At 40.5% G+C, this 231,400-nt stretch overlaps 2 protein-coding genes across 2 annotated transcripts; one reads left to right on the top strand and one right to left on the bottom strand.

Annotated features, from left to right (window-relative positions):
• Window positions 1-2,870: 2,870 nt before the first annotated feature.
• Window positions 2,871-166,106, bottom strand: MICU2 (mitochondrial calcium uptake 2). Its single transcript, XM_086621449.1, has 12 exons — window positions 165,885-166,106; window positions 75,328-75,475; window positions 46,366-46,397; window positions 46,176-46,251; window positions 41,398-41,445; window positions 36,033-36,115; window positions 30,309-30,371; window positions 18,471-18,568; window positions 9,332-9,503; window positions 8,946-9,054; window positions 5,084-5,241; window positions 2,871-4,794 (listed from the first exon to the last, which is right to left on the bottom strand). Exons 1-12 carry the CDS (start codon window positions 166,080-166,082, stop codon window positions 4,690-4,692), a joined length of 1,290 nt encoding a protein of 429 aa, XP_086477575.1. The 5' UTR covers window positions 166,083-166,106; the 3' UTR covers window positions 2,871-4,689.
• A 31,466-nt stretch (window positions 166,107-197,572) lies between these two features.
• Window positions 197,573-223,374, top strand: FGF9 (fibroblast growth factor 9). Its single transcript, XM_086621459.1, has 3 exons — window positions 197,573-197,849; window positions 204,475-204,578; window positions 223,129-223,374. Exons 1-3 carry the CDS (start codon window positions 197,573-197,575, stop codon window positions 223,372-223,374), a joined length of 627 nt encoding a protein of 208 aa, XP_086477585.1.
• Window positions 223,375-231,400: the final 8,026 nt, after the last annotated feature.

The raw sequence follows: 231,400 nt of genomic DNA, 5'->3' as shown, positions 1-231,400 counted from the left end.
AATGAACTGCAAACATTATTAACTAAGCCAATACCAGCCTAATAGGAAATCTGCCTCCGTGTATGCTGCATATTTTTTATATTACTGAACTAACTAGGAATTGTTTAATCAACAAAACCAGTGGGAAACCTTCAAATAACAGGACAGTGAAGAGATATGCACTTGTTTGCCGATTAATTTTCTGCATGCTCAGCCCTCTCAGGCTTCCTGTCCTGAACACGGCTTGCCACTTCTTGTTGGGCAACATCTCCAGTTTCTCCAGGAGGAGTTTCTGTGGTCAGCTGGGGGCTAACAGCGTGTGTCCACATCCAATGCTTTTCATCTTCATGCTCCCCTTGTGACCTTACAGGAGCTGGTTCTTGGTCAGCTTGGTTCTCACTAATAATGACTGCAACATCATTTGGACAAGTATTTTCTGTTCAGGACTGAATTGAATATTTTTCTGCATTGGAGTAGTTTCCTGACCCAGCTGTGATTGTTTTATAGGTAAGATTAAATCCGAAGGCAGGAGACACGCTTGCAGTCTCCTATGAGAACAGAAAACTCTATTTTTAAATTCTGATGTACATTTACTGATCCATTTCTATGCTTAAGTCAAAGTATGGTCAACATGCCTGAATTCTAAAATACTTCCTCTACATACCTGGGTTTGTTCCCATTCTAGCCCTTTATTGAGCAGTGATCCTTTTTTATTATATGCACTGGACATGTGAAGTGCCATGAAGCTGCAATCTGTGGCCGGGCTTATTTTATTGTCTCATCTCTGCTTTCTAGATAACTCAAGTGTAATCTGTAAACTCTTCAGAGGCAAGACATGGTCTGATATTTACACCCAAAATTCCACGAGCTCTAAGACACTTTGGAGTCCAGAGACAAAACATGTATAATTCTTAAAATTATAAAAGCCTTACATACTCTCCACCAAAAGCTTGAAATTAGGAATGAACATATTGTTCACCCTTTTAATAACACCTGGTTCAACAGACAAGCCAACACATCCTGATGGTACTTGAGTCCAGATCAGGCGCTGGCCCGTTTCCAGGCACAATCAGTGGGAACCTGTCTGAACCCTGAAAGAAGACAATACACTGGAGGAGATGGAGTAAATTAGAGATCTGCTTTTGATGCAGCCATATAACATTGTGATCAAACTTTCTTTTTCAGTTCTTATATGCAGAACATATATACTCCTCATTGTTGTGTATTTTACTGAAACCCTTCAACTTGGTTTGACTCCAGACAGTTTTGCTTTTAGAAAGAGGCGTGCATAAACTGAGAAATTTCTAGAAACAACCAATGAGTTTCTTTTTGTTCTAGTGTATCACACTGCATTTTTGCCTTTGCTTCTTTTAGAAACGAAGAATAAATGCTCTTAAACAATTATCCTAAAGTAAACAAACTGAAATAAATATAAAAATAGTTATGGGGATAAAACTAAAATACTGTAAATGAGTTATATGCTGTAAATGTCCTGTACTCACCCTTTTGAAATGTTAAATCAATTTTTGAGACTTCTGCAATGTGCAATGTATTTTTTTATTCCACAAAACATTCAGATGCAATGTTGGAGATTTTTTAAAAAACGAATTTTATTTTTTCTATATATTTCTGTTCAGAGGAAGAGGTCCTAACATTAAAAAAGTCATAGTTGATAAGTTTAACTGATAGATCGGCAGCTGGCATAAACTTTTAACTGAATTGTGTTGAGTAATGCTGACAGACAGGTTGCAAATACCACACAGCTTCGAAAAAGGAACTAAAACATCTAATGCTAAAACTATGATGAACTCCTTAAGCGACAAGATCAATCTAAACACTTACATAAATAGCTCCTTCTACCTGAGATTATAAGAAACGAGAACATGAGAAATTATTTTAAGACGGTTTTGTAAAGCTTTTTAGTTAAGACGAAACTTGTCAAGTCTTTAATTAAGACAAACAAAAACAGACTATAAAATTAAAGAGTCTGATTCGTCAAGTCTGATGGACAAGTCTTCCCTGGCCTTCAAAGGAGTTCCTTCCTGGCTGTACTTCAGGATAACTTCTGAAAATGCTTCATAACTGTATTTTAACTCCTAATCAATAATTTCCTTTCTTTTTTTTTTTTTTTTACTACAAAGTTCATTTAAAAATAAGCATATCTGTTCTCTTTTCCTCTGAACTTGTCACCAAAGCTTTTGCTAAAAAATAAAACTTGAAGACTCATTTTTAGTAACTTGCTGCTGAAAGCAGAACTGCTGATTGCACAAACCCAGATACAAATGAGCAATGAAAAAATAAATTTCTATATACACACTAAAGCTAAATGAATTGACTTTTCCAAAAGAAAACCAAACAGCTCGTAGGAAGCAAGTCATTGGTGAACAAAAGAAACCACAAAAGCCATAAAGAACATCATAAACCTATTAACATCACACAGAATAAAATGTTAAAGAATAACCTCCATTCCAAAGTAAAAATGATTTGCCAAAATATTAACAGCAACAAGTAAAAGGCAGCCTGGCACTAAAGGTGGAGCTGGAACAAAGCACACCTTGGGTGAACACACACACTTTTGTGATACAGATGTGTCTTGCTCATTTGTGTCCTTCACTATTTGGTGATGTGAAGCTGGCTGCGGTACTTCGATGCCAGTCCCACTGCCCACCTTCGCTCCCGTTAGCTGTCTCTTTCTCACAGCTCCCATCACCAGAGGCGGCAAGCAACTTCCAAACACACAAAGCAAATGAGCTATCTAATTTTTTGTTGCCCCCAGAGCAGTGCATGAGTTCAGTTTGAGGGGGGTGGGCTGAGGTGTTTACTGCATTTTATTTCCTTCTGATGGTTTCCTGGGGAAGTAAAGGATCCTTTACTTCCAGGATCCAGGTGGTCACTGGTTCCTGATCTTCTAGACAGATCTCAGGACACCAACATAGGGACGTTCTTGTTCTAGTGGGTGACTCTGGGTGCATGTCCACAGATGACAAAAATACAAGCATTTCCTCTGAAGCACAATTTAAATTAAAGCTCCAAGTGAAGGCTGTGGAGAGAAGAGCAGCACACTGCTGCTTTGCTAGCTTCTTACTTTACTTCCCTACATGAGACCACTGCGCCGAGGCTCAGGCAGGAGGGCTCCTCCTCAGCACAAGCTCGCCTGACAGCTACTGACGTACCAAATACATTCTCTGTAACCTCAGTACTCCTTAGGTGGCATCTTCATGGTTTCTTAATGCAGTGTCTCCTGTCCCTCATCTGAGTGAGGGCTGCTCTGGTATCTATCATGGAAGGTTTCCCTCTTCTCAAGCCTCTCCCCATCAAACACTAAAGAAATTACAACAAAACACCTCCTGTTAAGCTTATATACAACTTTGTAAATAACATAGCTAGTGTCATGCTGAATACTTCCTCATAGAGTGGTGAGATTTTTTGGTTGTTTTTTCTTGAGACATTTCCCCAGTCCATCTTTTGAATCTGTTATCACAAACCTGTCTTGAAAGGTTTTGACCTCAGTCAAGACAAGTCAGACAACTGGGAGGGGGCAAGAGGAAGACCGTTGAGAGTTTTACAGATAAGTCTATCTCCTATACACAGTGGCCAACCAGGAAGACTGATCCGGACCTGGGACTATTTGCTCTTAAGGCTGTAAGAAAGAAAAACCATGTAACATACACCCCTGTGTATACACAGATGCACACTATGTTATAGCTAAAAAATGTTTATAATATAATTGCTAAATGTTATTTTTTATGAGTTCCTTGTTTAACTGTTTAAGATCTTATGCCTAACTTTCCGTTTTGGAATAATAAACATTTTTATTTATTTTTTCATTGGACTTATTTTTCCATCAACACTTGCTTATTATAACCTTGAATTCCTGAGATACTGCAGCATTCCCTGTCACAGCCTTTACTAAGATAAAGCAACTATTTGTTACACATTCACCGTCTGCAATACAATTAAAGCAACACAGTTATAACTCAAATTGTAGCTACTACTGTTTATGACAGAATGAGGATTTTTGCTTCTCATTTATACTATTTGCTGAAGAGGTCTGAGAGACTCAATGCACATTCATAGATCAATGTACAACTTTTAAAGCCTGTATTGACAGTCTTGTATTTCCAGTTTAATATCACCCGCACGAAGGTAGACAAACCAGACATCCACACACGATCTGGTGGAATCATCCACCAGGAAGTCGCACACGAGCAGTTCATAGTAACGAGGGCACGAACCATGTGAATCTTCCTTTCTGATTTAGGATAACTTGATTTCCATGGATTGTGCAAGTGGTTTCGCCTTTTGAACCTCTACCCTTGCCAGGGAAAGAGAACTGCTGTGTTGGTGGCTAACTGAGATGATGTCCACTCTTCCAACAGGAAATGATATTGCTGCGATGTTCCTGTCAGTGGCCACTATTAAATCCTGCGTATCCTGTATGCTACAGGGCAGGGTCAGACTCCACAGAGGAGTAAACAACACTATTCCCTAAAACAAAAGTACTTCTGTACGGGGGTCAAAAGTGATGACAGTTCTGTAAACCAAACTAATTGCACTAGAACGATATAAAATTATTGCATTAGAAACCGGGTTAATTAAAGTTTAACTATAGTAAAAAAAAAGAGTATTTTTGATTCAGCTATTATGTAAACAGGACAGACAACCCCCCCCTTAATAATAACATTTATAGCAAAAGAACAATGGACTGCTTTAAAAAGGACTTTTCCCAGTTTGCTTCCACACTTCTTTGGCTCCTTTAATGCTTTCTCTCTTCACACACTTCCAGTAACCTTGAATGCCTTGCTGTTGTGGTACCTGTTAATAAAGTTAAAGTATGTTTAGTATTTACACAAAAAAGACTCTTACTCACAGACTGTGTAAATATAATATATAATGCAAAGCTGCTGCTTGTTCCCATAGTTCACATGCATAATAACAAGTTCTTGGTGGCAGCATTCCTCCTAGATTCATAAGCAGTAAGGAATCTTCAGTTTAAAATATAACTTCTTTCATTCACTATCTCTACTTGTCTTTCTACAAGAATTAACCAGACAGTTGTAGCAATCATCTGTGGTATTTAAAAACAATGACATTAGCTTGTTACCCTCAAACCTCGATGAATTCGGTTCCTCAGGACTCCAAGAAACTCGCTGTGGCTCAGGCAGTCATCTCCATCTAGATCAAAAATCTTGAAGATGGTATCCAAAACATTATCTGAGAGCTCCTGTCCTGTTGCCACCTTCACTGCTCTCTTGAACTCAGCTAGTAAAGACATAATATTAGATCATAAGTGACTGGGAACTTGTAACAAAATTGGAAAGCACATAAATAGCAGGATTCTGTACAATTTACAATGTCTCATCGGTATCCTAACTGGAGAATGAGATGTGTGAACTAGTAGACTATTAGGAGGCCTCAGTTCACGTGTTCTTGAGCTTGCTTCATTTTTCGTAACACAATCTTTATCAATTATATGATAAACTTTTGAAATGCACTACTTCTCAAGCAACAGTAAGAATGATATTTTTTGCCAGCAATAGCTGCATGCTGAAAACTTGGGTACTTTTGGCTGATACCTGTGCATATGGATGATAAGTACTTGCTTTACTATGTTCTCATAAGAAATAATACCGTTTTATCTCAAACCAGTTTCACGCCAATTCATTCTGCAAGAAAACTCTTCTCCTCAGAGAACAGTATTTTACAATATGCTCCACCTCAACCAACAATCCCTTCAGCAACTCTGTAGAAACACAGACCATCAAATACTCAATGCACTTTTTATAGCACATGGCTTTATACGCCTGTAGTTCTGTTTTTTAAGGAACTACGATACCTTCTCTTAAGTTGTGATGGAAGAGTTTATGAGGATTTATGGCAGACAAAGCTGTCATACCTCTCTGGAGATCCGCTTTTCTCTTCAGCTTTTTGGCCTTCTCTCTTTACAGTATCATGTGCATTACAGTAATACCTACTATCTATCTCCACTTTTGGTCTTGTGGTGTAAACAGTTTGAAGTTTTGACTCAAGGAAGATGAAGAAACGTGTGGGGTTATCGTAAAACAGCAGACAGTAAGAGTGAAATGATTATTGCATATTACAGCATGCACAATCACAACACATGAACTGGATGCATTTTTGAAGACATCACGGAAGTGTGAATTTCAAGGAGGGACTGGAGGTTATTAAAATATAGCAGTATTGTAGATTACTACAGCAAGTTGTCCAACTACGTCATAAATATAGTAATAACGTGGTTCTGCTTTCATAAACAAGTTCTGTTTATAAATAGTGCTATAAATATGATTAGTTCTGAAGCTTACTAGAGGAAAGAGCACTCCTCACTTAGCTCTCATCTTTGCCTCTTTGAACAATTCCTGTATAAATGCACTTGCTTAATTTACAGTTGGTTTAAATACAATGAAGTTGAAAAACCTTGTGTAAACGGATATACCACAATTTGAAAAGGACATGAAATACGGGATATTTACAGTAAAGTCTTAATTTTGTCTTTAAAAAGATGTTAACTGTTTCAGTCCTTGAAACTAAGTATAAATCCAGAGATGGCACTGCACTTTTTTGAACAGAATATGAAGAAAAGGAGAAAGATCTTTGAAAATGGTGGAGCATAATAATCTTCAAACCAAGAAGGGCTACTTTATCAGAGAGGAAAGATAAGCTGCTTAGAAGAAAAAAAAGTCTAGAATAAAAGGAAAGACTAAAGGATTGTCTTATTTTTAGATAAATATTCACATATGTGTGAATACACACATGTACACACACGCAAACAGCAAGACAAAGAACTTAGTGAGATTCAGGAAAGGATTAGACATGTATGCATGTAACGTCCGTGAGTTGCCTCAGGAGCTGACTGTTTCTGATCACAGTATGGTTCAGTGCATAAACAGTCACACGTGCCTGCTCGTTAGGAATGAGTTTTTACAAGGAAGTATTACCAGAGTCAACACCAACTGCTGGCCTCATCATCCTTTGGCACTTAAAACCAGGATACTTAAAAAAGAAGTGAGCTAAACTTTCATATCTCACTTATGACTATTATTTCACTATCAAATCATCCTCTTTCCTCTCCACTCTTTGTACACCTTGTGCAAATAAAATCTATCTCCTCCCCTAGGAGAAAGATGTCAAACCAGATAGGGAGGGCCACAAACCCAGCTGGGAACTAGAGCACATGATGGAAGAGAAGCTGCAGGAGCTGGGGAGAACAGAAGTGTAAAAGGGGATCTCGCTGCAGCCTTCAACCTTCTAAAACGGGTTATAGAGAAGAGGGCATCAGATTTTTCTCAAAGGTGCATGGAGGCAAGGCACAATCATCATAAGCTGCAACAAGGGTTTGACACAGAAAAGTCTCCATGATGAGAGTGGGTAAGCACTAGGATAGCTGTGCAGAGAGGCTGTGGAAACAAAACCTTTCTGAAAGGCTCCAATAACTAGTGATGAAAGTCACAAGTTGTAAACCTCCCCAGTTTTGGTCTTCCTTGGTTCAAACAATCTTCGCATTTCTCTCTCAAGAATACTGAATTCTCTTCACGTCTTCTCACATCTCTCTCACCTTTTTCACATGAGTCCATCATATATTTATGTCAATGAATGTTAATGTCTCATCAAATTTCCTCAGGAACTTTTTATGTTACTATTTTCAGATGAGAGCTGTCTTTCAACAAGTAACAACCTCAGGATTGTAACAAAAAGCATTTGTATGTCCATGAAACTTTTGTTGCATCGCTCCTATTTCTACTAAATGGGAAAGCAGCAATTTCCCTTCTCCAAATCTTTATTTTAAAACCCACTTCACTACATTGTTTGTTTTTCATAGCCATGATTGCATAATGCTACATAAGCACATGGAGAAGGAAGTATGGAGGCATAAGTAAAACACAGTAAGATGCTACAAACCCTGCAAAAGAAGAGAACTCTATTGTTTAGTTTCCTCAGAAAACTAGTTTCACTATAAGGAAACAGCTTTGTTACCATGAACTGCTACTGAAGCATTCATTGTTTCAATAAAACCTTCCTAATCTGGAATTTAGACTGGACTGAGAGCAGCTCTACAGAGAAAGACTTGGGGATACTGATGGATGAAAAATTGAGCTAGCCAGCAATGTGCTGAGCTGCATCCAAAGAAGCGTGGCCAGCAGGCCAAGGGAGGGGATTCTGCCCCTCTACTCTGCTCTCGTGAGACCCCTCCTGGAATACTACATTCAGCTCTGGAGTCCCCAACACAAGAAGGACATGGAGCTGCTGGAGTGAGTCCAGAGGAGGGCCACGAAGATGATCTGAGGGCTGGAGCACCTCTCCTATGCACACAAGCTGAGAGAGTTGGGGCTGTTCAGCCTGGAGAAGAGAAGGCTCCGGGGTGATCTTATAGCAGCTTTCCAGTACCTAAAGGGGGCCTACAGGAAAGCTGGAGAGGGACTTTTTACAAGGGCGTGTAGTGACAGGACAAGGGGCAATGGCTTTAAACTATAAGAGGGGAGATTTGGATTGGATATAAGGAAGAAATTCTCTCTGAGGGTGGTGAGGCACTGGAACAGGTTGCCAAGAGAAGCTGTGATGTCCCATCCTTGGAAGTGTTCAAAGTTAGGTTAGATGGGGCTTTGCGCAACTAGTGAAAGATGTCCCTGCCCATGGCAGTGGCAGGTTGGACTAGCTGACCTTCAAAGGTCCCTTTCGATCCAAATCATTCTATGATTCTATGGTTTAGTCTGCTGTGAGTGGTTCAGCATATGATAGCCTATTAGAACTTACAAATCAAAACATTTTGCAAACTTTATATTATTATTTTTTCATTAAATGTAATGAATTCAGAATAAAAAGCAGTATACTATTTTTGGACTTTATAGCGCTACTTTGGGATACTTTGGGATAATCTATTTACATTAATTCTGCAACAAAAATGCATTTTTTCCTTTTTAAAAAAAATACAAAAGATGTGCAGTACTTACCTCGTTTAACAGGACGATTGGCTACAGTAAACATCTGCATGGCAATAGAAAAGTCTTCCAGGTTGTTTGTAAACTTGCAAAAAGTCTTGAATTCTTCCAAACTGATATTCTAGAGTATCACAGAATTCAGATGATATATAATGAACAATACACTCAAATCTCAGTAAATCTATTTCAGTAAATCTGGGGGACCTAATGTTTAGGCGTGATTACTTACTCATTGTCAATATTTTTCTTTCTCAATTCGCAAATTACCATTGTTCTTATTTGTATAAAAATTAAAAGCTGCAATAATTCACTTTGATACTACTTACTTTATTAGATACTCATATTCAAATGAAAACCTGTACATAACAAACAAGGAAGCAAACCAAAGCAACACTAACCTCGCCTGCCTCGATTCTGTCGTTCACATTCTGCCAGTAAATTTCATTGTTTTCCTCATCAGTGAAGTACAGTAACCATTCTGCAAAGTCTTCTTTTCTCATGACTTTCAAACCCTTTGAAAACTTTATGAATTCCATTTCTTGGACTTCTGTTTGCAGATTTTCCATGAATCTAAGTGTAAGCAGATATTATCCAACAGTTGATACTTGCACCACTGTATCACTACTACTACCTACTGGTGTCTGCTAAATGTAGTAGACACTAACTCTTAATCACAGATACTATCAACACCATTGCTTACAATGTCACTGGTTTAATTCTGCCTGGGTGTGCACATTTGCTGCCACGGCTGCATTTCATGAATGACACCAGTAGGGTGCTCTCTAAGTCTACATTCACAGATTGCTGCTGCCAAGAGAATTTGCAGGTACATTTAACATATAGCTTTTACTAATGTTTGAAAATGTGCAGATAATGAGATAAAACGATTGGTAAGAGAGTATTATAATGAATGAATGAAAAAGGACATGGTAACTAAAGGCCTGACACACGAATTATGAAATTTCATATTAATAAGACAGGAATGACAAGACTGGAAAGTGCCTAGAAAGATGAGGCCTTAATAATCACAAGAGTTAAAGAAAAGAGGAAACTTGAAATCATTACTGCAGGAAAACAGGACTAAAAGCCTCAAAGATTATAACTGCAAAGAAAGGTTTGGCCAATCAGTTCTGCACTCACTAGTGGTTGGATTAGAGAGGATTACAATTGACATGAATAGAGTTTGGAAGAGCACAGAAAATGATGCTGCAGGTGTTTGTGAAGGTACGAAGAGAGCTGTCTGAAAAAGGAAGGGGTGAACATCAAGGTTTTTAGGAGACATCCATTCTTTTAGGAAGAAAAGTAAAAACAGCATGAGAAACTAGTAACAACCCGCAGGTATTGAGCTAGAAGTGTAAGCAGTTATAGCTTGGAGTTTCCCCAGTTTGGTCTACAAGACCATTATCATTTCTTCTGGCCTGATACAAATTTCGAGAAAGCAGAAGACAATACCGTGCAATCCATATGGTAATTTCCACTTCAGAAATAGATAATAATCCAAAAAGCGGTAATTTTTAAATATGAACAAATGCTAAAAACACAGTGATGCTGGCCAGAATCCCTTTAGTAATTCAAAAGAACTCTGCTTTATTGACTTGCAAAAATTATTGACAGGACAGAATGAAATACTCCTATACTGGGACAAAGCAATTAGCTGGAGAAGAGGACAGCTAAAGGTTTATGTAGCACATATCAGCAGAGGCTCTTTTGCTCATCAGTGTTTGCACGGCCTCACTGGGTTTGAATTCTTTCCCCTGAAATTATGTCATTTTAGCCTGCACAGCTACCATTAGTTCTTTAATGAGATCACTTGGACAATTAGTAACTCAAAGCTCTGTGACGTCTATACAGGGTTAGCTGCAGACTGCTGTTGCAGCACAAGCTCTCTCTTGTATTTTTTCCTCTAATAAGGAGAGCTGCACATGCAAATAAAGGGCCAACAAATGCTTCGTGGCTCTGGACATGCAAGTAAATGAAAGCCTGATTTCAAGTTTCAGGCTAGAGTTTTGTTAGGGTAATACTGAGGAGGGGTATGATATGCTCACATTTTATATGGGCATTTTTCTGGTCCAGGAAAGGGGGTTACGAGGCTTTCACAGCACAGTCAAACACTGAGTATCTTCCTTCACAGTCCACCTTACAACCTGGCTCACTTTTAACTCGCCTGACTCTCCCTCTCACAAGGGGATGAAACACCAAAGGACCTGTTTGTGCCCCCTGTGTGAAGGGGAGGCCCCTTGTATTACAGACCAGCGAGATCTTACTTGCACAGCTTGCAAACCACTCTTCAGTTTTCAGATGCAGCTCCTGTCCTTGCAACCCGTGAGGTGACTGCTGCCTCTGGCCAGCCCTGCAGCCAGCGTGGGCCAGGGAGACCGGCTGGCGTGGGCTCACAGCAGCAGTCCTGCTGCACCACCCGCTAGACTCCTCGGACCCCGGAAAGGGAGGTCGGGCTGTGTGGGGAGAGGACAGCATGGACCGGTCATGTAGACCAGGCACAGTGTCAGTCCAGCAGAGACTGGTTAGGGCCACTTGGCTGCATTTTGGGAGCGGACATCAATGGCAAGGGAGTAGATTGTATCTGAGATGTGTGGCTTGCGCTTGGCTGGAAGTCACAGCAGAAACCATGCAGAATAGTAACTGCATCTTTGACTGTCATTTCCAACCCATGTCACATCTGGTGTGGGGGAGGAGAAGCTGCTGAAAATGAAGTAACTTTTAGAAACACGCCTAAAACGTGGACCTAGGGAAATGAGATGCCACGTGTTTTATTTTCTTGGCTTTTGATTTATGAAAGGTGGACACATTTTGCAACAGACTTAAGGTCTGTTATTGAAAGTATGAGTTATTTATCTTGAGCTAACTCTCAGTCATTTGCTGTACTGGTCAGCAGCCATAGGTGATGACAAACTACATATTCTTCCATCTTTTCTAAACACTGCATTTCCTTAAGCAGAAAACCCTCAGAGACCTGCCCTCTAGCCATACCCAAAAAAATCAGGAGAGCTGAAAGACCAGGCATTCGTACGTGCTGAGGAAGGAGCGAGTGGCCCACCTAGCCACACACATCAGCCAGCCAGAAAGGTGCAGCAAAGCCAAAGAGGAAAGTGAAGGGTTTGGCTGTGGCATTTTCGAAGTGCGCTTGCTTCTGCACTCTTTTCCAGTTGGACAGTGAATAAGGTGTTATATTTCCCCAATCCCTCTGTGAGTTTTCCATTGCCTTTTCTCTGGCCTGGGTTCTTGCCCTCTCCACTTTATCTGGGACACTGACACTGCACCCTTCCTGTGGCACAACAGCTGTGTATCTTGCTGCATTACACGGATTAGGGAGGGGAGTGGGAATTACTTATTTAGGTACAAAAAAATTAACAGATATTTCACTTCAACTTGTAGGCAGGCTTGCTCCTGGCAAGCCAGAGTGGGAAGCTTTCCTGCCATAACAAATGCTGCTTGGAGCAGCAGCTGAAATGTGTAATTTAAAATTTATATGTGATAGTCTCCCATATTACAAAAATTAAAATACTGTGAATCATCACATCAGTATTCTAGGTCACTCTTATTCCCAGATGAGAGAGTTAAAAATCCTAATGACTTTTTTTTTTAAGTGAAAGTTATGAAAAGTTATTAAAAATAACTTTCTAGTTAGGAAGTAAAACTTGATACTTAAATGCCAAGACACCACTAGGGATACTTGCTTTTGTATTTCTGGATCACAGTGCGATGAGTTTCAGCTGGAAATTCCTTAAAAATTTCTCCAGATATTAGGAAAAACAAGCATAGGAATTAAATTCCTGCTCTCCCAAAGTCAGTGGGAGCTTGGCTGGGGACTTTGAAGGGAGCCAGAATTCAACTATGGGAACAGGATTCTAATTGTAGATGTGCTCTACAATTCAAAAACAATTATGCTGGGAATACTCTTATGCTATAGCAGCTTGAAAATAAAAGCAAGCTCTGTTCCCAAATAACAAAAAGGAAAGGTAAATCATAAATTTATAAGACAAGGAAAAGGCTGGGAACAGACAATACTTTCTTTAAGATTGCCTGTTTCATCCACACTCTCTAAAACACCCACGTTGAAGGCCAATAGCCAAATTCGTTATCGTGTTACAACAGCATCCAGAAACCTTATCAGGCTTTATCCCTTGTTTTGTAATGTGCTTTACTATAGAAAGAGGGAGTCTCTCAAGACTTTTTGGCAGCTTTAATAGAAGTGAAAATGTAATAAAAGTGGGGAGACCTCAGGAATGCAGCTATTTCCCTTCCAACCTGAGATGTTGCAATGAAGTGCTAGTGTTGTATTCCTTACGGCACACAAAGTAGAAGAATGAAACACAAAAGGAAAGGTTAGGGAAAGTTTTCTTTCCTATACCTCTTGACCTGAACTAAAAGTCTGTACAGAGCTTTAACGCTGTAATACAGAACTGACCAGTTCTTGTTGCACTGATTTATAGCAAGGAAACTTAACAACAAGGATAGTGGTGGATACACCACCCCAGCATCTGTACTCTGCTTCGGCTCCTCTTTGGACACTGATGTCCTTTCAAAGACTGGATAACTCTCTCTGCACTGAAAGACTGTTGCAAACCAGCTCCAAGGTTGTCTTTTTGCAATCTGACTTCCAAAACAGAATCCAGAAAACCTAATAAGGGCTTGACCATTAACCTTTAGAGAACATTTAGATCTATGCTTGTAAATTCAGTTTTGCAAGCAGTAAGACAGTTAATCAATCTCATAATTTTCAGAATTACAGGCAAAACCCTCTTTGATTTACTGCCCTCCATGTTTCCAAACTAAACAAAACAAAACTACTTGCTTTCTTTTATAAGTGTTCTGTAGAAACTAATCAAGCTATTCCTTTGATAAGTATACAGGAAAGAAAGAAACAGATTATTCCCAATATCTTTACTAAATATTTGGGAAATACTCAGATTCAACTATGAAAGAAACATACAAACATGAAGCCAGATTTTGTTCCCACTTCCACTTCCTTACTGTCTGATTCTAGTTGCATGAGAGATGTAATCTCTACATGTATTAGGGTTCTATATACACATACACAGACATAGATATGAGTGTAAGTATGGAGATAAACAAGGAGGCAACCATGTTCTATTTCTGCAAGGCACTTCCAAATCCCTAGATGAAAATCACTGAAAACATGTAAGTCATCGTAACAGCAAAAGCACTACTGGCTGATGGCGCTACCTGAAAGAGATTCTGCATCCATGCATTGGCACAAATGCAGAACAGCACCAGGAAAATGTCAACACTAGCAGTGTGGTTCAGCCTGGATAATTCCGGTTTCTTAAATGAAAGGGTCAAAATGAAATGTACCAAGGAATTCAAAGTATGGAAGGAAAGAAACATGACAGGTAGGAAAAAGGCATGTTTTGTGTACAGTTATGCAATTTGTGACCTTCATGCTAAAGCAGAAAATAAAAAAGAAACTATGATTAAAGAATATTTCTGCTGCAAAATTCTATTAACTGATGAGAAGTTTGGAAGCAGCAAATCAGGTAAGAAAATGCCATAAACTGGATTTTAAATGTTACTTTTCTTTTTATGATTAAAAGATGCCCATTGTTTAACCATACTGGGAAAGTACTGTTTTGTTAGCCATCCTAGGAAAAAATTCAATGACCAGAAAGTTTTTTGAATATTCTTTCCATACTCTCTGCACTTTTTTTTTTTTTTTTTCCTTCAAGAAGATTGTGAGAGATTTAAGCTTGCTTGGGGACAGATTACAGACAAAAATCATAGCAGTCGTAAACTGTTTAGGGAGTGAATTACTGTCTCCTCTTTTATTTGGGATTAGACATACTTAAACAAGATCAGTAAGAGACTTTTTTTTGGAGGAAAAAAAAGTGGCTGTCAAGAAGAAATATTTGCTATACCTAGAAAACTAAATTGTTTTCTGCTCAGAAGGAAAAATAGCACATACAATATACCTGGAAATTAAAGGACAAGTGAAACAGTTTTTGGAAGGAAAAGACCAAAAATTATTTGTCTCAAAAAACAGGGGAAACCCCGGAGAACTACTGGCTTCCTGTTTGAAATTTTACATTCTCTAAGAAGGGCCCTGGTATTAGAAGGCAACATTTGTTGTTGAGATGTAAAACTGAGTGGCGGTCATCAGAAACAGAAACTTGTTCAGATCTTCAGAGAGGAAATTCTCATCTGATTACAGCTTCTTATATTAAATCTACCCTTCTTTGTTACATGGTTTTAGGCTTGCTGCATATTGGTTTATATTTTCTCAAACTGACACAGGAGAATAATGATTCTAGCTGCATTTGACTAGGAGGCATCACCTTTGCTAGTGATGTACATAAACATAATCAAGAATAATTTAAATTTCCTAACTTTTGCCAGGGAAACGAGCTGCCATTTTTAAAGTTATGAAATACTATTAATAATAATTATCATATTGTCCTTATGTTAAGGACAACACATCTGGCAAGAAATCATGTAGTAGTCTGGAGTTGAAGCTCTGTTCCTCAAGTCCTACCTTAAGATCTCTGAAACTACCTTGTTACTATGGGAAAGACATAGGATGGTGTGTGTCCTGGATTGCTTCCACCACTTCTAAGCAGTCCCAGGAGATGCTGCAGAACGAAGTGCGAGTCCCACCACTGCTGCTCAGGAGAGAATGAAAAGGAGCAACTTTGGTTGCTGCTTTGACTACGTTCTGAAGAACAGTGAGAAAAGATCTTGACTGGTATCACAAAATACCTATGAAAATACTTCCATGCTCCCAGCAGCCCAAGAAAGGTTGAAAAGTGATCTGATATACTGTTGCACGGTCTCATTCATTATGTCTGGTAAAAAAAAAGCCTGAGGATTGTCCTTGTGTGTACCACCTACCTATGATTTCCCAAGAACCATGCACCAGCTGGAGACAGATGGAGCACAGCATGCTTAACCATTTTCCCTCCCCGTAATCAGCTTGCCTCCTGCGTTCGGGGCAGTAGGAAGGGAGGCACGAGAGCTGGCTTACATCAGCTCCACATTGCTGAAAGAGATGTAGACAGTTTTCATTTTCTTTGTGCTGTCTGAATGCAAAGAAAGGAGAATAAGGCAAATTAATTGCCCTGATATATTGATTGTGGCTGTCTGACATTTTTTAAATGTTTGGACTGTGGGCTAAAAGGGTCAGACATCATTGGTGTACATGTAGATATAGATCGTTGCACACTTACAAAAGGATGTTTTAATGTCAGCCAAACTGAAAAGGAGGAAGCATGAGGAAAATATATTTAAGTAATGAGGTGAGAACACTAGTCTCAGCTTTCTGAATTCCCATGTAAGTACAGCGAAATTTCACAAAGAAAGCATTCCTGCCTTTTTTTTTTTTTTTTTTTTTTAGTTTCAAGGACTCTACAGCACCATGTATTTAACTAATGTGACAAGTTTTAGTGTGTCCTAATCAAATCTAATCACCCCTACTTTTGACTAGGTACTACACTGATCAATGGAAAAGCTTTCTAGGCAAGAACTTGGAAAATGATAAAAGCATTTACCATCATTATTTTCTGCTTTTGACAATGATCTATGTCTGTACAGCTCATCAGTCATCTCTTGTAAAAACAGTGTGGCACTTTGATCAAACAGCCAACAATAGCTTTCCGAGTAAGATAAAATGTTATGAGAGGCCATCAGATAGAAATCACATTTTCTCTGAACAATAGGAACCCAGAAATGATGTGCTTGATTTACTTGCAAATAAAATCATGTGAAAGGTGATACCTTCACACAGGTTAAAAAGACAGTGATCCTTTTATTCACCTTTCTGTGTGTTAAACAAACTTTACCGTCACGTTGCAACTGAGATGGAGTGTCTACGCAGTGATAAAGAGGCACATTCCAGCTCTACGAAACGTAACTGCCACCGTTGAAAAATTACCTGCATTAAACCTTACACTTATCCCACAAATTTTAAGAGCAAGATGTGGGAGTTTGATTTTGATTACAGGCCTCTATCTGTGTGGTAGGCAAAGGTCTTTAACCTACGTGTTCTGAATGCACTAGGAACATAGTTTCATCAATGTCATGCCTCATTGGGTCAATGTAGGATTTTATCTAAGACCTGAGGCTTTTCAGTTTACACTGTGTATGCAAACACAACCTTTTACTGGTGCTCTCTGCCTTTTGTTTCATTGAGAGGATCTGTGGTATTTATAGAAAAGGGAGCTGGAGGCATCTTGAATTTCTTTTACTCACTTAGATTCCCATTGAGTTGAGATCTTCAAAAGAGAAAGGTTGTTTATTTGAAAATTGGTGTGTGCCAAAGCCAGTGGAGTTGAACACTTTTTAGTGTTAGAAAAATTGCTGCTCTTCTTTTTCTACTCTGGCTTTCCCCAAACCTCTACTGATTGCAACAACATTCATTTTTAAGAAGGCTGACAGATTCTCTGCTTCTGAACATAAAGTAAAATATATTATCCCAATTTATTTTTGCAGTCTGTAAATGACTGATTATTTTTGTAGAAAAGACGTGTGTCAAGATTTATACAGGTATTTAGGCACTTAACGTCCATTTATCTCAAAGAAAGACTGTGCATTTGGATTCTGGGCCCAAGTTCACATAGCAAAATGCATCTGGAGTTCATACTAACAGGAGAAATTGATTTCTCAAGTAACAGAGAGTTTTAACCAGTTAAGTTGTGATGCTGTGTAGGTGGTGGTCATCATTACTGGTCAAAATAAACATTGGAAGAAAGAATCTCATCCAATTAAAATACTAACTGTTGATACCTGGTTGGGTTTTCAAGTCAAAAGCAACCACAACAGAACTTCATACTCTGATGCAGACGAGGATCAGGCCATCTTTCTGACATGTGTATGACGCATAAACTGAATGATTCCCTACAACAGTTCTGACTTTGCAAAGCTTACAGTGAAATAGACATGTATAGAGCACTACGTTTCTGGGAGTAATAGCCACTTGGTATTTCACTACAGTTTTAGTCTGATGTGGTGTTTATCATCTGGCTTAATTCTCAGCTCTGACATAAGCTCCATGAAGTATCTGCATAGTCCCATTGCAAAAGTAGTCCAAAGAGTAAACAAAACGGCACGGGTAAAGTTTCAACAGAAGCTGGAATTTGAAGCAAGCAGCACAGTTGCCTGTAGCCTACCATAACAGTTGTAATAAGAAGGGTGTCTCAAATCAGAAAATCTTTTTTAATTGATAGTGACTTTTTTGGTGATTTGATAAAGAAAAATACTCATGAATCATATTGTCTTAAGGTATGCCATCACACAGCTGCTAAGAATGGTAGTCTCAGTCCTCACAGCTTCCAGGTCCACTGCTGCTTTGGACTTGTCATGGTGCTCAACTCCTCCTGCAGACAGCAGAAACCAGGAGCTAAACTAAAATTCAATCATGCAAAATCAAGAATAATATCCTGCTTCATTACCTGCTTAACTTTCTGAATCAGCTCAGTGTGGGGTCAGGTTAATGCCAGTGTTGGTGCAAAGCAGAGGGGGTAGAAACAGGACTGGCTGCTGTTAGGCTTGCCTAGCTGAAAAACATACCTGAAAAACTCAGAATAGCGAAGTTTTTCCTTTCCTTCTTTTCCAAAGAAATGTACCAGCAACATGGTATTAACACCACAGCTTTCCAGTTCTGCTCCCTATAAACCAAAAAAATGTATGATTAATTATTATGCATCATATGATTATTAGTATCTGTTCACCACAAATCTGGAAATATTTATTTGAATGAGAATTTCACAAGAGATACTCGCAATTTATATTACTGTTACCAATGCTATCACACAGGATTTCCGAGCTGAATAATTCTTCCACATCAACTGGTAACAGTGTATTATATGTTCTGCTCCTAAATATTCTGTATGAAAGATGAGCACAATTTACAACCACCTTTGGTGTATTTTATTATTAGAGCTGAAAAAATTGCTAGTCAAATCTTTAAAAACTTTCATGCTTAGGTGAACAGAGGCTTTATTTAAAGTTAACATCTTTGTAAAAAGTTTTTAGTCAGGTATTTCTAATTTGCTACAGCCATCTAAAAACATTCATGATATTCCAAGAAATGAAACTAGAAAAATACAAACATTCACAGTGCTCTGTTATAATACAGTCTTACAAGGCTTCCTGCAAATTTTCAGTGTTAGTGACTTTTCTATATATCTTTTAAATCTGACGAAGAGATTTCTGCAGAAAAAGGATGCACATTATTTCAACTCAACAGCATCTTTAACAATCCTAAAACCACACATAATGCTGGATTTCTGTTCTATTCTTCTTTCAGCACTAGTATACTGGCATTTCTTTGAACGCAACAAAACACTAAGCAACGTGAAGAGAGATTTTTTTTTTTTTCTAAGTCCGGAGGGATTTCAACAAACTATTCTTATGACATCTAAATAGCCTCTGTGTCTTTTATCTGGTTGAAGAGGTAAGATGAAAGACAAGAGTCTTTTCATAAGATTTAATACTAATGGTTATTTAGCTTTCAGCATCATCAATAACAAGTCCCATTAGTCCACCGTGTGCTTCATGCTTACTGCATATGTGACACAGTTATTTTATAGTTAAAGAGGTAACATTCCTCATTTCTACTGCAAGCTACAATTCACTAAGTGCCAGTGATATATGTATGACTGAACCTAGAAAAAAAACTTTTCAAGCCATGTGCAAACTGTACTTACTGAGCTTTTATCATTTAACTGCAGGCAAAGAATATTTAAATACCCACAAGATCCATCCTTCTAAAGTTTAAACACTTCAGATTACTGTGAAGACTGATGCATAAACATTGGTATATGCTTTTTTGAAAGTCAAAAGTCAAACATTCATGTATGCTTATTTGAAATTCAAAGCCAGACTATTTATGTCAGAATGCAAAGTTTTCTAAGAAGAAACAGAGAAGAATCCACATATTTCTCACTGCAGGAAGATTCTAATCTGCTTTTTCCTTTTTTTTTGCTCACATGTTTACAGGAGACTTGAAAAATGCAAAATAAATTTGCTGAGGTAATTTTAAAAACTGAACTCATGATTACACAATTTAACGCTTCCAATTTAATTACTTCATATTAAAAGCAGTGCTGTGTTGAAAACAAACTGAAAAACAAGGTTTAAAATAACTTTCTAAAAACTAAGTCTGTGACAGAAAAAGTTTTTTGCTTCTATTCATGTTTCTCTAGTTATAAGTTAGAAGAAGACATACAAACAATACCTATCTCATCTTATCTAAGATGACAAAGCCTATCCCTGGATTTATAACAAATATGCACCTAATTGTTGGCTACCCTCTTTATCAGTTGAAATTCCAAAGTGGAATTGGCAGATGTCCAAACACTATGTTAGTGAAAGTTAAATGTATTTTAAAACTACAAAACAGTACGTTTTTTTAAAACCAAATATGCAATAGGAGACCACAGAGACTACAGCTTCAGGGTAAAATTTCAAAAAATTGCTTTTCCTAGAGTTAATGCTATTAAATAGAAGTACATGTTAGTACATAATTCCTTTTTGTCCACAGAATCATTAGGAGCCTTTGCTGCTGAACTGTATAAATTAGTACTGACATGACAAATCTTTGTTAGAAGATAATGAGAGCTCTATTAATATTTCCAACACCTCACCCTCCTGAGCTTAGGTAAAAGAATAACTTACATTTGGAATGTCTGTCTTGGCAATGAGAGTGAAATGGTAACTAACCTAATCCTGGAGCTGTAAAAAGGAACAGGCTGGTAGCTTCAAGTCACAGAGCTACTATCTAAATTGAGTGAAAGTTTGTATTCTGCTGTATCTGGTGGCTTCAGCCCCAGGAGGGTGCACCACAGGACCCTTTTGGGCTGTGCACTTTACAGAAAGCTGAGGCACAGAGTGGAGAAAGGATGGTTATGAGTCGCATCTTGATACAAGCATGGGATGGGGCAGGGACATGTACCTCAACTGGGGAACTCAGACGTGTTTCAGGGTCCATTGATTGAGATAAAGAATCCCAAAGACCAAGCTCTGACGCCACACAAGTCTATATGAACTAATGAACATGTGTGTACATATTACAAACATAGGCTTATTTTCTAGAGTCATGTTAACACCTTGTACACTTTTCAAAAGCACCATGAACTGCTGAATTATGCAATTATTCCTTTTTAAGCAAGATCAGATACCATAACATTTATTTCCTTATGACATTACACAGACTGTTAACATAGAAGCCTGATGCTGCAAACACTAAATCCCAGGCACAGATCTACCTAATCCTGTAGCTCCCCACTGAGCTTTTGACATTTAGGACCTGATACTGCAGCAAGTAGCAACAAGTGCCACCGAGAAGAAACTTATCACACAATGAGACAGGATTTTCAGAATAATGTACCTAACTGATTTTCAAAACTCATCTGAAATGTTAATAGACTTGCTGTCTCTAGATTCTTGCCTCCTTTCATTGCAGAATTTCCCTGAGGCATGACTGGAAAGCATTCATCATGATTAAAATCTGTAATATGTTCCTTGTTCTCTTACTTGCTTCCTGGGAGATGGTATTCACTATGCGACATCTTGTTTCGATAGAAATTGTAAAAGTAATACATATTTTGGATTGAACTTTTTTTTGGTTAAGCTAGAAGTAGAGAGAAGTAGAGTGTATAGATGAAGAACAGAGGCAGAAAAGAAAGGAGGGTCAAGGAGAACATCTTGGTTTCTGTCTGCTAGTGATGTCCCAAATCTTTCCAAAGGTAAGACTAAATCTTTGCAAATTTTTGAGTCCACTTCTCTGAAAGGCTTTTTGTTTTTCAGCTGCTAGGTCAGTCAGTTCATCATGCCAAACTCCTATCCCTGGAGACAATGTAGGCTTCAGTCTAAGCAGCCTAGCCTCAAATACTGCTCAAGAGCATCAACCTTTCTGTCATTTTGAGAGTCTCAAGATGTTGGGGTATATCCTACAACTCAGTTCTGGGAAGAAGGTTTCCATTATGAAATTAATCCTGCCAGGTACAGCTGGTCAAAAGAACAATGAACAGGGAAGCTAGTGAGACCATGAGGTCCAGATCTCCAGAAGCAGGGTTTTTTTGGCAAAGCCTAGACAGCCTCAAGTGCACACCAGAATGAACAATACACCATTTTATGATGAATCAGCTTTAATCATGTAAATCCATACTGAAGTTTTAATGTTTTGCAAGGCATTTTCTCATGAGGTAAGATTCAAGAAGACACTGGATCGGATACAGACAGGGTAAACTGTGCACATTTTTCTTCTACAGAGAGTATAACAGACAATATCTGAGAAGAAATCTAATGGAGAGTTTTCTAAGCAATAAACAGCTTATATCCAGCATTCAACATCCAGCATTCCCATTGTCTGGGGATTAGTTGTTTTTTAATGACAACTTATGCCATGGAATCACTATGCTGTACCGTTAGTGCCTTTAGCAAGGAAGAAGATGTAACTTCATGTTAGATGCAACTCAGCTTTCAGTGCTTCACCCACAGTTCTGCATCAGTTCACAAGGAGTTACAGAATAAAAATGGTTTCCAGCCAAGTGGGCTAAAGCTAATCTGGAAGCAGATGTTGTAGGAGATACTTTATGAACAAAACAGGAACAAGCTGAAACTAGCCTTGTTGCCAGCAGGTTGAGAGGAACCAAATCCTGCTGCGTCAAGCAGTCAGGGAATGGCACTGTTGCACTGCGAAGCCTGAGGCTGCCTGAGCAATGCACTAATGGCAACTGGGAAAAGCAGCTTCTATACAGTTCAGTCTTTTGAGGACAGTCCCTCACAAGAATTCAGGCCCTGCTTCCCTGTTGCATCATATGTCAAAAATACTAATTTCCATAAAAAGTAGAGAATCTGTAACCAGGTGCCCCCTCAGGAGGTACGACGTTCAGTGAAGCCCGCTCTTTTGATTCACATGGACTTGGCCTCAAAGGCAGAGCACACCCATTCTCAGCATGCATAAACCTCCTTGCTCTCGGCGCTAAAACCAAGTCCTGATGGACTGTGTCCAACTTACCCACCCCGCTGTCCTAAGGTGTCCCCAGGTAGTTCACGTTCAGGCTGCCACCCCAAGTTTCAGTTATCACAAAATGTCAAGTGAGCATGCTTACATGCACCATTTCCAGTTTATTCCAACTAATTTTACAAGCAAATGCACTAGGTAGCCTTCAGAGATTATGATCAGATTCTTAACGGTTTTGAATTAAGGACTAGAGCTGTTAGTGCAAAGCCAAATCGTGCGTTTTTCCTGGCCTGCCAGGAGCTCACACTGCTGTCTTGCTTCTCGAGCTATATAATTTAAAGTGCTTCAGACTAGGTTAAGCAGCAGAGATTAAAGGGGTAGCCTTGCCTCACACATCTGTGCAATGGAAAGCCATGCTACTGTGACCACAACAGGCTTCCAGATGAATTCCGTGGGAAACAGGCTTTGGTATCCAAGCCAAATTCAATACACTAGCAAAATAGGTACTTGGAAAGATGACAGAAAGCATGTTTCTTTGTCTCTCTTGAGGTTATAATGTCATCAGATCATGTGGAAAAATAAAATAATTTCCTTGTCTGTGAGGTAAACAATGACCCAGCAGTTTTTTAATAGTGTAATATTTTGATGCCACACGGCTTGGTTCTCTATGGGGTTTACCTGCCTGGAGAGCTTCCTTTAAAGCATGCAGGAACATCGCAATACTCCTTGGTTTAAAGCACCTAAAACCTTTTCGACAGAATTCAACATTAATCTGCTGATACAAAACATACACATTTAGGTCAGAGAAGACAGGTCAAGAAAAAAAATGTGCATTCCTTATGAACTGAGAGGTGATAAGATTAGTGACATACTCTTTCGGGGAGGGATATTAATTTTAGTCTTGGATCAGATTCTTGCAAAATTCAATGTGCTACAGAAATATGCTGCACCTCTGTTACAGAGTATTCCTACACTAGAAGAGCACAGCTGTCAACCACCATCCTCCTCCCTTTAGTTTAAGCAGTCTTTACTTATACTGGGACCAGGCTTTACAGGCTTTGAAGCTATGGGTAGAAAACTTCAAATTAATTAGAAATTCTAGGGAACAGGTGGGCAGGTTACAATGGTCCGCACAGTCTCTGTGGCTGAAGAGATGCATCACAATGCTGCCATGTCTGAAGGTCCAAGTGTAAAACCCTGCACTGACCAGCTAAGTGGTGATAAATGTGTGAATGAATGATGAAGAAAGAAAAGTAGACAGGTTAAAACAACTGATACACAATCAACAGGAAAATATCCATGTGTGCGGTTAAAAGTATACTGCTTATAGTCAGAATGAATTTTATTTCAAAAGTTTTCTGTTTAAAAGAGATTAGTAGCTGTGTCCCCAAGTACTAGTTAAATGTTTTTTTTTAAATAACGCAGATGAGATACTTTGTATGAAAATATGTTCATTATGGAATCCAGAAGCACATGTTTAATCATTTGGAAATGAGAGGACGCACGTTGCCAACATGAATTCCATTTTAAGAACAAATATAGAACGTTCTGTATTGTCATTCCTTTCCTAACAATAGCTAAAATTAACTTCTAAGTTTAGCTATTACACAAAGCATATTAAATTAGAGGTACTGAAACTAGCTGATAACTCATTAATCTAAATTGAAGGGCCCAAGGGCAAAGTCCCCGATCTAGACGACTGGGCTGTACAGCAGATACCTGCAACCATTAGCATTCTTTTCACTACCAGTATGCTAACGCACGTACCACTATCAGAGTATCCTTTTAAGGAGCTCAGAGCAGTAATATAAAAGCAACTAGTGCTCTTCACTGGGCAACATCTTTTTCAAAATACTCTTACAAAATAAGTCTTCCAGCTCATGCATCTTCCTATAACACTCTACACTACTTCCAGGCAAGAAGTCTACCTCTCCTTCCGCGAAGCATGGTCACATGCTCGGCTGGGTGTCTCATATGAAGCAGATCAGTTGAGCTAGGAAGCCAGGTGCAGGATTTCCTTTGGCCTATGGGAAGATGGGTGACGTGCGACAGTCACTGCCTCTGTTGACTTCTGCACCATTTTCTCCAGTCTAGTTAGAAAGAATTGGGCTGCCAGCCTTGTAAGTCTGCCTGCATCTTTCCTTCACTGTGTGCACGCACACATGCCTGTGCTATGAGTAAATCAGAGTGCCTGCTCTCCAAAAGTTGGCAAGGAACCTCCCAAAAGATTGGGCTGGTTAAGGCTGGGGAGATTTTTTTGGCTTTTCTTCCAGCATCATTTATAGTACTGGAAAAAGAAAACACCTCAACTGAAATATATTTATCTGGATAACAAAGTCCACTGTAATCCCATTCAAGGGCCATTACGAAATGGTGACATTTTGAATTTTAGACATGTAAATCAAAGTCTCAGTAGAACAGGCAGAGACATAAGCACCCTGGGTGCACAGCAAGTGAACTGTTTTTTCTTTTCCTAATACAGAATCTCAACGAGTACTAAGTGGTATCTCCATACAGTAAATGAATGACTGAGACCTCTGTCTACACAATGGACAGCGAATATACCTGGATATACCTGATGGTTAAACAAAATTGCAGAATACCATTTATACCTTATTTTCATAAGTCAGTGACATTTTTCATCTGGTATCAGAAACTGAGGTTACTTTGAAAAACCAGCAAACTCATATGCAAATTGCCAAAGTGTTGTATCTCAGCTTTTGAAGAACATAGTCAATTTAAAACCCATATTTTTATGCTTTATCTGCTTTGCTTGAAACTAATACTATGACTGCCACAACTACTAAAAATAAAGGGTAAAACCACATGCACTGACTACATTGTATAGTCAGATTCACTGCTTATAACCACCTTCTTTTGTGAGAGACAGAGACAGGAAAGAAAATAAAAATTAGAAGAAAAGTGATAATTTGGACTTTGTCAAGTAGAGATCTAGAGACCAGGAGAATTTCAAGATAGCTGTACTCCCCAAAGCTATTTAATTCTTCTTTTGAACACACTATAATTCCATTTATAATCTGCTAAGAAATCATATTAAGTAATATTTTCTGGTTACAATAACTTCAGATTTTTCTCAATGGAGAATTCTGAAGACAAAATTTGAAGCAAGACAAAAACCAAAATAGAGACATTCAGGCTCAGATCATAGAATCATAGAATCATAGAATCATAGAATCATAGAATGGTTAGGGCTGGAAGGGACCTTCAAAGGTCATCTAGTCCAACCCCCCTGCAACAAACAGGGATATCTCCAACTAGATCAGGTTGCTCAGGGCCTCGTCCAACCTGGCCTTGAATGTCTCCAGGGATGGAGCATCCACCACCTCTCTGGGAAACCTGTTCCAGTGTTCTACCACTCTCATGGTAAAAAATTTTTTCCTAATATCCAACCTGAATCTACCTCCCTCTATTTTAAAACCATTACCCCTATGTGTGTCCTATCACAACAGGCCCTCCTGAACAGTCTCTCCCCATCATTCTTGTAGGCCCCCTTGAGGTACTGGAAGACCGCTATCAGGTCACCCCGGAGCCTCCTCTTCTCCAGGCTGAACAGCCCCAACTCTTTCAGCCTGTCCTCATAGGAAAGGTGCTCCAGCCCTCTTATCATCTTCGTGGCCCTCCTCTGGACCCTCTCCAGCTGGTCCATGTCCTTCTTGTGTTGGGGGCTCCAGAACTGGACGCAATACTCCAAGTGAGGTCTCAAATATTTAATTAGCTTCCAATAAGCTTATGTGTTTATAAGGAAATCTGCCCAACTGTATCAAAGTTTCTCCAGAAATTTTATACTATAGCAGTGCATTCATGCAGAATAAAGATTCTTTTTCTTTCACTGTCATGGCAGTTAAGTGTCAATTGAAATTGGTTTTGAGGAGCAGACAACCCTATTAATCCTAGCTATTTTAATCTTGTGACTGATGAAAAGATTCAAGAAAGGAGACGGTTGTTAGTCAAACAATTTTTAACTGAACTCTGGATGCATATTGAGGGAGCAAAGCCTTTAAGCATCAGAAGACAGTTTTTATTTATGCTTAGTAAATATTAAAGGTGTTAGCAATACTGCCACTTCCACATTTTCCCTAGGCAGGTGAAAAAGGAAAGAACATGAGCTGGACCAACTCTTTGTAGAAACTGCTGATGCATGGTAAATTTATAAAGCGGAGTGCTGTACAAATTTCTTATTGAATGCTTCCAACATGAGAAGTTGCTACCCCATGCCTATATATGCATTTTCAGTTTACAACTGAAAGCAAGTTTGTGGTGAGAAAAATATCCTTCAGCTACACTATCCAACTTAAGCACACAACAAAAGTAGTGCTGCTGATGCAAGCAGGACCTTATAGTAATAGCTGAAGATAAACACAGAATCATAGAATGGTTTGGGTTGGAAGGGACCTCAAAGATCATCTAGTTTCAACCCCCCTGCCACAGGCAGGGACACCTTCCACTAGATCATGTTGTGCAAAGGCTCATCCAACCTGACCTTGAACACTTCAAGGAATGGAGAATCTACAACTTCTCAGGATAACCTGTTCCAGTGTCTCACCACCCTCAGAGTGAACAACTTCTTCCTTAGATCTAATCTAAATCTCCCCTCTTTCAGTTTAAAGCCATTGCCCCTTGCCCTATCACTACACACCCTTGTAAAAAGCCCCTCTCCAGCTTTCTTGCAGGCCCCCTTTGGGTACTGGAAGGCTGCTAGAAGGTCTCTCCAGAGCCTTCTCTTCTCCAGGCTGAACAACTGTCGTGGTTTTAGGCTGATCCAGCAACTAAAACTCACACAGTCTCTTCACACTGTAAAGTCCATGTTTTGCCCGTTACCTCTCCCAATCACTATTCTTATCTCTAATTCCTCTGCCCCACGTTGGGCGCCAAAAAGACTGTCGTGGTTTTAGGCTGATCCAGCAACTAAAACTCACACAGTCTCTCCTTCTCCAGTAAAGTAGAGAGGAGAGAAAAAAAACCCAAAGGGACTGAGGGTTGAGACAAGAACAGAGGGAGCACCCACCAACCATGGTCCTGGGCAAAACAGACAGGGCTTTCTCAAAGCAAAACAGTTTATTAATGATTACTTAGAAGGACAAAGGGAAACAAAACCGATTACTCGAGAGGACAGAAAGAAACAAAACCAGATCTTAAAACCGACACCTTCCCCCCACCCCTTTCCTTTTCCTCTTGGCTCTACCTCCTCCCCCCAGCAGCACAGGGGGCAGGGACTGGGGGGGTGCAGGTCAGTTCATTCCGTGCTGTTACTGCTGCTTCTTTCTTAAAGGAGAAGGAGTCCTTACACCCTTTTCCCCCACTCCAGTGGATCCCCTACCCACGAGGAAAAATCCACAAACTTCTCCAGCGTGAGTCCAGCCCACTGGAAACAATCCTTCCCCACAGATTGCTCCGGTGTGGGCTTTACCACAGTCTCGGGTACTTAGGGAGCTGTAGCCACTCGCTCCAGCGTGGGTCATCACGCAGACTCCAGATGCCTCTCTGCCTTGCCGTGCGTCCCAACACGACCATCCTCAGGCTCAGGCATCTTCTCCCCACGGGCTGCGAGTGGGTCTCTGCTCCACCAAGGCTGTCCTGGTTGCAGGGGGGCCACCTGCCATCTCACCATCAGCCGCAGGGGAAACTCGGCTCCGGCACACCTCCTCCCGCTCCATCCTCACTGACCTGCTGTCGATGCGGCTGTTTCTCTCAGATCTCAGTCCTCTCCAGGTGAACTCAGCCCAGTGGGCACCCTGGCAGTGGGGTGCCCCCGAGTTCCCCAGCTGGCTCCGCTGCCGCCATTCTCCGTGGGCGGTGCCGGCCCGACGCAGGCAGCTGCCCGGCCAGGAGCCAGGGAGCGGGGGCAGTGCCCTCCTCCCTTCTCTGCTCGATCCTATGCAAAGCACCTTTTCCGGTTCCTTTGTCCTGACTTAAATAGGGCAATTCGCAGAGGCGCCCTATTGGCTCAACCCCGAGGGGGATGGCAGTCTGATCTGGTGGCCAGAACTAAGCCTAACCTGGTTCCAAAACCAGGGAGGTCGCAGGGAGCAAAACCTCTCTCCTGCCACCAGAACCACCCCCTCCTCCACATCAAACCATGACAACAACCCCAACTCTCTCAGTCTGTCTGCGTAGGAGAGGTGCTCCAGCCCTCAGATCATCTTTGTGACCCTCCTCTGGACTCGCGGGTGGGGTCTCACAAGAGCAGAGTAGAGGGGCAGAATCACCTCCCTCGACCTGCTGGCCACGCTTCTTTGGATGTAGCCCAGGACACGGTTGGCTTTCTGGGCTGCAAGTGCACATTGCCGGCTCATGTTGAGCTTCTCATCAACCAACACCCTCAAGTCCTTCTCTTCAGGGCTGCTCTCAATCCATTCACTGCCCAGCCTGTACTTGTGCTTGGGATTGCCCTGACCAATGTGCAGGACCTTGCACTTGGCCTTGTTGAACTTCATGAGGTTCACACCTCTCAAGCCTACCAAGGTCCCTCTGGATGGAATCCCTTCCCTCCAGTGTGTCAACCACACCACACAGCTTGGTGCCTTCAGCAAACTTACTGAGAGTGCATTCAGTCTCACTGTCCATGTTGCTGACAAAGCCCATCTGTACCCTCCCTCTCCTTCGCCCCAAATCATCAGCTTCTGCTGAGGTGTTTTCAGTATGCTTAGGACTTCTCCTTTTTTTTTCCCAGTCTAATTCAGGCTAGAGAATATCTTGTCTCTGTGCTAACTAGAGACTGAAGAAGAGACGGCAGCTAGCAAAGACTTCACTTGAGGAAGAAAGTAGGTTAAATGGCAGGATTCAGGGGAAAATAGCCTGAAGAGACCAGGAATTCAACTGCTCCTTTCATTGACGAGTTGTATTTTCCATTTGCTAATGGTCTGCAATTCAGTGAAATTAATCCAGTTGGAAGACCAGACTCTTAATATTTTGTTTCTTCTTCTGGTCTGCATCGAAGTAATTTCTTCCTGGAAGTGGATCTAACTAAAGTAATCCTTGCCTTTGTCACCTCAATAACAGCAATTACATTTCAAAGTAACTCAGAATAAGCCGGTATTACTGCAACAGCAACACTTAGGTAAGTTTAAGGCATCAATTTCTATTTGGAAACGTATTTTTTTCTCATATGGCAATACGGAGGTTTTTCTGAGTTTTTTGTAAATAGAAGAGAGATACTTTGAAAGAGAGGCTTACAGAAACTAAATAATGGAGTGACCACACAGTAATAAAATATATTAACTGCATACACTTCAGCAGGAGAGTCAGAAATGACAAACATTTTTCTTTCCCAGTTAGAAAGCAGTTGACACATCATGCACTTTCATTTAATTAAAGCACTGATGCTTATACACTTAAGTAAAAACTCTGAAAAAAACCAACAAAGTTCACAGGAAATATAATAACGCTTTTGTAAAGAAAAACTTATCTTTATTTCATACCTGAAATACTGTTTCGTCTCCAGCTGTTTTCAAATCATCTTCCTTCCCAATGATTCTCTGCAACTGTTTTTGTTAATATATGAAAAAAACCCACAGGAAAATTACAAATTTGGTCAATCAAGAGTCTCCTTTTTCATAAACTTGCATTAATTCCACCTTTTCTTAATTATAAAGTCATTACGTTTCTGCAAGGTTCTCTAGACATGACAAAATATACTTAAGGATATTTTCCTATTCAGACACACTTTTTCCCAGGAATGTCTTATCTGCTGTGGTTAATATATCCAAGCAGAGCATATGAATCTATCTGTTGCTTACCCTATTTTTAGAGGAGATTTTCTTGCACTAGAAGCTTAGCATTCACTCCATAAGATTTTGAAACTCAGGGGTGTAACATCGAGGGTTACTCAGGAAACAAAAATTATCCTGTGATTTTCATGCTGTCCTCCTAGACAGCTTACATAGTTCTGCTACAGACATGATCTTCTAGACATGAAAAACATACTTGTTCAAGTGAGGTACAACTAACAACAAAGAATACTTTAATCAAATAAGCCAGTGGATTTTCAGAACTAGCATTAAGCAGAACATAGTTTGAGTTTCCCCTCCACCCCACAAAGAAATGAATCTTGAATGTTTTAGCTAAGAAGATCTTCAAGTCACTGATATGACTCACATTTCAAAACATAACTTCCACTGTCCCAATTAGAGATTTAAGGTAATATAGAAACTGCATTAATTTGCAGCACCTCAAGTATATCTCAGCTGCAAGGTTTCTTTGACTGTATTTTAGCTTGGGAGGTCAAGACTTCCCCAAGAATAAGCGATTCAGCATAGTACAAGGTATACCTACCTTTCACAGGCATTTGCATGAATCCTCAAAAGGACAGCAAAAATGAAAGAACAAGGGACTTATTACATTTCAGGTACAGATACGGACTTACACCGAGTACTCCAGATTTGGAGACTTTAGGAAAGATGCTTTTAAAGCTCAGGTGGTTTGCTTCTCAAACATTTCTGAGTGATTCCTCACCCTGCCCATGAACACTGGGAAAAAAATCCATGATATAATTTGCATAGCCATTATTTTGTGTGTTTTCAAATCTCTTCTTAGGGCTTTATAGTTTTCTTTTTTTTTTTGTTATGTTGTTCAGAGACCTAATATGGGCTTGTAAGTAGTAAGCAGGAAAAACCTGCTGTTTGTGTCACCAAAGGTCTTTCCCTGGTCTTCAAATTTTGACTAATAATTCACCTGTTCTGTTTTTTTTTACAGCCTCAGTTTTTGAGTTTCTCAGGATAGTTACTTTCTATTATTATTTTTAAATGGCAGGCCTTGATAGCATTTATCAAAATAAATACCGTAACAAGACAATTAAACAGTATCAGTTCTTCCAAGTTTCTCCAAATTCTTTTTATTTTTGATCACTTACACAACAATTGACTAGTACAGTAAAAGCATTACGAATTTCTTCATGGTAAAATAGCAATATAGAGCTTTGGATAAAACCACAACTGCTCATCCATATTCTCACTGAAAAATTACATTTTTACTCACCTGAAAAATTCATCTTTTGCTCAAACACAAGAAATACAACTGCAAATATTTTCCAAACAAGAGAAAAATCTGACTTTTTTTTCTTTTGGATTTTATTTTTAAACAACTCTTTAAAAAGTCTGCAGAGACTACTAAAGAACACAGATACACAGCGTATTTTTTTTTTCACAACTGTTCTGTAAGATTTAGTTTATTATTTTCTTACACTGTATGTAAATCCTTATAGTGCTTGAAACTATTTCCAGTAGTTTGCAGATTTTTTTCCAGCACAGTGCAGCAACTACTCACAGAGGGAGAAGAATTCTGACCTCGAGAAATGGACTCTAATACTCAACTGCTCCTTGTAACGTTTATCTGTATTTAATATTTATATCTCTTCATCACTGGAAGATACTAATGGCTAACTCAAAGATAGAGACCTATTATGCACAACTGATGGCTCTTTACTAAAGACATACTAAAAGTAATCTTTTCTGAAAAAGACAAAGAGTTGGCAGAAAGGCTATGTCAGTCTTCAAAAAAAAACCCGTAATTTTGCATCTTCCAGTTGTTTAAGAGAAGTTAGTGCTTGTGGATGTTCTAGGACTGCAGAGTTGTTCTGTACAAAACCATCGCACCCTGCTGACAGTGTCAGGTGCTGGTTCACTCAGCCCTAGATGAACCTCCGCAAGTGTTTTGTAGTATCTGCTGCACAGGAGAAGTGTATACAGTTTATTTAGACTATTTAGAAAGTCTAAATCACATAGATCTTGCATGTGCCATCAGTTATCCTACGTCCATTCCTAATGATTTTGAACTGTCATTAATTTTACTTAGAAATATTTCATCAGGACAGAGTTAGGGAAATTCCTCACTTGCTGGGGATTTTGGGATCTGTGGTAGCCTTTTTCTTGATGGGAGGCCTCAGATTAATGTGCATAGGTTATTATGGGCACACGTCTGGAAACTCCCCTCACTGAGTCTCACGTTAATGTCTTGGAAGTGCGGAGTACACAGATGTATCTTACCGTCCTCAAAAAGATGCAGACAATATGGCTCTGAGAAACAATTCTTTGCACTCTGGCAGGGGCTGATTAAAGGATGGCAACTGACATCTGTCTGTGAACATGCCATTTCTACCACGACTTCTTCACCCTGGAGTTGCAGGGCAAAGCAACAAATCCTTAAGGAGGCCACCTCGAAATACAGATTACTGTGATTCTGGGGCCCTGATACTGAAATGTCTCTTGTATTGTGAATGTTTACCACTGAAACATGGATGAAGCACAAATTAAAACCAGACTGGCTTGAATGCAAAGAAGTAGGGAGGACAGAGAACAAGAGTCTGTCCCTGGGAAGGGATAGACTTAACTCCTATTGGAAAGGAGGAAAATGTGCACAGATAGGGAAAGGTTATGGAGGGCAACATAAACTCTCTCCTTCAAAACATGGAATTGCATTCAAGATCGCCTTTCCTGAACATTCATTTATGTTAGCGAAAAGCATTGAATCTACTGGGATATCCTGCACCTCACACTCCTTCAGTGCCTGATCCATACAGCCTATCTACACCACGTGCTGCAGACACTAAGGACTTGGGTTGTAGAGCCTGCTTGTCACCTGTCTCCCTTTCCTGAATGATTCATGGGACACATCTTGTGCCTGTTTAACCAGTAACACATGAGAGCTGAGATATATACAATTCAAAGAATGATGGACATTTTCTAAAAAAAAAGGCAAAGTTCTTACCTTAAAGAATTTACAGTCTAAATCTACAGATGTAGACGTACATAGATGTCTAACCAGTAGAGGTGACAAAGGAAGAGAATGAAGTAGCACTGAAATTTCTTTTCCCGTCACATCCTGCTTACAGTGACTTCCTCCTAATTACTGCTTCTTTGCTACTCTCTTTCACTGTCCTTTCCTCACACGTTTTCTGATATTATTGTCAAATGTACTGTGGAAATAACTAATAGAATAGTTCAGACTTATTTTCCTGAGATACCAACTGGGCTAAGACAAGTGACAGATCAGCCACACAATTTACTGATTTATTAAATATACAGAAGCTTTCTATGATGCATACAGAATTAGAGTATACAGAGATTAACACACACACATTTTTCCAGATTCTTACATTCCAAAAGTTATATTTTTAAACCTTATCTATAAAAATCATAGAATCATAGAATGGTTTGGGTTGGAAGGGACTTTAAAGATCATCTAGTTCCAACCCCCCTGCCATGGGCAGGGACACCTTCCACTAGATCAGGTTGCTCAACACCTCATCCAACCCAGCCTTGAACACTTCCAGGGTTGGGGCATCCACACCTTCTCTGGGCAACCTGTTCCAGTGCCTCATCACCCAAAATCAAGTTTTGCTTTAATATATTCACTGCTTAAAAATGTTAAGGAAACAATCATGTAAGAAACCTCATCTTTTGACTAGTTTACATCTTGTGAGACTTATTTGAATTTAATGATTCTTGCGAGTTGACATTGCAATTTATATGGGTTTATTTTACTACTCTATTTCATTTATCAATACAGCCCATAAAGGTAATGCAAAGTAACAATCTAACTAGAATAATTTTCATTTAATTTGATTGCCTCTACAGGAATCAAGTTATTTTTAATGATTTGTATAATGTTTTCACCTCTACTTTTGATGACTTTCTGTTGCTCCTACTGGCTGATTTAATTAGAATTACCTGAAATGGATAATGGATATTAAATATATGACATACTGTACACCTCCCAAAGAGAGTTGTGCTGTATTTCTGCAAGAATCTCCGTATTTGCTTAACTGATAGAGTATCTATTTAAAGGAAGTACTTCTAACATGGCATTTTGGTGCAGAGGCACTACAGGCTAAACACATTCACTTGTGTTCATGGACTTACTTTCCCCTATAACATACTGTTTTGTAGATGAACAATACAGCCATAACAGTCACATTTTGGTAATCAGGTTGCTGCTACTCTGATAAGAAATCACTGGGATTGTAGGTCTAGTAGGTTAAAAAGAAAGGCTTTAGTTAGAATTTGATTTCTTTTTAATCAGCAGAATAATTAACATTTTAACAGAGCAAATTCTTCAAGCTTCAAAGATTTTGTATAGCAACAAATGAGTTCAGGGTATCTGCAGGCTCAGTTAGAGGCTTCTGGGAACATTGTCTTGGGAAAACGGTCTAATTTCAAGTATTATTTTCCAACTGTAATACTAAGTTGAACAGTATTTAAAAAATATTTTAAAACATATTCAAGTACAACTCATCAATTGTAATCTTGCTAAGAGACAATTCACTGAAAAAATGGCTATTAGGGCAAAACATGCTAACAGCTATTGCATGGTTCATTCAGAGTTTAAGGCTATGAAAACACATGTAAACAAATTTTTGGTAATTTCTTTATCCACACGTGCATCTTTGTAAGTTTTAGGTCCTATGGCTCTCTAGAGTTGTTGCATTAATGATCATCTTTAACTTTATCCTAGTGACATAAAATAATTTGCATTGTAGTAGCCATTTCAGCTTCTTATAAAATTGTCTCCCTAGACACTTCCAATATGAACGAAGGATCTGAATTCAGCAGAGGGAGTCTATTAAAAACTATGTTTATTAACTTTACATTCGACTTTCGACAAGAAGTATTTAGTTAACAGCCTCCTGTTAAACACTTAGAAGTTGAATAAGCTATATAATTAAGCCTATTTAAAACATCAGAGCAAGTTTTCTTTAATTTTTTGAGCATGGGAAAAACTGCTGTTACTTTCCAAAGTGCGAATTGGTAAAAAACCTGTGCAACAGCAAACAAAATTAATAAAACCCAAGAGAGGATGGTGAATTAAAAAAATTATTCAAAATATTTAGAAAATAAAAGACTTTTCCAGATGATTATTTAAATTAGCTCATGGGATTAAGGGATGTACACCAACTCCTATCTTCCCAGTAGCAGATTTTTAGATACAAGTCACAGCTAACATTTATAAGAGTGGATTCAAATATAAGAAGTACTTCTGTAGCAATGCTTTGGTATGTGCTCCTTTCATATAAAATATTGTAGTAAGTATGTGATTGTAAATTGGTCTGAGAAATAGGCTTGAAGATTTTAATGAATCTTCATTTGGCAAATATAACCCATAGAACTATTTAAATGCTTTAAAACTAATATGAATATAAATACACATACCTTAAAGAACTCTTTCTTTTCAACTTGTTCATTGCCATCCGTATCCAGCATTTTAAAGGCAATCTGAAATCCAGTCTGGGGTTCTGCAACAAATTGCAGGAAAGCTTTATTGTAAACATACACACAGACATATACTTAAATATTTAATGCAAAAGGAATATTGTCTACGGTTCAGTTCTCCATTATTATGCATGTACATGACATTTCCAGTAAACCACATGTACCTGCTCCAATATAAGCAAACCTTTTAAACACCTTTTTAACATAATTTCAAGGTATAATTAATGCAATGGCAAACGCCAGCAGTGCCTAAGTACAGCTACGAATGCCCACCTGATCCCAACAGCTGTGAAAATGTTGTATGTCTTACTGTCCCAGTCTTAGATATTCTCTATGTCTGTTTCCATAATCCCATGTCACTTCTGAAGTCTAGCTCTGCCTTTATTAGAGCTCCTTTTCAGGTGAGAAGACTGGAAAGTGCCTTGAGAAAGCAATAATTATTCCCAAACTGTGTGAAAGAGCTAGTGTACTCCTCAGGTACTTCTCGCATGCATTACTGTACGCCAGTATTTGCAGTCTTCCCTACTCTTCCCAAGCAAACAGACTGATCCTGTAATTGTGGCCAGCTCTCTCGGCTCCTGCTCCCGCTGTGTTAGCCCCCCGCCTTTTTTTCTTCTCTTCTCCTTCCTCCCTAAACAATGTACTCAAATGTTACTGGGAAGTAATAAACCACTCTGGCCTTTCTGGACAAAAGTGTGTTTTGTATGACTCCCATCAAGCTGGTGTTTTCAGGAATGTTATACAATTTTACCCTGCATTTCCTTCACCGAGTGGATGTTTCTGTTCAACACAAAAACTGTAACGAGTTCTGAGTCTTGCAGGCACTATAAAAATGCAGCGTGTTTTGAGCTCCTTCCCACAATTTCCTGATCTTGCTTTGCTTACAGGAGGTGGCCTTGCTCATTAGCAAGCCCACACAGGCGCAACATGCCACTGAAACGTACTTATAGTTCGCTGCAGTAGCAAGCACTTAGCCCAGGAATTTCTGGAGCAGGTGAATTAATTCCACAACTCAGTGAAGTCAGGCACTAATATGAAAGCCACGGACTTATCGTCTCTAGAATATATTTATGCTTCCAAGAACAATGCTGGACTCATGAGGGCAGTGAAGCAGTATTTCTAAAAAGCTCTAATGCCTTCAGAGTTTTTCTTTTGGAAATACATTTTTGCAGCTTCATCTGTAAAGTTTTAAGTCTTGCTATTTTTCAGAGAATCTTTCTGCAAAAGAAAAAAGTTAAAGAAATACCCTGTTCCTTTTAAGTGATAACAAGATGGTTAAGGAAAGTACTATTTTTACATTTTAGAAATAACTACATCTTCAGCCGCCAACTAATGTTCTCTGTGGAGCAACCTTGTGATGCAGGGATATTTAATAAATCTGCATAGCAGAGCCCTTCCCCAGCAACTAGGTTATAATAATCAAAACTGGCTTATTTCCATGGAAATACCACATACTAAATTCGTGTTACTAGTACAAAAGCAAGAAAAGCCTATCCTATAACATATTTAGAGAATAAAAGTAATTGATGTATTTGATAGTAATTCATACCATCTGTGTTGCAATTTTCAGATAAGAGAACTGTTACTGAAAATATAGGACCTAAAGCTGCTTATAGTGTTCAGGGATGACATATTTATCTGATATGATGTAACCCCAAAGGTATGTGTTCGTAAAATAAGCACAGTTCAAAGACTACCTCAGATATATTTGTATTTAATTAGAATCTTGGGCAAAATTCCAAAATCTGAACAGAAGAGCTTCATCTTAGCTGTGAGTGCAGGTTAGACTTGGGTGCTTCCCCTGCAACCATTCCTATGTTGACCAAGCTGTCAACTTGTGTGACTGGCTAATTGGAACAAAGCTTTGAGGCAAGGTGACAATTTCAGTTCCTGAGCTCCTTCACCAGAAGCTCCATTAACCAATTGCTGGAAACGAAATTCAGTACTGCAGTGGAAGAAAAAAGATTATGATGATACAAAGCACACAGAAAAGAGAAAAGGGGACCACAGGGGCCAAAATAAAGCCTTTGTCTGCCACAAAATTACATTTTCAAGTTTGGCGTTCTTACAGACGACGCTTTTGTATGACAGGCAGCATGGTCCAGTCAGTAGTGTCCTGGAACCGGGACTCTGGAAACCTGGTGACTTTTCTCGTTTCCCTTTGCTCTGTGGGTGCCTTAGAAGAAGTTATTTAAATATTAATGGCTGCTTTGAGAAATTTCACATTAATTCTCACTAGTGAGAGAGGCAGGTTGTGTAACTGGGGGCTGACTAACACAGTGGTTAGATAGAGGCACTAACGCTTGTTGACATTTGCTTTCAAGCTGATCGGTATGATAACCCTCTGTGTAACCAAAGCAGTGACGTTAGCACATTCTTGCATCAAAAGGTGCCTTTGTTTTTGCAGTCTAATACATTCCTATATAAATTCTGTGAAAAATAATGTTACTTGATTGTTTGGAGAAGTGGAACAACTTGCTCTGATACTGCTTCAACTTTATAATTGTTTTAGGCAATAAATCATCATGAATTTACTTTCAGCTGCCACAGAGTTTTAAAGAAATAGAATCTTTGACACCTATTTCTGCAACTTTAATTGAAGTATTATTCTGAAGTTATAATGTGGTTGAGCTTTTTTTTTTTTAAAAAAAAAATCCTCCTATTTGATTTGCAACAAATATTTTCAAATCAGCTTTCTAACTGAGCTAGATTCTTATATTATTTCTGATTTTAAAAAGCATTTGCACACATGGTATGACTCATGTTCAAGTCGTGTGTAGCACTGGACAGCTATTATTGGTGAAACAGCACATTTGTATGGTAAATCGCTTATATTAATTTACATATACTACGTAATACTGTGTCCTAGTTGAAGTTGCTAGTAGGAACTGGTGCAGTTCTGCTGAGAAATGATGTAAATTGTAAAAAGCCTGCCTAAGCTGTGCGAGAGGTGTGTACCAACAGTCATTGTCTGTGAAGATTGGACTCTGGAGACCAACACTACTTGTTCTTATTACACCGTCACAGAGCGGATTTCTAGAGCAAGGATAACTTGTCAATTTGCTTAAGCCCCTGCCACGGCCCTTGCAGCCAGGGAAGTGATGAGGCTCAAGCATCTATCGTCCATTGGGATAAGATTGACTGCTTCCTTCTCTCCTTTCCCTATCCACTGATACCATGAGATGTAGTACACTTGTTTTTGACCCTTGCTTAAAACGTTAGACCTATCTAAGCCAGTCAAATAAGACTGCGTGTGGACTGTTACATGGACATGCATGGGGACTACTTCACTACTAGTCCATGGGTGTCACTGTGTAATGCTCATTGCACATATAGAATCATAGAATCGTTAGGGCTGGAAGGGACCTTCAAAGGTCATCTAGTCCAACCCCCCTGCAAGGAACAGGGATATCTCCAACTAGATCAGGTTGCTCAGGGCCTCATCCAACCGGGCCTTGAACGTCTCCAGGGATGGAGCATCCACCACCTCTCTGGGCAACCTGTTCCAGTGTTCTACAACTCTCATAGTAAAAAATTTTTTCCTAATATCCAACCTGAATCTACCTCCCTCTATTTTAAAACCATTACCCCTTGTCCTATCACAACTGGCCCTCCTGAACAGCCTCTCCCCATCTTTCTTGTAGGCCCCCTTGAGGTACTGGAAGACCGCTATAAGGTCACCCCGGAGCCTCCTCTTCTCCAGGCTGAACAGCCCCAACTCCTTCAGCCTGTCCTCATAGGAAAGGTGCTCCAGCCCTCTTATCATCTTCGTGGCCCTCCTCTGGACCCTCTCCAATTGGTCCATGTCCTTCTTATGTTGGGGACTCCAGAACTGGACGCAATACTCCAAGTGAGGTCTCACGAGGGCAGAGTAGAGGGGGAGAATCACCTCCCTCGACCTGCTGGCCACGCTCCTCTTGATGCAGCCCAGGATGCGGTTGGCCTTCTGGGCCGCAAGAGCACATTGCCGGCTCATATTGAGCTTCTCGTCCACCAGTACTCCCAAGTCCTTCTCCTCAGGGCTGCTCACGATCCATTCACCACCCAGTCTGTATTTGTGCCTGGGATTGCCATGACCCAGATGTAGGACCTTGCACTTGGCCTGGTTAAACTTCATGAGGTTGGTACGGGCCCACCTCTCCAGCCTGTCGAGGTCCCTCTGGATGGCATCCCTCCCTTCCAGCGTGTCGACGGCACCACACAGCTTGGTGTCATCGGCGAACTTGCTGAGGGTGCACTCCATGCCACTGTCCACGTCACCGACAAAGATGTTGAAGAGGGCCGAGCCCAACACGGACCCCTGAGGGACGCCACTCGTGACCGGTCTCCACATGGACATCGAGCCGTTGACCACTACTCTCTGAGTACGGCCATTGAGCCAATTCCTTATCCACCGAGTGGTCCATCCATCAAACCCATGCCTCTCTAGTTTAGAGAGAAGAATGTCGTGCGGGACAGTGTCAAAAGCTTTGCACAAGTCTCATCTTGTCATCTCAAATCTCAGTATTTTCCAGCATCACCTAGAGCTGGAGGGATGCGGCAAGCATGGCATAGAGTAAATCTGGGTGAGGAAACCCAGAAAATCAAACACCACCCCCATGCACAAATGAAAAATGCCTGCTGTTTGCAGATAAAGCAAGTACCAAACAAAAAAGGTTTTTAAAAAAATGTCTGATAGAGGAAAAAGGGAGGAGGCAAAAGAGGGGGTAGAAATGCATGCAAAATACTTGGAGGAAATAAAGTCAAAAGGAACAGAGAAAAACAAAGATTTAAAAGTCAAACAAAAAGACACTGCAGAAGTCTGCTGTTCTATGTATATCAGCCATTGCACATCTGAACACATGAACAATAGGAAACAATCTTTCTGACACCACAATAGCTTTTTACATCACTCCATGAGGTAATATGTTAACATCTCATTGTCCCAAATGACTAAGACTACTATCCAGAAGACAAATAATAATTTTGCCCCACTGTTCTTCCTCCTCTTATTATGTGGTCCTGTAAATAATGTCTCCCCTTTCTCAAAGCCTCTTGAAGGACCTGACTGATTCCACGGTGCAGGGACTATCGTGATTTTTGAAGTACTGCTATGGACCAGTGATGACACTATAGAAGCAGGTTGCAATCAATTGAAGCTATATTCATTTATATTAATGCCTTACTTAAAGTCTTAACTATAATGTAGAAAATTAGAAGTTAAAAATATCAGAAAAAGTTCCTGGAAAGCTGTTAGTAGCTGAGTATTTACACATATGTATTTTAAATATATATAATATGTATTTTAAATATATGTAATACTTACTCGTAAGGATTGTCAGCAAAAATAAGTACTCTGCATAAGATATCAACCCTGAAATAGAAGAGTTAAAAAATGACTTGCAAAAAAACCCAAAACAACCTTATAGCAAGACTTGAAAGATCAAATCTTATAAATACAAAAAATGTAGTTTAACATTGTATTAAATAGGTTATTAAAGTAAGCCACATTATTATTTCATAAAGTTTTTACTCCTGTTTTTAGTGCTCTGAAGGTAAAACTCCCTATCCAGAGACTCATCAACGTTCATGTCTAATCAAGAAAGTAAGGTTTATTTGGTATTAATAAAAGGCCTACACTAAATCTTTGGATTCTCACTGAAAACATCCAATGTTTATATAAAAAGTAAATAAATTAAATGCGCTTTGTCACATTTAGTACCTGGGAGGAGAACTACCCTAATGTTACCATCAAGGATCAAAGTCCTCCATCCTTTGGCAGGCTCGCGAAGGCGGAGAATAGCTTCCCTCTAATTCTCAAGGGGAACATGGCAACACGCAAAGCTGCCAAGCTGCTAGATCGTGCTGATAGTACTGCTGGGCCCTGTGCCAAGAGGAGGCTTCTCTTTTTTTTTTTTTTTTTTTAAATAGGAACATGTCCTTTCTACAAGGTGAAAGTATTTTCCCCCCTTTTGAAGGAAAATTCCAGCATTTTCCTTTGAAATACCGCCTTAAGTGAAAAGCCTGAACAAACACAAAGATGTGATAGCGTCAAAATAGAGCGTACAAGCTAAAGATAGAGAGCGCATAACGAGGGTGGTTAAACAACAGAATCTGAACCATCTGCCCTGCAATAATGTTTGCAGAAAAAATGTAAAGGGCTTTTTTGTAAATCACTTTTCAAAATAACTGAGCTACTTTAAACTTGTGAGCTAAACATTGTACAATGCTGAAGCTGATTAAAATAATGAAGTTCAAACACGCCTATCTGTGCAAAGATAAACTATTTTTTATAATTTATATTTAGTTAATTGATAGATAAGGAATCCACTTAAGCTTCAGTGATAAACAATTAACTTCTGATACATTATTATGCAGAGCCAACAGCATTTGTACTTGACTTCAGATAATGACTTAACACCTTAAGTATCAGAGTTTAGAAATATTAAATTGCTGAATGCAAGAGTCTGAAAATCTGAAAACAAGGTCTTATTTAAAGACAGGTCTAATGCTGATCCTGTCGCCAGCTCACTCTAGTTCCATATCTCAGCTTTCCTCTCCATCAAAATAGGGCTATTCACCCGATTATCCAGCATGCATCGTGTGTAAATCAGCACAGTACTACAGTCACACAATGCACTGTGGAAACAAAAAATACTTTCATCTCAAAGATTTAGTTTTGCTTACAAGTGTTAAGGTTAGTGTTATTGCAAGAATGTAAATTATTATCTGCATTGCTGTAAAACTTGGAATTGTGTTCCCAAAGTGTACAGGATTTTCTACAAATTCAAAACGAAACAGAGGAAGAACTCCTACCTCATTTTTTTAAGCTTATACGGCGAAGAAAAGACAAAGAAATTGATAGAAAAAAATAGGGCAGGAAAAGAAATCAAGCAAATAGTGTGATGGGCAGTGATCATGACTCCAGCTCCCTAATTTTGTTTTGTGTGTGACACAGTAAAATAATGTTTAAAGGAAGACAAGGAGGTAACTTTTCAAGTCTACACACAAAACACCTCCCAGCCATGGACTGCAATGGTATCAGCACAAAGATCCCTGCCTGGAAATTTAACCAGCAAGTGATGAAGTCCAGCATAACTGGCCAAGGAGAAGGAGGAATCTGCCACTTGGCTGTCTTGAGATGTGCTGCACAGGGATAGTCTAGGGAAGATGTGGAAGGTGAAGACAAGCAGCTTACGCTAGATAGAACAAGGAGAGCCTAGTGTTGGCATACAAAAGAAGAGATGACACACTCAAAGGAGTCATGTAAGAAAAACATCTTTATCAAAGTATTTGAAAATATATTAACATGGCAGGTTATGTTTGTTAAAGTCAGAGAAAAAAAAAGCCGTAATAATTGAGATACAAAATGCTGAGTGCCTGGAGAGTTTTAACCATATGAGTAGACGGGGAACACTGTACCTTATAAAATTTTGCAGAAAGAAACTCCAAAATTTATATGGGGATGATAGGATGTAAAGAAAAGACCAAGTTAAAGACAACACTCTGCTTATTGGATCAGGGGAGAAGCATGATGGCTCTATTCACCTGAATTGCAGAGGGCTGAAAAGAAGAGCCTTCCAAGAAATGGCAGGGGGCAAAACTCTGCTTTCATGACCTTATCGTAAGCTGACTGAAAAGTTGCTATAGTGAAATAAGTAAAAAGGTAAAAATAATAAAAATATGTAAAAAAAAAAGATTTTTCTTTAAAACCCGTCTCAGTGCCTTAAAGACTGTCTGACATTTTCTGGCAGACTGATTATACTAAAATAATTTGAGATAAGATTTTTCTAACACGTGGACTCATTTCCATAAAAATTCTTCTCTTAGTTTTATTATCCTTTTACTACCTGTAGTGAATGGTCAATTTACCTTTTCCATAAAGTAAATCAAATATTTTGGTAATTTTCTATTCTACAGTAATCATTACAAAATTACTCAAATTAAAAGATGCAATGCAACAAATTTAAAAAACAAAGAAACCATAGAAAATTATATTCATGTCCAAGCAAAATTTAAAAGATAAAAGCTTCACATACTGTTGAATGACTCAGCACACTTGCAGCCAAGTATTTGCAGTTAGCATTGGCAAAATACTGTCATTTTTCTAACACTAAATGAACCTTCCCTATCGCTCCCTGGAAATCTCTGCCATCAAACTTTATAACAAATGCTGACAGTACAATACTCTTATTGCTGAATAAATCATAAGTATATCCACAAAATATGACATGAATTTTGAAACTGCCCACTAGAAGGCAGAATTCCCTAACGTTATGCTTTACACACTGGACTGATGACAGTTTTCCCTCTATTTGATATTTAAATAAAATTTGAAGATAGTTAAAATAATCTCAGCTAAACAGTGGAACAGGTGTAGATTCATTATTCTGGCACTTGTAAAAGCCATATTTAATACACAAATATTTACATTTTAAAAATGTAATAATAATGCATCTCAAAGCAAAAGCATCAAAGTCACTAAAGAGGCATCATGACCAAAAACTGTAAGAACTCCATGTGTGAAGACATATGGATGACTGCACCGAATGTTCCTCCACCATCTCAAACTCCCACCTGACCTCTGAAGGACAGAATATACGGACCCACAGTCCTAAGCAAGGGGAGATCAATGCCTTGTCCAGAATGCAAAAGATGCTAGGCTGAGCATATCACCCAGCCACTTTCTGCCAAGCAGTCAGCTGGGAGAGGTGCAATAAAAGGAGGCTGTGCTGATTTGCTCTATTTTCACTTTCTGTTGGTGGATTCCCAGCTCTTCCAGGCAGAGTGCTTTGGGGATTTGCCATGTCAACTACTAGAAAAAGAAAGGCTCTAAAAAGGCAGGCATAGAAAAGAATATCCAAGAATTAAAGACTGAGAATCCTTTAAGCCCAATCCTGGGATAGCACATGACGATCAGTTATTTGAAAAGGCAGGGAATGACTATTCAATACAAAATCCAGCCTTCCCTCAGATAAGAAAAAATTGTTCAACTTGTTCAGAGATGTTTCAGGGCTGCTGAAGTGTGCTGAGGCTTGCAGAAGCGCACAGACAAGCAAGGCACCCAGCTGAAGACCGCTCCGCAGCTGCACCAGGATGCAAGAAATGAACCGCACACAGAAGAGGCTGTGAGGCCAGAGGGCAGGAGAAACACTGCAGGATGACATTGAGGGCTGCTCTCTTGGCACAAGCTGCCAGCCGTGCCCGCAGATCTGCTGGGCATGGAGAGAGCGTGGCTCACGCCTGCCAAGGAACTGCAGCAGTGAAAAGGCAGCTTTATTTTCCAGAAACGTCCACGGGATAAGGGATTCACGCTGAACTCCACGACACAGAAAGCTTGTGAATAGACGCTGCCCATCTTTCTCATTAGTTTGGAGATTTCAGTCTTTGTTACTGGTGAAATGGTTAATTACTCATTTATTTGGTTTCCTTGATCCTCTTGTTTGTTTTTGCCCTTCAATTAATTTATGCTAATAAGGTGTTTATTTGGTGTTCTTTAATTTCCTGTTGTTACACAAACAATATCCCAGCTCTCAGAGTGTTCTCTCTATGTAGCCCTTACGTATAAGGCAGAAATGCTGGGTGAAAAGAAACCAAGGCACATCTCTTGGTTTGTGTCTTGAAACCAAGAAACCTATCACAGAAACCAAGGTGCTGTGAAGGGCCACTGAGTTCCTGAAGAGGAAGGAATTAGTTCAACTGCTCTTGGAATCAGGGATGCCACTTTACGTAACTACACACAAATTTTATTTTTGGTCTTAGTTTCCATGCATTTAAGTTATATAGTGAAACAGCAGCTTATTAACCAGAAGTCTTAGAAGTCCATTTTGTGCTGAAGTCATCCTTTTAGCCCCTTTCTCTTCTCCAAGTAGGCTGTCTGATCTCTTTCACGTCTCCTCCTGCACCTCGGAAGGCTTTCAATTCCCAGCCCTGCCTCTTTACTCTCTCTTACATAACTGAGAGGTTTGCCAAGGAGGAAGCTACTGGTTAGATGGGGATGAAGTCAAATCCATGAGACCTTCTTTAAAAACACATTCAATTCATACTGTATAACGGTGAGATAAAAAGCAAGATGTATTTTTCAGTATCAAAAGTCCTCATTACCTTTATCACCAAGCTCTCTAAAAAAGGTCGGTCCTGGTTTAGCTTTGGCAACACACAGCAGTGCAGCATCTACCTCCTTTAAAGACACAAACAAGGGAATATAAAGGCAGTTTTGCAAGAGAAGTCTATTTGGTTGGGTAACAGAAAGAACGCAAGTTCTTTTGCAGAAGGAAAGGAACATTTTGCTTACCTTTTTTGTCAGTTTCTTGGCTGAGGCTTTACCTATAATAAAAAAAAAATCATCATCATTCAAGAACAAACTTACTTTAAACTTTAATCAGGTTCTGTGGCATTTCTTCAGATTTTTATGGGAAAACGGTAAGTAATATGAAACAGAGTATTTTGCAGCAGGCAGTTTGTTTCTAACTCCCACAACAATCAAGAAAGGACAACATTTAAAAATAATATGAGCAGTCTGTTCAAATGTTCTTGCAACCCAGATGAAACCACAGACCACTTTGGTATCTATGACTGACTTACTAGTGTGATTTTGCATACTGTGAGCTACGAATGCAGTACAGATTTCAAAGCAAGATTATACAGTAAGAAATAACTGTAGTATTTACAAAGGGATTTGCATGCACGCATAATAACCCTTCAAGTGCAGGCTGAGTTTGCAAAAGCTAAGAAATACTAAAAAAGAGAAAGAAGAATAAAAATGTTGATGTTCCTATCAAGCAGAAGTAAATTGAACAACTCTGCCTCCTGAAACAGCATCAGATGAAACCATGCAAACTCCTAAGTCTTTATTAGTAGGTTTGAGCCTATACACTCAAACAGGGGAGCCACTGGCAGCAATATAGACTGTATTCCTGTGTAAATCACCCAATTGAGGAGCTGCGATGTATTATCAGTGGAACATTTCAGCTGGTTAGGCAGGGGGCAAAGAAATCCTGCGGTCACGGACCGCAGGAGCTGTGCTCCATCCCTTCTGAGTCTATCCGCCCTATCACACCGGTCTGTCTTCTCAGCATTTCTCCTCACACAGCTCTTAAAACCTTGTTCCTTCAGTCTTGCCACTCTCAGCCCATCGCTTCCTTCGTCACCAGTTCCTCTGGATACCAGCCAGTCATTCTCTCTTATTTATTCACGCTGTGTAAGCAGAAGCCGAGCTGCTAGCGTTTGCTCCGAGGAACGCTGCCCCTGCGTGCGGCAGCCTGCTTTGCTCCGTGCTCACACTCCCAGGCTTACTCTGCTGCTTCACGGGCATCTTGCATCCAAAAGGTCACTAGCGCAGCACTGCTGTTTGGAAATGGACATGATGGAGGAAGCCTGGTGGGCAGCTGTCAAAAAACTTCTCCCAAGCATTTTCACAGGCCCATAATTTAGCCAGACAGACGCACGTTCTCAGTGAAACAGCAAATTTCCATGATGCTGACAAAAGACATGCTGAGCTGCTTGGGGTCTCCACTGGTAACTTTTGGCTTCAGACGAGGGAAGGTGCTGGAACATGTCAACCAGCAATAGTTCATTTTTCAGTACAGGCAAACCAATGCCCTGGCCTCTGCTCCCTGAACTGGCAGTAACAGTTTTGCTGATAAATTCCTCTCCCCACACCCCTCCTCCAAATCAGCCTAAGGCAGACACCTGGCACATAACATTGCAACCCAAACGTTTAAGTTTGACAAAAGTTATAAGCAACTAAAATTAGGGTTTTAATACTGGAGTGTTGAGTGACCCCAGCAACAGGTGTTGCCAGCACCACCTGTTACTGCAGATGAATACATTTTTGTGCAGTGCATGTACATACATTTACACACACACATATATATATAACACGACACAGATAGATATCTTCTAGCTCAAAGGAAGTATGAAATCGTCTACTTTGCCTCATTTGACATAAAAGCAGCCAACTAATACCAGTCTGGGAGAGCAAGTAAAAATCTCTGTATCCAGCAAGGCTGAGTCCTGAGGAGTGCAATGTAACACCACAGTTCAACACTGTTCACTGTTGCAGAGCGTTTTAACGAACAGCTATTTAGCAAATTAAGCGATTCCGATCTCAGCTTTGAAACGTCACCTCCTCTGTACAGCGCATTTCAACGTGGAATTAAACTACAGCACCTCTTTTGGCTCTGGGAGACCCACAAGGTGAGAAGCCTTACTAGAAGGAAGGAGCAAGGCTGTAGGTCTGCGAAAAACAGCATCTGAAAGAAAAAAGGGAAAACCACCCTGCAGTGATTTTCATTGCAAATGCTCTCTGTAGTTGTCTCTTTTGAAGCCAGTCATGAACTCTTATTTGGTTAACATTGGCTTCACTCATTCCATTCTCCTGGTGGCCTCAAGAGCATCACATCTGGAACACCAACTGCTACCACAGCAGTGTACTCGGCAGCAACCTTTTGCCAGCACCCAGTAGGATGATGGAGACATGCTGAACTCTGTGAGCTGGAACAGCAAAGGCATGGATAATTGATGGAAGGTAAGGAGAAAGCACTGAGAGCTACAGCTGAGACACTAGTTGGCCAAGTTTGTGAGGCTCTACACTTGGTTAAGTCCGTGTTTCTCTTCTTCATGTTGCTTTCAGCCCAGTAACTCTGAAACAATTCAGCTACCCAGTTTTAGGGAACATATCCTCAATGAGAATTACCCTATTGTGATAAAAATTAAGAAAGGGAAAGAAAATCTTTTGGAGACATGTGGACCCTCTTTTCACTAGCTCACAGTCACAACTGCAACTGCCTAGAGCTCACACAAATGGCTGCACCAGCCATCAACATCTGCCCTCTTGCATTCAGCTATGGCCACCCTCCAGAGGATGTTTAAGATGTTGACATGCTCATTGACCTGTTTCAGAGACAAAAAGACAGTAACAACGACACAGAGGTGCTCATGTTACCCTTGACTTGGGAGGCTTGGCATGGGTGAAAGGGCTAGTGGAGACGAGGAAGCCTTTGCTGAGTGGCAGAAGAGGAGGAGGACGCTCACATCACTCCAGGATGTGGTGAGAGGCAGAATGAGGTGGGTGAGAGTCAGTCTCTACCATGGCTGACTGCACAAGGGGCTGCTGCTACCGTAAGAAGCAAAAACACAGGAGGGAAAGGGACAGATTGAGAGATTTGAGACATTTCTACTTTTCTAAGTAATAAATACAGCAAAGTAATAAATGTGGAGCCTTTTAATGGTGTTTTTCTCAAATGGGCTTCAAAATCAAAAGATTTAATAACCTAGTCAAATGAAAATGGCATAGAGATGTCAGCAAATATGTGTACCCATACACTATGAATTTTTTTGAAAAAATCTGACATTTGGAACACGTGTTATTTTTCACATTGCTGTTTGTGTAAAGTATTAGAATACGAACTTATAATAATGTAATAACTTAAACTGTAGAATGAATTTCCTCTAATAATTATTTGAATATTTTCTAAGAATTTAATCCAGTTATATTCTATTGGTATTGTCACCATATAAAATCATCTGTGAAGACTCAAATCTCAGTTTTCACTTGGAAACATTAGCTACTTTTATTGCAGCACTCATAATATTCCTTGAATACTCATTTAGCTCTTGGTGCTTATTCTCTCCATTTATTCACTTCTTAACACTGAGATCCCTTTGAACACCAACAAGGAAAGCTCTGTTAATATTGCACGCTACTGTATCAAATGTGCAGCCCTCTGAAGAACCAAGTCTTTTAAGGCCTTATCTACAACAATTAGGAAAAGAAGGTTAACTCCTCTGCACTGCAAAGGTATGAACAGTTTTCTTAGCCAGTTCAGACACTAACAAAAAAAAAAAAAGCCTCTTCCTTTCTATCAATTAAATCTTGCTGCCATAATTTCTGACACACAGAATCATAGAATTGTTTAGGTTGGAAGGGATCTTCAAGATCATTTAGTCCAACTGTTAACCTAGCACTGCCAAGGCCACCACTAAACTGTGTCCCTAAGGACCACATCTACACGTCTTTTAAACATCTCCAGGGATGGTGACTCAACCACTTCCCTGGGCAGCCTATTCCAATGCTTGACAACCCTTTTGGTGAAGAAATTTTTCCTAATATCCAATCTAAACCTCCCTTGGTGCAACTTGAGGCCATTTCTTTTCGTCCTATCGCTTGTTACTTGGGAGAAGAGACTGATACCCACCTCGCTACAACCTCTTTCAGGTAGTTGTAGAGAGTGAGAAGGTCTCCATTCAGCCTCCTTTTCTCCAGGCTAAACAACCCCAGTTCCCTTAGCTGCTTCTCACAAGACTTGAGACCCTTGAGACCCTTCACCAGCTTTGCAGCCCTTCTTTGGACACGCTCCAGCACCTCAAGGTCTTTCTTGTAGAGAGGGGCCCAAAACTGCACACAGTACTTGAGGTGCAGTCTCATCAGTGCTGAGTACAGGGGGACAATCACTCCTGTAGTCCTGCTGGCCACACTATTGCTGATACAAGCCAGGATTCTGTTGGCCTTCTTGGCCACCTGGGCACACTGCTGGCTCATATTCAGCCAGCTACTGACCACCACCCTCCGATCCTGTTCCGCTGAGCAGCTTTCCAGTCACTCTCCCATAAGCCTGTAGCCTTGCATGGGGTTGTTGTGACTCAAGCGCAGGACCCAACGCTTGGCATTGTTGAACCTCATACAATCGGCCTCGGCCCATCAATCCAGCCTGTCCAGATCCCTCTGTAGACCCTTCCTACTCTCAAGCAGATCAACATTCCTGCCTAACTTGGTGTCGTCTCCAAACTTACTGAGGGCGCACTCCATCCCCTCGTCCAGACCACTGATAAAGAGATTAAACAGAACTGGCCCCAATACTGAGCCCTGACGAACACCACTTGTGACCACCTGCCAACTGGATTTAACTCCATTCATGCCTACAAATACATCAGGATCTAAGTCCTTCTCTGAGGAATGCAGGCAATGGTTATAATTATTAGGAACTATTTCATCTAATAAGTAAAAGATCTGTACAATGCACTTTTCTATAGTTTTATTCTTTTACCTTGATAGATTCTTACTAATAGGTAAATTAATGACATTAGAAAACTTGTTTGTAGTAGTAACAGTCTTAGTTTGTTATCAGAAAAAGAAACTTCTAATTTTTGTTGTTTTGAACTTAAATGAATGAGAACAATATTTTTTTTTTTTTTTCCTACAGACCTGCCAAGACTGTGATGGAATTCTGGCTTAAAGGACAATGAATATTTTCAAGGGTCTCTACATATTTTACAGATGCTATCATCTAATTTTCGCCATCTATAGCAGATCCATGAAAAACAACAAGGTACAGACATCTTTCATGGACAAAAAGCCATTTTAGCTTTTTAAGTTAAATGCATACCTAGTCTACTTAGAAGCACACAAATTCTGTGCTGTTAGCCAAGAAATTTAGCTGACAACTGTAATTAAGAAAACACTGCCAAGAGCAGCTACGTCAGTCTTAATTTGCCCTTGGCAAACCTAGGTATTTTGTCACATACATTTCTTACAATAGAAGTGTTTCCATCACCTATCAGTTTTTTACACTAAGATGTAGAATGGACCTGACTTCAATGTTAGGATTAACATTAGGAAAGGGCTGAATTAAACAAGTATCCACTTGCACTCCGTAACACCCATTTACACCTGTATAGCTAAGGAAAGGCTTAGGTTTGACAAAAGATGTTCAGAGCCAAAGAACGAACAAAATCACTAAGATCAACCATTGTAAGAACAATAATCAAATGCCAAAGCAAAAGTAGAGAAGTTACTACTATCTGCAAGAAAGCATAATTTTACATGTCTGCAAGATGGCTCTATGTTTGTAATATGGAAATGAAAATTAATTTTTGAAACAGTCTTTCTCTACAGCCAGAACTTCAAATGAGAACAGTATAAAATAGCTATGTTTTACTAGGAGGACAACAAATCCCTGTTCTTTTTAGCAGCAAAGACATTGAGATGGTTTGACCAGGATCTCTTTTTAGCTCCACTTCAGATAGATGCAGTGATAAACAAGTAAAAAAAAAAAATTTGTCCTCGTAGTTTTTTCATTTTAGATGGCAATCATTGCTATCTTTGCTGAAGCTTGGCAAATTCAAAGTCATACGGGGGTACTAGGAAACCATTTTGTTTTTCCTGAAAAAAATAAGAAGAGAATAGCAGTTACAGTTCAACCAAACTCTGATTCTGCAAAATGGTGAGTGAAACAAACCTTTTAAGCTGGATGGGATTTCAGCACAGTTGTAAGCTGCGGACAGGATCAGGGCATTTTAAAACCCAAACCCACTGTGCTCAGCTCATGCTGTGGCCTTTAAAGCAGAGCCCACCCTGCAGCCTTGCCTGTGTAGGAATAAGAATTTGTATTTCTCCCTTTCAGCTGACTGCCAGCTTTCACACAAGCTGAACTCTGAGAATCCTGCCCCTGAGCCCTGGTGAGCTGGGTTAGAAAAGAATCGTGCACGTTGATTTCTTTGGGGAGACCCGTTAAAATTTCTGTTTAAATTAGCCTATAATAGAAGAATATTGAAATTCAATAGCTTGTATTTCATTCCCAGCTCACTCTCAGATATTTTTTATGATAATGGACAAGTACCTTATCTCAACAAGATGTCCTTTGTTTACTCGCCTTATTTATATTCTCAGCTCTTTAAAGATTTTCTATGCATTTATAAAGTACTTACTGCTAATGAAATAATGTAAAGGGCAAAAATTCAAGCCAGTAATTAGTTCTTTAAGGCCTCTGTTTGAAATATTAGTGATATTGGAGATAAATCAAGGACAGCAAAAAAAAATTAAGGCTTTTTGAAAGTATGACTAACCAAGTGGTCAGATTGCTATGATACCTCCTGGCAAACCAATTGTGAATAATAAATGAGTGTGCAATTTAAATGAATGAAGAATCCACTTCAGCTAGAAAGCTTTTATTGAACTTGTGCATTGCTCCATTGAAAGATAATTGATAAAAGTAATTTCAATCACGTGAATTAGTGAATTGAACCACCTGAATTAAAATCCAAGTATGCCCAGTGGAAAAGGCAATTTGCAATAATAGAAGCTTCTGATATGCTTTACAAAACAAGCTTTGCATCTGTCCTCCTTTATTTAGAGCAATCGTTCCTCTGAGGAAACGAGAAACATACAGTCCTGGGCTGAGGCCAGCGCTGGCAAATCTCCATGTCAGAAGAGCAGTTGCATCAGAGCCAGTCAATACTGGAAGGTTTCTCTGTGAGTACGGCGGCCCGGGGTAAAACGGGTGGGATGCTGATGTAGGGAGAAAACATCAAAGCATGACAGTCTTTCAGGAAACTGAAAGAGACTGAAAAATTAAGATAAGTCAGTTTACAAAACCTGTTAAAGAGACCACGGCACTGAATCACCAACAGTGCCAGGAGCTCCAAAATAAGCAAAGGCATCAGGGTAAAAGGAGATTTTGTGGCACTCACTAACAGAGCACGCGAGCAGCTCAGTCCTCACTGGGACTGTAGCAGCAGTTTGTGGGGATGGTGGGGAGAGCAGGGGAACAACTTCTCCTTAGGTATTATCCAGGGAAAGCGACTTGCTCCCAGATCTGCTCTCTTTTTAATAATATATCCAAACTGTAGATAGGAAAAGCTGAGAATAGGTTCAAACTTCCAAGCTTACCACAAGACTTTTACTGCAACGATATATCGCACACAGAAAGTTATTTCTTCCAAAACACCAGAAAAGTCTGACAGGTGTGTAATGGCAGCCCTTGGCTGCAAAAGGAGCACGTGATGCGAGTTCAGACTTCACATGTAACATAAGCAGCAAGAAGCCAAGCCGAAAGCGCGATCGCACATCAACGTCTCTGCGGCAGTAAAGGCTGCCGACTCTCTGGCCTGGCTCTCAGCTCAGGACTGGAAGTAGCATCCAGAGGAAAAATGTGTCACGTGAAACACAAGTCCTCAAACTCTCAAATAAGCACTTCATGCTTGGTTCCTCTGGCTTCATTTAGATGTCTAAAAATTAGATGCCTAAATCTGAGTTAGCGATCTCTATGGTGCTTTGCTGTCGATACGATGGTGTAAGGACATACGTAGAAAAGGGTTTATAATTAACTTTGAAATCTGCTGCTTCTATTTCAGATCTGAAGAAGAGCTCATATGCCCAAAAGCTTGTCTAATTTTTCCAACTTACAGCAGCTGGTCTAATAAAAGATATTATCTCCATCGACAAACCTCATCCTGACTAATGACCCCAGGCTGCCTTTATAGTCAAGGGAGAGAAACAAACACAGCAAAAGAACAATTTATTCCAGGTTGAGATGGGTGTCTAATACAGGCCTTGGACTTGCCTGTTTCCTTCTATTAGCTTTAAAGAGATGCTACAATCACTCGCTCTGATCTGACATTTGGCTTTTATATATCTAAATTGAGCAGATGAGAACTCACACCATGACTGCTTTTTGTATTTGTTCTATCTGTAATCTGGTTTTTCCAACCTCCTATCTATCAGCCTGATGTTAGCAGTGCTAAGGGCATGTATTCTCTGTTTTATTAAGAACTTAATCAGATCCAAGGGCAAAGTGTACTACAGTTCCAGAGGCAGAGTGGCTGCATAATTGGAGCAGTAAAGTATTATAAACGACAATTAAGATTACCTGGAAGAAAATGTATCCATAATATATGTTTCTGAGACCAGAAGGGTGGAGAATGACTCCTGCCAACCTACAGAGAACATTATGCAGTTCAGACTTTTGGGATGGATGGTATCTCCTGAATCTGCACAAAACCATGGACCTTCCACAAAGAGCAGGCAGGTAGAGCCTCAACTCAAGAAAAATTCCTAGTATTAGGCTTGAGATGGTAGTCAGTCTTGTCTAGCAAAGAGAACAGCATAAGCTCTAGCTTATTAAGCTCAAGCCTTCAAGAAGACTCAACTAACGAACTTTGATCCTACCCTGAAATAAAGAAGAGATGATTTCTATAGCATCATATTGTGAACAAAGACTAGTTTTTTAAATACAATAGTGTCACAGAACAAGCTAGGTTAAGGTGCTAACAACAGATGAAGACAAACTATTATGATAGCCTTGTAGCACTAGAGATTTAATTCTGTTACTCTACTAGACAGGGTTAGAAGTCATGATTCCTGTCCTAAGGGCTGTATAATCAACTTTATGGCAAAAGAATATAACAAAAATTAGAAGAACAAATAAAGTAGGATAAGAACAACAACAATAAAATGACAGTTAAAAATCTAACTGCATGCACGACTTGAGCAAATTGCATCTTAATTGTAAGCAGAAACTAATTTGGATTCAGAATGAAAATGTGTGCAAATTAATTGTCTCACAATCAAAATGAAGGACGAAAAGGTCAAGACCTTAACAGCACCAGAAACTGATTCTTACCTCAATGTGTAAGACTTGACTTAAGCTTATGAGCTCTAATACAAAGCCACCATCACCACTGTAGCAACTATCCCTACTGTATCTCATTCAGCCACTTCTTTTACAATTTGCATTCTTCCATATACCTTCCCTACCATGACAAACATGTTTTCACACGCATCTTACAAAATACATATGAAATAATACAGTTAAAGACTAAGCACAAGAATATTAAAGACTACTAATTATTACAAATTGGATTCACTTGCTGGCAAACATAACTGAGATGCCAGGTGAAGAACTCATCCTTTGCATGGGAATTAATCACTAGCATAAAGCTACCTTATAACCCTGGAATAAGGAAAAAGACAGCATGTGTCAGAGGGAACTATGTTTTTCACCTTCTTGCTTTGATGCAATTTATTAGCTAAAGCAGGAACTGCAAATCATATCGAACTGTGTCAAATTATGTGAAGTAACTGTATGGTTTATTTATTGCACTTTGATATGTAACGAACATTCTAACATGCAAGAACTACAGATAACAAGGCCAGAAACGATCATGTGGGTCACCTACTTTGTCCTATTGCTCCCAACAGACTTTTGCTTGTGCATTATCTCCTCAGTTTATGTGCACGCCAATACATGTTCACGCATTCGAAAGATATTATCAATACTAAGCTGCAGTTTAGGGTTCAAAAGACAATAGTGACATTAATTCAACTGCTTTGTTTATCAAATAGTTTGCTTTTCCTTAAACTTACTCATCCTTGTACAAACTTCAGGGTACTGTTCACATTTCTTATTCCTAGTGGAACAGAAAAAAAAAAAAGTAATAACTTGATATAATTTAAAAATTAAAACCGGAAATATTTTGTGAAAAACTTTGAGTTATTCATGGTATCAGCATGATAAACATAGTGCTGTTACCATAATTCTGTTCAGATGTAGGGCGTTTACAGCATTTGTGTCTGACATATTAGTGCATCAAGCCAATCTAAATTACTGCAGTGGGTAAGTAAACGGGAGCACTGACATTTCACATAAATTGAGTGAGCTCTCAAGAGTCCTGTAAATATAAAAAGCCATTTAGATCCAGTTTATATAGTAGATCACTTTTTTCCTGTTTCACCCTATCACATATCAAAATTATTTATACCATCATTAATACTTTCTTTTCTGTTAAAACAGTTTTCTTTTAAATATTAATCTACTTCCACTGCAGCAACATGCAGTCAAAGTTCTTAGAAATATTGCAAAAAAACCTCCAAGAGGTGACAGCTGATTGGAAAAATACAACAGAATCTCTGGAAGGAAAAAAGAAAAAAAAGAGATGGCTGATGTCTTCTGCACTGCTATTGTAAAATTTGGAAATCTCATCATCAGCATGCCTAATTTCTATTGCCACACTGTTCTAATGGTGGTGGCAATTGTTGCTCCCGTTTCATTCTCCGAATGCTTTGTCCTTCCATCAAATGTCTAGAATTTGACTCCTTTAGGGCTGCCCTACATCCTCCACAGACTAAATACATCCTTTCCAACATCTTATTGTTCTTATTTCCTTCCCAGTCTTAATAATTCTAAGGAATATAGCACAAACAGCACCTTTTCGGTGATAGTGAAAGATGGTCTCAGGAGTTTCAGAGGAGCTTGTGAGAAGACCCATGAAGTGGGGCTCACCCTCTGTGGTTAAGGGAAATTGCCTCATTCATAGAGTAGCTGAAGTCGGAAGGGAGCTCTGGAGATCATCATGGCAATTAGAATGTCCTTATCTTCTCATGATAACAACTGGAAAAGCTCAAAGCAGGGTCAGTCAGGGCAAGTTGCCCAAGACCATGTCCAGTTGGGTTCTGAATATGCTTGCAGACATTTCTTTCTAGAAGAGCTATGAATACAAGACATCTCTCTAATTGATTACAGTCACCCGACCAACTTCACAATAGGAAAATATTCGTTTGGGTGCTTTTGTAACCTACACTAACACCAAATATAAGCAATAGGTGGTAGGTTTTCATGTGGAGTTTTAGGATTTTTCCCCTTTGCTTATACCAAAGGCAACAAGAGTCTTACGCAGTTGAAGACTGTATCCTGGCTTCAATTCTCACCAGGGACCTATGAAGGAAGAGATAGTGGTTTTTCCTTATTTGTTAAGACATGAGAGTACTAAGTACTGGATTTAACAGGAAATTTGGGCATTTTATTGAAAGGAAACAATTCTGTTATGGTCATTTCATTAATGAGAGCTCTGTGTTTAAGCTCAGGGCCTGGGACATTTTGTCTTGCTGTCCAGAGCATGGTAAAAATCAAAAAAATTCAGACACTTATTATGCTTATCTACCAGAACATAAGCCCCATTCATGAACATGCAATTTACAGTGACTAGATGTCTGAGGGCATTGCTAGTGAGTTTACAAAACAGTTAATTTGTAAATTATAACCAATATAAATTCTGCTTAGGAATGAAGGGATTAAGTGAACACCCACCAGATGGTGTTCAGTTACTGCATGGGTGACCTGGGCTAGTTACAGATCTAGCTCCTATTCACCTCTGCTTTGCAGCAGACTTTTCTTGAAGAAACAACAAATACATTTGTATAAGAGGACAAAAAGGGATGGAATCATCCTCTTTACTACAAATTTGGAATTGCTTTAGTAAATTAATTACCATCCATGTTGACTGTGGGTAAGTGGGACTTCTAAAATATACGACAATCTAAATGAAAGAAAGTAAACAAGATTGTTTTGGACCTACTTGCTAATATTCTATCCTTTTACTCAAGATACTTGCATTTTTGCAATTGGTGATATTATCCATCTGTTCCTCATCCTCCCAAATTCTCCCGACATCATCCATTGAAAGAAAAAGGTGAATAAACACTCATCAAAGAAAATATCAATTTTGCAATTAGTTTTATTAAAAGGATGAACTGCATTTCTGGATGTCTATTCTAGTAGAACCTAACGCATCACTTACTTTTTCAGCAGAACTGTAATAATTGCAACTAATTCCCATTAGTGATTAGTGGATCAGCACAAGGAAAGGAAAACGAATAGAAGTGCTATTTTAGGGGAAGAGACTTTTTGGCATAGGTGCAGTACTGTAGCACTTGAGATACTTTAGATTCCTGGAGATTACAAGGACGACTAGTGATGAAGAGAATTGCTATTCAGAGCTGAATTGAGCTGATCCTGTCATGCCAGAATTTCCAGAAGGAATCTTTTCTCTTTATAAGGTTCTGAAGTACAACCTTATATGAAAATTTTAGGAAGGCCATTTTAATGCAGATGGCCACAGTGATGACATTACTTTTTCCAGTTGCCACCATGAGAAGATAAGGACATTCTAATGACCATGTTTGGGAATTTTCCTACAGAAAGAAGATTCTGCCTACTGCCTTGGGCATTTTACTGATCCTGTGCAGCCCTACTTCATTATTCCATAACCCTCCAGGTTCAGACATTATTGCATTTTCTAGCTTTTCTTTCATTCCTTCTTGCTTCTCATGATTAATTGGAGTTCCTTTCAGTGCCTGACTTGCTCTCCTTCAATTGAAGGTCCACGTCATTCTTGCTTTTGCCTTTAAACTAGCCAGGAGTTTCTTTTTACTTCCAAGATTAGCTCATTCTTTTATTAGCACATACAGAAGCTCTGAGTAAACCAGTAACAGCCCCTGCTGAGTCTGGATTGTTTATACATCATTAACATCTGTCACACAGCAATTAACAGATGTTTGGGAAGTGTTCCTACAGCAGGGACTCCAAGGGTATGTAAGTGATAACGGAAAGCTCCTGTATTTTAAGCTAAGAAAGGCTTATCCTGTTTTTGTCACACAAAAGGACTACCAGAGCAATCTAGTTTTGGCTAGATTCTGAGTACCAGAATGAAGAAAGTTAAATAAATCTAATTTGAAACGTTGTCTTTATTCAGAAGATAAGGTGGTAAAGGAAAGAGAAGCAGGATCATGAAAAGTCTGAGAACGCCCCTAAAAGATCAAAGAGAACCAAAGTAACGAGAAATCACAGAAGAGCTTAAACCCAGATATTAATCGTGCCTTATTGCAGTGGCCATAACGATTTGGTTAATTCAGAATCATAGAATCGTTTAGATTGGAAAAGACCTTTAAGATCATCAAGTCCAACCGCTGAAAAATTTTTAAGTTAGAACAAAGTAAATCATGTTTTAACAAAAATTAGTATTTCCTTCCTATGAGATTCCACACAAGCTACATTGTTGCTGCAGTGCTGTGATGTGTATTTCTGCAGTCGATATGTTTTCAAGATTTACTAAAAGATGGGAATTCTGCAATAAGCGATGCACCATCCATTCACACAGAATCATAGAATGGTGTGGGTTGGAAGGGACCTTAAAGATCATCTAGTTCCAACCTCTCTGCCATAAGCAGGGACACCTTCCACTAAATCAGGTTGCTCAAAGGCTCATCCAACCTGGCCTTTAACATTTCCAATGACGAGACATCCAACTTCTGGCAACCCGGTGTTCCAGTCCTTCACCACCCTCAGAGGGAAGAATTTCTTCCTTAGAACTAATCAAAATCTCCCCTCTTTCAGTTTAAAGTCATTGCCCCTTGTCCTGTCAATACATGTCCTTATAAAAAGTCCCTCTCCAACTTTCTTGTAGGCTCCCTTTAGGTACTGGAAGATTGCTAGAAGATCTCCCTGGAGCCTTCTCTTCTTCAGGCTGAACAACCCCAACTCTCAGCCTGTCTTCTTATGTTGGGGACTCCAGAGCTGAACACAGTACTCCAGAGCAGAGCAGAGGGGCAGAATCACCTCCCTCGACCTGCTGACCATGCTTCTTTGGATTCAGCCCAGGATACGGTTGGCTTTCTGGGCTGCCAGCGCACATTGCCGGCTCATGTTGAGCTTCTCATCAACCAGCACTCCCAAGTCCTTCTCTTCAGGGCTGCTCTCAATCCACTCTCTGCCCAGACTGTACTTGGGTTTGGGATTACCCCAATCCATATGCAGGACCTTGCGCTTGTCCTTGCTAGACTTCATGAGGTTTGCACTGGCCCACCTCTCCAGTCTGTCAAGGTCGCTCTGGATGGCATCCCTTCCCTCCAGCGTATCCACAACATCACACAGCTTGGTGTCATCTGCAAACTTGCTGAGGGTGCACTCGATCTCACTGCCCATGTTGCCGACAAAGATGTTACATAGCACTGGCCCCAGTACTGACCTCTGAGGAACACCACTCGTCACTGGCCTCCACTTGGACATTGAACTGTTGATCACAACTCTTTGAGTGCGACCATCCAGCCAATTCCTTATCCACCGAGTGGTCCATCCATCAAATCCATGTTTTTCCAGTTTAGAGACAAGGATGTCGTGTGGGACAGTATCAAATGCTTTGAACAAGTCCAAGTAGACGATGTCAGTTGCTCTTCCCTTATCCACCAATGCTGTAACTCCACCATAGAAAGCCACCAAATTTGTCAGGCATGATTTGGATTTGCCCTTAGTGAAGCCATGTTGGCTGTCACCAATCACCTCCTTTTTCTTCATGTGCCTTAGCATAGTTGCCAGGAGGATCTGTGCCATGATCTTGCCGGGCACAGAGGTGAGACTGACTGGCCTGTAGTTCCCTGGGTTTCCTTTTTTCTGTTTTTAAAAATGCGGGCTACATTTCTCCTTTTCCAGTCAGTGGGAACTTCACCAGACTGCCACGACTTCTCAAATATGATGGATAATGGTTTAGCAACTTATCTGCCAGTTCCGTCAGGACCCATGGATGTATCTCATCAGGTTCTATTGACTTGTGCACCTTTGGGTTCTTTAGATGGCCTCGAATCTGATCTTCTTCAGTGGGCAGTTCTTCATTCTCCCAGTCCCTGCCTTTGCCTTCTGTGACTTGGGCAGTGTGGCTAGAGCACTTGCCAGTGAAGACTGAGGCAAAAAACCTCATTGAGTACTTCAGCCATCTCCGTATCTTGGGTAACCAGGTCTCCCGTTTCCTTCCAGAGAGGGCTTACATTTTCCCTTGTCTTCCTTTTATCACTGACATACCTGTAGAAGTTTTTCTTGTTGCCCTTGATGTTCTTGGCCAGATTTAATTCCATCAGGGCTTTAGCTTTCCTAACCTGATCCCTGATTGCTTTGACAATTTCTCTGTATTCCTTCCAGGCTACCTGTCTTTGCTTCCACCACCTATAGGCTTCCTTTTAATGTTTGAGTAGGTTCAGGAGCTCCTTGTTCATCCATGCAGACCTCCTGGTGTTTTTGCCCAACTTGTTCTTTGTTGGGATGCACTGCTCCTGAGCTTAGATGAGGTGATCCTTGAACATTATCCAGCTTTCTTGGGCCCCTCTTCCCTCCAGGGCTCTATCCCATTGTACTCTACCAAGCAGACCCCTGAGGAGGCTGAAGTCTGCTCTCCTGAAACCCAGGGTAGTGAGCTTGCTGAGCACCCTCCTTCAAGATCCTCCTAAGGATCCTCCACCGTTTCATGGTCACTGCAGCCAAGGCTGGCCTTGAGCTTCATGTTCCTCACCAGCCCCTCCTTGTTGGTGTAAACTAGGTCCAGCGTAGCACCTCTCCTCATTGGTTCCTATATCACTTGGAGAAGTGCTCCCAGTAGTATGTTTAATAATAAATTACTGACATGCTGTCCATCAGCCTTCCCTACCAGTAGAAAAGAAAGTCTCATGCAACAACTAGAACACCTCCTCTGCTCTAAGGGGTGAACTTCGGAGATCGAATAAGAGAAGCAAAGATGAGCCGTCTCTTGACCCTGTGACTTCAAACTCCTCACATTCCAAAGAAATTTTGGCAGAAAGAAAAAAAAAATCTAGACAAGATCAATAGTCTCTTTTAAAAAAATTCAGTTATTCTTTTCCAGAATTCTGTTATTTTCCCAGGGAAAAAACCTTTCTCCCCTGAATTCATATCATCTGATGAAGCAAACCTCAAAAAGACATTTGGCTTTATCCTGGCTTTAATTTCATATTCAGATTTCTAAAGAATTCTGATCTTATTAATCATCAGAGGAAACACTGTATTAGGTCTGTCAAAACAGAAATAGAACAGAAATAATTATTCAGTAAAGATAACAGAGGAGACAAATCTAAAGGCATAAATACACTTTACATTAAAATTCCCACTAATGCCGTCTCATTTAATTTGTAGCAGCTTTCAGTATACTGGGCTTCCGTGTCCACTGTCTCTAATTACCCTTGCATTGTCTCCTTCCTGCCATACTCAGCTTCTCTGATAAAACTGATTGCTCCTCCAAGAGCAATCTTGGATTGAAAAAATGAACAATTTTTCTTGTTCCTGTGCAAAGGTGTACATCACCTTGGCGCATCAAGCCCTTAACCTCCCAAAAGGATGTTCTTTGCCAGATCTCTCTTTTTTTTTTGTTTTAATCACGATTCTGTGATTACATTAAAACTTTCTTCACCTAAGAACACAGAAAATAATTTGCTCTACTGTACTACCCTCAGCCTAGCAGACACATGGAGCTACAAACAAGGACCAAAGCACCTATGGTGCTGGAAGCTGTTCTGCATGTAGCAACTGTGAGTAAAGCACAGGCTAAATGAGTTTTAAGTGTTTTGCTCTAGTGAGCATTGTTCTGTACCATTTTTGTACTTAACTAAAGCTGCAGTTTGTCAATTCAGATGTCTCAGCAACAGTACTAATTTAAAAAGTCCCTGACTTCAATCCTTGTTCCATCCCTTAGGCCACAGTGATTGCTAGCGGATTGTGCTGTGAGCCAGGGAACGAAGTTGGCTTTGTAAGAAGAAATCAAATCCAAGAAAGCATGGAATAAAGCTACCTACATGAAGCCGTGGAACGGATGGCCTCACCCAGCCAGAGGAGATAAAAATAAGCTTGGGTTTGCTTAACCTAAAAAGACCAGCGCTGAGTGGTAATATAATTATCTATAATGCATCATGGGGTTAAGATTCAAAAGAAAAAGCCCCTATTTTAGGTAATGGGAAATGCTGGCACAAGAGCAAGTGGGTTTAAACAGACAGTGATTGATTTTAGGTTGGATATCAGAAGAGTTTTCAAGCAGAGGACGTGCTGTGTCACCTTTTTCCAATATAAGCAGTGGTTACAGTGATTTTAAATTGAGCATGAAAAATTTATAAAAAGTCTATATTTTAAACTGCTAAAATAGGAGCCGACTTTTAGAATATATATGATAAATTTTGACACACTTAGGCATGAAATGCCAAAAATAAGAGCTAAGTCATTACATATCGCCCTAATAGAGGATACAAATCCTTAAAAACACATTACAAGATATGACATGTTAACTTAGATGAGTTGTGGTAATAAATACGAGTGTTCTTACAATGATACGACTAAGCAGATACCCTTTTTCCTCCTTATAGCAGTACCAGACATAAAGAATAGGCACTGTCCTCCTGAAACAAGGATTTATTTTAGCTGCAGAGGAAAGAGACTGAATTGAAATTTGAATCAAATTTTAAGTATGCTTTTTACAATTCTCAAAGTGGCTGCAAATGAAAAGCAAACAATGGATGGCTTCCTTTTAGTGAAAGAGTAAAGTCATTTCATGTTGCCCATTATACTTCTAAATTGACCTTACTGGTAAAGGCCCCTCTTACTTTCTCAACAGTAAAGACTGCCTTACCAGCATACACACACATCTTATCTGCTAAATAATTGCTCTCTTTTGCCAATTCGAACAAAGCAGATGAAAGCAGATGAAAATTTTGAGCGTTACGTTTTATATTTTCTCCCAAGAAAGTGACAGTAAACCAGAAGTGAGCTCTCACATTCACTATCACCAAAAAATCCACAGACAATAAATAATTGCTATGTCAGGATGTGGGTGACTGTTCAGAAGCTGTCAGACACAGTAAATAAATACAGTTCCAGTGGAAAAGCAGATGTCCATCCACATGAGACAAAGTGACTAATTTTAGTATTCTCTATTATAAGAATCCGCTCTGTCAGGCTCACAACTGTTTGGATCCAGTCCACAGGTAAGAACAAACCCACCTCACTCTTCCCCAGGAAAAACAAAACCAAAACAAAAAAACACTTGGAGGAACAAAAAAGGACAAAAGTAATCTGCTTTCTGGAGCTGGCAGTTTCTCTGGTGGGATACGTGACTTACTTCACGCTTGCCAATGCCAATGCAGCAGTAAGACTCCACTGCCCCAGTAGTTCCAGCGGTATCAGATGTATTGGCATAAAGGACATGAATGCAGGGGGGTTGGACTAGATGACCTTTGAAGGTCCCTTCCAGCCCTGGCCATTCTATGATTCTATGAATTCAAGGCTTGAAAAGAAGGCTAGCACTCGGAAAAACAAGCTGTATCATACCAAAGTCTTCAAATGTCAGCTCTTCTGAAGACAACTGAAATAGTCTGGATAAAGTCAACTGGCAGCTGGCTTGACCATGTTTTATATTCAAACTACATACAAGAAGCCAATTTTTTTATTTTTATTAAGCCAGGTAGGATCGCAGCTCTTGGTGAATGAAGATCAAGGATACTGGCATTTTCTATATACTGATAAGCTAATTAGAAAAAACAAGAATGGTCAATTAGGATGCATTTGGACCTAGTAATGATGCTGAACTATCCATTATCTGGTAAGAATCAAGGCAGGATTTGTTGGAAAGCATGGTAACTTTTGTTAGACATGGCTGAAAAATCCTTATGCTTTCAGGTGCACAAGCCTTTTCCAGGTCTGAAAGGAACAATCGAGGACAGGTTGCGGGAGCCAGGATTGTTCAGCCTTGAAAAGAGAAGACTTCGGGGGGACCTAATAGCTGCCTTCCAATATCTGAAGGGAACTTACAGGAAGGCTGGGGAGGGACTTTTTACAAGAATGTCCACTGATAGGACAAGGGAAAATGGGTTTAAGCTGAAGGAGAACAGATTTAGATTAGATCTTAGGAAGAAATTCTTCAGTACGAGGGTGGTAAGACTTTGGAATAAATTGCCCAGAGAGGTTGTGGATGCCCCCTCCCTGGAGGTGTTCAAGGCCAGGTTGGACGGAGCCTTGAGTAGCCTGGTCTAGTTGAGAGGTGTCCCTGCCCATGACAGGGAGGTTGGATTAGATGATCTCTGAGGTCCCTTCCAGCCTATGCCATTCTATGATTCTATGATTCTATGATGATATTTAACTAAAGACACAGCCATCAGGATGACCAGGTGCTTGCCAGCATTATGGATGGTGGTGTGAGGACCACGGTGCTCTGATGGACTGGACAATGTTGGAAAATTGATTCGATTACTAAGAGTTGGCTCTGCTGTATTCTCCTCTGCAGTAACGAAGCTGGCAAACCCGAGAGAGGGCACTGCCATGTAAGCAGGTGTCTCTAACAAGAGATGCCTATGTGTTTTACACATGGAAAAAAGTCTTTGAGCTCAGTATTTGCTTTTGTTTTACAGTAGATGAGAAAGGGTACCGAGCGCAATCTGTGCTACAATCCACTGTAGCTGCAGGGCTGGAGTGTGACAAAGAGAATACCTCAGGTAGTTTCTCCCTTAAGAAATTGATGCCAGTGTTTTCCAAACAGGGGGCAGGGGAACTTCTCAAAGGTCTCCCTGGAGGCCCCAGCCGTTTGGCAGGTAAGGACAGCTCCTCTCATCTACCAAAGCAGGCTCACACCTTGCCTGCTATTATTGCCTAGAAGGAAAGTGATGGATACTTGATGGTTCTACCTTAGCTATTTAAAAAAAATCCATAATGTAACATTTCTTTTGAGAACATACAGGGGGGAAAAAAATCAGTCTATATCAAAATTACTCAAAAAAAGGAAAAATCATATGACTAATATAATAAAAATTCAGCGTTGGCCTAAGGAAAAGCACAGAACAATCAGCACCAAAAGAGTTACAAACAACTGAAAACGTGAGGCTAGAGAGCATGCTAGATTTTGGCAGGAGTCTGATCTGCACTCCTGGCACCTGCTATCATCCACCGAGGGTCTGCCAGATCCCCATCAGTTCTAAATATCTGAATGCAACTCAAGGAATTTTAAAAACAGATTGTACTTCTTAGGTACAAACCAATACCTGTCTGTGATAAGGACATATGTTGCAAGAAATTAAAATACATTTAAGAGTGATAAAAATTCATTGAGTCTGATTTTCACGCTACATCTGTTAAGACTTAATTGTCAGTTAAGCAGGATGTTTCAGAACTGATTAAGTTCCACTGAATTTATTAAAAAAATAATACTGAAGTAATCTGTCAAAAAGTATTCAGAACCCGTGGCAGAAAAAATCCCAGAGATTTGCTGTGGTATGCCGACAGTATGTTATAAATGTAGTTGAAATAGTGTGCGGTGTTCTACATAAATAAAAGATCTTACAAATTGGAAAAATATTCAGAGACCAAGAACGGTTGCACGAGTTCTTGAAATTTGCTCACATGTATAAAAAAAAGTTACATCTCTGTTAAGTATTTTAAGTATCACGGTAGCGTGTCATGAAACTGGAATACTTGACTAAAGCAGAAACTGTTGCAAGACTTCTGAAATTCTAAGGCAGCCGATGTTTATACAACAAGCAGACTCCTGTTATTAATAACCAGATTTTTCCATTACTTGTACTACAAGTATTCTGCATGCGCACAATGTATTTTCATTCGTTTCAAGAAATCTGTTTTCCATTCAGATGCCATTAAATAACCAATAACTTTCACACTTTAAATAACTAAATCCTTCAAGATGTGTGTTGAGACCACTTGCCTCTTGCTTGCAACTCTGCTGAAGCCTGACCAGTTTTATTATTGGTACTATTTTTGTGCCGAGTTTTAAAAAATTGCTTTCATTCATTGAGAAGTTGCAATGTATCTTCTCATTAGCAGTTCTTGTTCAGAAAGCTAAATAGCTAGTAACGTATTTTCAAAACATAACATCTTGCCAAAGTTTTTACCTAATCAGTAAGCACTGCAGTCAACTGAGATAAGAACTCCAATTCTGCATCATTCTCCAGCTAGTCAGCAACACCACAGAGGGAAAAATAAGAATTAATCACAACAAAGTCATGAGCTTATTACAACCTTACTGTTGTCTCATGCAGACCTACCCACAAAAATATAAATGTAATTAATGCAATCTCAGTATAAGTTTAAGGATCAAAAGTATATTTTCCTGTTTGACCTTACAAGGAATGTACCCCAGGTACCTTCAGCACTGTCTTGTAACATGGAAAAGGAACAGGGGAACAAACGGGACACCTTCCTGCGTGCAATGACATGCTAAAACCTGCTTCTTCTTAAGTCACTTTGCTCCATGGTTCCCGTTCCTCCCAACACCAGTGCTCAGTCCCTCCTCCTGCTCCCCCATCCGACCATGCATGCTTCCTCGCTGCTGCTGCTGGGGCTACAGTGCTGGAAGGCAGCCCACGCCTGACATCTCTGCTCTAATCATAGCATCTCTGGTGTCTATTTCTCGGACTCTAAGCCTAACAATACCTTCTGAAAAGCAAGAGCAAACAATAAAGTCAGTGGAGTGGCCAGTGGTGAACATACCTAAAAAGCAGTCTGGCCAACAGACCAGATTTGATTGCTGCAGGGAGGAAGATGGCATTTTCTGCCAAGAATCCCATCTCCAATTCTGTTACGTAGTACCTCATGACGCAACTGCTAGAAAAATGCATGTCTTTATTTCGATTTCACAACAAAGCTTATGTCCAGACATAAACACACATTACCAAGACTATAGGAATTTCGGCAATATTTTTTCTAGATAAAGAACTATTTCCTTTCAAATGAAGTTTTAGATAAACCAACTCTATGAAGATCATCGGTGTTCCATTAAACAGCCTATGTAACTAAGTTATCAGTGTTAATATACTATTGCTGAGGAGAAAAGAAGGAAAAAAAAATCTTATTTAGCTTATCTATTTACCAACAATTGGCTGAGGTACAATATTTTATCCAAAATGATCTAATATCATTGCATGAAGTTTTGAGCAACCTGGTGTAGTGGAGGGTGTCCCTGCCCATGACAGGGGGTTGGAACTAGATGGTCTTTGAGGTCCCTTCCAACCCAAACCGTTCTATGATTCTATGATTCTAATATTTTGTTCAGAACATCAATTTTAGTGTTGTATTCAGACACTTCAGGAAAAGTAAAAGGCTAAACGTATACAATATGTTACTTTAAAGACTTTCTTAGGGTTGTGGTAGGATTTCCTAATGCTGTTTGGGTGATGAAGGATAGCTGAAGATGAAAAATTCGCAGTGTGGGCTGCTTACAGAAGCAGAAATTCTCAGCAATCTGCTTATCTTTGCTTATGTGTGCAGATCCCTCAACAGGAACATTACTTTCCTTCACTCATAACCCCATTTTAAGAAATGAGTAAACAACGATGACTAAGAAGCTTTGGCTAGAAATGGCTGATTCTGTTTAATTTATTTGAAACTCAGAAGACATTCACAAAATGACCTGAAACCATCATGCCGCTGCTTCGTCTTTGCTTCGCTTTACCTCCCATCAAGCACTGGGCAAGGAGTCAACTCTGTCCCAGCTTGAAGAGTTCTCTACTGTGTTTGGCGGATTTGAGCAACAACAACATGCTGAAAAATACTAAATGCAGACATACAGGGAAAACGATCTCTTTGTTAACACATTAGAAATCCAGAAAGATTGAATTCAGTTTCCAGCTGCGTCAATAGCTCCCCATGTAACATTTCAATCCTCACCTCCCATATGGAGCTTCACACAAGCTTAAATTTTAAGTCTTTGCCTCCAAATTCTACGTTTTAGATTTGACACTCATGCATGACCCATAGCAGTCTGATTAGTTATCGTATATGAAATTCAGGTCAATATGAAGACACTGAAGTAAAGACATCTGAACTCCCACTAGAGGCAGAAATTCAAGATCCAGAAACAAAAAGACTTACTCAGCTTATTTTGAAGCACCCATCTACTGGCTGGTCGCCCTTGGCTCTTTGAACTCCACAGACTGCACCAGCACTGATCTCTGCTAAGGGCAATGAAGAACCCAGTTTTCCAGCCATTGCAGCCTTGCACTGTAGCCTTTGCTCAGATCCATTCACACTCATGGCCATGCTGGCAACACAAAGCCGCACATCTTATCAAACCTGCAAACATACCACGACCTTGTGCCAACCATGTTTTCACAGAAAACTTAACCAAGTCAAACAACTTCTCACTCACTGACATGTAGGACTATACTGTGGAAATATTGCCTTTGGCACACTGGTGCTATAGAACACAGGAAGATCTGTTTTACCGCAGATAAAGGAGAGGTTCGAGATGTGAAGATGCTATGGTACATTAAATCTGGACTGAGTACATACAGAAGGCTCAAGATTTTTATTTACCAAGCATCAACTGTTAGCAGACAAGCTAACCTGAACAACCTGAACACTTCTCTTCTACTTGAAAGAGAAAGGTATTTCTGGAATGGAATAATCTCCAGAAAAATGAACATGAACATAAACACAATCCAGATTTAAGGTACTGCAAAATCTTCATTTTCTGAAAGTCCTTTTCAAAATTTAATACAGATTTTTTTATGTATTCTACAACAACAGCACACCAGAAATGATATTTTCATGAAGAAGGTCTAACACAATATTGGCTGTAGAATGTGGAATATGAGTCTAAGTATGCACAACTGTTTAAAACACAAGTTTTACATGAAGCTGGAAGAGTCTTAACAAAAATACTCCTGCATTGCAATGAAAATTTAGTGAAAGTCAGCTAAGTTTTATCCTTCTTATACCCGTTATCTTAAAAATGATAGAAATTATGATGCAACATAGCAAGTTCATATTATTCTTATTAGATATTGCTAGATATTGAGAAGTTTTTACATCATGATAAGAAGAGTAGCAGAAAACATTTTTTCACTAAACTATCATTGCATCAGATATGACAGTTTACATTAACATCCCACAGATTACCCAGAAGAACTTGCTGGTTTTGCAATCGTTTGCCACACATCCCTGTGGTAGCACTGTTTTTATGCAAGATTACCTGGCATATAGCCACGAATCCAAAAATCCCAATGGTGCACTTAGTACGCACGGTGTTAACTGGTTGCAGGGTTTTTGTACTGGCATTAATGCTATACCACGCTACCACATGCCATTTACTGTTTGCCACTGTTTATAAAGAGGTGGTTGCTTCCTTCTATAAAATAACTAACAGTAGTAGAATTAGGCAAATATTTACAAAGGCAATCCAGTGAGAAACACTGCGTGTAAAAGCAAGCGAGTTTTTCTGGACAGTGCCTTTCTCCCTTTAGATGGTTCTCTGCTTTGTCAATATGCAGAACAAAATAAGTCTGTCAGGAAACTCTGCATTTGTTATCAGCTCATTCTCCTTAGATGGCGGGACTGTAAATATTTTTCTTCATTATCACCCTGACAGTAAATAACTTTGCAGGTGTGATTTCATCAATAGGAATGCCAAGATTTCACAATTTTTGGCCTACCTTGAAGAAAATGAGTAACAGAGAAACCCATGCACCAGGAAACAAACAAGTAGAGCTAGTGAACTAAGGTCTATCAAGCAGGGTTCAAGATCACTTGGGTTGAATGACAGTTGATGTATTTGCACTGCAGTTCACCTGTTTTCTTATCTGGTAAAGTATTCTGTAATAAATCATAACTTATTGCACGTTTTGCAACCTCGTCAAAGGGCACACCTAAGATTTTTGCTTCAGTAATAAATTCCACCCAACAGTGTACAGGAATTCATTTGACAATCTGGACATAGCTAAAATATTTCAGCATTTTCTAACATCAGCACTTTTGATCTAGCACCAACAACCCAACTACTCATCTGGCTTACACACCATGACATTTACCTTCTTCTAAATTTAATTATGCCTAAAAAACAACAGGATATTTCAAAGTAATTCTTCAATAGCAATTACCTGTGAGCAAAAAAACCCAAGGCTGTTGGACAAGGACCGCTATTCCCAACCCATAACTGCTTCTCATTCTCTCTTTTCCTTTGCTTTTTGCCCCTTTGGAAGTGTTTGTCTCTGAGTAGGAACAAAGCAACAGAATGTTGTGATTAATCTCAGCAATGCTTCTTGGTGTACACACCTAAATTGCTTGTGAGGCTGGTCATATATTCCTGCCTACTATCTGCAAAAAAGACAGCAGTGACAAAACTTCAGAACAGCCTACGGAGAGAACTCAGCCTTCCATATTATTATAAACAGTCACCAACTGGCAAACTCCATTCCCTTTGTAAGCAAATATTTATAAAGATGAACGGTTATTGCCAAGGTGCTTCAAATTTTTCTGAGGTTATTTTTTTTTAAATTAATGATTAATCAAAAATCAGTAGCAAATAACCAAATCATTACAGCTTTAAGCTCAGCATCTTAAGTCTCACCATTTCTGTGCAGTATCACTTCTTAAAATTGCATCTCAGTATTGAAGGAGTTTCTAGGATTAGGGATGGCATGCCTGTTTTCCTTTCTAAAAAAAACACTCTTCAGAGTGAAAGGGATTTAATTTTATGATATAAGTAGAAAGTTTCCAAAAATAATTGCTGCTTTGCTATGAAGTTTACCTGGACAGAAGCTTGAGATAGGTCTGTTTATTTTCCTCCTAGGAAACTCTTCTAAACACAATGAACAAACCACTGCCTTCAAAATACCTAAACCACCATACTTCTCTGACAACAAACGCTATGTCTGTTTGCAGTTATAAGAAAACCTAAAATCCCAAACAATATGACTTGAAGAAAAGTGCTTATCATTGTGTTTATGTTACTGGCCAAAGAACCTACACCAATGATGGCTAAAAAAATGTTTAGGAGCATTAGATTCAAGTACTAACATTTTTCTATGAATTTTCCATGATGCTATTGTTGTAAGTCCCACCTCAATTTGAAATGTTAAATATGTGTTAAAGATTTTTTTTGTTCATATATTTTTTCTTGTCATTATTTTTTCTTTTCTGTTTAACGCTGTTTTCTACTCATATTAGCAAAGTAATTGAAATTAACTTGGCTGCATTACAAATAAATCTTATCCAAATATCACTTAATTAAAAATCTGCACATGTACTATTCTAGTGGGAGTAATCAATTAATATGCATGAACTGCTAAGACTGAAAAACACTTATTTCTTTAACCTTGCTTTCACAGACAACTGTCTGAAATCCACACCTTCAAAACTGAAAATTTCAGTATTCACTGTCTTTCAGTGTTTCAGGCTGGAAAACTCAAAAGAAAATCCCTTCTAGGTTTTTAACTTAATGACCTAAGTTTTGAAGGGGAAAGAACTCTTTCCGTTAGCCATATATTAAAAAAAACCCACGTTATTTTGAGCATCTCCATGACTCTCAGGTCATGAAGTCCTTCTAAGGATTTATATTCAGCTTTGTATAATATTAGAAGTTGTGTGTCAGCAGTGAAGTCGTGCATCCTTATTACCTATAGATTTTTGGCAGACACAAGGAAACTTCTTTTATTACAGATTCTTGTGTCCTACTCTTTTAAATACTTGCAGCTCAGTAAACTCAGTTCTGCCCCAGGTTGCCTATGGGCTCAAATCACAGCGTGTCCAGGTCTCCTTCTTCCTCCCTGTCTCTCAAGTCTTTCCACAGTACCTTGAATTTCCTGCCCAATATCCCCAAGTCACTCAGAGATTTGCTGCTACCTGGGCAGGGCATCCCAGGCTAAAAGGGCTTTTGGAAGACAATGTGCTCCCCTGGTCAGTATGTGCAGACTGCAGCAAACAATGATTAAAGCTGGGGTTTCCCTTTTGTCATGGTTTAGCCCAGCTGGCAGCTACACTACTACACAGCTGCTCGCTCGCTTCTCACCCCCAGTGGGGTGGAGAGGAGAATAATTTAGCAAAAGGCCTGAGGGTCAAGATAGAAACAGGGAGATATCACCCACCAACCATGGCCCCGGGCAAAACAGACTCAGCTTTGGTGCAAATCAATTTAATTTGTTAACATTTTGTTCAGAGAGGACAACAAGAAACAAGGCCAGATCTTAAAAACACCTTCCCCCCACCCCTCCCTTCTTCCCAGCGCTATCTCCTCCCCCGGAAGCACAGTGGGATGGGGAATGGGGGGTGGGGTGGGGGGTGTTGCGGTTCAGTTCATCACACATTGTTTCTGCTGCTGCTTTCTTAAAGGGGAGGACTCCTTACATTCTTTTCCCCTGCTCCGTAGAACCCCTCCTCATGGGACATAGTCCACAGACTTCTCTGACGTGAGTTCTTCCTGCAGGATGCAATCCTTACCCATCAGATTGCTCCTGCGCGGGCTTTTCCCATAGAGTCACGGCTTCTTAGGGGCAGCCACCCACTCTGGCATGGAGTCCCTTCCCATGGACTGCAGATGCATCTTTGCTCCAATGTCAGTCTCCAGCAGCGTGGGGGTCCCTCCCACAGAGACATTCCTCTCTACAAACTCCTTAAGGCACAGGCATCTCTGCTCCAGCATGGAGTCCTGGATCCTCTTCCAGGCTGCAAGTGGATCTCTGCTCCCCTGTGTCTCTCATGGCTGCAGGAGGGCCACCTGCCATCTCACCAGGGTCTGCAGGGGAATCTCAGCTCTGGCACACCTCCTCCCACTCCATCTTCACTGACCTCAGTGTCTGCGTAGTTGTTTATCTCAGATCTCAGTCCTCTCCCTGCTGCAGCCGTGCTGGGCCCAACAAACCTCAGTGGTCTCGACAGGAACGAACTCCTCCCAGTGGGTGCCCGGGGAGCAGGACGCTTCGGAGCTCTCCAAGCTGCGCTGCTGTGGCCAGCACCAGTTAAGTGACGGCGGCCCAGCGCAGGCAACTACTGCTCGCCCAGGAGGCCAGTGGAGGGAGGGGGCAGCCCCCCGCTTCCCCCCTTTCTTCACTGCAGGTCCCACCTGCCTTGGGTTCCTTTGTCCCCTTCTTAAATATGGCATCCGCAGAGGCGCTGATTGGCTCAGCCCTGGCCAGAGACTGGTCCAACTGGTTTTGGAGTTGGGGAAGCTTCTTGCATCTCCTTACAGGGGGTATCCCTGCAGCCCCTCCCCTGCTACCAAAACCCCACTACACAAACCCAGCACACCTCTCTTTCCCTTGGCAGATACATTAACAGAGTACTTGTCCTCTGAATGACAATATTCTCTGAAACTTGGAGAACTTAACCTTTCTAAATCAAAAAATTCTTGGGAAAGCTGTAGAAGTCTTTTTTTTTTTTTGAGAAATATAGAAAATATATAATAATATATAGAAAATACATGTATCATTTTTTAAAAAACCCACTCTAACATGGAAATTACAGAAGATGATACAAAGATAGATGAAAGAAGCTTAAGGAATGGGGCAGAGTTAATGAGGCCAAAAAAGACAGAAGGAAAGGGGGCCAACAAACTATGCACATTTTATTTGTGTGCTGGTCCCATCTTCTCCCCAGAAAGCATGCTTTTAAAAGTACTTCTTTAAAAACATGAATAAAATTTTAATTTGTTCTTAACTAGGTTTTGTATAAACCAGAGGAGATTTGAAACCAGAAACCCAGAGCTGAGCTCAAGGCTTTATTACACTCATTCAAGTGACTTCCCTCACTGCCTCTTCTAAGAAAAAAGCTCACAGCATGCTTACTGGTGAAGCAGATAGGCAGATAATGGGGCCAGGAACACCATTATATCACAGTCCTACTATTTTCTGTGGCATATAAGTAATTGAGGAATTACATACTGATCAGACATGCAAATTATGCAGAGACGTAATGTTATCATCAAGTCACCAGATTTCTAAATCATGAGCCACACTTCACCAGTGTAAATGGTGGTGGTGCTTGTGAGAATTCATATACACAACATCTATAAACTGACTTCTGCTGTTTTATGTGAAAATTACATTTTTAAGAGGACACTCAAGCTTCTTTTCCTTCACAAATCCACTGATGAGAAAACAACTTACGTTCAACTTGATCAAACACTACAGAGAACAAGAAATCTCTTGGTGTCATGTAATATTCTCCTTCATATTCCAACGATGCAAAATGCATGAAGCGATGCTTCCGAAGAGACAGTCTTTCGTCCCTTTCTGCATTAAAGACATCTTCCTTCTGAAACAGAAAAAAAAAAACAACAAAACATGCAGAAAGATGGCTGCATTTGTAGACCAACTCTGTAATTAGGAAGAACCCTATACCAAATCTTGATTAACCTCAATATTTTGTGGGTAGCCACAACAAGAAACTACGAGGAATTAAAGTTTTTATGGCACTGTCTTAATAAATGGCATGCTCATATGACATTCAAAATATTTTTTAGCTTCACTGAGAGCATGCCTTAACAACACAAATTAATGGTCAAATTAATGGCTTGCTCTCACCAAAGGCTGCCCTTGCTTCCCACTCCCCTGCTCTTGGCCATGTAGTCCTGCACCTCCTTGGTTGCCAGCTCTGCTAATTGTGGGACTCTTGCTCAGCCAAGTTCAGCTCACTAACTGAATAAAAACTAAACTGACCAAACAGCAAATAGCATCTTGCCAGCTTTGTGACTGGCTCAGCAAAGGTTGAAATGTGCTCTGCATTTGTGAAAATGATCCACTCCTGAAGTTAATCATCAAGTTGTGGAACAATTCCTAAGACAGGAGAATAATGATGTTCTATTCTAACTATGGGCCTATCTTTCAGAGAAGTTAGAAAAATGGGAAAAGCAATGAAATCATGAGCAAAAGAGTCAGAGATTCTATCACCATACCCAAAGATTCAACCAGTCAAGCAATCAAAAAACTTCCAACTTCCCACCCCATTGAGAGACTCATGATTGAAATCATACAAGCTGACAACATTCTGATGAGTAGTAACAGTACTTACTGGCAGCAAGAGAGGACACACACAGACACAGTGAAACAGAGATGATTACATTTTATGATTTCAGAGATAATAAGTGACAACAGGAAAACGAGACACTCTCAGAGCACTCTATGTGTATTTGAACATTAATCATGGAATGATTTTACCATCACTAGCATCACTCAATTTTAGGACTGTTCAAAGATGTGAGAAAGTGAAGGAAAAGCAAGAAAATCCAAGGCTAAGTACCAAGATCTCAACTCAAATATACTGGAAACAAACCAGTAAATAACAAAATGGATCTTCAGCTAGGTCAGTGCCCATGGCATTGCTCGGTGCATGACACAGATGAGCAGGTACAGCTTACGGCATCCTACCGAAATGCTGCATCACATCTTCCAGCAAATGATCACTATTCGTTTATGCAGTTTTCAGTTTCTGGATCACTCCTATGGACTGCCTGGCGTTTGAGTAGTCCAGTATAGTGCTGGTGTATGCTGCATTTTGCAAATGGGGTTACTCCTGTGACAAGGCAGTGTAAGTGTCTCCTTGTTACACTAAGACCAGCTGCAGGTGCAGCGAGGGTCTCACCAGTTGATGTTAAAACACAGGGTCTGCTGTGCTGAGTATGTTCATGAGGTTAACTGTGGGACACAGGCAGACAAGATGAGAATAGAGGAGGGGAAGACCAGTCAGAAAACCTCACTTGGTTTTGCTTAAGTCAGCACTGGTTAGAGCGACCTGCAAGGCAACAGGCACCCAGTTGCACGAGAGGTTGTTATGAAAATTGGGAACGTGCACAGATATCTGCAAATACCACAGCAGGTAATCGGGTACCTGTGTGTTTGTGTGCACACATCCAGGGAATGGGCAAGTGAGAAGCGAATGGGACTCTCTTGTCATGGTTTGATGTGGAGGGGGGGGTGGTTCTGGTGGCAGGAGAGGGGTTTTGGTCCCTGTGACCTCCCTGGTTTTGGAACCAGGTTAGGCTTAGTTCTGGCCACCAGATCAGACTGCCATCCCCCTTGGGGTTGAGCCAATAGGGCACCTCTGCAAATTGCCCTATTTAAGTCAGGACAAAGGAACCGGAAAAGGTGCTTTGCCCAGGAGCGAGCAGAGAAGGGAGGAGGGCACTGCCCCCGCTCCCTGGCTCCCGGCCGAGCAGCTGCCTGCGTCGGGCCGGCGCCGCCCACGGAGAATGGCGGCGGCGGAGCCAGCTGGGGAACTCGGGGGAACCCCACTCCCAGGGTGCCCACTGGGCTGAGTTCACCTGGAGAGGACTGAGATCTGAGAGAAACAGCCGCATCGACAGCAGGTCAGTGAGGATGGAGCGGGAGGAGGTGTGCCGGAGCCGAGTTTCCCCTGCGGCTGATGGTGAGATAGCAGGCGGCCCCCCTGCAACCAGGACGGCCTCGGTGGAGCAGAGACCCACTCGCAGCCCGTGGGGAGAAGATGCCTGAGCCTGAGGATGGTCGTGTTGGGGTGCAAGACAAGGCAGAGAGGCATCTGGAGTCTGCGTGACGACCCACGCTGGAGCGAGTGGCTACAGCTCCCTAAGTACCCGAGACTGTGGTAAAGCCCACACCGGAGCAATCTGTGGGGAAGGATTGTTTCCAGTGGGCTGGACTCACGCTGGAGAAGTTTGTGGATTTTTCCTCGTGGGTAGGGGATCCATTGGAGCAGGGGAAAAGGGTGTAAGGACTCCTTCTCCTTTAAGAAAGAAGCAGCAGTAACAGGAGGAGGTAGAGCCGGGAGGAAAAGGAAGGGGGGAGAGGGGGGAAGGTGTCGGTTTTAAGATCTGGTTCTGTTTCTTTCTGTCCTCTCGAGTAATCGGTTTTTGTTTCCCTTTGTCCTTCTAAGTAATCATTAATAAACTGTTTTTGCTTTGAGAAAGCCCTGTCTGTTTTGCCCATGACCATGGTTGGTGGGTGCTCCCTCTGTTCTTGTCTCAACCCTCAGTCCCTTTGGTTTTTTTTTTCTCTCCTCTCTACTTTACTGGAGAAGGGGAGACTGTGTGAGTTTTAGTTGCTGGATCAGCCTAAAACCACGACACTCTGAACCACTTGAAAGCTGTGATCAGATTTTTGGCACTTCAGTTTTAACTTGCTATTCCTCCAGGATGAAGACTCCTAATTCAGTTTTGTCTGCAAAATCTGGACAACTGCAGTCAAGCACCAGCAGTCACGTTTCCTCCACCCAGCTGACAACATGCCAGGACTTTGGTATGAAGCGGCAAAGATGGCAGGGGAGCTAGCTGATATGATGAACATACAAGCTGTTTTGGGATGATAGCTTCTAGCTCTCAGACTGGGCTCTGAAGTTAAAATAATAAACACTAGGTTTAGCGTCAGGCTTATGAGGTAGAAGAATGAGACTGAGGACTGCTATCAATATGGGCAGCTCCAAAAAACAGGACCCAGTGTAGTTTGAGAATACTGATCAATTCCTTTGATGCAAAGCACTCCAGGAACAGGGGTGGACCTCAAGCTGCAGCAAATAATCAGTCCATTGAAGAAAGCGTGAAAAACTAGTTCGGTGGACAATGAGACATAAGAGAAGAGGATGAAGCATTTCAAATTTGTGTCATTAGGTCCTTTTTCTCTGCCTACCATGATCCCTAACTGGATATCGGGACTATACGTTCATAGGGTTTGGGGATCTCAAGACAATGGGTACAACTGGCAAGCCTATAGCCATAGCCTGGATACAATTATTACCATCAAGTGTGGCCAGCAGGTTGAGGGAAGTGATTCTGCCCCTCTACTCTGCTTTCACAAGACCCCAACCAGCAGTACTGTGTCCAGCTCCGGGGCCTTCAACATAAAAAGGAAATGGACCTGTTGGAGCAGGTCCAAAAGAGGGCCACAAAAATGATTAGAGGGATGGAACAACTCTCCTATGAAGACAGGCTGAGAGAATTGGGGTTGTTCAGCCTGGAGAACAGAAGGCTCTGGGGAGACTTTATTGTGGCCTTTCAATGTGTGAAGGGGGCTTATAAGAAAAATGGGGACTTTTTACCAAGGCCTGTAGTGACAGGACAAGAGGCAACAGCTATAAACTGAAGGAGAGTAGATTTAGATTAGATCTAAGGAAGACATTTTTTACGATGAGGGTGGTGAAACACTGTAACAGGTTGCCCAGAGAGGTGGTAGATACCCCATTCCTGGAAGAGTTCAAGATCAGGTTGGATGGGGCTCTGAGGAACCTGATCTAGTTGAAGATGTCCCTGCTCACTGCAAGGGGGTTGGACTAGGTGACCTTCAAAAAGGTCACTTTCAACACAAGCTATTCTATGATTCTATGATCATATTATAATATACTTAATTATAGTTTTAAATAGAAGGCTGCAACTTGTAATTTAATCTCATGCCTTGCACCTTTGTGTTAGCATTAAACACTTGTTCAAATACTCCACTAAACAATACAAGCAGCTTGTTACAGTGAATTTTAGTTTCCCCTTGTAGTGTGTTTGCTTCCCTCAAACCTCATGTTTCTATGAAGGCAGGGAAGGAAGGGACCAATAACAAGAAAAAAAACCAAAATACTCTTAATTTAGAATTAAAAGCCATATTCTGATATGCAAGGAGAATGAGGGCTACTTCTAAGTGTCTGAAGCCAACCTTCTTTTAGATACAACCATCTTGTATCAGTATCACTGCTTTAAGCTTCTTACTTCACGGCCCACAACACAAGCTGCACTGCTGCTGTTATATGATTCAGATCTGTATGTTCCCAAAAACACTGTTTAAAAATAAATCTAACATAATGAGAACTTCGTTTTTATTCTTTTTAAAACTTTGGGGGACAAGTGACTCCGTAATTGCTTGGTGTTAGCAAGATTCAACAAATGCTGCAGATATCAAATGAACAGTTCATAGTTGCTGGGTATTAACATGCAGCATTCTTATTAAAATCACCTCCTTATAACAACATGAGCAATTTTTGCCTGACGGCAAATTTTAAGAAAATGAAAACTGCTTCACAGTTGTCCTTTAACTAAAATTACGGAATGAAAAGCAATCTTTCTGCACAAATACAAAATAAAAAAGTTTAGACAAGAAGTAAAGAGCTAATCCTACAATATCTTCAAACTAACTGGATTTTCAAGTTTCTTAAGTCTTGCAGTATTTTTCTGAATTTTGTCTAAATCTAAACTTGTTACTGATATTGAAGTATTGAATTTCAGCAATCCACTATTTTAACCAAAATAGATAGGTACAAGTTTACATATTAACTCTGAGGAGTGCCTTGTATTTGGAAGAGAACATATTTTCATCAGAATTACAATGATGTGTGACTACAGATTCACCAAGTCCGTTTCTTTTCATGAAACCAGCATCCCTGATTTGCGAAACAGCCTTGGGAACATGGGTCATTTCTCACGAAAGTCAACTTCAAATACTAGCACAAATGAGACAAGCAAACCTTACGGGATGAAACGCATCAGCTGAGCCATCTCCTACTTTGTTTTCAAAGCTTTTGCAAAATTCCTGATATCCTGTCACTATATGAGAACCTCAGTGTCTGCTAAAAGCACTCTGACCCCTCTGGACACCAGCATGAGCTACGCTAGAGCTCTGCTGCTCACGTGTAACTGCTTACTACTGAACAGGGTATGGCCTGAAAATTCATCACACTCCAATGGCAGTAAAACAATTTATACCAGCTACAAAGCTGACCTGTCGTCTTTATGACGACAGGTATCTTTATTTCTGCTTTCCCCCTCCGTTTTAGTATGGTTACTGTGAAAGTCTCTACAGCATACTCCAAGTATGATAATGTTGAAAAAGCCCAAAAAGACTGTGAAACAATCAGGAGTATAGAAGTATAAAATGAAAGCAAAATGTTTGCATATATCTCATATCCCATTATTTTGCACTTGGATTTAAGGAGGAGCACAACGCAGATCTCAGTGAAGGTCTGGGAGAGAAATATATACAGATAAAATAAAAAGCCTACCAAGTATTTAAAAAACGCTAAGTAAGTTTCCCTCCCCTCAACAGCTGTAAGACTAAAGATCGGAATTTCCCCAAGTGGCTCTGCAATCTACACAAAATTTATGAAAAAAATAATCTGAAAGTTTTTGTTAAAATCCTTTGCACTACAGAACATCCAGAAGCTGAGGGAATTGGGTTTTTTCAACCAGGTGAAGAGAAAGCTTCAGGGTGACCTAATAGCAACTCGCCAGTGCATAGGGGGAAGTTATCAAGATAACTGAGCTGGGCTCTCCACCGGAGCTTCATACAGCTACACCACCAGCACCTCCATTAAACGTGGTTAATCCAGGCCCTCTTTATAACAAGAGGTAAGAACAGCAGTTCCAGAGCACAGTTACAGGGACTTTTTTTAGCTGTCTGGACAGACCAGAAGATGCAGCGAGGGATAGAGCACCACTAAGAAAGCTAACCTTCCTTCACATCAAACACGTTTGCACAATTTTATTGCATGAGAGAATGAAAATCTGGGCAAACACAACTGGAGAGCAAAAGCTCAGAGAAGAGGTGGTGGCAGAGGTGTTACAGGCTTCAGCCAGACCAGAAAGTGTGTAAGGAATACGGAGATTTTTACCATTCAGGGTGAAGGCAGGCAGCATCAGTGGCCACATACTCAAACAGCACATCAGGATGATGTAAGCCTTTCAGTTGCCATCTTTCTCACAATGTTTTCCAAACCTAACAATAATAGTGTTCAAATTGGTTTAGTACCAAGCAAGTACTGAATCTGCTACATCTGGCATCAGAGACTAGAAATTCACAATTGAGTTGTAACAATATCGAAAAAGTGATGACTCTTCAGGTGTAAGCCATATGATTTATAATTTAATAAAAATATTCAACACAATTATTTCTGCAATTTTAATTAAATTGAATGTAGCTGGATGTTTGCCCTTTAAAGATCAGTACTGATGATCTTATTTTCACTCTTCTTAATTTCTTTCTTAAACATACTGCCAGCATTTAATTAAGCTTTGAATGACATCTTCCTCATATTCCAGTCATCACACTTTTGTTAGCCACACTGCCAGCTACGACCCTCAAAATGCCTCAGTTCTTCTCCATTTCACCACATAAAACCACTCTCATAACTTAAACAATATGAGCATAACACTTTACTACAACTATTCTCTAAATAATAATTTCAGAAGGTGTTCTGGAGCATAATTACCAAACTCCTTAACCATATCTCTTCTTTCCACCAAAGTGTCTGCTGTTTCTGCACTACTATTGCCAGTGATCAAGTTACTCCTGAAACTATGGTTTAGGACAGTCCCTAATCCCGAGCAAAAGCAGCTCTACTGTCTCAGAAAAGGGGACATGGGCATCCTGAAGCAGGTACAGGCCATGTCAGGAGGCTAAATGTAAAACAGAGAAGTCTATAATAGCAGCTTATATGCTCTTTTAAAAGCCATGTCCCCCTCCTTCATTATTCTCTTCACCAATACGTATCTCTCCATGTCTTCAGCAAGCAGGGATGCTGGACCCACGAAGACAGTAGAGGATGGAAATACATGGGAAGAAGTAGAGAGCTATGGATTTTTGGAAAAAGATTAGAAGCACCCCTCTCACTCGCTCTGAGAAGGGATAAATGACCGAATCTAATCACTATTTCAAATGTCTAACCAAAGACTGAAGAAAAATTAGGAAGAAAAGGCTGATTCAATCACTTAAAATTAAAACTGATCTTCTTTTAAAGTACCAGTCTAAAGCATGCATAGGGGAGCAAGCTCTCTCTCAACAATTCAGTATTCTTTCCACTTCAATTAAGTCCTGACTAATTTCCAAGTCCTTTTTCCTGAGTCATCCAAGGAGACCTTCAGATAAAGATCTGACATTCCTGACATTTCTAAAAACACTGTCAAAGCTCATTTTGCCCATAAAAATGCACGTACAGGGCAAAAAGCAGGGTTTTCCTCTTTAATTCTTTTCCACAAAATGAGTTTCAAGTAAAGACAGGAATACTGCAGAAAACAATTACGTATTTAAGGCCGGACTTCAGATATTAAGGTATCTGTAATCTAACACCTCAGCAGTTTCCAACAGTGCAAACTTGAAGCAAGCAGGATATAAAAATTCAAATTCACTGAGAGGCAATGGGTGAGAGGAATCTATTACTATTGCTTGCACAAGATTCTTGTAAGCATAATTTGAAATGACTCTGAGATTGACTTGGGCTTATTCTTGTCTTTAACAGTGCCATATAAGAAGAAATCAAACCACAAAGAGCTATGCTGCATTAATGTTAAGGCTCGGGCTGAAATTACATCCTTAACTTGTTCTATTGTGTGTAGGTACAGCCGGGGCTTCAAATGCTGGGTGTTCCCACATGCTCCACAGCTCCCCTGCACAACCGAGTGAATTAAGAATGAAGTTTCAGCTTTAACTTGGAATTTAGTTGCCTTTGTGGTTTTATGACAAGCCTCCAACTCCAATTTGAGAATGTCCATGGTAGAGCTATGATAGTTGATGGTAAATTAGAATGGAATGACATAAAAAGGGCTCTAGAAGGATGGAAGTGTTTTCCTCCGCAGTTGACACAGCAAGGGATCAGTGGCTGACCAGCCACTGGCGTCTGTAAGCATTACCGAAGACTACGGTTTCCTTGGCTTCCTGCACTGAAAAATGCCTAAGGGCAACAATGTTACTTCTCACAATTAATTTTCAGATTGATGCAATGAATCTGTTCATGAGTCTCTTAAATTAGGACGCTAATAAAGAATTCATGATGTTCAATTTTTGGCTTTGATTTTTTTTTTATATGAAAAATAGCAAACTTAGATCAAGTAAAAACCTTATATGTATCTTTGAACTGTATCTTTGAACTTTTTTTTAAAAAAATACATTAAATAAAAATGAAGGTTTACATAAATAAAACCTTGATAAACCTTACCTGTGATCTTTGTAATACTGCTCATCACTGTAATGTGATTTTGGTAACACTGCTAAGCAAATTCTGCATTCATTCAAAATGTAAGTACTTGTGTACAAACTCAAATATTTGCAGCTGATTATGAGTCAGAAATTACTTAAAATAAGCACATACACTTTTCTCTCCTTTTAAATTTAAAATTCTGTCTTCCACTTTCTTTCATTTTACTTTTTCTCCCTTTGCATAGAATTCGTTGTTTTGAGGTACCTGCATCTTTTATATGTTTTCCATCTTAATTTTTTTCTGCTTATACATTTTTCAGTTAATTTTTCCCAACATAGTTTTTCTTTCTTCATTCTACTCCATTCCCTGTAATTTACTTATTTTCCCTCTTTGTATCCTTTCATTGCCTTTCTTTCTTCAGTCATCTATACACTTTCTTCCACTTTCCCTTTCCTTTTGAAAAAAATTAAGCTATGTTTTCCCTCTTCTGAAAATAGGATTGATGCTCTTTTTTTCTTCCCTGATCTGGAAGAGTTAACTTGCACCAGTCATTTTACCTGCTAAAAGGATAACTAAACCAATGTGTGGGATGTAATTAAAACCCAGTTGGTGCCAGCAGGCTCTCTGGGAGCCTTAGGTTCGGATCCATTAATTCACACTAGATCTACAGATGGATTTAGCAACTCTGTATCAAATTTCTGTAAGACTAATGAAAACTTCACAGTTAACTTGTGTCATTATTGTATCTCAATTTCAACTCAATCCAATTTGAAATGATCAAAATAACAGAAAATGTAACAACCTCAAATCCTGCTGCACATGTTAACATAGCCAGCATGCATGCTGAATGCACACAGGATAACGCTTGGAGCTCAAAGTTTGAAAGTTTCATATGATGCAATAATTTATAGATGAAAAAAGGTTTTGACAAGAAATCCATTTCATACAAATATGTGACTTACAGAAAGCTCAGGATTGTAATATTTAAGAAAGCTTGTATAAGTATGTGCAAAAGTAGTTTGTGCTTTCACAATAATGTGAGCCAAGTATTATGCAGTCCCGATCAAATGCACCAGTTACCAAACCCAACACCAAGTTAAAGACATAAGATCAGAAGCAAAATGTTCTTACAAAGTGAATTGATCTATATTATTTTTGTCAGCGTTATATTTTTTGACTTTGCAGATCAAACCGTATGCCTCAACATAAAGTAAGCCAGGAAAGAAAAGAAAAAAAGCACTGATTTCTGTTTGGAAATAAGTTGTAAGTATTTGAATGATTGTTTAGCAATGTGAAACCAAATAACCACCTAACTAAACGCTCTAACAGCCTTGAAATCTCTAAATACGAAATGGACAAAAGATTAAAATACCTTCTCAGGGGTTACTTCTGAGATAGAGAACAGACTGCTAAAAGAAGGACAAGCAGAGAGTAAGAATGCAATAGCCTTACGTCTGGCTACTCTTAACACTGCTGAATATAAATACTCCAAAATTAGATGGAGCCCTTTCTAGGCACTAACAGGTGCCACTCCCCTTCTCTCCTTCAAATAGCTGCTCACACAATTCTGCTGTGCTAGTACTAATTAGTGACGGTTATGTTTGAAGCAGCAGCTGAACAGTTTATTTGCATCTAAACCCATGACATTTTTGGTTTTAATTTTTCTCTCTTGCTCTTTATATTTCACTGAGTTCAGATGAAACTGCTCTGCACACAGAGCAGGTCTTCCACCATTCCTAGAACCCATATCAAACGCAGAATTAAACCAAATAGAAAGATAATACAGAAAACAGTCTCAGTTTATAAGTTTTTTAATTTCACTATTCAATTCTAGAAATTTCAGCCTTAGCAGAGCGCGTTTTTAAACATAAACTTAAAAAGATGTCGGAAACTCACAGACTTCCACCAACAGAACAGAACAAAGGCAGATAAGGTGCCCAAGCTGTAACAAGCCAGAGAACCAGTTCATTTAACAAACCATACATTTACACCTCCACTTGCAAGTTATCACACCGCCCTGCTTACACGTTCCCCTGCCGTGGCTGACAAACACACTGGTGCAGAAGTACTAAATACATACAGAGTGGCGGGGGGACCACAGAGGCACCTCAAAGGCCACATGCCCAGGAAACATGTTCATACAGCTTTTTCAGAGAGCTCATCACACCGCTATTGTATCTGACAGTCAGCGGGCTTAAGTGAAAAATGTGTTGTACCTACTTCTCGCTGTTTTTTTTTCAGTCAATCACATTAAAGTGCAGTTCAAATGTGAAGATGAATACGTTTATCTTTAAAGGTAAGAAGAGTTAGGTACTTCTGAAAGATGCTATGTGGAAATGTGTAATCGATACATGGAGCTTAACTACTTGACTCTCAAATGCTGTACCTTTTTCTCCTCCCTCCAAGATGTATCCTCTTCATTCAAACAATGTATAAAGTGTTTCTCGGCACACCTTCTCAGGAGGAGCTGGGAGAGGCTCTAAGCCATCTGAACTTTTTGCTTACTCTGGACATGCAGATCTTTAGGACTTTTCAAGTTAATAGGAGTTTACCTCTTCTGTGTGCTTGCGCTGTAGAAGGAAACCATATGCTCTTTTCAAATAGCTTCTCGTTTTGTTTGGGTAACTCAGACAGTAGCTCTGATTGATCTGTTCTGAACTACATCAAGAGATAATCCATTTATTACAATGGGATTCGGTTTAACTGCACGGCCTTCAAAATGGGACTACATATGTCTCACTTTGAGAAGTGTAACTTCAAACTGGGAATTTTTGCAGTCCAACTCATGCCAACTGCACAGTGCTATTATATATTTACTGATGCTTTACCGCTTTAAAAACTTTTTACTGTCATAGTGCTTGGTCCTGTAATAACTGTACAGACAGGAAAAAAAGTTAATGGCTCTAATGGTAGGTGGTTGAACACTAGACCAGTTTTTGTTCTCAACCAGAACACAAATGGATTCTGGACTCACTGCTTATAAGTAAGAACTTAAAGGAGAAAATAAACTGTTTAATGGTAGATGTAGTAGATTGACCTAAGCACAAGGACCTAATAAAATGCATGTCCAAAACGAAGACTGGGAGAAAATGAGAAAAAAGGGGAGATGACTTTCCAATAGGTAAAGTAAGCAGTACAGGTTCAAAAGGAAATTAAAGAGATGAAAAGTTGACAATAAGAGAGCTACGTTCGATGTAGCAGTATGTAAGATGACAGTCAAGAGTTACATAATCAAAACTCAAAGCAGATAAAATTTCACGAAATTTTTGTAATTAAACCGATGTATTATGTTAGCATTTAATGGTTCTGCAGGTTTAAATATATCCATGTCCATATATGAACAAAAGAGAATGAAAAAAGATGGCTACCATAATCTGTGTAGGGGCTGAGCAAGAAGTGGTAAATACAACAGAATGGAAATTAAGATAGTAGGGAGTTTTGTGATAACAGGAGAAGAAAAGTTTAAAAATAAAAGAATAGCAGAAATGTACCAGAATTGGTCTTACAAGCTTTTTAAAACAACTTCAAAGTGCCTCTGTCAATGGTTGCACACACTTCCAATAGCTGTGTACACTCTACTTTTGAAACAACATGTCAAAAGCGTTCCTGAAAAGGCATTACACCAGCATGATGTTTTACAGACAATGTATGTGCTTCAAGGGAAATACTGTGAATGGAACCGCCTCCCTGTCATCAGAGAAGATTGTCGCTTGAATGTTTTCGAAACACATTTCAGAATACCCATCTTGTTTAAGCACTACCATTAACATGTTTGCACATCCAAAATGTTTTAAACAGTGGCGGAATGCACAGCGCCTTCTATAAAAGTAGAACAGCCTTAGATTCCTATTATCACTCACTGAAACACGCCGCATGCCAAATATAATTGCACATTAAAATGTGAATCCTGTTAATTTTTAACCTAGGTACTTTAGACTTGCCCTGCCAGAAAATTTTCCTCACAACACCAGGACTGCATTACAAGAAATACATCCTGTGCTGCAGTTGCTGACCAGGCTAACACAGCACTGATCAAAACCAACCACGCAGCGGCACAACCGATGGACTTACAACTACTTCCCTACCAAGGACAAGCACCTCCAAAGCACAAGTGTCCTGTGATCTCATCTTCCGGGACTAAGAACTATGTTTCTGTATAGAAGAATAAATACAACTCAAATCAAAACAAACAGGATGCCTACATATGGCTTAAAAATGCTTATATTATACTATCGGAGAATAAAAAAGAAAAAAGATGACAATCTTAAATATGCAAGCATAATATATGCTAGCTGTCATCAGTCTCTGTAAATGAGTGCTTCTACTTAGTCAGCCTGCCAATAATTTAAAATAAATTCGTAGTTGTTAACAATTTATCCAAATTTCAGTGTCTCTGTTTTTGAAGGCTTTGACATAAAGAAAATACAGATAGATAGTTCAAAAATGCAGTGAATCTTGAAAGAAAGTTCTGTTGGCTGGTGCTCAACTGAGACAGCAGCCCTGAATTTATTCTTCATAGAAAGATCTCCTTGGTCACAAGATCTACAAGGTGGTGCTTTAAGGCTCTTGTTTTAATCCACGCATGTATTTAACAGTGTCACAAGCCACCGTACATCACACCAGTATACATACTAGTTGTACACTGGTATGATGGCTTTACACAGCAAAGCTACATAAAAACATTTACTAGTAAAGGAATTAGGAATTTTAGTTTGGTTTGTTTGGTTTTTTAAATTACAAAAAACCACAAAACAACAAAATAGAAAAGGGCATGCAACTACACAAGTGCTTGCTATAAATATTCTTAAATTAAAAATAATAAAAAATTACTGTTTACAATAAAGAAGAGCTTAAACAGTAGGCAACACTCAAAAAACACTATTCCCTTAAGAATAAATATGTAAGAATCCTAGATGGGACAGATTGCTGGAAAGACAGAAAAACTGTGTTCAGTCAGAATTCCCTTCTGTGATAACGTGAACGTTACAGAGCTAATCACAATACTACTCCCAGAGAAACTTGAAAATTTCCAGAGAGAGGAGTTTTCTAAGCTTTTCTCTAGCTCTTTTACACTAAAATTTTCCAAGTTAAAGACACATGCAAAAGGCAAAAAGAAATGACAGAATGAAAAAAAAAAACCAAACCAAAAGGAAAAAAAAAAAAAAAAAGCAGATATTCTCCAGGTTGTTCTGCATAAGCACAAAATAAATACTTAGCTGAACCTGTCACAATGCACTCTTTACTCTACAAAAAGTCTCTCAGATTTTAAACCCCACTGCTACCTATGTTACACGCAGATGTTTTCTCAGTTCTCAGAGAGCCTGGTACTTAAAAGGTGCCATAACTGATGGGGAGTTAACTGATTAGGTTGCCATAGAAAAATACTACCACCACCAACCCTCCCTAAGCATTCAACAGCATCTGGGAAGTGTGAAATTCTTCACTTTTAAATACAGTGAACTAACACCATTAGATAAAACTTCCACAGCGGTAAATTAATCAGAGAATAACAACACGTAGAAGAAAGAAAACAGAATCTCTTTAAAGCTTTCCTTTCTTTCTTTTTCTTTTTCTTTTTAATTTAGTAAAGGTTTAGTCACATGGATGAAAAATGGCAAACAAGTTAAGCTCTTTAGAAGACGGGTCAGAGTTATGCTCAGAGGATTTAGTGGGTCTCAGGAGGGACCCGAAACAAACATCCATATGTCCTGTAAGATTAATACAACAATAACAACAAAGTCATTGCAACTACAAGAAATGTTTATACTGTAATTAAGTTGTAAAATTATATTTATTTCTCCATAAAGCTGCTGACTTCACTTCTAAACAAATGATTTGTTTTCTGTAGGAGTCAATGATCTTGTGACAATGTTATGTGTAAAACCTGAATGTCTTAAAAGACACTATATTTTCCAATGACCAGATGTATTTTTTCCTAGTCTTGCTTATTTTTTTAAACTTTCTACCTATGCAGAATTTTTCTTCTAAAGCATTTTCATTTGCCACAGAAATTACACATAGAAAGACTGGGTGAAGAGCGACAGCTAAGAAACCCGTATGGTGCACGGTTCTGTTGTGCCACTCATGGTCCAGAAAAACGGAAACCACAGTGGAAGTTTTACCTAAATTCTGGTATTTCCATTTACTAATTAAACATTTTCATCAACATTCTTTTTTAAAACTAAAACATTCACAATAAACTCAAGATACTAGAAATAAGTATTCAGAAATCTAGAATTCTGCTTATTCAAATTGATGTTTACTTTGAAAATTGACATTTTTGATTTCAACTAAGCACACGTTATTTACACAAAGATTTGTGTAATATATCAAGTTTTCAATAGATTGCAAAATGCATAATTCTCAAAATTGGTAAGAATGTTCTTAAAAGTCTCAGCAAATTGCTGTGTAGATCAGAACTTTTAAAATCAGTTTTTGACAGCTTCTAACAGAAAAAACACAGAAAACGGAACAGATGAGACTAAATTAAGGGCACCAGCAGAAGGTAACAGAAGTTTGCATTCATTAAATTAATTAAATTTATACACATATTCTATTTGCAAAGAGAAAATGTCTTACTACCTCTGAACTAGGCATCACGGAGATGATTGTCCAGGATACTAGATTTGCACGAGAGAAATTTAAAAGATCCTTTTTACATTCAGTAGTTTCAGCAACAGCTATCCTGAAAGTTGAAATTAATTCAGTATGAAACACTGTGAATAAGGTAACACTGCCAAATATTTATTTTATTTGGAGCCATTACAGCGTGTAAAGCCAGTGTATTCCTGATTACAGCAGAGTTGTAACAACCCTTCATTTTTTACTAGTGTTTATAAATTCCATCCTTCTATAATGAAAGTTCAAGTATGTTTTCTCAATCCTCCCTTCAAAGCCCATCACTGCTGCACCTTCAGCGAGACTGCAAGGTCACAACGCAGCACCACAATTTTCTTCTCTGCAGCATCTGAATCTAACAAAAACCTGTACCTGGTAGGTCATCCATTTCTCTGTGCCACATTCCTCTGCCCAGAGATAAAGTTGTTTTCAGTCATCCTGGCTGCACCCTAAATGGCTTTTGTAGAGGTTGTAGAACCATTTAAGCAGGTCATCAAGCATCTGCTGATTTTCTTTTCCAAGATCTCGGTGGTTATCAGTGTTGCTTCATTTATCAAAGCTGCCATATTCTTGGAAGTGGACTATTAGCACAAATATTACATTTCTTTGGAGGGTCCAGAACTCCATCTGATGCAATTCTCTTTTCTCCTCCTCTTCAAAAATTTTAAGATTATCTTTATCTCAGACTTGTTTTGTGATTTTTTTTTTTACTAGAGCATTTAATTCAAGAGGGATGAAATTATGTAAAGCCTAGATTGAGTCAAATTAATGCTATACATGTCCAACCTCTTTTAATAAAAAAAAATTTCTCGGACATTCGAAGACCTCAGGCATGCCTACATGCCTACAGACAGACTGCTTATTTGTAAATGTTTACAGCAGTAACCAAAAATAATGCAAGTTAGTTTTCCCTTGCTCTGCTTGAGAAGGTTCACCAGCCAGTACTAAAATTTCACAAATTGATGACTTGATTTCTAGCTAGTACTAACCAGCATTCTTGAAAACCAGATTCATTCTGGATCTATAGCTGGACACCTATTCCAATACGCATTAAGTACAATAATGTATTGAATCTTCCACTGGTTTGTTAAAGTTTTATAAAACTTATGCTGGAAATAACTCACATAACCAAGACAGACAGAACGTTTACCATGTTAAATGTCTAATTCAAGACACTGCTGAAACTCTCCACAATATCTTTTCAAGAGAGAATGACTTTCATCGCTAATTCAGCATTTGCAACAGAACTTCAGAGTGACAGACAGAGAAAGAGCCCAGAACAGGTTAAGAGCAAACACCAGGCTAGTTAGACCAACCATAAAATAGCAGAATTGGCTTAATTGTAAAAATAGGGATATTATGCGTTTATCTATAGCGTCTGCGCTAGTAATGAAATTTCTTTTTTAAAATACTAAAATGTGACAATGCAACCAGTATGTTACTAGCAACACCACCGAAGAGTTCTTCAAATTCAGCTCTGGCCTTTGTTAACTGGCTCACTACTAAGACAGGAATTAATTTTGGAGGGACTGAACAGTTTAGCTAAAGGTTTTACAATGTAACTCACTTCAAGTAAGTTTATTCCTCTGTGCCACTCTTTTCCATGTTTTCCCAACCATCTCTTTATGGGAAAGAAAAAAAACAAAGAAGATAAGGCTAACTGGTGTTCAATCTCACATTGCACAACAGATTTGGCTTTGTAAGATTTAAAAGAGGAAGCCAAACGTTCCTCCATTAGAATCTTCAATAAATACAGCCTCGGTTTGTAGAGAAATTTGAGGCACATATCATCAAACACTAGACCCTTGAGATCAACTGTCAGAGATGCTCATTCTGTTAAATCTAGTTGGCTGTCACATTTGCTAGGAAACTGAATGGAAGAAGAAAGGAAAAAGAGGACAACATACCTAGTTGTATCATGTCTCCCCCACTGCCTCATTCTCTGCCCATCTACGACTCTTGCTTGTTGACGTCAAAAGATCACAGGTGTCCCATATTTGTCAAGAATAGGGAGGTGCTATTTATTCCGCAACCACTAAAGTTGAAAACAGTTCCAGGGTGAAAAAAACTAGCACTCAAACCAGTAATGAGATGGGTAGAAACTAGTTGCGGGGTTGCTCTCACTGTGCTTGAAAAACACCTTATTCATTTTGAATGACAATGAAAGAGAAATGCACCTTTCTTGGGTCTCCACTGCATCTAGGGCATGGGCTCAGTCATGCTCAAACTCTCCTTGCCATCACCTGCACTTAGGTGTTCCCTCTGGGGAACATGTGCAGTGAAGAATAAGGTCCCAGGGTATCCCTTACCGCAAAGAGACATACAGTGTTGCATAAACTCCATCACTAGCTTGAATGTCATCATGTCTTATTATTTCGATTGCTTATGAAAAATAGAGCAAAAAGAGAAGTCAGCTCAAATAAAAATCCGTTGGCAAACTCAGTAATATTTAGATTTTGTTAATGGGTAAATCTTTGGAGGATATATACGACATTACAGTTTAGTCCATCATAAAATATTCATTGAAAGTAGTTACACAGACACCCTGCTTCTAACTGCAGAAAAAGTGCCTTAGCACCCCTTTGTCCAAGGTTCTGTAGTGCTCCACAGCCTTCACTTGCCAGTTGGTATATTTCACTTTTGTGACCTGTTAGCAGATCTACAGATTTCAAAAGCACTTCTATTCAGAAGAACAAATAAATGCACACACCCCCCGTAAGAATAAAGCTTATGCTCGGAGTTGAATTCATGCATGTGTCTAGCCCTGTCTTGCAAGTGTTTAAAAAACATTTAAATGTCTTCCTGAATTTGGTCAGAGATGGTCTCAGAAGAATGAAGGAAAGACTGAGCTGGGTCAGAACAAAGGTCCACCTCATCCAATGTCCTTTCTTCTTCCTTATGGTCTGTGGCTGCAAGGTTAGACCTTCTGAATGAGTCAGCCATTGTACTTAAAATCCAATAGAAGTGCGTCTGCATCAGTTCAAGCACTGGCCATAAGCAAATGCTTAGGAAGGAATATAAATATTCTCTCAGTATTAATCTATTTTGAGCTCAGGGACATTCTGAGCTGGATGTGGTTTCTACGTATTTAACAACTCTTGGTTATATCACTTTCTGGCACTTACCCAACATCTCCTTGAGTGCATGCAAACTTTTAGTGACTTTAATGACTTTTGGCATGGAGTTTCACACTTCTATTGCCCATTGTGAAGAAGTGCACAATGGATAATAGACCTTGAGACTGTCAAGTTCATGTCAAATTATATGCTAGTTTTGTGATGGAGGCAAACTTAAATATAGTTGATTATTTCTCTCTCCAGGATATATGTTTAACACACGTAAGTTTTTCAGCCTCACAGTAGAAGTGAAAAAAAGTACAGTTTCCATATCACTTCACAAACTGTACTAAATAATAAGATGATATCACCACAATCTTTTTCATTAATGACCTATCCAGGGACATAAAACTTTACTTCTAGGAGAAAATGCTATTTTTTTATTCCACTAACTAGTCCTTTAAAAATTCTCTTTTACAGGTCACCTCTTAAGTCTTTTCTTATCCATTTTAATAAACATTACTTAATAGCTCTGCACACTGCCAAAATCCATTATCTTAAGCTGTAAATTGATAGCTGGAAAAAAATGCTTTAACTTTAAGCTGAATAAAAGCATTGTGCTTCCTATATATTTTGTTTTCTGCAGAAGTGCAGCTGCACATTTCAAATTAAACTATACATGGTTTTACTCAAAGCTGATCTATTTTCTCACACTTCATTGATCTCATTGATCCAGCTAGAGCAGTTTTATGATTGCCAAACTGTTTTTAAGGTAACGTCTGAAGCTCTTTGGACCTGAGTCTAATGACTATGTATGCCACTCTTCTCTAGCTCTTGGAAACAATCTGAAGTGATGTTACTTTTGAAACCAAGTCAAAAGCAATGTGGTTGGAAACGAGGTTTTCCCCAATTTTATTATTAAAGATTAACATTTTAAAAGACAACTTTGGTTTACATTTGTTCCAGAATTCAAACACTAATTGGGAGGTGTGTTAATAATAGAATACATTTTTGATATTTGAATTGCAGAGATCTTCAGCAGGAGAGCGCTTCTTGCCACCGATTCCAGAGTGACTTCAAGACCAGGTTCCTCGGGTATCAGCAGGTATGTAAACGTAGATGAATAAAGTAGCATGAATCTCCCACACAGTACCACTTTATGGCAAACTTCTGCAAGGCTTTGACTACACTGGAGTATCAGGACACACTCACCAGGGGAACTATATCTAAAGGAGCAGTTCTAATTTAGTGTTGCGCCTGCAACAGCATGAACAGAGCAATATGTTCCCAGAAGGGGTCAAGTCTTCAAGTAGGAAATTCTTTTTGGCCAAAGACATTTTTAAGCATAGTAAGAGAAGTGCCAAACAGTACAGCTACAGCTGTTTGGACAGACCTTCCGCAGGACTAAGAAGGGAAGAGGTAGAGCTTGTGGCCTCTCAGTCATCAAGCTTGCTGAAAGTTTGGATCCATTTGCAAGGACACAAAAGGCAGAGATGATCTGTGTACAAGTATCTTTGTCTCCCCCAGTTGCTTGAATTTTCTCGGTTTAACTTTCTAACTTTATTCAACTAAAGCCAGTTTTCTCTTTTTCTGAAGCCTCCCACAGCAGCTGTTGCAGACGGTTCCCTCTCAGACCATGCTTGACCTGCTGTTCCACCATTACATACCATTAAAGATACTGAATAATTAAAAAAAGGTACCACTGTCTTGACTTTGCTTCTGGCAAGTCACAAAGTTTTTAACGACCTGCTTTAAAGTGATTCTGCCTATATTGTAAAAGCTGCTAGTTTAAAAAATGAGAGGAAAAAATGTAATAGAAATTTGATTTATACTAACTTTATCCTCAATCCTAAAATCAAACATTTGTATATATGAAGCTACTGTAAATACGATCTGGTTGCTGGCCAAGATTGTCTTACTATGCAGCACCAAGTTTTCCCCATCAACAAATTAATTTGCTGACAATTCCTTGTCAGATGACTAAAAGCAGGTTTCTGACATGGCAGAGGAACAACACTGGGAAGCAAACCGCCCAACCTATGGGAAAGTCAAAATCAGCTTTTTGCTGCAAAATTGACACCTTGCTTATAATACAGATGACAACATCACAAAGAACTTCTTTGTGACAGATACGAAGCCCTGTGCCTGTGTCAGCATTAAGCACAGGAAGGAAATATATTTGGGTTATCTTTGAGGACTATGCTGGCAGTTAAGGAGCCACCACATAAATGTCCTAAGCCCTGTTCTAATTGCTATTTTCATTAGTGACTTGGATGATGGAAATAGAAAGAAATAAACCTGATAAGTAATAAGTACATTTAGAAACCATGACCCATGAGGAAAAGATGAAGTGAGGCCTTTATATTGCAGATAGCAAGGTTGCTATTTCATTTCTGAAGTCCTTCAAGTTCTGTTTCTGCACGCTGTCAGGAACCACCTAAATCTGCCTTGCGATAAGCAAATCGGTGTCTGTGCCTATGCCACTCCACCCCAAGTGAGATGAGTGAAGACGCACTGTCACATCCTGGCAATCAGAGCAGCTCCTGGTCAGATTTTGCTGACACGTGGCAGGACTTGCAAAGAGCTGCAAGACGAAGCAGCTCCGTGACCCCACAAGATCTCTTTTAACATGCACACACATACAGCTACGTGTCAGCAGTATGTGTACAGCAGAACTTTGGCGGTCTGGAAGAAAGGGTCAGTTGCCTTTCACAGAAGTACAATACTACCCAACACTCAGCAACTTGCTTTGATGAGAGACTACCTTCCAACTTGCACTAAATTATCATTCAGAGTTAACAGCGGAAGCACCACTGCCGTTCACACTGGTTTCATATTGCTGTCTAAAAAGCTCTCGGTGTTCACAACTCCCGTTCTGAGCTCATCCACTCCCTTAGTAATGCATATGGATTTTAGGAGCCTGCCTCGGAGGTAGTCTATTCCAGTCTCATGAGTATCTACCTACAAAGTAGAATCACATCATCAGATACTGAGTGCTAGGTTCTGTTGTGTACCTCTACAGTCTTCAGAGAGAAATGGCCCCAGAACACTAAACGCAAAGACTACAGCAGAACTGTCCTCACTGCCGCAGTTGTATGACAACAGAGAAGCAGCTGGGACCAAATGCAAACCTCATGAAGTTCAACAAGGCCAAGTGCAAGGTCCGGAACATGGGTCAGAGTAATCCCAAGCATAAGCAGAGGCTGGGTGAAGGATGGATTGAGAGCAACCCTTAGGAGAAGGACTTGGGAGTGCTGATGGATGAAAAGCTCAACATGAGCTGGCAATGTGTGCTTGCAGCCCAGAAAGCCAACCGTATCCTGGACTTATCAAAAAAAGTGCGGCCAGCAGGTCGAGGGAGGTGATTCTGCCCCTCTACTCAGCTCTCGTGAGACCCCCACCTAGAATACTGTGTTCAGCTCTGGAGTCCCCTCTGGAGTCCCCAACATAAGAAGGACATGGACCTTTTGGAGGGGGTCCAGAGGAGGGCCACAAATATGATCCAAGGGCTGAAGCACCTCTGCTATGAAGACAGGCTGAGAGAGTTGGGGCTGTTTAGTCTGTAAAGAGAAAGAGACGGCTCCAAGGAGATCATCTAGCAGTCTTCCAGTATCTAAAGGGGGCCTACAGGAAAGTTGGAGAGGGACTTTTGACAAGGGCGTGTAGTGATAGGACAAGGGGCAATGGCTTTAAACTGAAAGAGGGCAGATTTAGATTAGATATAAGGAAGAAATTTTTTACATTGAGGGTGGTGAGGCACTGGAACAGGTTGCCCAGAGAAGTTGTGGATGCCCCATCCCTGGAAGTGTTCAAGGCCTGGTTGGATGACGCTTTGGGCAACCTGGTGTAGTGGAGGATTTCTCTGCCCATGGCAGGGGGGTTGGAACTAGATTATCTTTAAGGTCTCTTCCAACCCAAATCACTCTATGATTCTATAAATAACTCTAAAATCAAAGCAAGGTATCAAAATGGAAAAGGTTCCCAGGAGGAGCTAACAATTTACATCAAATTTTACAAGTTGTTTTCTCAAATGTCAATCCAGTGACCCACTACATTTGATTCAAGATGCAGACAGCTAAGTTCAAATCTGTGAAGCAATTTTCTCCACAGAACTGAAGTCTATGGAGTTGTCCCTTATATTACTCACATGCTGTCTTACTGCTCCTGCAATAGCTAGCTAGGCATTAAGGAAAAAAAAAAAAAATAAAAAAAGGAGCTCAGCATCCCACCCAGCCAAGTGCTGAATCCTGAAAAAAAAAGGGAATTTTATTATTTAAAATAGTTTAATTGCTTTAGCATATTTTTCTCATCTTAAGTATAATTTTACCACCTACATAAATTCTGAATGCCATATTCTTTAATATGCTTGGCTTTCTCACCCCCAGCTTTTGCAATAGAAGAGCCAAGGTTGACAAAACTGCAAACGCTCTAAAACATATTTCCAAACCTATGGCATACTGTATAAGTGCATCATCACCCTGAAGTGGCATTATAGAGGCACTAAAGAGTCAGCCTTAACTTCTAGTTACAGGACTTAGGAATACAGAAAAGTACAGGCACAATGAACACGTTACTGCTAACACACAGCATGAAGAATGTGGGTGCTCACCAACGTAACTCAAAAACAGTCTTAGCAGACACAGAAGCTTAATTCATAGATACAAACTGTGTGCCCCTCTCCCAGCTACAAGCTGTAATAAGTCTGAAAACTATCGTCATCCAAGTCATGAACCTTGAAGAGGGAAGGGAAAACGGCTTAACGTTCCTGCCTTGAAATTTAAAAACTCAATCACAGATTTATCACTGTTTGCCATTCCCTTTAATTCACGAAGTCTATAGAATTTATGTATGTTCTGTACACCAATAGACTTTCTGAAATAATTTATTCCAGATCCTTATCCTTCTTTCTATGCAGTTCTAAGTTGTCCATTTCTATTTCCCCATTTTTAACATTACTTCTTATTTTTAATCTCGTACAGAGAAAAGGATACATGTATCTGTTTTTACTAGAGTATCTTCCTTAATCTTTACACATAAAATAATTATCTTTGTTATTGCTTTTGCACTCTTTCCCAGACAAGATTTTCCTTGTGTGGCACAGTGACCAATACCATACACAGTATTCCAGATGGAGCCTAACACTCCTGTAACTGTATCGCCTCTTATTTTGTATTTTATCCCTCTGATACAACCTAGTAACTCACTTTCTTGCAGCTGTGCACAAGCCTCACGGTTTCAATGATTTTTCCACAATAACCTTCAAATCCTTTCCTAGTCAGTGTGCTGAATGATTGTTCCATTGCAGCACACACTGTGTTTCCTTTGGTTTCTTGCTCCCAGACTAATTATTTTACATTTTTCCACAAGTGAACTGCGTTTGCCAGCTGTTGGCCCAGTCACCTAAACAGTTCTAAATCCTTTTATATCTGATTGTATTGTTTCTAATTCACTGCTCTGAATTTTACTACAAAAAAAAAGGTGGTGAGGAGGATAAATCTCTGTGCACAAATATACATTACTTATATGGGGGCCATATGCATGTGATCAGTATAATTTATCATATGGTTTTGCGATCTATCAGGCAGCTTTGCCCACCTCACTTGCATTTTTTCCAATAATCCATCTCTGTTGGGACTACTTCGAACACTCCGCACTTCTGAGCAGCTTCATACAGCTGCCATGAAAAAAAACTGCCACAAAAAAACGTTTTTATTTTCCCAAGTGTAATCCTGCTACTTCAAATCACACTTACCTGAAGTTCAATATTCAGTCTTGAACAGTCAGCAACATTCTGTCTGGAATCTATGGCAGATTCATGGCTTCTTCTTTAGAACTCTTGAGGATGGAGGTGGGAACTACATTCACCAAACATCCCCAAACTCTACCTATTTAAGCATACACCCAACAGCTGTTTCCAGATTGTAGTTGCAAGAAAACAATCAGAATTCAAAATACTAACACTGTGTGTTGGAAGACAATTTTTAGTATTATTTAAAAGATTTTTATTTTCCTTTCTAATTATACTACTGCTGTAATGTTAAAGTAATCTCTGCTCATCTCACACCAAAAGCAACTCAGGACATTGACCAACTTGGTGTGTGTATGTGAGGATGGCAGATAAGTCACATAAACTGCTAGCTCTCATACAGTCTGGTCTTTACATATATTTGTTCCTCCTCTAAGGAAAGTCCTAAATCGCCATTTCCTCAGGAAGTTTTAAACTCTGGAAGCTTGATGCAGAACTTTGCATTGCATTAGTGCAACGAGCATTTCCATTTCAAAGCTTGTGGAGTTATAACTCATAGTTTAAATGACTCTCTACCACCTTCTACCTGAATGGGCAAGTCTGCTGAACTCACCTAGTAGCTGAAAGTCTCCAACATCACTATATAATCACCTTTTTCTTCCAGCATGAAAGAAGTTGAAGCACATTTCATTCTTCAAGCTATCAAGTCAGGGAATATTTTACCCAGTGCTACAGCACCTGTTACTCTCTGCGCTATCAGCTTAGAGAAATCTTTAACAGAAGTTGAAGGTTTTCCTGATTTCTTCCACCCAATCCTTGTTCTCTGCCATTAATTCCTTTTTCATAAAACAGTATTGCTGTTGTAGTTTTACACTTGAGACTATCAAAAATATGTTTTGAAGAACCATAAATGACGTGGCTGCAATGCCATTCCTGTGGCATTACGAGAAAATATTCAGAAGAACAAATACTAGTTAAATCTAAAACCTGATATAAACTTATACTGATTTGCTAACAAAAATGGTGTGGCATATGAATTAGCTTTGAAGGCTGCATGCAGTGGAGCATCAGAATTTGGCAACATGCTAGTTCTACCTACACTACAGAAATGCTGCAGAATAATAATCTTCAACTCCTAAACTAAATGTGCTCTGCTTTTTATTTATAGAAATTTGAAATAGCAGTCTGTGCTTAAACAGACTGGAAAAAAAATACTTTAAGGTTTTAACTTTAATTATTGCTTCTGCCAGAAATCCATTAAGGCTACAGAATCTGAGCCGTCTGACTGTAATTCTTGTCAATTGTCTGATATTTGATGAAGCAGTTTTCTCCTGCATTTTTTTTTAATTTCAAGTTGGTTTTGGTTAGATTTTTTCTAAACACAGGAAAACATGAGTCAATACTTCAATGTTTTATTAGAAACCAGTAAGTTATCTCCAAACAGAAGTCGTTCAACCACCCTTTTACAATAGCGAGCACCAATGAACAGAGAAGTTGACCGATTAACATCTCCTTTTCACTCCCTCTCAGTTTACAAACTGCCAAGACCATTTCCTCTGGCAGAGGCACTGAAGTGTTACATTAGTGTCACTTTTTAAATTACTTATAGTGTTAAATAAAAGCGCAAGAATTCCCAAAAAGGAGTTGAAAGCCATGCTGAGGCAGAAGCCTCACCAGAGAAAGATACATGCAAATTAATTTCTCAGAAAATCAAGTATAAGGAAAGGAGGTAGAGCCAGTAATTTCTGGCCACCATAGCAAACAAGGAGAAATGAGTTAGTTTGAGATTAGATTAAATTTCTCTTTGGATGTCAAAAACAGTTAAGCAAGGTACGTCTGGGATGATGGACAGGTCATTAGCTCCAAGCCCCTAGAACACAGCAGAAAAGAAAGAAAAAGAAGAAAAGTTTACCAGTGGAGAGAAATAGAAAAATTAGGATCATATAGGATTGGAAAGGACCTCCAAGATCATGAAGTCTAGACCTTTGCTTTTCTTTTTCATTAACTACTATGTGCATCTGAAGAAAAAGTGAAAATGAACAACACGAGATGAGTTCACATGTGTACAAAGTACGTTTATCTTGCATGATTAAGCCTAGGGCTCCTGGGGACCTTATAACCAAAAAAATCATCTGAGTCATTGAAGGACTTGCACTCTCTTAGCTTGCTTTGATCAGCAACCACATAGTTATCACCCACACTTATATTTTCAGCATTCAGCACTTCATTTAAATGACTAAAAGAGACCAACCATTCTTGCAGATTTATGCTTTCAGAAAATCTAAAAAAGTGAAAGATAAGCAGAACATTGCTTGTGTTCATATCTGAAGACTTTCTTCACAGTCATAAAAGATAGAAATGAACACTATGGAGTTTTTGTATTATCTATGAAAAAGGTGCTTTGACTCTTCAGTTGAGAAGACAGGGTGTTAAATCACACCTTTTGCAACAAATTACTACTTAAAACGTAATAAACATTTCACTATTTGAACACATAACAAGCTATGACACTACAGCTTTCAAACTTTATTTCAAAGAACTTTATCTGGAGGAGAAAACAATACTTTACAAACTCTAACAGTATCAGTACATGAAAATCTCAGATAACTCCCACAATACACAATGTAAGAAGTGACTAGGGTAAAAGAAACAAGGCAAGGACGGAGAAAAGATCAGCTACCAGAAGTGGTATCAGGGGACTTTCAAAAAGAGACGTACTATGATAAGCTTCTCTGCATCCACATACAACTTACAGCAGTGCTAGGGAGTGAGACATTTAACAGAAAATGGTGAGCTGTATATTATGAATTTGTTGGCATCAGGCATGCTTAAATGCTGAATTAACTCAATTAACTCAACATAGCGCTGAAGGGCCCAACACAAGTGGTAGCTGGACCATTTGAAGTGCGCAGACAAGGCTTTTTTCACACTGGCAGCTACCACCCATCAACAAATCAGGGGAAGTACAGATGTGTGAGTTTGTAGTCCTGAATTTGAAGGGTAGGATGCCAATGAGATGGATTAACAAGTCCCTCCTGCAGATGCCCACAGACTAGAACAAAGCCAGAAACTCCTCCTAAGACCACTATCTGAGTATCCATTGGTATGAATTTTGGGAACCTTTCATAGAATCATAGAATGGTTAGGATTGGAAGGGACCATAAAGACCATCTAGTTCCAGCCCCCCTGCCATGGGCAGGGAAACCCTCCACTATACCAGGTTGCCCAAAGCCTCATCCAACCTGGCCTTGAAAACTTCCAGGGATGGGGTATCCACAACTTCTCTGGGCAACCTGTTCCAGTGCCTCACCACCCTCAATGTAAAAAATTTCTTCCTTATATCTAACCTAAATCTGCCCTCTTTCAGTTTAAAGCCATTGCCCCTTGTCCTATCACTACACGCCCTTGTCAAAAGTCCCTCTCCAGTTTTCCTGTAGGCCCCCTTTAGGTACTGGAAAGCTGCTATAAGATCCCTCCGGAGCCTTCTCTTTTCCAGGCTGAACAGCCCCAACTCTCTCAGCCTGTCTTCATAGCAGAGGTGCTCCAGCCCTCGAATCATCTTCGTGGCCCTCCTCTGGACTCATTCCAGTAGCTCCATGTCCTTCTTATGTTGGGGACTCCAGAGCTGAACACAGTATTCCAGGTGGGGTCTCACAAGAACAGAGTAGAGGGGCAGAATCACCTCCCTCGACCTGCTGGCCACACTTCTTTTGATACAGCCCAGGATACGATTTGCTTTCTGGACTGCCAGTGCACATTGCCGGCTCATGTTGAGCTTTACATCCACCAACACTCCCAAGTCCTTTTCCTAAGGGCTCTTCTCAATCCATTCTCTGCCCAGCTTGTACTTGTGCTTGGGATTGCCCTGATCCATGTGCAGGACCTTGCACTTGGCCTTGTTGAACTTCATGAGGTTCTCACAGGCCCACCTCTCCAGCCTGTCAAGGTCCCTCTGGATGGCATCCCTTCCCTCCAGCGTGTCCACAACACCACACAACTTGGTGTCATGTGCAAACTTGCTGAGGGTGCACTCGATCCCACTGTCCATGTCTCCAACAAAGATGTTAAATAGCAGTGGTCCCAGTACTGACCCCTGAGGAACACCACTCGTCACAGGCCTCCACTTGGACATTGAACCATTGACCACAACTCTTTGAGTGCGACCATCTAGCCAATTCCTTATCCACCGAGTGGTCCATCCATCAAAACCACGTCTTTCCAGTTTAGAGACAAGGACGTCGTGTGGGACAGCATCAAATGCTTTGGATAAGTCCCGGTAGATGATGTCAGTTGCTCTTCCCCTATCCATCAGTGCTGTAACCTCATCATAGAAGGCCACCAAATTAGTCAGGCAGGATTTGCCCTTAGTGAAGCCATGTTGACTGTCACCAATCACCTCCTTATTTTCTATGTGCCTTAGCATAGTCACCAGGAGGATCTGCTCCATGATCTTGCCAGGCATAGAGGTGAGACTGACTGGCCTGTAGTTCCCTGGGTCTTCTTTTTTCCCCCTTTTAAAGATGGGGGCTATGTTTCCCCTTTTCCAATCATTGGGAACTTCACCAGATTGCCACGACTTCTGAAATATGATGGATAGTGGCTTAGCAACTTCATCTGCCAGTTCCCTCAAGTCCCGCGGATGCATCTCGTCTGGTCCCATGGACTTATCCACCTTCAGGTTCTTAAGATGGTCTCGGACCTGATCTCTCCTACAGTGGGCGGTTCTTCATTCTCCCAGTCCCTGCCTTTGCCTTCTATGACTTGGGCTGTGCCACTGGAGCTCTTGCCAGTGAAGACTGAGGCAAAGAAGTCATTGAGAACCTCAGCCTTCTCCATATCCTGGGTGGCCAGGTCCCCCGTTTCCTTTCGGAGAGGGCTTACATCTTCCCTAGATCTCTTTTTATCACTGACATATCCATAGAAGTTTTTCTTGTTACCCTTGATGTCCCTGGCTAGATTTAACTCTATCAGGGCTTTAGCTTTCCTAACCTGATCTCTGGTTGCTCGGACAATCTCTCTGTATTCTTCCCAGGCTACCTGTCCTTGCTTCCACCCCCTATAGGCCTTCTTTTTGTGTCCGAGTTGGTCCAGGAGCTCCTTGTTCATCCATGCAGGTCTCCTGGTGTTCCTACCTGACTTTCTCTTTGTTGGGATGCACCACTCCTGAGCTTGGAGGAGGTGATCCTTGAATATTAACCAGCTTTCTTGGGCCCCTCTTCCCTCCAGGGCCTCGTCCCATTGTACTCTAGCAAGGAGATCCCTGAAGAGGCCAAGGTCTGCTCTCCTGAAATCCAGGGTAGTGAGCCTGCTATGCACCCTCCTTGCTTCTCTAAGTATCTTGAATTCTACCATTTCATGATTGCTGCAGGCAAGGCTGTCCTTGAGCGTCACGTTCCCCACCAGCCCTTCATTGTTGGTGAGAACAAGGTCCAGCGGAGTATATATTACAAGACACTGGCAGGTCATTACTTGAATATTTTCATGCAGCAAAAAAATGGAAAGCAAACATTTCTCATACATTGCAACAAGGGAAATGTCATTCTGTGATAGGAAAGGTAACAGCACACTATGATAGGTATGACCTCAAGCGTGAGGGCTGAGAATGTGAAGATTAACTTTGCTGAGTTTTGCATACAGTACTTAGGGAGCGGACATACGTGTCAGACAGCTATTTCAGCTTTTCTATACTGGAGAGATTCTGCTACATTGTCAGTCATACATTATGTTTCTCTAAGAACAATGTCTTTATTAAATTGTTGTGCAACCAAAGCAGAAAACTGTAAATTTTATTTTAGCAAAGAGTTAAGTCTTCAATTACAAAACTAGCAATGCAGTTAGAATACACAAAGTCTAAAATAAGAAAGCACAATTTGGAACTAAATTTGAAGCTAATCCCTATTCTGAGCATCCATTAACTAGGAGAGCTGAGATCGTGCCTCAAAAGGTGATCTGCTCTGGGAAGACAAGAAGATCAAAGTCCCTTTTGTCCCAATTACACCTGATGGCTATCATGATGCTATACTGTGTGCGAGAAAAACTTCAAAGCACTCTTAAGGGCTCTTACTCATTTTTTCTAATAAATTTAACAAAACTCATTGTGTTAGAAGATTTGATTACCTCTGGATTTCTCTGAGAATATAAATGAAATAGTTTCATGTTACACATTATCTGCACAATCCTTTACAATGCTCAGACCCTGCACTATGTTGATTTTTTTCTCTATCCATCTTTGTGCTTAGGAAATGAAGAGACCTGTCCTGTCATCTGACTTCCCCAAGCAGGGTTTCTCTGTGGTGTTTTCTAAAGCTTTATTCTCAACTTTCCTATTACAGAACACGTTACCTGTGTAATATTTTGAAATCTCAGAATTCAACATATATTTCCAGGTTTTTAAACAGAGCACATACAGTCGAAGTGCCTCAATTTCCCATTTTAGTTGCAAACACTCAAATCAACAGAAACTCAATATCCCACATTGGCAAAGTCCACAAGCTGAAATGCAAACAGTTGAATCTCAAATTACTACTTGATTTTATGTTTTTAACATGAAAGCAAGAATATATCCAATTCCAATATAATAATCTTACAGAAAGGTAACCACTATGTTCAAACTGAAACAGGTATTTAATTCATTAGTAGAAAAGTTGCTAGAGAGAGAAGAAAATTTGAGGGGGATAAAAACTCTGGAAAAGTAGTGGGATGAGAAGAAAACAGTGCATGTTAAACAACAGCATAGCTTAATCAGCACTGGAAAAGCATATTACATGGATATTTCAAATATAACTAGATGGACAAATAATATGACATCAGACTGAAATAATGTTTGGTATAACAATTCACTGAACTTTCATTTATCACAAAATCATTTAGGAAAATCTTTTTTGAATATAGAGATGTTGTTTCTGTTGCTAAAATTATTCAAGTTCTTGTGGCTTCCTTGTGAAGCATTGCTCCATTCCACTTTGAGGGGAAGTTAAAGTTGAACCCAACTGAGGTTGGTTTACTGTCATTTACCCCGAACATGATGAAATTTCTGGTAATTCCAAGTGGGAAGTAATTTCTGTTAACCATGGAAAATTTGTTGCACCTTTTTTTGACCTACTAGAAAAATAGGAACATCCTGTGTTGAGATACTAAAGAGAGTCCCCTTTATTCAAGAGAAAAGAAAATTTTAATGCATCTGTTACATTGAACACAATCTCTTATATGTTAAATATATATAAAATATAAATATAAATCTATATCTCTTATATGTTAAACATTATATTGAAAAATAAAAATGAAAATCCATTTTTCTGGATTAATTTAGTTCCATTACTAACAGTTACATTATAAAAAAGCCAGCATGTTTTACCTTCAAAGGATCCAGTCACCAACTGTGAATTTATCTCCAAATGACTGTACTGTTTGGCTAATTAAAATCTGAAGGATTTTAAAACCTATCAAACCAGTGTAATATCCTGCCTGAAAGATTTATTTTTTTAAAAATTCAAGTAAGACTGAACTTCACACATAGCAGCACAGTAAAGAAGGCATTCCTTGCAAAGAAGAGTTTGATTTTGAGCAGCGCATCTCCACAGATCTCGTGGAAATGTGGAAACCTGCCTGTGCAGGTGAACAGCGAGAGCTCATCCCAACTATCCCATGCCAGTGGTTTCAGCTGTGGCAGGACAGTGGATTTCACAAGCATTGCAGGTCCCGCATCCCATCCCGTGACAGGAAACCAGTCTCAGCCTACCAGTGGTTCACTGAAGACGGAGGCAAATACTGCGTATCAGAAACACTAATGTATTTTGTCTATTTTATTAATTCTGGTCCTCCCAAGAAATTAGTTGCCCAATAGGCTTTCTCATCTATAACTGAAGGTCTCACGACATTTACAGGTTCCCCTAAATTTGTGAACAGGAATATAAAAAAGTTATTTCTGTAACATCCCAAGACAGAATGTTTTGTTTATAAAAGAATGGGGGAAAAACCTCGCAGGCACTGACCGAGACAGGCTTTAACCTCATGAGTAAGAGATACTGTAAGAAGTGAAAAGGTCTCTCTCCTTGCACACTTATCTTAAGGCTTTCCAAATCCTGGATTGAAGTTGGCAGGAGATGGTCTTACGTGGAAGCAGGCAATGAGGATGGGCCAAAGCACGAGGCTAACCGCCTGAGGTGAGGGAGAGTGGATCTACACCAAAAAGGGCTTGGGAGAAGAAGAGCCAGAGAAGCAGCACACCTCACAGGCATAGTGCCTCCCCGGAATGAACTCAACACATCTTTAATCTCCTGCAAGCGGAAAAAACACCACTACAAATTAGTTCTGGTGGACGCGTATCAGTGTCCCTGCCTCTGAACAATACAGGAAACTAAGTATGAGTGAAGAATAACAGCTGTTTTTCAAACATACTATGAAAGGAAAATTGACAGATAAAGACCCAACTTGGAAAATAAAAATAAAAAAAAATCAGACTCGTGCTTGACAGACACCACTGTGTTTTCCAGTAAGTATCAAAAATCATAGTGTTGTTTCAAATAAAGAAATCCAAGGGACTCGCATCGTTTACTCCCTTCCTTGCAAATAATTTTGTACCTGGGAGTTGTTAGGGGTCTGTTAACACACTACCACTACTTATAATAATACGCTGTGCTCTAGCAGAATAAAAACTTACTAAACTACAAAACCTGGCAATTAATCACATTGCATATGCGATGTATTATTTGTAAAATAGAGAAAAATCATTCTGCTTGTCATTGACAGCAAAGTGAATTTCTGCACTGATGAATCAGTTCCCACCTTCAATATTGAACGTTGTCTTTTGGAACGTTTGATGGGAAGTATTTAATTTAAATATTAAAAGCGTAAACTTGACACTGCATTAGCTTGAAGAAGAAAGTTTGTCTGCTTTAATAATGCCACACACCTCTAGATATTTAAAATCTCTAAGAATCGGGACAAAATACACCTCACCACAGCAGAAGTTGGTTCAAAATTTGACTTTTCAGAACAACAGCTTGCAAGAAGTGGATGGAAACTTCGTACAAACGTAGCATCTCGTTTAAAATGACCCAGAAAAGGACACTGGTTAAAGTCAGTTTCTTTATGTAGATCTGTGATTTAGCAAGAGTTGCCTAAAGACCAGAAGCCAACTGCGTAAGCCCAAACAACTGGCTGTCTAAAGACAAATTTCAGTACAGGAAAAGGCCATTGAGCTGTCTTTATAATTCACTCAAATTACTAATGGGATACTGTAGCTTCAATTATTTTCAGTACTCTACAGCAACATGGTTACTTTCAAGGGAAGTTCACTTAATTATTCTGAGTTACATGGCAAGTTAAAAACACACAAGATTCCTCCCTTAAGAGTATTTTTTTAAGACATCAAAGCACATTTCCAAACATACACACTTTATTTTAGCACAGAAGGAAAGAAGCTGCATGTCACAGATCATCTCCCTTTTCTCAGAAGCATCATTCTCCAGCACAGACTCATCAACTGGTGAACAACTGAAACAACAACATTTGTTTTAGGACAACGGAGGTGTGTGAGATTTCTTTTTGTGGCTGAGACAAGGAGAACTGGTTTTAATCTACAATATAAAATATCCAAAATGCATGCTATAAAAGCCTTTTACTCAGACTAACATTTATGTCTGTATCATGTTTTATTTTAAAATAAAATTGTGTCAGTGAAGTCCTTTGATCCTTCCGTTATTAAGAGTTAAACTTTTGGGCTGATGCCTTGCATACATTTCAAGCATATTACGACTACTGTGCTATTTAACTACACGGGGATTATATAGGAATTATTACAGGAAGTTTGATCTTTAAAGGAAAAGCACAAACTCAAATCACCTTTGTAGAATTGATTTTTAAGGTTTGGATGGATTTCTTTTCTTTAGACAATTTTCAACTTACTGATCTTGACTCAGATTCACAGAAATGATCTGGCAAAGCAAGCTTCAATAAAAGCTAGTCAAGACTGAGGTGTGGTGAAAATTGCAATGTAGACTTTTCTGCTAAACCAAACATTTATGAAACACAACTAAGGGAATGCCAATGTACAAATTTGTAAAATTAAGTATTTTACATTTCAGTTTATAGTCACAATTATATTAGAAAATCAGTATTTTGTTTTGTTTACGATACAATAGCAGAAGCGACACGCTATTTAAAGAAATATGTATTCTGATTTTACAGCCTGTTGATGGTTCTGTTTATGCTACCAGGTTGTAAACATTAATGGAAGGAACATGCATGCTACACATATATTTCATCTTTAAGACAATGCTAGCTTAACTGTCATCTGTAACAAAAAAAAAGGAAACAATAACAATAATAATAATAATGGACAAGTGCATTTGAATTCACCAATAACAAGGCTCCTCAAAAACAACTTTTTGTATACTACAGTCTCAAATTATGGGGGGTTGGTTGGTTTTTTTTTTTTGCAACCATTGGTCAGTTACTCCATCCATTGCATTAACATATTGTAAGAATGATGGGATTATGTAAAAAGATCCCTTGGCCTCAGCTAGAGATTAAGTAGTCATGTCACACTGCCACCTTGAAAACTATTTCAAAGCCATTCTAAATCTATGGTAGGTTTTAAATACAGAGTGCTTTCAACAGCCATCTGCAGAAGAAAGCATGCTAGAAATAAGCCAGCTAGCTATTTTTAAAATTTCTGTGATTATTAATCTTTAGACACTCACAAAAGGCTTTAGAAAAGCTCAACTCTACAGCTATTTACAAAGTAATTAAAAAAAAATCAATACTTAATCTAAAGCCATAAGCACGAACCCAATCTGATAGCTGAAACAAGTAAAATATCAGTTAACAATGTTCACCTGTTCTGAGCTTCATAGTTATCAGTATTTAAATCCTTATTTTAGAGGTTACTTCATGTCTGAAACTATACAATAGCAGAATCAGTGCCCATAATCTTGTTCAACACTGATTAATTGGAAAGCAATCCTAGGAGTAAGAGAAGCCTTGCTACTTAACCTCACCTTCCCTGAATAGATAAGAAACTGACTTCTGCTGCGAAGACATCAACCTCCTCCCTTCAAAATTACTCTCTGATACAGTCCTGCTCTAAGGTCAGCTTCCTCGGCATCACAACAGACATGCAAAATACAACACCTGGCTACCACAAGCAAAGAGCCCACAGCCCCACACACCTGCCTACATAAAACCAGAAACTTTATCATTTCTGCTCTGCGTAGAGCCACTCATTACACCCTAACCAGCCTAAGGATATGCTTTGCCAACAAATATACTCACAGCAGGAAAAGATCTTGTCTTTGAACAGGACACAGATCTTGCATAGTAACCTCCTGCAGTACAAGGCGACTTCTGCCTCATGTCCTACCTGCAAACTTGTCCCTACCTGTCAAACTGCCCCATGTTGGAAACCATATAGGGTAAAAAGCATCAGAGAACAACAAATACATACTTGGAAAAGGGTGTATAATGGAAGGTACGTTTTCCAAACCCCAGTCTTATGACTTCTTCAGCCTTACCTGACTCATTATTACTGGCAAATCTCCAGTGATTTGTGGAACGGAACAAGATCTTGCAAGAATTAACCATCTTTTTCACTATAAATGCCTCCCAATACAGATTCATAGTTTGCATTTTCTATATGAGTACATACTATATGCAAAAAATTATTTCATGGAGACCATAATAACCAATGCACAGTGGAACGAACTCATGCAAATGAAAACAGAAACAGCCAGTTGTCAGCAGATTATTCCTCAAAACAGAAACACCCAAGCCAGAACTCCTCCGTCTCTGACCTTTCAGTCTTGACCTTCAAATAAGACTTATAAAATATTTCCAGAGAGTGAGTTTGCAAACTAAAATTTATAATTTTACTATACACTAAACAGAACAATGTTGATATTAACACTGGCCTTACGACTCTTACACCCACACATCCATGGTTGTGTTACCACAGGTGTAACTCACCGCTTGTTTCTCTGCCCAAAGTTGACCAATAACACTCTCCCTGTCAACGTGTTCCTCTGCCCTGCAGGTAACACCCACCCTTTTATCTTCATGTGTCTAACATTTTAACATTACATTCTGTCATCTTTCGTTTTCATCAGATCTGAGAAACACCTTGTATGATCAAGATGCCACATGAAAAAGTGGACAAAACACAGCCACACCATCAGCTAATGCACCTGTAAGCATCTACTATCATAAGAAAAATTGTATTTAGGAAGAAAAATGGTGAAGTCCCCATCTTTCTGTACTTCTCAACAGAAAAACTGATTGTCAATTTTATTAACCATATAAGATGAAAACATCACTGTGAAGAATCTGTATATCCCTGGCACAGAATACTCTCCTCTGCTCATAAGACAAAAGTATTCCTAAAGACAATTAAATCAATCTACAATCAGAATGAAAAAGCAACAAATGAGGCTCCAAAAAGTTTTCTTTTCATGTAGCAGGCCTAACCTACAACTTTTGCCTTAGGAACAAGAAGAATCAACAACCCAACAGAGTTGGCCACAGGTCTTTAACTGCAAGGACCAAATGAGAGAGTAGGGACCAAACACAGCTAACAACAGAACAAAGGATTTCTAAGTATAGTATTTAACAACTGGAGTCTGTCTTCTCATTTGATTTGAGCATTTAGGTTCTCTTATGCAAGGATCTGATCATAGCCTGAAATTGTCTTTTGTCTAAAAGAGCATACAAACACATGGAAAATACAGGTTTGTAGTGTGATGCTTCAATAAAAAGCACTAAGCTGCCAAAACTAGAAAGAGACTGTAATTATCACAACAAAGTACTCTTGAAAGAGAAACGTGGGTTTTAATAGACTGGTTACTCTCTGGAGATATAAATCATATCCCAAAAGGCAGCACAGACATACAACCAACTAAAAGGTATTCTTAATTATGCCTAATGTGAAGTAGCCTTTGCTCCTAAATACTGTTTTTACCACAAAAATTATTTTCATATAAATGATGTATTAGCATTTTTGACAAAGTAGGATAGGTGGACAAGGCACAAAGCAATAAAAAGCTATGTATATAATGGCTGTTCTGTAAGCAAAGGTCAAGTTGGGGAGCTTGGAAAAGTCTCAGAGTTCGAGATGTCTTGCTCAGTACCATCTGCAATGTTAGTTGCTGTCAGTGAGAAACTAGCACCGGCAGCCTGCTTGGTGAGGTCTGTCCAGCACAGGCTGGACAGTGTCTTCACTCTTCCTCTGTCACTATCGAATTACCACGTACCTCCACTCTCTTTTAGTTAAATGCTTGAGCTACTATTTTGTCTGTTGCGTTTTCAAATATCATGGTATATTGGTGACGCATAAATTACCTTTCTGCCACTAACCTTGACTAATTCAATCCACAGCTCAGTCCCAATCTCTGACAGCAACTCTTGGATGGCCACTCATCTTACAGGTGAAATGACTCAGATCCAGCTCCTTCTCTTTTTATATGAATTCTACTCCCTACTTCATTCTTTGCACTGCTGTTATCAATCTAATTGTTCGGGTTTTCCAAGAAAGAGTCATCCTCTAGATCCATCTTTCATGTAATACAACTACCTTTGCTACTTTTTTTTTTCTTTCTACATAGATAGACTTCAGACAGGATTTTAACATTCAAAGCTGCCCAACTTCCCTCCAGGAAAACGACACCTAAGATCACGAATTATGCTGAATGTTTTGTTTAGTGTCACCTTCTCCTCAACTCTTCAGTGGTTTGTTTTTTTTTTTAAAAAAAAGAGTTAATTCAAGCTTTGCCCTCAGTTTCTAGTGTCTGGACTACTTCATGTTTCTACTCACTACATTTTATACTGTAATTGTTTTTTATCCTTCCAGTGGCACTATTTTCAAACAGTCCACTTTGTTGAACATTAAAGCGATGAAACCAAGGACTCAAAAAACTGCTCTAATTATAACTACTAGTTCAGTCACAACTTAGCCTCTCTTCTTACACATATAATGTAGTGATATGACTCTAAAGGTTCTTTCAATTATTTCAGCACTCCAAAATATACTGAAAAAAAACAAGTTCTCTTATATAGCACCATCTTTACCCTGTAAATACACTTCTCACTACAGCATGTGCCTCCACCGTTTGAGTTGAGGGAGTAAATGGCAGATTCAATGGGATCTTATCTTGATTGACTGAGGGAAATAAACCCCCACATCTTGCATATTACAGGCAGCAAAGGAACATACCAAGACCAGACTTCCCAGAACCTGGACTTGGCAGAGACCATCCGGCCCCAGTTACTGCCCCATCCCTGCTGCCCAGTCCCTCAGCTGTTCAATTTCCCTTTTGCTAATCCCTTTAACAACCCTGCAGCTATGACCTCAGCAGCTGGTTTTATCCTTCCATCTCCTGATCTCGGTCTGCCCCATTCCTGTCTCCTGCACCTAAGACACTTCCCTGGAAGCGCCTGCACCTTCCATTTCATCTTCACTGAAGAGCTTCAGAAAAATTCAGCCTAAGGCAGACTCCTGGCACAGAGAATTTCAGAGTGAGCAGTTATGTTTTGACACTTGTGAACAACTGGAAATAGGCTTGTAAAGAAAAAGGTTGAGTAACCTTATCTATTAGCAACCTGGAAACTGTAAGCATCTGCAACTTTAGAAGCCCATTAACTTTTACGTTGACCCATACAAGTGTTGGGGCACAACTGTTGCCTCAGCTCCTAAAAGCATGCATATACGTGTATATATGTACTTGTGTGCATGGACAAACATAAATAAAATTTCACAATTCCTTTGTCCAAGCTAAATATTTATTGGCAAAAAACATCAAGCATTTTACCACGTTGTATCAGAACACCAGGGTTTGACCATGGAGGCACTAACAGTGCATTCCATTTCCATTTCTGTTGAGTGTGATATAAAGTAAACTCATTAAATTACCAGTAAATAGTTCATATATCATATGAACTATTCATATCACTCATATATCCTCATCAGCAAATGAGGATACAATGCTTTCACAAACTAACTTGCTTCAGCAAAACATGGTTTTGTGGGGAAACACTTCTTTATAGTGGAGAGGTACAAGCATTATGGTGAATATCTCAAGACATGGTAAGAGTTTTCCACACGGCCCCATCCTCTAGCGTCTGCCAACACATGACATAAGTGGTGGTGACAACCTCTTTCACAAATCCCTGAGAAGCACTGTAAGTACAATGATTTAAAAGGCTGTACAACACTGGCGTATATTGTAGGCTGTATTGTACAAGGTGTATATTGTAGGCTACCTTACTTGACAATACAGTAACTATTGCTAACAGCCGCTTTACAAAGTCATTTCAAGGGTTTATGACAAAACAGAAAGTTCAGTGAAGACCGTGCCTTTCACAAACATTCGCTTGCCCTCACTGTTTCTTGGACTGCTGCTGCGCACACAGACAGAAGGCTGTTTCAGAAACATCAATGACAAAGAGGCAGTTTCAAAATAAGACAGGTGAAAACCAATGTGCTTGACTGGTCCAGCAGATAAGCCCATTTGTAAAATGCAGGATGCTGAAAATAAGCGTGACTTCTACCCTTGCCTCTGAGGGGAGTGTCTGTTTTGGGAGACCAGAAGTACCCTGCAGTCACTCTAGTTTTGAAAAGCGAAGGCTCTACCCCAAAAGGGTGTCCAAAATACATCTTTTGCAGCAACACATAATATGCAATGGCTCACCACGGCCACGGGGTGTCACAAGTTTAACAATGTTTAAGAGAATGCAAGTGAAGATGACAGGGAGAGTCCAATTACAGCTTAACACAGGCTATTACCTTAGTTAACTCATCAACAGCAGCTGTGAAATTTGTTATAAATTTTAATGATCAACAGCAGCTACAAGCAGAAGCGGGAGGCAGTGAAATTACCACATTTCACAATACGTACCCACTTGAATCAGTGACTTCTACTAAAATATTCTAAAAGCCTCCCTCCTGAGTTTTTGCTTTTATTGAGTATGGAAAATGCTATCATTAAAAATAAAAAACCCCGTGCTTCTTCAGAATAACCACCATTTCTTACTTTCAAAGGTCAAAAGTAAATAAATAACTAACTGACATAATCCACAAATTATTAATACTTTTGACAGTTATATTTCTTTGGCAAATACTTGCCCTTTCTTGGCTTAGATACATTTGGTGATACTTAAGCATGAAAATACTTGGGGGGGGCGAGGAGAGATGAAATGGACTCAGAAGGGTGAATTTTAATTATTTGTGTAATGCATTCTACATATATGTGTGCGTATGTATATTCACACACAGATATAAAGAGAGGGGGAACATTGAATACAGGGTTTCATTTTATCAGTTTAATATTTGAAAGAATAGTATGATTCACCTGAACTTCAAATTATTATAGCTTTTCAAGTTTCTTGTGAATGTGCTCCCAACTCCACACCAACAATTCATCCCATTTCTCCAAGCAATTCGGCAGGACCATTTGCCCACACCAAGCTTCACCAACACCTCTGACGCTTGTGTGCAATCTCAACTCCCTAAATTTTCGTTTAGAGGAGTATTTAAATGTCAAAAAGACTGAAAATGGATATTAAATTCTTATATTTTCATTCAATAACATATTTTGTATTTAGCTCTGTAAATACTGATGTTTAATGATGGTAATTTAGTTGAGAAGTGTTGAGGGCAGCAGTTTATAGGATATATCACACACTTAGCCAGGTTTCCATTTCTGCTTTTAATACTACAAAGGCAGCCTACTGCTACAGATTGTGAAGAGAACACAAGACATTAAAGTCAAACATCTTTGATCCTACACCTCTAACCTGACAGACTGTGTTCTTGTTAGACTCAGGAATACAGGTAAGAGTACTCAGTAGATCACAGCAGATCAAAACATTTAAACACATGTAAAACTTGCTTAAGTCTCTTTCCATTTGACAAAACACTTAAATCTATGCTCAGTTTTACATATTTATGCGTAGTTAGTTTAACCAGAACTTAAGCAAACAGAGATTAAGCATAATTTGAAGATCTCTTTTTCAAAAAAGTCTTTTAGCCTGCTTTCTCAGCTGAGTTGTTTTACCACATTTGAAAATTAAATATAAAAACGACGCGCTGTGTAGACACACTGATTGGTCTCTCCAAATGACATAGCCCAGAGAAATTCCTACGCGATTTTTGCATTTTCCCCATATTCTGCATTCCAAGGTTAGGTCAGGGAGCATGATTTCCCGACTCGACGTTCTGGTTTTTTTACATTTGATCTTCGAAGTGACTGTATGACATTTTCATTGTGCCTCACCTGCCTTCTCCCACTTTTCGCTATCTAGTCTGCCCAATTTTTCTCTTTAGAAAACAATATGAAGTTAGTATAAATCAGAAAACTCAGATGAAGTCAGCGGATTTATCCTGGTTACAGATCTGAGAATCTATTTCATTTTTATTAATGTATAAAAATATTACAAGCCTGACTCATTTTGAAGTAGTACTCTGAGACTAAGTACCAGCCTTAGCTACAACACACACATTTGAACAGGCAGTGATGCTTTTATTTTAATATATATACACACACATACATAAACACACATTATTAAGGGAAGAGAGAAAAATAACCCTAATAGACTTAAAAAAAAAAGAACACATGGTAAATTAATTGTGGATTTTTAAATAAATACTGTAAGCCACTGTTTGAACTAATGAGGGTTTTTTTCTTATATATTACATAATTAAATTATTCAATTACTTCTGAATTATAAACCTGTTTCTTCGTTAATGCAAAAAATATGGAAATAAAATTTTAAGATTTTTCATAGCTTTCTGCTACAGATTTCTGCTGCTTGATGAGAGCTTTGTGCTGATGAGGTGAGCTATTTCACTCTGTGAACTTACAACTAAATTCCCTTGGTGTAGTTTTCAACAAGCCAGTGATGTGATCAGACTTGTGTCACTAAGCTTTTCTTATAAAACACATGAGGGTTTTCTTTTTTAAAACAGATTTAGGACAAGTATTGCACATTCATGGAACAAGAAAAACACTTGTTACCATGCAGTAAAAAACTCTTCTACCCTTCACCATTGGGACTAAGAAAAGTAACACAATGAAAAGCTCCCTGAAAGCTGAGAACACGTACCAAAGCTATGTGAAACAGACAAACTTCATGTCTCTAATGTCAGAGACGCTGGATCTCTGTCTTTTGCTTTAGTTCTCCAGGGGGGTGTTAGAAAATCATGACAGGAAAATGCTGCAACAAAACCTGTTTGCAGCATGGTCAGAAGAGAATAGATTCTCTCTTCCCTAACAATAAATCCTCTCTTATCCCAAATCATAACCCTAATCAAAATATTGGACTGACAGCTTTCACAAAGAAGGAAGAACAGATGCACAATAATGAATTTCTAATCTCCTAGGAAGCACAACACAACTGACGAAAGCCAAAAATAGAAAGTCAGGGCGTCAAGGTATCACTAGATATGGTTATTGTTCACATTTACAACAATCTTTCCCCAGATTCTCTGAAGGACTAAGCTAATGGAACACAAGCGATGGCCTATTAAATTAAAAATAACGAAGTGAGAAAGGTTTTAGTGACTTGCATGGCCAACGTAAAAGCATAATTTGGGGAAACTTATTCTTCTCTCAGATTTAGACTTCCTGGTTTATTTTCTATAATGTCTCTAGATTTCTCTCAATTTTGAAGCTCTAATTTTTCACGCTTATCAAAATGCTTCTGTAACATGAACCACCTCCAGACAAACATAGGAAGGCATATATTGGCCTTTTATTCTTTCCTTCTCTGAGAACTGCCACTTTTCCATGAAGATGAGAATGAGAGTACACCACTGTAATTTTCTAACTAACATCATGACTTTTAATAATCAAGCTGATAAAGAAATGCACAAAGAAAGGAAATAATTGCAATCCCTACAGCATATGATAAACAGTAATATGATCGTAAGTTCTTTCTTAAAATCAGCAGAAAAGCTTTGGCGTTCGCTTAAAAAGGAAGTATAATAAATTGAAAAGCCCTCTCACTCCATTAGTTCATCTAAACAAAATGCGTTAAATTAAGATTGTGTATTAACTGTTCTTCTGAATTCAACATTTAGTTCAAACTGGAACGACATCCATGAACCAGCACAAATAATGCAACAATTGTTTACATGATATTTTAATAGAGAAAGCCAAGGTATTAACAGTCTTTTGTGACAGTAAGGATTTAATGCAATTCCTTTCAAGAACTATTTTTTTTTGATAAAATAAAAGCATAAATAAGAAATCCCTCACAAATAAACCACTGAAGAGATTTCAGCTCCCCACCCCAAAGCATTCTTGCTCTCGAGTCAGACAGCATTTTAGAGGGAAGATACAGAGCTTCCCTTTGAGTAAAAAGGAAAGAATGCCAATAATTAGCCACCCAGGAGGCATTTGTTTCACAATATTTTTGTTACTCCATGGCTGCCATTGTGATAGGATTTGTGAAGATTTACAAGCAGGCTTGGAATATAGCTTCTAATTCAACAATGCTGGCTTGCCATAAGTAACCCTCATTTGTTTGTCAGAAATCATCAAGGTCATTACGTTTTCCTCGACATTTTCAATAGCCACAGAAAAGCTAGGGTTTTATTTGTGGTGCACTTCAGAAATTTGAGCTAAAAACAGCAGCAATTATATAATGCTGTTCTCACTTCCATTTGAAGTGACAAAATTTGTTATTGTTCTAAAAAGCAGAATAGAATACTCAGGGCCTACTTAATACTGGGAGATACAAGGAACTCAGTAAAATGCTAATTCTGAAAGTTGATTTTAAAAAGACCTAAATAACATAACCTCAGATGCAAAAGTCTCATGAGAACTCACCAGGATCCTATCCAAAGACACTGGAAAATATAAATTACAGAACTACAGGAATAGGTGAAATGACAGAGATGAATAGAGGTGCTTTCTTTCTGGAAAGATGAAAAAAATTTTTTCATAACCACAACAAACAGAAGGTTCTCTGAAAGGACTATTATCATTATATTTTTACTGTATTCAGAGTCACAGTTTGGAAACAGAAAACACTGACATCAAAGCCTGAGAAAGCTGAGTTATAGCCTACTGAAAAAACTATGGTACAATTTTCATACAAAAGTTTATGTTTCTAAAACAGGACAGGATTTTTATTTAAACAAAGAAAACCTAGTCCTTTTGTTACCGTTCTCAACAGGAAAGGCAGAGACAGAGCAGGTAAGACAACCACGCCACTCTATCCACAATTAGGTAGGTGCTTCCTCCATGGCAAGCGTATTACTGGGACAATGTAAAAATGCCATGGGAAGTTTCTTGCCTTTTTTCTCAGCAAATTTCAATGTAAAAGCATCAACAGCTATATAAATACACATACATGTATGTATATAAATATTTAAGTTTATTGATTTAGCTGAATTATCTATATAGTACTCAAACACTTTAGTATATGAATGTTCTGAAACAAGTCACATATTGGTTTTGCACAATTTCATTTCAAATTTCTAATCTTCTAAACAAAAATCCTTAAAAACTGCAACACATTTTGGAAAAATCCGTCACATAACCCAAAATTCTCAATTACATTTGCTAGATACTTTCGAAAATGCTTATCTGCCTCAGAACAAGTATTTTTATTTTTTTGAAATCGGTACACTTGAGAAAAACTAAACCATAACTCAACTGTAAAGTTCCACACCTAGAACTTTAAGAGGATAAAATGCACCCTTACTCAAATAAACTTCTACTGCACTTTACTATTTAATCTGTTAAGGCAAATGCACACCTAGCGTTACAGGAAAGAAGACAAAGTGAAAAGAAAAAATACATTAAATTATCCTAACAAAAAAATCTGAATTTAATCAGTAGACATTAAATTTTACTCATCAAATCAACAGCTATCTGAAGTGGTAAAAATAAGTTACTACTGATTAGTAAGTAACCTATTTGAAATGATTAGTAAGTCAACCACCGTTCTGCAACTTCTGCTAGTCTTCTCAACTACACATCTTCCATTCTTGAGCCTAAAACAAGTACGGCTTCCCTGGCAAAGAATAACTTCATTCCTTACACCAGGCCAGGGACCGCAGTCCCCATCTATTTGATATGATGACCAAAGCAGGTCTGACCTACAGTAATTGTCACCTTTTGGAGGGAACTGATTTGCTATGACAATTGCGGCCACTGACCTAACTGCACTCTGAAAGTACCATTTAGATCAAAAGTCATTACTATTTGGAACAAAAGTGCTTTAAAGAACACAAATCTGTCTTCCATCATTTCCAGTGATAACATCCCCGTACGTTCTCAAATAAAGATGTTATTACACTTTAAACAAAGGCAAGGCTTTGACATCCATCAAATTAATGACTCAAAAAAAACAGACCACCAAAAAGAGACAAACTGATATAGACTCCAAAGAGAGAACAAGTAGACAGAAATATTCTATCTATAAATCTAACGTTATTACAGTCAAATATTTGAAAAATGATAATTTAACCATTATTCTACTTTTGATCTACATACACTTCTTCCAATCATTACAAAAAAATCTTTGTAACCACACATCTAGATTAATATTACACTTTTTTTTTTAAAAAAAAACCAACATTAACATAGTATCTAAACAAAGCTAAAATTCTGCACACAGGGAGTCCAACTCTCCCTTCACCTTAAGGCATCTTCCTACTTCTCAACTAGTAGCAGCACCTCAACAGAGTAAGAGGACAATGGAAAGAATCAGTTTTAATAGAGTACATTACTATCATACTGTGTATATACCAATTTAGCAAGAAATTACACAAAAATTTCACAGCTGTCAAACACCAACACTTCGGATGTATATACTACAATTTTTTCCAAACAGCATAAGTCACAATAAAGTATGCTTCTAAATTCCCACTCATTTTTGAAAGAAAACAACTCTTAATTCAAAATTAATTATGCTTTAATTTGAAACAGCTCCACTCAAAAACAAGCAAAAAAGTTCAGTTTTATATATTGGAGTTAAGAAAGAAATCTCACAAACTCATTCACCTCAGACAGAAAACTTAAAAAAAGAATTTTCTGATTCTTTTCCACACATAATAAATTTGGGCAATTGACAGGCAAATCAAACTTTCTACAGTAAGACTACTTGGAAGTCCCAAATAAATTATTAGCGGTTCCTCCAAAGTCATACAGGCTTGCTGGGTTTGCTTTGAAGAGTTGCAGAGCAGAGGTGTCCAGCTAGGAAGCCATGCTCTGCGCACTTCTGTCCTTTGGCAAACTGGAGCGTCTCAACACAAAGGTGGCAGCTGGCACAACTAGGGGGTCACGGCTTTGCTCAGGCTCAGAAGAGGTCCATGTACTGCCTGCCTCATGTCCCCACCCCCGCTGGCTGGTGTGGGAGATGGTTCAGGTGAAAACTGAACCTGGCTTGAAATAGTCCAGAGAGAACAAAAACCTCAGTTCTGACAGATCTAGAAAGTCGAGAGTCATGAAAGAAGTTTACAATTAACTGAGGGGAAAGAGGAAGCGAAAGAGGAGTGCAAATAACGATGAGAAATACAGAGGGAAAGACTGACCATAAGCTAGGGTACACTTTTATGGCTCTAGACTGTGGGCTTAAGAAATCTTAGAGTTGACTTTGTTAACCAAAAATGAGTCGTCATCTGGTTAGGAGTGAACCATGCCAGCAGTTCTGAAACTGTGATAATTTTCAACAAGTGCCAGCACTTCAAGAATCGGAGCAATTGTGAGCAGATATTTGGGCTCAAGAAACAGATTTAAGCAAGTCTGTCCGGGAAAACTTAACTCACAGTGTTAGCAGGAGGAAAGATGATGAGCTGAGCCATTTGGAGCACGGCTCTACCACCTGACTTATGAGAGAAGTACAGGTCACATCTTTTCATTCCACTGCAGTCAGAAAATGCAGTTTTAAAGGTAGAGATAAAACTAAAAAGTGGACCTCAGCCGGAGGAGAGGAAAACAAAAAGCCTTTAAGTAACCGATCAGAACAAACTACACTTACAGAACTCTCCTGGAGATCAGCATTTTCTAACTTCTGAGATCATATAAGAAATATTCATCACATCACTAACAAAATCGCATTATCAGAAAAGATAAACCCAATAATGATCAGAACACATTTAAAAGACAGAGTAGTTTTACAGTTGAGGTAGAAAAATGTGCATCTTTCCCATGTGTTGAACATACACAGCATACAGGGTTTTTAAAATTTTTCTTAAAGTTTTAGGGCTGCAGAAATCCCGTGGTGATGTGGAAACCTAGTTTAAAACCTGCCCACAGGCACCTACTTTTATAACTACTAAATCACTGGATGGTTATTGAATTTCTGTTGAAAGTTCTGCTCTCGGCACATCCCACAAGTGTTTCGGAATTCTACTGAATCCCACCCAATCTCGACAGGAAGAGCTGAAGTTACTTCAGTAGCATCCTGTTCATACACCATGACTTTTCACTTCAATCTTCTGAAGATATTTTAAAGTACTGACAGCATGGGCAGAAGTTGAAATAATGCTGTTTGAGGATTAGCTTTTTTTTTTTTTTTTTACTTTATTTAAATAATATCCCACATAGGCTGCCAGAAATTGTAGCCGACCTTTTCAGCTTACCAAAATGTGACCTCTGAAATGAAATACTTACATAACTGGTTTTATAACAAGAAGATTATTCCTTTAACAGCAGCAGAAGCTACACACTCACCAAATCCTTTTCCCCAAGATAGCCTATCGCGGTTCTGGAGTGGGGTCTGACACCAGGGAGAGGAGAGGCATATAACAGTGTCAGGAGAGACACTGGGGTGGGAGGAAGGAACCCCTCACCCTTGAATGAGCACAGACCCCCAGAAGGAAAACTGCAGCCCCCTGGCCCAAACCGAAAGGAAATGTCTGAATCATCAGAGAGCCCGTTTCTCCGCCAGGGAGTTTGTCCTTCAAGGTAGAATTAATGAAAAAGGTTTCATGAACTGGAAGGAAAGGAGTAGATCTACGCACCACAGTACAAGCACACATGTACCAGAAGACAGAAGGATACCCACAGGAGGCGGAGGGCCACCTCATGCCACCAGCGAACACTGATGAGCGACCATGCTGCAGCATTCACAGCAATCATTTGAGAACTTCTGAACACGTCAGACAAGGAGACAACAAAAACAAAGCAAAAAATGTATTTGGGTCAAGATAAAAAGGAATCACACTCATTTTTCATTTTCTTTCATATGTTTTCATGTACAAGAGAAATACAAGCTTTGGCAAGTGGCTTTACACTGCTGTGTGTATATACTGCTGTGTCAATTCTTGCATTGCATATCATGGATTTACAACCTTAAACATGGAATGCAGCTCCCCAAAGGTGTTCTGCAAGGGTATTTCACATCCCACCAAATGAGAGCTGTGAACTTCACATCAGAGAGACTAAAACCACACATCAGTACCAAACCTTGTGCCAATTTCATGAAGACACAGAGAATTTAGCGTGTCTAAAAATACAATAACTATTCCTAAAAGGGAAAGTTTAAAAACTGAAACTTGCACATATATATAGCCAGTAGTAAAATCTGCAGTTTTCCCTGAATCAATGGACTTTCAGTTTCTTTGTAACATAGAAAGTAGAAAAGCTTTTTTAAAAATTTTCATGGTGCACGGCAGAAAGAGCCAGTTGTAAATGGGTTTCAGCACTGAAGATTTGAGAGCTTATGCAGAGACACCATAAAGCAAAGACAGGAATCAATTAAATTAAATTAACTAATAACAATTTGTTCTACAACAGTTTAAAATATGGATGAGACAGCCAATTATGCAGCTGCTAAACAGAACAACTCGTTAAATAATTTAATTGGATGATTAATTTTCTAGTTTTGATGTAATTTACTTATATGACATATAAATCTATGATCTATACTCAAGGCAGAAATTCATTTGTGATTTGGTTGCATTTTTCTGTAATTATTACTTTGTTTCTAGCTGTAAGCTTACGATTACTTTCAAGTACTAGGAAGGGCACACTGACTCTAGTACTCACATAAGAGGGGATCAATATGCATGCTGCTTTCAAATACTTCTTGAAAAACACACTAAGGAGGTTTGAAGTGGGATGTGCCCTTACTGCATTTCTATTATACAGGGACAAGAAAACATAAGACAACCTCTCATTCATGCGGGACAAATAGCTGTGCCAAAAGCACAAATTACACCTAATTACAGGGTATAACTCTGTCATCTTTCTTTTTATAACCTAGCCGTTTACACACTTTGATTTTTGACTTCCATTTGGGTTTATTAACATCAAAGCTTTGTCATCACTTATCTGTTTCTACAGACTTTTTTACCTGAGGCAATAAATAAAAACTTCTTTGCATTTCAGCTTTTCGGATGCAAGGAAGGTTTAGTCTACATTGTTCTTATGATGTTTCATGCTTATTAAACTTTCGTATGTTGTTGTAAAGTTTATTGCCCTTGGCATGCCCATCTTAAATGTACTATAATTAAACCTACTCTCATTGCATATAAATGCATTAGCACTATCCTATGATAAATTTTATTCTTACTGTTAAGGCTACTTTTCATGTAATTACACTGTCTGGCATAAAACTGTAATGGACAATTTAGTCTAATGCATTGTTTAGCTTTTTGTCAAACATAAAATGGCAATGAATTTTTAATTGAGCTACACAGGGCTTTTTCCGTATATACGGATTAAAGCAAAAAAACCCACATAGATGACCACTCTTGAAGAAATGGAGAAAGTAGTGTTAGAAAGCTAAAATAATCTTGACAGTCATGCTGAAGAGATCCCTCTCCAATTCAAATCAGAGAAAGGTGAGGGACAGACCTCTGCCTGAAAGCTATGATTATACAAATACAAATATTGTCTAAAACGAATCTGAAGATATCAACTATTAGAATTCAAATTCCTACTAGAACATTAAAAGGATATTTCAAAATAAAATGTCTGTTGAATCAAATACATTATGTTTGAATCAAGAAGAAAGTTTAACAGTTTGACTGGTCAATACGAGTAAGAATCTTCCTGAAAGAAAGAAGATTCCTACAGTTTGGAGCAATTTTTTGTTGTTTTTAAATCGCCCTCCCCCTTACAATGCAGAAAAGGTTTCCTCACTTTCCTTCTCAAAGAAGGTCAATTCAAGCAGGGGGCCATATAAATGTAACTGCTGATGTTATCTTGCCTCAGCTTGAATACTTCTGTTCCAGGCAGTCATTCAGTCAGAAACTATGGAAAAATACAGGTTAAGGAATCAATTTTGTTAAAAAAAAAAATGCATTTACACCTTACTCTCAAAAGTGTGGAAAACTACAGCCACACATGTCTTTAACCAGCTCTCGAAAGTGTAGCAATGATAAATATTCAAAACCTTCTCATGAAATCTGCTTTATTACTTCATTAATCTGATATTTAGAAAGGTTTCTCTAATATCTCCCTTTGAGTCCTTCTCGGTTGAGTTTGGACCCCTTTTACTTATCATGGTCACCACTGACACAAGAGATTCCTTTATTTCTTCTGCAACGGCCTTTTGCATATTAGAAAACTATACTCTCCTATGTCTTCTCTTCTGCAAGCTAAACGAATTAAAATGGTTTACTTTTCCTCCAAGGAAAGCTTCCTATGCTTCTGATCACCTGTGATGCCTTTGTTCAGCCTCGAAGGGGTCCAAGTCTTCCTTGCAAAGTGACTCCCCAAGTAGAATAGTGTTCACCAGAGACTCCGATAATCCTGAATTAAGAGTAAGGCTGACTTACTGGCTACACTTCTATGGCACCCAATCATTATTACCCAGCTGGACTGAGTTAACTAATTAACTCAAGGTATAGACCCTACCTACAAGAGGCAGGCCATTTCCTCCTGGCTGCGGAAGATGCAACAGCGTCCTTGGTGCCGCAGCCCAGGCTGCAACACACTTCCATCTGTGTCTGCCAGGGGAAGGGTTTACCTTTTGATACAGTATAGTGTTATCAAATCAAAAAATGCAAATCCTTTTCTGAAGGACTGTTATGATTTATTCATGAGTGTCACGTCTTTTCATCTCCACTGAATTTCACCTACTGGTTTGCAGATTATCCTTTCAGTTTTTCAAGACCATTCTGAAATGTGATCTTGTTCTCCAGCACAGTCCTTCCTGAGTTTTGTGTCATCTGAAGAATGACTCCACAGTTACCATCTATTTTATCATTCAGTTTACTAGGTAGAAAACCAGAAAGAACCACCAGAATCCAGGCAGGTCTCTAAAGAAACCCTGCTCAATATAGCTTTTCATTTGAGAGCAATTCATTGACAATTAATCAGTAGCACAATAGTGCACTGACTGTGCACTAGCTTCTCCTAGATCACATTCCTCTGCATTACTTATGAAAACGTCACAAAAGACAGACATATAAAAGCCTTTAAATAAAGTCAAAATATATGACAGCTACTGCATTGTTTCTATTCATAGGTTCAACCGTTTTATCGTAGAGAGAAATTAAACTAGTTTGACATTATTTATTTTTGATAAGCCCATGCTGGCAATTATTAATCTCTTCATTACCTGGCACATAAATAAAAACAGTTAGATAAACTCTGGGTTTTTTTGGTGTACGTCAGTACTAAGATGACTGAACTCTCTCTCCTTGACTCCTCTTCCCCCTTTGACAACTGGTACATTTATCCTTTCCAGTCCTCCAGTATTTAATCTGCCCTGCACCATTTCTCAAAGATAAGGCTGCTATTAGATGACTTAAGAGGTGATGTGGTTAACTCAAGTAGCAAATGTTGGCAGCACTGCCCCAGATAAGTTAATATGGCTTTATCCTTCCTTCTTTCATTTCCCTCCTAGGCACCAACAGGGAAAAATCTCCAGAAAGGGAATTTGGAAGCCAGAAATTTTCCAAGAAGCATGCTATTTGCCTCTGTATCCATAATAAAACCACTGTAAAAATACTGCATTAGTCTGAAGTCATCTAAACATGGTAAGTTCCTTGTGTTTTGTCATGTGTCTCACCTGCATCTATATTCTTAACAACTTTTTTCCACTTAAATATCTTCTGAAAAATCATAAACTGGTGAAGTAAAGATTGTAACCACTTGCACCACTTTTCCCACTTAAGTTCTAGTGTTAGGAGCGTACAGTCAGGTACCAGGGGCGTTTGGATACAGACAATTCTGGTAGGAGTATATCAAGACTCAAACTTTGCTTCCACTTTGAAGGTGCTAAAATAGAGACCTTCTGTAATACAAATAGAAACCTTCTGCCTTTTCTATCATGCCTTACTGCATTTTTCTAAACTGAAATTGAGACAGAAACTTCCACTTCAGTTTTAGCCGAGTGTTTGATTTCAACATTATAAATATCTAACCAGCTTGTTCATTGTCCTCAGACAGGAGGATCTTCAAATACTTTTCATAAAGCTTAATTTGCTTGACTTCTAGCATGTCTCATCATTCCCTCTAACCTTCTGTGCAGTCAAGCTCCTGCTCTAGTCTCCTTGTTTTTGAGTTGCTTATATTTTTCTTTACGTTTGGAGTCCTTCCCTGGAAGTTTCTCTTGCTTGTTTGGTATTAAAATGCCAATTATTTTCTGATTCCTCCATAATGGAGCTCCTATGCTTTTAAATCACTGCTTTATTTAATTTCTCAAAGTTTGTGTTTGAATTGGAAACTAAATTAAACCAAAACTCCTACGTCTTTTTTATTATTATTTTCCAAACTTATTTTCACATCTATATACTTACTGTTAGTCAAGCTTCTACAATGTCCTTGCTGACCAAGATCTAGTCTACAATTAGCATATTCCTTTGTGGGCACACAGCTATGCTGTGAAAAAACATCGCAGCTGTTACATGCAGGAACACAAAAGCTTTACCATTATTATTAGCATTTATTTGCCAGTTTATAATTGGAGAAAAGGATTCTATCATGATTTCTGTTAGTATCTCTTTGAGTAAGAGATATTTCCATTCAAATCCAAATCAAGTCCTGAAGGTCTAAAGTACACTTTCTAATATTACAGATGATGAGCTGAGCTATTACTGTGATCAAGAGAGCAAAGAATGTATTGAGAGACAAATACATTAAAGCAGTTTGGCTTCCTTGGCCTAGCAAAATGAAAGCTAAAAGAGATAAAATTCTTCCATATAAAAACATGTAGTAGTGAGGGAAAAGTATCAGCTAAGAAGAATGATTATTGTTTAAAAAAACGTTAATGTAAGGGCAAAACACTGACCAGAAATAAATGTAGCTTAAAAATAAGATGGTCCCAAAAAACATGAAATTCTAGAACAGCCTCCTAATTAAAAGATTAGGAAAACAAAAGCTACAAGTCATAATGAGTTAAAATAGAGGTTGACCAATTTGTGACTTGAGTTATATAGGATATGCTTACCTGCTACAAAACAGTTTTAGATTTGAGGTCTCAAAGACCTCTACCCAGCTTACAAGTTCCTAAAGATCTACCAATCTTTCCAAGTTTCCCATCTTCTGATCTACCCAGTTTGTGCCTCATATACAAAAGATAAATTCCTCGTGTAACATTAGCATCTCTTTCTTTACCTGATCCAGTAGTTCTAGTTTTAATTTCTTGACTCTGTGCTTTGGCCTATGGATATTGCAGGTCTCTCTTTTGAAACTGATACAGTGCCCTTTCATTAAGATCACAGACGTCCATTCTGAAAACAGATGTTTCAGCTAAAGGAGGCTATTTTGGAAGCTATTTTCTTTCCTTTCTTTCCACTGTTCATTACTATTTTATTACCAGTGATATGCACTTATGTAGTCAATTTTGCCTGAAGCAGGATGGAGAACGGTCACACAATTTGGTTGTGGGGAGAGCAATCACCAGCTGACGAATGGTGAAAAAATGATGAGGTGGTCACATTTCCAACAAACTCAGCACAGAAAAGAAAGTCTGCCCATGAAGTAAATCTTACCTACCTATTGCTTCTATATGTTCCTCACACTGTCATTTGTGTTCTACTCTCATCTATTTCTCTACAGCTATATTCTCATTTGTTTTATTTTTCCTCCAGGCTTCCCAGACCTGGCAAAGAAACTTCTATGTCATTCTCTCAAACTTTCATCTTCTTCCTTGCTCTTAGTTTATATTGGACCTTCTGTCCTGGAATCCAGAAATAATTTGTCTCAGACATTTAGTTGGGACACATCCATTGAAAAGTCATCTTTCTCCAACTGCTTTCGAATGACTGAAGAGCCTCAAACCTTCATCGTTACCACCAATGACTTCCCAATTTTGTTCTATCTTTACCTTCTTTCTCTAAGATGTAGAAGGAGGACAGAAAGTCACCAAAACATCTGCCTCTGACCATCATCCACAACCTGCATGAGACTTGTTTCATCACTTCAGCAGAAATTTGGCAGTATCGTTTGTCACTGCAAAAGGTAACTAAGAGACTTCCACCCCACACACATTGTACAAAGCTTTTTCCCCTCTTGTATCCATGTATACTATTGACATTGTGGACAAACACTGTGTCTTTCTGATTTTAAGTTTTAAATCCATTCACTTCTCCGTATCTCATACTGAAAAGTTTCCTGGCCAGGATGTGACATTTTGATTGAGGGCTTACTCTAGATGTTTTACTGAACATTATAAATTTAAGATTTTCTGCTAATGGGAATTAAACGAGAAAAATCCTGACTAGCAGAATGGATACCATGTTGCCTTCACACATGAGCTCATGAAACCACAAACAATTGAGTTTAATTTTGGAACTCATTTGAAAAAAAAAAAAAAAAAATCAGCAGATAAGGCTCAAATATGAGCTACAAGATTGATTCAATCTTGCAAAACACATCTAGAGCTCAATCTATTTCTTCCATCTAAAAAGACCAGAGTAATTTATTCTAGTGTTGTGTTACCTAGAAAAATATTAAAGTGTCTTTGTTTTGACATCTATAATCTACAGGTATAACAAGACTAAACAACAAGAAGACGCAGGTTGCAGATTGGGGAGGGAACATAAAACAGTAAACAAGTGAACCGATGATATCTGTAAGAGCAATGGAGATGGCTTTCTCAGGCTCTACAACAAGAAAGAAAAAAATGACAAGGTGTTTAAGATGGCAATATATACACCTTCCTCTGCTCTTTCATGCCTTGCAGAAATAATTTAAAGACAGATAATACCGGAAAAGACCATGACTGATACTGGCGGAAGTGCTACAATTCCTACACAGAAGGCTAATGCACACTAGCTGTCCAGGACTAGGAGCCTGAAACATCAAGCTCCATGTGCACGAGCCGATTGCTGTATGTAACGCTGATGTCAGATGCACCATGTCACAAACAGCCTAAAGGCTGAACACACACACAGCTGGAACCATATCAGGCAGCTGCCTTAAGCCATGAAGTGCCTTTCCTGGGAGTATCCCTCTCCCTCCCACAAACAGTGTACGAGACACTTTTTGAAGCTTGTGTTTCTCAAATCTGACAAAGTAGAGTGCTCATATATGTGAAAATTATTAACATAATATGGAGCCGATTGATGGGTCTTCAGGAACTAAAAGGCTTGCACCCAACCTGGGGTCAGAACTGCTTGTGAGAATAAAACACAACACAATCTCTATCCAAAATTACATGCGTGTGAGTTGTAAAGAAACATGTAATGATTTCTCTTTCTTGTGATAAAACCCACAGTTATCTTTTTCTCTGTGTGTGTGTGTGTGCACAAGCACAAACGCAAGCACACTTATAAAAAGAGGTATATATAAACAGCTGTATAGAGAATTCTGTTAACCAGAAAATAATGGCACTAGTATAAACAAGGAGCTTATGAAGCACATAGTGTTAAGTATTTTTGTGTACGTTTTTTTAGTAGAAATTTTTTCCATATGATGGAAAATTAAAAAACTGGTATTAAAAAATATCTACTTGCCTTCTAACTACCCCTTGAAACCGAGTAGTAAAATTCTATTAGAAATAAAAATTCTAGAATGAAGTGCAGAGAGAGGTTATACTGATAGTATTTCTTTATAACTGACATTTGGCAAAACATCACTTGAATTTTAAATCAAATTTTAATCAATTTTAAATGTATATTGCTTTGGCATACATAGACGAGCAAATTGCACAAGTTTTTTCACTCTTTCATTCAAGGGACCCAGAAATTTCTTACTCTCAAATGATTTGTCTTTGAGAATATTTCAAGCTGAGAACAGCAACATACCTCCAAGCACCAGTAAACACAAATCCCACAGAAACCACTAACCTGGAGATCTCCTTGTATAGTTTATCTGTATTGTCTTCTCCACTTCACCATAGAACCAGGTAACTTTTATATTTTAACTGCTACAAAACTGCCATAATCTTACATCCAAAACTGCAGATTTACATATCATTTTCCCCAAAAATATATACACTAAAAATAGCAAACGTGCAAGAAAATATATTTGAAACATTAATTTTGTTAATTCATCTGTTCACAACAGATGAGGCTCTGGAAAACAACCACAGTAACAACAACAGATTAAATGCACTTAAGGACTACAAAATATTAAATGAAGATACTAAACTGTATTTTCTTTCTTTTACTTCTAACAATGGGAGTGCATCTATTAACGTTATCCACTCTAATTTGATTAAACCATTGTCATTGTTGAGAGGGAACTGCTGGAGCACAGAATTAATGATGGCAATTACAATTCCAAAAGCTATAAAGAAAAGCAGTAAATCAGACCAAACAGTACTAGAAAGAGAAGACAAGTGGAAAAAATAGAAGTAATTGAGGAACAAATATGAGAACAGACCTTCAGAAATGTTAGGACAGATCCTGAGGGAAATACAAGGAGAAAATTAATTAATTAGACATCCAAAGTAATGCAAATAATAGGAAGAAGTGAACGGTAAGCTTCTATATAGGTAGAAAACTAGTAGAGAAATACATGAACACTGATACACATTTTTTGATAAAAATTTTAAACGCAATAGTTTTAAATGATAAATAAAACCCACAACTGCAACAAAACATTGTATGGCACAAGAGAGGTACCAGAAAAAGAGAATCTGTAGGTGGTGGGTGGCATTCATGGTTAAAGAACGTGACTAGAGATGTAGATGTCTGAAATTTCACAGGTCATAACCCTTACCAGCAATGTAAGTTCAGCCAGGTTCTTCAACTCAGATAAATTTGGCAAAAAATAAGCTCCATACCAGAGTGCCATAAGGACAAGGGAGTTTGAGAGACATGAATTTTCTAATGCACTCTACAAGCTAGAGCTAGCTGTATATCAAGGAAACAAAAAAAAGTTTCTAACAGATGAAATCCAAAGTGAATAAACTCAATGTAAATTAATTACAGAGGATGGAAGAAAGTAATGCATAAAATCAGACAGAAATAAAAAAGAGCAAAGAAAAGAAGATGTTAAATGACCTGAAAGAACAAAGAGAAGGTTCACTAGTGGTCGCCAATAATACAAATTGCTAAACAATGTACCCAAGGAGTGATTTTAACTAAAAAATTTAATACAAGTAGAAAATTCAATTTGTTTACTCCTCTATTTAAACAGAATAGAGAAGTGACACTTTATGAAAGTTGTATGCCACCAACTAATCAGGATCCACAAAGGTATGCTGTTCTCAAACTGATCAGAACTACTGCAGCACAGCCATGCAGCCATTCAAGAGCTGTGAATCCCTTCCCCACTTCAGACCAAAAGACTCCCTAGTTGAAACAAAATAATCACCCCAAGACATATATAGTTTTGAAGAGCTTCAGGTTTTATTCACCAACAAACAAACTGTAGCACAGCAGCAGCAGCCTCATAGCTTTGACATTGAACTAAACGGTGCAAGCAACAGCCTGTCTTTAAATACCACCGACAAAAGAAAAGAAAAAAAAAAAATCCAGGCAAATTAAATGAAAGAAGAAATTGCACAGAATCATGCATAGTCCTAGAGAGGCAAGCTTGAATGTATTTCCTTCCCTTCACAAGTTATGCCTTGGAAAGCTACTGATAATCAACAAATGCCAGAACAAGGTGTGCCACTAAAAGGGGAAATAAGAGTAATGCAAAAAGCCTGCTTTAGGACACAGACACTTTACAAAATAAAAAAGAGACTGCATGGCCTGCAAAAAAAGAATTAATGCATTCTGCAAAAGCTGGGTATTGAAATAATGGCAGGCAAGTTTATAGATAATGATAGATAAATTCTTTTAATAGAGAAGTTATTTAAAGACAGGGGATTTTTTTCATTAACGTAATTTTCTAGCATACTCACCCTGTGAGTAGTTTTTTTTTTTAAGATGGTGACTATAACTGGGAAAAAAGGAAATCTTAGCATCAAAGTATTACTTTTAACATTATGAGAACAAAATGAGAAAAAAATTAACAAAAAACTTAAATTCAACAAAATTTAACAAATTGCTCACAGAAATTTATGGATAAAGACCATTCATTCAACAACATGAAACCATCACTAACGTTTACCAACGTAAGAACATTTTACTCAACAGAGAAAGCTCAAATTCTAAGACACCCTTAAGAATATACTACCTAATGCCCAGCACAGACTGACAGATTAAATCACTACACTCGCTGTGGTGTGCTCACTGCTGTTCCTTTTCCTAGGGATCCCTCGGATGCAGAAACGCAGCAGATCATGGGCCACATACATTTTCAAAATAGGATTAGAATTTATAATATATCCTTGTTCACCTGACAACACAGAATTATCATTTTTGCTTCCTCTACAAGTACGGGTTCACTAGCAAGGCTACAACTCAGCTGAGAAAGCTCACTGTTTAGTTTTGGTTAACTTGAATTTAACAACTAGATAAGCTGTGCTGTACTGTAAGTAACTGCAATCCTTCCTGGCTTTGAGATCTTTACCAAATTTAAGAATTATTTGAGCATTTCTGTTGAAATTACAATGGAAAGTAAGCAAAATACTTACACTCTTAGAAACTACCAGAATCCTGGTGGGGTAAAGCCTAAGTGGAACCTATCACCTGCTGTTAAAAAGAGAATATGTTGGCTATTGTGCTTTCGGCCTTCATGGCTGGAGTCACAATTGGCAACTGCTGCCTAAAGCTTATATATGGACAAAAGATCCTGTAAACCATATAAAGAAAGAGAAAAAGGTTTTCAGCGCAGCATACAGTACTCCCCAATTCCAATGCAGCTGTTTCTTCATTTGTTAAATGCAATTCAAGAGAATTCAAACTTGCCCCTAGTGTATCTTTCACTGAAGGTTCTCAGCAGGACCAAGCAGCCACACTGTGCTACTTATTCTGGGCCACCAGCAAGCCAGTTTAAACTTCACTCCTGCATCTCTTGATTAGTCTGCAATTTTGGGATCACAATGTAGAACAACCTCCAGAAATCCATCATTTTCTCTGTGTTGTGTAAAGAAAACAAGAAATGATCTTGTCTTGCAATACCAATCTGCATTATTTCTTGCTCTAAGTAAACTGCTGAAGATAGGATGAAATTACTAAGCACATCATTATGTTCAACCAACCTGCATGGAACAAGTATATTCACAAACAGAAAGGAATGCTGCTTAAACATCTGCTGTTCCATATTTCTTCAATCAGTTGTGCTAGAGTTCTGAAAGATTTCTGTATTCACAATTCCATTAGCTACTACAAACAGGATTCATTATGAAAGGTAACATTCCTGCTACAAAGAATCTTTTAATTTAACTTTATATTTGTTAATTATACACTTGAGATACTTTGCACTGTATTCAATTGCAAATACAAAATTTGGATAAAACATTAAAGTCTGTTTCTAGTTTCAATTCTGACTTATACCTGAAACATTAAAAAGAGGTAGCTGTCTTGGATATCAAATGCTCAAAACCAATAGGAGATGGTTCATGACATAATCAGCTGTTAAATGCTGCCATTTTATGCTGTAGACACTAAAAGTTTTTGCATTCAAGCGAAATCTGGAGATGTTCATTGAAAAGAGAAATATCCCTGAAAGCCAGTAAATCCTGAGCCAAAGATGGTTTCTCCTTAGGCTGCCAAACCACAAGCGGCCAGAATACTAGAATAAGTACCATATACACTTGCCCAATTCCTCTAATTTTCCTTGGCTGAACCTGTATGGCTTTTCTACGAGAAAAAGATCACTTCTCAACTGTGAATTCAGAGATGTGAGGGAATTCAGTTAGTAAAGCACAAATAAAATAAATCTCTGATAAACTTCAGCTATGTGAGTCACTTTCTTAAAACTGTCAATAATCAAAATATGTCTTATAGAAAATTTCAAGTGATAGACTTTTGTTAAGGCAACCAAGAAAAACAGTGAAACCCATCTTACTTTTTTATTCCAAGTTTAAGAAAAGAAGGCTACCATCTAGCGCAACTATAATCACAGGTTAAGAGAGCTTCCTCAGGAGGCTCTATCGTATAGTACCAAATTCCAATTGAAAGCTGTGTTTGAGGATATAAAGGAGAAACTAATACTGCCTCTACAAGTTAAGAACAGTTCAGACAACAGCAAGTTTCCACTAATAGTCTGGATAAAGTTTCTATATTAAATGAAAGATTAATATTATGTGATTTTCCACAACAAATAAAGGTAGGGCTCCTGTGTATTTGACTGTACAAGTTACTGACTGATACCTAATGATATTTTTCACCACTTTTGCAAATCTGAGAGTCCCTGAAATGAACTGGTTTTACCTATACATATTTTCTGTTAAGATTTTGTTTTCACGTCTGTATTCATAACTCTCCTTCTAAATTTGTTTTCTGAATAGCTGGAACATGAATGCTGATACAATGACTACCTCTAGATTCCACAATTGAAAATGTTTTTAATCTGCATCAAGGCAGATAAGCTGCAAAAACCAAACCCCAAAACCACAGGACCTGATACAGTCCAACAACACTATTAGATTGTACATCTTGAACAGCATTCTAACCCAAGTACTGTGGAATGGGAACGTCATCTAACTGCAACAGCAGCAGCCTGGAACATTCTTATCTTTTTCCAGTACCTGTTCATTTTAGGAAATACGATGTTAAAAGAATGCTAGAATTACCATGTCAACCAGTTCAAAGTAAAAGGGGCCAAAAATTCAACATCAACACAGGTACCATAAAATCACACTGTGCACCTCCACCATAGTTGTTACTTTTTTTTTTTCCTATATCCAGTTAGATCCTCTTTAGTTCAATTTATGTCCACTGCGTCTTATCGTCTCCACTGTTCACCACTGCAATGAACCTGGGTCTATCTTCTTGAGGACCTCCTCCTAGGCACTGGAAAGACGCTGTTAGATCCTCTTGAAGCTGCCTCTTCTCTAGGTTTAAGAAGCCCAGATCCCTCAGATCTATTCACAGACCAAGTGTTCGAGCCCCCAACCATCTTGGTGGCTCCCCACGGAACTCACTCCAGCTTCTCAATGCCTTTCTCGTACTGAAGAGTCCAAGACTAGAAGTTCTGTTCTAGATATGGTCTAAAGAATGCCAGGTTAAGGGGGATAATAATTTTCCTTCCCTCATCCTACTGTTAATACAGCCCAGGATACTTTGCCCTCTTTGCAGCCAGCGCACACTGCTAGCTTATGTTCAGGTTGCTATTCACCAAAACCCTTAGATCCCTTTCCATAGAGCTGCTCCCCAGACAGTGTTGCTGCACGGAATTCTTCCTTTGCAGGTGTAGAACTTTGCATTTGTTTTTAGAATTTCACGAGGTTCCTGTTGTTCCATTCCTGCATCCTATCTACGTCTCTCCAAATGGCAGCTCTGTGTATCAACTGGTTTCCCTCAATTTGGTGCTGTTTGCAAACATGGCAAGTGAACCCTGTCACCTCCTGGGTTCATTGGTAAAGATATTAAACAGGACAGGTCCCAGGACAGATCTCTACAGTCATCCACTTTCACTGGCCTCCAGGTCAAGTACAACTTTTTAACCACTAAAAAAAAAAATGGAGAAAGCTGGAGAGGGACTTTTTACAAGGACATGTAGTGATAGGACAAGGGGCAATGGATTTAAACTGAAAGAGGGGAGATTTCAATTAGATATAAGGAAGAAATTCTTCACTCTGAGGGTGGTGAGGCACTGGAACAGGTGCCCAGAGAAGCTGTGGATGCCCCAGCCCTGGAAGTGTTCAAGGCCAGGTTGGATGGGGCTTTGAGCAACCTGATCTAGTGGAAGGTGTCCCTGGCAGGGAGGTTGGAACTAGATGACCTTAAAGGTTCCTTCCAACCCAAGCCATTCTATGATACTACGATTCTACAACCATTACCCTCTGAGGCTGATCATTCAAGCATTTTTTCGCTCATCTTGTCCACCCGCCCAGACTTAACCTGGAGGCAAGAATATTGTGAGAGACAGTGCTGAAGGCCTCACAAAAATTTGAAGTAAATGGCTCCCACTGTTCTCCCTTTATCCACAAATCCACAGGAAAGCCAACAGGTCTGTAGGCACAGCATCCTCCAGGCATAAAAATAAAATTAAGAGCTGTATAATAACCATTCGACCAAGAGTTAACATAATAGTACACACTAAAATGAAAACTGCAGAACTTACAAAAGCAGAAAAACAATTACTCAGTAGTTGAAATTTCTGTTAAATATGTAAATATGACACAACTGTGAGAACTGTAGTATTTTAGGCACCATAAACTACTCTTTCTGCAAGCTGTCACAATAAGTAGAAACAACTTTTGATGCAGGAGCAAATAGTTCACAAAGCCAGTTACATCTTGAGTCAAAGATCCTTTAACAGTAACTGTAATATATTCATATTAAACTTCTTTGGAATAACAAAAAAAACCCCACAACAACCATGCTTATAAAGTTAAGTTTCACAAAAGTAAGCTACATGAAAATAAAGATGCTATTTAAAAGAAGCACCTTGAAGCGTAAATGCTTGCACGTGACAGGGATCATCTGCAAAATGGTTAGAAGCTCATAGTAAATATACATCATTTAGTAAAAACAAGCAAGCAAAAATAACACAAAAGCCCCAGAAAAGTCAGCCTGATTAAAAACAACATTGGAGAAGGCTATTTCAGGTAGAAAAGCATCTTTTAAAAAGTGGATATTGTCCTTAAACTGTGAAAACAGGGTGGGGAGGACTCTACATAAACTTTAGCTAGTTGACTAAAAACCGTAAAAAGCAGAGCAAATATAAGTTTTAAACCCAACTTTTTAATAACTCTCTGAATTCACAATTAAAACCTGTTCAAGAACAAGCATGAAGATAAGAAAGAATCAATAGGGTAAATATGTGATTGAGACATGAAGGAAGAGCTCAAACAAAAGTACCAGAAATGCTACATTTTTTTTTTTTCTTGGACCTGATGGTCACTATAGAAGAGCTGATTTTTCCAGAGAGGTTGGACAGAAAAACCATTTTAAGCTATCAGCAGCAGAAGATAATCTAGATAAAGCCATTAACAACAAGTTGTCAGGATCAGGCAGTATTTACCCAAAATTTCTAGACAAAGTAAAATATGAAACCGATGATCTAACAACTGTGGTGTGAAATTTATTCCTTAAAACTAAACTTTGAGACAGCAATGATAGAGTCAAATATTGTATCATTTAAACAAAAAAATAAGCTTTCTGGGAGCAGTCAGGGAATTTTGGTACAGATAAGTCAGGCCTCCACCAAAGTAAACAGTTTAAACTAAAACAAAACCAGCAAGACTCAGCATATGGATAAATATATGGAAAGAGTCAACGACTTTTGTAGAGAGAAGTCATTACTACCAGAAGTAGTTGAAGGACTGATAAGCAGCTGCATAAAAGTGATTTTAGTGACAGAACAGATTTGAGTTTTCAAGAAGTTTGGACAAGCTACCTAAGAAGAAGTAAGGAATCTCCTAAACGAACTGTGCTAATACAGGACAAAAGGGAAGATCCTCACAGAATTAAATAAATTATTAAAACAAAGCAAAGCAAGAGTGGAAATAAAGAGGTTTCCATACGAGAGATTTTGCCAGTACAGTTCCTAAAGGGTCAACATGGTTCAGCACATCTAAGATCTAGAAAGCTAGCTTAAAAAAAAAAAAGGCTTACTAATTATACAAAATTATTTGGTGCAATCAAAAATAAATCTGATCAAAAGGTATAATTGATTGAAAGATAAAATTCCATGTAAAAGCAAAAGAAAGTACCTCAATAAAGAAATTACACATGACGAATGATACCAGTTTTGTTACTAGTCAGGAGGAAAAATGGAATCATCATGCATGGTTCTCTGAATATATCAGCTAAAATCCCAATAATGATCAAAAAGACAAATCTAAGTCTAGGATCATCAGAAAATCATGAAAGAATTAAAAAAAAAAAAAAGAAGAAAATAACCACATCACTAGCACGTAAGGGATGAGCCCCAAGTATATGTGCTGTGAGCACTGCCTCAAGACAGGGTTGAGTTACAGGCAGGGGTCTAGTGCCTCTTCTCACCTCAACCGCCCCTGGAGTAGGGATCAGGGAAGGTTCCACAACTCCAGGAACAGGGGCCAATAAATAGGGGCAACCCTTCCTTGCTTCAATTAGGGACTCTCTTCCCCCATTGGCAGGTCCAACACTGGTTCCAGGACTAGTGATCGATCTTTCTTTCTTTCACTGTTTCTTTTTTTTTTTTCCCCCTCTCTCTCTCCTTTTTCTCTTAAAGTTGTTAAATAACATAAGGGTTACTTTGACTTTCTGTAAAGCCGCATGGCTTGGGTCGATACAACTGAGAAGGCCAATATAATTCGGAGAGGGCCCATGTCTTCCAAATGTTTGTTGTATAGAAGTTCCCCATTAAAGTTGATGTTTGTTTTGGACCTGGAGTGCTATCTCACCTTTGTCCACACTGAGGGGATTGGCAAATCTGAATCACACTCCTCCCTTTTCCCAAGTGAAACTTGACAGCATACCCCCGTTTTTGAATACTGTACACAATTATCATTCTTCCTCAACATCTTAAAAATGGGAACGCAGAGCCAGAAAAGATACAGAGAAGACAAAGGCTATTACAGGTATGGGCTAGCTTCTAGATACAGAACAAATAAACCAAATAGAGCAACACAACAGAAGCAGTGAGGTTAACCACTTTTACTGTTCCTAGCTCAGAACCTATGATCAAAAAAACTGGTAAACTTTTAAAAGCTCTCAAAATTAGAACATTAACTTCTTCTAATTACCAAAACCAATTCAACTGGAAATGCCAAAAAGAAATCATTAGATTGGACGTGTCACCCAGTTTAGCGATACAGCGAAACAGATTGGACTGATGTGCTCAAAGGAAAGGTTAAAGTTTAAGTCCACAGAGCAGAAAGCCAGAGAAAGTGAACTCACTTATCAGTGAATCCTCAAAGGATGTGTGTGGCAGGAGGCAAGAAAAACACAGCTTTCTCCTAATGGTGACATCACAATGTTCAAAAGTTTATAAATAAATATTTTCATTTATTTGATGGCAACTCAAGAGTTCTGCTAATGTCTTTTACAAAATGGCATTGTCTGGTATATACCATGAATTGCACTGTGTCAAATATAATAACATAGACGGGCGAAACCACAAAACATGTCTTTTCAAGTTAGTAACAAGTGAGTTTAACACACAACAGGCTCTAAACACAACTTGGGACTTGTTAGGCAGGACTATTTTTTTAATATAGGTAACTTGAAAAAGTAATTTCAGCATTGATATTTAAGAAAGCTAGATATATACAAGATAAAGCACAACTATAATGAAAACAGCATAATCAAGAAGCCAAGCAATTAATATGAGAAATTAAGTCTACTTGCACACTTCTGCTCAAAGTGTATGTCTTTCCATTTTCTAATGCTTACATATTAAGCTGAAAAATAGTTCTTGCAGCTGGTACATTGATACCTTTATTGCTACACAGTAGGGTACTAGTCTCTTGCAAAGGTAGACTTCTAGTAAATAGCTGTCAACAAGTCTACGCATGACTGAAGTCAAATTACGAATAGTAAAGGAACAAGTTTTTGAACTTAATGCCAGCAAAATATCATGTATCTAATCCATGAAAGAATTACAGACCTCAAGACAGCTATTATTTTATTATTCATACCATTTACTTTTTGGTGTGCTCCACAGCTTTGTTCGAACTTATTAATCGACGGTACTTATCATTGGTACTTTACCAATAAGAAGTCTTTACATATATACAATAGGAAAGACTTTTATTTTAAAATTATCTATGTATTTTATTACATCTTCAAAAACTATAAATAACTAGAAATGTTACTAGTAAAATTAAATATGCATTTAGTAGCAAGCAACTTGGTTAAGTCCTCTGGAATCTCTGCATCTAATTTTTACAGTTGCTTATCAAGTGCAGCTCTTTTTTGTCAATGAGAAAAGATATGAATGACGGGAACTGCTTCCTAAGAGTAAAACGAGGAGTAAAAGCCTGCATTAACAGAAACCCACAATAAACCAAACCCAAACCACACACCATACAAACACCAACCCCGCCCTCCACAATTCCACAACACAAGTACAACCCCAATTTCACACTCTATGCTCTGTATAAGAAAGGTCTTGCTCACTCCCAAGCACACACAACGCGACAGCAACAATGCTTCTTGTCCTTTGGAATGACATGCAGCACCAATTCTGGCCATCTTTCTGCCATACCAGTTTAAAGCACTGTAATTTTACTCATAATCAAAATGAAACCATCTAAATATTAATCTTTAAATAAAGTACTTAAGTTACGAACAGCATAAGAAAACAATCTACACATTAATTTAAAGGTACTAAAAAAGGTATGTGCATGAAAATAATCTTTTTATAAAAGCACCACTACACAGAAAATAATTTTTTGTCTTCTAACACAGTAAGAGGTACTTGATCAAGGAACACCAGAGAATCACAGTATTAATGATACAATACAGATATTGATATAATATATATTAATTCTTCCATATTTAATCATAAATATAAATTTTTTTTTCCATTTCCTAGTGGTTTTGCATGGAGGAACAGATGTAGTAAAATTATGAATCACTTCATAGATTCCAATTAAATCCATTAACTGTTGCTAGGACAGTGAAGTAGAACAAGTGATTGTAAAAACAATGTGGGTTTGGGGTTTTTTTTTAAATACACACAAATCTGATGAGAATCACTGTACTTTCATAAATAATTTTACAGGTGATGTCTGGAAAGCCTACAATTATTTGTGACTTTAAGCGAAAAAAGGAAAATAGAATTTGACTATCTGGTCTGAAAAAACAATCAAACGACTAAGATGAAAACCCAGATCAAGAGGAACCAAGAGTGCTGTGCTAATCCTCCCTGGGCACCACATTACTCACAAATTCCACGTTCTGTATATTTAAATATGGACTCCAAGTGAGGAATGATCACAGGTAAAGGATTTGAAGAAAGTATGACATGGAAGATTAATAATAAGCTCACTATGGGAATGGTGTGTGAATGGCTGGGCATAAGACAGGACGTGTCAGACAACAGCGTCTTCTCTCACAACTGCTACCTGCCATCACATCATATAACAATGCTAATAAAATGTCAGTAATCATCAAGCCTTCTTCAGCTGCAGGCATCAAGTACAGACACATAAGGACAGAGCAATTCAAGAAAAACAAGAACTTTTAGTCTATCCCTGAAGTAAAAACAGGAATGACATAGTAAAAACTCACCAATTTTTTTAGAAGTATGACAATACTTAAAAGATTGAAAAAAAACACAATCACCCTGGTAATTTACTTTATTTATACATAGAAATTAAAAGCATTCTACAAATGAAGAAACTTCAAATGGTCAACATATTTTTAGGGATGGGAAAGATGTATCCTCAAAGAAACACTCAAGGTCCTGCCAGACCCAGCAGCATTCAAGGAGCATAACTGCCTTATAACCTCATCCAGACAGGCAGCACAAAACTTGCTTCGCTGGTGAAACACCAGTGAGTGTGACAGCTCCTGTTACACAATGCTGGCCATTACTAAGCTGGGTCATAGTTTTGTTTCCTCTTTGATTAGAAGAAAGTATAGAAAGGAAAGCAATTAGCTGGGCTGAGCAGTAGCCTGAGCAATTTACTGATAATTATAAAGTACCAATTCTTATGGTCCCTACTCAGGCTTTAGATAAAATAGTCATTTTGATTACAATCTGTATGTATAATAGCATCTGGAAGCATTATTTAAATAAAGTTTAGCCCAGCTCTTTCACTGTAGTTTTGCTGTCTGGCATCTCTAACCCTACAGGTCACCTGTCGATTAAGCAACCACTTATTAAATCCATTTTTCTTGAAGAAATCTTCAATCAAGTTTTTCTAAGCTATTATTTTTTCCACTTCAAAAGATTTAACACCAGAGATCAGAAGCTTTGGGATGCCACTCCCACATCAGTTAGCAATGTCCATTTTTTATAATGATTTGGAAGACCAGAAAGGAACTTCCTAAGTACAATTATGAATTTGGAGGCATACCAAGCTACAGAAAGTTAGGTACAATGTGCATGCTTGAAATATCTGTTGTGCTTCTAATTCTTCTCGAGTATGAATGTTATCAACTTAGGCAATTCGAACATCAATGGAGCGTGCCAACCATAATGCAAGCATTTGATGTCCCAGTTTAAGGGCTTTTTCCCACCCTTCTAAGGAACTGGTTTTCACACAAAATTGAACTCAAAAGCCCACGTAAAAGCCCATGTGTCTCTCTCCTTTCTCTTCTCTCTCAAAAGGTAAAATATTTATTTCCTATAAAACCAAGCAAATCCAATCACAAAATAAAATGAAATTTTAGAGGTTTTAAAATAAGCAATAACAAACGAGGGGTTTTTTTTGAACCTCCAGTGCATCTGCTTAGAGAAAAGAGTAAATTATTAATCCAGGCTTGATTTCAATGAAGTGTCAAGTCAAATGGAGCCTACAAAGACATTACAGCAATATACTTCCATATCCTGTTTGTGAAATAAAACCAATTTAACAATTTAATTAGCAAAAACCTTTAAAGAAAGCTTTAAAAGTTGACATTAAGCGATGCAAATTACAGTCCTTGCAATTTTATTCATTAATTATTCTAAACCTGTTAATTACTCCCATGTTACGTCTAAATATTAATTCCTTAAAAGAAAATGGCTTCAAGCTAGTCATTAAAGCTTCTACTGAGGGAAGCCCAAGCTATCTTTGATAGTAGCTAAAAAATTCTAACGCATTACAGAAGACACCTAAACAGAATGTATATAATTCCTTTCAGTATCAACACAAAGTAACTCAAAAAATAACATTCCTTTCCAATTAATATTTTGTGCATATTTTCATTCTTCATATTTAATGTTTTGCACCTATTTACTAAGACACATAAGTGCTCATTATTCATTCTATCATAAAAGAAGTTTGAAGTTTATGGTTCTGTATATTTTCTGACCTGCAAATCATATAAGGCTACATTTTGGTTGGTACAGCAATATATGTACAAATTAGCTGCAAGAATTTTTAAAAAGTTAATTCCTTTGGTTACATGGACAACTTGAAGCGCGTATTTTGGCTCTTTAAACTGATACTAAGCTATACTACTTTCTGTAGAAAGAAGACAATTCCATTGTCTCTAACTCACTTTTTATAGTTATTTTTTAGTTTCAGAACAGGATACTGGTCAATCTTCCTCAAATAAATGCTTGTTTTAAATCAAAATGCACAAAGAGAGCCTGGAAGCTCAAAGGAAGAAGGCAGCTGAAGATGTTCTTTAGAGACAAGACGAAGTGAACGCAAGAGTGAACTGGAAGAAAGAACTGAAAAATTCTTACCTGGGAAGAGAGAACAGTAGATCAGAAGTTCCAGTGGGCCATTTTCCCACTCTACGATACACAAGAGCACCAACATAAGATTTAGGTATTTATTTTATTATCTTTATTTTGATAGCATTATGGAATTGAATAGATAACAGAGTTGAGAAAGAGATGACAAGTTATTTCTCAGCATTACATTTTTTTCTTCTCTCAATGCAAACACTGCTGCCTTTGGTTTAGCTTCATATTAACTTCTCTTTAGATACGCAACACTCTACATGTTTGGGAAAGCCCAGTAAAAGTTACTGGAAAAGTATACTTAAACAGCTGGCACAGAGTAGTTCAACTACAGCAACAAAAAGCATCTACTATCAGAACCAGAGGAACACGCCAAAAACGAAGCATGACTCTCCTGTTTGCACATCAGACTGCCTAGTGTAAGGCATATTTTATACCATTTCACACTACTATTGCTGAATTACTTCTATTTGTTCTTAAAAGCTCTTTGTCTTCTCTAAGTCTTGTGGCTCAGAGATGAGCTTAATGTCAGTTCTCCTAAATGTGTGAAACATGAACAGGGTTAGACAAGGGCTCTAACCAAAATACAAAGTGTTAATCAAAATACTATATTTAACAGAAGTCTCTCCAGTGTTAGGGTGAGCAGCTACAACCATCACCAGGATATAAGCTGGTGGCAGCTGTGAATGGCTATTTAGGTCTCATGCGTAAATAGCTTTGTTCCAGAAGCATGGAGAACATTAAATGACAGCATGAAATTAAACACAAGTTTTCTGGACCTTGACTTCTTTTTGAGCAAGGCTGTGAGAGTGAAGGAGGACAGACATCAGCGCACTACGTTCCCAATCCTGGAGAACGAAAATGCCATCCCTTCCTATATGCTTTACACTGTCCAGTGCTTCTAGTTCTTTGCATCCAAAACTATAAACAATATTATGTAACACTTAAAGTAGGAAGATTTTCTAAGGAGCCAAGAGAAGTGAAAGGTGACTCAGTTTAATTTAACAAGCTTAGCTTGTAATAGTACTTCTTTGAATAAGGATTAATTGCTATCAACACATCAGAAAACCAAGCTATTTTAAAAATAGATTTTGGCCATTAGATTCTTAAAAGCGAATATAAACACTCATGCTAGAAATGTAGGTCATCTTGTATTTTCAAGCCACAGCATCTCAACAAAGCGCAGGTCACAGTTACCTTGGGCATATTAGTATCTTTTAGATTAATTTCAGCCCAGCTTGACATTAAATATTTATCTGAAACCTCTTGTTACAAAACAGCTTTTCAAGACCAATGCAAAGTAATCACAGCTGTTAGCAAAAAAAGTTGATACTAAAAGCTATAATCATAGAATCATAGAATGGTTAGGGTTGGAAGAGACCTTAAAGATCATCTAGTTACAACCCCCCTGCCATGGGCAGAGAAATCCTCCACTACACCAGGTTGCCCAAAGCCTCAGCCAACCTGGCCTTGAACACTTCCAGGGATGGGGCATCCACAACTTCTCTGGGCAACCTGTTCCAGAGCCTCACCACCCTCAATGTAAAAAATTTCTTCCTTATATCTAATCGAAATCTGCCCTCTTTCAGTTTAAATCCATTGCCCCTTGTCCTATCACTACACGCCCTTGTCAAAAGTCCCTCTCCAGCTTTCCTGTAGGCCCCCTTTAGGTACTGGAAAGCTGCTATAAGATCACCCCAGAGCCTTCTCTTTTCCAGGCTGAACAGCCCCAACTCTCTCAGCCTGTCTTCATAGCAGAGGTGGCCCAGCCCTCGCATTATCTTCGTGGCCCTCCTCTGGACTCGCTCCAGCAGCTCCATGTCCTTCTTATGTTGGGGACTCCAGAGCTGAACACAGTATTCTAGGTGGGGTCTCACGAGAGCTGAGTAGATGGGCAGAATCACTTCCCTCGACCTGCTGGCCACACTCCTTTTGATACAGCCCAGGATACGATTGGCTTTCTGGGCTGCCAGTGCACATTGCCGGCTCATGTTGACCTTCTCATCCAGCACTCCCAAGTCCTTTTCCTCAGGGCTGCTCTCGATCCATTCTCCGCCCAGCCTGTACTTGTGCTTGGGATTGCCCCGACCCACGTGCAGGACCTTGCACTTGGCCTTGCACTATAATATTATAAACATTTATATTTTGTTAAACATTTGCATAACATTTCTTTTTTATATACGGTTTGCACATAATCAAAACATACAAAGGTACAGTCTCTTCGTTTAGGGTTGCTCTGGTCACACAGTAAAACAAGTGGTCAAAAAACCTGCTAGTCAAAGACAATCTTGGAGGAATTAATTTCACATAATGGTGTATGCTTGTCATCAGCAAATCTGAGGTGACTCATCCTTCTGAGCATAGGAAGGAGCAGGTGACCAACCCTGCAAACATTTCTGAATGTCTTTAAAGTTTTTACTCTAGGAGACATAACAGGGAGTTGTAGGCCTACTTTATTTTGTTTTTAAATGGCCAAGAAAATGGGTAAATGTGGAAATTTACGCTGGTGGGGAAAACAGGAAAGATGCTTCTCAAAGGTTGGAGGATGTAAACTTTCACCTTGGACACCTTTAGGGAGTGAGTTTTACTGCAGCACTTGATTACTTTTTCTTGTTGAAATATACAGCTGTCTTCCACTGATGAAGAATTCCTTTTCCTTCCATTCTTCCTCTCTGTGTTCACAAAAACAGATCATACAGTTTTTCCCTCCAGTGTTGCTACAAGGTAGCAAACAGCTACACTACCAGAAAAAGTTCCTAACATGACAGAGCGGTTAAAAGAAAATACCACCACCACTTAATTTTGCATGCTAAGACCAGCAGCACTTATAAATTCAAAAATGTACATTAAAAAGCCATATTCTTAAGACAAGTTGCTTACAACCAGAGATTTAGAGCAGAAACAAGATTCCAAAACCCTGTTCAAAGCAACAGCAAGTTGAAAGACAGTGCCTGCAGAGCAGACTCAAACGGAGCTACCCATGCCCAAGTGTTCAGAAGACAAACACTGCTCTGAATTGAGGAAGTGACTCCCAAGAAGCCGCATGGGAAACAAAACCAGCTAAGCCGTGTGCCCAGCCCCTGGAGGAGCGGACTGCAGGGAAGATGAATTGCACAGAGGGCTCAGCACGCTCGCAGAAGGGATTGTGCTTAATGCCCCGGAATGTGCCTCGGCAGAATGCCCGCGTCCGGCACCGCTGGCTGGAATCCAAGCAGATCCATTACCTTCCCTTTATACATCAGCTTACCACATGCCTCGCTGACACCGCAGATATGCCTTTCCTCCTCCCCTTTATTTTTAACTTTTGTATCTTTAACACAACTGAGATACATATTCCAGGCTATACCATTAAGGAGGATTTTAAACCCAGTTTAGCACTTTGTAAATTATTGTGTTATCTTTCCAACTCTAATCTAACACTGTTTTAAAAAAACAGGCAAATTAAACTAATGATACAGTTCACACAGATACTTACATGAGTTACACTGAACTAACTGTACTTTGAATACCAAGTTATCTGTGCATGAACATTTTACATGCTCCATAAAACCAATTATTTTGACTCTAAGCCTCAGAAAAAAAATTAGTCCTTCTTCAGAAAGTTCTTGGTAAACTGAGACAACAGAGAAAAGCTGATGACACATTTCCTTTCAAACTTGTTTTTTCTTCAGTTTTATTTGCTGTATCCAATTATATCCAAATCTGGTTGAGAGACAATGTACCTTTGAAATTCTGTGCCTCTCTTTCACTCTGGCCCTAGAAGAATCATATTTTTATCACAGATAAACAATACTATAAGAATTTAAATATTTTTACTTAAAAAAAAAAAGACAACTCCCCAGACAGTTTTTTCTTTTTATAAATTGGACACATATGTACTTAAGACTAGTTTTAAGTCCTGATGAATCTGGACTAGCAGGAAAAGAAGATCACAGTTTCGGTATATCTGAGAAATTTTTTTTGCTGTTGCTCAACTTAAAAAAAAATCATCCTAGAACACCTGATAAATTGGAAGATAAGACACTTACCTGTGACATGTAAGATGCAGACTGAGCTTTGTGTTGTGCTCTATCCAGATCATGGATTTGGGCCTAAATATTTCATATCCCATCTTTCAAACTCTCCTTAATCTGAAAAATTACCTCTCCTCTCTATTGTTGTCTTAGGCAGTAAAAATCTTCCTAATATTGTCAAAACAGGCATATTCCTAAATTGTAGACTACAACAACCTGCTTTGTTTTCAGTGGGAAAAAAAAAACAAAACTGAAAAAAACTCTGCCAGTTCTTCTGTACACAAATGCAGATGTCCAGGATTTCCTAGCATAGTTATCATTATGGTCAAGCGCAGCCTTGTTACTTTTAACACAAGGTCACTAAAATTCCACACCAAACTTGGCTTTATGAATACAGCTATTCCCATGCTGATAAGGAGAATTGCAGAAAAACAAATTGTAACACTTTGTTTGCACACCCCCACAAAAAAAGAAGGGGGGAGGCTTTTATTCCCCCAGCAAAACTCAAGCCAGAATTCATGGCTCAGGTAACACAGGCTTATATCTGTGTTGCCGCAGTGCATGAGAACTCAGTCATTACCAACAATGTCAACACACAAGACACTGTACAAAAACAAGACACAAAGATAATCCAAGTTTTTATTTGCTAGATAAATTATGTCCATGTAACAAGAAATTCCTCCCTCCTTTTTTTAAAAAAAAACCTTACAATTTTCTCAAGTTTCCTCTGTGTGGGAATTGATCCTTTCCCCCTTTCCATCTGAAGGAACTTGAAGGTCACTAGCCCTCAACTTAACAAATCAAGAAAATAAGCCATACAGAGCAAAGTTATACTATAAGGAAAGGAGATAGGATATGAAATGGATAACCAGCTAGGAATTCCACAAGATGAAAGCAGTCATCAGTTTTTACAGCCCTTTTTCTATTATTAAAGGCTCAATTTTTCACTGTGTTAAGTACAGCAACCTGGCATTTCAATAAACCATTTCACCTTGAGATTTAACAAATGTAACCAAAGAACTCATCAAGACTCTTCCTACTTTTGATTCTCCAGTCAAGGGTATATAAAGTGTACATATATACACATACATTGATCCTGACACTTAGTTTCATCATGAATACTAGCAAAGCATTTGGTGTCATTAAAGTCACGCTATTGTTCATAATACTGATAAAGTATGTCCACTTTCACTGAAAAACTTCTAGCCCTTAAAACTCATAAGTTTCAAGCCTGGAGGTTCAAAACCAATAAAAAGAATCCACATGACCTTAAACAAAAATCTCGTGTTTTCAGTCAGTTCGATTTTAAGGCTTGATTTATGATTCCTGAACACTTATGACTACTACATCACCCGACCATGAAGTCCAACTTAGTCTCTTGCCAAAGCATTGTTTTACCATTAACAGGTTGGTTATGTGGTAGCTAAACTGCTTATACATATATATATATAACAGCAATTTAATTTCTTGGAACGCCAGACATTTCATGGGCACACTTTATGAATAATGAAAAACTAATTATGCTATCATATATACTTATTGCATAAAATAACATTTTTTGAGAAAACTACCATAACACAAGGTGCTTTACTCAGTACCTTATGCATACATCAGCTCCAAAAATATAGTAGAGCAAACTGGAAGACAGTAGATCCACTTTCTCCTCCTCTGCTTCCACTACTATAGGAGTATTATATTAAATAGAAAGATTGCAGGATCAATACTGAATAAAGGACATGTTTACTGTAAAAGCAGAAAAACTGTTTTTGTTAACTGCCTGTAGGGGAAGTTTCTCACATCCAGCAAGGTATCTCAATATGAAAAATTATTCAGCTGATGTACAGGCAAGAGCCTTGCTAGCATGTTAACTTCAAATTCTTATGAAAATATTCACGGATTCTACTCTTTGCAAAATATGGCCTCTAGGATCAATATCCTATCCACAATCAAAATTACATCACTACTGTCTCATGGCTACCTGAACATAACCAGATCATCATCAGTAACTCATCAGTAAACTGTCTAACTTTATTTTGCCAAATGCACTCACAGGGACATTAAATGGGTTAAAGCATCCCTCAAGCATGCAGTGATGGGAAACTTGACAATCTTCAAGTCTGAAGTAGCAAAATAACACCCCAGATATGACCTCCAAGGTGACAAGGAACACAGTATGCATGAAGAGTAACACAGTCCAAAGAACTGCGAGGAACTTTTAAATTCACTTGTGGAAGTCTAATCAGACCAAGTGGATATTTCTGATGGCCAGAAGCAGATGTACGTCAAGTGAATTTAGAGAGGTGATACGCAATCACACACATTCCACTGAACCATACTGAAGGGTCCGATTCCATCATATTAACACCACATCCAGAATTTAATCCCTACACAGCCTGGCCCAGAGCCATTGTGTCTACTTCTCATTACCCGTCACCTTCCAACTCCGTATGCAAAGCCCAGCTGAGCCCAGCTGGTTCAGCAACGGAGGGAGTAGAAGCAAGCACTGATTCCTGCTGGCAAGTGGCAGTGTAGAGCAGTCCCTCACGTCGAATCTGCCAGTCCTGGAAGTGAGGGAGGGCAAGCAACCTAAACCACAGGCTACACGAAGGAGAGCAGACCCGGACCCTCCACACAACTTCATCCTGCAGTGCCTGCTGTGAGGAAGGAGTCCTTCAGGGAAGACTCCCAGACCCTCACAAAGATCTAATTAACAAGCAATTAGGGTATGAAGAAGCAAGAAAGACACCTCATTACTCCCACGAGTCTCACACATCCTTCCCCCTAAGGATTCAGCCATGGGATGACGCTCAGGACAACCATTCCCTGTTTGCTGTCAGTATGAGCACTCTGCAATACTGGAAGCGGTACCTCCTACCACTGACACGGAGAATGACTGCCCAGTGCCAAGAAAAAGCTATCGCCAGTGGAACATTATATAACACTTTAGGAGTTTTACACTAAGGAAATCACTATTTCTGACAATGCGTCTTGATCACATTGCTGTCATTTCGAGAAGCAGTACCATCAAGGGATCTCTTCATCACAGATTATAAAATGAGGCACCCATGACAAACATTATATAAACAGATGGTGTATTCACAGATGAAAGGTCTAGAGGTGTTCAGGTATAGAATCCGGTATTTATTGCTACACAAAGTCTGCTCAATTAACATATGCAACATTTCTGGTACACCTATATCTTTAGATTTTTCTTTATATTTTTCACTTCAGAGGCTGAAGAGAAGAACATAAATCTTAAAATTAGAGAATAACAATGCAACACTATTTGGCAATACGACATTGTCAGTTTTCCAAATTTAACAGCAGCTGGGAAAAAAGTATGTCAGCAATTTCCTACAATGTTTTTCTGAGAGATTGAGTAGGAACATTCCACACGACAGGCATATTCAGAATAAAAGAAAACACTGTGTTCTAGGAAAAGTAATTTTATACACTTTACACTCTTTATTGTCCGTGATGGTTCTTCACCTAAGCTGAAAACATGAAGTTTTCAGGGATTTTTTTAAAAATCCAGAAACAGAAGAGTTGATTTAGTTTTGCTGGTTTTGTTTTCCATGTTGAATCCTTCCTATAGGTCACACCCTAAATGCTGTTATTTAATGACTTCTAGGTCTTTATTACTCTTTTCAAGAAAGTGACTGGAGAGAGCTCAAGAAAGACGAGCACAAATTTCTTTACAGAAGTGTTTAACTACAGCCGTATGTGAAAAAAAAACCACAATTATTTTTTTCCAGAAGGAGAAATACTGCAGTAGTAACGCACACACATGCAATAACCGCCAACTACAAAAACAAACTCCAGCTCTGACACAATATAGAAATTTATTTACTTTGAATGGCAAATTAAAATACACATTTTAACTGTATACCACAAAACACAGCATGTTTAGCTTTTATAAGTTAATCTCAACATATTTTAAGATTTTGTTGAGAAGCTTCCATATGGGAAGGTCTGGCTACATCCAATTTAAATGAAAAGAGTTTGCAGAGCTTAAAAAAATTGTCACTGAAGTAAAGAAAAAATAGCAGCATGCACTGCCAGATAATCTAGTGGAGGGTTAGAAGAAAATAATTTCAGACAAAATAAGTTAAAGCACAAGAAAAGCATCTGCACATTGCAGAGCTGACCCAGCTGAGCACAAATGGAATCTGCACATTGTTTAAGTAGCTCTATTTCCATTAGTTGTTTCTCACATGCTTATAAACATTCCTGGCCTAACCACAGGATTTCTGTAGAATCAGAATATGAAAGACTACATTTATCCAACGGCAAACTTATTAAAACATGTCCACATTTTCTAAGTAGCTGCTGTAACTGCACCTTTGAGGGGGAAAAAAAATAAAAAAAGAGTATTCCTCTAAATAACATTAGTGACACAAAACAGATCTTGCACTTGTCTGAAGCACTGAAAAAATGTTTTCTCTGATCTATGCATGTCGGTACCAAAACACTTCTTTTCTTAAAAAAAAAACAAAACACAACAAAACACAACAACAAACAACTCCCCAGGATGTTCTACTGAGGACACAACTCACTGCAAAAAGTACAAAAGCTACTCTTAAGTGGAGATGGATCTCATGAATAACAGTTACGCATTAAGAACCAGAAGTCCATCTAATGTGAACAACTAAACCAAGTATCAAATCTCCTCATTTGTTCCCTACTGAAAAGCCCAGATTTTATATTAATGCTTTACATTAGACAAAAGCATCTAAACTGCTCTGGGAAACCCCGGTTTTAAACTGATGCACATTTTGGGTTTTTTTTTCATCTTTTGGAAATTACAACATTTACTTCTGCTGTTTCACATCTCCAGCAGAAGCCTGTCATTTTTGCACTTATTCCCGAATACAGCAGTGATACTACTGTATTCCCTTATGCCTAACACCATCAAGCACATTTTTCAGTACAAAAGGGTGCCAGATGTTTTACCTATCAGCTTTATCACACGCCTAAGAACGAACCATACTCTAACGCCTTCCCCTCCAATAAATGAGCAAGGAAAAACGTTTCCTTTTGTGACAATTCCAGGCTACTGAGACCACTGTCACTTTGCAGTTAAATAATTTAAGGTTATGAAGGTTAAAAACAGTATCTTAGTCTCCATGTCAAGTATCTTTCTGATTTTCCATTTTCTTAAAAAAACAAAATTACCAGACAAGTCCACAGTTGCTTCAAAAACAAACTATAGATGCAGTACTGCAGCCCTAAACCAATTCTTCTGCCAGTTATGGCATTAAGCTCTTTTAATTTTCAAAGTTTAAGAAAGGGAGAAGCAGACCATCACACAACGTGGTCAATACATAACTGTTAAGACTTTTGTACTGAAAAATAAAGTTCATTTTGGCAACTTTGTGAGAGAACGTAATACTATTACCAAGTCCATTTCACCACAGTGAGCAATACGACAGCACAGAACTTCCCACTTTTCTCCTTGGCAAGATTTCACACTGGTGTGCACATGCAGTCAAGTTCAAAGCCCAGCATGACTCGGCAGCACGCAGCCGTCTGCCTCTTACAAGGCCACCAGAAGGAGCCTTTGACAGAACTTCAGGCAGAATCCATCCTTGAAATTCTGGGCATAGCTGACAATTTAGATTAGAAACTTTCAGAGTAAAGGCCACAACTTCATTATTAACACAGTATTGTACTTATTTTTCATTACTGCCATCACAGTATATTTTATATACACGCATACTACTATATCCTTACTAATATATATATAAAGTAAAAATTTTCATTATAAATATATATATACATACCTTTATATGCAGGTGAATGTATTTTATTTTAATATTGCATGATAATTTGTCAATAGATTATTAATGTAATATGGCAGTATCTCCAGTAATAAGCATTATCAAAGAAAATGTCTACTTTAAAAAAAAAAGAAAGATTAAGAGAAACAATTCTTTCTGAAAACACTGATTTCCTTCATTTCTTCTAAATTTTTCATCTATGCTAGAGTTAGTCTCTGCAGTTTTTGGAGGCAGACAAAGGAGCTTCTCTGCTGATTTGGCAAAGGAGCCGAGAAGGCATCAGTGCTGATAAGATAATATTTATTACCCACATCTGCTATAACTGCTTTTTATAGACTCCATCAGTGCAAGACTGTCGCTCTTGAAATTTCTCCTACCCTGAAAGGGACACAAACTTTGAGGAACTACTTTAAATATTGCTTGGTGTTGAAAGCTGACAAGACTCCCTTCTCTTGTCTTTCAGTTCATAGCGTAAGAAAAACCTTCAGGAGCAGCAGTGAGGTGGTACAGCCTATTACACGTATTCTGAATGAGCATTTCACTGCGTTTTATCTGACATTTATCTTTGGTGATTATTTTCCTAATGTGATTCTGGAATACTATTCAAACAAAATTAAGTCTAGTTATGTTAAGTAACCTCATTATAGGAACCATAGTAAAAAGAAAATTAGACAACATTACAACATATGAAAATTTAGCGACCTAAAAGTACCCAATGCAGCAAATCAGGAGATGGAATAAATAGCCCTAATGCTATTGTTACAGCTATCACCAGTGAAGTCTATGCAAGTTTCTTCACAGTACAAATTGAACTAGATTCCGAGATACATCTTTTTCTGACTACCTTATGTTTCCAAGATGCTGACCTGCTTGTTAGGAATAGCCATATTTAGTCACAGTCTTTACACAAAGGTCTGCAAGGAGTTGTAATACAGAGCTCTCGTGCTCATTCAACAAAACAGCAGCAATGGGAGAGCAGATGCTACTGCTTGGACACCAATAAAAAAGGGTCATTATCACTATGTACAATGATTAAAAAAAAAAAAAAAAGACACAGCTTTTATCTAAGAAAGCAGACGAAAAAGAAACAGTATCTATTTTTAAACCATCTAGAGTATTTACTGGAGGAAAAGTCTCATATCCCCAGTAAATAGTTTCTTCTCTGGGATCTTTGTTAAAAAACAGAATACTATTTTGTTCAATTCTTTCAATTCAAAACAGTATTTTTTTATTTTCAGGCAAGTCATTTTCTTATCCCTTTATGTCTGTCCGCTAACATAAACAGCCAGACTCTCAAACACTAACCTTTTATTACACTGCAATTAAAATAGTAGCTAAAACCATACCAAAACCATGCAGTCTAACTTACTCTGTCTGTCCACATGACCAAAGTGCCTAGAAAGAATGCCAGTTAGATTTTATTTAATCACTGAAGGCAAGAGTAAATTCCAAGTAAAAGGTGACAGATCAGGTGAAAAAAAGTTACATTTTAACCTCAACCCCTAAGATTACATTTGATATCATGTTGTTTTAGTATCAATGAAGACACCTGCACAAAGAATCTCTGTGCACACAGAGAAGGGAATAAATGTAAATATTTTCAAAGCAAAAAACTTCAGGATATAAATATCTCACATTCAAAAAGCTGAAAAGGATACCGTATATTTAAAGTTGAGAAACAAGTGCATATCCACAAGTAACATTTAAGTCTGTAATTAATTATAACATCATGGTCCTACAGATTCCATACTCTCTATATCACATTCTATTTTGGGCCCACAACATGACAATGTGTGTATGTCACTAATGCTGAGAATGACGTTTCTGATATATTTAATATCTCAGTTATTGATTTAGACTGCTCGGTGGATACCTGATACATACAGCATTTCCATAACACAGTGAAATACAGAATTAAACAAGAGGTAGCTAAGGTTACCCTGGTTGGGAACGGTTTCAGAAAGACTGAAGCATATCTAAGGAAAACAAAAAAAGATTAGGGTTGGCTGAGCTGGCAATCTATTTCCAAAGAGGAGTTCTTGCAAGGGAGGTTTGTATTTACTGATGCTTAAAAACTGGAGGAATGTTGTTTTAAAATGCAGTTTTTGAACACATACTGTTTCCAAAGTATTTTGGGACTATTAACTGAAACTCATTCAGTCAAGATGAATTAGGAGGCAACAATGTTAAGACATTTAAATGCATAGAACCAAAACAATTATACTGTAGTACTTCAGTTTACTCTCAAATGCACAGTAAAGAAAAACTTATAGGAATATATTCACATGATACACAATTGAGAAGGCATATGCCTGAACTCTGTTAATCTGTCTCTTATGTAGCCATAGAATATTGATATCTCAGTCATGTAATAAAAAATTGACTACCCATTTCCTGTGGAAAAATAGGAAGTATTTAATGTGCTCACCTACAAAGCTGACTGCCTCCTCATGATCTACGGCAACTTTTTTTTTTTAATACTTATCGAGACAGTAAGTACAGCAGTAAAGATACAATGGAAAGTAAAACGAGAAGTTGGGAGAGCGATGCTACCACATGGTGACAAGAGCACTGCCTGCAGCTCACTACCCCTCAATAAGGGGCTTCTCCTGTGCTGGGTACTGCTGTAAAGAAACGTCACAGGTTCAAAGCACCTTGAATCAAACTGGGCCCCTCTGAAGGCTACCAGTTTTGCAGATTTTTCATTAGGAAGAAGGTTTAAAGGCACCATCTTGCAGATAGTTCAAGGACTCCACCTGTAGAAGTAGTAAGGAATCCTCTAACACCTTGCCAACCATGCTATGAACATAACAGAAATCTAACGCCGCACAGAGGACCACTGCCTGGCTCCGTGTGGTGCGTCCCAGTCCACTCCATACAGCGCAATCCATTCTGTCATGCAGAGAAAACAACAATCGGCAGCAAAATAAAATGCCAAAATAAACGGAAGGACGGCATTTTAAGGAAGAGAAATTAAAGCAAGGAAGAAATTTTTTTTAAAAAAAACAATAATAATTGAAAAAATCCTCAACTTAAAGACACTCCAGTGCACAACAGTAATGGTAATTTTAATGATTTTTACATGGCCTTGTTTTACTACATAGATTTTAAGCATTATTGATCTGACTACGTGGTCAGGTTGCCACCAGCTGAATTCAAACTTGAGGCTTCTCTGAGGCCTTCAAGCCATCACTGTTGACATGGACTAAAAACATTTGCATTAAGTTTCAAAAGTCGGTTAAAGCATTATGTTGCAGAATTTTATTTTATATATGCTTAATTTTACTTTGTGAGCATCCTAGTAATCTATTACATGTGCTGCTACGTTTGCATTCTCAATTAATTTCTAACAGAATAAACACTCAGGGATAAATTCTTTAAAACATTATTTAGGACAAACTATTCTAGGATTTTTGATCCAACAAAAGTGGGCAATTTTTTTTCCTTTTATGACAGAGTAAGCACAAGAATCTTACTGTATACTTCTCAGATTAGACTGCACATATTCTTTCTGGTTTTATTTTAGAACCACATGCCTCCCTCCAGGCGATTCCATACATCACTACAAATCCTTATGCAATTTTATCCTGGGTTCTATATTTATCAAGACACCTCATCTTAATAGCAATGTTCTTCCCTTAGCAGGAACTGGGCTTTTAAAACAGATTGCAGAGACACCCCCACAAAAATTCCCATTCTAACACAATTCACCAATGTCTCACAATTTAAAGCACTTACACATAATTTATAGATTAAACAACAGTTCCTACAAAGAAATACCCTACTTTTTTTAACTATTTGGTGACAGAATTCAAATGTCACATATATACCAAAAATCCTTCACATGCAGTTATTATGCACAGCTTGCCTTCCTAAACAACATCATCTATTATACAAAATATTCAGAAATACACAGAGTGAGCAAGCGTGGGCTAAAAGTAGTGTAAGCGTAACTTAAGTCACAAAGTGGTCCTAGATACAAAGGATGTGTAAAAAACCATCAAAATCCCAGAGCTACGCACTTATTCCTTCCACTGCTCTGAACAAATTGTTTCAAATGATTTAAACAAAGTGCTGCTTTTGACATGCATGCAACTGATTACATGTGTTTTGAAGCACGTAACAAGGGCCGCTGACAACACCATGAACATGTTTTACACATGTTTATGTCAGAGACACCAATCAAGTAAAAATATGTTAAACAGGTAACATGCTTATAGTTTTGCAAATCATCTATTGATTTGGGTTGGAAATGTTACTGAAGTGAAAACCATGCACAACATATCAGAACTTGTCTAAAACAACTCTAACTCAACATTCATCTTTTTGGTGACACAGTGCACATCTCAAAGTGTCACCAGGAAACACAGACAGGACTTCAGAACTTCTAAAACCACTTTTATCAGCTTCCAAGGCCGTGAGTCCAGAGACTTCTACTAAAACTCTGATAAACTTACAGCTGTATTTAATTTAAGCACTCTCCCTAGATTATTCTATGAGCTGTGACACTTTCCAAGTTCTCTGTAGCCCTGGGATTTGTTAAGAGGTGCTCCAGTGGATTATTTTGCCTTTTCTGTAGGGCCAGAATCAAAAGGGTCTTCCCTGAACAAAACTGGTGCTTGGGGAATCCTTTACGTTACTCTGGGTTCTTTAAACAGTGTTAGGCAATAGTTCCAAAATTATGCATTTTAAAAATAATTTTTTGTGGTTGTTACATATGTAGTCCCAGAAAACTAATCTAAGCTCCAATTTTGATCATTAGAAGTATTTTATGCACAGTTGCTTGGAATAACAGCTCTTATATCATTGCGACAACAAATCACCACTACCCTGTGTGACTATCTTTGCTTCTCTTAAGGATCATTAACATCGGAAAACTGGAAAAAGGTGCACATTCAATGCAGTTCAAGGCAAAATACAACATTTAACACAGTCCAAAAGAGTACTGTTTCAAGAAACACATTGTAAATAAAATGAGAATTTCAGAAATATCAGGCAAAAAAAAAAAAAGGCACAAAGGGTTCACACAGAATCACAGAATGTTAGGGATTGGAAGGGACCTCAAAGGATCATCTAGTCCAATCCCCCTGCCTGAGCAGGACCATCGAGATTAGACCACACAAGAACGCGTCCAGGTGGGTTTTGAACATCTCCAGAGAAGGAGACTCCACAACCTCTCTGGGCAGCCTGTTCCAGTGCTCTGTTACCCTTACTGGGAAGAAGTTCTTCCTCATGTTTAAGTGGAACCTCCTATAGATTCATAGATTCATAGATTTCTAGGTTGGAAAAGACCTTAGAGATCATCGAGTCCAACCATCCCTAATCCCCATTAAACCATATCCTCAAGTAGCTCATCCACCCTATTCTTAAACACATCCAGGGATGGGGACTCAACCACCTCCCTGGGCAGCCTATTCCAGTGGCTGACAACCCTTTCAGAGAAGAAATACTTCCTAACATCCAACCTGAATCTCCCCTGACTAAGCTTATGCCCATTTCCTCTTGTTCTATCACCCGTCACTAACGTAAAGAGTCCTTCCCCTACCTCCCCACCATCTTTTCTCAAGTATTTATAGGCCGTAATCAGGTCTCCCCTCAGCCTCCTCTTCTCCAGGCTAAACAGCCCCAACTCCCTCAGCCTCTCTTCATAAGTTTTATTTTCCAGCCCCTTGACCAGTTTAGTCGCCCTTCTTTGGACTCGCTCCAGGAGCTCAATATCTCTCTTAAAGCGAGGGGCCCAAAACTGGACACAATATTCCAGGTGCGGCCTCACCAGTGCCGAGTACAGGGGCAGGATCACTTCCCTGCTCCTGCTGGTCACACTATTCTTGATACACGCCAGTATCCCATTGGCCTTTTTGGCCACCTGGGCACACTGCTGGCTCATATCAAGCCGGTAGTCAACCAACACCCTCAGGTCCTTCTCCGCCAGGCAGCTCTCCAGCCACTCTTCCCCGAGCCTATAGCGATGCTTGGGGTTTTTATACCCCTATGTTCCAGCTTATATCCGTTTCCCCTTGTTCTGTCATTGGATGCCACTGAGAAGAGCCTGGCTCCATCCTCATGACAGTCACCCTTTACATATTAATAAACATTAATGAGGTCCCCCCTCAGTCTCCTCTTCTCCAAGCTAAAGAGACCCAGCTCTCTCAGCCTTTCATCATAAGGGAGATGCTCCACACCCTTAATCATCTTTGTGGCCCTACGCTGGACTCTCTCAAGCAGTTCCCTGTCCTTCTTGAACTGAGGGGCCCAGAACTGGACACATATTCCACATGCGGCCTCACCAGGGCAGAGTAGAGGGGGAGGAGATGGTTTGTTAACCATCGTTACAAGCATTATCTATTATTATTTTGAGCATGGTCAAATACAATTTATGTATTTAAGATCTCCAGGACTGGAATCTAACCTCTTCTTATCCGGAAGAATTGTAGCACATTGCTACGCAGGCAGTAGTAGAAAAGGTAAGACAAAGAGAATCAATTAGACTACAGTCATGTAACGGAAATATTAATAAGAACAGACCAGAAAAATGCTGTTAGTAATTTGTGTTTTCCTCTTTACTTCAGGTAAGCAGTATCAGATATTTAAGTACCAACTAATGCTTCCACAACCCTAGGGACAGAATACTGAAACAAAATCACGCTTATCAGCCCCAAACAGACAGGGCTTTGCACACACACAACTTCATGTATGTGCTAGTAATGACTCCGGTCAGTCTCATACAGAAAACAGCGACTTGGCACAAAACATAACACTCTGCAGGGATGGCAACTTTTCAGAGGCCCATCAAATTATATTCTTTCTGAAGCTAGTGACTAAATACATCCAAAAAAACCAACTCAGCAGGGGCGGGAGATGCTGCCTCTGGCAGCTTGTTGCTTCTTGGAATTTTCTTACCATTTGCTGTTTGTGCACGTACGAGATCAACGCTACGGTCCCTTGGCAAGTTCCAATTTTAGCTGGAGTGGGGAGGCAGGAGTCATTGCCTCTCAAAATGCTACAGCCTCCCAATGTGTGCCCTTCCAAATTCACTGGCACGCCCTTTGGCAGTCACGTACTTGATTCTTGACCCTGATAAAGGTAACCTAACTGACTGCAGAGCTGACTTGTGATAAACAGCACACTTTAACCAAAGAATTCTAACAGCTTTGGGTCATATAATGTCACATTAGTATTGCAAACTGTAAACTCTGAGGTAATAAAGACACAGTAGACAATACTGCAAGTCTCATCAACATTACAATTTATATAACATTGTGGCATTTGAATTACATTACCAGAGAGGAGAAGCAGCTTGTACAGTATCACTGCAGTGTGTACATTTTTGACGTGGCTGTGTTGGTTAGGATAACAGAAGAAACGCTTTCAGTGAACTTCAACATAAACCTCAGTTTTAAGTTACACTGGTAAAACAAAAGCTCTTACCTCCCCTCCCTGTCTTTTTTCTCCCCTTTATACAAGCTGACTAGCTAATTTCATTTGAAAAAATTGATCCAGATTTTCCCAGCACAGGCTACATCTGATCTAGGATATTGTCAATGTAGCTTCACTGGTAAATAACAAGTGCAGATAGAACTAACACCTGGTATCTATAAAAAAATTAAAAAATATTATGTTAATTTTGCTATAAAAATCTTTGTACAGTAGAGATTTACGATCAGCACTAAGGACTTACTCCAATATATATTAGCTGTACGTTTCTGAACAGTAGGTCAGCAAACGAAGATGAAGAATGAAAATAACTTCACAAATCCCTCACCGAAGCTCTAAAGAGACACTTAGTATGACAGATTACATCTGAGGTAATCTTACACTAAATATAGAAAGTTTTATTATTAATATGCTACCCACTTAATATCAGCTGTCAGAACAGACAAATGGCAGTGAAAATGCTGATAAAAACTGGGGAAAAAAAGTTTTAAAAAACCCCACCAAACCCAAAATTTATTGCCAGAATAAACAATAACTATGTTAGAAAATGGTAACCAAACATAAGCCACTACAAAATAAAACAGACAACATCCGTACAACTCACAAAGAAAACAGATTAACTGACCCTGCAGGACCTTTGAATCTGCAAAGACTTGTAGACAAGTTTGATTTCATTCACTCTGTGTGGAAGTCAGAAGTGACAACAACCAGTTGTCAGGTGTATAAGTATAAGCAGGTGTAAACCCAAGGCAGCAGCAGATGTGGACTGGAATTACATAAAGATTTAAGAAACTAGATACTGAAGGTATCAGTCTTTAAATTTAGAACAATGAATAGTTTTAGAAGAAGAAAAGAGTAAATACTAGATTTACAGAACTTTAGCTTCGATGCGTTGTTTGCCAGCTACAAAGGTAACTTGCACCTCTGAAGTTGCCTAGAGCAGGGCATAGCTGAAAAAGTTATGACTACTTTGATAGGCTACTTTTACTGAGACTAATGGAAAACCTAAACAGAGTTATCAACTTCGACTACATAAACTAAACAAACAGCAAGTATTTACAATGAAGGCTTTGATTCCACAACGAAGCTATTAATGGTTGTTACATCTTGCTTAGGACAAGAATAAGAATTTACTCAGTGGTTCAAATTATGCTCACATCAGAGTCCCATACAGATATGAAACTGATCTTAGCGACAGGACTTTTTAAATATAATGTAATGCTACTGAAAAATGTCACATACCTAAACATAAAATATTCTGTTGGCTCTCTGCAGCATGGAGATACATTGTCACTTTGTATGCTTCACTTTGTTAAGTGTTTTAACTACCTACCTCCCATTTGGCAGCAATTCATCCTTATGACTCAACAGCAAAGACTATATCACCAAGGGAAGATGGGAAGCACTGCTACTTTGGCTCTATCACTGTTCCTCACAGCTTTTACAATCCAGTTCCGCTTTCAGTCGATTAGCTTCAATGTCATGCTCTGCACGGCCAGTTCTCAGGTAGTTTTAAAAAGCTCAATACATCAATTACAGCAACATGGAGTACAGGACCTATGGAGAACTTTTGCCTGCAACTACAATAGCTTCTCCAACAGAGTTTTTACTGGAAAGCTCAAAAGTTTAAATTGAATAAACTACCTAACGTTTGCAGAGCCCAGCAATTTACTGTCTCCAAAAATGAACCAATTAAATAAGGTGTAGACTTTTGGAGTTTCCCCAAAGAATCAAAAAGTGTACTTGTGGGACTGCCCATGCATTACATGGAAGCTACTCCACAAATACATCAGCACTAGAACTAAATTGCTTCACTCAACACCCTCTAAAAGTGATTACCTCCTGCATTTGACACTTTTCATACATAACTACGTACACATCTACTTATGCAAGAGTCGCATACGTACATGAAATTGGTCTCAACAACAGGACTTTTTAAGTACAATAAAATGCTGCGGAAAAATGTCACGTAACTAAACGTAAAATCATATTCTGTTGGCTCTTTACAACAAGGAATACATTTCCAGTAGGATTTCTAGTGGAATAATGGATGCCTTCCTTAGCAGGAGCTGTATAAAGAAAACCAAAGTTTTAACATGTGCTGTCCAAGGAATCTATTAGTTAATCTATTCAGAAACATGCTCATTTTAAAAAATTGGAGTTTCCTAAGGAGATGTTGCTTAGAAATTCTCCACAACTAAGACTGCAATATAAAAAAAAAAAAAGTAACCTGTACTGTAGAATCATAGAACAGTTTGGGTTGGAAGGGACCTTAAATATCGTCTAGTTTCAAGCCCCCTGCCATGGGCAGGGACACCCTCCACTACACCAGGTTGCTCAAAGACCCATCCAACCCGGCCTTGAACACTTCCAGGGATGGGGCATCCACAACTTCTCTCTGTTCTTGACTCAAGAATAAAGGTTGCTATTTACCGGCCTGCAGTTCAGTCTGTTCAATATGTGCCAAGTCACAAGACACTGAAGCATAGAAACTGTTGAATACTTTCAAAACTTCCTAGACATAAGTACATGAACAGCACTGCAAGAACAAGCTGACCTTCTCCCCCCATCTCACCTAAACCCTTTGGCCTAAAAAAGTTTAGGTCTTCCAGTCTTGAAATACTTAACCAACTCTAATTGACAGTAACTTGTCCAAAGGAAGAACAGGCAAAAGTTCACTAGGTCCATGAAAAGAATAAAGTTGGGAAGCATACCTGTATTTTGGAACTTGCAAAGATAATTTTGTAAATAATAACTATCTGTCCTCAAACATAACCTTCTGAGTGCACACAGACGCTCCACAGCAAACTACATTCTAACATCCGTAGCACACATTTTGAACATACTAAGAGGAAATCTTCCTAACTGTTACACGTGATGCATTTCAGACAAAGCACGCGACACGAAAGAACTATTTTTGTGCAATGTTCTTTTTTAAGGGGAAAAAAAGCGCATGACTGTCTAGCAGCACCTGATAAGAAGACTGGGCATGGTGGAAGGAAGACAAGCTCTGAAAGTCACCAGCAAAACGAGGAGCTCGGTGAAGGCTGTGTGCTCCTGAAAGCCACGCAGGTTCACCAGGCTGCACGGCCAGGGATGTCAAGTGAACGAGGGAAACGCTCGGCGCTAAGGCAGCCCCCCGCCTCCTGCCGTTGCAGAAAACAGCAGAAGGCAGCGAGGCGAGGCAGGACCAGTTTAAGCGGCGCAGTGCCGAGCCCCCCCCAGGCTGCTGCCCGGGGGGCCGGGGACCCGCCCGACCTGCCGGCCGACCCGAGCGATGCGAGGCTCGCAGCCGAGTCCCGCCGCCCACAGCTGAGGCGGACCAGGTCCGACCGCCACGGTCACCGGCCCGCAGGCCGCTCCTCCGCGCCGGCCGACTCCGGGACCCGCAGTCCCGCGCCGCCTCCAGCGCCAGGCCCCGGCCCGGCCCGGCCCGCCGGCGGGAGGCGAAGCTGCCCGAGCGGGGATGCTGCCGCCCTACCTGAGCCAGGACCGTGGGGAACACGCCCGGCCGCCCGCTGGAACACGCCGCCAGGGAGCCTCCCCCGACCAAGGCGGCGGCAGCGGCGACCTTCCAGCTGGACGGACGCCGCTGGCTGCGAGGGGGCCGCAGCTCGGCGAGCCGCCCCCTCAGCGGAGCGCGGGCGCCAGCCACCAGCGCCGCTCTCCACGCCGCCATCTTCCCGGAAGCCGCCGTGGCGCCGCCGACATCGAACCGGCCCTGCTGCCGCCGGGCGCATGCGCAGGGCCGGGCCCCAAGCCCGTCTCCCGGCGCGGCTGCGTCCGGCTGGGATAGTGCTGTCCCCGGCGAGCGGGAGGGAAGCTGCCCGCCAAAACCGGAGGGGACGGCCCTGGCAGAGAGGTAACGCAGGCAGAGGTGCGCAGGGACCTGCCACAGTGACCGGCGCCGCAGGAGGCGCGCCCGGCTGCCGGCCCCGTCACCTCGAGCCTGGGAACCACGGGGGGTGAAGGGGGGCGACAGGGCCCCCGCTTCAAGTGTTTCGCTGAAAACAGCTCAAACGGAGGGTGCAGAGGCCCTGCGCGGCCGGCCCGGGCCTCTGCGGCTGTAGCTGCCCCCGGCCCTTCCTCTGAGATGGAGAGGGCCTGCCCGGGGCCGGGCTTGCCCGCCCGGTTCATGGTGGCGAGGGAAGGCGGTGGCAGGGGTCGGGCGTTTTGTTCGCCTCGGGAAAGGGACCACCGAAGGCCTTGCCTGTGCGGTCGGGAGCGAAAAGCGGCGACGCTTGTAGGAGTCTTCCGGTCCCCAGGGTGCCTCTTTGCCACCTCTGCGCGTCTCTCGCAGAGCGCAGGCTCACTCACTGACCACACGCTTCTTGCAGGGCTTTAAGCCGCTGCTGAGTAACGCGAAGAGCAGTGGGTCGCGAAGGGGGTTTGAAGCCCCGTGGTGGGCCCAGTGTATGGAGCGGGGCGGGTTTGGTGGGCTGCGCTCGCGGGGCTGGCGGCTGACCTGGCGCCGGGTGCGAAGCGCTGAGGGGTTTCTGAGCGCTGGAGGCATGGCGGAGGGATGCACCGCTCTGTGTTTGTTCCAGAGGAGAAACAGCAAAAGCACGAATAAGTTCAGAACATCCTTTTCAAGGACAGAGTAGAGTTTCTCGTGAAATACAGGTGACCGAAGATAACTGTTTACAGAAACCGTCATGGCAGAGGTGATAACTGAAAAAGATTGCAGATTGACTTGACCAGCAGTAATCGAGTAATCACTTGTGTCAAAGACAACTGTTCATTGTCAATGCTTCAAAGTGCTTTTTCGTCCACTACTGTATTTTTAGCAGTATTAGATTGAACCAGTTGATGATGCTCAAATGTTAATTAGTTGATCACATTGGGCCATCTGGGAATTAATGATACGGTCAAGCAAAGTAAAGTAGAGAGGAAACTAAATGTCATTTGTAGGTTGGCAGTGCTAGTATCCATGTTTTCAGACTAATTCACCTAGTAGCTCCATGTGAATGTGGGAAAAAACTGGGGAGAGAACTGCTGCATTCAATTTCCCATTATTTTGGTCTTCGGTTAAAGGCCTTCAGAAAGTACTCAGTCCATTTTAGCAAACTGTATCTTTCACCTTTCTGATACAACAGCCAGTACTGTGTTGTCAACATTACAAATGCTGCAGTACAGGCTCTGAAACATGGAAATGCCTTTTTGCCCTCTATCCACTGACAAACGATGATCAGCCATCAGTGCCACTAAAGTAATTTTAGTTCATTCTCCCTCCCTGACCTGAATTCAGAGTAATGAAATCAGTTTCATAGATGGTAATTTCATTCATCTTACTAATGGCATCTCAGAATTTAGCCAGTCTTCCATTAGCATGTGTTGTTCAGTGAGTGTCATTCTGTGAAGTGTTTGGGACATCGTCAGGAATGTGCCACCTGAGTTCTTAGCAGGATACAAACCCTTCAAAAACACCTTCTCTGGGCAACACAAATGACTGCTCATTGCAAAATCACCCAAGAGCGCAACATGCAGGGTGAATGGTTTTCATCTCCTTAGACTAATGTACATTGCAAAAATCTTTTTCCTATCCCCAGAGACCTAGAAAGTAACTTTTACAGGAAAATCCTTTCTAATCCCCAGATACTGGAAAACATAGCAGCAAAATCACTGTATCGTCGTACCCAAACACACACTGTAAAATCCCACTTCTGCTGTAGAGATGTAAAACTTGCAGCAAATTCCTGTCCCCTATTTCTACTTCCCTTTAGATAGACAAAATATTTTTCTTCCCAGTCTTACAGTTCGACACAGAGTATTTGCACAAACACATTAAGAGTACTTCCCTTTCTGTGTCAGCCAATAACAAGTACTTTATGAATGGTGGCAACATCCCAGAAGTATTATAAAGGATGGCTGACAGATTTGAATTCTGAATGCCAGATCCCTTGATGTTGAACACAACACGACCACCACACAGGTAAGGAGGTTCAGTTCAGCACTCTGCCAGGCATTTTCAGTTTTTCTTTGAGTAAGTACGTATAAGTAGGTCATTTGTCTTTCCTCAGATGACATTCCCGACTGGAATAGATACAGCTGCAATGTGAATGGAGAGGTATTCTCATATGACTGCAAGCACGCAATGCTGATGGGGAAGTTGAATGTCCTTAGCCACCCCTTCTTTCCCTGCAGCAAATTCACCCAGTGCGTACAGGGTCCAGGAGCGCAAGGCTACCGCTGCACTGATGTGACTCACACCTGTGTTGCCATAACCAGGCTAGTAAGTTTGTGGGTGCTAGAACATATGCCTAAGTAGCTGGAAAACCCTTGGCTATTAAGACACAGTCCTGTTTCACCTGATGCAGTATCACTGCAGGGTAGTTTTTGACAGAAAGCAAAGATCACTGTAGTCGATAGAAATGACACTGACAGTCTGCTAAATGTAACAGGAGTTTCATCAGAAAAATTGATCTTCATGGTGACAAATGTCATCAAGTACTATGCCCTGTCATGCTAAAATGTTAGGTTAGAGGCTTCCTTTCCCATCCTGCACAGTTTGTTCTTCCTTGGCTCTTGTAAGCAGAAATCATTATGTTTAGCATTAACAAGTGCTTTCTACATATTTATTGACTTCAGACTTTGTTCTAGAGATGTTTGCATTGCTGAAAGTTTACAAAAGCAAATGAAAAGCCTAATAAAGTATTTTCTTAAATGTTTAAGAATGTACTTTTCCCTGTAAGATTCTATGTTCCACTGGATTTTTACATAACAATGCTTAAACGCAGTCATTCCTTGTTAGGCATAATGAACATAATGTGAAGTCACATCAAAAGACGAAAACATGCTACCATGAAATAAAACCCTTGTGACTCCTGTGATTCTTAGGAAATCATGTTTGGCAGAAACTTCATTTCTTCCAAGTTGTGTTACAAAGTCAAAAGCAAAAATTAAAAATATCAAGTAAACCTACAGCTCCACATGCCTGAAGGTCTGCTTCCACGTCTCAGTGTCTTTTAAGAACGTTAGGCCAAGTTCCAACAGGGATTCACTCTCTGCTAGAACTCCAATCCCATCAAGGGCATTAGGCTTAATGCCAGTATTCGTTTACTGTTGTAACAGCTTAAATTAACTCCTGTTACATTCAATCTAAATCCTTTCTTACTATTTCAGATAGAGTAAGAGTTGAGAGATGGATTCAGTCATCCAGTCTGAGGGCCACCCATTGTGCTCGTCTGTCTTTTGGGACTTCAAATGCTGCATAAATTGGTTTGGGGAAGGCAATGACCAGCCAGTTGTGAATTGAGGGAGGGACTGGCAAGACACCTTTTATATACATGACCCCATTTCACGAGATATAGCGTGGGGGTGGTCTGACTTATTTACCTTATGTTTGACAGTATATATTTGACAGTAAGCTCCAACCAAAAGTAAGATTTTAGTGGGCTGGGCACTGTGCTAACAATGTTTCGGATACTTTCCTGAAGGAGCTGAACAGACAAGCTAATCAAAAGACAGGAAATATCACTGCTTGGTTTTGTAAGTGAGCAACTGGACCATAGATGAAATTCTGCCCAAAGTCAGGCAGAAGACTGGAACGGAAGGTCTCACAAAGCCAGGCCTTCTTTAGCCCCTTCAAAATTACATTGGTCCTCATAAGAACATAACTTGCATTTTACTTTAACAGGTGTGAAAGCAATCTGTGTGCCTATGATAACAAGGAGAACACTGAAGCAGATAAGGGTATAAACACAAGGAAGACAACTTTTGTTAAAAGTGGTGAAACAATCCTAGTGCAGTTTGAAAACTAGAGGGTGATCGGGTAAAACTGGACAGTCATTAAAATTAGTCAGCTGATACCTTGATCTCTATCCAGAATCTCAGAGGTCCTGTACCAAGGTTGTTTATGGTGAAGGCTGGGAGTTGACTTCAGGGCTTTCCAAAGCTGCTTTGTATGCTAGAGAGACCATTATTCTTAGACTTACAGAATCATAGAATCATAGAATGGCATAGGCTGGAAGGGACCTTAGAGATCATCTAATCCAACCTCCCTGTCATGGGCAGAGACGCCTCTCAACTAGACCAGGCTACTCAAGGCTCCGTCCAACCTGGCCTTGAACACCTCCAGGAAGGGGGCATCCACAACGTCTCTGGGCAATCTATTCCAAAGTCTTACCACCCTTGTACTGAAGAATTTCTTCCTAAGATCTTATCTAAATCTGTTCTCCTTCAACTTAAACCCATTTCCCCTTGTCCTATCAGTGGATACTCTTGTAAACAGTCCCTCCCCAGCCTTCCTGTAAGTTCCCTTCAGGTATTGGAAGGCAGCTATTAGGTCCCCCCGAAGTCTTCTCTTTTCAAGGCTGAACAATCCCAGCTCCCACAACCTGTCCTCGTAGCAGAGGTGCTCCAGCCCCTGGATCATCTTTGTGGCCCTCCTCTGAACACGCTCCAACAAATCTATGTCTCTCTTATGGTGGGGACACCAGAACTGGACGCAATATTCGAGGTGGGGTCTCACAAGAGCAGAGTAAAGGGGAAGAATCACGTCTCTTGACCTACTGATCACGCTTCTCTTGATACATCCCAGGATGCAGTTGGCCTTCTGGGCTGCATGAGCGCACTGCCGGCTCATGTTGAGCTTCTCATCTGTAAACACCCCCAAGTCCTTCTCTTCAGGGCTATTCTCAACCCAGTCTGTGCCCAGTTTGTAGTTGTGCCTAGGATTGGCCCGACCTAGGTGAAGGACCTTGCATTTTGACTTGTTGAAGCTCATGCAGTTTGCACTGGCCCAATTCTCAAGCCTATCAAGGTCCCTCCAGATGGCATCTCTTCCCTCAAGTGAGTCCACAGCACCACACAACTTGGTGTCATCGGCAAACTTACTGAGGGTGCACTTAATGCCATCATCCATGTCACTGACAAAGATGTTGAACAGCACTGGACCCAGAACAGACCCCTGAGGAACACCGCTTGACACTGCTCTCCATGTAGACATCGCACCATTGACCAGAACTCTTTGAGTGCGACCATTCAACCAGTTCTTTATCCACCGAGTGGTCCGTCTCTCAAATCCGTGTCTCTCCATTTTAGAGACAAGAATGTCATGCGGGACAGTGTCAAACGCCTTGCACAAGTCCAGGAAAATGACATCTGTTGCTTTACCCACGTCAACCAGCGCTGTAGCTTTGTCGTAGAAGGCCACTAAAGTAGTCAGGCACGACTTGCCCCTAGTGAAGCCATGTTGGCTGTCAGCAACCACTTGGTTATTTTTTCATAGAATCATTTTTTCGTAGAATCATAGAATAGTTTGGGTTAGAAGGGACCTTTAAAGATCATCTAGTTCCAACCCCCCTGCAATGAGCAGGGACATCTTCATCTAGATCAGGTTGCTCAGAGCCCCATGCAACCTGACCTTAAATGCTTCCATAATTTCTACCCATCCTTCCTCCACAAGAAATAAAACCAAACAACAAACAGATGAGAGATCAGTTTCAAGGAAGCCAAAATACCGTTGTCTGATGAAGAAGCCTTAAGATGACAATGTGCTGCTATTTTACAGAAAGTCCAGTTATTTTATAGGCTTTGGAGATGATGGAAATGGAACTAATTACCAGACAGTCAACATTCATCCACTAGTAAGACTGAAAATACATGTGAACATTTTGTGGCTAGATAGTACTGTTCAGCTCATAAATAGTTTGCAGCAATCTTTGCATTGAGGACCTAGGCCATAAATATAGCTTATCTTCAGATATTTTCAACATGGTAAAGTTACTTGAAAGCTTATCATGATAGAGTCCATTTAAAAGGAGAAGAATTAAAATTTATCTAAGATATGTGTCCCCAAATACCTCTCATAGCATTAATTTATATTGACCTTTCTAACACACCAACTGTCTTCCCACAGTGTTCCAATGTAGTTAGCTGAAAAACACCTTGCTGGCATATGTAACACACTCCCTCAAATTTCAGAAGAATTACTTTTTCAAGTCAAATTGAAAAATCAGAAAAAAGTTGAAAGCAAAATTCTTATTAAAAAAAATAAACTTGAGAATTGAAGATACTAGTAATGTAATTTGAAGGATTTTAAAATACAGTTTCTAAGTTGACAGTCACCTTTTTATGATAAATATTTTATTTGTAAAAGAAACGCAGACTGTTGAAATTCTGCTTTTATGTGAATAAAAAAATGCAGGTCAAAACTGACACTCTTGTGAAGGAACATGCTTTTTTTTTTTTTTAATTTGAAAAGTATATTAATTATGGCTCTCCAAGGTAGACTGCAGGTCTCAATTCTGTGAAGTTACATATATTATGCCTAGTTTTAAGCATTTTTAAAAGTTCTGTGGTCTGAAGCAAAGCTACTCCTGCATAAAATTAACTGTATACATAAGTCTTTGAAGACTGGGGGCTTGCTTGCTTGATGAGAACTGTGGTTCAACTGCTGTTTTATCTTTTAATGATAAGGTCCCATGGCACTTTTGCAAGAATAATAGAGGTCCCACGGACCCCTGAAAAAACATTGTAAGTAATGGAATTAAATTATGTACTTTAGTGACTAATATTTTCTTCATGGTTGCAGCTGAGTAAGTTATACTTCATTTTTCTTCCCTTCCAAACATTCTTCTGTAGTGTTACTAGCACTGATTAAAAAGATAGACCCACAACCAACTGAAATCTTATCATTTTGACTTTTTACATATATCTTTATATAGAATCATAGAATCATAGAATGGTTAGGGTTGGAAGGGACCTTAAAGATAATCTAGTTCCAACCCCCCTGCCATGGGCAGAGAAATCCTCCACTACACCAGGTTGCCCAAAGCCTCAGCCAACCTGGCCTTGAACACTTCCAGGGATGGGGCAGCCACAACTTCTCTGGGCAACCTGTTCCAGTGCCTCACCACCCTCAATGTAAAAAATTTCTTCCTTATATCTAATCGAAACCTCCCCTCTTTCAGTTTAAATCCATTGCCCCTTGTCCTATCACTACACGCCCTTGTCAAAAGTCCCTCTCCAGCTTTCCTGTAGGCCCCCTTTAGGTACTGGAAAGCTGCTATAAGATCACCCCGGAGCTTTCTCTTTTCCAGGCTGAACAGCCCCAACTCTCTCAGCCTGTCTTCACAGCAGAGGTGCTCCAGCCCTCGAATCATCTTTGTGGCCCTCCTCTGGACTCGTTCCAGTAGCTCCATGTCCTTCTTATGTTGGGGACTCCAGAGCTGAACACAGTATTCTAGGTGGGGTCTCATGAGAGCTGAGTAGATGGGCCGAATCACTTCCCTCGACCTGCTGGCCACGCTCCTTTTGATACAGCCCAGGATACGATTTGCTTTCTGGGCTGCCAGCGCACATTGCCGGCTCATGTTGACCTTCTCATCCACCAGCACTCCCAAGTCCTTTTCCTCAGGGCTGCTCTCGATCCATTCTCCGCCCAGCCTGTACTTGTGCTTGGGATTGCCCTGACCCACGTGCAGGACCTTGCACTTGGCGTTGTTGAACTTCATGAGGTTCACACAGGCCCACCTCTCCAGCCTGTCAAGGTCCCTCTGAATGGCATCCCTTCCCTCCAGCGTGTCCGCAACACCACACAACTTGGTGTCATGTGCAAACTTGCTGAGGGTGGCCTCGATCCCACTGTCCATGTCTCCAACAAAGATGTTAAATAGCACTGGTCCCAGTACTGACCCCTGAGGAACACCACTCGTCACAGGCCTCCACTTGGACATTGAACCGTTGACCACAACTCTTTGAGTGCGACCGTCCAGCCAATTCCTTATCCACCAAGTGGTCCATCCATCAAAACCATGTCTTTCCAATTTAGAGACAAGGATGTCATGTGGGACAGCATCAAATGCTTTGGATAAGTCCAGGTCGATGATGTCAGTTGCTCTTCCCCTATCCATCAATGCTGTAACCTCATCATAGAAGGCCACCAAATTAGTCAGGCAGGATTTGCCCTTAGTGAAGCCATGTTGGCTGTCACCAATCACCTCCTTATTTTCTATGTGCCTTAGCATAGTCGCCAGGAGGATCTGCTCCATGATGTTGCCGGGCACAGAGGTGAGACTGACTGGCCTGTAGTTCGCTGGGTCTTCTTTTTTCCCCTTTTTAAAGATGGGGGCTATGTTTCCCCTTTTCCAGTCATTGGGAACTTCACCAGATTGCCACGACTTCTGAAATATGATGGATAGTGGCTTAGCAACTTCATCTGCCAGTTCCCTCAGGACCCGCAGATGCACCTCATCTGGTCCCATGGACTTATCCACCTTCAGGTTGTTAAGATGGTCTCGGACGTGATCTTTTCCTACAGTGGGTGGTTCTTCATTCTCCCAGTCCCTGCCTTTGCCTTCTGTGACTTGGGCTGTGCCACTGGAGCTCTTGCCAGTGAAGACTGAGGCAAAGAAGTCATTGAGAACCTCAGCCTTCTCCATATCCCGGGTAGCCAGGTCCCTCGTTCCCTTCCGGAGAGGGCCTACATCTTCCCTAGATCTCTTTTTATCACTGACATATCTATAGAAGTTTTTCTTGTTACCCTATAGAAGTTTTTCTTGTTTTCTTGTATATGTATACGCACATATATATACACATTTATATAGGTATTTTGCGTATAATATATTAATTGTACGATTTCCTGAAATCTTATTAATAATGCTTCCCATGTAAATATAAAATTTTATTGTGAGGCTCTTACTGTATTTCAGGCAGTGTTTCTTTTCTTTCGTTCTCTGAAATCAGTGTGAGCATTGCCATCAATTTTAATTATACCAGTATTTCACCCTAAGTTTTATAGGAAGAGTTGGCAGCAATAACTATAGTTAAGGTTGCCTAACACTTTCCACTGTATAGATTCTGTACTTAAAAAGAGAGAGGGATAGAAATTGTACGTAAGGGTACAATAAAACAAGTCAAGATTAGCAAAGTTAATTTTATCTGTGTTACTTGAAAAACCAGAGGGATTTATTAGGGACTCAGACTCTGTATTTTTAAATGCAACATGACTGATATAATTTTAAATAATTATGTAGTTCCAAAAATGCAATAAAGATGGCAAAGACATTACTTCACAGTATTACTAAAGAAACAAATATAGAATTATCAGTATTTTAACCTGTAAAATATTTTTAAAATATATGTTTTCTGGAAACATTGAAGTAGAAGAAGCATTGTATGCCTTCTTTCTTGTTTCTTTTCCCAGACTGCTGTCTAAAGCTACTGTTAATAACACTTTGTAGTACTACTGTGATTTATTAATGAAAGTTATTTTAAATTATAACATCTTTAATACTGCTGAAGACGGTGAAGTGTATATAATTATTTCTTTGAAAAAGGAATTATAAAACTCTAAATTACTGTTTTCTGTAATGTATTCCATTATTTTAAGTAATGTTTACTTCTTTTGCTCAGAATACCATTTATGATCTTTGATTGCACCAATTTTTGTATGAGCAGGGGAAGGCATGATTATTTTCCAAATATATGTGTTTAGTAACTAAAATTAGTATAGGGTCTGATCTAAGCTAATAGCACGAGTGTGTGGTAGACATACCTTCACTATAAAAGGTTCTGCAGTCCTTTCATAAAAAAGTCAAAAGTCCTAATTCATTGTGGTCAGCAGAGTTTTTCTGTTTCCACTGGTGTCTGCATTTGGCTCTTACAGAGTTGAAAAACAGCTATACTATTTGTGTAAATATTGTGGGCAGTCTTGGTATATTTGCTAGTGAGGACTTCCTTAGTCTGTAGCTACATCAAAAGGGACTATTGGAGCCACTCACAAAGGCATAGTAATAATGGCACTAATAAAAATCGCTGAAGAAACTCTGGACAAAGCTGCTCTTTGGGGTGCAGTCCCTACTTGGCACCATTCAGGTAGGAGCTGTTGGCTGAGTACACCCAGAGGGGATTTCCAGTCCATTATAGGGCCCTCCTCTAGAAAAGAGAAGGGTCTGGAGGAAACTTGAGGGACTTGGTACTCTGCAATATCTGAATGGTGTGTGTCCAAGGAGGCATAAGCTGCACCAAGAGCAGAAAGTCAAGATACAGAGACTGGCTCATGTTCACAAGGCTTAGGGGTTCTCCTGTTCACATGGCATTCATGGGCATTTATGGGTCTTCATGTTCACACAGCTTAGGCACAGCCTCTCTGTATATGGTCTGTAGTTGGAGCACCCCAGAGCACAGCCCGGACACCTGTATGGTGCTGGTTCCAAGTCCCTCAGCTCAGTCCCTCTCTATTTTACAGAGCACAGAAGATGTACCCATACAGTATTAGCCAGGATCCACAGCAAATCAGCTCTAACTTAATTTCTGGGGAAAGGAGACTGGTGAGACTAAACCATGTGTAAAAAAGGTTTGTGCAGAATGGCAACAGTTTGTAAGACATGGATAGGATTCATGTGTCTAAAAATGAATGTCTACATAGAGGTGTCTGCACCTGAACTAATTGCCTTATGCTCTTGTTATAGTCAATGGGGAGAAGTATGCATCTACGCATCATGGGTCATCTCATCCTAAGACTGATGTTTAAAGTGGCTCAGATGAATCTCAACCAAAGAAATACCCATTTCACTCTTTCTGGCTGAAAGGGGAACTGAGATTATTTTAGTTCAGCGGTAAATTTCTGCACTGTAACCTGCTTTTATTTACTGCTTATTGTTGCTGCGGATATCCTTAAAAAGGAACTCTTGCAGGTCTGGTTATCAAACTTGTTGTGCACAAAGGCTGTTGGGATTGGCAACCAAGGAGATGATAGTCAGATGTGGTTTGATTATGGGGTGCCACCCTGATGACAGGTCGAAGCACGGATGCATTACTTCAAGGTGCAGCTCAGGGAAGAATGTCTTATTGCTCTTGCATGTGAGAAGTTGTGATACTCTACCTAAGTACTAACTCGTTACTAGGCTTATGAACATCTGTATTTGGGAACAACAGAATTTACGTATTTTTTGTGTATTGCCTTGTATGAAAAATATGCATATCCTCTGCAGTTCAGACATCACTTTTATCATCTGCTACAGAGAGAGTTCAGAGAGAGCTCACAAAGGCAGATGGTCCAGTATTGCTGAGGCTACCCGCTTAGTTGCCTGTTGTAGTTGAAGGCACTTCGGGGTGCGAGGCTTACCATGCTAGGTGGCCCCTAAGCTTAGCTGAGTGGGGCTCTGTGAGTAGGGAGAGGGCGACTGATGAAAGCAAGCTCTTTATTGTTCTCCACAGCAGCAAGAGGGACTGCCATTTTGACTCACAGGACCTGAGGTCGGCCTGGAACCTCCCACTCCATAAGCCCAGAGAAGCTCCAGCAAGCTGAGGCAGCAGTGGAGGAGTGAGAACCAGCAGGGTCCATAGGTAACCTGCTGGAAACCGGCGAAAGTTTGAGGAACAAGTATTGCATTTTTATATTGATTAAATTTTAGGTTAGCAGTCGCTGTTGAAGACTAAGTAGGATCTAAATGACTTAATGCCCATGCAATCTGTGTCTGTTCTCTTCTCCTCTTTTTATTCTACTCTGCTCCTTAATCTATTTTTATATAATCTCTATTTTATTATAAGTCATATTGTGTGTATTAGGTTTACTTGCTGATCACGAGAAAGTCAACTGCCACTGGTGGTTGGGGAGATAGCAGACTCCCTGCAGGAAGAGCAACAGGGGACTCTGCTACTCTGAAAGGTTGGGGTACCTCATCAAGAACTAGGTATTACAGCATCTGTGAAGGCTCAGTGGAGATTGATTGTCTTCTTTTGATAACATGAAGCGCAGTAGGTGAAATTACTTGTCTAAGATCTTAAAGCAAGGCAGCGACAGAGCTGGAAATAATCCCTGAAGGCAAGGGCTATTTGTAACATATTTTCTGCTGATACTGTGTTATTTGGATGGTTTCCAGTTGATTATTGCAAATTAAAAAAAATAATAAAATTTCTGCATTACTGAACTTTTGGGGTCCACATTTGATTTTAAATCCAAGGATGTCTCTGTCTGTCTGACGCTACTACTCATCTACTGTCTTACATCCACCTTACATGTAATTTTTAAATTTTCCTAGCTGTAACTCCACTGATTCTAATTTGTCGTAACTTACATTCTGAAGAGACAGGACAGACTATGGTCCAATAAAAGCAAGTAACAACAAGATTTAAGAAAGCAATTGCTAAAGCATGGTGGGAACCTCTATTGTTAGTTAACTTTATGACTTATTTAGTGCACCCACCTTATTCTACTTCCTTGGTATCTAAATGACACAAGTTAAAAGTCTCTTATATTCCCTAAGACTGTGAGACAATCTCTAAGATTTTAATCTACTTGAAGTCACTGGCAAAACTATTCTGGACTTCAGTCCAGAACTTATCTTTTGTACTTCTGCCTACACTTGATAGCCTAAAACTTAACCTGCCTTATTCATCATCTTTGGTTTTCTTCTAGGCTTAGAAATAGCTTAGCCAGAACAAATGGTGAATGTCCTGCAGAATTGGTTTTAGATTCCATAAAGTTATTCTCTCCTTTCTGCAAAAATGATGTCGTCTTGTCATAATCATGTTTTCACCCCAAACTAGCAAAACCCCAGATCATTATGTAGTAGCATTAAAAATTACTAGGTTGCAATTGCCTCTTAAGGATTACGTTAAACACTTTAATTAGTTAGCATTTCCTTTGGTAACTTACTTTTTTCAAAGCTGTAAACTTGTTCATTAGCCAGCATATCATGTATCTGGCTAATTTGGATGTCCACATGTAATAAATACTATGGATATCATGCGGACAAGCCAAAGTTTCTGACATTTGAGAAATGTCAGATAGTCTTCAAAACACAGAAGAAAGGTTACTGCTGTCTGGATATTTAATAAAATATTTTTTAAGAAAGATAAGATACTTGGATAAGATAGATACATTCACATTTCCTGCATCTACCTTCTGAAGTAGTTCAGGAACTAGCCCAAGTAAGCATTGAATCATTTCCAGGTATTTCAGGTATCTTTGAAAACTCGTGGAGGACAGAGGAGACAGCAGACTGAAAAAAGGAAACATAACAGCTTTTAGAAAGACAGACAGAAGAGAACCCAAGGTAGATGGATAGCCTAACTAACTTCCACCCCTGGATTCTGGAAGAAATTATTAAATAAGCAGTTTCTAAAGGCCTAAAATGTGATAAGGTGATAAAAACTTGCTGACATGCCTCTGTCACAAACATATCATGTCAAACCAAACTAATTTTCTTCGTCAATATATTGCCTAGTAGATACAGGTGAAGCAAGAAAAATTACTTACATAGATGTTAGTAAGGCTTCTGACTCTGTTCCCTGTTGGTTTTTATGAGTAATTAAAGAAGTACGACCTAGATGGAATCGCCAGAAGGTAGGGATGGATAAGGGCAACTGATCAAAAAATACTGTGTTGGAAAAGTGGTTATTGGTGGCTTACAGTCAATTTGAGATGCCATTTCGTGTAGGCTTTAGGAATTTGGGGACAGTTCTCTTCAATGTGATGAGATGAGTGACTAGACTATATGCTTATAAATTCCAAAATTTACGTTACGCTGGAATAAGTTGGAAACACACTGGAAAAGGGATCAGAATGGTAAAATGATCCTCCCAAGTTGCAGACATGGCTTAAAATGAACAAGTGCAATAAATACTGGTTCTTACGCTGATGAAGGAGGAATCAATTGTGCAAAAGCAAAACAGACAAAAAATCCCAGAGCAGACAGGACAGGAAGACTTCAAAGAAGACTGCATAGATGTGAAGAAACTTACAAACTAAATGAGATGCATAAATGCGATCATGTGGCCCAAAGCCAGTTCTCATGATATGTACTTCAGGGAGGTAGAAAGATTGAACACGCCTCTACAAATGGTAGAAAAGCTCAGGTTGGAAGGGACCTTGAAAGATCATCTGATCCTACCTTTCATAGGAAAGGATGCCTAGATGAGAGGCCTGAACTGGTTTACTGTATCCAATTTGGGACATTAAACTTTAAAAAATAGGAATAAATAGAAGTGAGTTCAGCAAAGTGCAACAGTATAAGGCAAGAGGAAAAAATGCAATTTAGTTTAGTCTAGACAGTGGAAAATAGAGGAGGGAAGTGCTGCCATCTCTTAGTGTGGAAAAGACATTTTCTAAGAAGAATAATGTCAGTTGTTCTTTAGTTGACATTTAGGGAAATGCAAAGAGAATGAGCTTAATTTCCAGGTTAGAAAAATCCTTTTCGTTATGAATATAGGGAAGCCATGGAACAAGCTATGTAGAAGGGCTGCAGAATCATAGAATCATAGAATCATAGAATGGTTAGGGTTGGAAGGGACCTCAAAGATCATCTAGTTCCAATTTCTTTATGGGCAAATTAAGTAACTCTCTCTTGGGACTGTTCTTTACATATTTCATTCTGCCCCAGTGCTGTAGTTTGAGAAAGTGATCTCTTGAGATCCCTCCAGCCCTAAATTTCTGTGATTCTATGAAATCTGTACATAGATGTGCAAATAATACAAAGTGGATCTTTAAAGATTTCTTCCTCTACAAAAATGGAATGGGAAAATTCTGGATGATAGAGACTAGATGTTATTTTAATTTCTTAAATCTTGAAGTGTGAAGATTATAATATTAATTATTTTGTGTTGCTAGATGAAGTTGGGGTTTTCTTAAATCTCAAGCTTTCTATCTAATTGGCATGAATAAAAGTTGCTCCCTCTAGACGTGCTGTAAGTAATTCCAGGACATGCATAAGCAGAAGTAATGCAGCTTGTTTCAGGTGACTGAGTTCTGGGCCAAAGGACAAGAATGCCATTATTTGTACTTTACATTTCCACAGGTTTCTCTGAGTCCTTTAATGTGTCATTAAAGTCATCTTGCTCTGCCTTCTCCTATGAATCCTGAAGTTATAATATTGATACTGTACAATACACAACCCTATTGTCATATAGGTAATAATATTATGTGTTAGGGTTATGAATACGAAGTAGGAGTTTACTGTCAACCACATCTTTCATTCTAGCAAATCAGAAAAATGGTAAGATGTTTACTCACAAAAGGTATCTTGCCTGGTTTCTCCATACTTGATATTACCTTAACAGTTAGGAAAGTAGAAATAACTGCTACTGTTTTACACAAAAGCAGAGAAAATTTAGTGTAATTTGGAACACTTTGTAGTCTTCAGAATCAGCCACATTTTCCCCACCACTCAAATTATTTTAAATTGTAAGTAGTTTTGCAAAGCTGTTAGCGTTATTTTCTCAGCTCACCCAAATTTTTTTTTGCAAAACGTATTATCTATGATGAATCACGACATCTTTTATTAAAATAGTTATAAGAGCATTAAAGCTGTCAAGTATAATTTGCAGCTTTTTCTCCTTTAGATTCAGCCCTCTTTCTGAAAGGAAGCTAATTTAATAACTAGGGAATCTAAGTTACAATCAAATTTATTATATTTACCAGACTTGAATTTCAGATGAAATACCATTAAAATGTACTTGAAGAGGAAAGAGCAGAACTGCCACTGGGCATGGAATTAGCAGCCTGAAAAATATCTAATAATGTTGTGATCAAGATTGTCTTGCTGATGAAAGAGGATGAGGAATTCTGTTTGCCTTTCTCTGTATCTTTTACATGTTGTGCAAGCTGAAATGAAGGCTAGAACCTCAACCCAAAGCTTCAGTTGAGGGGAAAGAGTGTTCTCTTTTTAGAGTTTTCTGTGACTTACAGTATGCTTTTATAACCTAGCACTGCAATTCTGCCTGCAAACCTCTAAATTACTGCTAGAGATGTAGGTGCTGTTGTTTATGTGCACATAGGAGCACTTGCCACTGTACACTGAGTACCGGATATCATCCCATGAGTTCTGCATCCACAGAATTTCTGCTGAATTCTGGGTGAGTTTTGTACTTGGAAGTCTTCTGGATCAAGGTTTTCATGTCAGAAAGAACTCAATAAAAGGCCTGTTCAAAAATAAACATGCAAACAAACAAAAACCAACAAAATACAGTCTTTTCCTGTTGCTGACATTAGTCTCCTCTGAGTCTCAGTTTCCCAACCTCCTTAACCAAGTCTGTGACATAGATCATATTTTATTTACAGATATATGCTCATGTGGCCTGTTATTTTATGATCACATTAGTTGCGTTTGTACTGTGGAGATTTTTAATTCCAAAAGGTGCTGCCAGCTTTAGTGTGCACAATTTAAGCTTAGGCAGTTTTTGTTTTTCCCAAGGACTTCTACTGACTTTCATATATTTAAAATCTGAAGTCGTGGTTCTCTTTGATTTATTGTCTGATAAAGAATGTTGGCTATACTAAAACTAACGAAGAGATTAAACAAGAATAAAAAAGCAGTATTCTAGAGAACCAGGGTACCATAAAATAATTCTTTTCTGAAGGTACATTCCCACCTAGCAAAGACTGAGAACAAGGGTCACACAAATAGGAAAAAAAAAAAATACAAAAGGCCTAGGAAATTTTGCTTGGCTTTAAAAAGCTTAATTGAAGAAAGAGCTTGAGGTTTGAGCATTCCTACAGAGCTCTTTGCACAAAGGGGGTTGTCTCTGTATGGATGTGGCACATCATCAGCAGGACAGAATAAGTCAATTCTTCACCTGGCTCTGCTGTGGCTCTAGCCCTCCACAGGTGAGAATGTTGACATCAGGAAGGGGAGGAGGAGGATGATATATTAACTCCTTCTGGCATTTCAGAAGATGCATATTCTACAATGCAGAGGCCTTGGTGCTGAAGGTAGCTTTGACAAATTTTATGGCACAGCAGCCATAGTACAAAGTACTAGTACGAAGATACAGGGTATCGCTCTCAAATGCCATATTCTTTTAGTCTCATGTTTTACACACAGTTCTGTGAGGAATCTCATAGTTTGAGGATGACAAATTTGGTAAGAAAAATGGAAAAGGATCAAATCATTACACTAGAAAAATTAACTTTTAGTAGAAGGGTAGGAACAAGATTAAATGTCATAATACTCAGTGCAAGGTCACTGAGTGTTATTAAGGGCAAAATACTAGAATTTGTGCTCTAAATGCTTAGTGATTAAGAGCTTGAGAACGCCATACATGAATGAGTATGTCTTGCTCCAGTCATCAAACAGCCACACGAAAGCATGAAAAGATGAAAGGCAAGGCTGCGGTGGAATGTGGAACTGATGAGATAGCTCCACACTGAGAGCAGAACTGGAGATGAAATCAAAGATAACTGAATTGAGTTGACTGCACCTTCCGGAAAAGTTAAAGAAGAAGAGAAGAGTAAGAACCTTTCAATAATTATGAGAAATCAAAGACAAGAAACAAAACCTGGAAGACAAGATATGAAAACAGCTCACATGACATTGCAATCTTATAGCTTAATGCTGTCAGCAAAAAAGATTGGATGAATTTCTGCAGACTCGACAGTAATTGTCGTGCAGCAGCAGTTAGTTCTATTAAAATGCTGAAACTGATGGGAACCAACTAGGCTGTAGTGACTGGGAACAGATGTCCTCAGAAGACCATGAGACAGCATTCTGCAGTGTGAGAGAAATCCTTGCCTGTCAGTCTAAACCAATGGTTTATTTTGTGGACTGGGACATGTATCTCTCATAAGATAGGAATGTTAGCTTTTCCCTTCTTTTGTGTCAATAGATACCCAGTCTGGTCCTCAGTGAAGCTGGAACGGTCTTTTTTGTAAATGCAGCCTAATGGACATTAATTCTCAGCAGTTACAGATGTTCTAAATATCATCATTAGGACTAGGAGAGGTACTTGCATTTGTGAATATATTTGAGACAGAGTGCAATGTCAGGAATAGTTCCTCTCCAGCTCAGTGTGAATTCATGTTTCGTCATGATCTAGGCATAACTGTCTTTGAGTTGAGCTGTTCCTATTCCCTTTTGCAGTAAGAGTGGAAATCAGTTAAGCTCATGCGATTCTCCACCCTCGAGCACTTGCAACTGGAGCCACTTGTGTGGAGCTTCCCTTCAGGAGGTTTGAGGTTGCTGCCTAATACTTGCCCAGTGAACAGAAGCAGGATTTGAATTTGCAGCCTGCCAAGGGTGGCTGAAGTCCTGAGAGTCAAAAGCCCTCACATTCATCTCCAGTCAGGCAGAGTCCACGAACACGCAATCGCCCCGAGCTCTATGGCTGTGCTGCCCATCTGAAGGGAGGAGGGAGGAGGCAGACTGCTCTGTGTTTAACAGGGAAAGGACTGAAGACTGTGATCTCTGTGTTAAGTGCTGTTCAAAAGATGCAAAAAATTTGTCATTTTACAATGTTCTCCTCAGAAGTAGCTTATCTAAGGAAACAATTTGCTAATAAGGTCAAGCTGGAAGGCCAGTTACAGGCAGATTTTGTATGAAACGAGTGTTCTTTTTCTCATGGTGTATATTGCATACAGGCTTGCTGCTGTCTTGTGGCCTGCACCAGCTTTTCTTCTCAGTTTGCTTAAGAAGAATCACGTGAATAAAAAGGCACCATGAATAAAAATACCATGCTTATCAGCCTTCTTGGCAGCTCACGTCTGTTCTCCATAACCTGGCAGGACTACCCCAGTGACTACCCAAATACTCCAAAGCAAAAATCATAGCTGTATATCCTCTTAAATAGGAAACCTTTTAGTGATTTCTCTGTATCCTATGAAATAGGAAACCTTTAGTGATGTAGACTTGGTTGACATAATAAGGAGGTATGAAGTGATGTAAAGCAAATATTTTAAATTTTCACATGTAAAAAAAATGCCACAGATTAATCAAAGTGTAATCTCACTACAGAAAGATGAAGCCAGGAATTAAAAACAGCAGAAGCTTAAAATCAGGCACTGAAATCCTTATCCTTACTTATGACATAAGTAAGTAAATAGTTAAAGATATTGGAGAGATCTTAGTGGACCTAATTTTTTGTATGTACTTTGTGAAGTTCACTTACTGAGAACTCATATCGGGCATCTTCAGAGTTTTTGACTGTAATTTCCCAAAAAGAGACACCAAAGAGCAATTCTGAGAATCTTAGCCTTTCAGTCTTAATTTAGGCTCTGGGTTTTTTAATATTTGCCCTTGGCCTTATAAAAAGCAGAATTTCAAATCATTTCAGTAATGGAAGTTATTTGATTCTCCGTTCCTGAAGAGAGACTCCACTTGCAAAACATCCTTATAAATGACCGACTCTTTTCAAGCATATTACCAGTATGCTGTTATTTTTCAAGTGTGGCATTTGTATGTCTTACAGATTTATTTTTACCTTTTAGAAATGCTAAGAAATAAGCTTCATTCTCACTGTTACATTGACAACTCTAATGCCTCAACTTTTTAATAGCTTTGGAATGCAATAAATTTGAAATATTTGATGGACTCTGTGTTACATAGACTTTGCTTACACCCAAGGGAAAATGCCAGTATAATAATAGCTACAAGATTCGCTCCTGTTGTCTGAATACTGTACAAAGATATTTAAAATGACTAGACAAAAAATTATGAAAGCAGCATATGACTCAAATTATAAATAAAATATGGAGACTACTGGACCAAAATCTGCATGCAGGAAAAACTCAGTGACAGTCAAATCTACAGGGAGGATTATTCAAGAACATTTCCTAAGGACTCAGTCCTCTCACAGTTGAGAGTCAAGTATTTTGAGCAGCTGGATTAAAAAAAAAAAAATCCAGAAATTCACAGAGTGGCTCTGTAAATGTTTAAGCAGTTCTTAGATCTTTTACTCATTTCCGTGTGCTTGGTGTACCCAGACTTTGCTTTCATCTATCCTTCTATGGTGACTTCCACAGTTTTCCATAATTATGGAAGCTGTGGGCAAGAATGGCCCACAAATTCTGAGAGTTTGCAATGAAGAACTGTAAGAGGGTTTTTTACCTGAGGGAATAAAAGACCCAAACGTGACTGTCTTCTGTTCATATCAATTGTCAGAGCTCCAGCAATGGGGAGGTGCTGTGATGGTTTACCTAAACTGACAATCTGCTCTAGTTTTTTTGAGGAACAAGGTTTGCAGTGTCATCACCATTACCCTACTGGAAGACACACCAGAAAACACATACTCTAACGAAGAGAGCAAGCTTACAAACTCTCCATGTCAGAGCTCTCCTTAGCAGCCCTCAGCAGGGAAGCAGAACCAGGTTCCCAGATACGGAACTGGAATCAGATGATTACAAGAACACCAAGTATGAATTCCAGAAAGTTCAAGCAAATTCCTTCTGCTTGTTCATATCAAGATTTATACAAATAGCATAACACAAAGCTTGGCAAGATAATTTTCCTTCAGTTTTGCCACGTGTTTCTTCACAAGCCTGTCCTTCATTAAAAAAAGCAGGATACCCAATACTAGAGGTCTGCCTGATGTCTCAACATTTGCATGCATAGTTCTGTTGGCTGCAGTGCTACTGCAGTAAGGGCAAGGTAGTCAGAGCCAATTTGTCTGTATCTGCAGAAGTGAGCTCTCAGTGCTTGGTTGTGCTATAAAGCCAGTCCCTGAGAATCCCGGACGGTAATTGTAATTCTCCTCCTCAAACCTAGAGCAACGTTTAAAGCGGAGGAAGCACAGGAACCTCCTGAATGGTTTCTTCCCCCAGTCGCCTGTCAGTGATTTCACTACAATGCCTAGAAAAAGCAAAACAGTTCAGACAGCATCTATTTCTGTCATGAAATCCTAGTCGTAGATTCCCAGTGCTGATGTGTTTTTCAGACCCTCTGGTGAATTTCTAAGCTCTCTTGGAATAACAGCTGCTGGGATGGGACTGGAATCCCCACAATGGATTTCAGGTTCACAGACTTTGATGAAATCTCTAAACAACAGGATGGGAAAGCTGTTTTTTATCAAGAGGGCTATGAAGGCAGAGAAGCAAACTCTTGTCAGTAAAGAGCTTTTAATCTCCTTGTCCCGTTTTTCTGAGAAATGAAGATAGGATGTGGAAACCCAGTATGAAATTTGAAGGGTGGAGGCAGAGGAGTAGAGACTCTTCTGTTCAGCTCCTCCATAAGGAGATATCCCCTGTAGGGATAAAGATACAGCCTGATACTCAGAAGTGTGTTGGTGACCCTTATAAAAGCAGGACCTTGAGAGCCAGAGAGAGGGAGGGAGAATCACATTGAGGGCTGTGTAGTAGCTCAGAACCACTGTTACTGGTTTCTTTTTCCTCTTCTTGAAAGCCTATTTTTCACACATTTTAAACCTAGAAGAGACCACTGTTACCATTGGTTAACTCCCTGTGTAATATCAAACACAGGTTGCAGCTGTGCATGGCAAAGATCTGGAGGAGAAAAACTCCTTATCTCAAACACCTTAGTAGTTGCTAGGTCACAGGCATTTCCAACTCTTCACCAGCACATGAGATAATATATGGACTACTTCTGGTGGTTCACAACACCATGTGAAAAGAGTACACTGATGCCAATTTGTACAGTGCAGTCCCTTCTCTCCCCCTTCACCTTGTCTGTGTAGTAGTTCACTAACAGTTGCCAGTGTCTGGGCTATAGTCTGGCCACTGATGAAAGAGCACTGAATGCCTTAAGATGGTGAATACTATCAAGCGTAAAAAGTCTAACCAATGTCATTTAATGGCGTGTGATGATGCTGTTTGAGGATCAGCGCTCCACCATGTTAATATCTTGACCAGCACTGAAATTTCTACTAGAGTCAAACTTAAACATTTGTAGTTGAACACAGCATTAACATAGTTAGCCAAGCAATCAAGACTTGAGATGAGCTTGTGATACATTCTCCATAGTTAAAACTATATTCACCAGAGCTATGTAATGGTCGACACCTGGATACTTCTCTGGTACACTAAAAGATCCATGATATGAAAGGTCCACTGCCTGCTGTATCTGTGACGATGGTCACATTGCAGATATTGTTAAAGAATTTAGCAGATTGGTTCCACAAAACACTTGACATACTGTACACAATACTTAGGTGCCTTGACCAGTTACTGGAGAACTGACCTGACAGGGAGCAAATAAAAGCATGTCCCTGGGATTATTCTGGCTGAGATTATTTTGATAATCTGCCTCATGCACATAACACATCGCATAAGCTCGCTCACTGAGCCCATATTCTATCATCCCTTAGTTTAGCTTGATATTGCCTAAGTTTCCAGTAATGTTTATAATGTTTATTGCCTCCTCAAGGGAAAGTAAGACCCTTGCACTTCCTGGGTGCCTGATGAGAGGCTACATAGATCAGGACTCTTCACAGCAGAGAGGAGAAGGCTGAGAGCAAAGAATAAGGTTTACAAAATCAGGAAGGGGGTGAATGAGTAACTATTATTCACCTGTTATTCAACAATTACAGCACAAGGATTAGGAGGTATTCAATGAAACTAATAGGAGATTGGTTTGAAACTGATAGAAGAAAGTTCCTTTTTACACAGAGAGTAGTGAACTTCTAGAATTTGTTGTCATAGGAGACTATGGAGGCAAGGTCAAAGCAGGGTTAGGCAAATTCAGATACTAAGCAGATACTAAAGGCAGTGTGCAGGGAATCCCTAATCCAGTGATTGTGGTTGCTGGGGGAGAACAAGTGGAACAGACTGCACAAAGTGGCCAGGAACACATGCACTCCCTAGATGGTGTTTCCCACTGCTGCTGTCCTAGAGAAGGTAGTGGTATAGCTGTACCCTGCTCTGCTATAACCATGTTCTTACGTTCTCATGTTAACTGGAGAATCAATCAGATCATTCACTATCTGTCAAACCCAAAAGACAGTGAGTGTTTTCCATGACCTTCCACCCTCTCCGAAATGTAAAGCATTCATTCTCATAGTTTTGCCCAGTTCCTTTATAAACTTCTTCAGATTGGGCAAACAGAAGTAGCTTAAACAGAAGATGGCAGTCCTCCATGGGGAATAGCTTAGTAATCTTACAGTCCCTGAGCTCCCCACAACTACTGTCATCTCGGAAGCAGCCCCTTTCTCCCCGTACAAGAGGGAAGGGTCTCCAGTCTTGCTGTAAAAGCAGGAATTTCAGGAGAAACAAGTCGAGATTCTGGTCAGAGATGATTTTGTCTTGGCCAGTCAAAAGGAAAACATTAGTACATACCTAGGGTAATTATTTGAAGAAAATGGTTATATTATTTTCTGTCCCTTCACATCACTGAATCAGAGCGCAGTTACATACTGTTGAGTTATTGGTGAAATAGCAGCAGAATGATTAAGGAAATCAACAGGCAAAGCCATGCAAAATATGTTAGTTATCAACAAAGTAATTGGATAGTGTTTAAGCGAATGAAACGACACAGGCATGCAAAATATTACAAAGGATTATAGTAACTGTAGCAGAGAGTGGAGGTTTCCAAGTGACGACATTCCAAGTGACCCAACTACATTCACTCCCGGCAAACAGAAGACTCTCTCATCACTACTCTACTTCAAGGAACCACAATGAGAGGGGACGGTCACCCCTGAGGTATCAGGGTTTCCCAAAGAATGGGAAATTATACATGAGACTGAGAGGAGGAAAGCTTTAGAGAGGAAGAAAACAAACTCAGATTCTAAATTCTGTTAGATGGCTAACAAACCATATTTCATAAAAATGGATAACTTTTAAGCCTGTTGTGGTTCAGTGGTTACAACAGCAGTCAGAGAAAAAATGCAATATATAATACTGAAAATAATTTTAAACATGGGGAGGGAGAAAAAGTATAAAATTGATTTACAAAATGGGGAAGAGTGATAAAGTCAAGTTGAAGACTACAGGAAGAAAGTCAGTTACTGACAGGTTTAAAAAGAAATGCAAGTTTTTAAAACATTTGTAAAGCAAGAATTCCTAGTGATGGTGTAACTTTTGTTAAATGGAGACAGTGCATTTAAAATTACGTAGGAAAGGACAAAGTTTTTACTGATTTGGATCTGGGAAAGAAGGTGATGGAGATGGTGACACTGAAATATTTTCCAATTCATTAGCAAAAGAGGAGAATTTTTAGTAAACACAGGCTAGACAAAGAACTGGTCTTCCTGCAGTACGCCAGAACGCCCCACATGAACGCAGACATCCTCCCTTCCCCAATCACAGCCTCCAGCTCCACCTCCATCCCCGCTCAGCCTTGGGCTCACTGCAGAGCTGCCCCCAGGACCCTGCACGGCAGGGCCATGCCTGGGCCACTCTTGTCCTGGGCGATGACTGCTCCCTTCCTCAGCAGCAGCAGCAGCCACGGGCACCCCACATCTGCCCAGCAGCTGAGGGACACAGCCCTGTGCTCTCCCCAGGTCCGAGCCATGGCTCAGCCAGCTCTGGCCCTAGCAACGGGGTCATGGTCAGCGACCACGACCAGTTGAGGGGATCGCACCCATCAAAGACGAATTGATGCCTCCAACTGCCCCGTCGTGGACTCGCTCATCAGCTCTTCACGTTGAGGCCGCGGCGCTGGGTCCCTCTCCCCGCTCCTGGCCGAGCGGTGGCGGTGGCATCTCGGACGGGCCGTGGTACGCTCCTCTCGCTGTGCTCCCCGGCCAGGCTACCCACCACCCGCAGCACAGCCGCCCGTCCTCCTGCCCCCGTCTGCCCGCTCGCCGGCGGCGGGGCGGCTGGGCTGCGGCCGGTACGGGAGCCGGAGCTGCCGGGCGGGCCCCGGGCTCTGGCGTCGCACGGGGAGCGCTGGCCCGGGCCGGCGGCGCCCCGGGCCGGCGGCGGGGGGCACGGCGGGGCCGCCCCGCTGGGTTTGCCCGCTAGAGGGCAAGAGAGCCCCGCACAAGCGCGGCGGGGCGGCTGCCCCTGCCCCGCCGCCCGCGGCGCCCGCCTGGCCCCGTCCCGCTCCTGCCCCCGGGGGGGTCCGGCGCCGCAGCCCCGCGGGGACCCGCCCGGAGTGGCCGCTGCAGGCAGCCAGGCGCGACCCCGCCGCCCGCCCCTCGGGCGAGGAGACCCGCGGAGGTGCCTTCTGGAGGCTGCGAGAGCCAGCGGGCCCGCGGCCTTTGCCTGGGCTCCGGGCGATGCGGGAGGAAATGACCTGCATGGCCATGGTGCTGTGGATGGAGAAGTCATCAGTTCCAACGAGAAGGCTAGCGAGGCCTTCGGCCATTCCACAGATTGGGCATGAAGCCGGCATGGACCATCTTCTTCATCGGGATGAAGGTGCACCCGGCTGCGGTGCCAGCCACAGTGCCCACAGAGTGGTAAGTGGGACACACACCTCGCTCCTGCTGAGCTGGGCAAGTGCCAACAGGCACCTTCTCCCTGCCCCTGGTGAGATGACAACGAGCTGGTTGCTGGCTGCAGCACTGGGCTAGCACTGGTAAGTAGCATCCAGGTGATGGTTGAGTATGTGTCTCGGTTGGCATATGAATGCCACTCCAACTTTCAGGCAATTAACTATCTAACAAAGAAGTCTATCAGGCAAAGGAAGAATCTCAGGGACACCTTGCAGCCTGCTGGCAAACCTTGCCGAGCCTGCAGTTGCAAATGAGCACCAACAGTATGGGAGCATGAAGAAGACAGAAACCTCTTTGAATAGACACCGTGTGTGCTTGGGCAGGAAAGGTGCGCAGGGCAAAGGGTGGGCAGTGGCAGACCCGTTCTCACAGTAACCGTTTCTGTGAGCCATGCCACACAAATGACTTGCCATGCAGAGGCCTCTGCGATCACCTGCACACAGGGCAACTCTGATTTCTTCCCCTTTTCTCCTTCCAATCAACAGCACTTTGGCTCTCGAGCTGGAGGGACTTGCAACATCATGGACAATCAATCAGTTATTAAAAACAGCAGATAAAAGCCATGTACGACTACATCCATCAGAAAAATTTTAAACATATTTGGCAGCTTTCACGTTTACATCACCCTATCTACCTTCAAGTATCACCACCAAAGACATGCATTCCAAAAGACTGTATCAACACCTGTGTCAATGCTCTCGACTATATCTGACTGATAATGGCATTATTACTTTTCTACTTAAGATATCTTAAAACATGTAACCTGATAACTCCCTCCCTAGGACAGTTCACAAAGATAGCATTCTGCTTAAGATAATGCTTATTCAATGTACATTCACTAATTCCTGTATGCAGCAAAATACCAGGACGCCGTAAGAAATCCATGTCAGATATCCTGCTGAGGCTGTGTATCACATGGTGACACTGATCCTGGTGTTTTCTTGGAGTTTTCCGTCTAAACTCCATGTTTTACACTCCTCTAGTCTGAAAACTTGGTGAAGTAGGAAACAGGCCCTTTCATGTTGTCTTCTGGGATTCTTACAAGTAATCTTTTTCGCCATAAATGCTTCTGTTTTTTCTACAGTTTTTGAAGTGTGAAAGCAAATATATTCCTCTAGATTAATTTTTTTAAACCTGTAGGCACTTCTTATGTTAATCCAATCAACCTAAATTGCATGGTTAATGGGTTTTCACCAATATTTATTTCCAGGCAATCTAATGTTTCATAATCATTACTTTCAGTAACGTTTCATTGCTGAGATGACATGAGTTTTCTTTGGAGGATTAATTTGTTCAGCTATATTAATAGTTTAGTGCCCTCACCAGCCGTTCTGGGGAAATGCTGAATCACATGTATAGTGCAGCAGGTGGGATCCATCCAGTGCTATCTAGACCTCTGTCATGTAGAAGTCTACAGCTAATATAGGCTCCCTTCATACACGAGGAAGAATTAAGCATCTTTAGAGCGTGAGTCATGTCATCCTAAAGTAGATGCCTAGAATAGGTCAGATGATTTGTGCCCTAAAATTGCTCCTATTTCTCTGCATTAAAGAACAAGTAGTCTAGATCTTGATGTTTCCATTGTAGTAGCCTCAAGTGAGGTGAGATGAGTTAATACTCTTATCATATCTGGGTCCATATCATGCTTCAAAGTACCCTAAAAATTCTTATTTGTAAAGAAATCTGAAAATAGCATTACTTTCTGTATTATTCTCAATTTATAAAAAAGCGGCTTTTAAAAGTTTGCTGAATCGACATTTTAGTAAAAATGGCAAATGCCACATGTTTCACGGAAAAGGTGTAGCACCTCTTTTTAATAGTATGTATCTCCCAGTTCTCTGTCTGCAAGGTTGAGAAATAAATGAGTTAGATACATTGTAGGTCCAGAATAGGATCCTGTACTTTGGGTGAAATTATGCAATCTGGGGGAATGAAAAAAAAAAAAGCAAACATTTTCTTATGGCAGGCTGATTTATTTTTCTAAATGACACTCAAAAATTGATATGTGAAAAGTTCATGTAAAGCTGAACTGGTAGCAGAATACAGGTGAAACCGTTTTTTTTTAAAAAAAAAAAGTCATGATGTCTAAAACTTGCCAGAGGTGTCACGTTAGTGTGAGGAGAAAGTGTGCCAGGAACTCCTCAAGAAATGCAGGATCCTTCTGACCAGCTCTGCTCGCAGGAGTTAAAATCCTGCATAAAGCTGATGAGTAAGCTCTTGATGACTCACTGTGGCAGATGCAGTCTTTAATTCCAGGAGGGTATAAGGGAAGTGGGTGTGAATCTCGAGTAGAGGGTAGCTAGGGGTAGGGATGTTCCTGCCTCAGTGTCTTGGGGATAAAAGTGTAGGATTTTAATACAAACCCAGCTATCAGTAAAGCCAAACTTCTCAAAGGGGTAAGTTTGACATTACACATCACAGATTTTATGTGAAGCAGGGTTGGAACACCACCTACTCACAGATGGGTATAATTTTGGGGATGTCCTGCATAATTCATCAGTGGCTTTGATACTTATTAGTAATTCAGATATCAAAGCCTCAACTTAGATAACACTTTTATAACACTAAACTTCCTTTAGCAAATCATCTGTGGGCTTTCATTTAAGTTCTTTTTTTTTTTAAAAAAAAAAAGGGAATATATCAATACTTTCTTCTTTACCTTCAGATATTTTTCGTAAGGTATGCTGGTCTGAAGTCCACGATGGAAAATACTGACGCCTGGACTAGAGAAAAAAATAAAATTCCATATAATACTCTTCACTGGGACTGCAAATGTAAATTTTAAAGCACTGGAAAGGAGCTGCGAGCCTTTTTCCAAGTTGTTTCTAGATACCAGGCCCTTCAGTCACTCTGCAATATTCCCTGTGCTTTGCCAGTGGCACAAACCTTCACTTTTCAGCAGTCCAATTTCCTAACAAGCAATTTTATGTTCTTTTCCAAGTTAGACATTACACATGGACAAACCTTCCCATTAACAACCATAAAGCTCCTTTATTGTTCTCCTTCAAATCTCCTTAAAACTTCCTTCTGACACCAAATGCTTGTCATTGGCCAGGCCTGTTGCTTTTTATTCTCAAGGCTGCTTTTCCCTTATCCTTCCCCCATGGGTCTGTAGTATACACCTGTTGCCTTTCATCATGGGTTAAGATCATAAGCTCTTTGGGCATAGACCATCTCTCTTATTACATGTGTCTACAGTATCCGACACAATGGGACTGTGATCCCTCAACGGGGCCTCTGGGTAGTGCCATGATCCAGTTGATAAAGAATAATTATTTTTGACATGGTGAGTTCTGCAGTTTTTCCCAAGTCATTCTGCAGTTGTTCACGCTGATATAATCAGTGTGCATGTGTGAGCAGTGTCCTTAAATCCAATATACAGGGTAAATGCTATGGAACTATCTACCCCTGAGCACCGACCTTCCTGCTTTGGGGTTGGGGGGCTCGTCTGCTCTTGCACATTGAAATGCATGGACTGACGTGCAGCAACTGTTTTCTTTTTGTGGGTTGGTACTGAACTGGCGTGATGGGACCCTGTTCTGAAGCTTCTGCATCCCGTCCTTCAAACAGCAATAAAAAACGACAGAGCCAAATGAAAGGGAGGTGGCTCATGCGCCACTGGCGTGGAGCGTGTTAGTTCCCTAAAGGTCCGTGGGGATTTCGGACACAGCATTTCACTGCTGCAGTTTCCCTGCTAGACGTGGAAATGAGAAGTCTCTTTCCCTCCTCTGAAGTGTTAAGTCACGGTGGCAAGTGGAGGGATGCAGAAAGGCTGCACCAGTCAGAGCTGGGCTGCTGGCGTTTGTGGTGGGGAAGGCAAGGAGAGCCACCCCCTCCACCGCATGCCCACCGAGCAGGGGGACATGCAGAAAGTCGATTATTTTTAATTAACCCCCTCGTAAAATTCTCCTTCTCCAGAGCTCTGTTTCCAGGCTCCACCAGTGACCTTCCTGGGCCGCACCACCTCAGCGACGCACAGCATCATTCACACCATGCAATCTCTTCCCCCAGCCCCGAGACACTCTGTTTCTTCTCCTTTTCTCCCTGCCTCTCTCCCCCCACCACCCCCAAAAGAGCCTCTCTTCAGGTTTTGCAGTGAATTCGAGGGGCCGCCCTCTCCCCCGTGCCAGCCTCTGCATTGTGCCCGGTCCTGGAGCTCTGCCCGAGCAACCCTTCTGCAAGGGCAGGAGACCCTCCTGTCCCTTTGCTAATTAATGCAGCTGTATCGGAGCACGGCGAAACCACAATAACATCAATCCTCGGCATCGTAAGAAAAAACAGAAATCCCACACCCCCCCGCCCTCTCCCCCCCCGCTCCCGCCGGCTCTCTCCTGGCGATTTTAAATAACTTTTTTTTTTTTTTTGGGGGGGCGAAGCGGAGAGGAGAACAGGTACTTGGCACCGGCACCCCCACCTCCCCCGTTGCCATCTCCTGCCCTCTTCTCCCTTCCCTCCACCGCTCTCTTAAAAACTTGGGCCGAGACCGGGCGCGGGGAGCCGCGGTTCGCCCCCGGAGCGCCCCGGGCGGCAGCGGGGCCCCGGCACTACCCGCTCCAGCGGCGGCATCCCCGAAACTGCCCCCCCCCCAGCACTCGGCTGCGACCCGGCAGCTCAAGGGCAGAGCGGGAGGGCTGCGGGCTGCCGGGGCGGGGGAGTGGGGGGGCGGAGAGAAGGGAAAAAAATGCGGCGTGGGCGATAACGACCCCCCTACCCCACATCCCCCCGGCTCCCAAACTTCCCGCGACGCCGCCGGTTTGCCTTCCGGAGCTGAGTTTCGACTCCGCTTGGGACAGCGGCAGCCCGGTTACCTGAGGCGCGGTCCGGCCGCCGCGGGCCGGGGCCGGGGCCGGGGCCGGGGCTGCGCTGCGGGGCGGCCGCGCCTCCGCCTCCCCTGCGGCGGGGCAGAGCGGCGGGGCCGGGGCCGGGGCCGGGCTCCGCGGGTAGGGCGCAGCCCGCCCCGCTCCCCCCCCGCCAATGTCACGGGGGACTCGGGCTATGCGGGCATCTCCCGAGGAGCCCGCTTCCCGCAGCGGGCGGGCTCGGTATTTTTAGCATCGCGCCGCTTTTTTTTTTTTTTCCTCCCCCAAAGTTTCGCCCACTTATTTATTTATTTGCCTGCGTGCGCCGCGCTGCCGCAGAGCAGTAAGAGCCGCTCCGCGCCGTGCCGAGCGCTGGAAGCGGCTCTGTATTGCAGCAGGTAGGGCTGAGCGCTAGGACCTCGGAGAATCCTTCCAGCAGCAATCAGGACTACCTTAAACCCAGCCCAATGCCTCTTCCTGCGCCACTCTGCGTGCTGGATGGAGATCCACAGTCAAGAGCTGCAGCTCAGTGCTGGAGTACAACATTTCACAGGGAGCCCTGCAGAAGCAACACCTGTTTCAAGCCAGCCAAGAAAGACACAAGCACTTGTATGTTGCTGCTTTGCTTGTGGATCGTCAAAAATCCTAAACCAGTGGACATCTGCTGAGCCTCCTGAGAATTCTGGATAATAGATTTGGACGTCAAAAGTTTTTATTTTTTTGCTTTTTCTTTTTTCCTTTTTTTTTTTTTTTTGGATTTATCTCAGCCAACAACGTGAGATTTCCCCCCTCCCCCTTTGCAGGATTCATGCTGATGTATGCAGTCTGTTATAGAGTAAAAACAGCGCATGCCTTTCTGGAGTCAGAATCCATAAATCCTGACGTAGCCTGTGCATCTTAAAAAAAAAAAATCCCTATAACGCCTAGGTATTTAAGTTGCTATGGTCATTCTTATCTTAAACCAAATGGAGAAACTACGGATTTTTTTCTTTATTACAGTTGGATGGGCTGAAGACCGTATTGCTTGCTAAGAGCTGGGGATATATGCATTTATATAGATATACACATCTATATGTTTATAAATATGTCAGTGTGTGAGTATAAAGTGGTGGTTTCTTAGACTAACTGGTTTGACCTTGAACCTGTACCAGTCAAAACAGAATATTACTTTTATTTATGCATTTAATGGATTGAAGAAAGAACATTTTCTCTGTAACTGCGCTAGGGAGGGGAGAGGAGTGGAATATACCTAATCTTATATCTCCTGGGTTTGGCACCATCATTATTGTTTATTCTTATTCTCTAAAAGCAGAATCTTCTGATGGCTCCCTTAGGTGAAGTTGGGAACTATTTCGGTGTGCAGGATGCAGTACCCTTTGGGAATGTGCCCGTTTTGCCGGTGGATAGTCCGGTTTTGTTAAGTGACCACCTGGGTCAGTCTGAGGCAGGTGGGCTACCCAGGGGGCCTGCGGTCACGGACTTGGACCATTTAAAGGGGATCCTCAGGCGGAGGCAGCTATACTGCAGGACTGGATTTCATTTAGAAATCTTCCCCAATGGTACTATCCAGGGAACCAGGCAAGACCACAGCAGATTTGGTAGGTATTATCCTTAACCCTTTAGTGGTCATGTGATGAAATAATGGGGCAGAACTGCGGGCGGGGGGACGGCGGGGGGTGCGAGGCGGGAGGGGAGGGGGGTTTGTGCCGATGGCTGATCCGCCGAGGGGGGGCAAAAAACAATGAACGTGTCCGGGATTGCAGATGGACACAAGCGGCACCACCGCAGCGGAGCAGGAGCCTTCGCCGAAGTCGCCGGGTGTTCGGTAGCGATGTTTGTGTAGCCCCGAGTTCTGCTCAAAAGCAGACGCGTACTGGGAGGCGGTGGTGGCGGTGGCGGAATTTTTGCTCGGGACGTTTCTGCGGAATGATTTGATTTCGCGAGTTTAAAGGGTTTTTAATCATTAACCGCCACGAATTAAGATTCACCGAGTTTCCTGAAGGGAGTGGCTGTCGTCCTGTACGCAAATTAACGAGGGCTTTTCTTTCATTTTCTCTGCCGATCACCTGCCCTAGTAACTGCCTGAATTGCAAACCCAGCCTATTTCGCTTCTCGGCGAGGATCCGCAGCGGGGCTCGCCGCACGCCCGAGCCCGGCCCCGGCCCCGCACCCCCGGCCGCGGGGCGCTGCCGGTGCCCGGCGCCCCGGGAAGGAGGGAGCGCAGGTATCCGCCCGGGGTCCGTGCCGGGAAGCTCGCACCAAAACCCGCCTTTCCCCAGCCGTGTGGCGTGTCAGGCTGGCAGCGAATTTGAAAGAGCGTTGTTCCCTGGATTTCATTTCCAGGGGACGCTATTTGTGACTCAGCAGCGAGGGCTGGAGGGCTCATGGCTTCGGCCGCTCCTAAGAGCCTGTGCGGGCACACGGGCACACGCACACGCGAGTCGAGTGGGCCTGGAGCTCCTTTGCTGCCAGGGAGACTGCGAAAGGCCCGGCAGATTGAATGTACGAAAGTAACTAAAACGGCCTGGATGAGCTGATTCTTTGGTTTTCTTAAGGAGGGGTGAGGAAAATACGCCAGGTTAGCTCGCCACGCTCCCAGCTGTTGGAAGGAGTTAACTTGTGAGTGAACCAACCTGACAGCACTTAAATTCGGTCGTAAAAACAAAGTCCTGTGGTGATTTTTTTTTCTCTCTCTACGTGTTTTAATGCCAGATGTTGAACGATATCTAAACTGTATTTTATTGCTTTGTGAAGCTGTTTAGATAATGCCGGTGTTGCAGGAGATGATCTCCAAAGGGCGCAGAAGGGAAGGGGGGGAGGGAAAGGGAGAGGGCTGAGGCTCGCATGGTCGCAGGTTTATCCTCCATCCCCCGCCAGCCGCTGCTCCCTGACACTCTCACGCGGCTACCAGGCTCTGCCTCCCTCCCACGCCGCTCTCCCGCCCGGCGTCCCCGCGGGGAAGGGGGGGGGAGGGGGCAGGAAGGGGAGGGGGCGCGTCGCGGCTCTCCCGGCGTCGCAAAATCCACGTTTGCTGGCGAGAAAAAAGTGCGGAAAGTGTTCGAGGCAGCCGCGCGGAGAGGGGAACGGGGGTCCTGTGCACCTGGGCGTTCTCCTCGGCAGAGGCGGGCGCCGTGCGTAGCTGCCGAGCTGCAGCCGCAGCCGCAGGTTTCCCCCTGCCCGCGGCGGGCGCGGTGCGGGGCCGCCGGCAGGTGTAGGGTGGCCGCGCCGCTGCGCGCACCGGCGGCCGGGGCTGCGGGGGGCCGGCACCCCGCGGGGCCCCGCCGCCCCCGGAGGAGAGCCGCCAGCTGTTCCCTTCGCGAGGCGGCGGTGACCACGTTATTCGCGGCATCTATTTTTAAAAATGGCTTTCCAGCCGCAGTCGTAGGGAGCTGACGGTTTCGAGGCGCAGCTCTTCCAGCCCTTGCAGCGCCTCGGCTTTAAATAGATTTAATTTTTCCTTCTCGGTTTGGTCTCCCTCCCCTTCCCAAGACGCGCCCTGGTGATAACTCCTCTCCCATGGAGTGCGCCGGTGACGCCCCTGCTTGGTCTCAGGGTCGGGCAGAACGGGCACGGCAGAGCCGTGGGACGCGTCGCGGCTCCCGGCTTGTTTGGGGGCTGTGGAAGGGATCTCGGTGCTTTTGTATCGGTGCCGTGACATTGCTGTTGTGTTCGTCGGGAGGTCACCGAATAGCAGATGCTATTTGGGTTTTGGCGATTGCAAAGCCTTTCGATGACCCTGGGAAGGTCTGCATCCTGGCTCAGGAGCTACCCGGGAGAGAGCGGGCTAACTCGGTCTCCTCAGCATGCGGGAAACCTGCGTGTGTGTGGATGTGGGGGGACGAGCCAGAAGGAACTTTTCCTCCAGGAATAAGGAGGACAAAGAGAAAACCCCGGGGGCTGCGCGTAAACTCCTCTGTGGGCTCTGCCCTGTGGGAATCCCCCTCCCCACGCACACACACACGCACAGGCACAAGCACACACCTCTGGAGAGACATCAGATAAGAGTAATTCTTTTGTGATGCTATGTTGGATGTGTGCCTATTACATACAATAAACCGAGCCATATTGTGTGTCTATACTCGCCCGGTTCTGGGAGCCCTGGCATTTCGCAATTCCTGCAGCAAGATGTCCATCTCTAAAAGAAAAGCTTCCCGGGAGACCTCAGCTCAGTCCCCCCCGTAATGCGATCTCAGGTGATCAAAGCCTTATCTCTCCTGGGTGACAAAAGAATATTTTAATTTTTTTTTGATGCAGTCTCCTTTAGTCTAGGGCATTTGCTAGACAGTGGAGTCATTGCAAATTCAGGAACTCTGTAAGAGAGGAGAGGCGTGCCTCTGTGCGTCAGCACAAGTACTGCATGCACAGCATTAAAAAAATAGGAGCATGCAGGAAAAGGAAAAAAAAAAAAGCTTGTCAGCAGGTGACCTCCGCTCCCCGGGACCTGCTGCTACAAGGAACCGCTGCGTTCATCATCTGCGGGAGCCGCGCAGCCGCCCGCCCTCCCGCCCCTCCACCTCGCCCTGCCCGCTCCGGCTCTCGGGCTGGCGAGGCGGGTTTAGCGCCAGGGAGGGCGCGGAGGGCGGCTCCGGCTGCGGGGGGGCGGCGGCCGACCGTCCGTCCGTCCGTCCGTCCGTTCTGCTGCTGGATGCGGGGGGCCGACGCGTCCTCCCCTTCCCCGCCGTGCGGTCTCCGGGGAGAGCCGGCAGACCGGGGCGGGGCTGGGGGGGGCGGGGGGCGGCGCGCGGGGGATTTCTGCGGAGGGCTCTGGCCCCCGGGAGTGGAAATTGGGGGCCAGGTTTTAGTGGGAGGGAAGGGCCCCAAGCAGCCCCCGCTGTCTCCCCTGCTATTGAGCGTTGCAGAGGGGAGGGGATGCGGGGCGGCTTGGGGGGGGTGGGGGGCGACACGAGGGCGCTGTAAGAGCCTGAAACTGAGGCAGGGCCCTGCCGCCTCCTGGGGGGCCGTGGCTGTCTGCGCTCCCGGCTCTTAATTGGCATCATGTGGGGGAGCGGGCGGAGCGGTGACAGCTGCGACAGGCGGGACGCAGCCCGGCGGAGCGCTCCGCTCCTCCGAGCGCCGCAGCCCCGACCGGGGGGCGGGAGGGAGCTGTCGGGGGCAGAGGGACGCCGGGGAAGCCCCTGCCCTCGGCCCATCACCGGGCTGACCTCCCGTGGTGGCTTCTTAGCCACGAAGGGCTGTGTTTTCCTCGCCCCTCTGTGCTTTTCTCTGCGCGAACGCTCGCCTGCTGAACACACGGCAGCACGGCCCCGGTGGGCTGCGCTCTGCCTGCGGGTCCTCGGCCGCTTCCCTTCTCTCTGCTTCCCCTGCCAGTCGCACAAAGAAGCGGCTGGCAGAGATGCTTGTTTACCGTATTCGTTGATGGTGTGTTAGGGTGCTAAGCGGAAGCTAAACTGCTTCAATCCTGCAATACAAAGAGAGCCTATATATAGCCAAAGACAAAAATGTGCCAAGGGCGGAACACCAGCAACAAAAAGATGTGTAGTTGCAGAGATGTTAATTGCTGGAAGCCAAGGCATATGCTTCTGTAGGTCTCTTCTTCACCAGAGCTAAACTAGATGAAAGTTAAAATTTCACATTGTGTGAGCAACCCACCTGCTCTACTGGCAGGAGAGCATGACTGGCCTTCATGGTCAGTGTCCTTGTGTCCTGCTGCCACTCAGCATGGTCAAAGTTGTATCCTGTGGAAGAAGGTGCATGAAGGGCTGATGTGGACATGTAAGGAATAACTTTCCCCAAAACTTTCTTCCTAACCTCTTTGTGGAGGAGCAGGTCTTCACCTTGAAGTGGTTTCGTTAAAGAAAATGCTCAGGGTCTGACATGAAGATACTCAGCGTGCCATGTACTGAGACAGTTATTTCCTCTCTCTTTTTCCTCTCTTCTCTTCTTTTAAGCTCTAAATAGGGCCCTAGCTTTTCAGGTTTGTAGCTGATTTTGTTTGGTCCAGCTTCATTTTGAAGAGGAATATCTATTTTAATATCTGGTTCAGGCCCTAAGTACTATCTGTATGTTATGGAAAATATGCAATGAAAATACTCACAGGAGTGTTGGGCCAAATCATGCAATCCTTAAACTGGCCAGACTTGTGTACGACTGCATGTTGGCCCCAGATAATCTCTTGAAGGACTTAACAGCATGGCACATAAAACTTGCTGTGAATAGGCTTTTGAATATTTCAAATGAACAACTCTCTATTCTGACCTCAAATATGTGGATGCTCTTTGCCAAGTACCTTAAATTCATCTTCTATGCTTACAATAGGATGCGACAATGCTTTTTTGTTCTTTTGACACACTAGCAGCATGCACCCAAATATTTGAAATGAGGACAGCACTTAAAGTCTACATTTATGCTGATGTGAAAGATGCCAGACTTAGTAACTTAGCTATAGTATGGTATAATACACACTTAACTTAAGATTTAACCTCAGTTAAAATTGCTTGGTAATATATATCGAGTAATATGATAGTTTGGTAAAAGCTTTACAGAAAAAGCCTTAGTAAGAAATCTGGAAGTATTGCATGTCCAGATATAATGGGAGTGTTTAAATTGTTTCAATGGATTGATTGTATATGAGATGCTACATATACCAGATAAACAGCATGCTGCCACTCTTTATTACTTTAAAAAAAAATTTGATAATTACTAAATATTTCCTCCCAGTATTTTTCATATGTGCATATGTAGAGAATAATTTAAGATGCTCAGACCTTAAAAGAGGGTTATCAAAACAGTAAGACTATGGTGTTTGTAGTACTGAATAATATATAAGGTAATGATCAATAGTCCCTTACAGGGAATACATTTAATCTTTACATTAGCTTGGCTATAAATTTTCCCTATTGGCTTCAACTTTTGCTATGTTAGATTTATATGATTCAGGCCTGTTATTGATTAGTGCACAACTATTTTGTGGGAGATGCCAAATTAATTGCTCAAAAAATCCATGAAAGTGCTTTTTTATTGGCCACGTGAGGCTTAACGTATACTATACTGTTATTTTATTATTTCATGTAAATATAGTTTCCAATAAGCCTTAAAAATAGTTATGTGGTGTGCTTAGACATGAAAATTCACAAAATATATTGAAAATGCTACTCTGTGCTTTATTTTGTGGCTCAGAAAGTAGTGTAAAGCAGCAGTGTGCTTCTGAATCTTGCTGGATAACTCCTGTGAGATCATCACGGTCTTACACGAGTGCTCTCAAAGAGAAAGCAATTTCCGTTTTTTCCACAAGACTTCTAGGTTTATGCAAGGTTTGGCTGGTAGCATCCTCATTGAAGAGGCAAGCAATTTGCAGGGAAGGCTGCCAAAAAAACCCCAGACCCTCAGAATCAGATGAGCTGATATTTGATACAGACACTTGCTGTACTGTGCACATTGATGCTGAACCTAGGAGCTTTGCAGAAGCAGTGCTCCTCTGCAAAATGTTCTGATCTCTAGTGCACAAATGTCTGTGTGAGCTTGCTATTACGTGAATGGGAAAACTTAATCATTTATGCACTATTTAGGTTTAGGATATTTAAATTTTCAAATTTGAGATGAGTAAAAATTAACACCAGAGAGAATAGTTAACATCTAGTCAGAAATGTGTGAGACTCTGGACTATACTAAGGATTTTCATTTCTCAAGCCTCTGGAAGATCATACTGTGAGTAAATCTTTCCACATATTCTTGATTCAGTGATGCCTGGAAGTAGATCTTCTAGTTCCATATGTAATATTGTTTTCATCTCACAATTCTGATTCAAGTGTATTTTTTCAGAATTTATTTTGCAAGACAAATTTCATAGGTTCTGTAATACCGCTAATTTTGGCAATCTAAACCCTTTTTTTTCTTTGTATTATTTGTTGTACAAATCAGAATATGACTGAGCTTCAAATTTATGCTTAGTAATTATGAGAAAGAGTGAGAGTAATCTTTTGATTTGGTATATTAATGTTGTCTGCAATGCATCATTCTAGCAGAGACTCAAAGGACTTCACTGTTTGAGTATTGTACTTTCATAGATTTCTATGAAATACTTTATATTTTTTGTTTATATACTTTATATTCATTTGTTCCTCATTTTCCTCCAAACAACTCTGAAAATGGGAAAACACCTTTGAAAATAGCTGCTTGTCACTCAGAGATCAGTCATGCATGAAAAAAAAATCTTTCAATGGAAACAACATGTACAGTGTTTGTTTTTTTTCCTGCATTTTATAGGTATACTGGAATTTATCAGTATAGCAGTGGGCTTGGTCAGCATCCGAGGAGTCGACAGTGGACTCTACCTTGGAATGAATGAGAAAGGGGAACTGTACGGCTCGGTAAGTTCCCGCTTGCCTTGGGCAGTCGTGATCCTTATGTTCTGTGGGAAGCTCCTACAAGCCGCGGTTGCACTAGGTGCTGTACGAGCACTATTTCTGCGCTAAGTATCTTGCAGTCTAATTAGAAACAAGACCCAGTGGGTGCTTTAACAAATATGGGAGAGGGAAGAGGTGGCAAAATTAGGCATGAGTAATAATGCGGACGGACGACAATTTAAGATACAAGCAATGGAGACTGATGGCCAGAGCTGGTCACTGAAGACTAAAGGATATGCTGTAAGATTTGTAAATGTGTTCTTTCAATAGAGACTGAAAACGAGAGACAAAGTTGCTGCCTCTTGTGGGTAGGCGAAGAGCTTTCTAGGAATTGACAAAAGAAAGTAGAGGGGGAGGTAAACGGTGGCATATGTAGATGAGAAAATGAGAAATAGGAGCAGATAAAAGTTATGAAAAGTATAGAAAAGAGGGCAAGAGGCTTGGTGGTCTTGTCGTGAAACTTCAGCTGGTGCTCCCTGTGGGATGGCAGCAGGAGTGAGTAATGGGTATGAGGGAGGAGTAAAACTTGATATTTCAGATGTGGGTTAGACTGGCAAACCAGCTTACCTGCATATGTGTGTGCATATGTGCGATGTGATCCTTACCTGGGAGTACTTGAGACATCTAACATACACTGGGGTTCACACCTGGAGTAGATTGTGGGCAGAGGAGATCTGAAATTGAGCTGGTGACTCCCCAAATAGTAGAAGGCAACCTCTTCTAGCACTAAAGTATCAACCTCCAAAGTTGACAAGGACTAGAGAAGCAGTTGTATTTGAGGAAGAGGACGGCAGGTTTGAAGGGTAAGCAAATGTCTAAAGTGAAGAGAGGCTGTGTGTTCACGGGGGTTCATTAGAAGCACAGAGGAGAAGGTCACAATGGTCAACTGATGGTGTATACGTTGCAAAGAGAGACACTCAAAAAGGAATTAAAGTGATAGAAAGTGGCCTTGGGTGTAGCTGAAGATACCTGTGTCAGAGGGCAGTAATGGTAAATTGGAAAAGGATGGGAAGCAGGATGAGTGGGAGGAAACACACGATGATGGTCATGAGTGGGCAGGTGAAAACAGAAGGAGTAAGAGGGAAGTCCAGCTTCCACATACGTGATCCATGGAGGAATGTGAGGACGCAAGACCAGCAAGGTCCAGCAAAAGTGCTTTTATGAGGGTGTCCTGGTTCACTGATCCCTTTCTAGTAACGTTTTGTGTGAGAGAGTGAAGGTAGAGAGAGGAAGGGGACTGTCTTCTGAGCAAAGAGCACGTTGGGGGAGGAAGCCAAAAGGTACAGATCATGACAGTGTTTGTGGGAGGCAGAAGAAGAAGTGATAGAATGAGAGGCAAGGCTGGGATGGAGAATGTGTGGACACTGGAGAAGTGGAGATGGAGAGATGGTGAGAGTCAGTGAGTGGGAAAGGCCGAAGAAAAGGGATTTAGCATAAATGGCAATTTGCAGGAGGAAAAGGTTGGAAGGATGGAGAGGAAGAGCGAAAGGGCATGGATGCAATGACAGGTGTAAAAAAGTTGCCTGTAAGAGTAAGTTGTCATGTCACAATTCTTGTGCAGCTGATGAATGGGATAAAGAACAGGCAAAGTCATGAGTACTTTTATGGTTCAGTTAGACAGCAAACAGGCAGAACAGCAACAGTAATATGAATCAGTAATGTTGATAATCGTCAATAAGAGTAATTGTTTAAACAGATAAACGTAGTGAATCAGTTACTCTATACTTCAGGTATTCAGAAAATGTGGTTATTGATAGAGCTTAAACTCATAGGCTTGGGAAAGCAGAAGTTACGTCACTTTTCTGTGCAATTTGTATTTTGTGTTTGCAACATGTTTGACTGTCAGAGCGAATTACCCAAAACATTCTTTGCTGAAGAAATAGGCACAAGAAATTCTTTGTAAATTACTAAGCTCACTGCGTTAATAAAATAGTTATTCCATGAACAGCAGTTCTAAAGGAGCCTGCACAGTCCAAGACATGGGTCTCCCTGACCTTCTGTCCCTGCAGTAACAGAAATTCCCCAGCCTTTTTTGTTTCTTGCATGGAGAAAGAGACAGTGTTGGCTGTCCACGCTTACTGGATTGTCAGTTTGCAGGGATTGCATAGCTCACCACTCCCAAGTGGGACGTGCAAATGATTTCTCTTCTTTACCCTGCCTCTGATTAGTTGCAAAACTGATAGGAACTTAATTTTCTTGAAGACCTTTGCCTCCTGATTGAAGCTGGTTGAAAAGCTAAGGGAGGACAGACAGGCAGGCAGATGGATGCATAATATAATTGGATAACCTCTTTTCCCTAAGAAATGATGCTAAAAATATGAAGCCATTCATAATGGAGAAATGGCAATCTATACGGCCAGAATGCAAAGTTCAGGTTAAAATCTGATGGATGATATGTCTTATTGTCAGCTTCCAGAGATGGGACATACTAAAGAGTGATGGTAATTGAATTACATTACTTTCAATGAAATATAACCTCTAATGGCTACTCAGTGTGATGATGCTTTAAAGCCGTGTCAACACTGGCAATCCTAGTGCCTATATTTCAGCAACTGTCAGCTCTCGTAGAAACATGGAGATAAGCAGGCCTCAGAGCAGATTTTTGTGTAGAATTGGCTGGACGTTTTTAAGTGACAGTGTTTTGCTTTTGGTCAAAAATGCAATTAATTGAAAATGAAGTTCTCTGATGGGAATAATTGTTGCAGTTTGAACTAGAAGCAAGGCATAATCCAGCACAGAATTATCTTTCTGGGGAGAGAGATCAGTTTAATTTAAATTAGTTTTGAGACCGATAGGTGATAGACTGAGGTTCAAGTTTTTCACCTGAATTAAGCAGAGCGGTCACTTGAGTTGAACTGTTTGTAGCACCAGCAAGTTGTCCTCCTGCTGCCAGTGCTGGGAGTTGGGTCCCTCTGTCTTGTTTTTTTCACTAAGGGCTGTGAATAGCACCAGCTTTGTCATGGAGCAGGTACACTTATGAGGCTGTGAACACGTTTTCTAAGGTGGGAAAACTGTCTCCCATGCACAACTGAATAGCAACCTAAGAAATACCTGGTCCTGCTCTACATCAGCATTGAGAAACTAAGCACATGTGTTCCTGCAGGCATTCAGTACTGCAGCACTTGACACTGCCGAAATGGATGTGCTGTATCTATGACACTGACACATTTATATTCAAATTACTGCATGGAAAATATATTAGGTGTGAATCACATCAGCGACCTAAAAGACTTCTATCCTTCTATATTCACATTTGAAACATTTGGCATAGGAAGATTTTTCCCAGTGTATTTGTGGTGCCACTGGAGTTGGGACATATGGTGAAGCAGAGCAGCCAGGATAGGTGATTGCTGCCAATTTTCATGAAAGGCAACAGTAAGGCAATTTCAGTGTATCTTGATCTAGACATGTTCCTCTTGGCCTTCTCAAAGCACTGCTTTCCTCCTAGGTTAACTGCCTGACAAACTCTCCCCAACTTGCCAGGCATCTTCTTTACTGCATCTTCTGGTTAAAAGAGCACTATGGCTCTCACGCTGCTCTCGGGCAGCAACTTAAAACGTAGGGTGGCTGTTGTCAAGTTCCTCTTCATCCCACGGATTTACCCAGGGAAAGCTGAAGCTATATGTGTGTGATACTGCAGAGAAGCCAGTGGTAGCTATGTAGCGATGACTTGGAGGCTGGTTAGTGACAGCAGTTTTCCCTCCTGTCTTGCTCTGTTCCTGCTCTCCCTTTACCTTCCCTTCCCCTTGCAGCCTGCAGCTATGACTCATCATGTTTCACTACAGCTACGGTGCTTGTCACTGGAGCGGAGGAAAAATCCAAACTACAGATAGGACCTGAAGGGTGTTAAGAAGAGACACGAAGACCTTTTTCCTTCCCGAGTGCCGAACAGCTCTTGCCAACACCTCTGGCAAGAGTGTTAGCAAACGTATCTTAGCTGTGCTCCTCAGTGCCTTGCCATGGAGTAAGGGAGGTCTTTCTGATCAGTCCCATGACCTTCATGCCTTCATGGGCTGTCCTCACCCTCATGCTGCCCTGCACCACTCCCCTTGGGAATATCAACAGTTGTCACCCACATGGCAGGCAGTGGTGAGCATCCACCATTCGCACTGCAGGCTGTCCTCTGAGGCAGTCCTGTACAACCTTGAGCACAGCAGGACCATGGGACACCCTTGCCTCAGCTGCCCTCACTGTCCCGGGCTCCCCTGCAGCAGAGAGCTGTGCTGCATCCTCCTGCCCCACCAGTGTCCCACGGACATGGACCTGCCCCACTCCTCCAACTAGATGTAAAGAAGAATTTTTTTACTATGAGGGTGTCGAAACACTGAAGCAGTTGCCTAGAGAGATTGTAGATGCCTCATCCCTGGAAACATTCAGGGTCAGCATGAACGGGGCTTTGAGCAACCTGATCTAGTTGAAGATGTCCTGGCACATTGCAGTGGGGTTGGACTGCATGGCCTTTAAAGGTCTCTTCCAACTGCAATTCTATGAAATGCTGATGTCTCCGTTGCTCCTTGTGTCCTTGGCAGGTGGCAAAAGACAGCTCAGGTTGGAGGCCTAGGAGGAAAATTGGGAGTTGGAAGATCTGGAGCAGCTACAAGGGGAGCTGTGCAGGGGGGAGGAGGAAGGCAGGAGGGGAGATGATGGAGTTATTGGGGAAGGGGAAGAGGGCTATGAATGTTTGGATGGAGGAAGGAGCGGAAGGTAGAGAGAGAGGGGCTTCATGCGCCCACAGAGCAGCTGGGACAGAGCTGAAGAGCCCAGACCTGGAGCCGGGGAGGGAGGCTCCTCACCTCTGGGTTTCAGATTTGCAGGGTGTGTGCAGCGAAGCGAGATTTAGGACTGCTTAGGGCAATAAATTGCTGTCCTTCAAAAAATTTAACTGAAAGCTTGTTTGTCCCAGTGTTTTTGGGACACTAAACTTGCCTTTTGCTCCTAAAACTACTGCAGAGAGGGTGGAGGAAGAGGGGGAGAGAGAGAGAGAGAGAGAGAGTACTGTCCTTGAAAACATGTTTTCCCAGTAAGTGTGTGGGGAGGTGATGATACGCCTCTTTATTGTCCCAGCAGGGCTGCACCTGCAGTGTTCTCCGCTTTTGTTTGGGTCCCCTCAGTTCTGGAAGGACTATGCTGCTACAAAGATGGGTGAACAGAATTTTTTTTTGACAAAAAGGGGCAATTTTTCGTAGTTTATTGAAAATTCTTTGGTGTAGGTAAGGATTTGTTTTGCTGCATTCTAAATATATCTTTTATGTTCCCGTGCAAATAAGGGAAGGAAATTGTTCAGCCCTTCAAATGGTAGGTCAAGGTGCACGAAAACAGCGTGAAGAAAAAAACAGGTTAAAGGTGCGTGTTGGGAGCAGCATTTGGGCCAAGTATATGATCAGTACAGATACCTAAGAATAGGATAGATAAACAAATTACCCTCAGTATCGTTCACACTTTCCTGTTAGTACTGAACACCTCTGATTCATATGCCTCAGAGTGATGATTATTTTTTTTTTTTTTAATAATCTGGATTATCTGTCTCTCAGTGTACACGCAGGCGCCTATGGTGGAGGTGAGCCTGGAAACAGGACAGTTGCAGGGCACAGCAATTTTTGGAGAGAGAATTCAATGCAATTTCCCTGAGCGAAGGCACAGACTTGAAGGCTGAGGGTGATCAAATCCCAGGAGGGATAATGGCTCTGGCAGCAGGTTTAACACCTTTCTGCTTGTGTGTGAAATAATAAAGTGCCTTTTGGTAAATGGTACAAATGGTGGAGAGGCAAAGGGCAGTTCCTGAGGTGGCTGAGTTGCCAGGAGCGGTCGGGATTTCTGCACAAGCAGCATTGCTCAGGAAAACCTGGCACTCCCGTGATCAAAACCCTGACGATGTCTTTTAGCAGTTAACAGCGACTTATGTCTTCCTGAGTAAATCCACTTTAAGCAGAAGAGTTGGAAGAAGCAGGTCTGTAGCTAATTTGAAAGGGCAAACTTTGAGGTCTGAAGAGGACCAGTTCAAAAAGGTGCTTATGGCTCTGAATGTGAAGGAAACTTGAAATTTTGTCAGAGGTGCAGAAATCCTGTGGAAACAGTAAACAATGGTGAAGCTGCTGGGAAGGATTTGGACACTAACAGGCTGCGGGTGGTGGGCAGACAGTCTGTGAGGAATGGGAGAACAGCAGGTTGCAGAAAAACATATCTTAGAGGCATAGAAACACAGGGATAAAATGGAAATTGCTGCAATAGAGCTGACTGCGGCCCTAAAACGTATACTAAAATATAAAGCAAAAACTTTTTAAGCAATATAAATGAAAAGGGAACTGGAGCCTTTACAAACACAATGTATTCAGGCGAGAATGTAAATGCAATGTAGTCTGAACGTGGCTGCTGACTGGGCTAGCCAGTATTTCTGATAGACTCTGTGGGGTGGTAACATGGGACTAGGGTATTCCCTGTTGTGTGATGAGCAGAGGGAGCAGGGGCAGCTGACCCCACGGCTAAAAGAAGTGGCTATTTTCTCTTCAACCATCCATCCCCTCACTTTTTCTGACACAAGTGTTTCTGTTGCTGCCTGGTGAATTGAAGCGGGGAGCCGGAAGGTGATCTGGGCAAGCAGAAGGGCTGTCTCCAGCCACGGTGGTTCCCTCCCAGGTCACTGCAAGATGTGCTTCAAAGGTGGGAGCCAGCCCGGGTGAGGGAGGGCTTGCTTCTCTTTGAGGCGATGCAGGTGTTTGCCATCCTTGAGTGTTTGTGGCCCTCCAACCGTGTGGTTTGTGTTTGGTCGGGGGCTAACCTTCCTCGGAAGCTGGAGGGCTATCTGCCTGACTCGGGTTGTGCTTTTAAATGAAAGTGTGGAGAAGGACCTGGAAGTGCATGCAAGATGAGTTTACTGAAGCAGAAAAAATAGTTTCAGACAAGCCTCATGTTTTATTTTTGGTAGGAATTTCTTTTTCTGAAAATGGGAAATACGGTTGTGCTAGTCCGCAGGGTGGTGTTAGGTATGACCAGCAGAAGAGAGCATTTGCTACAGTGGGTACAACAAGTGTTAGTAGAAGACTTGTATGATGGATGGTGAAAAAATTGAAGAGAAGACAGGAATGGAGAGTGTTGAAAAGTATTAGACTGGAGTGAAGCTATTAGTGGAGTTTTTATGGATTGGTCCTTGGGCTGGTTTTATTCCCTGTTTTTATTAGGAACATTAAACATCTTGTCATAAAAAAGTAGTAGTGCGTTATTGAAATTATTGCAAGGTTGGGAAGTATTTTCAGTGCAGAAGGCAGCCTCACAGAAGGTATTTGGTGACCTAAAGCACCCAAAATGTTTACATGTGAGGCTCAGGGAGAGCTCTGTTGGTGCCACTGCATACCACACTGGTAGGGTCCAGTCTAAATGCAAAGTGCGGTTGGGCACTTGTGTTAAAGATGAATTGAGACTGAAACAGGTGCAGAAAGGGCTTACTGGGATGATCAGAGGGATGAAAAGACTATCAAATGCTAAGAGTCTAAAGATATTGGCTTATTTAGCCTGCAGAATGAAAACTGAGAGGGTAAGCACTTGGTCTGTGTAAATACATTGAGGTTTAACACCAAGGGGAGAAAAGAAGTCCTTGAAATAGTGGACAAGAACGATCTGGTTTGAATGGGTCACAAGAAAGCTCAGGTTGGATAATGAGGAAGTTTCAGGTCATGAAGAAGTGAGATTTTGAGCTGGCCTGACAAATTTTTACAGGGAGGTGGGAGATGAAGCATAGATGCTTTCTCTCTGCACTGTACAGTAGGAAACAGCTTTGTAATTGTGGATATTTTCTTTGTGGAAGGCGTAGAGCTGAGAAAAGCCTTGAAACTTTAGTTACTTGGAAAGGTTTGTCTACAACCTCATCTACTTCACCTTTGCAGATAGCCTCTCTCTGAATTTGAATGGACAGCCATGCTGAAAGCTGGGTACTGTTAAATGGTGTTTCTCACATGTACCAGCATTGGGGATGAGAGCAGAAACTGCAATCCACTCAGTAAGCGTATAGAAAAGAAAGGTCTTTTGAGATGTGAGTACTGGTGTAGGAAGAATTGATAGGTGGATCCATGTACTTAACACAGGTAGTATGGGAGAAAGCTCCGTGAGAAACTGCAGCTGTTGTGATTCTTTTTAAACTAAGGCTTCAGTCTGTTTTTTAAATCGGAATTTCACAGATTATAACACCTGTCACCAAAGAGGACACCTGCTAATAGTGTCCTGTGGGACAGATACTATGCTTTTCCTCAGGTCTTTGATTTTCCTCAGAGGACTTCGAGATGCTTACTAGGTCTGAGGATAATTTTATATGAGAGTAAACCCTGAGAGATCTCCTTACCTTGATCTGCAATTCTTTACTGAACTTGGATTCTCACTACATGCCTGGGACAGGAAAGTGTTAGAATATGTCCTACATAAATTTTATATATATGTGTGTGTGTATATAAAATTATCTTTGGTAAAGCAAGATCCTACTTAAGCCTTAATTTAATCATAGAATCATAGAATAGTTTGGGTTGGAAAGGACTTTAAAGATCATCTAGTTCCAACCTCCCTGCCATGATTTGCTTTCCTCTAAATAAAGATGTCTGGAATTTTGTATTCTTACAAAAACAGGAGGTTAGAGGTGCTGCTTGAGAAGGCAGCCAAGGTGATCTAACACCTTCCAGAAACCCCCTTCCAGAATAAGCAGTCCTGGTTCCCTGCGTCTTCTGTGTGCTTCTGCTTCCTTCCTTGCTCCAACACCGGTGTCCATCTGACCTGTCAGAAGGCTAATTTAGGGATCTACAGGCACAGGAGAAAACTTGCCCTTTTTTTTTGTAAGGTTAATTCTCTACCAGTTTAGCTCCCTGAACTGGCTTGTTGCCTGTTTGGGCAGGCACTAGTGCTCAGTGAGGGAATCAGCTCTGGTGTGGGATGGGCGAGGGGTCGAGTATCGCACTGTCAACAGTGGGTAATTGCTGAAGTGACATAACTGCATCGCAAACCCAAATCCCACCCAGTGAGCAAGTGCGGGGCATGTTCAGTTTCAATGTCTTCAGATTCACTTGTTTGCAGTTGTGTAGCTCCCCAGTCGCTGCAGCCCTGAACGTTTCAGCAGGTAGCTGTGTTAACGATCTGGAGGTGCGAAAAGGTTCAGCTTCTTCAGTTGATCTGAGAATACTGTGTTGAAGTGACATGCTAAAAGAGCATCATCAGCAGTGACATACTGAGATATGCTTGGGGATTATTCGCTGCAGCAGATAAAGATCTGATGTGCTCTGTTTCTGAGTCAGGAGCCAGTGGGATGTGAACGTGGCACTCTTTCCCACTTTACCATTCATCATTTTCAAAGGCAGAGCAGAAAAAGTCTGCCTTGCGGGGACTTCATTAGGGATTTTGTCTAGGTTGGGATTTGCTTTGCAGTTTGAATGTGCTCAGGCTGATTTGGTGATGTGCAGTAATGCGGTTCGTTTGTGTCACATTCAAAAAGCTTAAGAAATAAAGCTTGTTACAGCGAATATCTATCTTTCCCCCTTTTATAAAGCCCTTTTGTTTCTTTCTCATTCCTTTTATAAAGGCAGACCTCTGCCGTTACATTTGAGTTGAAGATCTGATTTTATATTCGTGTTCCACAACTGCTGCGGAGGAAAAACTTGGCTTCTGGTGTGGATGCTGCATGCTTTTGAGGTCTGGCCCAGGCTGTGCATCTTTAATCTGCTAAACTTCACTCTTCAAATTTAACACAATTATGGAGGCAACTGTGACTCAGGATAAATTTTGACTTGATTCAATTACGGTTGAAATGCCATTGACTTCAATGGAATCAGGATTGGACCTGCATCTGTAAAACCACCAATTAATTTTATGGTTGTGTCAGCAGACCCTGATCAAGATAAGAGCTCTACTGTATTCATCATTTTAAAAACCTAAATCTAGACAGGGTTCCTGCCCGTGAGAGTCTGCAATCTAAAGACAGTCTTTTAACATGCAAATGTTTATTGCTTTTGCATAGCAAGGGGCGTTTTGGCCTGCTGGTGCCTTTGTTAGAACAGCATCTAGTGTATAATCTGGACTCAGAACAGGAGACTTACTGGAGAAGACTTCAGGAAAATCCTTTGAGGCATTTTAGAATATACAAATGTTGTAAAGTTTAAACAAAATAATAAGGTTTTTTTTTTCTGTATACTTTAAAAATCTGAATTCTTTGGAAGGTCTGTGTGCTGCTGGTACCTCGTAGACCAGCTGCCTGGTCTTTGAGCTCTTCAATCACCGATTCTGTTGAAGTTGTTATTATATATCTTTTCTTTTTTTTTTTTTCCCAAACAGATTGACAGCTTCTTTCATCAAAGCTGAAATTAACTTCATGGCTAAAGTCTGACCCGTTGTAAGACAGGTCCACTGATGGGGGGGTGTGTGTGTGAGGAGTAGGGGGCTTGTGGAGGAGCAGAGCCACGCGACTTCCTCCAGCTTTTCCCAAAGGCTGGGTCAGCTGTATCGCGGAGAACCTAAGTCAGGGCATAGCAACACCAAAGATATGTGGATTTTAGGAGAAGTCTCAGGGAAATCTTTTTTGTCCTACTCAGAAAGTGAAGTACTAAAAATTGTATATCTAGATCCATGACTTTATGGTGGGATTGCCTCTGGGAAGAGGAATGGGGGAAGTGTCCAAAGAGTCATCTCTCTCAAGACAGCTTTTGGGAAGTGTTTGCTGATAGAGGAGCACTGCTGTCTAAAAGGGCAAACGTGACATCGTTTGTTCAGCAGCAGCTCTTTGAAATGCTGGCCTTCCTTTGCGTCCAAAAAAGGTAGGAAATTGAAAGGCCTCATTTTTAAACAACTTAAACTGAATATGCAATCGAGTCCTGCCGGTTAAAGATCTTAGAGTACCAATCCTTTGCTGTACTGCCCACCAAATTGCAGGAGATTTTAAAATCTTTCTGGCAAATTTATTGATTTCCAAGACTCCAGTGGATGGTTGGTGTTTCACCGAGGAGGACTGAATCTTTCCAAAATGCGATAGCCTGTGATGCTTTGTTTGTTTGATGACCTCCAACCAGAGTGACCATGTGGTCAGTAATGTCCCTGTCCTCGAGCTAGTACCTAGCAGGTAGCTTTACATAAAATCAATAACAAAATGTAGAGACAGGCTTTTTTTCATCAGTCCTTGATCAAATCATCTTGCTGAAAGAATAAAACATGAAGTACTTTCATAGCATACATTTTTATCACTACACATGTATTATTTGGTCCCTGTGGCAAAGTGTTTTATGAGGGGCCCTGAGCATTCTGCTGTTTTTATGATGACACCTGAGGGATAAGGTGCTTCTCTAATGATGGATAAATCCGTTTTAGGGGCTACTCACTGAGTGTAGAGACTCATGCAGATGAAGTACTTTTTGTCACCCGCTTTACAATGTTTTTCAGCATGTGAGTTTAGCTGCTCCTGCAAAAGGCAGCACTTTCCGCTGAAGGAGGGCTATCATTCTTTTAACCTGGCGTTCTATGCTTAGAGAATCATAAAACAAAGTAAAAAATACCAATAAAACATTTTGATGCTATGCTCCATCTTAGTTGTATTTAAGGGAGGCATGTTTTATTTAAAAATCTCTATTAGGTTAAAAGCTTAACTAGTATTTCAGGCTAAAGAGCGCGTGTGTAGCTGTAGGATAAGAGCCCTGGTTTGACATACACGTTGTCTTTTGATAGAAGAGAATTTGTGGAGCGGGTAGCCCGGGTAGGTCAAGTTACAGCTTTCAGTAAATCTGAGCGTGCCTGAAATGGTTCTTTTAGTGTCTGAAAATATTTGTTGCCTTTTTATCATTGCAAGCCTGATCCAAGTTCCATTTAAGCTGATGGGAACTTTTCTCCTGTCTTCTTTAAAAATTGGCTCTGGCCCCCGTATCCGGTTGCATACCACCTTGCTTTCTGATTCTTGGAAGGGTTCAGCCAAGCGTTATGAATTAGATGGTTGGATAACATTGATGACTGCAGTTCTTGATTGTGCCAGGGAAACCAAAAATAAAATAGAGGTCAGAAGCATGACTAGTAAATGGCACAATGTGGGCCTGGTCCTGCAGGCGTGGGAGGGAGGGGAACACACCTGCTTGTTAGTTTGTTTTTTAAGAGTCGACTTCATCCTGGTCCTACTCTGCTGCGGTGCGGAGAAGGAAGCTCCTCAGCTTCCAGAGAAGCGGCATCATGGTGACAGCTTACGTGGCCTGAGGCCGGTCCCTGGAGCTTTGTCACAGCACGAGTAGACCCTGAGTATTTAGGCGAAAATAAGCTTTCATCTGGTGCACTTGGCTGGGCAGATCTAAATCAAACCCTTATGGATATAGCATGGCTGCTGGTAGGCAGCCTGTGCTGGCAGACGCCAGCTCGGGCACGGTGGGGCTGCTCTTCCTATAGCGGTTTCATGTCCAGGGAGGGCATACTTAAAGCTTGACAGATGCTGCGAACTTGAAATCTCAAAGGAGTTGGTATCAGTAAAACCAAGAGCTGTGGAATTGACAGTGGCAAAAATGGATGGAGGCATCTCATCCTTCTGCAGCTCCTGCCAGGAGAGCTCTGTAAACAACCCTGGGGTAGTGCTGGATCATGGTCGGGTCCCTCCAGAGGAGGTCCTTGACGGTGTGGAGAGGAAAAGAGGGGCTGTGGGGCAAAGGGGAGAAGCAATGACATCTCTGCTGCACTGACAGTCTCCTGGGATTTTATTGTTGATGCTGAAGTCCACTTGCTTTGTTCAGGAAGCTCTGCTTTTTGGTCACCTTTGTCGGGACATGGGAGAACCATGGTGTCTGTATCTGTGTAGCTATTGCAGCTTTGGATGATAATGCTTTCAAGGGCACCAGGTTCTGCCAGGTCTTGGGAACTTTACAAGGTTTTTGTATGAAAGATATTAATCTTTAAGTGCTCTCATAACTGCTCCATGGCAGCAGTACAGAACAGTCTCACTTTTTGGTTTTTTTGGTAAGTGGGGATTTACGTAGAATGAAAACTTTATACAAATTAACTAGAAGTTTAGGAGGAGAAGCTAAGATGAGTACCCAATCTCTGTGAAAATACAAAGTGACCTCAGGTAGGGAGAATGCAATTGCCCAACCATGGTTTTGCCAGGACACCTTGCCTAATTTCCCTCATCTTATAAAAAGTGTCATGGAATATGAAATGTGAGTGAGTGGCAGGGTGGGTGCTTGGCTCTTTGCTTGGTCTGTCTTCTGGTGCTGCAGGGTTTCATAATGTCTTTCTGAAGTGCTGGTGGAGAAGCACTGACACAAATGCAAAAAAACAGTTGGCTAGTCCTTTTGGCAGACTTTTTTTTTACTTCTTTTTTTCCCTTGTTCCATCAAATTATTAAAGCATTCTGAAAAAACACTGCTTGGAGAAACTGTTCACAGAAACCTCTGTGACATTCACCAAGCCAGATGCTCAGTGTACAGGGCTTGCCTTGCACTGCTGTCTCACCTGGAAAGGAAAGTGGCACTGCTCCGACACTGGTATTTGGCTTCTTGTTGTGGCTGGAGGTTGTCCACCCAGTCAGAGACTAACAGGCTTAGCATGGGAGATCAGACAACACCACAGAAAATGCTGAACTACACCTTTATTTATGACAGGTCTGGATGAGTGTTAATTATTAGCTGAACATAGTATGTTCTAGAGGCTGTTTGCATTACAGCCTGGGAAGGGCCAACTGCATGTAAAATGTGTGTGTTTGTAGGCAGAACAGCAAAGAAAACCACTCTGGAAGAAAATAGGGTGGTTTTTTGTTTGTTTCTCTTCACTACATATGCAGTTTTTATTAATGTCATACAGCCATAATGAGGAATTTGCATGAACTTATTTCGGAGACTATATATTTAAACATCATTTCACTAAGGCAGTGTGGATTAATGTGGTGATAATGTGCAGCAGGTCTGTAGGAAGTGCTGACTACATCAGATACACTTCTTGTTAATAGTTGTTTGGACTTCTAGGTTAGGTCTTTTCTTGTGAAGTGTTTCTGTTGAATCAGTGTAGCAGTTTGCAGAACGGAAAACTGTACGTGGCATAGAACAGAATAGTTTGCTAGATATGAAATGTATTTATTGTTATTTTAGGAATGATAGTCTGAAGAGGTTTCCTTTTGTCAGGTTACAAAATATATTGGAGTTTTAGCTCTGTGAGGTTACTTAAAAGTGAAAAAGAATATTGATGTGTTTTACATAGGACCCTGTACTGTGCCTTCCACTACTAAGCAGCACAAATGTCTTACCATTCTTTAGAGCCATGAAACCGTTCCCTGGGCAGTGTACATGCATTTTGCCTATTTCCACATATTTCCATTTAGCTGCTTCACAGAGATGCGTATCTTTAAACAAGCTGGCAAATCTTTCAGTGTGATGGCTATAACTATCTCCTTTATTATTTTACAGTCTCACTTTTAACTGATCTACTTGGAAATAGGATAACATAAGTATTTTTGTTGCTGGTTCTCTGGTGGAGAATGCAAGGTCTTGCTAACATTGACCAGGCATTAGCAGATTTCTGAATTAAATCTGCCTTGGGTTTCCACCTTTGTGATATGTGCATCTTTGCAAATTCAATTATTTGAACATTCTGAGTTAAATAACGGGTTAAAGGAAATCAGGTAAAGCATGGAAATGTAGTAAAATGAGAATGAATCACTTTGTAGTGGAATACTCTATGAATAGTCCTCATAGAAAACATGTGGTATGTGGTGCAACATCTGATTTGTATAATTTTGAGGTCACCTCCTTATTTGACCCTGAGTTAAATGATTCGATCAAGGCAAGGAGCCTCTCCTTTCACAGGAATGCAGGTTACTTTCCATAGCTGTTCTAGTTTGGTATTTTTGTATTGTTTGGTATTTGTGTCAGCGTTCGACAAAGAAGTATGGCGCAAGGAAATACTGGCACTGGAAAAATGATAGTTGAGTCAGTTGTTAGAACAAAAACATGCAAAATTTGCTGTATTCTAGGGCTAAATCTTGCTTTTCGACTGTGCGTATAGGGACTTCCTAAAAGTCATAGCCAGAAGGAGCCACTTATGATCAGGAAACACCATCTACTTCCCATACTGGGAGAGCTGGCTTTCAGCAAGACTTTCCCATCCTAAGCTGATGAGGCCAGAAAGTGCTTGTTGGCAGGATGGACCAGCCTCACCCCTGTATTATGCTCATTTCTGGCTTGAGTAAAGGCATGTGTGCTCAAAACATGAGTGTATGCTAATGATAAGTAGTGTTGTGGTAGTGCATGGCTTAGTGGTGGACTTGGCAGTGTTAGCTTAACGGTTGGACTCAGTGATCTTAAAGGTCTTTTGCAACCTGAATGATTCTATGATTCTGCATAGATGGCTCTCCTAATGGATATTGGTTTCTGTCGTGGTACTAGATGAGCCGTTATTGTAAGGCTCTCCCAGGGCATGGGAAGAAGGATATGCTGGGATTTTGGTCCCCGTATTATTTACGGGGCCTAATCCAAAGTCACTGACACCAATTTACTCTGGTGGTCTGTGATTACAACCAGAATTTCTAGGTGTCCTGGAAGGAAATGGTTTGATGAATTTATAAAGACATTATTTCACTTCTCTGAAAGTGTGATTGTTAGTGTCCCTACAAACCTGAACCTGCATCCTGATTGATCTCTCAAGTTCATGTTGCAATATTTGCCTACTGTCTATCTATGAATTTCTGAGAATTTTGATGAAGGACAAAAGAGATGTAGCTGTGTTGTAAAAGGATGAAAAGTGAAAACAAGATAAGCTTGTAAAATAAAGGTTGAATTTGTAAGCTTGAAATCCATTGAACTCATGCAGAGTGCAGTGCAATGCAAACCCCCTATTCGAGGTCTGCTAGCTAAGTGTGCCACGGTATTGTCATGATCTGTCGAACCTGCCAGATAAGTAGAGGCTATTTTAAAATTTCTCCTTCAGGGCATGGGGAAGTACTGTTCTTGCAAAGACAGAAATTTCTGATGATGCTAAAAAAAATGCAGATGAAGTGAATAATTAATGACTTCAAGACAGGACTGAAATATCTTCCTAAAATGTTGCTATTTTTAGCAGGGAGTGCTTCTGCAGTGCTTGTCATGGGATCCTATTGCCTTCTGAGAGCAGGAAACCAATTTGAATTAGTTTCTCTTTCCCCATGGACCTACAGACCCAGCATATAATACCCCTTAGCATCTGCTTCTGCCTTAAAGCAGACAAAGTGATTTTAAACCTCATGCAAAATAAAGCACTGATGAAAGCTGTACTTAAAGACCATCTTTATAGCAGCCGAATAGTTTTTGTAATGGTTTGTACACTGAGGCTGTACAAGGGGGCTACTGCAATGTGTGTAACTTTCAGCTGCTGCTGAGGTCCAGTGATATTCATTGCTGCTGCAGTTTGTAGCTGTCGAAGGATGTAGAGGCAATCATCAATAGGAGTTTGCAGGATCTGGCCCACAGATAAGGATTTAATGTAAACAGGTTTGTGGTGCTTTTCCCTTTAACCAGTACGGGGTGTTGCCGTGTTTGAGCTACTTGGCACACTAAAAATGTTATAGTCAGAAACGCCTCTAAAATAAATTGTTATATGCAGCTGGCCTATGCACGTGCTTGTGTTTCTGCACGCGCTGCTCAGCTGGACCCGCAGGGAGGGAAGTCTCCTGGTTGAGCTGCAGGAGAGGGTGCGAGGGAGGGACTGCTGTTTTCTCCACTACTGGCTCCTCCTGCGATTGCAGGTCCTGTTGGGGATTTCTCCTTCCTGAGGGGTGATGAGGTTCCCAATGCCCATCAAAGGGGAAGTCAGGAGCTGCTTATTTGCTGCCTTTCTTACCTACTGGAGTTGCCACAGGCTGAATTTAGAGGAAACCTCCGAATCCCAAATCTTTAGGCACAGAGGAGGACCTTGGCTTTGCAGCCCAGTACCCGATTTGTAGAGGAGCGGAGGGATGCTGGCTTGCTCTCCCCAGTTGTGCAGGGGTTGTTCTCCCCACGTGGGGTGGTTCCTGGGTGACTCCTGTAAGGTGCGTAGGGCTCCTTGGACCCGTCTGGAACCCCGGTCCCCAACCACAATGGGCTGCAGAGCTCTACTCTGGGAGCAGTGTGCTTGCCGTGCAAAGCAGCAGCGAAACATCTGGACTGAAGCACGTTGCTTTGGGGAAGGGTTGTCAGCTGAGGCCCGTGCAGCAGAGGTGGCCCCAAAGGCAACTCCAGCCCCAGGGCAAGCTGCACGCTTCAGTGATGGTGGGTTTTGGGAAGCTCCTGGATTAAATCATAGATGGTAGCGTCTTGGGGTACTGTAGCTTGAACTGTGGCTGCTTAGTTGTGTTCAGGCACACGTTTGTGGCTTAGGTGCCTTAAATGCTTTACTGCATCTGGGCCTTGGGCTCCGTTTTCCCTTTCTGCATGTATCTGTCTAAAAGGACTGATTTAGGATTTAATGTCTGTAAAACACGTGCACAGAAGGCCGCGTTGTGTGGAGCTTTGTAATAATTAGAAAGGGATCCGCAACTGGAAGCTGAGTTTGCTCGATGTGAGTGCTGTTCAAGTGAGAACTCGTGTTACGAAAAAATGTATTAAATTATCATTGTTATATTTTTTTGTGCCAGCTGAAAAGACTATTTCCAGGCTTATTTTCCCCAGCTTTCCATCAGCTCTCCTATGCTAAAGCTCACCACCTTTTTTCCAGTCTTCTTGCCCAGTCACTTCTGTGAGTCCTTCCTCAAATGAATCCAGTTATTTGATATCTGCTTTTTAAGCAAATCCTGTCTATTTAGACCAAAAGGATGTAGAAGGCTACACACAGACTGAATAAGTGGGTGAACTGGAAGGAGTTGGAGTCTGTGACGGGGGGATCTGATGAACAGTTATGTCTTCAGTGGACCCTGTCAGTAGCACAAGGCACAGGGACAATCCTAGTAAAGCAAGCCTGGAGGAGTTTCGTCACCTGACTTTATTTCAGCATGTGGGGTTTGCGCTCCAGTTCAAAGGTCTCTTGGGTTCTGGTTCTGTCATACAAATAATAAACCAAATGAAATTGTAATAAATTTCTAATTGTAATAAATAAATTGTATCTTTTTCAATTAATGAAATGTATCGAGCTCTCCATGCAATGAAGGGACATAGAGATTTTTAAGACCCTAAATTGCGTTACAGCCCTGCAAACAAGTTCTAGTTTTCTTTATTTATGTGTGTTTGTTCAAATGCCTGCACTCATGATTGAAGCAATTAGTTTTACAAGTCCAGTAACGCCTTGTGAGCTGCTTGGGAACGATCAGAAATTAAAGTATCTGTTTTAAGTTTTGTTGTTGCTGTTTTGAATGGGGCTTTTGGAGAATCGTTTTTGCTTCACATAGAGTTACCCACCCTTGTGACTGCTTAATGAAATACCCTGCAATGCAGCTTTACTTAGCTAAAACTGGGAATATTGAAATGGTTCGTTTTGCAAATTGCGCAAGGAGGTACTGATTTCAAGCCATGAAAATAATAATTCTTTTAGAAATAGCTTATCTTTGTGGCTATCTATCTCCTTACTGCGTTTTCTTTTCTTTCCATAGGAAAAATTAACCCAGGAGTGTGTATTCAGAGAGCAGTTTGAAGAAAACTGGTATAACACGTATTCATCAAATCTATATAAACACGTGGACACTGGAAGACGATACTACGTTGCGTTAAATAAAGATGGGACTCCAAGAGAAGGGACTAGGACTAAGCGGCATCAAAAATTTACACATTTTTTACCTAGACCAGTGGACCCTGAGAAAGTACCGGAACTATATAAGGATATTTTAAGCCAAAGTTGACAAAGACAATTCCTTCACTTGAGCCCTTAAAAAGTAACCACTATAAAGGTTTCATGCGGTGGGTTCTTATTGATTAGCTGTGTCATCACATCAGCTCCACTGTTGCCAAACTTTGTCGCATGCATAATGTATGATGGAGGCTTGGATGGAACATGCTGATTTTATTCTGCACTTAAAGGTTTGTCCTCCTGGAGGAGAGCCTATGCCCACTCGCTTGATTTAGTACGAGAGGGAGCGTGAGAGAGTGAGTGCGAGAGAGAGAGAGAAAGGGAGGGGATGAATGGGAGTGAGAGCGCGAGAGAGAGGAGCCAAGGGGAGGAGGAGGAGGAGGAGGAGGAGGAGGAGGAAGGCCTGATGCATGCTGGGGAATAGACACGCTTTTAAATTTTTGATCAGTTGTACTTCGTCATATATCAGCATAGCTGCCATACTTTGATTCATCAGGATTTTTGGCTGGTGGCCTGCTCAAGTGTACGCTGCATTTACAAAGGCATGGAGGGTGCAGTCTTACTTAAACAAGAGACTTTTCAGTTAATCGCTCTCTGGGTCTCACCCCACTGAGTTTAAAGCAAAGACCTCTTAGTAAAAAATAAAAATAAAAAGTTAAATTTATTTATAGAAATTCCAAAGGCAACATTTTATTTATTTTATATATTTATTTATTATATAGAGTTTATTTTTAATGAAATATGTACAGGCCAGATAGGCATTTTGGAAGCTTTAGGCTCTGTAAGCATTAAAATGGCAAAGTCCACTATGAACCTGTGGTAAATTCATGCAAGTAAATATAAAGGTGCATGGATAAAAAAAAAACAACAAACAATAAAAAGGTAATAATAATAATAATAATAATAAATTCTAGTGACCCTCGTGTACTAAAGGCGACAATCTCTTTTGTGCCCGTATTGTACAAGTATGCACACCACTCATGACACTGAGTCCTCACTCTTCTGACTGCTTGTTTCATAGCTTATCCCCAGAGGATTAAAGAGAAAACTGGGTCTTCAACTTTTCTAATGTGTCTGTAATATTTCCTCTCTGATAAAGTGACTTCTTACATCGTTGTAAACTTCACAGCTGTGGAAAATATAGGGGTTGGAATATATTCTACTTGTTAAAACCTACTGCAGATTATACCAAAGCTAAATGATAAATATGCTTTTTTTTTTTTCCTAAAGCAGAATGCCAGAAACAGCATAAGTAATATCAACAATTGTACTAATTTTAAGATTCCACAAACAGCACATAATGGTTTCAGAGGGCAAGAACCAGGTTAACAGGATCACTCTTGTAAACATGTTTATTTGTGCACTTGACTATCTACTATGAAATTATACAAATTCCATAGGGGTCGTTGTAACATCTTTTATGGAAAATTGCTTTCAGTGTGAACTGTCATAATACATGATATTAGCACCCTTCCTAAAGTAAAAATTGCAAAATGAAACTAATAAATCTCTATCAATAATGACAATGAGGGGGACAGTATTAAACTTGTTTTTTTTTTTTTTCCCTAAAGTATGTTCAAATATTCATGAACTGTAAGTCAGCTGACAGTATGTAATATTTAAGGGATTGTAGCATTTTATGTTAGGGACACAAACACGCTGATTGGCAGTTACCATTCGGGAATTAACCCTTAGAAAGAGACGTTTTTTCCCCAGTATCCTGAAGGAAAAGGAAAAAAACCCAGAAAAATCATGTAAGGTCCATATGACATGCATTTTGTAGTTGTTGTACCCCTTAGGGTTTGAATCCGGTGCCATTAAGTTGAATGTAACCTTTGCCATTGGATCTGTCTGGATCGTGGCTGATCCTGACACCCCTGGCTCTCTGCAGAGGTGTGGAGGCTGAGCGCAGACGTACTTGGGAGGAGCTATACATAAGTTTGTAGCCTATTCGTAATTAAGTAATTATTAATCTAAGGCACACTTGTCCATGTGATATGTATTATTTGAAATGTAATTCTGTTCTGGAGTAACCTCTGACTTGGTGTCCTGAGCGAACGTGACCTTTCTGTACTTGAGCAGATAGGAGAGGCCACGTCCCAACTGGCGATATCAGTAATCTTACATAAAATGTGGCATTTTATTATAGTTGTTTATGAATGATAAAGATACGTAAATTACGTTAGTTGATTTGTAGGATACAGTTAGACATACTTGTCTAGGGATTATTATTGCCTGGGAATTTACAGCCTTTGACTGCAGCCCATGAGTTTATTTTTAACCTTTTGGAGCTGCCGAAACCTGCAGGCAGTTTGACCGCTGTGGTTCAACCAGGTGCCAAATCATTTGTCCAGGCGGTGCAAAGCCATGCTGGACCATAGGAGAAGAAAGCGAGCTTCTGTAGAGGACTAGGGTTCATTGCTCAGTGTTAAACAGATCGATCCTACCACACGGGACGGGAGGTTACACCTCTGCTTTTTCAGTAAATCTGACATACACCGAGAAATTAATCGCAAAGGTTAAAAATACTATGAGTCGAGGCCACAATACTAGGCCACGGTTTGAGTCTTAATGTTGGATTTTTAGTCATAGGCAAATCATTACTATTAGTTAACATGTTTTCTTTAATTTATTTTTTTTGTATTTTTCTAAAGAAAGGATTAAACCCAAGAAAAATGTTATGAGTTTATGGCAGTCCATATAAATAAACTGTAACCGATTTACTCGAATAACCCATAATGGTGTGTAAATACTGACTTTATGTAAATATAGAAACATGTAATTTAACGTAGGCATTATTGCGAGACGGGGTAGTCTGGGAGCTGGCAGTTTGCCACTCCCTGCAGGTTCACTGGGTCAAATTCGACTCATTTCGGGTAGCGAACAACAGATTCTGTTCAGTCACTTGTGTAAAATGAGTTATTTCTGTTCGTTTTCTGGGGGAATATGGGCAAAACCATCATCGCCTGGGTGCTGCTTAGCTCTTCTGCCAAGGCATGAAAGGGTACGGATGCCCTCCCGCTCCTGCTAAATCAGGGCTGGAGAGAGCTGACATAGCAAAGCAAGGAGGCTTGCAGTGCAGCTCCTCCTGTGCTGTAGACAAACAGAAGTCTTCATTTTCTGGTGCTGTCCATCTGGCACCCTTCTTGAGCACTAAAATTCACTTGAAGAAAAAGCTGAGGGAAAAACAAAAGAACAATTGGTGTTATTTACTTGATATTCTGTAATGATGTGTAAATACATACAGAATTCTGTACTTTGTATAAATACATTGCTATAGAATTTTGAAAATTGGTATTATTTGCTTGATGTCCCTTCAGAACATTTTCTTATAACCACGCACGTGTGTAAGAATGAGACTGTAAAAATATGTCCTTTCTTATTCCTAGAAAGGGTGTGAGAAAATTCTAGGAAGACCAAAACCATCAGTATTTTCTGTGTCTTTTTGCTAAACTGGAAAAAAGCAGGGGCATAACTTTTTGGCAAGAATTGCACTAGCATTTCACCTCAAGCAGACCTGTCTGGGCAAGCAGCATGGGCAAAAGGTGCTGGTGATCCAGAGCAATGTTATTGTATGGGCTGGTTTTGAGCTGCATCTGATAACGTGTCAGGCAGCTCTCCCAAACTTAAGTGAGGTGGATGAAACCTAGCAGATCTGGGCAGTGCAGAGAATGGAAGGAGAAAAATCAGAGGAAGATTGTCTTAAATTGCCACTGATCAGTGCAGAACTTCCACCATCTGTCAGATGGAAGGAAAAAAAAAAAGACATCTTTCATAAATGACTGGGTCTAACTTGTGGAGGCCGGAGGTGGGACTCTGGTGTAAAAAGTCAAGCATTGCTTTTGTCCCCCTGGGAAAAACATAAATGTGTGTTTAATAAACATATAAATAGGATGGAGTGGAAGAGTCTGCTTCCAAAGCAGTCTCTAAGTTTCTCTGGAGACAGAGTACGGCAGGAGGTAAGAGAAGACGCACCTGCAGCATGTCTTTCAGAGTCACTTGCAGCATCTTCTTAGCTTATGTGCTGCTCTGCACACTCTTGGATGAAGTAAAGAAATGATGATAAGGTCCAACTCTGCTACCCATGATTATAGGAGTAGAAATAGATGGGCTGTGAGCCATGCTGAATACGTTTTTGTGTGAATTCCTGTCTCAGCTAGTGAATTCTCACAAGGTCCCTGTGAGGTACATTAGCAAACATGGAGATGGGGATATGGCCAGGCTCCTTACAACTGCAGTTTGTTTTGCAGAAATGTGACGTTCTGGATTCTATGAAATTTTGATGAAATCTTGGAAACTCAGCCCCTGGTCATGTAGGCATGCTATAGTATGCGTAGGCAGCTACAGTGGAAAGTAGGGAATCTAGGGGAAGAAGTAACTAACACCACTGTGCTCAATATTTTTTTTCCCACACGGCAAATCGTTTACTGATCTGAGAATAGAAACCAGAAGACTTCTGCTTTCCAGACTTTTTACTCTGTTCTTAAACTATTAGAGCTCTCCATGGGTTGCTCACAGATCAGTTCTGTCCTGCCTTGGTGATTTCTTTCACCTTACCATAACACTACAAGGTGGTTTTGCCATCTGGCCCTTAAATAAGTACCAGCAGTATAACCTCATCCGCTGTTGTCAAGAAGCTGTAACAGCCTGCCCTAGAGTTCGTTGCTGAACTGTTTGGCACTGGGAAGTGCAAACACTTAGCATTTTAAATTTAGGATTTATAAAATTTATCCATCAAGAAAAGGAAGACAATTAGTGATTCTAGACAAAGAAATGCTATTGCACAAGGTGTCTCATCAGCTCAGTTGCACGAAGTTTGAAAGCAGAAAATGTTTCTTGATGTTCAGGAAATTTGAAATGAGAATAGTAATGAAGTTCCACCCGCAAAGGAACCTATAAAACCCAGTCTTGTTGCCTTTTCCCCAATGGTTATATGTCTTTAATATCTTGTGTGCATTTTCTTCTACCTGATGATATTGGAAAAGACTCTTATTTTTTGTTCATTATTTCTGAAGTCCATCTGCCTTTGTATAGTTTTTCGGAGTTATTCTGGTCTGAACCCCAGGGCAGGAAAGTCGCCATGTGTTCCTGGATTCGGACAGAGGACCACAGGCATTACAAAGATGCTACTGTTGTGCTCTGAGTAGCTGGTATAGTCCATAGGATGACTTGTCTGATTGCAGCTATCACACGGAGGGCTACAACATTATTTGTGCCTTAATACATTGTATGTTGTTATCATAGGAGAGATCATTTCAAATGATCCTAAAGTCATGCCAGCTTTATTAAACCTGCATCTGTCTCTTGAACATATGCGCACAAATATCCTGTCATGGAAAGCAGTGTATAAAGTAAATTTTAGCTCCATATTTTTTAGTGATGCAGAGGGGTTTCACCTCATGGCAAACAAATAAATAAATCCCTTTTTCTTTAGGTAGAGGGAACATTTTTTTATGTGCAGTACTCGTAAGTAGTAACTACAATATAGTCGAAAGAATTCTGGAATTGGACTGAACTGTCAACATGTTTCTCACATTTCTGTTTTCTTGAGAAATCACAGACCATCAAATTATAGTGATATGCAAAATATGCCCTGTAGATTTTTTTTGCCATGTCCAGAGGGCCTGGATTTATGTATATCTTACTGCTGGAGGCAGTAAGTCTAGATGAAAAGAGCATTTCTGTAATGTTGTAGCTCATTCGTTTTATTGACAATCTCCCCTCTCTTCCTGCAGTGTAGCTTTATTTAAAATTATTATTTCTACCCTTGTTGAGAGAGTAGATGCTAACATTGAAACAGTGTCTTGAAATACTCCCTCATAGGTATGCTCTTGAATGCGTACTTTTTTTCTTTTATATTTCTTATGTAATGTAATTTCTATTGCTTTTTAGAAAACTTTATGCTTGTTATGAATGTCCTAGAATCACAGAATCATAGAATGGTTTGGGTTGGAAGAGATCTTAAAGATCATCTAGTTCCAACTCCCCCTGCCATTAGCAGGGGCACCTTCCACTAGATCAGGTTGCTCAAAGCTTCATCCAACCTGGCCTTGAACACTTCCAAGGATGGGGCAGCCACAACTTCTCTGGGCAACCTGTTCCAGTTCCTCACCACCCTCATTGTAAAAAATTTCTTCCTTATGTCTAATTTAAATCTCCCCTCTTTCAGTTTAAAGCCATTGCTCCTTGTCCTATCACTACACGCCCTTGTGAAAAGTCCCTCTCCAGCTTTCTTGGAGGCCCACTTCAGGTACTGGAAGGCTGCTATAAGATCTCTCAGGAGCCTTCTCTCCAGGCTGAACAACCCCAACTCTCTCAGCCTGTCTTCATAGGAGAGGTGCTCCAGCCCTCAGATCGTCTTCACGGCCCTCCTCTGGACCTGCATCAACAGATCCATGTCCTTCTTGTGTTGGAGTCCCCAGAGCTGAACGCAGTACTGCAGGTGGGGTGTCATGAGAGCAGAGTAGAGGGGCAGAATCACCTCCCTTGACCTGCTGGCCACACTTCTTTGAATGTCTCCTCCTCTACTCTGCCCTGGTGAGGCCACATCTGGAATATTGCGTCCAGTACTGGGCCCCTCAGTTCAAGAAGGACAAGGAACTGCTTGAGAGAGTCCAGCGCAGGGCCACAAAGATGATTAAGGAAGTGGAGCATCTCCCTTATGAGGAAAGGCTGAGAGAGCTGGGTCTCTTTAGCTTGGAGAAGAGGAGACTGAGGGAGGACCTCATTAATGTTTATAAATATGTAAAGGGTGACTGTCATGAGGATGGAGCCAGGCTCTTCTCAGTGGCATCCAATGATAGGACAAGGGGAAATGGGTATAAGCTGGAACATAGGGGGTTCTGCTTAAACATGAGGAAGAACTTCTTCCCAGTAAGGGTAACAGAACACTGAACAGGCTTCCCAGAGAGGTTGTGGAGTCTCCTTCTCTGGAGATGTTCAAAACTCACCTGGATGCGTTCTTGTGTGATCTGATCTAGGTGGTCCTGCTCCGGCAGGGGGATTGGACTAGATGATCCTTTGAGGTCCCTTCCAATCCCTAACATTGTGATTCTGTGATTCTGTGATTCTATTTTTATGGCCTTATTATCTATCTGAAAACGTATGCCAGAAGGCTGTTCTGAGCAGACTAGTGTTTTCCTCTTGGACTGTCTTCGTATTGGTACATACACACACACAGGTACACTGCATCTTCTCTCAAGGACAGCTAGAGGCATCTCGCAGCCTTCTTTCTCTTTAAGACAAACAGGCTTGCTTGGTTAGACTAAGGTAGGATACTCCATTCCAGGAGTGTCCTCACTTTCCTGCAGCAGTGTCATGGAAAACAGGCAAAGTTCTTGTCTCAGTTGACAGTAACTTTCTTTGCTATATAAACTTGGTGGCTGTGACATTAAAAAAAGAAGTAAATCTAGATGAACAGGCTTGAGAATACAGGCTAACCAGTTTATTTCCTGTTCCTCTCTTGCATTACTTAAAGAACCATTTAAAAGTCAGCCAAGATACTCTTGAGCTGAAATTTTGAATTCAAAGCTGTGTTACTGGTAGTCATAGTTTCAGTTGTGATAATAGTCAGGTAACTGCTCCACACCTGATGAAGCAACGTGCAGCTAAATGCCCCTTTCGTTCTTGATGGAAAATGTTATTTCTTCACAGAAATGTAGTCTTGGAGACCGTATTCAGCTGTTACATGTGTATGTGGAGCCTCTAATACATAGTAAAAGTGCTTACTACCCACCTGCTGCAGCAACTTCAGAAGATCATGCATTGCACACCTCTAATGAGTGATCCATCTCAAGGGTTAGTTCCGTAATTCGAGTGGCACTAAGAATACTCAGACCCTGGAAGTGGGTTTGGTTTGTAAGTGGCCCTGCCTTGCTGGGGTTGGGGGCCCTTCCTCTGTACGCTGAGGTCTGTAACGAGCAGCCTCGCGGGTGACATGAACGGGTGCTGCAGAGCCTGGTCTGTCCAGGTGCGTGCTGGGCTGTGGTGGGGACAACAAAGGTGTGTGCTGAGCAGGGGCCATGCCTGGTATCGAGGAGACGTCTGTGCAGCTTCTTTGCAAAATCCCCAGGTGGCCA

Source organism: Tauraco erythrolophus, chromosome 1 (assembly GCF_009769465.1).
Source record: "Tauraco erythrolophus isolate bTauEry1 chromosome 1, bTauEry1.pri, whole genome shotgun sequence".
Taxonomy (NCBI): domain Eukaryota; kingdom Metazoa; phylum Chordata; class Aves; order Musophagiformes; family Musophagidae; genus Tauraco; species Tauraco erythrolophus.
The sequence above is the reverse complement of the archived record's forward strand: the minus strand, read 5'-3'. Positions and strand labels throughout refer to the sequence as shown.

What these genes read in the sequence shown, in the direction of transcription:
- MICU2 (XM_086621449.1), bottom strand. Translation starts at nt 166,082, where the DNA reads ATGGCGGCGTGGAGAGCGGCGCTGGTGGCTGGCGCCCGCGCTCCGCTG. An exon ending in TCCCCACGGTCCTGGCTCAG is followed by an intron (nt 75,476 to 165,884) that starts GTAGGGCGGCAG and finishes TTTCTGTTTCAG; the next exon opens with AAGGAAGATGTCTTTAATGC. An exon ending in AAAAGAAAGAGTTCTTTAAG is followed by an intron (nt 30,372 to 36,032) that starts GTATGTGTATTT and finishes TAACAAAAACAG; the next exon opens with TTGCAGAGAATCATTGGGAA.
- FGF9 (XM_086621459.1), top strand. Translation starts at nt 197,573, where the DNA reads ATGGCTCCCTTAGGTGAAGTTGGGAACTATTTCGGTGTGCAGGATGCA. An exon ending in GCAAGACCACAGCAGATTTG is followed by an intron (nt 197,850 to 204,474) that starts GTAGGTATTATC and finishes TGCATTTTATAG; the next exon opens with GTATACTGGAATTTATCAGT. An exon ending in AAGGGGAACTGTACGGCTCG is followed by an intron (nt 204,579 to 223,128) that starts GTAAGTTCCCGC and finishes TTCTTTCCATAG; the next exon opens with GAAAAATTAACCCAGGAGTG.